The sequence below is a fragment of the Bos javanicus genome, chromosome 9 (assembly GCF_032452875.1).
Source record: "Bos javanicus breed banteng chromosome 9, ARS-OSU_banteng_1.0, whole genome shotgun sequence".
Taxonomy (NCBI): domain Eukaryota; kingdom Metazoa; phylum Chordata; class Mammalia; order Artiodactyla; family Bovidae; genus Bos; species Bos javanicus.
This window is the reverse complement of record NC_083876.1, coordinates 25,363,082-25,651,439: the sequence shown is the minus strand read 5'-3', so window position 1 is coordinate 25,651,439 and position 288,358 is coordinate 25,363,082. Positions and strand designations below refer to the sequence as shown.

Here is a 288,358-nt window from a genome sequence, read left to right as displayed (position 1 = left end):
CCTAAATTTTTCTTTCTCCTATGAAATATTTATTGAAGTACAACTTATATACAATAACATTCATTGTTTCTAGATGAAAAATTCAATGATTTATGACAAATGTATACAGTCATAGAACCACCATCATAACTATGATGTAGAATAACTCCATCACCTTTAAATTTTGCTCTTACCGCTTTGCTACCAATCCCATAACTGGATCCCTTTCTCTCAAGGATTACTGTCCTGAGCTGCCTTTGACTGTTGTCCAAAAGCTATTGCTTCATATGTTTTCTCTGGTTCTCTAGTTGTTTAAGGTGGACTGTATATCCAGCCCTCTACTCTATAATGACCTATACAAAGATTTATAATTTTTAAATAAGAGGAATACAGATAACACCAAAACTGTCTGCGTAAATTTTACTTTTTATGAGACCTCAAAATCTTAGATAGCCTTCTAGTTATATTTCTAACAACCAGTTATCATGCACTGTAATTCCACAGGATCATATTGACTATATATAAAACTCTGAAAGTGAAAGTTGCTCAGTCATGTCCAAGTCCTTGCGACTGCATGGACAATCCATGGAATTCTCCAGGCCAGAATACTGGAGTGGATTGTATTTCCCTTCTCCAGGGCATCCTCCCAACTCAGGGATCGAACCCAGGTCTCCTGCATTGCGAGAAGATTCTTTCGCAGCTGAGCCACAAGCGAAGCCCAAGAATACTGGAGTAGGTAGCCTATCTGTTCTCCAGCGGACCTGCCCAACCCACAAATCAAACTGGGGTCTCCTCTGGGAGAGACTATTACATGCTTCTCCACCATCTCACTGTCATCCTGGGTGAAGCCAATATCTACAACAGTTGCTGAAACTCTGTTTTCACAACACTTTAAAGTGTTGTTTATTTTCTGAGTACCTATCAGATCCATCTTCTGAGCTTCTCTGCTTTCTGCCTCCTGTTCAGATTTAACCAACAGGAGGCCTTGGCAGGATATCCAAGAGTAGAAGAAGACAGTGATCCCATCCTCACACATTCTTTTCTAACCAAGATTTTGCCAATAGTTGCATTCATCTGGTTATGGCCAGAGTTCTTAGGAACAGTACCTCTCTCATGGCTGTACCACCAGCCAAACATCACTCCTCCTAGATTTTCAGGCCTAGGGATGAAAATGGCTTGGTTTTCTGTCTCTTTTGTGTGTGTGTTAGTTGCTCAGTCATGTCGGACTCTTTGTGACTCCATGGACAATAGCCCGCCAGTCTCCTCTGTCCATGGAATTCTCCAGGCAAGAATACTGGAGTGGGCAGCCATTCCCTTCTCCAAGGGATCTTCCTGACCCAGCAATTGAACCTGGCTCTGCTCATCGCTAAATACATCACCATCCTTTGTTGCTTGTTTTTTGTTTGTTTGTTTTACCAGCTCACACCTCTGCAAACACTCCTTTTATTAAACTGTCTCTGGTTAATCCTTAGTGGTTTATTCCCTGCTGCAGCTTCCACAACCCCAGGCCACACTATTTATGCTTCACCTTTGCCATCATAGTTTCACTGAGTTAGAAAAGGCTGTGGTCCATGTGATCAGATTGGTTAGTTTTCTGTGATTGTGGTTTTCAGTCTGTCTGCCCTCTGATGGAGAAGGATAAGAGGCTTATGGAAGCTTCCTGATGAGAGAGACTGACTGAGGGGGAGACTGGGTCTTGTTCTGATAGGTGTGGCCATGGTCAGTAAATCTTTAATCCAATTTTCTGCTGAAGGGCAGGGCTGTGTTCCCTCTCTGTTATTTGACCTGAAGCCAAACTATGGTGGAGGTAATGAAGATAATGGCGACCTCCTTCAAAAGGTCCTATGCATGTACTGCTACTCAGTGCCCCCAACCCTGCAGCAGGGCACCGCCGACTCATGCCTCCACCAGACTCCTGGACACTCACAGGCAAGTCTGGTTCAGTCTCTTGTGAGCTGCTCCTTTCTTCTGGGTCCTAGTGCTCACAAGGTTCCGTTTGTGCCCTCCAAGAGTCTGTTTCCCTAGTCCTGTGTAAGTTCTGGAGGCCCTATGGTGGGATTAATGGTGACCTCCTAGGCTTATGCCATACCCAGGTCTGCTGCACCCAGAGCCCCTGCCCCCGTGGCAGTCCACTGCTGACCCGTACCTCCACAGGAGACATTCAAAAACAGTTCTGTCTTAGTCTCCGTGGGGTCTCTGGGTCCTGGTGCACACAAGGTTTGTTTGAGCCCTCTGAGCATCTCTGGCAGGAATGGGGTTTGATTGTAAATGTGAATTCTCCCCTCTAACTATCTTGCTGGGGCTTCTCCTTTGCCCTTGGATGTAGGGTGTCTCCTCATAGCTGCTCCAACACCATGCAGCTGCTGCTCCGGGCAAAGGCTAACAGAGTTTTGTCAAGAGAACATACTGGTCATAGGAAACATCTTCTTCCAAGAGAAGACTCTACATATGGACATCACCAGCTGGTCAACACCGAAATCAGATTAATTATATTCTTTGCAGCCAAAGATGGAGAAGCTCAATACAGTCAGCAAAAACAAGACCAGGAGCTGACTATGGCTCAGATCATGACTCCTCATTGCCAAATTCAGATTAAAATTGAAGAAAGTAGGGAAAGCCACTAGACCATTCAGGTATGACCTAAATCAAATCCCTTATGATTATACAGTGGAAGTGAGAAATAGATTCAAGGGGTTAAATCTGATAGACAGAGTGCCTGAAGAACTATGGATGAAGGTTTGTGACATTGTACAGGAGACAGGAATCAAGACCATGCCCAAGAAAAAGAAATGCAAAAAAGCAAAATGGCTGTCTGAGGAGGCCTTACAGATAGCTATGAAAAGAAGAGAACAGAAAGCAAGGGAGAAAAGGAAAGATGTACCCATTTGAATGCAGAGTTTCAATGAATAGCAAGGAGAGATAAGAAATCTTTCCTCAGTGATCAGTGCAAAGAAATAGAGGAAAACAATAGAATGGGAAAGACTAGAGATCTCTTCAAGAAAATTAGAGATACCAAGGGAACATTTCACGCAAAAATGGGCACAATAAAGGACAGAAATGGTATGGATTTAACAGAAGCAGAAAATATTAAGAAGAGGTGGCAAGAATACACAGAAGAAGTGTAAAAAAGATCTTCACAACCAAGATAATCACAATGGTATGATTGATCACTGACCTAGAGCCAGACATCCTGGAATGTGAAGTCAAGTGGGCTTTAAGCTAGTGGAGGTGATGGAATTCCAGTTGAGCTATCTCAAATACTAAAAGATGATGCTGTGAAAGTGCTGCACCCAATATGCCAGCAAATTTGGAAAACTCAACAGTGGCCATAGAACTGGAAAAGGTGTTTTCATTCTGTTCCTAAAGAAAGACAATGCCAAATAATGTTCAAACTACTGCACAATTGCACTCATCTCACACGCTAGCAAAGTAGTGCTCAAAATTCTCCAAGCCAGGCTTCAGCAATAAATGAACCGTGAACTTCCAGATGTTCAAATTAGATTTAGAAAAGGCAGAGGAACCAGAGATCAAATTGCCAACATCTGCTGGATCATCGAAAAAGCAAGAGAGTTCCAGAAAGATATCTATTTCTGCTTTATTGACTATGCCAAAGCTTTTGACTGTGTGGATCACAACAAACTGTAAGAGATGAGAATACCAGACCACCTGACCTGCCTCTTGAGAAATCGGTAAGCAGGTCAGGAAGCAACAGTTAGAACTGGTCATGGAACAATAGACTGGTTCCAAATCGGGAAAGGAGTACATCAAGGCTGTATATTGTCACCCTGCTTATTTAACTTCTATGCAGAGTACATCATGAGAAACGCTGGGCTGGATTAATCACACGCTGGAATCAAGATTGCCAGGAGAAATATCAATAACCTCAGATAGGCAGATGACACCACCCTTATGGCAGAAAGCAAAGAAGAACTAAAGAGCCTCTTGATGAAAGTGAAAGAGAAGAGTGAAAAAGTTGGCTTAAAACTCAACATTCAGAAAACTAAGATCATGGCATCTGGTCCCATTGCTTCATGCCAAATAGATGGGGAAACAATGGAAACAGTGAGAGACTTTATTTTTGGACTCCAAAATCATTGCAGATGGTGACTGCAGCCATGAAATGAAAAGACGCTTGCTCCTTGGAAGAAAAGTTATGACAAATATAGAGAGGATATTAAAAAGCAGAGACTTTCCTTTGCTGACAAAGGTCCATCTAGTCAAAGCTATGGTTTTTCCAGTAGTCATGTATGGATGTGAGATTTGGACTATAAAGAAAGCTGAGTGCGGAAGAATTGATGCTTTTGAACTGTGATGTTGGAGAAGACTCTTGAGAGTCCCTTGGACTCCAAGGAGATCAAACCAGTCCATCTTAAAGGAGATCAGTCCTGAATATTCATTGAAAGGACTGATGTTGTAGCTGAAACTCCAGTACTTTGGCCATTTGATGCGAAGAACTGACTCATTTGTAAAGACCCTGATGCTGGGAAAGATTGAAAGCAGGAGGAGAAGGGGACGACAGAGGATGAGATGGTTGGATGGCCATCACCGGCTCAATGAACATGAGTTTGAGTAAACTCCGGGAGTTGGCGATGGACAGGGAGGCCTGACGTGCTCCCCTCCATAGGGTCACAGAGTCAAACACAACTGAGCGACTGAACTGAACTGACCTGAAATTTGCCATCATAAACTCACTTTCTCTGTCTTTGCCCACAACTTCCTGTCCTTTCGGTTCTCTGTTTCCGTGACTATCTGTCTGTTCTTTCTCCATTCCTGCTCCCGATCCCTCCCTCTCCTGCTTTTCCCCATCTTTCAGCCTCTTTCTGGATTTACTTTCTTCCCAATTCAGCCTAGATTCAGTAGTCCTTCATTTCACTCACCCTTATGTTCCCCCTCGTATAATGCCGCTGCTGCTGCTAAGTCGCTTCAGTTGTGTCCAACTCTGTTCGACCCCATAGACAGCAGCCCACCAGGCTCCCCCGTCCCTGGGATTCTCCAGGCAAGAACACTGGAGTGGGTTGCCATTTCCTTCTCCAATGCATGAAAGTGAAAAGTGAAAGTGAAGTCACTCAGTTGTGTCCGACTCTTAGCGACCCCATGGGCTGCAGCCTACCAGGCTCCTCCACCCATGGGGTTTTGCAGGAAAGAGTACTGGAGTGGGGTGCCATTACCAATGGCAACCCTCATATAATAGTTCTCTTCATTTCCAAGACTGCTGACTCCTCAGGTTAATGTTCAAGTTTCTTAAATACCATGGGTCTTTCTTTATCTACAAATCAAGAGTTGGATAACATAATCTCTAAGTAGAATAATCTAAGTAGGGCTTCCCTGGTGGTTCAGATGGTAAAGAATCCACCTGCAATGCAGGAGTCCCAGGTTTGAGCCCTGGGTCGAGAAGATCCCCTGGAGAAGGGAATGGCTACCCACTCCAATATTCTTGCCTGGAGAATGCCATGGACAGAGGAGCCTGCAGGCTACAGTCCATGGGGTTACAAAGAATCAGACATGATTGAGCAAATAACAAATAGGATAATCTCTGCCCCCATCCAGGTTGCTTTTGAGGATGAAAAGGGGGAGTTATTCATTATTGCATCAGGCCACAACTGAGCACATGACCATCTATCACGATAGCCTCTTCCTGATCCAGAATATATGATTATATTACATACATTAAAACCAGAATATAGATCTCCATTTCTTCTGAAGTCATGAGCTTGACTTTAGAATACATTCTGTTTAGTGAATACAACAAAACATTTGGAAAAAATAAAGATAAGAAAAAGAAATCAAAGGCCGAGAGGTAAGGGTTGTGAAGTGTGAAGACAGTGCAAGAAGAAAAGACCTACAAAAACATGTCTCCTTTCAGATCTCAGGCTTACCAGATGGTTAGCCTCAAGGAAAAGCCCTGCTTTTTTGAATAAGCAAGTGAAAGTGAGCGCACAGAATAACCTATACATTTGGGTAGAAATCGGATGCCTTCTTGCCTACTTGTCTCTTCTCTTCCATTTTCAGTTTTCTGTTTCAAACCACACAGAAGCTGATGCTCTGCCCTGTGGGCTGCCTCCCATCCCACAACACAAAGGCTCTTCCAACTGAATAGCCATGGTCGTCATGGCAGCTGGGGGTCATAAACTCCTGAGCTGTGGGTCTTGGCACTGTTCCATGCATTATCTGCATCCTGGTGCAGATTAGTCTCTTTATCTAATTAGTAGCCTTACAAATAGCCACCTGCCCCAGAGCTTAACCATTAAAGATGCAATGTTGCTGAATAGCTCCAGACAAGGAGTGAGGATAAGAGAAAACTGAAAGCTGATCTTAGCGAGGTCCTTCTCTCCTGGCTACAGACACCTGAAGCCCTGGCCCACCCACATAGCAGAAGTTCAAACACAGGCAGAGAACAAATCTCTCCTGTGTTCTTTTCACTGCTCACCTTGAGCGTCTCTTGATCCACCAGCCTCCCAAAAACTGCCTATAGGACATGCTTGATCATTCCTGCTCAGAGGCCCAGCCGTTCCCTGCCTCAGAGCGTTCTACCTGAAGCATCCAGGCTGGTCACTATTTCTAGAACTTGACCAATTGCCCTCGCCTGATGTATCCAAACCCTGGTCTGGATACTTCAGAACTATCTCCCGATTCATCTGAAAGGCTGTATCCTTTCTCATTTGTTTAAGTGCTAAAACGTCCTTGTGCTAATGAAACATACTCCAGACGCATATTATCCAGGTGTTTGTCAGGTTCATCTTTTTCCCACCCAGTAAAAACAAAATTATTTTTTTGTTATTTACTATATAGAAGTAAATATCTATAAAATAATAAATATAGAAGCAAACTTATTTGCTTCTATATTTACTATTAGAAGCAAATATCTTCCTACATTCATTCTATAAATAATAATAAATCTAAACTGCTATAAAAAAATTGAGACCAATGCATTCTGAAAGTGTATAATGCAGTCAATCTAACATTTGCATCCTGGGCTGAATTTCAGAAATGCTATCAAGTGCTTGGGATGGACAGGAGTAGAGAGATGACAAAGGAGTCCAGCTACTCGTTTATAGTTGATGCTGTGGTGTCACATTTGAGTGTTTCTATCTATTACAAAGGAAAAGAGAATTCTAATCAGTATACTCACCATGAGCTTCTGGAATTAAAACAGACTTAAAGCTCACCCAGTAGTTTCCTTTATTCTGGGAAATATTTATTCCAGATGTGCAGAGCAAGAACATGCCTCACTGTACTTTTATTGTCATGTAATGATTTCAAACTTTCTTGCTTTTTATTACTGTGCTATGTGTTTATGAGAATATATATCCAATAAAAATCTATTAAACTAGGAAATGATTATTATGCGAGCAATTGTCAATCAAATATGAAAACTATAGCAGAAGACTTACAGTAGAAAATCTTTACCAAGTCTTTTTATCTATTCTTTTGTTGATGTAAGCTATCGTTTCTTTTGTTTTACTATCAGATAAGTCACTCCAGTTTGAAATGATATCAAGCAACAGGGTTTCTTATACTTCCTGAGACATGCTATTCCAGAGCCTAGCAGATTTGACCAATATCTTGACATTCAGGTACAGACTCCTTTCTTGCAGTTTCCATTGTTGCTATTTATTAATTTATATTTCTAAATAAAATACCTTCAGGGTCTCTGAAAAGAAGTCAGTGTTTTGAATCTGTGCAAGCAAAAATGAAGCCAGGCCCATACTCCCTTCGTGCCCACTATGACCACCCCCTAGGCCATTCCAGGAACAATCAATTTAAATAGCTATGCCCCGAACCAAAGCCAAAAGGCCATTATTTAGGTTTCTTCTGAGAAAGGGAGAAACTACATGCTTAAAAATAAAGCTGTCTTTGTAAAAGCTTTTCACTTCTCCAATCTTCTTAAGTAAGGGTTGCCAAGCAATCACCACTGTACTCAATACAGATTGAAATATTCTTATGTGCATTTATCTCTTTGGCCACTTCTAATCATTATCTTATTAAAGAACAGCATTCAGTACTTATGGAGGTGATGTCTTCCTGGTACATAAATGCCTATTCAAGGTCTGATTTCTCTCCAGACTTTAAACTCCATGGGGGCAGAAACAGTTCATTCCTTAATCACCATTCCATCCCTGTGAAAAGATGTTTATAACAAGAGGAAAGTGTGCCATGATCTCTTTATTATTTAGGAACTATGAAGAAGAGTGAGCTAAAATTCTTTGGCTTTTGAGAATTACAAAGTATCATTCATATTCTTAGTAACTTCTTAATAATATAAACCAATTTATCATCAATTAATGAGCAAAAGCAATGTCTAGGTTTCAAACAATGGAAAAGATATGTTTGCAGAACCTATGACTTCAAAAATTAAAAAAAAAAAAAAATTCCCAAACAACCATTGTGTTGAAAGGATTCCCCATTTAAAATCTGCTGAGTTACCTGCTCAATGTTATGTGGCAGCCCAGGGGAGTTTGTGGGGAGAATGGATACATGGGGAGAATGGATACAGCAAAGGGGTGAGTCCCTTTGCTGTCCACCTGAAACCATCACAACATTGTTAATCTGTTATATTCCAATTTAAAATACAAAGATTAAAAAAAATAAAATCTGTTGAGTTATTCAAAGAAAGCTATGTAAGCCTAAACTACATCTTTCAGAAACACCTGAGATAATCTGTAATTTCTCACATACATGGTTTCTGGGATCTAACTTTTGACTTATACTTCCCAACTTGACAAATTTATAATTATAATTAATGAATACCAAATCTTTTTTTTTTTCTCCAGACCATCTTGTCCTCCTCTACAAAGCCCACAAAGGAAATAGTAGAGAGGGCAGGAATGCAAAAGAGGCCTGTGGTTTGGAACTGGCCCAAGCCAAACTGAATTTTTCCTAATATACATTAAACTGTCAGTAAAGAGCTCCACGACTCAGAACTTGAACCAAGGGGAAACCCCACAGCCCTCTGAAGTCACTAGTTCTGTGAGTTGTTTTACAGAGAGGGCACACAACCAGGGATTATTTGCATATTTTAAATGTGTCCTTCCAAGTGCCAACGGAACCTCCTCAGGAGAACACTGAAATGAGTTCCCTTTACCTAACCCAGGTTAAGTGGGATTCCTCTGAGCAGCACATCTTTGAGAGCACTTGCTGGGTCTGTGCCTTCCCAGGTGGTACTAGTGGTAAAGAATCCACCTGCCAATGAAGGAAGACGTAAGAGATGCGGGTTTGATCCCTAGGTCGGGAAGATCCTCTAGAGGAGGAAATGGCAGTCCACTCCAGTAGTCTTGCCTGGGAAGCCCCACAGATAGGTGAGCCTGGCGGACTACAGTTCATGGGGTTGCAAGGAGCTGGCACGACTGAAGCGACTTAGCACACACACAGGCATGCTGGGTCTGTAGATTCTCATATCTGCTCTGAGACTTGCAGGATAGGGCCCCACCTTCACTTTAAAAGAAGGTCCCAGGAAATTGATATCTGAGATCTGGAATTGCAGGATGGCACTCCACTCCAGTACTCTTGCCTGGAAAATCCCATGGATGGAGGAGCCTGGTAGGCTGCAGTCCATGGGGTCGCTAAGAGTCAGACACGACTGAGTGACTTCACTTTCACATTTCCCCTTCATGCATTGGAAAAGGAAATGGCAACCCACTCCACTGTTCTTGCCTGGAGAATCCCAGGGACGGGAGAGCCTGGTGGGCTGCCGTCTATGGGGTCACACAGAGTCGGACACGACTGAAGCAACTTAGTTGTAGCAGCAGCAGAACCTGAAGGTAAGCAAAGAACCCCAAGTTTTTCTGAAACATCCCCTCTCAGAGACAGCCTAGCTAGTTGTGGAGGTCCCTGGCAGAGGTGTACAGAGATGAGAGAAAGGAGAATGGAGACAAAAACAGCTTCCAGCTCAAGACTGGCCCATCTCCCCTCATTCTGGGATGACTAATTGGGAAAACAGAGGGCAAGTGAGAACCATCTCCACTCATGTGTTTGTTAAACTCTTAAAGAGTAATTCTCTGTTGACTACATTGGTTTATTTATTTATATCTTATGAATGCAAACTTAAGATGGCATCATTGACACAGATAATAAGGAACAGACAGAAACACAGAGTTAACTTTAATCATCAGAATTCTTGTTTTGCTTAAGTCGCTGTGTGAATATGAGCAACTTAACTTCCCTAGGAACCATTTCTCCGTCTTCTGAATAAGACAGACGAAGCCAAAAGTTTCTGAGATTACTTTCTGCTTTGCCCTGGTAATAAAGTTTTATGAATGTTGCCTGTAATCCAAGTAGAAAACATATGCAGTAAGTAATAGTTGGTAACAGTAGAAGGGGGGATCATGTGGGAGGTGTGTCAGTGAGATTTGCTGCTCTTTTCCCGTCATCCCAGGGAAATCTATGGAAAAAAACAATGTTCTAATGCATAAGAATGTCTGCTGAACTGAAGTGTACAAGCTTCACAGACATGAGTTGTAGCCAAGGGGATAAAACTTAAGGATGGAGTAGAAGTGTTAAGGAATTTTCTTCTAGAAAACACCAAGGGTAGGGGAAATAGACATTAGTAAACTCACAAGAATCAGAGAGCTAAAGTGCTTTGAAATAGGATGTGAAGGCCCAGACATATTTGAGAAGATATGTTATAATCAAAATGAAGGAAGGGAAAGGTGACTTGAGTTCATCATGATGGATTTATAGAGAAGGCTTATAGTGGTGGCCATGAATCTAATGAGGATGAAGAAGGTAGTAATAATAGCTACCATTTATTGGATCCTTACTAAGTATTAGAACTTTTTGCTAGGAAATTTATAAAGACCTTGTCTAATTTCTAGAACTCTAAAAGGTATTGTGATATTCAACATGCAGATAAATAAATGAAGGCTCAGGAAAAGTGACTTCTCCAAGAGTAAACTCTGGCCTATCCATGCTATTTTCAATACATCATTACTTTTTGCCCATGAATAGGAAAGCCCTTCATCCAGGGCTTTGAGAAATTAAGAATGATTAAGAAAAAAGTTAACCATTGATGGATCAATTGATGGAACTGTTTCTCCTTGAGCAAAGGGACTGTGTCTTCCTCACCCACTTGTTTCCTCCACTTTGCCCAGAGTCTGGCCCAGAGATGCCCTTTCAATGACAGACTTACTGCCCAGCTGCTGGGACTGGGGTCTCCTTCCAACTGTCACCTCCATCCAGAATATTTCTTTAAGATGAAATGAAAATGGCACGTCCACTTTCATATACATTGATTTGCAATCTCAGCCTCTCTTTGGTCAACTGAAGGAAAATATCTTCTACAACTGAATAGCTAAACGACGTTAAGTTACTTCAAGATACTTTCCATCATTTCTTATAAAGACCTTGATCTATAGAAAATTGTCACTTACTGTTTCTCCTCTAAGGACAGCCTTAAAATCTGAAATAGTTTTGTAAAATACAATGAATTTGTTTCTATTCAGAAAATGTTACAGGTTTTACCTTAGTTTGTTTTATCCAAAGTAGTTTTTTAAAAAATATATGTATACACAAAGTAGTTGGAATTGGAAGAAGGCAAAATCACTCTAAGGACTTTGTGCACCCTCATATCTGCTTTGTTCTCCCTGTTGAAGCAGTGGCTGGTGATGCTTTTGCCATTTTTTATTTCTTTCACCATGTGGGATCTTAGTTCTCTGGCCAGGGATCAAACCTGCATTGGAAACACGGAATTTTAACCACTGGACTGCCCGGGAAGTCCTGATGCTTTTGTCATGTTATTTATCCTTAAAATTCTGTCCAACTCTCCCTACCACAACCACACTATCACCCCCTGCCATGCTCTATCTGTTCAATATTCCTTTTCACCAATGGGCGCTTTTGCTCCCGTCTCTGATACCAGGCTTTGAAAGAAGAAAAAAATTATTTATTTCTTTAACTCTCTATTCTCATTTAAAATCTCTCCCCTCTTCCTCTTGTCCTCACCCACTCACCACATCTCCAGCTCACCTCTGACCCCTACACCTCCCCAGCCATTTCATCACTAACTTGGCCTGAGTCAGAGGAATGATTCATGGAATCATAAAACTTAGGGTGGAAGAGACCTTAAAGGTCAGCTAATTCAACCACCCAAGTAAGTGGAAAAACCAGCTCTTATTTTCATTCTTTCTCTCCTGACTTCCCAAACTCAATTGCAAACATCAGAACAATGTCTCTAGTTGTTATGGAACTTCTGCTTTGGATATCCTTTTAATGAAGGATTCCCCTCTCTCTGAGAAAGCTTAGGTAGAGGCTTGTCAGTGGTACACAATGGATTACAGATGTGGAAACCTACAATCCTCTGAATATAGAGTTCGTTACTCTCTCAAAAAAGTGTTCAAAGATGAGCATGTTTATTTCACTTACTTCATTTATTCCATGGGACAACTGCATATCGGCCCCAGAAAATATAAATAGATTACTTGATGAAAGGAGATATACAAATGGCCCATGAAAATATTAAAATATGATCAACCTAATTCATAGTAATAAATAAATAAATGTCAATTAAAATTACAATGAGATTTTATTTCTCATCTATCATATGCAAAGATATAAAACAGGCACACTCATATATTGCTAATGGGTATGTACAAAAGCTGCATGGACAGAGATTTGCAATATCTAACAAAACTATATGTGTCTACCTTATGACCCTGCAATACCACTTCTAGGAATGTACCCTGAAAATACACCTCCAAAAATATAAAAATATATTTGTAAAATATTATTCAGATTATTCATTGAAGTATTGTTTATAATGTTTAAATAATGGAAACAGCTTAAATGCCCATTTATAGGAAAGCAATTGAATAAACAAAGAGCATCCACACAATGAAGAAGTAGGCAGCTATAAGAAAGAATGGGAGAAGGCAATGGCACCCCACTCCAGTACTGTTGCCTGGAAAATCCCATGGATGGAGGAGCCTGGTGGGCTGCAGTCCATGGGGTCGCACAGAGTCGGACATGACTGAAGCGACTTAGCAGCATAAGGAAGAATGAATAAGATCCTTATGGAAACAATACGGAGTGCCCTCCAAGATACACTGTTAAGTGAAAAAAGAAAAGCATGTCTATAGTAAATTATTTTTCTGTAAGAAAGAAGAGAAACTTAGAAAATATACATATATCTGGCCTACATGGGAAAAGAACCTAAAAAGATTGGATATATGTATATGTATTAAAGATTCACTCTGCTGTGTATCTACCGACACATCATTGTAAATCAACTATACTCAATAAACTGTTTAGAAAAAGAAAAGATGTATATATATATATATATAGGCTCTTCACAGCTAAGTCACTATGTATACTCAGACATATAGGAAATAAATAAATCAAATGTAAAAAAAGACAGAGAGAGCTCCTATATTATTTTCATTTTCTCCAACAATGCTTATGAACCACAATTTTAAAATGGTAAACATAAACAGGTAAATATATATATGAATTCAGAAAATAAAAAAAAAGAAAATATACATATATCTACTCATCTGTATGTAAACACAGGATAAACTAGAAATCAATAATACTGGTGAAAATAATAAAAGGAATGGTAGGAAATTACACCACTTTTTATATAATCCTGGAGAAAGCAATGGCACCCCACTCCAGTACTCTTGCCTGGAAAATCCCATGGGCAGAGGAGCCTGGTAGGCTGCAGTCCATGGGGTCGCTAAGAGTCGGACACGACTGAGCGACTTCACTTTCACTTTTCACTTTCATGTATTGGAGAAGGAAATGGCAACCCACTCCAGTGTTCTTGCCTGGAGAATCCCAGGGACGGGGGAGCCTGGTGGGCTGCTGTCTATGGGGTCACACAGAGTCAGACACGACTGAAGTGACTTAGCATAGCATAGCATTATATAATCCTGACTTTTGGAATCATGTGCATGCTTCACACATTCAAGAAAACAAGATGAAGGAAAAACTAAAATGGAATACAAATAGAAACAAACAAATGAACCAAACTGGGGGACAGGGGAGAACAGTAACTTAAGAAGCTTTTAAGTGGAATAGAAGACAAAAAATGTTAACAATTATTGAAGTCCAATTAGCAAGTGTTTCTTGTTATCACTGAAATATAAGTATGGAACTATTTTCTTTATATATATACATTTTAAAAAAATATTTAAACATTTATTTATCTGCTATGGGTCTTAGTTGCAGCATATGGGATCTAGTTGCCTGACCAGGGATCAAACTTTGGCCCCCAGCATTGGGAGCACCAAGTCTTAGCCACTGGACCACCAGGGGAGTCCCTGAAACTGTTTTCTGTATATTCTAGGATCTTGCAAAAAAGTAAATCTATGGTGGTCAGTGGAAGCCTGATTTCTCACTGATAATGAAAAGTTACATATGTGGAAAGAAGGAAGGTCTAAATGATCCCTGTGGCTTTCTCCAGCTCTGTCTACTGAGAGGGCCAAAAGGCAATACTTACTCTCCACTTGCAAAACAAAACTAGTCTGGGGCAGGGAAAGTACAACTTGAAACTGGAACATCTTTTTGTGGCAGAAAATAAGGAAGTGCTCAAAGAATGGTGGGAGTATACCAGAAGGACAAAGAAGTTAGCTTGAAGAACTTCCAAGGAGTCAAACTCTGAAAATCTGAGCATCAAATAATAACAGCAACTTATTATAACCCATTGAATAAAATAAAAATCCATGAGTCTATACTGTTATTTACACATACGTACATATAAGGAGAAAGATCTTCTCACAGTAGAAAATCAACTAATAAATTTAGAAGAAATAGTGGACTTGAAAAGTCACTATCAGCAACCATCATTGAAATAATTAATTCAGGCCAGAATCATTAACGGGTGCTAAAGTAGTGTGCGTGAATTTAATGAGTAGCAAGAGTGTTTGAAAGAATGTGAAAGTGTTAGTCGTTCAGTCAGATCCAACTCTTTGAGACCCCATGGACTGTAGCTCACCATACTCTTCTGTCCAAGGAATTCTCCAGGCAAGAAAGTGGAGTGGGTAGCCATTCCCTTCTCCAGGGTATCTTCCCAACCCAGGGATCGAACCCAGGTCTCAAACCCAGGTCTCCTGCATTGCAGGCAGATTCTTTACTGTCTGTGCCACCAGGGAAGACCAGTAAGAGTGTTTACATGGTCTTAAGTTTCTCCTGTAAGTTTCTTCATTAACTGCAGTGAATAAAGTAGCAACTTTTTGGTAACAAATCTGGCAGACACCTCTTAACCAAATGATCAGACATTATCATTAATGGGGCATATCCATATCACATGCCTCCTGGTATGATACCCTGGAAAGGAAACAGCATGACTACTGTGGAATGCCTGCTGAAAGTGCATACCCCAAATCTAATCATGAGAAAACATCAGCAAAAAGTGAGGAACATTCTAAAATGTAACTGGCCACACGTTTCAAAAAGGTCAGTGTCATAAAATAAAAAGCAGTATTGAAGAACTATTCCAGGAAAAAGGAGACTAAACTGTATGCAGTGTGAGACTCAGCAGGGTTTTTTGTTTGTCTGTTCTGCTGCTACTGTGTTCTTGCTAGTTTATTTTCTATAAAGGTAATTACTTGGACAATTTGAAAAATCTGTCGGTATCTTAAATAAGAGTTATGTATCAATGTTAACTTCCTGATTTTGATCATTACGCTTAGTTATGTAAAAGAATGTCCCTGGGACTTCCCTGGTGGTCAGGAGGCTAAGACTCTGTGCTCCCACCACAGGAGGTGCAGGTTCGATCCCTTGTCAGGGAACTAATATCCTATAAGCCACAATTAAGCCTCAGGGCAGCCAAATAAATATTTTTTTAAATGTCCTTGATTTTAGGATACACAAATAATTAGAGGTAAGTGACCTCATGTCTGCAAGTTTCAGTTTTTATCTTTTTGAGATTCTAAGTGAAGGATATAATTGAATCCTTTGAAATCATCTTGCAACTTTTCTGTAAGTTTGAAATTTATGTGAAAATAAAAATATATAAGAAGAAAACAATCATCTTCTTGTGGTTGATCCCCCCATTACTTACAGAGCACTTATCACATGCTCTCTGCTCTACTTCATTTTGTGTTGCATTCTATGGGATCCACCCAGACATCCTAGTAACAAAATTGGGTGGATGGGCAGCCTTTTGATTCTCCTAACTCTCAGATGTAAAAAGCAGACATAGCCCCATTTTTATTTAACATGTACCAAATCCATCCTCCATACACAGGAGTAGTTGTTACGGGTACATATGCTTCTCTCATTATGTCATCTACCAAAGGTGGCTGCAAGAATATGATGTGAGACATTTGGGCCAATTCCAGTCCTTTTCTATAAATCCAGTCTAAAGCAGGAACCCTTAGACACCTATATGGTCGGTCTAAAGACAACTAAGGGAGACTAAAATAGGAACATTTGTACTTTTTTAAAAGTATGTATACACTTGAAGAAGAGCTTGTCCACACTGTATTTAAGGCATTGTGAAAATGTGTATGACTCATTCATTCATTCAGAAGGCCTTCATGGAAAAACTAGTACTCACCAAGTTTTACAGGTAAGTTATACAGGTTTTAAAGCTAAAGGAAATGTTCCTCTTCTGGAACAGTATTTTCTGGAAAGAACAAGATGGTAAGTGCTAAAACTGAATTATATATTAAGAATTATGGAAACACAAAGGAGAGCATGATTAACCTCCCAACAGTTGATATTAAATCACAGAAGCAAGAGTCAAAGAAACCATAAAAGACACCTAAGCTACCTACCTTTTCCAGATCAATATCCTAAATCTTGTCCATGGTATTCCTGACCCCTGAACATGGAAAGGGATGAGGTATCACGCCCACACCTTGAAAATGACATGGAAAGGGATGAGGTATCATACCTACACCTTGAAACTGACTCAGAGGCAGAGGAAGGGAGAAGATAAGGCACTGAAGTAGAGAGCTGACCAGAGTAGACCATCTCCTAGCCTTCTAGCTCCACCCATGAAGAGGGCCTCCATCTCATAGCTTTAAGATATACACTTGCCACAAAATAATATTCACTTGATAAAAAGATTTTTAAAATCGATCTAAACATGAATTTTAGCACATGATTTCTCACACTGATATGAATGTGTGTTTGTATGTACACTGCCAGATGGAATGTGCGTGCACGCTTCCAGCTCTTAATATCTGGCATCTAGGTACACAAAAAAATTGGAAGAGGCTGTGATATTAATAACAATAGTTAGTTTAGGTTAAAGGATAAATATTGATGCAATGTTTATAAGAATTAAATGCTGATACCACAACTTAAACATCCAGCAAATGGTTAGATAAATGCTACACTGAGCCATATTTTGAAGGGATATTTCTAAGAAGCTTGACTCATATGTGTTCGTCAAACAGATTGTTCGGAGTATGTTGTGAAATATACATACAATGTTATTATCATTACAATGCTAAAGAAGTATGAATTTCGATTTACAAATTCAGATATGCAGGAAGGGTCATTTTTTAAAAAATAATGAACTTATTTTCTGTTTTAGCCTTATTTTTATGTGGTCATATAAAATTAATTCCTGATATTGCAGTTGTGCTCCAGAAAGGCTTATTTAGGGTCAAAATATGGGTGAAGAGACATCTTGTCCTTGATTTTGTCCTCTATCAAGTACTGGTATCTTGGGGACTTCCCTATAGCTCAGATGATGAAGAATCTGCCTACAATGCAGGAGACCTGGGTTAAATCCCTGGGTCAGGAAGATCTCCTGAGAGGGAAACGGCAACCCACTGCAGTATTCTTGCCTGGAGAATCCCAGGGACAGAGGAGCGTGAAGGGCTACAGTCCATGGGGTCACAAAGAGTCAGACACGACTAAGTGATAACACACACACTGGTATCCAGGGATCCATTCTTACCCTGTCCAGTCATCCATGTTAGGATCATGCCAGTCACTTCTGCCTCCTCCCCTTCCAGAGTCTGGCTCTCCCAGCTACTTCCATGCCTTTCCCAAGGATCATTCCATTCATACTACACTGTAGGAAATTCTGAGAGAACGTCTGAGGTCCAGTGGGTCTAGACATATTCCACTGGCGTTTCCTGGGGCCTTGACACCAGCCCTGCCTGAGGAACTACCAGGACAGCAGGCATGGCCTCTCCACCTTCAGATCTGCTGAACCTGCTTGAGCCCTGCCTCTCCACCACCAAGTTCATCTGCCTTGAGAAGTCAGGGCAGAGGACCTTCTTTCCCAGGAACCCCTAGGAAAAGATGCAGCAATACGGTTGTGTGAGATGAACACCACACAAAAGTACTTGCTTGAGTATGAGTAGGGATGAAATCTACAAAGTCAATGGCATGGGGCCAAGTTTGCTGGAAGAAGGAGGGGCTTGTGTCTTTATATGAAGGTGTTGTCAGCCACCTAAGCCACTGCCCCTGGGAAGGATCTGCTCAACAAGGTACCTTATTATAATTCATTCACCAAAATGTGGTCTTTTTCTAATTTTCAGAATGAAGCTGTATAAGCTGCTAGGGATCCTTTTTTCCTCTCTAAATCGCTCTCTTCTTCCAAGAATTGATAGCTTTTTTATCTAGTCTTGAAAGCTCTAAGGCTTCTTTGGACTTATTACATATTCTCCCAAATCTCTTTTTATTCCTTTTCTTTTTCTATTTCTACAAGGGCTCAAAATGTTGAGATTCAAAAGTTGTTGACTTCCTTTTTAAAATGCATTCAGTTGGGTCATCTTTTCCCTGAAGCAGTGAATACAAAATGTTCTAGTTTATGGAGTAGGTGAAAGGCCAGGACCACCAGGAAATACAGTGGGAAAAAAAATCCTCAGTTAATATCTCAAAATGTCATCTTACCATTGCATACACCAGTTCTGGAAGGCTGCAGAATTACTGTGAGCAGTAATTCTCCTCAGGAGTGAAATTTGGGGATGAGAGATTTTTTTTTTTAATTTTGCTATATAAATTTCTGCATTTGAATTGTTTTTATAAGAAGTTTGTATGAATTTTTCAGATTTTTTCCAAAGGCCAACTTTTTTAAAACTGGGGGAAAAAAAATTCCAATGTGCTTTTAGTGACAGTATGCAGAATGATAGCCTGTTTCTTCTCTCTTTTCGTAAGTTCTTTGTGCTATATACCTACTTCTCTATAGTTGAGTTAAACTATTTTCAAGTTCTGGATCATTGCATAAATGGTGACATCAGTGTAAGTTACAGAAATGGTGCTGTTAACTGATAGAAACCATTCAGATTAAAATGTACATAACTGACATAATTTAATATGATATACCTTCCAGGTAGGGCCACAAAGGGTCGCATGACTGGAATTCTGATTTTGCACTTCCTTTTGCAGATGAGAAAGGGCCAACACTTAACAGATAACAAGAGTAATTCCCAAAAGATGGCCCATAGGTACAGAGTCGGGAGAGCCGGGACAAAGCTCCTGGCTCACTTTGGGCTACTTCTTTTCTTTAGTGAATATAGAGAGACTGGTGAGCAGAAGCGAATTTAAGTGAATAAAGTTCAAGCTTCAAATACCTAATTTGCATGGCCCCTTTCTAAGCCCCCGAGAGGGCCAAAGCATTGAGTTCACATGAGTACATGACTTTTTTAAATGTTCAAAGTAATATGTATATATTTTTTAACAGCAAGAGGTTCAGGCCACTGTCTCTTTCCACTCCAACTTTCCCTCCTATTAGGTAACACTGGATGGCCATGAGCCTTTGGAGGATATGATTAAGGGGTGGTTGATTCAGTTAGGGATACATACAGTTTCAGGACATTATCATATGCACATGGTTCACAGATACTTCTATGAAAGTCACCACTGCCGTTCTAAGAATCCTCTTACAACCCATTGTGTCACCTCTCCTGGCCTCCTGACATAGAGATACAGCACCAGAGGTGGATTCCTTCATAGCTCAGGTCTGATGGCATGTGATGGTGGATGATGAGGTTGAAATGTATGGAGCCAGAAGCTAATCTGTAGAAATTTCTTCAAAAATCAAGTGTCTAATATTTTAACAGAGGATTTGGTTCTCATTAAAATCTATTCAAAAAGAGATGTTTTCTCTTATCAGGAATACATTTTAAGAAGCATTTAAATACACTTATTTTATTTTCCTGGGCTTCAAATTCACTGTGGATGGTGACTGCAGCCATGAACTTAAATGATGCTTGCTCCTTGGAAGAAAAGTTATGACTAACCTAGACCACGTAGGAAAAAGCAGAGACACCACTCTGCTGACAAAGGTCCATATAGTCAAAGCTACGGTTTTTTCCAATAGTCATGAACAGATGTGAAAGTCGGACCATAAAGAAAGCTGAGCACCAAAGAATTGATGCTTTTGAACTGTGGTGCTGGAGAAGACTCTTCAGAGTTCCTTGGATTGCAAGGAGATCAAACCAGTCAAGCCTAAAGGGAAGCAAACCTGAATATTCATTGAAAGGACTGGGGCTAAAACTGAAGCTCCAATACTTTGGCCACCTGATGTGAAAAGCTGACTCATTGGAAAAGACCCTGATGCTGGGAAAGATTGAAGGTAGGAGGAGAAGGGGGCAACAAAGGATAAGATGATTGGATGGCATCACTGAGTCAACGGACATAAGTCTGAGCAAACGCTGGGAGATACTGAAGGACAGGAAAGCTTGGTGTGCTGAAGTTCATGGGATCACAAAGAGTAAGGCACGACTTAGAGACTGAAAAACAACACACAATTATAAAAGGTCCATATTTCTCACAGTTTATGATAACAATGTGAGATAGAATTTATCAGAATTCTAGCTTTAAACAAATCCTTAACTATATTAAAAATAGAGAGCGGGTTTGTCAGTTCAACAGTATGACAAAACGTTTTCCCAATTTGATGACAGTTGTAAAAAATTATGACATTGATAACAATGATGGTGCTAAAATTTTAACTAAGCAATAATTTTTTAAAATATTCAATGAGGACTAAAATATCTTTATTATCTTCCTACAGAACATAAAATTGATACTTAATCAAGAAGCAAAGAGCATGGAGAAGGAAATGGCAACCCACTCCAGTAATCTTGCCTGGGAAATCCCATGGACAGAGGAGCCTGGTGGGCAAAGAGTCCGACACGACTGAGGGAGGGGCAGGCGTTCGCTAGAGGCCCCAGAGCTTTTGATGGCAGAGCCAGCACTGTGGCTGAGGACTCCCGGCTCCCAGGCCTCTCTCACCAGATAGGAGCGTGGAAAACTAGTCTAAAATACGCCTGAGGGCTTTCCTGGCAGCTCAGTGGTAAAGAGTCGCCCCCCTGCCAAAGAAGGGGACACGAGTTCCACCCCTGGTCTGGGAAGACCACACGTGGCAGAGCAGCTGAGCCCATGCACCACAGCCACTGGGCCAGGGCTCTCGAGCCCGGGAGCCACAGAACTGAGGTCTGTGGGCACCAGAGCCCATGCTCCGCAACAAGAGGAGCCACCGTGGTGAGAAGCCCATGGCCCGCGCCCACTGGAGAGCAGCCCCTGCTCGCCACAGCTAGAGAAAAGCCCACAACCCCCAACTGGAGAGCAGCCCCTGCTCGCCGCAGCTAGAGAAAAGCCCACGCAGCATGAAGAGCCTGCACAGCCATAAATAAAATCATTAAAAAACAAACAAACAAACAAAAAGCAAAGAGCATAGAGTCAAAACAGTATTTTTTAAGTGCATACAGTTAATTTAAAAATTGCTCTTTCTATAGCTAAGGAAGCAGTTACAACAGTTCCACATCAAGATGATGGCTATGGGAGGTTTCCATCCCATCCTGACTTAAAACAAGGTCCTTAAAACAAGGACCAATTATATCCTGCCCCTGGGGTCCCTAGATCAGGTATTCAGAGATTTTTACTCCCTGACAGGCAGGGTCAACATCCCTACTTGGCCTTGAAGCAATTACAGAAGATGGACCATCACCCCTCCGCTTCCCATAAGAATATGGGAGTAAAACTGCTGAGGGGGGAATGAAACAGGAGGGAACGGGGCAGGGCAAAACCTTTGAAAGAATGAGATAAACTGAGGACACAACATGAACTCATTAGAACCAAATAAGTCTAAGATGGCGAGGAGTTGACTTCCACTAGACCTTGAACCTCAGTATAACACATCAGAGAGCTACTTGGCACACCCACAGGCACCATGACAGTTCCAAGACTACCATCAAAGACTGAAAAAGGGGCAGTGACCCAACTGCTGGAACTCTCCACCCATTCCCCAGAATAGTTGGAATAATCCTTCCACTCATTAGCCTAGGAAATTACTTCACATTTCAAGGCCTTCTGAGATGGCCTGTGGAGTGTGTTTCTCTCTACATACATCCACTTATTACTTACCAAAAAACCCAAATTTGCTGTTTCTAGATTTTTTTTTTCTTTCCTTTTTGGTATTGGTGGCTTCAGAGGCTTTAATAAGTTTGGAATTTGCATGTGTTTTTAGAGATATTGGGTTGTTTATGCTTTGGAAAGCCATTAAACCCAGCTTCACCCTGACAGGGAACACAATTTTAGATTTACTTTTGATGCTTGCCTCTAGAATTTGTTAATTCCTGCCTTTTCCTGACTTCCCATCCCACTTCCCCCTACTTCTTCAATCCCTCATTCCTCATTCTTGAAGGTAGCAGGCACAGAAGTCTTCCCTAGATACCTAGTCAACATTAATAGTTCTTTTCTACAGTTTTCACAGCAGCCAATACTTGCCTCTTCCATCATACTTATCAGAATCTGCCCCAGAATACTTTATATGTCACATATATATTGAGGACCAATTGTATACTGAGTTCTGTGCTGGGGCTTAGTACCTCCCTTGGCCTAGGTCTTGCCCAGGGCCCTGAATCTTAGAAGGCCCTCCAGCCACAACCCTCCACATGGGCTAGAGTCTGTGGGCCCAGCTGGGTATGTTCACCACAGCCCCAGTTTACTTTCCTAAACCACATACTTTGGACTCCAGAATTCTTCACTTAAATCTACACTGAATCTGCTTTTGCATGGGCCTCTTAGCCATGCAAAAGCATATTCTCTGGTTCTTCCTCCAAAGAGTTGATCTGTCTTTGGTATGCTCACTCCCAACAGCTCCTCTGTTGTAATGGGAAAAGACAGGAAGAAGCTAAGAGCTTCATTTCTATCAAACCTCAGACCCTACAAATGTCAGTTATGGGCCTGCTAAGACTGCAGTTGGATGTCCATGTCTTATTTTTATCCAGGAGGTTCCTAGACTTTTCTGCCTCTGTAATCTTTTAGTGTCTTTATAATTTTTTTCATGGCATAACTGGGACAAAAGAAACGTCTAATGGTTCTATCCACTCGAGTAGGGACTTCTTTGGAAAAGATAGTGTTTCATTCATTATGGCAAATTTTATTTTCCAAAAATGACCACAATCCAGTTCACATACCTTTTTAGAAACTTAGCACTCTCAGTGAGATACAAAGTCTAATATCCTTCTCCTTGAATTTGAAGGGACTGATGACACTCTTGCAATCAATGAAATGCAGCAGCAATGATACCGCATGACTTTTAAGGCTAATCATGAAAGGTGATACAGGGCTACCTTGTTACTTTAAACTCTTGCTCTGAGCTGTCATGCAAGCAATCCAACTGCCTTGATGCGTCCATGCTATAAGGAAGTCCAACCTATCCCACTCAAAGAGACCACACTGACAGGCCCTAAAGCCCTTTGAAGGAAAACAGAGGCCTTAACTCCTCTAGCTCTCTTTCTCTTCCAGCTCCAACCACTATCTGAGTGCAACCATATGAGACACCCAATGCTGAAACAACCCATCTAAGCCCCTTCCTGAATTCCTGCCCAAAGAACCTGTGGTCATAAAAAAATGACTTCTGTTATTTTAAGCCATAAGTTTTGGAGTGATTTATTAGATGACAGTGGTGACTGGAAAACTCTTTTATTTTTAATCACCTTGACAGCATAGTAGTTTGAATATTTTGGAAAGTTAATAAATGTTCATCAAATTGCATGGAAAAATGGAATATCTCAAAGTACTAGTGATTAATCCAAATGTCAATAATGATTGATAAGGACAAAATTACACATATATATGCTGAAAATATAGAACTTAGGTTATATGTATTCTGATTTCATAGCAAATATAAGACACTAGGATTTGATTTTTTTAGACTTTTAATAAATCCCTTAAATGAGTTAATTTCCTTGCCTTTTGTTTTCATGTCCTCACAACAAAAGGTAGGAAAATAATTCTAGATACTCATTAGCAAGTTCACTATATCTTGAGGTCACTGTAGAGGTCATGTATACTGAATTATCAATTCCAGTTAATTGAGGATTTTAATTAGTCAATTCAGATTAAGCAAGGTACTACCATAATTGGTGGGTTCCACAGGCAGCCATCTGTTCCCTTTGTATTAATATTATGTCCTACAGAGTCCATCAAGGAGAAGAATTTGTCAAGTAGAAATCTTCTTAACATGAGCAAAAGGCGAATGCTTAGGAAATGAAAGGGAAGAGCTGGAGAGAAAATAGACTAAAGATAAGACACGAAAGAAAAGAAAAGAAAAAGCCTAGGAATAAAGGAAACAGTCCAATTATTTTCTACGTGAAGAGAATCAAACTGAATTTAACCTTAGACATCTGTTTCTGCCTGATATTTTTTTACCCCACTGGAGTGGAGGGAGGTAATTAACATGCCATGTAGCTGCTTGCCTTGTATGCATTTCTCAGCATAATTCAGACTCTTATGAATCTGCCCTCTCAAAGAAATAGTTGATTATAGAAACAGAACAAAACCTCTTTGATCCCTCTTGTGATACAACTAGGTCATAAGAAGCAGAATTCCAAATGTATTCTGTTTTGGATGATTCCTCATGAAAAGTCTGGCTTGGGGAAGTTTTGAAATGAACAGTGATGGAAACCAAGGCAGAAAATAAAGCAAAAGACTTGTTGACATGAAAAAAACACCAACTCTGCAAAGGTTACCTAAATGGACTTACTGTTGACATGCCTTTTCTTTTTCTAGCCTCCTTCATAATAGGGTTTTTAACCCCTAACAGACAATGCCTAAAAGGTGCAGTGTAAATATCAGGTGCGTGTAATGATAGATGAATTGTGCCATGCGAAAATCCCATAACATCTCGGGTACTTGTTGGGGGAAAAGGACGACATTTAGGAGTTTCTCATAAACTTCAGCCTGTTTTTCTAGCGGTTTTGTTACCTAAAATACACAAAAGTATCTTTGTCTTCTAGTCAGAGGAAAATTATTGTGCCTCTCTAAAAGCACAAAGTTAAAACTATTTTGCAGAGAAACTAGTATTTTTTAACATTTCCCTGTAAAATAATATAATTAAGATAAGGCTATATATATCAATTAAGGTGGTTTTTCTCCCTTACAAAGAACAGAAAACCTCTAATAAACTAGTTTAAAAACCAAAAGGGACTCACATAACAGTAAAGGTCAGAGTTAGGGCTGGCTTCAGGTGTAGCTCTGTCAGGAACATGATTCTTGTTTTTCTACAGTTTTCTTGGTTTTGCCCTTCTCCATAATGTCAAGTTCAGCCTTCCCCCATGACTCCAAAACAAGTCTCCCAGAAAGGTTGTTTCACATGCTCTCACTCACATCTCTCAGTCAGCTTGAGACTGAATTTCTGGTGCACCAATAACAGTGACCTGGGGACTGCTGCACATGCATATATAAGCCTACAGCAAGCAACAGTCAGGGGGTATTCTGATTGGTCTATACCAATTCAGGTCCAACCCCTGTACTGCTGGCAATTCAATCCCATCCAACTAAGGGCTACTACACAGCGAGGAGGGGTGGCTCTTCCAAGGAAAACCTGAGTACTGCAAGGAAGGAGAGAAAGGGGGTGGATAATTGATGTTCATTCACCACAGGTAGTTCGTACGAACTGTCACAGCAGCTCTTACATTTTCTGGGCAAATGTAATTATGGTAAAGTATAAGATTTTCACCAGAAAAAAAAAAATGATCCTTCTATTCTAAATTATATTTTTTTAAAATATGCAGAACTAGTGGGTTTATCAGAAATCAAAGAATCAAATTAGCAAGGATTTCAACTATGGAACATGATTTATGCAGTAGCTCTGATTCATTTAGCAAATATTAAGTATTCAGATACTGTGCTAGGTTCTAGACACCAAGGATATCTTCATGATTTTTCTACACTAATTCCACATTGCAAAAAAAATTACCTATCAAATAAACTACAAAAGCATTAACTTGCTTTCTCATTTCAAAGATTAACCAGACACATCAGTTATAAGAAATCCTAAAAGGTAAAAAAAAAAATGAAAATGATACAATTTTAGATTTAGAGAATGAAGTTATGGTTACCAGCAGGGAAGGGTGGGGAGTAGGGATAGATTGGGAGTTTATGACTGGCACATACAAACTGCTATATTTAAAACAGATAACCAACAAGGACCTAGTGTAAAAAAAATTTTAAGTCCTAAATGGTAAACAATGACCAATGCTGAAACACTGAAGACAGTTGATATTTTTATCAGTCTATTCTGTATCATTGTGATACAATAGATAATATAATTTTTGTTACCCTAAAAAGCATTATTAAAGTTTAAATAAATAACATATAGGATTTCTCTTAGGCTTTTAGAAATAGTTTCTCCCCCTCCCGCCAAAATATTCATGATTAGGGGCAATAATCAAAATAAAACAAGCAAAAAGGGTAGATACTAATAAATATGCATAAACCATATATATCCTATAGTTGCGATGGTTTAGTTGCTAAGTTGTGTCTAACTCTTGCGACCCCATGGACTGTAGCCCACCAGCTCCTCTGTCCATGGGATTTCCCAGGCAAGAATACTGGAGTGGATTGCTTTTCTTCCCCAGAGGATCTTCCTGATCCAGGGATCAAACCGGCATCTCAAACTCACAGCCCCTGCATTGCAAGCAGATTCTTTACCATTGAGCCACCAGGGAAGCCCATAAATCCTACACACTCTTGGTATTAACATTTAAAGTTCAACCCTTCACTAAATCATTCTCTAGCAGGAAGTTATACTCTGACGAAGGGCTTCCAAATTTCTTATCTACCATTTACTTCCCTACAGGAGTCAGAATGAGCCACCTGGACTCAATCTGAGTTCAACCTGGCATTGTTTCTTCATGCTATGACATGGGACAACTCAACCCCAGACCTCAGGGTGCCATTGAGTACACAGTATGCAGAATTAACCCTAAGAATTAATATCTTTAATATGTAAGTAGCTCGTGTGCTGTGCTTAGTCACTTCAGTCATGTCCGACTCTTTGCAACCCCATGGACTGTTGCCTGCCAGGCTCCTCTGTTCATGGGGATTCTCCAAGCAAGAATACTGGAGTGAGTAGCCTATCCCTTCTCCAGGGGATCTTCCCAACCCAGGAATCAAACCGGGGTCTCCTGCATGGCAGGCAGATTCTTTACCAGCTGAGCTACCAGGGAAGACCTAAATAGCTCATACCACTCACAAATTTCTCTCTCACAAAGAACAGCCTGAATTTTATGTATTACTCAAAATCCTAGCAGAAGTGTTCACAGCATCAGCCTAGCAGGCAGCTGACTTTGTATTAGCAATGAATGCTCTCTGAGCACTCACATCCCACTTTCCAAATTTCTGTTCCGCCCCCACACAGCCAACCTCTGTTCAGATGATCATTTTTACTAAACACTTCACCTCCCACAAAGCAATAGTGTATAAGATTTACATAATTAATGTTTGTAAGGGACTGCTAGAGCCTGGTCTGAAAGATGCCTTTGAAGAGGAAAAGATTGTTGATGCTATGATGTCCTGGGTTTTTTATCTTTATCAAGACTGCTTCTATGAGGAAAAGCTACAGAAATGATAGATGGGACCATTTTTATTTAGCACAGTTACAGGTGGCAAAACAGTACTGTAGGACTCGGGCAAGAATATGTCCCTAGGCGACAGCAACTATATAAACATGTATCCTGTCAATCACTAAGAACGCAGGTCCGATACTTTATAGACTAGGGATAATGTTAATTCCATCCTGCTTACAGTATTCTTTGTACTGGAAAAGCTCAAGGCGCTTTGCAAGCACCATAATTTAGCGAAGCATAAAATGAAAGCTACACATAGGAAAGTTGAGGCATTTTGAAAAATTAAGACATTGTCTTTATTCAGCCATTAACCAAGAAGAGTTGAATTCTCAGTGCTACAAATGGTTCCCATATACAGACTATTTTTGCATGCGAAGAGTTGACTCATTGGAAAAGACTCTGATGCTGGGAGGGATTGGGGGCAGGAGGAAAAGGGGAAGACAGAGGATGAGATGGCTGGATGGCATCACCGACACGATAGACGTGAGTTTGAGTGAACTCCAGGAGTTGGTGATGGACAGGGAGGCCTGGCGTGCTGCAATTCATGGGGTCTCAAAGAGTCGGACACGACTGAGCGACTGAACTGAACTGACTAAGGAAAGGAAGGGAGAAGGAAATGGCAACCCACTCCAGTATTCTTGCCTGGAAAATTCCATGGACAGAGGAACCTGGTGGGCTACAGTCTATGTGGTCGCAGAGAGTCGGCCATGACTGAGCACATCATCACAGGGAAGGAAGGGAAAGGAGATGGATCTTCACTGAGTGTTTACAATGGACTACATGTTGCTAGGAGGTCTCACACTATTTATCTTGTTTGAGCTTTAAAACAGCTGAGTGAAGTATATTTTATAGTTGAGGAAACTAAGGCTTAAAGGAAACATTAATTTGACTGAGATAACATAGGCTACCAAGTGACAGAACCAAGAACTTAAGCCATTTATACACAATTCCAAAGCCACTGACCTTTCTACTACACACGCAACAGTGGACTAATAAACATCATCAGTCTAATAGTTTCTTCCTTCTAGAAGTTTGTCCTTACCTTTGCAAAGACCAGAAGAAACGTATCTTTTTCAAATAAATTATCCTTGAAATACCCATGAAGCTGTCCCATAGCATGCCAGCTCTCATTTCTCTTTTCCTTCCCTGAACTACGTACCAGAATACACAGTTTAGTGTTAGATTGTTAACAAGATATCTCTGTTTTAAAATAGTACCTGATTTATACCGACTCACTGCCAACCAGACACACAAACTACATCCAACACATCTACTGTCACTGGAGTCAATAATGGTCCTTACTATAGGAGGAAGGCCAACAGAAAATTGAGTTCACATTTCACACAGACATCAGCTGACAAAACAGGGATGCCTTAACATACTGTGGATGGGCAGGCAGACTTAAGGAGCTGTCAACTCAAAAATAAGCTACCCTCCTGTAGACTAAAATTTTAAAAGATATTTTGCTATGTTATTGGAATTTTTTTTTTTAAAAAAGCAAATCATTTAAAATCACAAATACCCTTTTCCTAAAATACACATTCCACCAAGAGGCATTTAATTTTCCCAATACCTCTCTGAGATTAATTGCAAAAAAGAAATTGTCCATATTTATTGGAGAATGAAGATGTAACTAGTTAACTGTGAAGCATGAGGCAGCTTGAGGGAACTTCCAGGATCAAGGTAGAGTGCTGGCTTGGGCCAGTATGAAGGCATTCTGTACCAGTAAAGTGGGAAGATAGGCTTAATAGAACAAAAGGTAGATAGAAAGGGACATTAAAGAATGTTAAGAAGACACTAGAGGAGTTTGGGAGAGGAGTTTGACAAAATGATTCCAAAGTTCTTCCAGAAGCATAATACAAGGGACACCACCACTGAATGGATATATGCAAAGTGTTATATTACCTACACTGGAATATTATCTAGCTATAGAAAGAAATCAGGCTCTGATATGTGCTACAACACGAATGAACCTTAAAAACATGCTAAGTGAAATAAGCCAGACATAAGAGGACAAATATTTGTATTTCACTTACATAAAATCTCTAGAGAAGGGAATGGTAACCCACTCCAGTATTCTTGCCTGGAGAATTCCATGGATAGAGGAACATGGTGGGCTACAGTTATAGGATCGCAAAGAGTTAAACACGAGTGAGCAACTAACACTTTCACTTCACTTTGATATAAAATATCTAGAATGGCAAATTTATTGAGAAAGAAAGTAGATTAACAGATGATACCACTCTTATGGCAGAAAATGAAGAAGAACTAAAGAGCCTCTTGATGAAGTGAAAGGAGAGTGGAAAAAGTTGGCTTAAAGCTCAACATTCAGAAAACTGAGATCATGGCATCTGGTCCCATCACTTCTTGGCAAATACATGGGGAAACAGTGGAAACAGTGGCTGACTTTATTTTGGGGGCTCCAAAATCACTGCAGATGGTCACTGTAGCCATGAAATTAAAAGACACATACTCCTTAGAAGGAAAGTTATGACCAACCTAGACAGCATATTAAAAAGCAGAGACATTACTTTGCCAACAAAGGTCCATCTAGTCAAAGCTACGGTTTTTCCAGTAGTCATGTATGGATGTGAGAGTTGGACCATAAAGAAAGCTGAGCGCCGAAGAATTGATTATTTTGAACTGTGGTGTTGGAGAAGACTCTTGAGAGTCCCTTGGACTGCAAGAAGGCCCAACCAGTCCATCCTAAAGGAGATCAGTCTTGGGTGTTCATTGGAGGGACTGATGTTGAAGCTGAAATTCCAATACTTTGGCCACCTGATACGAAGAGCAGACTCATTTGAAAAGACCCTGATGCTGGGAAAGATTGAGGTCAGGAGAAGAAGGGGACAACAGAGGATGAGATGGCTGGATGGCATCACCAACTTGATGGACATGAGTTTGGGTAAACTCCGGGAGCTGGTGACGGACAGGGAGGCCTAGCATGCTGTGGTCTGTGGGGTCGCAAAGAGTCAGACACAACTAAGCAACTGAACTGAACTGAGTCTGGGGAAAGGGGATTATAGGAAATCATTGCTTAATGGACAGAAAATTTCTGTTTGAGGTGATAAAAAGTTTTAGAAAAAAATAATGGTGGGGATATCACAATACAGTGAATATAATTAATGTCACTGAATCATACACTTCAAAATTGTTAAAATGGAAGATTTTATGTTATATATGTTGTGACACAAGAAAAAAATTTAAAAAATAAATAGAAGAGACAAATCAAGAAAAAAATTAAAGAACAAAGCAAGAAGAATGAAATTAGTTCTTGCCTTGCTATTTATTAAAATGCATTGTTTTAAGATTATGATCATTAAAACAGTAAGATACTGGCACAGAAACACAGAAACAAATAAACAGTATCAAATAGAGAGTGTATAAGCATACCTGACTATACGTATGTATTTGGTGTGTAATGAAGGAGGAATTTAAGTCAGTGAGAGGAAAGTAATGTACAAACATAACTAATGAGCCACTTGAAGGAGGAGCTCCTCCTGTGGGCAGGAATTCTGCCTGCCTTGTACACCAATTATTGCCCAAGCAAAATCATACCTGGTATACACTGTAGGCATGTATTATTAGTTAATGTTTGTTGAATGAATTAAAATCATTTTTATATAACAAAATATACTAAAATAAACTCTCGATTGAATACAATTTTAACTGAAAATTTTAAATGAAATTTTAATTTCATTTTAAAGACATCAAATTTCATGGAAAAAAATCAAATAGTGACAAACTTGAAAAAGTAAAAACCTCTACACATACATATCAAAAGGTGCATAAATAAGATTGAAGAGAAAATGAGAAATTTAAATAACTATTTATGTACACTTGTAATATATGAGACACACATTGTACCTTGATTTATAATTAGCACTTTTAACTCAATAATGAAAGGACAACTATCTCAAGAGAAAAAGAAAGTGTATCAAGTCATAAAAACTACTAATAGCCAAAAAGACTATGAAAAAATCTTACATCATTGATAACCAAAGAAACTAAAATTAAAATGATAGATACTATTCACCTATCAGGTTGGCAACTATCATACTCTCTAGTGTTGGTGATTCAAAGAAATGAACATTCTCACACATTGCTGGAAAGGATATAAATCGATACAACAGTTATGTAAGGTAATTTGTCAGGAAATACCAAAAGTGTTTAAAATGTGAATACCATTTGGTGACCTGATTCTATTTCTAATGATTAAAGCTAAAAATAATTTAAAACAAATACACATTTTTTACCTACAAGGCTGTTTATTTCAGCATTGTTCATAATAGAAAAAAAGGTTGTAAACATTTGAATGTTCAGAGATAATGGTTAAGTGAAGTTATGCTACATCCATAACAAAGAATTCTATACTATCAGGAAAAAAATGTTATAGACTAATGGAATGAGGGAAATTCTCATTATATTTTTAAGTTTAAAAGCAGATTATTAAATATTATGAGGCAAAATGATTCCATGTTTTGTGAAAAGGAAAAAATGCCAAAACTGAAAGAATAATTATCTAAATATCAATGGTGATTGTCTCTGATTGTCAGTTTAAATGGCAATTTAAATGTAATTATTACTAATAAAATCTACTAATTTTTCTGCAATGAATATATACTGCTACTATAATATAAAAGCAATGAAAGATGTCCTTAATTTTAATAAAGAAATAAAATAACGAAGTTGGTCCCCTGTTCTCAGAACCCATGCTGAGTGAGTGAGTGAAGTTGCTCAGTCGTGTCCGACTCTTTGCGACCCCATGGACGGTAGCCTACCAGGCTCCGCGATCCATGGGATTTTCCAGGCAAGAATACTGGAGTGGGCTGCCATTTCCTTCTCCACAGAACCCATGCTAATCTGCTTTAAAACCTGTCTCTTTCTCTGTGTCAAGCACATTACTAAGCACTTGGCACTTTTATTTTATTTGATCCTACTCTTTTATTAGGTATCATTAACCCCGTGAATGAGGTCCTGGGTTTAGAAAAAGGAGTGTGTTCAAGGCTATGCAACCAGTGGCAGAGGCTGGAATTCCCCCCTGTTGTCTGATGCCAAGGCTTATGTTCTTAACCACAAACTTTCCTGGGTCTGTTAGGAAGTAGTTAGGCTTTTTGAGAGTAGACTCAAAAAACTAACCACCGGATATCATAGTTTCTGTAAAAAAAAAAGTTTGGCATTCTAAACAACACACTTACAAACTGCCTTTGGGAAACAATTTTTTTAATTTGTTTTATCTTATTTTTTAAATTTTATTGGAGTACAGTTGCTTAACAAATTGTGTCAGTTAACAAATTTTTCTTCAAGTGTGCATCACTTCTACTGAGTTGCACAATCTGTGTCTGTGTCATGTAAATTCTTCTCAGAGGTAATGTCCAGTAACAGGTAAGAACACTGGCCTAAAATAGGCTTTCCTGGGTTAAACCTGGCTTGACCGGTCCCTTAATATCCATAAAATCTTGGGCAGTTATTTAACGTCACTGGGTCTGATTCCTCACCAATAAGATAAAGACAATGAAACATCTAGTTACAGGATAAGTACTAGGGATGTGATTGATATATGACATGGTAAATATAACTAATACTACTGTATATTATACATGAAAGTTGTTAAGAGAATAATTTCTAACAATCTCCATCACAAGGAAACAGATCTTTTCCTATTTCTTTAATTTTGTATCTATATGAGATAATAGAAATTCACTTATTGTGGCAATAATTCCAAAATATATGTAAGTTGAATCATTATGCTATGTACCTTAAACTTTTACAGTGCTCTATGTCAATTATATCTCAATAAAACTGGAAGAAAAAATATAAATAGATAAATTTAAACCCACAAGCATGCAGGCAAACATACATACATAAAATGATAGTCTTACCTCAAGGAGTTTTGATGAGGATTAAATAAACTAATCCACATAGGACTTTGATAGCTAAATATCTGAAATAAAGCAAGCATTTGATAAATGGCAGTTATTCACATCATTAATGTATTCTCTAGCCAGTAAACTCTCCAAGGGAAAAAAAATCACATGTTAAATTGCTTTTGAATTTCCTAATGAGTACACTAGATGTTTGTTCAGTGGACTGAAGCTGAATGTGAAGTATTATCTGAAGAGAAGTCTCTGCACTTCAAGTTCTCTGCTCTGATTCAATTTCAAAGAGAATCCTACCTTGCTAACCTTTGTCCACTAATAGGAACTTTGTTTTATTCTCATCTGTAATGCAGTGACTAAAAGAAAATCACAACGTTAAGACTCTCTTGCATTTCTTAAACAAACATTATTGCTGTTTACTGATAACATATCCAATATTTAAATACAAGTTACTTTCATTTCAACAAGGCTTCTCAGGGAAGGATGGAATTTTACTAGTCTAAAAAATTGTTAATCAAAACTCAAGTTGTAACATCCTTGAATATTTGTTTCTGACATCCTCTAGAAATGTAACTACAATCAATTTCTCTCCTTCAGCAAGAAAGTAGCAGGAAAGAATCTGGCTCAATCTTTCACTGAAAGTATTCAATCTGTATAAATCTAAAATAGCTAGCAACTTTCATGTGATCTGTTGCTTTGAAGTCAATGAAGCTGAAACCTCACTTTAGAAAGTTCTCTTAATCCTTGAGAGTATAACAGTGTGCTATTTTAATTATGACATGACAGACTGTAAAACAAATGTATAAATATTGATGTGCAAGTCCTGGCATAATTCTGTGAATACTCCACAAAACAGGTAGTGAACATGTTCTTTCATCTAAATCAGGACATATTAAATAAACCCAAAGAACCTAATTAAAAGCACTGAGTTTCCCAAGGACTGAGTTAACAGTCCTATCTGACATTGCTCTTTGGTGGCTAAATGACTTGCACTGAGAAACAAAGAGGAAGAATTCCATTTATGAGGACAAACCACCCTGGAGTTTTTCTTCTATTATAATGTTTTCAATTCAAATTAGTGACAACTAAACCAAGGAACAGACTTCACTGGATCAATCTAATGAATTATAGCTCTAAACATGTCACTTCTCTTAAAATCCTCCAGTGCCTCTCAAATGACTTCAGGACACCCATTTGGCATGCAAGCTCCACCATGATTTGGCTACAGCCTAATTCATTTCCCCAAACAACTCTTTCCCTTCCACCCACTTGCCTCCTTATTTCTCAAGTCAGCAGAGAATCATCCATATTCCCCTAAGAATCTAATCGCTTGCATTCTTCAGGTGTCTTGGCGATTCTGATCCCTCTCCATGAGACTGTATTTGTGACTGTAGCTATTTTGCACACCCCTCAAGGCTCTTTTCATTTTCTCACTTAATCTTATGATTGCACCAAAGGATAGATGAGAGCTTAGAAACCTCTGCTTCTCATAATGTTTAACAGCTATACAAAGACATCTCAATAAATACAATATGTAACTAAGAAGAGTGTGATTGTCACATAAATGGAAATTGAACACCAAAGTCCTTGGGCCACTTCTACCCTTCCAATGGGGTTGCTGCCTTTAATCTTATACAAAAAATCTGGCACTGCCACTGATTCGATCTCCCTTTAAAAATGAATCTTCTTTCACTTTGTGCCCATAGCATTTGCTTTTCCTTTTACTTTGGCCTTGACTGCATCCCATCTTGGTAACAGTTGTTTGTGTTTAGACGCCTGTGTTATTTCACTTGCGCTTTCCTGAGAACAGGACTGGAGGCTTATTCACCAGGTATCACCCCCACTGCTTAACAGAGAGCATCACTCGAAGTGGGTGTTCAACATTTAGTGGCCTGGAGATGAGAACAAATTATGAGACCAATTTTGAGAGGCACAGTCTGAAAAATCAGGCCATGATTAATGAGTTAGCCTTATTAGTTTCAAGTACACACACTCATAGTTCCGTCAATGATCTCTGTCTGTAATCTCTTTGGCTTTACTTTCAGATTATTTCCTCCCACACTTCTGTTTATTTAGTCCCCACTGTGATGTTCCTAATGTACTAGTTCTCAGACTACAGTTTTGAATGAAAATAAAGAGTTTCTTTGTTAAAATTAAAGTATGGATAAGCTTTTCTCAATTCACATAGATACACACAAATAAGTTTATGGTTAGTATGTTTCCATTTTAAATCTTGCTCAAATCTTTATTCTCTTAACTAGAAGCTATGCATGCAAATATTGTTATTTATCAATATTTCATGGGTTCGTGTAAAGAGAACATGGTTCTTCAGTTGTTCATCTGAACACCAGAAAGAATCACTCTCCCAACCGTTTAACATAACAAAACCCTTTAACATAACCTTGCACCAAGAGGCTCAACTACCAGTCTACTTTTCTAAGGATCTACATTTTTTAAATTACATAACGAAGGGCTTCACTGGCGGCTCAGTAGTAAAGAATCTGCCTGCTAATGCAGGAAACACGAGTTTGATCCTTGGCCCAGACTTCCCTGGTGGCTCAGAAGGTTAAGAATCCACCTGCAATGTTGGAGACCTGGGTTCGATCCCTGGGTTGGGGAGATCCCCTGGAGGAGGGCATGGCAACCCACTCCAGTATTCTTGCCTGGAGAATCCCCATGGACAGAGGAGCCTGGTGGGCTGCAGTCCCTGGGGTCACAAAGAGTCGGACACGACTAAGCGACTAAGCACACATGCCAGGAAGACCCCATGTGCCACAGAGCAACTAAACGTGTGTGCCACAACTACTGAGACTGCTCAAGAGCCTGGGAACCACAGCTGCTGAGGCCCTCTCATCCTGGAGCCTCTGCTCTGCAACAAGAGAAGCCACTGCCGTGAGAAGCCCACGCACTGCAACTGGAGAGCGACTCCTGCTCACAACCTAAGAAAAGCCTGTACAGCGATGACGATCCACCCCAGCCAAAAGTAAATAAATAATAAATTACATAAGGAAACACTTGAAATGTAGACAATAAAAAAATTTAATATCTAAAATATCAACTAGAATACAGCGAATGTAATTTTTTAAAGTGCAGAAAATACACACAAAAATACATAGTTTGTAAATTTCATGTTACAAACAGTGGTTTAATTACAACATGCAACATTTTCCCGTGATGTGAGCTACTGGTCATTGGCAGATTATTACCGTAGACATTTATACATTAACAATGAAATCATGTCAATTAAAAAAAAGTTTATTTTGTGCCTTTTATATCTATATATAGAGAGAGATAATATTTACTGGAGTATAATTGGTCTACAATGTTGTGTTCATTCCTGCTGTACAATGAAATGAATCAGTTATAAGTATACACATATCCCCTCCCTCTTGAAACTCCCTCCTACCCTACCCCTCACCGCCCCTCTAGATCACTGCAAAGCACCAAGCTGAGCTCCCTGGTTTATACCACAGTCTCACCAGCTATCTATTTTTACAAATAGAAGACCAACTTATGGATAGAAAACAGAAAATCAATATAAACAAAGTATGTAGGAGTATATGTATCTGTCTATTTATATACAAATGGGTAGATAGAAGAATCTCTGTATAATATAGAGATACTTAGAAGAATGTGTAATATTGAGATACTTAGAAGAATCTCTGTGTAACATAGAGATACTTCTATCTATCCATTTGTATGTAGATAGATAGATAGATACACTCCCAATACATCCTTTGTGCTGGTTTTCTCTTTTCTATCCATAACTTGGTCTACTACTTTCAGACTCTATTTATGTTCCTATCAAGACTGTTATTCTAGTGAAATCCTGATAGCTGGCCTTGACAAGTGTTGCAGTGCTGTGATTCAATAAAGCCCTAGGATTCTCAGATTAAAAGTGCTATGGAAATGTACATTTCGTGCACTTTTCTTACATATTCAAGGAAGAGTACACAGCCCTTCTTTACACTGCAGTTGAGCAAGTTTGCTCTCTACTAAGCACCATGGCCTTTGCTTTCATACAGATTGCATTGTCCTGATGAATACTGCAGTTGCTCACAGAACTGTTATTTTCTTTATTCATTTCCTGGGAATAGAATGAGCTATTACTTAAAACCAAAATCTACCTCTAAAAAATTTTAGTCATATGTTACCAATACATTATAGCATTATTAAATTATTTTAAAGGCTAAAGTCAGAAACGGAGAAGGCAATGGCACCCCTCTCCAGTACTCTTGCCTGGAAAATCCCATGGATGGAGGAGGCTGGTAGGCTGCAGTCCATGGGGTCACTAAGAATTGGACACAACTGAGCGACTTCACTTTCACTTTTCACTTTCATGCACTGGAGAAGGAAATGGCAACTCACTCCACTGTTCTTGCCTGGAGGATCCCAGGGATGGGGGAGCCTGGTGGGCTGCCGTCTATGGGGTCACACAGAGTCGGACACGACTGACGTGACTTAGCAAAGTCAGAAAAAGAAGAAAAAACTTTGGTGCTGTCCCCTCAACCAATAGATGCCAAAACTTGCTATTTTCTATGTTTCTTGTAAAGTACTACTTCAATAGGCTTACAAAGCATGAAGGTCCAAAAATAGCCTGTATTTTTCCATAATAAATCTAAAATTAGCAACTTCTTATTTCAATCTATGAGGGTTTTCCCCCATAAATTCTCTATCAATTTAAAAATAAACAGATAAGGGCCTAAATGTGCGCACATCTAATTAAAGTATTCTAATAAAAGCGTGAAGAAAAATATACGTGGTCTGCATTCTAGTGGGAAATGCTTTTAGTCCTAAAATTTTCCATAGGACTTGCTATTTCAGAAATCTGTAGAATTTTATTAAGTAAAATTTTTTCTTGATTAAAAAAAGTAAAATTTTCTTTCACTTTTATCAAGTAATGCCAACCAACCAGATCCAGGAATCTTTGATATAAATTTTTCTAAAACTGAAAGAAATTTCCCTATGGAGAATCCACATTTTCGTAACTTTGTGAGGCACTGGTCCTATTAATGTCACTTTATTAAACTTGAGAGCATAGATAATGACTTATTCAGCTAGTAGGAGATAAATTATTATCTTCATTTATACATCATATGAATGTTCATGTAATAATTAATGTAGATACTTGGGGAAGAATTTTAGATAAAGAAACTAATTGTTCTCAACAAAATTAAATCTTAAAACCTGAGAACAAGGCAATCATGTAGTTGTTTTAGAATTTAGCAGTTGGATATAGTTTTCTTTGACACATAATATGCTTTCTCTTTTCTGATTATAAGAATTAGAAAACTCACTATGTTTCCCTTTCTGACTTGGCTGCCAGGAAGCTCAGGGGTGAACTAATGGCCCATTATAATAAATGCTTTCCTGCTCATATTTAGATATATTCTCATCATTTTTTTCATGATTTTTCACTTCACAATTGTTTATTTCCATTTTATTATTCTGATGTATCTAATAGACTATATATATATATATATATATATATACGGAAAGAAGCAAAGAATTCATTCATTTCAATTAGAAATTAATTCCAAACCATTTATTGTGTGTCCATTAGGTGTCAGGCACTGTTCTAGTCTAGAGGATGGAGATGCAGTTAGTTAAAAAATGATGTCCATGAGAGGAGTGAATATTTTTACTGTATTCATAAGAGAGAGGAAAAATTTATCAGTCAAACCAACTTCAATAAAATGAAAATTTAAAAGAATTTTCTTACAAGAAAAGCCTGCCAACCTCAAGTTAACCCTCACAAAGAGGAAGTTAATATCGTCAGTATCGTTATCTTTTGATTGTTGCTTTCAGGGATATGGAAAACTGATTATTTAATTATACAACCCTCTTTTCAAGGGTCCTAGAATAAAACCAGCCTTTATACTTAGACATGTGCTAAGTACTAATAATATTACTCATGAAATAAAAGTTTTTAAATAAATTGCCCCTTAATAAGAGATCAACTTAAACATTCTAACTCCCAAGAAAGGGGGTTTTGGGTCTTAAGACTCCCTACCTTAAAGCTTCTGATGTAACAAATAAGCAGTACCTACTGGGTCAAACCAAGGAATACAATGCACTTTGTGTGGCTAACCAGGCAAGTACCATTGTTAACTGGTAAAGCAGTTCCCTTTCAGAGATGACTTCAAGGTTGGTGGGCCTAAATTTGCCTTTGCTTTCAGCTTTGTTTTGCTCTACCGGCTTGCAAATACATACCAGTCGCACATTGACCCTAGGGTGGCCTGCCTGCTGCTGGCCTGCTGTTGGAAAAGCTATTGAAATTTACAAGGATCTTGCCCTTGGCCTTCACTCTCAGGGTGCAGCATTCTCACACACTATAAAGTGTTGCCAGCTCACAATAACCTTGTAGTCAGAGAAGCCAGCCCAGCAAGGCTGCCTGGAGATGTGGGTCACCTGCCCCAACAATTGCAAATACACTAGCAGGCACATCTAGACGACCTGCTTGTCTTCCATTTGCAAGAGAAAGCTGTGTAAATAACTATATTTCCGAAAAGGCAAAATATTAGATTTCTCAATTTGAACTATGTACACTTAGCCTTCTCAGACTAACACAAGGGTCTTTAAATGACAGAGTTGCTTGTATTTCACTAAGAAGTTAAACTAAAACATATTTTAAAGTGTGTCATGCCTTAGTGACTTTCTAGTGAACCCAAACACTGGAGTGGCTGACACTTTTTAAGTAACTGTAAGCAGCATCTCAAAGGATTCAGAGAAGCAACAAATAAGGAAGTACGATCACTGATCTTGAAAAATCTGAGGGCTCTAAAGAGGAAAAAAGCAGACCAAGAATAAAAAAAGATCCCAGATCTCTTCCAAAAAATGCTGCAAGAAGAATTTAGAATGCTGCAAAGTAATCACTTCATTAATTTATGCAACGACTCAAATTTTGTGGGACAAGAAATAACAGGGTCAAGGTGGCCAGGCGTATATAGGTGCAAAAACTGCAACTTTATATTAAATAGTTGAGGGAAGACTTGGGGAGGATGGGTACCACTGAGTCTGATGTTTCCAGATGTCGGCATTGGACATCTCACTCATGTCATTAAGTGAGCTAAAATCACAGAAAGACAAAAAGAGGCGAGAGGGCCAATTTCGAGAAGGCAGCTGTCTCCCCTCCTCCGTTTCGTTCAGATTTGTCTTTCTGGCCTTTCTTTCCTAATGGCATTTCTTTTGTAGGGAAGTTCCTCACATCTTTCGGTCTAATTATCTCATTGTACAAATCTTTGAAAGGGAACGAACTGCGGTTTGCTCTGCGCGCGGACATCTTTTTTTCTGCCGGGGTTCTTAACTAAGCCTTCAACCAACTTTCACTGAAAAGGATGTCGCTGAGGAGCGATGAGGCTTGAAATCCCGCGGTTTTCTCATTCTTTTTTCTTTCTCTTGGAAGACGCCACCCCTACACCTCGGCCCGCTCCCCACCACCTCCCGACTCGCAACAATTCACCACTGTTTTTAAGTGTGTTTTAAGGCATCTCCTCTGTCTCTTCCTCTGACCCGAGAAGCTCTTCCAGTGTTAGGGCGCCTAACCAGGGGATAGGCAAATAGGATACTTAAGGGGAATAAAAGACCTAATTGAAAAATCTCGTGCTGCCTAATTACGATTAAGTATGTTGCAGATAAGTGAGCATATTATTAATTTGATCATGTGCAAAACGCCGAGGTCTTTTGCCTTAAGTATTCATGTTTATTTAACAGACGTATACAGCGCGTACCATAAACCAGACACTATTCCAAATGCTTTTAAAACACGACCCTCTTTGGTTTTAAAAGTATTTCTAAGTGACATTAAATCCGCGTGTGCATTTCGAACGTCCTTGCCATAGTTTTCTTTATAACATGGGTACAGTGGTTAAGTCTTCAAAGACAAATACGGAAAAACGTTAACCAGTTGCAACTTTATTGCAAGCCAGTCATTTCCCTCTTTGCAATTTTTCGCAATTATTATAATTAAATGCAGCCGTATAGTGAGAAAGAACTTTTTTTTTTCAATGACGATTTTGCACCCCGGGCGTTTGGAAGCGCCCGCTAATTTGATCGCGTGGCCAAGGTTAATGGCACCTGTAGGCATTCACTTTCAGAAAAATGCGCCGCCTTCGCTGAAGGTTGTGAAGGCTGAGATCGCAGGTCAGAGGCGATGTGTCTCCCAGTGGCCTGTACAGACTGGACTTGAGCACACCCGCCGGGGAGGAGCGAGTGGCCACCCGCGCACACCCGCTCATCCTAGAGGGGCTTAGAGGACCGGGAGCCGAGTGGCGTCGGGGGAGGTCGGAGCCGCAGGTACGCGAGTCCGCTCGGCTCCCTGCAGCGGGCTCGGGCAGCCGAGCGGCAGCGAAGCAAAGGCCGAGAGACCCGCACAGAACAGAAGCCTATAGCCGAGCTGGGGGGTCACCGTCCTCCGCGGCCCCGAGCTGACCCGTTCCAGCCCCATCAGGCCCCGCCCGGCCTGCTCCCCCCGCGCAACCGCCCGGAGACTCTGTGCTTTGCCGGGTGTTAAGTTTCAGAAGTCAGGATGGAACGTTTCGGGTTTCTATTCACACGGTTATTGCAGGCGCCGCGCTGGAGACCGCACAAAAGAGACGAGGGCTTGTGGGGAAGGGGTTTTGTGGTTTAACGCGGGCTTAACCTGCGGACTGCAGGTCCTTCTCGCTCCCCGCCTGCCCAGCTCCCGCCAGGGCTCGGCCTTCTCAAGTCGCGTCCCTTCCTTTTCTCCTCCCCGCCCCGCGCCGATCTTGTGTGAAAAGAATGCAGTGTGAGAGGGACACCCTAAGCAGATCCCCAGAAAAATAAGAATCCGTCCGTGGCGCAGGCTTCTGGCGATTGATTGACGCCTCTTTCTCAGGGGCTTTTCCGCACTTAGCACAGAGCTGCCGGGACGCGATGACTGCAGTCTCGGCTTGACCCGGACCGACCCGGCGCCCGCCTCCCGGTACCGCGGCCCCCGGGCGGGCAAACCGACTCCAGCTGCCCTCGCAGATAGATCCGCGTAGCCGCCGGTTCCAAAGATACTACTTCAGATCATGGAGAGAAAGAGCAGCTTGAAAACGTGTTTTGAGGGCACATTTTAAATGGTATACACCCACGCTGTCCAATGCACAAAAAACTGGACACGAATTTCGTCTTTTAGAAAACAAGTTTCCAAGCCCGATTTTTGTTCTTTTCTTTCACGTAGGGATTCTAATTAGCTCTACCGCTGTGACTACCCAAACCAGAGACTGTGGAGAATTGCAATTATCTGGATCATCCAAGCCCGAAAAACTCGAACTTGAAAAAACTACTAAACCTGTATCCTAAAATACCCGCACCATTGATTTGTCCTTCCTGTCACTAGAGTAGACACAACTCCGACCCAAGGTCTACTCAGCGGGATCTATTATCTACAGCCTACAGCCCGGGTGGCCAAATGGAAAGAACTGATTCAGAGCAAATCGAAAATCGTTTGGTGGCCTGTCTCTCAGACCCTCCGACCGCCAGCGGTTTTAAGTACCTGGTCGGGGAAACTCGCGTCCTTATCTGTTCTCGGCCCAGAGGCCGCGGAAGCAGCCGTGCGAGTTGCCAGGGAGAAAAGCAACTTTGATTTAGGGTTTCCAAAAACCCCAGAGGGCAAATGTGACCGCCAGGGTCAATCAGTCAGCAGTTTTGGTCCAGACAAGGGACAGTCGAGTGGGGCGGTTCGGTTAAGCCACGGCGCCTCCCGACGTCACACACGTTCGCTCACACTCAGCCACGCGCTTGGGGTTATTCTTTAAACACAGGGCTGAAACTTCACGGGCAGACGGCGGGGTGCGGAGGAGCGCCAAAACCCGAGGTCCAGAGCCCGCCCCTCTCCGGCCCGCCCCCGCCGCGCCCGCGCCGGCGCCCGTGCCCACGTCCGCGCGCCTCCCTATCTAGGGTTAGCAACTTCGCGCTTCCGCTTGCCGCGGCGCCTCCCCACCTCAGCTCCAGGGCCGCCGAGGCGCGGCCGCGTTCCCACGCCTCAAGCCCGAGCTCCGCGGCCCGCATTGGCCAGCGCGGCCCCGCCCCTCCGCCTCAGCCAATCCCAGGCCACGCTAGCCCTCGGGGAGGCGGTGCCCGGCGGAGCGGGCGGGGGCCTGCGCGCGGGTGGCGGGCGAGGGGGCCCCGCCCGCGCGGGAAGGGAGGCGTGGCCGGCGCCGGCTCTTGCGGCCGAGCTGGGCTGCGGCGTGGGAAAGAGCCGCGAGGAGCTGACCGCGCCGCCGCCGGAGCCGCGCCTGCCGGGGCCCAGGGAGGGCAGGCGGGAGGAGGAAGGCAGGGAGGGCGCTGCGTCCCGCTCGGCGTCCGTGGCTCCGGCCCGGCTGCGCCCGCGCGGTCTTCTCCGCGATGAAGCGCCCTTGCGAGGAGACGACCTCTGAGAGCGACATGGACGAGACCATCGACGTGGGGAGCGAGAACAATTACTCGGGGTGAGCGCGGGCTCGGCGGGAGCTCTCCGGAGCCCGAGGCATCGGGGAGCTTTGTGTACCAACGGCTCGTTGGAAATCCCGAGGTTTTTCGCCGCCGCCTTCTAACCTAGCAGGGGAAAGTTTTGCCTGGAATACTTTTGAGTGGTGGGCGCTCGCGGAGCGCGTGTTGGGGTGGGGCGAGGCATGTGGGTTTGCACTCGAGGGGTGGGGCGAGAAGACGGGGGACGCGGCTGGAAGTGTGCAGGGGCTGGCGAAGGAGGGTCCCCTGGCTGTCAGCGTTGGACACGCGGACTGGCATGTCCGGGCGACCCCGCGACGCACCCGCCACCGAAATTGTATTGGGGAGCTCTTTCAAAATGGGCCAGGCGAAGGGGGGCGGGGAGATTGTTTTAATTTTTAAAGATGCTAAAAGATGACTTGCTTTTTGGAGAAATTAAAGCAGTTTGCGATGGCAAGGCTAAATAGTTTGAGATTTCCAGGTTGGTCGAGTGTAATTTGGTTGACGGAGGTGTGAGTGACAAGTCTTTCGGGCGTCCTCACTCTTACTGTTTGTTCCTAAGTCTGGAAAAGATCGGGGTCGTGATCACAGAAGCCAGCCCTCCACTCTGCAGTGACAGAGGGAGGTTATGGAGGCGTTTTAGTGCCAAGGCGGGTCAAATGATAATTGCTTCTAATTGGCATCCCCAGAAGCACCTTAATTATTTATCTGCAGCTGTCACTCAAGAGTAAAATTCTTTCTACCTTTAGAAAACTGGTTTTCTTTCAATATTAGTCTAATATGTACAGACCTTAGCTAGCCTGGAATCAGCAGAAGCAAAGATATTTACTTGAAATATTGTTTCCAAAGTATCATAATTATTAAAGTGTTGTGTCATCTTTAAAAAAATGAGATCTGAAAAACAAAAGATGTGTGAAAGGTGAAACCAGTTGAGAAGGGGTGGAAATGAGGGGAACAGTTAATTCAGAAATAAGATCCAGAAGTGAGAAGGTGAGGTAATAAGAACCTGGTGTGCACAACATTTCTAAAATGAAAGAACAAATAACAGGAACCTGGAGAATTTGAGAACACGAAAAAGCAGAGTATCCATGAATTATGAAGAGAAACAGATACCAACTAGAATGTATCATAAAAAATTATGTGACAGTGCGGTGATTTGATTGAACTTTTGATACAAAATATTTTTTTATTAGCAAACTCAAGATGGGTTACAACTCAGAGTTTTAAGCTTAGATTGAAGGCTGAGAGGTAGTCACCTAGAGTTTTATTTTCAAAGTAAAATATTTACCTAATAGTTGATCTAATTTTAATTTTTCTGTTAGTGGCATATTTAATTTGGGGTCATTCTTTTGGAAAATTGACACAGAAAACATTGAATTTGTCTTTTTTTTCTTTCTGTATGACTAATTGGAGTTTTGAAATAGATAACTTCTGTTTATCTTAAAGACTGCATCTAGGGACAGCAGTTTGACATACGGTGACTGTATATCTGTTTGATAATACTGCTAAACATGGCCTTTATTTTACAATAGCATTGCTTTGTTTAGTGGGTCTGTCCTCAGGGAGAAGGAGGGATGCTATTAGAGATTAGCTGACTTTTAAGAAACATTTATGAGTGGAACTAGGAAGTACTAATATCTAACTTCTCACCCTGACTGCCCATAAGTATTTCATTGGGAGACCAATAAAAGTTTAGAGATGTTTTCTGCCAGTAGATTTGGCATCTGGATTACTCATTAAAAGAAAAAAATGGCATGATTCTTTTCCTGAAAAGATATGAAAGGGCTGAAAGCAAAGTTTGTTAAGAATAAGAATTAATAAAATAACACTGATCTAAACTATGCTCTCTCTCTGAATTATTTCATGGGTGCCTTCAAGCACCCAGAAGAAACAACTGTTATGTTCATACAGCACCTGACAAACTCTTCTTATCTCGTAGGCAAAGTACTAGCTCTGTGATTAGGTCGAATTCGCCAACAACAACATCTCAGATTATGGCAAGAAAAAAAAGGAGAGGGGTATGTGATTCTTTTTTTCTTTTTGTTTCCTGTAATCCTGCCTAACGTGTAGTGGTTGTATTTTTCCATTATGAATCATTTTATCATCCGTGTATTCATACATTTTTGTTGTTCTTTTGCTTTTTTGGGGATAGATAATAGAGAAAAGGCGTCGAGATCGGATAAATAACAGTTTATCTGAGTTGAGACGACTGGTGCCAACCGCTTTTGAAAAACAAGTAAGCTGCCCCCACCCCTGACCATCCCACCAAAGAGCTCAAAAAATCTAATTCTCTCATCTGGGAATGTGGGTTCTTGTTAAAGCTCATTAAAATAATGGTGTATGTGCCCTGATCTGGCACACAGCAGCTATTTCAATAAAATGCTTTGTTGTGGCAAAACTATTAAAAACATAATCCATCATGAAGTTGAAAAACATTTCCATTCTCTGGCTTATTTTCCCCTTCAGGGTAACATGTTCATGCTTTCTCTGTTCTTTCTATGAATACCAGTAGTGGTTTAAAACCGAGCTGTATGTAGTAGTCTTCTTAACAAAAAAAAAAAAAAAAAGATATCTATGTGAAATTTCATTTTTTGTCTCAAACTATTTTTAACTATTCTTTTAAGTAAGCTTTTTTATTAAAAAAAAAAAAAAAAAAAAACAACAGCCAAAGCCAAGGAAGTAACATCTCTCATTCTATTTCCTAAATAATAGTACTAACAAAATTTATTTACCAAACCACTTGGTTTCATTTTTAATCCCTGGGTTAATAGAATCATGTTTATTTTGAGGCATATTTGTGAAAGTTTGGTAAAAATCAAACTAGCCATAAATTCCCCTTTTCAGAATTCAAGTGTTTGTTTACAAAAAAAAAAAAGAAAAAGGAAAAAATATTTTGCACACTTGATAAAGTAGGAAGCCAAATGTTTAAATCTTCCTCTGTCATTTTGGAAAAGTTGTGGTTTTTCCCTCGGCCTCCATGGTTGACGGTCAGAGTTCTAACAGCATCTTTCAAACATCATGGCATCATACGCTTGTTGAAGATGTTATACTTTCAATTAACTTCAAATAGGATATAAGACATCCATTGTTTGTTTATTCCACTTTGTTGTTTCATGAACCACAAACATTATAAAGCAAGCCCCACAAAGTCCTTGGAAATTATCCAGAAACTGCAGTTTTGTTATTAGTCACTTTCACTGAAACTCCTGTTCATCTTCATGGAAAAATTGAACATGAACAGAAGTACAAGGTGTCATGTGTTATTGATTACACATTTTTAAAAGAAAAAAGACACCCACTCTGTATGCTAAAACTGATAAGCTAAATATAATGGGCAAGTTGTAGTTTTGATTAGTAGCATTTCCCACAACACGCTGAAATATCAGTAATCAATGACATTTTTTACTTTCAGTACTGAAATGTCTACAGTTATGAGGTACAGTTCGGTGATTTTTGCGGGAAGAGGGAGGGTTGTTAGATTTTTTTTTTTTTCCCCCTTAACTGTCGACTTAAAACAAACCTTAAAAGCAGACCTCAGTAGTTTGGCAGTTAGTTACCATAAACACAGGCTTTCCCATTTGCTGAGCTTGGCGACCAACCCTGGTGAGCTGGCTGTGTCACAATATGATTAGAAGAGTGTTCTTTTGAGCAGTTTAAATAACTCTGGCACTCTCACCGTGTACTGGGTGCTGACAATTTTCACAAAACAAGTAAAGCATAGGAACCTGAAATAAACTTCAGTTTCCTTTTCAAGAAAACATACTGATTTAATTATTTCGCTCTTCCAAGAAATTAGAAGCCACCCACAGCCCTCTGAGACAGCTTGAAGTGGCATATTCCAGTTGGTTTCCAGAGGTGCCTTAAAATGGGGGAATGGGCATAAAATATATTTCCAAGACAGTTTTATTAAGAGCCGTTTTAAAGCGTTCAGATATCCTTAAGCATTTTTGATGCTTACTAGATAAAGAGGTAGATATGCTTTTCTTGTTTATGATCTTGGAATTTACAGTGACACCTGCTGGTAGTTATTGGGGGAAAAAACTTTGAAAGTCTCCCTTTTTGCACTTCTGGTACTTCTTACAGCAGTAGTGTAGTATGAATTACCTTAAAGGCATCTTAGAATTCTATTTTTGAAAAATATGCTTTTGACAATAATTTTCTGAGATCCTATCTCCTTTTCCTCCAGAGTTGGATTCAACTGATCCAGACTTTGAAGTGTCAGTTGCCCTATAGTGTTAGTTGCTCAGTTGTGTCCAACTCTGTGACCCCAACAACTGTAGCTCGCCAGGCTCCTCTGTCCATGGAATTCTCCAGGGAAAAATACTGGAGTGGGTCCCATGCCCTCCTCCAGGAGATCTTCCCCACCCAGGAATCGAACCCGGGTCTCCCACATTGCAGGTGGATTCTTTACTGTCTGAGCCACCAGGGAAGACTATTATATATCGCCTAATAAAGTATATTATTAACCAGGGCAGAGATTGATGCAAAGTTTGAGAATTTTGCAGTTGTAATAGTTTGGGTGGAGTGATCTTAGTGTAATTGTTTTTGTGATTAAAAATTACTTATCATGCCTTTTATTCTTTAAGAGTTAAAATGGCAAATGTCTGTCACTAGGTGTGACATAATTAGTGTCTTCATGTGAAATTTGGAAGGAGTTCAGATTTTTTTTTCTATGAAAAAATTAAACTGAGAATTTCTTAGTGGGAGGGAAAATGAACATTCAGGATAAATTGTTCCAAATTTGTTTCCATAGGATTTATGAGACTTCATTATTTGTTTATTCAGGGATCTGCAAAGTTAGAAAAAGCTGAAATACTTCAAATGACAGTAGATCACTTAAAGATGCTGCAGGCAACTGGGGGTAAAGGTAAGTCGGTGACTTCATTCCTCCCCTCCTTTCTGCCTTTCTCTTTTCATTTTTTTCTCCTTAAGATTGTAAGGAAGTCATAGTTGAACAGCTCTTTAACAAGCTGAGATAGGAGGTCCCAGATTAAAGCCGTGGAAATCAATGCTAATGGCAGGATTGAACTCGTGGGAAAGAACTTCTGGAACAAAAGCAGCACTTGACCCTGGGCTTGTGTTTGCTTTCATAGTACTGTGGGAGTAAGGCTTCATTCACAGCAGCCTGGTCAGAGATTTGTTTGGGACTTTCAGAAGTGCATGCTGGAATTTGTACCAAAGACAAAACAAACACACAAACATCCAAACATAAACAGGAGGTTAGAGGCAATCTTTTTTATCTTCTTCTTTCCCTCCCCCACCGCCCTCCCCTCCACCCATTAAATCAAGGCTAGGACTCAGTATCATGCAGCTATTCCAAAAGAAGTGAATTTTCATTGTTGTTTTCAGAGTCTGATTGGTCTTGGATTTAGACCACACAGAGCATTTGAAGTGCAGGTAGTGAATCTCTGTCCTGGAAACCACTGATGCAACAGTCATTCCCGCAGAGAGCAAACAGGAGCAGGTGCCCTGGCCCAGTGCCATGGAGAGATGTATTCTGTACCAGATAGTGACTTAGGGAGGAATAGTCCAGGGGTCTCGGGGACGGACCCTCACTTCATGGTATAAATGAACTTGAGATCCTGGACGCTGATTCGTTCAGATTTCATTATCGTACTTCTCACGTATCCTCAGACTTGATTTTGCCCATTGTATCTTCTTCCCCTTCAAGAAGGCCTTCCGTATTCGTCTTACCCAAGGGTGCTAGTTCATATATTTGATAACTGGCTGAGGAGAGGGTACCATAAAGATGAAGCCCTGCAGCTACACCCTAGAGGCTTCTCTCTGTTCAGCATTAGCCTTTTAGTGCAGAGCACCAGAGTTTTCCCTAGATCAGGGCAGAAGCAGGGCACTGGAGAGAAATAGCTGTTTACCAATTGGAGCCCAAGTATTTCAGTATTTAACTCCACTGAGGACCTGCAGAACATCAGCTCTGAGCATCACCATCTTTCTACCTGTGTCAGGTGGAGGGTGACCATGATAAAGGGATGTCCTCAGCCCAGTGTGACTTACCTTCTGTTGTCCTTGGTCAAGGAACTGTCCTGCATGAATAAACATACTGAATGGGTATGGAATTGTGATTTCTTCTCATTAAAATGTAACCCTCTGCAAAGCATGCAAATATTCTTACATAATAGAGAACTGGATGAAATTGTAGATGCCAGTGATCCAGCCCAGCTTAGCCACTGCCCCTACCTTTAAACCGAGACAGAGGTGCTAAGCTACATGGGGAGGCCTGTACCAGCAGCACTGAATTCTCAAGGGTCCCCGCAGCTCCATGATTCTGTCTCTACACGAGCTCCCTCAAGATACTAGGAGACTGACTGTGTTAGAGATGCTGCAGGGGAAAGCTGTTTGATTGCTTTACCTCTCTTGGCACTGTTAGCTGTAAAGCTAAGGATTTTGATCAGTGTTTCAAATAGTTGGCATGAGCTATACTTCTAAAGAGTAATATTGTTCTTATGCCTTAGTATAAAAACGAAGTTCCATCTTGGTTGCTATTCTCGGCTACCTGAACAGTCCTAAAATCCGTCCCAAAATAGTCTGTGAACAGACATTTGCGAGCAAGTTCCACACAAGTCGCCTGACTGCCCGGTCATTAGAGAGGTCACCTCACCAGAGAATGTGTGGGCCTTGGGGGGAGGAGGGGCTGGCGGTGTGGGCGCAAGTTGTTAGACTCACAGCAACTATGGGGCCTCAGAATGTACTGGCGAAGGGCAGAGACTCTGCGGTTAGGTTGCCTGGTTTCAAATCCTGGCTCTGCTATTTTTTTTTTTTTTCTTTTTTTTTAAGCTCTGTGACCCTGGATAAGTTACTAACCTTCTCTGAAGCCCAGTTTCTTCATCTATAAAATGAGGACAGTGAGAGTGTTTGCTTCACAATGTTGTTGTGAGTTTAGTCACTTAAAGCCCATAGTGCAGTGATGGAAAGCGGCGTGGACCCCTCTGCTATTGTTATTGGCCCAAGATCCAGTCACAGGAAACAGCTGCTCATCGTGGTTTCCCTCTGCATTCAGCGGTAGAATAGGAATTATATAATTTATATGCCTTAAGATACAACAGAGAACTCAGCCATGTTGAACAATATATAGCCAGCAAATCACCAATTTCAATTACTTTGTGCCTAGTCATGAAAATTCTTGGAAGCTCTTGGGGTTCAATTATTTTGATCTATTCTTTAGTCTGTTTTGCTAAGGCAGTAATTTCTAGAGAAGATTTAGAGTAACCTAAATTTCTGGATCCCTCTGGGTTTCTGGACTCTGTCTACTCTGATGATAACCTCCGTTCTCTCATGGAAGTCAGAAGTCTGCAAAGCCTTACAGAGGACCCTAAGGACACTTAATGTGAAATCTTTCTTTGGAGGCATCTTCTTCAGGAAGAACTTTACCTCCTAAATGTCAGGGGCTTTATTGCTAACTGTGCTGAAGGCCTGGGATGATAACGATTTTTGTTGCTTATCTTCCACATTTCATGATATTCTCTTATGTCAGCTTTGTGCTGTTACTATCTTAATGTATATATTTTTCCCCAAATTTCTTTTTTGGGACGTCCAAGTTTCTCTTGGAATTCTAGCTCTTGAACTTTGACTACTGTGACAACTATTTTTCCAGAGTCAAACTATAGAATAAGTTTAAATGTTAATAGATGATAAATGAAACAGGTAATACTTTGATCTACAAAAACAAAAAAGATAATACAGTAAATGCCTTAGATGAAAATAACCTTGTTTGAATGTGATATTTGTCATTTATATATACACACATCCCCAAAGTGAGTAGACTAAATTTTAATTTGAAAATTGTTTTTAAAAAAACTTGCAAATGAGAAAAAAAATCTGAGAAGGATGTGTTTGTACTAGAGGTCACTAATTCCAAGTGGTGACATTTCCCCAAATCTCTGATTATTATCAGTACCCTAAATTGGCACTGATACTAGTCAGATATTATTATTTTCTATTCTAATGTATTATCTTTGGATAAAAAGAGATTCTCATAAATGTGATGGACTTTAGCCATTTTTATGATAATAACCTTATGTGTAGGAGTACATGCATACACAAGGACATAATTAACATACATTTATTTTCTTGAATAAATGCCAGAAAAAACTTAAACTAAGACAACCAATGAAATAAATTTATATTTGAACTTCAGGAAAGCTAAGAGTTATAGTAACCTCATGGCAGCCAAAGAGCCTCATATTACCTGATAGAAAAATCCGATCTTCAAATTAGTAACCACATTTTTAAAAATCATTTTTCTTTCTTTAAATTTTTTTCATACAAAGAATGGTGTTTTCATTTTGTCGATTAAAAAAAAAAACACCATGAGTCACGAAGCATGTATGACTTTATTAAGCAGTTCTAGCACATTTCTAACAAAGTCCTCAATCTGGTTGTATGCTTTTCACATCTCAGCTACAAATGCCAAGGGAGTGAGGATGTTTCCGATAAACCCTTTAATCTCTAACTCATGTGACAGAGACAGAGAGACTGGTCCTCTGTAATACCCGTGCAAAAGTTTACTAGAGAATTTCACTGTCCCACCATACAAAAGAGACACCATTTTTTTTTTTTTTTCTGGAAGTGTTTGAAACACAGATGTTCTTAATTTTTTCCCCCCACTGTAATATTTGGTTGCAAGAACAGCTGTAGTGTATAGCACTACCAGAATTGTCACACATGTGAATTGCAAAGTATACTTTCTTAATGTCTGCAAAAATTACGGCCATAAATAGCTGGCAGCATCTTCAGAAAGGACCGCTAGTTGTACTTAAATCTCTGAAGGAGAGGGTGGAACGTAGTCGGTGGTTACTTTTCATAATGGTTATCATTCTCTCTCCCTCGCTGTGTCTTCTGGCCCGCACTGTGCTCGAACCCCTTTTTAGGCTACTTTGATGCACACGCCCTTGCCATGGACTTCATGAGCATTGGATTCCGGGAGTGCTTAACAGAAGTGGCGAGGTACCTGAGCTCCGTGGAAGGCCTGGACTCCTCCGACCCGCTGCGCGTGCGCCTGGTCTCGCATCTCAGCTCGTGCGCCTCGCAGCGGGAGGCGGCGGCCATGACCTCCTCCCTGGCCCACCACCATCACCCCCTGCATCCTCACCACTGGGCGGCGGCCTTCCACCACCTCCCTGCAGCCCTGCTCCAACCCAACGGACTCCACGCCTCGGAGTCCACGCCCTGTCGCCTTTCCACCACTTCGGAAGTGCCTCCTGCCCATGGCTCCGCCCTCCTCACCGCCACGTTTGCCCACGCGGATTCCGCCCTGCGGATGCCCTCGACGGGCAGCGTCGCCCCCTGTGTGCCGCCTCTCTCCACCTCTCTGCTGTCCCTCTCCGCCACTGTCCACGCGGCCGCGGCAGCGGCCACCGCAGCTGCGCACAGCTTCCCTCTGTCCTTTGCTGGGGCATTCCCCATGCTCCCCCCAAACGCAGCTGCCGCCGTGGCAGCTGCAACAGCCATCAGCCCGCCCTTGTCGGTATCAGCCACATCCAGCCCTCAGCAGACAGGCAGTGGAACAAACAGTAAACCTTATCGACCCTGGGGCACAGAAGTAGGAGCTTTTTAAGTTTTCACGGAATTCCTCGCAGTAGCAACTGAATGTCCTTCATTTCCGAGTCAGCTTAAAACCTCTGCAACCCTGGAAGTAGCCATAGAGATGTCTGCAGACCCACAAAGGAACAGTAAAGTTGTTTGAGACACAAATCTCACAAGTGGAAATGTGGTATCTTTTTTTTCCCTCTGTTTTGGTTTAAGGCTATTTGTAACTTGACATCAGCAACTTTTGAAAACTTCACGCTTGTTTCCATTTAGAAGTTTCCTGGAAAATATATGGACCATACCATCCAGCAGTGCATCAGGATGTCTGAATTGGGGAAGAAAAATGACCTGACTCAATTCTCTTGAAACTAGATGGGAAAAAATATTTGTGTTTCATAAGTGCCTGAGCTAGTAAAGTTTTCTTTTGAACATACAACATTGCACAAATAAAGAAGAGTGTAGAGGTTGGGTTAAGAAAGGATAAGGGACAGAAGTCCTGCATTAGGCTGCAGATACTTTAGTACAATACAAGAGAAGAGCACTCTGTTGAAACCAGCAGGTTTTTATTGGCCAAAAGGATTGCTGAAAATAATTTTCAAGTTGAAAGTCCTAGTTTTATCTTAGTTTGCTTTCTTTGTACAGACTTGCCAAGTGGTGACATTTAGCAATGCATTAGTGTAAGCAATTATTACATCAGTGCTCAGATTAACAAGCATTTCTGCCCTGCCTGCAAACCCCCAGGCATTTTCTTTCATGGCTCAAAACGTGGTGCTTCTTTTTATAAACCATGCATTTATAGAGTGCACCTAGAGGCAGTTACTTACTATGTGCCCACCAGAGGCTATCTGACTCATGCCAACTTGAAAACTCTCTGGTTGTAAAAGTTTAATTTATTCTGTATCATTTGGACAATTTTTACATATTTATCTTCTTGATTTCATCCCAATAACATGTAAAATCTATTGTCACCTTTTGGAGAGAAGTTGCATTTCTGGAAGTGATGAGGCAGGGAGAGAACAATGGTAAGAGAAAAGCCACGATTTTTAAATGTCCTTTGTCAAGCTTGTGATTGCATTTGATCCCAAATCAAGATGAATGTATTCAATGGGATGTACATAAATTATTTTTGTCCATGCCTAGACTAGTGCTACATAATGTGTTTTGGTTTTGTTTTTGTTTTAACGACAAAATAATCTCTTAATACTTTGAAATTGAGCACATGAGATTTTATGTTTGAAAGACAAAGACACAGCATGTATTATTATGCACTTCATTTCTCTGCTGTGTGGAGAAAGCAATAAACATTATGAGAATGTTAAACATTATGCAAAATTATACTTTTAAATATTTGTTTTAAAAATTACTGTACCTAGTCTTCTATGCATTACTTTGTAACCTTTTTCTATGCAAAAGTCTACATATCACTAATTAAATGAAGTCCTTTTTGACCATTTTAATGTGGATGAGTTGCTTTGCAGAATGAAAGTTTACAGGAATTTCAAGAAAGGCCTTGTTTCACTAACAAATTAAGCCTTGGCTTTTCTTTTTCTAAGTCATTTGGTATAATTCACAGCCTTGAAAATAACAGGTATTTGAGTTTGTAAATCAATTAAGTATAGGTGAGTATGACACCATTTGGAGGCAAGAAGTGATTGGTTTCCTCTGCCTTTTATTTTTAGCATAGTTCTTGGAAAAGAGCAAATAGCAGAACGTCAAATAATAGTATACTGAACATAGGGTAATGAGTTTGTGTCATACGTTTTGTAACTCAAATATTTATAGAGTGTTTTTAAAATATCACATGCTCTGTATCTACCTCAAGATTCTTTTGATGCTGTAGAAACTATGCAGGGATCCCTTCTTCAGTGAAGCCTAAAATAGATTCTCTCAGAGTTTCTGAAACTATTGGGCCAAACATAGAAGAAGATTTTTTTAATGTTCTTATTATGCTTATCAATTATGCTTAGAGTTAAAGGAAAAAGTGGGAGACCTCTTAAATAATTTTAATTTTGAAAAATCAAGCATATAGTTTATTTTTTCTTTCTGTAAGTGGGTGAAAAAAATGAGCCAAAACAGATCATCTTTGTTCCTTGTCTGTAAGCTCTGTGGTTATTTTATGTCAGTTAGCTCTGATGGGATTAGGTAACAAATAACAAAATGGGTTTAGTGGTATTTGGAGTTTGTTTCTTAGTCATGATTTGTGGATAACAGGCATAGAAATAATTTTGATTTAGGATCTAATAGTTGATTCTGTGCCTGTTGTAATGACAGCATTCAAATAACTTTTTGTAGATTGTAAACTTTTAGTGATCAGGATTTTTTTTTAATTTGAATTAAATATTGAAAGTAAATCCCCTCTTCCTTCTTTCTTTCATCTTTTTCTCTTCCTGTTTCAGTTAGATATTGGTTATTATTTTTCAATTTAGTTGATTAAAATATTTGCCAGCCAACATGTTACATAATTGCTAAGGTTGTCAGTATTCCTAAAGATAATCATCAGTAATTTCAATCGTTTAAATTTCATTGGTTCTTGATCAATGTTTTACATCTTCAATTTTCAACATCGTATTTCATTCTATTAACTTTATCATTGAGTTTTCCCTCTCTGATTCAGTGTTCTGTGAAAGCAGTGTTCTGCATTTAAGGGTGGGAATTTTCAGCATTCACTACAAAAATAGTTAAAAAAAAATTATAGTTCAAGGGAAAAAGAACTTTTAGGGTTTGATTTATTGGTGGCTTTTAGTTGGGTAAAAGTTGGTCCCAAAGTTAAAGGATTTTTAATGGGGGGAAAAAAAGAAAAAAAAAAAAAAGAACAATTTTAGAAATTTAGTTCTCCCCAGATGATGAAAGCTCTATGTGGCTAATTAGAACCCAGTTTTGTATTTCACATCAGTGAACCAGAAAGTGTTTATTGAATAGCTCCTGTGTGCCCAGCGTTGTGCTGTGTACACTCACTTTCCAATGCTGTGTGATCTTGCAGCCTGACAGTGTTGGGTACGACTGCCACCCTAGCTATTCACAGGGACCCTCAAAAGAAACAGGTGCCCTGAAAATGAGGAAAGGGGTTTCTAGAAACTAGCTAGGGAGGCTCTTTCTCTCCTTGGGATCTTTTGCAATTACAAATACGACATTTCCTATCATATTTGGAAAAATCTAAGGGACTTTTAAAGTAATGGTTAAACATAGAGTCCAAATATTAACCAGATTGTTGGCTTATAATCCACATGTACAAATGTATCCTCAGTCTTAAAGATGCCTTTTAAATTATCTTTCTTATTTATTTAACTTGTCCCTTTTACCAATAATTAATGCAAGGTAAGAGTAATCACAAAGCAAGATGATTTTAGAATTTCATATCTCTGTAAGTCTAAGACTCCATTAATTACAAAGTACGCTATTTAAGTTTTTAAGGAAAAGTACCACCACAACATAATTTTACATATCCCAATTTCCAAAGTGTGAAACTTTTAAAAAAATTGCATCTTGCATTTGAGGTGATACAATAATAATATATTCAGATGTGATTTTAAAAGTCCATGGCTAGAAATGTACATAGATTAAAACATGGGGGATTTAGCTTTCTTTAAAAATATCAGCAAGAGTCTTAGTCAAATCAAAGAATCTGGATTGACCTTGTAATGGTTTAATGATCTAAAGATAGATGTATTTTTTTAAGCTTTTCATGTTTTTATTGCCCAATGGGACTATTCCTAGTTCTGCATTTTACTGAAGAAAGGAGTTTGACTTCCCCTTGTAATTCTTTTAAGATCTAAGCAATAACCGAGGTTGTGAATATTTTAGCAACTACAACAAAGCATTACAGCACATACGACATCATAAACGGTGACTATAGCTTGTGTTCTTTGGAGTGAAGGATAAGTCTTTGAACTTGAATGAGATATCTTTAAAAGAAGAAAAGTCCCTTAGCTTCCATAGACAGTCTTGTACAAGAGGCCAGAGGCAGATAGGAAATGGCTTTTCAGGTACCAGGTGGCACTTTCTCCCCCTCTTCTAACTTTAGAAGAACAGACTGGAATGGGGTTGGTTGGTCAGGGAGTCCGGTCCTCTTTTAAGACTGACAGAATCAACAACTCGCTGTAAATCACTAGTCTAGAAACAAATATGTCGTAATACTATTAATACTGTTCCATTTTCTGTGCTAAGCTCCATGTCGAGTGCTTGACAACTGTTACCTCATTGAAGCCTGGTTAAGTGTCCTATAGAGGAGATAGTTTTATTATCGTTACATGTTAGGAATGGAGAAGAGGTTGATTTCCAAGGTCAAACCTAGCAGTTTGAGCTGTGAGTCAGCCCAGGCCTCTCTGATTCTTAAGCCCATACCTTTGACCTCTAGGCAGTAGCTTCTGGCAGAACTTTTGGACTCACTTATTCAGACTAACCAAAAGTTTCAACCTGCCTGAGATCACTTTGAGCTAAAGACAAGAGTAAATTAGCATAAAAATCACTATCATCTCTCCCATTTAGTATATGAAAGGATAAAAAATAATAACTGCACTTTATAATAATGCAACATAAAAGGAAATTATTTTGGCAGTTCCCTGGTTTTAACTTTAAACTGTCAAGCAGTTGAGAGTTAAAGTATTGAACTGCTTATCTTAATCAGTGAAGTTACCCTCTGTAAAAGCTATCAAAAAATATAGCTTGTCAGTCAAGGTGGCTGACAAAAGTGAGGCAAAATAGTGGCTAGATAGCTGAGAGAATTGAATTTGAAAAAAATTCCTGTCTTCCATTAGATATAAAAGTTAAGGGATTTTTTTTGAGGGGAAAATGATGGATTATTCTGAATGTTTATGCATTCCAGGTCCATCATGTCATAAAACAACACTCTTCGTTTGGCCTATGAAGACCTGCTCAGTAATCCACTCACTCTAAAAAGTCTTGTTATCAGGAAGGGCTCTTTAACTAACCTAAAATTTTCCACCTGCTGTTAAGCATGCTTTCTATAACTGTTAACAGTTTATATGTGTATAATTTTTCAAAAATCTTATATCCAGAGACATTTTTATATGCCTCTAAATTCTCAGTCTTCTGAGAACTGAATATTCTGTATCCTTGACCTCTGTTGTCATTTTATTAGTCTGTGGGAATGAAGAGATTTATGCATATGAAATGAAATATGCATGTAACAGAATGCCTCATAAGCTTTTTTTTTTTTTTTAAGGGACTGAAAGAGGCAAGTTAACTCTAAAGTTTCTTGCCTTAAGCTTGCATTGCAGTAATTTTGTGTTTTCATTGCAGTGAAAACAAAGTCAAATTTTCTCATGCGGAAGAAAAGCTATTTTGCAAAGAAGAATGGCTATTATTCATAATGTTTTACTTGTGTAAGTGGGATGATAAATTTTATATTTCTCACAAATTCCTAAAACAACTGAGTATTTTGAGTTAATCCCGCCTGTTCTGATTATAAGTTGTTGAGCTGAATATTATTTACCACATTATAAAACTAAAACTCTGCCTGCTTTCTATGTCTGTCATTGCTTTTTTTTTTTTTTTTAGCCTTTTTCCTTAAGTGCAGAGAACCAAAGACTTTTTTTTTCCCCAGCAAAACAACATGAACAGAGCTTCATGTAGCTGCTCGTGTAGACTTTCTCCTGGGCCAGCAAAGTCTGTCGTCTTCCCATATCCTAGCCAGTCTGTCCCAGCACAGCTGCTTTAAATAGGCTTCCCATGAGACGTGGCCACAGTCAGGAGGGTAAAACACAGAGGTACAGAGACCATATGTCACCATCGTCATAACACATTTCTCAGTCGCAGTCACCAGCCACCTTCCAAACAGGAACTAAGCCAGTCGCTTTTTTGTCTCACAGGCAGCCACTATCAAATTTATTTTGTTATTTTGACATATTTCTGACAGCCGAAAGATAAGCATAGCATAGTGCAAATGGTGGAGTGTGGTAACGTCAAAACCCACATACAGCCTGGTGACCTCGGATAAGGGTACTATCATCTCATGAGGATACTATCAAGCTCATCGGGCAAGCATTGTCTCTGGTGACAACATCCTTTATCGCTACAATAAAGAGGCTTGATGGGACACTGCATTCCCTTTCAAGGTACAGAACACCCCCCAAAAGATGTCCATGAGTCCACAATTGCTGAGGCATTAAGCAGGCTTAAGGCATATGTGTTATACCAAGAGAGCATACCTAAACACCAAGTACTACCTGACCGTGACTGTAGGAGAACAGGTCTCAGCAATAAACCCGTGAATTATCTGGCTCATGCTGACCAGGTCTCACAACACAGTCTACCGACTTTGATGTGACCATCAAACCCCAAGTGTGCCCAGCAGCGGGAGCCGCAGACAGAACAACACAGGAGCAATAACTCAGTGTTTAAGTGCCTTTAGTCAGTTCCCAAGACACTGACGTCTGGCAGCCAGCTTTCTTGCTTTGGGTATCAGGAGCTTAAGACAGGAGAATAAACAAAATTCAGTACTGTTTATTTTCAAGATATGACAAGCCAGAGAAGTATAAAAGTTGCTCATTTAATGTCCCCTTTAAATGTATGCGTGCTGCCTGCTATGTTGCTTCAGTTGTGCCCAACTCTCTGTGATCCTACAGACCGCAGCCCGCCAGGCTCCTCTGTCCCTGGGATTCTCCAGGCAAGAATACTGGAGTGGGTTGCCATGCCCTCCTCCAGGAGATCTTCCTGACCCAGGGATTGAACCTGGGTCTCTTACATCTACCTGCATTGGCAGGTGGCTTCTTTACCATAGGGCCACCTGGGAAGTTTAAATGTATAGCATAGGGGTTTAATTCTGTAGGCATATCCCCTATTGATACAGGAAAGACATATTAACATATATGCTAGATGACAGTGCCACTCCACAACACTGTCCAGTTTACCGTATGTTTAACTAGTTAAATCAAGTCAGGTAAGCAGTTTTAAGATGTGGTAGCTTATTAAAAATGTCGGTACTTAACTCAGATCACTTATACATAACTTGAAATCCATATTTATAAGTCTAGTCAGTTTCTCTCTATTCTACTCAACGTTGGTAAGTCATTGCTAAAATCTCACCTCTTTAGTGAATATAATACATCGTATAATGACTAAAAGGACAAGTTCTGAGGTCAGATCTTGAGATGTATTGATGGTATGACTTTGGACAAATGAGCGTATCTGTGTCAGCTTTTTCTCATCAGTAAAATAAGATTTAAAAAGCAGCATCTTGGGCTTCCCTGGCAGTCCAGTGGTTAAAACTCGGTAATTCCACTCCAGGGAGTGGCTTCAGTCCCTGGTGGGGAAGCTAAGATCCTGTATGCTGTGTGCAAAGCCCCCCGACCAAGAAAGAAACACCTATCTCACAAGGATTTTCTGAGGATTAAATGAGATAATGTTCAAAAGACCTGGCACATGGTATGCTAATCAATAAACAGTAGTGTTGCTCGTTCAAATTTAGTTTGTTGAAAGTGTCTTAAGATCCAGAATAAGTCTCAGTTGGTCCCATTCACACAACTTTATTCAAATATGTGCCCAGGTAGGCCAGCAAGACCTGTTCTCTTTACATTAAATTAGTGGCATGCACATATTTCTTTTTGAATGTATTTAAGGTGGATAGAATTTCAGACTTAGAAGAACATAATTTAGACCAGTGCTTCATTTACTAGGTGAAAAATACAGAGACTCAGCCAAGTTAGAGAATTTTTCCCACAGTCACGTAACCCAGGTCTCCTGATTTCTAACACATGATCATAAACTAAACCTTTTCTTTCATACCTTTTATATTTTAGGTGCCAAAGGTTTTTATTCTGTTGTGGATGTGCAAAATCGGCCTATTTATTTGTTAAGAAGTACACCTTACATTTCCTGTCTTCAAAAGCAATGGTTTCTAGTTTGATTCAAAACAAATATGATGGAGTCATGTTTCTTTAAAAGAAAAATCTGAAATCTAACATAGCTGAGATTGAAATCATATTACTGTTTTTTAATGAGGGAACTTCCCTGGCAGTTCAGTGGTTAAGACTCCATGCTCCCAATGCGGGGGGCACAGGTTCGATCTCTGGTTGGGTAACTGAGATCTCACATGCTGCATGGCCTAAAAGTAAATAAATAAATAACATCCTTCACTATAGAAAAACTAATCGTGCATAGGTGAGCAGAGTCGTGCCGCCATCTAGCACTTAAGGCAGAATCTGTCATACACACTGATGAAGCTGTCTCACTAGCAACTGGGCAGGGGTTTTGAGCTGCTCGCACCCTCTTTTCTGTGCCTCCCTGTTGCTCTTAGAATGAAGACAAAATCCTTAAGCTCAGGCCAGGAGACCATGTAAGATCCGACCCCCGCCCACTTTTTAAACCTCTCCTTACCTCTCTCTGGAGCAGGGCATGGCAACCCACTCCAGTATTCTTGCCTGGAGAATCCCATGGACAGAGGAGCCTGGTGAATTATGGTCCATAGAGTTGAAAAGAGTCGGACGTGACTGGCGCGACTTAGCAAACACACGCCCCCCCATCTCTGCTACTTCTAACTCACCACCCAGCCATCTGCCTTTTTTCCAGCCCTTTTCTCATTGCTCTCCCCTGCTACAAGGTCTTGTACATATTCCTTCTGCTCTGAATGTTCTTTTCTCTCCTTCTTACCTAGGTAACTTATCTTACTTTTTAAACCTTGAGAGATGGATCACTCCTCTAACATCTCCAGTTGGTTCAAAACCATATTGTGGAATGGCTTGAACCACATACTTTTCCTTGACTGAATGTATGAGTTGCGATTTAAATTCGTTACTGTATGATTACTCCACCACTACACTGAAAGCAAACAGTAGTGACTATGTTCCCAGGTAGCACAGTGGTAAAGAAATGCAGAAGATACAAGAGATGCTGGTTCGAACCCTGGATCAGGAAGATCTCCTGGAGAAGGGAATGGTAATCCACTCCACTATTCTTGCCTGGAAAATCCCATGGAGAGAGGAGCCTGGTGGGCTACATACAAGGAGTCGAAAAGAGTCGGACACAACTAAACAGCTGAGCACAAATATGTTTTGTTCACCATTAAGTTTCCAGGGCCTCTTTGCCCTGTGTCTGGTGCAGAAGAGAAGCTCAAAAAATACGTGTAACAGTGGATGAATGACTGAATATATAAATGCGTGACTGATGGAATGAAGAACAAGGGAATAAATGTCATATGCTAGACCTGCATTCTTGTTGCACTGAGTTTATCTGAATTGTTTTCCCCAAACTTTAATCTGATAGTGCAATATATATGCAGGTAAAATCACGCATACTTGATGAAACGAGATGAAAGACGCTAAAAGAAAAAGAACTTTATATTGCTCCTTATGAATACAATAAACTCTAGATTTTGACCAGGTCCAACATTCTCAATTGGTTCCAAATAAGAAAAGGAGTATGTCAAGGCTGTATATTGTCACCGTGCTTATTTAACTTATATGCAGAGTACATCATGAGAAATGTTGGACTGGAAGAAGCACAAGCTGGAATCAAGATTGCCGGGAGAAATATCAATAACCTCAGATATGCAGATAACACCGCCCTTAAGGCAGAAAGCGAAGAAGAACTAAAGAGCCTCTTGATGAAAATGAAAGAGGAGAGTGAAAAAGTTGGCTTTAAAGCTCAACATTCAGAAAACAAAGATCATGGCATCTGGTCCCATCACTTCGTGGCAAATACATGGGGAAACAGTGGAAACAGTGACAGACTTTATCTTCTTGGGCTCCAAAATCACTCCAGATGGTGACTGCAGCCATGAAATTAAAAGACACTTACTGCTTGGAAGGAAAGTTATGATGAACCTAGACAGCATATTAAAAAACAGAGACATTACTTTGTCAACAAAGGTCTGTCTAGTCAAGGCTATGGTTTTTCCTGTGGTCATGTATGGATGTGAGAGTTGGACTATAAAGAAAGCTGAGCACCGAAGAATTGATGCTTTTGAACTGTGGTGTTGGAGAAGACTCTTGAGAGTCCCTCGGACTGCAAGGAGATCAAACCAGTCCATCCTAAAGGAAATCAGTCCTGGGTGTTCATTGGAAGGACTGATGTTGAAGCTGAAACTCCAATACTTTGGTCAGCTGATGTGAAGAGCTGACTCATTTGAAAAGACCCTGATGCTGGGAAAGATTGAAGGTGGGAGAAGAAGGGGATGACAGAGGATGAGATGGTTGGATGGCATCACTGACTCAATGGACATGGGTTTGACTAAACTCTGGGAGTTGGTGATGGACAGGGATGCCTGGCATGCTGCAGTCCACAGGGTCGCAAAGAGTCGGACACGACTAAGCAGTTGAACTGAACATTCTCAAAGTAACTATGGGGTGTGTGTGTGTGTGCGCGCTAGCTGCTCAGTCATGTCCAACTTTTGTGTCCGACTCTTTTGCGACCTCATGGACTATAGCTACCAGGCTCCTCCCACAATGCAGGCAGATTCTTTACCACCTGAGCCAAGTATGGGTTCAATTCAGTTCAGTTGCTCAGTTGTATCCGACTCTTTGCGACCCCATGAACCGTAGCACGCCAGGCCTCCCTGTCCACCACCCTGGAGTTCACTCAAACTCATGTCCATCAGCTCGGTGATGCCATCCAGCCATCTCATCCTCTGTCATCCCCTTCTCCTCCTGCCCCCAATGCCTCCCAGCATCAGAGTCTTTTCAAATGAGTCAACTCTTCGCATGAGGTGGCCAAAGTACTGGAGTTTCAGCTTTAGCATCATTCCTTCCAAAGAAATCCCAGGGCTGATCTCCTTCAGAATGGACTGGTTGGATCTCCTTGCAGTCCAAGGGACTCTCAAGAGTCTTCTCCAACACCACAGTTCAAAAGCATCAATTCTTCGGCGCTCAGCTTTCTTCGCAGTCCAACTCTCCCATCCATACATGACCACAGGAAAAACCATAGCCTTGACTAGACAGTTACTTGGATTAAATGTGTCTGAATGAAACACATGAGTCTAGGGCGCCACCTTGTGGTTTATTTTCACATTTATAATTTTCAATCTTCCCAGAACTTTCTGTTAATACTTGACCAAAAAAACCCATTAAAACTATAGCAGCAGAGAGGAGTGGAATTTTTGGTCAAATAAATAATTGCTTTCATATCATTATCCCAAAGACTTTATTCTAATATTATCATCCATTCCTTTTTATTTTAATTAGATATTGAACTGATAGGAAAAAAGTGTAACATATGTATGTTATAAATAACCAAATAAAAACTAATACTTGTGTACTCACCACCCAGATCAGCACTGCCAGTGCTTAGAAAGACTCCTGTGTGCCTGTGCACCTCTCATTTTATCCTTTCTCTGTTTTATCCATTAACCAGGCATACCCACTACCTTGTTTTTATGTATAGTTTACCGTCCATGTACCTATCAGTGTGGCTTCCTTGATGGCCCAGATGGTAAAGAGTCTGCTGCAAAGCAGGAGACCTGGGTTCGAACCCTGGGTGGGGAAGATCTCCAGGAAAAGGAAATGGCACCCCCTCTAGTATTTCTGCCTGGGAAATCCCATGGACAGAGGAGCCTGCTGGGCTACAGGCCATGGGGTCAGGAAGAGTCGGACTCAACTGGATGACTAAGCACACATGTATATACATATCATTAAGCAATAGTTTGCATTTAGCATTTAAAACATCATATGAAATGATATCATTCTGTATTGGATTTGGGTTTGGAATTATACAGTATTTTTCTGCAATTCATCATGTTGATAAGAAAGGCTGTGACTCATTTGTTTTCACTACTCTGTAGTATTTCACTGAATGACTATACCACAATATATCTAGAGGTTGTACTCTTTTTTTTTACCTTTTTATTTTCTACTGGAGTATAGCGATTAACAATGTTGTTAATACAATAAAATTAACAATAATTAATAAAACAAATTATTAATTAACAAAATTAACAATTAATAATTGTTAATTAACAAAATTAATTAACAAAATTAATAAAATAATAAAATACAGTTTCTGTTGGAGCATAGCCGATTAACAATGTTGTGATAGTTTCAGGTATTTATGCCAAAGGAATTCAGCCATCATATACATGTATCCATTCTCCCCCAAATTCCTCTCTCATCCATGCTGCTACATAACTAGTTCTTCCACTCTTGATGGATATTTAACTTGCTTCCAGTTTGGGTCTATTATGATGGTGCTACTGTGAACATTCTAGTATGTATCCTCTGGTGCTCACATGAAGATTTCTCCCAGGAGTTTGAATTGCTAGGTATGAGAACCTCCAAATTTACTAGATAATAAATTATTTTTCACTTATTTTATTGCACCAATTTATATTCCTACCACTAGTGTATACACATTTCAGTTCAGCGTCTTTAAAAGCGCTTAATATTGTTAGGTTTTCCTCCAGTTTTTATACTTTATGGGTATAAACTGAATCTCTTTTGTTTTAATTTGCATTTCTTGATGACACAAGAAGTCCATCCTTTTTTCAAATGTTTATTGATGACCCATGTTTCTTCTGAAAAGTGCCAGTTCTGATTTTGTGCCTCATTCTTTAATTTATCCACTCAAGAATCATTTTAATTGCTGCTATGTGCCAAGTACTGTCACTGTTTAGAGGATACAAAGATGACTATGATAATCCAAGTCTATGCCCCAACCAGTAATGCTGAAGAAGCTGAAGTTGAACAGTTCTGTGAAGACCTACAAAACCTTCTAGAACTAATACCCAAAAAAGATGTCCTCTTCGTTGTAGGGAACTGGAATGCGAAAGTAGGAAGTCAAGAGATACCTCGAATAACAGGCAAATTTGGCCTCGGAGTACAAAACGAAGCAGGGCAAAGGCTAATAGAGTTTTGCTAAGAGAATGCACTGGTCATAGCAAACACCCTCTTCCAACAACAGAGGAGAAGACTACACATGGACACTACACATATACCAGATGGTCAATACCGAAATCAGATTGATTATATTCTTTGCAACCAAAGATGGAGAAGCTCAATACAGTCAGCAAAAACAATACCAGAAGCTGACTGTGGCTCAGATCATGAAATCCTTATTGCCAAATTCAGACTTAAGTTGAATAAAGCACGGAAAACCACTAGACCATTCAGATATGACCTAAATCAAATCCCTTAACAATTATACAGTGGAAATGACAAATAGATTCAAGGCATTAGATCTGATAGAGTGCCTGAAGAACTATGGATGAAGGTTTGTGACATTGTACAAGAGGCAGTGATCAAGACCATCCCCAAGAAAAAGAAATGCAAAAAGGCAAAATGGCTGTCTGAGGAGGCCTTACAAATACTTGAGAAAAGAAGAGAAGCTAAAGGCAAAGGAGAAAAGGAAAAATATAAGCATCTGAATGCAGAGTTCCAAAGAATAGCAAGGAGAGATAAGAAAGCCTTCCTCAGTGATCAGTGCAAAAAAATAGAGGAAAACAACACTATGGGAAAGACTAGAGATCTCTTCAAGAAAATTAGAGATACCAAGGGAACATTTCATGCAAAGATGGGCTAGGTAAAGGACAGAAATGGTATGGACCTAACAGAAGCAGAAGATACTAAGAAGAGGTGGCAAGAATACACAGAAGAACTATATAAAAAAGATCTTCACAACCCAGATAACCATGGTGGTGTGATCACTCGCCTAGAGCCAGACATCCTTGAATGCAAAGTCAAGTGGGCCTTAGGAAGCATCACTATGAACAAAGCTAGTGGAGGTGATGGAATTCCAGTTGAGCTATTTCAAATCCTAAAAGATGCTGTGAAAGTGTTTCATTCAATATGCCAGCAAATCTGGAAAACTCAGCAGTGGCCACAGGACTGGAAAAGATCAGTTTTCATTCCGATCCCAAAAAAAGGCAATGCCAAAGAATGTTCAAACCACTGCACAATTGCACTCATCTCACATGCTAGCAAAGTAGTGCTCAAAATTCTCCAAGCCAGGCTTCATCAGTATGTGAACCATGAACTTCCAGATATTCAAGCTGGATTTAGAAAAGGCAGAGGAGCCAGAGATCAAATTGCCAACATTTGCTGGATCATGGAAAAAGCAAGAGAGTTCCAGAAAAGCGTCTATTTTTGCTTTATTGACTATGCCAAAGCCTTTGACTGTGTGGATCACAACAAATGGTGGAAAATTCTGAAAGAGATGGGAATACCAGACCACCTGACCTGCCTCTTAAGAAATTTGTATACAGGTCAGGAAGCAACAGTTAGAACTGGTCATGGAACAACAGACTGGTTCCAAATAGGAAAAGGAGTACGTCAAGGCTGTATATTGTCACCCTGCTTATTTAACTTCTATGCAGAGTACATCATGAGAAATGCTGGGCTGGAAGAAGCACAAGCTGGAATCAAGATTGCTTGGAGAAATAGTAACCTCAGAGATGCAGATGACACCACCCTTATGGCAGAAGGCGAAGAAGAACTGAAGAGCCTCTTGATGAGAGTGAAAGAGGAGAGTGAAAAAATTGGCTTTAAACTCAAAATTCAGAAAACTAAGATCATGGCATCTGGTCCCATCACTTCATGGCAAATACATGGGGAAACAATGGAAACAGTGACAGACTTTATTTTGGGGGGCTCCAAAATCACTGCAGATGGTGACTGCAGCCATGAAATTAAAAGACACTTGCTCCTTGGAAGAAAATCTATGACCAACCTAGAGAGCATATTACGAAGCAGAGACATTACTTTGTCAACAAAGGTCCATCTAGTCAAAGCTATGGTTTTTCCAGTAGTCATGTATGGATGTGAGAGTTGGACTATAAAGAAAGCTGAGTGCCGAAGTTCAAGAAGTTCAAAAAGCTGATGCTTTTGAACTGTGGTGTTGGAGAAGACTCTTGAGAGTCCCTTGGACAGCAAGGAGATCCAATCAGTCAGTTTTAAAGGAAATCAGTCCTGAATATACACTGGAAGGACTGATGCTGAAGCTGAAACTCCAGTACTTCGGCCACCTGATGCGAAGAAGCGATTCATTGGAAAAGACCCTGATGCTGCTTAAGGTGGAAGGCGGGAGGAAAAGTGGATGACAGAGGATGAGATGGTTGGATGGCATTACCTACTCAATGGACGTGAGTTTGAGTAGGCTCTGGGAGTTGTTGATGGACAGGGAAGCCTTGCGTCCTGCAGTTCATGGGGTCGCAAAGAGTCGGACACGACTGAGCAACTGAACTGAACTGATGACATAGAGCCTGTCCTCATGAAGTGCCTGACTTTCTATCACTTCATTGCCTTCAGGGATCTAACTAATTATCAAGACCAAGAAAACAACAATAATTTGAAGCACAATTCTGTGATTATCATTTTAGAAGACAAGTATGTTTTATGAACTCTGACTTCAAGGAATTTACAAAGTCATAACTTACACAGAACAATAGAAAATTATTGGAAGTACTATATATTATTGTTATATATTATAAAAATTGAGAGAATGTAATGAGCAGAAAAAATAATTGATCAAGTGTGTCCATAGTTGAAACAAATTGTTTTTGTTTTATGTAACTAATGTAAAAACATTTTTTTATATAGCCTACTCATTAAAGGAGGAAAATGAAAAAAAAAAAAGAACCATTTTTATTTAAGTCAATAATAGTGATTTACATGGAGATGTGGCAAAGATTAGTTTTAATTAAATAAAAATTAAACTGAAGAAAAAAGCACTTTCACAAATCAACATGTTTATTCAAAAATTGCAAGTATGCTGTGTTTTCTATTAAACTTATTTCTTGATAAGATTTCCCCAAGTTTTTAGGGAATTTGGTAGCTTCCAGTAAGCAGCTGCTAGAGTTGACTCTAACTAAAGTTGTAATATGTAGAGTTCAATTGTACATTTGAAAGAGAACCTTAAATACTTTCTTTTTCTTTCTATGGAACACCCCCATGAACCACCCTATTTGTAAAGACTGCTCCAAAGAACACTCCATAGTATGACCAGAAAATTGGTTGTCACTAGAGAATCTTAAAGAATACACAACTTAGGCTGGGCAAGTCCAGGTTGGAATCCTGGTTGCCTGACATAATTGTGGACTTTAAGTTACAAACTTTCTAAATTTCCTAAACTACAAACCAAGGATTATTATGAGAATTGATTCTAATATTGTGGATAAAGTGCTTAGTTCAGCATTCAAAACCATAACTTACACATAACTTAATAGCAAATTATTAAACACACTATTGTGTTAAATATGTCATAGAAATTCATAGAAATAATTTAGAAATCATCTGAAAGAACCTAGTAGCAATAGCCATTATTCAGGATGATGCAGTTGAATTCTTTTTCTACTTTCTGCTCTCAGTGAAAATATAAAGGTGTGATTCATAAAAAACGTATTATAAGGGGTTAGGTTTTAAGTGAAGATCCTGCAACCTACTTGGCTCAACTGATCAGTTAATTCATTCATTTACCACCAACCATATGTCAGGCACTGTACTAGATGCTGTTGGAAGTCCCCCAGCCCTGCCCCCGCACCCTTGGTTACTTTCAGACATCCTTATAATTTTAGAATTTGTCAGCCTGAGCCAAGGTCCATCTTTGGGTGAATGATGATTATTTAAAGAAAGCAATTTGACAGAAATACATCTTTTGGTATACAGCAAATAACCCTTGCTATGTTTTGTGCACATTAACTAATTTCTATTCCTTTACCCTTAAGAAACCTCTTCATATGTGGAGTATTTCTGCAGACAGTCCTTCAGCTTTTCCCCACTCTTCAAAAAGCAAGAAATGGAGTAAACCATCTCTGCAAAGCAGCAACGTTGTGCTCTGTATAGGTTGTGTGTTTTTTATTTTTTAATTGGTGGAAAATTGCTTTACAATGTTGTGTTGATTTCTGGCATATGACAGTGTGAATCAGTCATAATTATATATGTATCCCCTTCCTCCTGAGCCTCCCTTCCCTCCCTACATCCCATCCCTCAAGTTCATCACAGAGCACCAAGCATGCTCCTTGTATTAATACGGCAACTTTCCACTATTTTACACCTGGCAGTATATATATGTCGATGCTACTTTCTCAGTTCTCGCCACCCTCACTTTCCCCTGCTGTGTCCACAAGTCTTTTCTCTACTAGGTTCATCAGTATCATTTTTCCAGATCCATATATATGTGTTAATATCCGATACTTGTTTTACTCTTTCTGACTTACTTCACTCTGTATACGAGGCTTCAGGTTCATCCACCTCACTACAACTGACTGACATTTTTTCCTTTTTATGGCTGAGTAATATCCCATTGTATATAAGTACTGCATCTTCTTTATCCATTCATCTGTCACTGAACATCTAGGCTGCTTCCGTATCCTGGCTATTGTAAATATGTGATATTTTTGTGTCTAAATCACAATATCATGTATAAAAACTGACAAAAATAGCAATAAAATAGATAAAATGCAGTTAAAATGATTCTAACCATAATCAAAGAAAATAAAATTCCATTAAAAAATAAACCAAGCAAGAGAAATGTGCTGTTGCTATCAATGACTACCCTACAATCTCCAGGGTCTTTCTTCTTTGACTTCCTTGATCCTAACTTATCCTGACTCTGCTCCTTCAGAGTTTCCTCTTTATTCTCCCCTAGTTAGTCCTGCAAACCTCAGCTCTTCTTTTTTGCTGCATTCAGTCTCTTGGTGTGCATCTCCATTCTTGAGTGTTCCGTTCTCACTTCAAAGCTGAGTCTCCTCTGAATCTATCATTAGTCAAAAAAATGTCAACCTACGTTCAGGACAGCTTCACTTGAAGACTTCTCTTTAGTCCAAACCCAAAGGCAACTTGACTTCCTGCTGTGCCTCGATCCGAATCAGCACCCTTTCATAGGCCATATCAAAACCTTAGTCACTTTCTCCTTTGATTCCTACTCAACTGTGTTAGACAGTCTTACTGCCCTTTCTTATCTATGCCTAGATCAGTGACTGACAGGGAGTGAAAATTTCGAAAGTGCTTGCTAAACCAATGAATGAATGGATGACAACAACTCTGTGAAGCGTGCATGGGAGCTAGTAGCAACTCCATTGTGCAGGTAAAGATCCAGAGGCTCAGAGAAGCTGAGTCACTCTCCCAAGGTAGAGTGAGTGAGTGAGTGAAGTCGCTCCGTCGTGTCCAACTCTTTGCAACCCCATGGGCTGTAGCCCACCAGGTTCCTCCATCCATGGAATTTTCCAGACAAGAATACTTGAGTGGGTTGCCATTTCCTTTTCCAGGGGATCTTCCCGACCCAGGGATGGAACCTGGGGATCCTTCATTGGAGGCAGATGCTTTACCATCTGAGCCACCAGGGAATAATCAAGATAACTCAGCTGCTATTGACAGACAAGATTAATTCAGTCTCTGGCTCCTGAACAGGAGTGCTTTCTGTGCTTTCCTAAGACCTCTCTGTCTTCTTGGTATTTGCTCTTCTGTGACATCTAGTTGTTGATAGGTTTGCTGTCTCTTTCTAACACTAGTTCAGACCTTCAGCATGTATTGCATGTGTGTGCTAGTGGCTTCAGTCGTGTCCGACTTTGCGACCCTATGGACTGTAGCCCACCAGGTTCCTCTGTCCTTGGGATTCTCCAGGCAAGAATAATGGAGTGGATTGCCCTGCCCTTCTCCAAAGGATCTTCCCAACCCAGGGATCGCACTTGTGTCTCTTAGTTTCCACATTGCCAGGCAGGTTCTTTACGACTTGTGTCACCTGGAAAGCCCCATTTAAAGCTATGGCCTCCTAAATAGACTTACTTCCTGTGGTCTGGCTTCCATTGATCTATGCAGCACCCAAAAGCCATGTCTTACCACGGGTCTTTGCTTAATTTCCTTGATAATTCTCCTTGACATTTCCAACCTTTCTGCAATATCCTATTCTCTTCATTGCTACTTCCTTCTTAAATTTCTTTGATCTGCTTATAAACTCTCTTACTGCCCCTTTGGTGTTTGCTTCATAGTATTCTACTTCTTACCATTCTCCTATAATATATTTTCACTTGGTTCATTCCTTGGTTTTCTGTCCTTTTTATAGATTCTCTTTTTGAAAGAGAGCCCACATCTTGTCAAACTTCTAAGCTAATAGCTCCAAAATCCCTTACCTTCCTAAGTGCCTTCCTGTTTTTCCAACCACCATTTAGCTGTGCTGCCTCTATTGGGATCAAAGTGGACTTATTTCTCTTCTGAGTCTGTTTCCCCACCTCAACCTCCTAATCACATTTCAGGCCACTCCAACTTTACTAACCACACAGAACACAACTTCCAGAGCCATTACTGCTTCCTCCCTATTATTCTTAAGCTTTTCTGTCCTGTCGAATACCTAGGCTTGTTGCATTCCCTTTGTGACTCTGTAGCTTGTCTTCAACCCACTCCAGTACTCTTGCCTGGAAACTCCCATGGGCGGAGGAGCCTGGTAGGCTGCAGTCCATGGGGTCGCTAAGAGTCAGGCACGACTGAGCGACTTCACTTTCACTTTTCCCTTTCATGCATTGGAGAAGGAAATGGCAACCCACTCCAGTGTTCTTGCCTGGAGAATCCCTGGGATCAGGGAACCTGGTGGGCTGCCGTCTATGGGGTCGCACAGAGTCGGACACGACTGAAGCGACATAGCAGCAGCAGCAGCAGCAGCAGCAGCAGCAGCTTGTCTTCAGGTCCTCCATAATGTGGTTACACTAACCTGCCTGACCTGGACCTGCACTGTTCCCTGGCACAGGTGCCCTTCTATGGCCAGCCTGGTGCAGCCACCCTTGGTGTAGATGCCAGGCTTTGGAGCTCCTAAGGTTAAACGCTCCCTTTCTCAGGCTTTCCAGATCCTCTAGGTTATTTGGTTAACCAGTGTTCAGTTCTATTTTCATTCTTGTATCCACTTCCTTCTCCCTTTCCTCACCACATACTTCAATTATTTGAAGTTCCTTTGTTGTTGTTTAGTCACTAAGTCCTGTCCCACTCTTTTGCGACCCCATGGACTGTAGGCCGCCAGGCTCCTCTATCCATGAGATTTCCCAGGCAAGAATCCTGGAGTGGGTTGCCATTTCCTTGTCCAGGCGATCTTCCCTGCCCAGGGGTGGAAGCTGTGTCTTCTGCATTGGAAGCTGGATTCTTTACCACTGAGCCACACCTCACAGCAAACTGTTGAGAAACGGTGCCTTTGTTGTTGTTGTTGTTAATGTCAATAATAATAACAAATATATTTGTGTCTTAAATCCTTCATGAAACACTCCTTAAACCCTTCTGCTTTTTCCAACCCCTGGGCCAAACATTTTCATCTTCCAAACCAGTCTCAGCACAGATTAAAGGTAAGTAAGACAAAGCTATGAAACTCCAGTACTTTGGCCACCTCATGCGAAGAGTTGACTCATTGGAAAAGACTCTGATGCTGGGAGGGATTGGGGGCAGGAGGAGAAGGGGACGACAGAGGCTGAGATGGCTGGATGGCATCCCTGACTCGATGGACGCGAGTTTGGGTAACCTCCGGGAGTTGGTGATGGACAGGGAGGCCTGGCGTGCTGCGATTCATGGGGTAGCAAAGAGTCAGACACGACTGAGCGACTGAACTGAACTGGACTGAAGACAAAGCCATAGGAGCTGTAATCAAGCTCTTAGTTTATTTCTATGCTACTGTGAAATTTCAGGCTTAACATGAAATGGTTAAAAAAAAAACACAGTAGCTTAAAAAATAGCAAAGGTTAGAATGATTTTGAAATTTCCAGATTAAAAAAATGTAATGTCTATATATTAATAGCACCATTTTATCTTCTTTTTGATGCCAGCGTTTCCATATTTTCTTTTGTGGAACCCCAAGAGTCTTTCTTTGCCTATATGATAAATCTATAGGGAACTGACACACTGGAGGCAAGAAATTTGTCATATTTGTGTGAATGTCTTTGAGAAAAGTTAAAATAAAACAGGTAAAATAATTAACCATAATGGTTAGGTAGAAGAGTGGTAAGAGGAAATATAAAACAATTACTTGGTAATTAACCAACAACATCCCTCAAAAAAGATCTTAAAGGAGAACAGGATAAGAACAGTTCAACTATATGCAATCTACAAAACACATAATCCAAATATTTGAAACGTGACTCTTAGTATGATGTATAATAGAGAGAATCCCTCCTAAAATTATTTTCCTCCTCTTCTTAGTCAAAGGAAACTCCAAATGAACAAGGCTCAATAAATTAATGTTTGTATACACATCCAAATTATCTTCCAAAGCTGGAAAATGCAATTTTATAAGTGGCTTAAGTTGTCTTTAGAGTATTTTAGAATCAGAGATCACTTTGTTGTTTGATTGCAATTATCTGTTAAAAGGTATGGTGTATTTTAAGTCTTAGGTTTAGTAATATTAAAAAAGAAACGGATTGAATTTTTATAGTGGAAAAAAAGTCGGTAACAACTATAGTGGGAGAGAAATCAGTAACTCGAAACAGTAATAACGGGGAGAAAAAAAAAATTCAGTAACTCGACTGCAAGTAAGAAAACACGTGTTTCCCTGACCGGGAATCGAACCCGGGCCGCGGCGGTGAGAGCGCCGAATCCTAACCACTAGACCACCAGGGAACTTGACTCGGTTTTCACTCCTGGCGTATTTGGTTCTTTAAAAGTCTCTACGTAAACCGGACCAATGGCGGGAAAGATTGTTGACTTTAAACCCTGCCTACTTCTTTCTTGTTTCGGATTTCAGATTCTGAAACTACAGCAAACTCCCAGCGCTCTTAGGCTAGCTCCGCGACGGCTCCCAAGGCTGGAGACTCCAAATCGAATCCTCTTCGGACTGCCACGCTGCAAAAGACGTCCTGGGATTGTATTCCAATTACATGACGTGTAAATATCTATACCTGGACAATGTTAAAAGAACTGTCCAGAACCTTGTATTTGCTTTATTATTTTCGAAGTCATTTAGCTCCTCCTTCTAAATCTAATCTCTTTAGGTATATGTCTTTCTTTCTTTCCTTCTCACGCAGTTGTTAAAATCCCACTACATTTTTTACGAAATGGAATGTTTGATTGCCGCGGCCGGAGAGCGTTTCCCGGTATAGAGCTCGGTGCGACCCTGCACACGACCTTGGCACAGAGCACATGCTGGGTAAACGTGGACGATGAAGGGCTTCGTGGCCTTTTAGGACGCGACTGTTTTATTTATTGGGGAGTCAGATTAACGAAGCTAGAACGGCTGCGGATGTCTTGCTTAGTGAAGAACCCGGGCCTGTACACTCGGGTCCAAGTAAACCGTTTTGCACTGTGCTTCCATTGCCTCCTATTTTTCAAACTGTTATTATCTGGGCAGTTACTTCACTTCTTGTTATGTCGAGAAAAGGCCAGGGAATGATGCAATTACCAAAGGAATCAAGAAACCTTCCAGCTCAGCCTCAGTTCAGAATCCCTCATGAAATAGGAGCAGAAGGCAATCGCATGTAACTCAGCTTTGAAAGTGCCAACCGTTCAGTTGGACTGATGTAACCCAAGAGACCCCGCTCCGCTGCAAGATGGAAGGAGGCTTAAGTAAAACAGATATAAATTTGTAATGAACTTGCTCGCAACATCCGGCGCCGCTGTGAATTACAGCCTTCGCCCATCACCGTAGACTTCAGAATTTGTTCTTGTTTTCAGCAATTCAGAAATGGAGTTTACATTCTTGATAAAATTTGTCAAAAATTATTTAATAATACGCAAACAGGAAGATTAAAATGACTTAATAAATAAAGATGGAAGCATCACCAGAAGAAATTTCTAAACGTAATCACTATATTTTAGATGGGACCCACACTCCTTTCCTGTATCAAGGAATTTTTCGGAAATCGGGCGCTGTAGGTGGAGCCCTTAGTCTTAATTGGGGATTTTCAGAGCTTACAATGTTAAGTATCTGGTTTTGGATAAAAAGATAAAGCAGATAGTACTTTTAGAATAATTTTAAGTTGTAATAGGTTTGGTGACAATCTTGTACAAAGCGGTAGAAAGAGTACAAGAAACATCATCCCTCTTTCATCTTGTAATCACTCCACGTTTTCTGTCCAGAGCTGACCATTGTTAACAGTTTCTTCTGTATCCTCCTGGAAATTGTCTGTGCTATTTTAAATTGTTTTTATTTTCTATTTCCTAGAAATATCTATTTCTTTCTCCTCAAACTTTTTATCTTGAAACATTCCAAACCTACAGAAAACTGCAAGTATAGAACAATAAACACACATATATCCCTTCATCCATCTTGTGCTAATTTAGTGGTACGAGCATCCACTGTGTGACTTGTGCGCTGAAATGTGATTAGTAAGAGTTGAGGTGTTCTATAGTTGTTGAATGAATACTGGATTTTTAAGCCTTTGTATGGAAAAAAATGTAAACACTCATTAATAGTTGAGTATATTTTAAATGCTAATTGAATATATGAATTAAAATATTATTAAAACTTAAATTATTAATATTATCTTTATTTTTTGTTTTTAATGTAGCTGATGAAATATTTAAAATTATATTTATAGCTTGCATTATATTCTAATTTATAGTACTAATCTAGATTCAACAGTTGTCAATATTTTGCCCAAGAAAGCAATGACACCCCATTCCAGTACTCTTGCCTGGAAAATCCCATGGACAGAGGAGCCTGGTAGGCTGCAGTCCATGGCATTGCTAAGAGTCGGACATGACTGAGTGACTTCACTTTCCCTTTTCCCTTTCATGCTTTGGAGAAGGAAATGGCAACCCACTCCAGTGTTCTTGCCTGGAGCATCCCAGGGACAGGGGAGCCTGGTGGGCTGCTGTCTATGGGGTCGCACAGAGTCGGACAGACTGAAGCAACTTAGCAGCAGCAGCAGCAATATTTTGCCATGTTTACTTTCTGTTGATCTTTTTTCTGAACCATTTGAGGGTAGTTGCAGACACCATGATACTTTACTTTGAAATACTACATCTAAGAACAAGCAGTACACTTATCACACTTGGGGAATTTGAATTTTATACAATATTATTTATTATACAATTCATAGTGAAATTTTCCAATTGTCTGACACCTTTTATATTTTTTTGTTTTTATCCAGGGTCCACTCAAGGATTATACATTGTATTTGTCTTGTTTCTGTAGTCTTCTTCCTTTAATCTGAAACAATTTTCCAATTTTTTTTTTTTTTTACAGCACTGAATGCTGCTGCTAAGTCACTTCAGTCGTGTCCGACTCTGTGCGACCCCATAGACAGCAGCCCACCAGGGTCCCCCGTCCCTGGGATTCTCCAGGCAAGAACACTGGAGTGGGTTGCCATTTCCTTCTCCAAAGCATGAAAGTGAAAAGTGAAAGTGAAGTCACTCAGTCATGTTTGACTCTTAGCGACCCTATGGACTGCAGCCTACCAGGCTGCTCGGTCCATGGGATTTTCCAGGCAAGAGTACTGGAGTGGGGTGCCATCGACAGCAGTGAATAGTGGAGGACAGTTGCTTCAGAAAGTCCTTCAGTTTAGACAAGTATTTCTTTTGTCAGACAACTACCTTAAGTGATGTGTTATTCTCAGTACGTTACATCATAATTCAAATAATGCTGATGTGTTATCTCTAATGGTAATTGTGGTAGGCAGGATAATGAACCCCACAGAGATGTCCCTGTCCTAAGCTCCAGAACACATGGATATTACTTCATGTAACAGTAGGAATTTTGCAGGTGTGATTAAATTAAGGAATTTGGGAGAGAGGGAGAGAGGAGATTATCCTGGATTTTACCTGGGTGGGCCCAGAATCATGACCAGGGGTCCTTTTAAATCCAGAAGGACATCCAGGGATGTGATCCCAAGAAGACTCAACCAGCCTTTTCTGGCTTTGAAAGTGGAGGAAGAGGCCCATGAGCTAAGGAATGCAAGGGGCCTCTAGAAGCTGAAGAAGGCAAGGGAAAGGTTCTCCCCCAGAGCTTCCGGAAAGAAAACAGCTTTGCCAACAAACACCTGGATTTTAGCCTAGTGAGACCCATGTCAGAATTCTGGACTCCAGAACTGTAAGATAATAAATTTGTGGTGTTGTAAGCCAGGAAGTTTGTGGTGATTTTTTTCACAGCACCAGTAGGAAACAAACACAGTAGTAAGCTGGATCATTTGGTGAAGGTATGTGCTATATTTCTCCATTGTAAAGTTACCCTTTACACTTGTAATGAACAAATTAAAAAAAAAAAGCAAACATCACCCATGGGAGTAATACTTTGAAAATGTATGAATTTTCTCTTCCCCTGCAAAATCTCACCCAATGGCTTTAGCATCCACTGATGATCCTTGCATGAATCAGTTACTACTGTGGTGACTGCAAAGCGGTGTTATTTTATCATTCTCATGGAAAGAACTTCGCTTTCTCTCCTCCGTTATTTATACAATAACAGTTTGGACTCACATTCTTTTTTTATTTTTGTGTTTTTAGTCAATGTGTTATAATCTACTGCTGTCGTTATTCACTTAATAATTAAACTGTCCTAAATATGGCCACAATGAGTCCCTTTAAGCTTTCTCCTCTATTCTTTCAACATGTTCCTGTAAATTTCTTAGCATTTATTTGCTTTCTGACATAAGGTAGTCCAGGCACACCCAATACTTTGTAAATGATTTAGAATATTAACACCTTTAATGCTTATATCTTTTTAAATTTCCTTGTTTAAATTGTTACATAAGAATGGGCATCCTCCACATACTTTTCTGTAACCTTTTTATTAATTTCTTTTGAAAGGTGTCCATTCTTTACATAGTTTTTTGATTATTTTATTAACTGAATTGTATTCCATTGTATAGGTATTTTATCAAAGCAGTTTTATATCATTGGCCATGTAGATTATTTTCAATTTATTGCTGTTAAAGTACTACAGCAAATAACCTTGGCCTGACATAATTTGGCATTTATTTTTTATTGATTAATTGACCCACAAATGACTTACCTTATAGAGTGCCAATTTCTAGCTGGAAAATGTTATATATTGGAAAAAAAATCATGGTATCCTGCTCAAATTCAGTTCTAGTTATAATTTATGGATAACTCAGTTTTTCACTTTGATTTCAAACTGATTCAGCTATTCTTTTTCTGTTCATTAATTTATTGATTTGCTGAACAAATATTTACTGACGATCTAATATATGTTAGTCACTATGTTAGGCATAGGATGCCTGATCTTGAAGTTTAGTCTGTCAGGGTTCAAGTAAACAAGCAATTACAGTTAGTAGAGTAGTGGGTAATATTGATAAAAGAAGCATTTGGCTGTACTTCAATTTAATAAGTTCATTTAATAGATCATCAATGTACCATTTATCAACATATTTTGCTGATAGGAATGTAAAATGGTACAACCACTTTGGAAAATATCTTGGCAGTTTCTTATAAAACTAAGTATGCACATAATATAATGACCCAGTCAGTTGTACCCTTAGGCACTTATACCAGAAAAGTGAAACCTTATGTTCACATAAAATCTGCACACAAGTGTTTATAGCAGCTTTATTCATAATAACCTAAAACTGGAAGCAACTGAAACATCCTTCAGTGGATGAATGGTTAAACTGTGGTACACCCACACAGTGAAATATTTATTTAAAAAAAACTATTGATACCTATATAAACTTGGATAAATCTCAAGGGAATTATGCTGAATGGGGGAAAAAAAAAGACAATACAAAAGGTTATATACTATAGATTCCATTTATATAGAATTTTTTTTGAAAGTATATAGATGGGAACAGATTAGTGATTTATAGGAATTAGATGCGGTGGGGAGGAAGATGGAGGTGATGGTAAAGGGCAGGTGTGGCACCTTTGTGGGAATGATAGACTGGTCCTATATCTTATTGTGTGTAGAAGGATCTGTACTGATGATAAAATGTATAGAAATCACACACACATACATAAACACACAGAGGCAATGAGCTCTAAAGATTAAATCAGCGCCATTTTCTGGTTTTCATAGAGTACTGTAGTTACACAAGATGTTATCTTTGGGGGATAAATAGGGGAAAACCCGGGCCTTCCCTGTACATTTTTTGCAACTTTTTATGAATCTCTAATTATTTCCTTTGAAAAACTCCCTTTTCAGCTTGAAAAAAGTGAAAGTGTTAGTTGCTTAGTCGTGGCTGACTCTTTATGACCCCATGGACTATAGCCTGCCAGGCTCCTCTCTGTCCATGGAATTCTCCAGGCAAGAATACTGGGGTGGGTGGTCATTCCATTCTCCAGGGTATCTTCCCAAAGCAGGGATGGAACCCAGGTCTCCTGCATTGCAGGAAGATTCTTTAGCGTCTGAGCCACCGGGGAAGTCCCCTTTTTAGCTTACCGCACTGTGAATTTGACTCAAATAAGTCCAAACAACAATCACCATTTAACATCACTTTGAGTTTAGGGCTTCATTTCAGAATTTTAAATTATATCTTAAATAATTATCTTAGCACTATGTTATTTAAACTAGTTTTTCAGAAATTAAACTGAAAAATATAATGAATTCTTATATTTGGGCTTATTCTAAATAATCAGCCATAAGTTCTGCTCGCTAACAGGCACCCAGACAGCAATTCATTGCTATATATGTCAGTATTTCTTTCTCAGTGTGCTCTGGCAGGCTCTTCCTCTTTTAAAATGACAAGAAAATTTCCCCCTCCTCTTTAGACACGATTTCTACCTCCTCTTTATAACAAGCTGAGAAAAGCCCTGAACCTAGGTGGACCCACAAAAGAAGCTGTTTGCATTCTCCTCAAAACTCAAGATAGTTATCTATAATATTCTGGACCAATGACCCCAGTTGTGAAAAAGAGCCACTGCCTTCAACACTGTTAAACAGTGAACTCTAATCTGCATCTTTAGGTGCAAGTTAACTTTCCAACAGACCTCCCAGAGGTAGTATTTCCCTCCTACGGAACTCCTGTGTCTCAACCAGCCTAAGGCAGATGTGTGAAAGCAGATATGTTTTTCTCTTTGTGCTAGAAAAAGCAGGATTGGTTTAACCACTAGAGAATGAACTGTCTTAGTGCTGGTAGATTAAATTTACTACCCAGTAAAAAAATCTCTTCTTTTCCAGAGAATACTCCCATAGAAGTTTCAGGTCTTTCTGTGGTTGTGAGCTCATTCCTTACCAGGGGGGTTTTCATTTTGACAAAGTGCTGCAGCAGTATTTGCCTCTGTTTCTGGAATTCCCGTTTCATGAGAGGTTACTAGTATTGTGGTTAGAAGCAGGCGCACTGGTCATACTTCATTACAAAACTATTCTTGGATAGCTATGTAAGAAAAATACAGAACACATTTGCAGTAATGGTTGCTATTATTTGGTGATGTTCCCTTAGCTGTGGAATTCCTACTCACTCCTCTGGAAAGTCCCTTGGGAGAACACCTGATGCCTGAACTCCGGGATAGGGGTCCCATTATCCCATTCCTACCCTGAGGGGCAAAAAAGAGGTGGGCAAGCGACTCTCTTTTCTTCCTTTAAGGGCTGAAAAAAAATCTCTGCTTCTGTTTGCTCCAAAGTCTCATCATACAGGGTTCTTTACCCCAGGAAAAGCGACATGACAGTTCTACCTAAATTGTTCTAGAATGGCCTCTAACCTGCAATAGAGATGGAAAAGTCTGTTTTCATATTTAATCGAGGCCCTCAAAGACATAAAATCAGTGTTGCCTTATAATTTCTCATCAACTCAGTGTCTACCAAGCACTTTCTATTACCCAAGTACAGTGAGGAGTGCTAAGGGTATAATTAAAAAAAAAAACCTCTTATAATAACGTATATTGCTGTAAAAGTACCTTTCTTGGAAGTCATGTTCCAGAATTTAGTCTAAACATCATTCATGGATTATCTCATGTAATTCCTATTGTTTTTGCTGTTGTTTAGTTGCTAATTTGTGTCTGACTCTGGATTGCAAGGAGATCCAACCAGTCAATATTCATTGGAAGGATTGATGCTGAAGCTGAAACTCCAATACTTTGGCCACCTGATTCGAAGAACTGACTCATTGGGAAAGACCCTGATGCTGGGAAGGATTGAAGGCGGGAGGAGAAGGGGTGACAGAGGATGGTTGGATGGTATCACTGACACAATGGACATGAGTTTGAGTAGGTTCTGAGAGATGGACAGGGACGCCTGGCGTGCTGCCATCCACGGGGTCGCAAAGAGTCAGACAAGACTGAGTGACTGAACTAAACTTGTGACTCAGTGGACTGTAGCCTGTCAGGTTCTTTTGTCCATGGGATTTGCCAGGCAAGAATACTGGAGTGGGTTGCCATTTCCTTCTTCAGGGTGTTTTTCTGACCTAGGGACTGAACCTGCTTCTCCTGCATTGATAGGTGAATTCTTTACCCCTGAGCCACCTGGGAAGCCCTTAATCCCTGTGTGTGTTGTGCTGTGCTTAGAAGCTCAGTCGTTTCCAACTCTTTGTGACTCCAAGGACTGTAGCCCGCCAGGCTCATCTGCCCAGAGGGATTCTCCAGGCAAGAACACTGGAGTGGGTTGCCACGCCCTCTTTCAGCAGATCTTCCCAACCCAGAGATCAAACCCAAGTCTCCCACATTGCAGGTGGATTCTTTACCATCTGAGCCACCAGGGAAGCCCTATATCAATCCTGATATTTGTTACTGTTATCATCTGCCTTTTACAGATAACAGCAACAGAAGTTAAATTATTTACCCAAGGTAAGCATGTGATGGAGCTGAAGTCTGAAGTCAGAGCCTGAAATCTTAGAGATTACCCTGTTAAGAAGTACACATTCTACTGAGGTTTGATTTGTACTGTACTAAGATTTCCCAAATAAGTTTATATACTATATCTTTTATTTCAATTAAAATTTCACTTTCTATTTAGAGCAGTGCTGTCCAAAAGGATTTCTTGAAATAACGGAAATTTCTATTCTCTGCTGTCCAATGAGTCGTCTCTAGCCGTTCGTAGCTCTTTAGCACTTGAAATGTGGCTAGTGGAATGAAAAACTACATTTTAAATTTAGTTTAAATTTAAATAGGCACATGTGGCTAGTGGGAACTGTATGAGACAGCACAGATCTAGAGCATAAGGAAATGGTTTATTTCTTTGGATTTCTCTGTAAAGACAAGGCTTAGGCAAATCAGTAAACGTCGAGTAAATGAAAAAACAATAGTCAAGGGGGAATTTTCTCCCTCTTTAAACTGAAGGGCAGAAGTCTTTATTCTACCGAAACTTTCACTGTAATAAAATGTTATAATAAGCATGTGAGGTAGCCTGTAGTTCTAGAGCAGTTCATGAAGATAGTAAAGAGGATCCTTAAATTAGAAGCAATGTTTTTGAGAGGCAGAGAAACATTTTATAATTGATGGTTAGTACTTTTAAAATATGTTTGTCTAATAAAAAAAGATCGCTGTTTTTTTCTTGACAAAATCTGGGGTCCATAGAGAGAAAAACAAAAGGGGACTCTTGGTGGAAGGTTGGAAACAGTCCAGAATTGCAACTCAAGGGACATTTCCTGCACAAACTACAATCTAAAGCAGACCTCTTAACAAATGTTGTTAAGAGTAAGCAACTGCCAAACCTCACTGGGTGACTTCATTCTTTCACTTATTCATCACATATATACATATGTTAGTCAAGTTGTTCTGAATATGGGGCAAAATATCATGAATAATAATAGGTACTTTTGAAAATAAAATGGGGCTCTCGATCAAATCAGTCTCTGGATGTAACCGAGGCTTGTGGCCTGTGTTTCCTGACCCATACACAACACAGGTCCTACCCCACTGGATGTCTACGTACTTAGAAGAATTCATCTTATAAGTTTTATCACGATTTTACCACAGTTTGTACTGCTATGGAACGTGTCTTTGCCAGTTTTTACATTAATCTTAGATTTCAAAAACATCAAAGAAGTGTGAGAGCCTCTCAGTTTCTCTGGAGGTCCCAAACCTCTTCTGATTCAATGAAATCAGCTCTTTAAATTGCAGGAGCCTTATTTTCCCTTGGAAGTCGTTTACAAATAACATAATGCCTAAAGAAAAAAAAAAAAGAGGAAAATTTCCAATTCCTCACATTCAAAGCAAAAAGATGTAAACCCAAGGTCCAGTTTTATACATGCTCAGTGCAGAATTGGGTAATTATTCCATATTTTGCAAGACAGTATAACGTGACCAGTTGCAACTGAAATTCCAAAGCCATCTCTGAGAAATGCTTCGCTTGTCTTTCATGAGAGGCTGTTACAGCATAAGCAGCAACAACAAGCCAGCGGAGGCTGCTATCTCTTGGGCCTGTGTGTTTGGCCTCTGACACACCAGTGTTATCGCACCAGCTGCAGGCTCCACCATTAAGTCTTTTCCTTACGTAAGGGTCAATTTCACGGCCAAATCCTCCTAGTCATCTTGCAGTGCTGGTCATGGGACCTTAGAAGGAACAGCTCCCCAATGGGGATGGGAAGCTCACAGGCACTGGCCCGCAGCTGATGCCAAGCTTCCCAACCCAGGCTCCCTCGGGTCTCTGCCAAGAGTCAGCCTGGAGGGCTCAATTGCTCGGTCCCCACTGCTGCAATGACAGCAATTTGGCAGCACCCCGGATGCTGTGCGGAGGATGGGAGCGGGAGGGGGGAGGACATGGGGGCCCCACTGCGAAACACAACGCCGGAAAGGACAGAAGGATGAATTTACTGTGACCAGCGGTCCCCGAGCTACAAGGAACCTCAAGGTTTTTATGCTCGAGAGACACGAACTCGAGCTCTGCTCTCAAAGCCGTATTCACACTGAGTGTAGTGGCCAGCCGTAGGGGATTACCCGCCCGGGGTGAGGTAAGAAGACCTTCTTAGGTTCCGCCGCCCGCCGGCCAGCCGCGGGAAGCGCCACGAGCTCGCTCCCGGGAGGCGTCACAAAGGGCCGCGGCCTGCACAGGCCGCGCGCGCAGCTCTCCGGGGCGGAGCCGCCGGGCCGGGGCAGGGGCTGCGCCCGGGCCGCCGAGGCTGCCAGCAGTCGCGGGTGCCCCCAGCCTCCCAGCCCGGAGATCGCCGGGGCGGGGAGGATGCAGCAGCTGCAGCCCAAGCGACCGAGCCAAACCGCCGAGCTCCCCGGCCCCCGCCGCGGCAGAGGGGCGCCGAGCGTGGCGCGGACCGGGCGGAGCTAGAGGCGGGCGTCTGCACCGCGTCGTTCCACCCGCAGCTCCCCGCCTCCAGCCGAGCCCGGCAGCCTGTCGCGGCCGATGTACTGACTCGCGGGCGTACCCGCAGGGTTGGCTAGGCGCCGCGCGAAGGGGAGAGGCCTGAGGAGTCCCGGTGGCACTGGCCACCGCGTCCACTAGCACGGGACGCTGGTCCCGCGGGGCGCGCGCCTGGGCGCTCCTCCCTCCTGCCCCAGCTCCGCGTCACCGCGCGGTCCTCCCCCGACCCCTCCTCCCACCCACCCCGGAGGATGCGCTCCCCCGCGCCCAGCGGCAGAGGCCACCGCTCCCAGAAATGCGAGCTCCCGACGCCCTTCTCCGGGACCCGAGGAGCCGGCGCCCCCGCCCTGTAGTAGGTAGGTGGCGAGGCGGGGACCAGCCCTGGCCGCCACCCGCGGCTGATGCTGCCGCTGCGGAGGGGCGGGGGGCCGGGGCCGGGACCCGCGAAACTTGCCTCCCGCCGGAGCTCGGTGCGGCGCTCGGAGGTGTTCTAATGGCGCTGGGCGCAGCACCCCCCCGTTAACCTGACAGCCTCCTCTTGAGCTCGGGAGGCCGAGCGGTGGCGAAGGAGAGCGTGACCCTTCCCCGTCCAGCCCCTGGGCCCGGAGGGGCCCGCGCTGCTTGCAGGGGTGGGGAGGATGGATTGGTGTGAGGGTTAGTGGGGGATGGAGAGAGGGAGCACCGCCGAATTTTCAGCAACTCAGGTGGATAAATGTCACCGTATTTTTTCGGCCTGATGAACAGATGCCTTCCTGTTTTCTCCCAGTGTGCAGCCACGCAAAGAGTTATTCTAGCGGCAGGTAGAAGTCACTCAGGATTTTGATGTATTTCGGAGCTAGCTGATTGATACGTGAAATTGACGTCTCAGATTCTTATAGTCAGTCATTTAGGGCCAGTTGGAGAAGGCTCCTTTAGAAATCAGATATTCAGGAGCTAGATGAGGCTGGGGAATTCTCGTGCTGCCTACCTGGGAGCGAGCCTTCAGCTTTCATGAAGAGATGTGTTCGGGAGCATGGCAAGTTTGATACAGGTGTAGGGAGTTTAGAATCTGCTGGAAAGATGCTAGGAGTCGGCCAGCAGAGGCAGCCTTGGGCGCAGCCTAGCTTCCAGCTGGATGTTAATAAGGTTTGTACTTTTGAGAAACTAGCTATAAATTGTTTCTTCTCTGCCAAGTGTAAATTTCGTACATCAGAACGAACGATAACCTTTTGGCAAGATTATCTCTTCACAGGCTATCATTTTTAAATTTCGTATTAAGCAGTAAAGTTGAGAGTCTGGGAAAGTGGATCATTGTACGCTCCGATTTTATTAACGTATGAAGGTTGAGAGCTCCAGGAGGACAGAGACTTCCTCTTGTTCAGTGTCCTAATCCCCTGGTCTGATGCATAATAGGTGCTCATGGGTTATTTGTTGAAATGAGCTGTGCTTCAGGCTTCATCTAAAGACAGTTTAGGTTTAAAACATATTTGTTTACCCTATGGTGGTTGAAGCTTAACTGTATTTTTAAAATTACTTCTTTGCATAAATAGTCAAAATCAGTTATCTCAACATTTAAGTTGAATTTCGACACTGGGACTTCCCCGGTGGCTCAGATAGTAAAGCGTCTGCCTGCAACGTGGGAGACCTGGGTTCGATCCCTGGGTTGGGAATATCTCCTGGAGAAGGAAATGGCAACCCACTCCAGTATTCTTGCCTGGAAAATCCCATGGATGGAGGAACCTGGTAGGCTACGGTCCATGGGGTCGCAAAGAGTCGGACATGACTGAGCAACATTTACTTTTACTTTGACATTTTTAGTCCATGGGGTCGCAAAGAGTCGGACATGACTGAGCAACATTTACTTTTACTTTGACATTTTTAGGACCATATGTTTTCCTTCTTTAATGTGTTGTTAAATAAGGTAATTCTCCCCAAATGCTAATATAAGTTAATTTCATTTTTAAGCTTGCACATTTTTTCTAATGGGTAATCAGACCTATTTTAATTAAACTCTAAAACACAATTAAAAAGTGCAACTTGTGTAAAGTAAATTTCAGGTTACTCCAGGAATAACTGTGATTTGGTTAATAAGTGACATATTAACTTATTTTAGGGTTGAGTTGTTGTGGTTGACCTAATTATAATGTATTTATTACAGGTAAAGGTGAAAATAAAACATTTAGAAGAGTCTGTGATTCCTAAATGATTCAAAATACATGATATAGATACACATTTTCAACAGTATGGGTTTCCCTCAGTATATAAACATATCAGTTTTCAAGTTTGAGAACCAAAGTGGTTGTGAAATCGAGGGTTTGGAAGGTTTGTTTCCTTTCTCCTTTTTAATTTTATGTTATCTTGAAATCATCAAGGATAACTGCATTACATTTCATTTGCTTTATTTTTGCACTATGGTATTTCCAGTTTTGTTTTTGTTTTTCCATTATGTAAGTTTTATGAGTCAGTATTAACCTTTTTTCACTTTGTTTAACAAAATTATCTGGGAATGATCCAGTCACTTATTATCTTTCCTTTTTCTTCCTTTCCTTTTTTATCATTTTAATACTCTTCACCATCCTTATTACATATTACCCCCAAAACTTATTTCCACAAAAGTTATTACTATTGCTCCTCCAGCCTACTTGGGCTCTTGTTAGATGGTGAGGAAATAACACTTTTATGTAAAAGGTGGCGAGACTGGGCGAACCAACAGTAGGAGAGAGCTTATGAAAAATACGTTATGATTTATTTGAACAGAGCAAAAATTCTCTCATGACATAAAGATAGCTACATTTTATGCATGTTAAATTTGTAGTCAAGGATATTGAGCAGTTAATTTATATCATTCTTCTTTGCTCATTCTAAACTTCTTAAAAGAACCCTCCCCTGCAGTTACATTAAACTCTCTTTGTTGCAGATAGCTTGATTGTGCTGGCACTCCTGGCCTTGGAATCAGTTTCTAATGTCAGAATGAAAGAGGCATTTTTCTCTCTGAGACCTGCATCCCAGTGCACAGCGCCTCTGCAACTGAATGACTCACTACCTGGGTCCTGACCACTGAGTCCCCTAGCTCCTTGCCTCCACATGTACCACTGGAATTCAATCCTAAGACCTGGATTTATTCTATCTTATTTTTCTATATCTTTCCTAAGGTTTTATTACCAAAACCCCTGTCCCTTCCTTGCTAAATGTCGCTTGTGTGCGTGCATCCTAAGTAGCTTCAGTTGTGTCCACCTCTTTGCAACCCCATGGACTGTAGCCGTCCAGGCTCCTCTGTCCATGGGATTCTCCAGGCAAGAATACTGGAGTGGGTTGCTATGCCCTCCTTCAGATCTTCACAACCCATAGATGGAACCCACATCTCCTTTGCCACCTGCATTGGCAAATGGGTTCTTTACCAGTAGCGACTGCTGGGAAGCCCACTAAATGTCCTTACTGTCCTTTTTTTTAAATCCCAGTGCATAATTTTGTTATTGTTTACATCCGGTAACATCCACTCAATTCACCTATATTAGAACGAGCATTGTTATGGTTGCAGAAAAAGCAGAGAAAAGAAAATTTATATAATCTTGAGTTTCAAATGTGGGGAACTAGTGGATGAAGAATAATTGTTGTATACTAATCTCCCTTTAATGGTGGTATAGAGTGCTGGGGACTATGACTTGTCTGCTCATAAATTTGATCAGAAGCTTATATGAGAGAAATGTGTATATAGAGAGCTGGCTGAACAAAGGCTGTGATGTCCACCCATTCCCCTCCAGTCCTAGGTGTTAGGCCAGGTGTGTAGCCAGATGTTCAGAAACTGTGTACTTTGTTGACTTTGTTTTGCATTCTTTGCACCCCTCCCCCCAAATCGTGCTCACAAGGAAGCGCTCTATTAATAAAGACAGTCACAAGAAACCTACTGTTAAGTTACTTAAGAGATGGGGTTATTAAGATCATAGTTCATTTTACAGCTCCTATTTGAAGGCTCATGCAAGAAATTCCATTCAACTCTAAATGCCAAAGAAAAGCTTTATCTCCCATGAATAATTATTGAGTGTCCTTTTTTCTTTTCATCATGCAGAACTAGAATTAGATAATCGATTAAGTTTCCCTTTCTGCTTTGCAACTAGGAAACGCAGAGTCAAATTTGCAACTTAATTTTAATAACCCTGTAAAAACCTATGAGCTAATATTGATGATCTAACTCTCCCTTTGGTCTTGAGTTTCTGTTCTACCTTTTTTTCTTATTCTGATTTTTTTACCTAATAGAGTTTCCCGTTTTATTGAATTTGTTATTTTAAGCTGACTCACAACATCTTTTGTAGAACAAGTCAAAATATAAAACATAAAATCAATGAATGGAAACATTTGCAGAATTGATCTTTGGACACAGTATGTTTTGATTAATAAGTTTAATAGGTACCATTAACTATGCTTTGAACAAGTATCGCAAGTTTAGTATATTTGAGCTTTATGGCCAAATGGGAAACAAATGGGAAATAAAAACTTATTTAGTTTTGCAAAGCTAAGATCCACTTATTTTTTAACTATTAAATTTATGTCTGCTATTGGCTAATTTAAAATTGGTCAAACCATTCACTTTAAGTCAGTTATTTCTGGAGTACCTGCTTTATATGCTGTTATCAGGCTGAATAGGAGATTCATCCTATTTAATTAAAAAAAAAAAAGCTAATATAGGCTAAAGGGTTAGCCTATATTAGCTTAACACTCACCACACTGGACCTGACATCTGATCTCTTTCACATCAGTAATTTATTTGATTCATCTTTGTTTTTAGTAAACTATTGTATTTAGTTTGTATTTAGTAAAAAACTTTGTATTTAGTAAACTATGATTTACTAATCATAGAGATTCTTTGAGCTCTTATCTTAAAATTGAGAAGATTGAGGTCCCTGAGTTAATTGATCAGACTTTCTTCATTCGAGTATTTTGACAACTACATGTTAAGTTGGTTGAATGTAACCAGGGAAGTAGTTGTTTATTTACATCTGTATGGTGTCCACTTCAGTTTCATACATTTATCACCGCCGTCAACAGAAAGACTGGCCCTTCTCAAAGGACAATCATGGGTGCAGTCCAGGAGCCTTTGAGGTAAAAATAATCTGAATTCAGAAGTGCAACTTGAAACACTGAGAGGGGGTTTGGAGAGAAAAAATCAAATTTTTAAATAGAGGCATCTCATTATGATAAGCTCCATGTCTTTTTAAAAAACGTTTTATTTTTATAGTAGGCATTACCTTCGTGTGATTCAAAAGGTACAAATGGGTAAACAGTGGGAAGGATGCCCTCTCATCCTCTTTCTTGGTTACCCGCCTCCCTTGTCCACTGGCAACCAGTGTTATCAGTTAATTGAGAATCCTCCCGGAGACACTCTGTGCATACATTGATACAAGCGAACGTGAATATTCAGCCTGCTTGTTTTGTCTCCTAATCATTTCTCTGATTCCCTTCTCTCCATTCCCACTGCTCTTGTTTTGCTCCTGAGGTGCTTTGGACTGTTGCCTGCACTTCACTTTCGCCTACATTTCAGCCTTGTACACATCGCTTTTCATTCTACTAAAGGATCCCAGTCTGTACAGAAAGGAGTCCAGCATGACTCAGCCTGGTCTTGTGGCCCCTGAGGAATTCATCTCTTGTCCCCTGCCCCGCCTGTCATGCATTTGGCACACAGTTTTTCTTAACTTATCTCCCCATCCCCAATCAGGGATACTTAAAAAAAAATATCTGATGAAAGCTTGTGGTCTCACCAGACACTGAACACACTGCTTTGCCTCTGTGTCCTTGTTTACAGACCCCGAGTTCAGAATCTCTATTTTGGTAACACAGAACTGTCTGTCACTTCCTGCGCATACATTGCATATGATTTTTCTTCTCCAGGCCATTTCCTCTGCATGGAACCCTTGTCCTACTATTTTCATTAGCAGGCCACACTCAGTTCTGGTGTCATCTCTACGGACCATTCTTGGTACGGACCATTCTTGGTTGAGATTCCAGAAACTCATGGAGCCTTCTATATGTAGTGTAGCAAGTAGGCGTCCATACTGGGAACAGGCATTTCTCATCAATAGCACAACTGCCTTGCTAGTAGAAAAATAATTGTGATTTTGGATAACATGCTCTGATGGGTCCAAAAAAAAAAAATTGAAGGTTGAAGCTTTATTTAACTAGTCATCTCTCCTCTACTACTCATTGCCCAACGTTCAGTAAAATACATGTCCATATGATTTATTTTCTTTAGCATCCCTACCTTACTTTACTAATTTTCAAACTTTGTGTTAACACTCATTTAAAAAAAAACCTCCATATTTATTATGTCCCTGAGAGAGAGAGTGTGTGTGTGCATGTGTGTGCGTGTATGTGCGTGCATGTGTGTGTGTGCATGTGTGTGTGCGTGTGTGTGTGTATTACCTCTGCCTCTGTAGCTGGTACATAAAGGAGTGAAACTCTCCATGTATGGGGCTACCCTTAAAAAATTGAAAGTGTTAACCATCAGTCCTGATAGATGACATGAACCATCTAGAGACAGTAGCTCATCCTAAGAAGTGACTCCTAAGTATGCAAATGTGGTATTTTTCTTTCCAAGCCAGGTAATCAGAGAGCGTCCTAGGTGCTCAATTTTGTTGCAGAGTGCCTGGCATGAGGTAAATTGTTAACTGATTAACAGAGGGTTTAGTGGGTAAGAATTTAATAGCTTTGGTTCCCCACTGTTCCGGTAGAATCCTCTGACTAGTGGATGATTCTGTTCACCAACCACGCTAGCCATGTAGAAGATAGGAAAAATTTGTGAGACTGCTCTGTAGGTGTGAGATCCCTGAAGAGCTTTCATTTTCCTTCTGTAATTCTGACCTCACTAAGCAAACATCCCTGGTGGCTCAGATGGTAAAGAATCTGCCTGCAGTGCAGGGGACCCCAGTTCGATCCCTAGGTCAGGAATGATCCCCTGGAGAAGAGAATGGCATCCCACTCCAGTATTCTTGCCTGGAGAATTCCATAGACAGAGAAGCCTGGCGGGTACAGTCCATGGGGTTGCAAAGAATCAGACATGACTGAGCAACTTACACACACTTATCAGCAAACATCAGGTTTACTGAGTTGTGTTCCCAGATATGTTGATACGAGAAATTGAGTGTCTCGAGACCCTTAATGACTGTGCCAGCCTTCGGATAAGTACAGCCCCTGCTGTGTGGAATAAAGCACAGTTTTAGGCTGTTAGTGTGTTGGGAGAGCCTGCTCAGTCCTTATGGCCCCAGGTGTTTACAGCTGAGCCTTCAGCCCTGGGTCCCGGTGATTCCCCTGAGGTACTTGTCTATCTATAGGCTCCCACTGACACAGCTAGTTAGCAACCCTCTGGTATCTTTTAAAATAGTTTCAATTGAACACACTTTACTAAGCATTCTAGGAAGGAATCATTTGAGTCCATTTGGGCTGCTATAACAAAATTCCATAGACTGGATGGCGTATAAGCAGCAGAAATTTATTACTCAGTTCTGGAGGCTGGAAGTTGGGAGATCAGAGTGCCAACATGATCAGGTTCTAGTGAGAGCCCTCTTGGAGTTGTAGACTCAGGGCCTTCTTGTTTGTGTCCTCACATGGTGGAAGGGGATCCCTCATGACCTAGTCACCTCCTCAGTGCCTTCCCTCATACCATCACCTAGAGCATTAGGTTTTCAGTGTATGAATTTGGGGGTGGGGATGGGGGACATAAACCAACTACATAGTGGGAATAGAAAGCTCACAAAACAGGAACTACAAATGGCCAAAACATGAAAAAATATTCACCTTCATTGCATCAAAGAAATGCAGATTGTAATTAGATTGTAGAAGTCCGTAACAATGATGAGGTTGGGTCATTTCCCTTTCCACAGGTAAGAGGTTAGATGGGGGTATTATGCCTTTGATGGAGAGCAGTTCAGCTCATAGGCTCCCTTGGCCCCTGTGATTCTGTTCTGTTGCTGTTACTCGCTAAGTCGTGTCCGACTCTGCGACCCTATGGACCTTAGCCCACCAGGCTCCTCTGTTCATGGGATTTTCCAGGCAAGAATACTGGAATGGATTGCCATGATTCTGTTCTGAGTACATCCTTAAAAAAATCAGAGATGAAGCTTAGTTTCAATGATAAGCACATTGTCTCTGGGAGGCAAGTGGTATGGTAGATGGGTTAAGAGTAAGGATGCTGGAGCCAGTTTCCTGGCTTAAAGTTCTTTTTCACCGTTTATCAGGTAGGTGAACTTAGGCAAGTTAATTTCTCTTTGATTTTCTCATCTGTGAAATGAAGATAATAATAGCATCCACCTCTCACATTGTATTGAGAATTAGCTAATAAGTTAATATATATAAAGTACTTGAAATTCTGTCACAGAATAAGCAACTATATAAGTATTAGTTCATTAGCAAGGTTGATATTGTAAAAATTGGAGTTTTTTTAAGAGACAGTATACCAAACTGTCAGAGAAGGCAGTGGCACCCCATTCCAGTACTCTTGCCTGGAGAATCCCAGGGATGGGGGAGCCTGGTGGGCTGCCGTCTGTGGGGTCGCACAGAGTCCGACACGACTGAAGTGACTTAGCATAGCATACCAAACTGTATATACAAAAAGACCCTAATTTGCTTCATAAATGCAGTTGCATAGCAGAAAAGACGGAAGTGACAAAACATTCAGACTTTTGTCCCCAGTAATGGTATATAGCATTTCCATTTACACATTTTATTTGTGAAATATTTCACATTTATTTATCATAAGTATTATAATGATATTGCTAGAAATAATTGAAATTAATATATCATAGGACTTATATTCTTGAGTTTTCTTTATAAAATGCATATTCATTTTGACGTATTTTACTTTCTCTTCCTCTCTTCAAAGCTGCTAATATTTCACTTCCTCCACATGTTCACCCACATGCCATCTGCTTGATATTTTCTTGCATTTAGCTTGCTTGCTTGTTTTATGTATAGATCAGCCTCAAGGCTAGTTCTTCAAGAATAAGTAGACCTAGTGAAATGATTTATGAGATATTCATGGTGGTGGCTTTCTCATGGAAACTTAAGCCAGAGAATGCTTAGGCAGTGATGGCATTGTATCCTGGCATTATATCATCTCCACATTTTGGGCACCCAGCCTTATCTCCCTAGCCCCACCTGCATACATTCAGCAAGTTAGTAGGATCAGAAGGCTTCTCAGTAACCCTGACAACCATGTAATTCTTGCCTTCAGGCTTTTGACTGCCAGCTGTATCTGAATTTCCTCATACATTTCTTTCTTGAAAGCCAGTATTCTGTACCAGGTTGATACTTAATTCCATCAACACTTTCTAGGACATCTACTCTACCCCTAATTTCATTTTCTTTCTGCGCTTAATGATTTGTACTACAAATTAAATACAGATTTGCTTTATAGCTTATAGCTCACCCCAGTGACTTAGCAGTAAAGAACCTGCTTGCAATGCAGGAGACCTAGGTTTGATTCCTGGCTCTGGAAGATCCCCTGGAGAAGAGAATTGCTTCCCACTCCAGTATTCTTCGGAAAAGGCGATGGCACCCCACTCCAGTACTCTTGCCTGGAAAATCCCATGGACGGAGGAGCCTGGTAGGCTGCAGTCCATGGGGTCGCTAGAAGTCGGGCATGACTGAGCGACTTCACTTTCACTTTTCACTTTCAGGCATTGGAGAAGGAAATGGCAACCCACTCCAGTGTTCTTGCCTGGAGAATCCCAGGGACGGGGGAGTCTGGTGGGCTGCTGTCTATGGGGTCACACAGAGTCGGACACGACTGAAGTGACTTAGCAGCAGCAGCAGTCAGTATTCTTGCCTGGAGAATTCCATAGACAGAGGAGCCTGGTAGGCTACAGCCCATGGGGTCGCAAAGAGTCAGACATGACTGAGCGGTTAATACTTCCACATTTATCAGCTTACCGTAGAACTAAGCTATAAAGCAAAGTGAAAGTGCTAGAGGAACTTGGTGGGCTACTTTCCATGGGATCACAAAGAGTTGAACACGACTGAGCAACTAACACTTTCAGATTCTTTACTGTCTGAACCACAAGGAAAGCCCTGAGGGCTACAAGGAAACCCCTAAGCTGATAAGGGGTTGTGTTTTATAATACTCCATGCCCTTCAGGTTTCTAGCAAAATGTTGTCCACATGCACACAGATGGAACACAAGAAAACTGGTTTTTGTTGTGTTGATAACATTCTTAGACAATGACTTAATGAGTTTTCTGTTCCATCTTCATTTTGCCCATCTTTCTAGTTCTTGCTCATGTGTGTAAAATACCACACACTCCCTACCTTTTGAGAGCTTACGGTCTGACTGAAAATGTGGGCAAGAGGTGCCATTCATTAGAAAATGGTACAGGATAGCATAAGTGTGTGTAAGAAAGCTAGCAGCATGAGTTTGTTAGACTAAAATCGCTGAAGTACGGTAAGAGCGCCATAATACATGGTGATGCTACATTCTCCGAAGATTTCAAAGCTCCTTTTTTGTTAAGGATTTTCCTTGATAATTAGGTGAGTTCTTAGTCCACTACTCAATAAAGTGTACTTGAATTACCTCCTGGGTACAAATGTTAACTGTGTGAGCTTTCTCCTCTAATATTCAAAATAATATTTACCAATGCTCTCAACTGCATGTGCAGATTTCCTTTAAAGTATAAGAGAAAGTAGCAGAATAGGCATGATGGGGAAGTCATATTTTTGATGCAGTATCCTTTTGGAATAGTTATAGTATGTAAGATTTAAGACAAGTGAATTGGTTTCCTAGGGTTGCTCTGCTGCTGCTGCTGCTAAGTCACTTCAGTCATGTCCAACTCTGCTTGACCCCATAGATGGCAGCCCACCAGGCTCCCCCGTCCCTGGGATTCTCCAGGCAAGAACACTGGAGTGGGTCGCCGTTTCCTTCTCCAATGCCTGAAAGTGAAAAGAGAAAGTGAAGTTGCTCAGTCGTGTCCGACTCTTAGTGACCCATGGACTACAGCCTACTAGGCTCCTCCGTCCATGGGATTTTCCAGGCAAGAGTACTGGAGTGGGTTGCCATTACCTTCTCCAGGGCTGCTCTAACAAGTACCAAAAACTGGGTAGCCTAAAACAACAGGAATTCATTGTTTCACAATTCTGGAAGGTAGAACTCTAAAATCAGGGTGTTGTCAGGGCTGCGATCTCTCTGAAACCTGTAAAGGGATCCTTTCTTGCTGCTTCTGGCTTCTGGTGATTCGCTGGCTGCCTTTAGCATTCCTTGGCTTATCGCTGCCTAACTCTAACCTCTGCTCTGTTTTCATGTGGTGGTCTCCTTGTGTGTCTTGATCTTCATATGGCTATCTTCTTATACAGATGCCAGTCATTAGAGGCCCGGAGTACTCCGATAAGATCTCATCTCAACTGAAAGTATCTGCAATGACCTCTTTCCAAATAAGGTCATATCCTGGAATACAGTGGATACAACTTCACTGTATTTGGGGGGATTGTGGGGTGTGCAGTGATGCAGTTCAACCCCTAATGATAAATAATATCAAATTCCATGGACAGAGGAGCCTGAGGCGGGGGGAAGGCTGTAGTCCCTGGGGTCACAAAGAGTCAGACATGATACACTCACTTTTGGACTTCCCTGGTAGCTCAGGTGGTAAAGAATCTGCCTGCAGTGTGGGAGACCCTGGTTCGATCCCTGAGTTGGGAAGATCCCCTGGAGAAGAAAATGGCTACCCACTCCAGTGTTCTTGCCTGGAGAATCCCATGGACAGAGGAGCCTGGGGGGCTACAGTCCATGGGGTTGCAAAGAGTTGGACGTGACTGAGCGACTAACACACACAGATAGATGGATGTACCAAGACGTACATAAGTCTCGCTTGGTGTTAAGTGATGTCTTCTTATAGTTAAACTTGCATAGCCATGCACATGGGTTATGGGATAAATGAGAAATGGAAGGAAGGGATGCTTTCTTGGCTGTTTTTGTTAATTGACTGCTTTTGTCTCGGCTTTGGTATTCCTGACCTTGGTAGAATTATGCGTATGGATAGTAATACGTACTATGTGGCTTTGATCTTCTTGGTAAAAATCCACAAAGTAATTTGTGGATCAGGATACTTCTAAAGGTGTGTTGATTTTGTTTTTGTTGTGATACTATACTGCATGTGAAAGTGTTAGTCACTCAGTTGTGTCCTACTCTTTGTGACCCCACGGACTGTAGCCCATTAGGCTCCTCTGTCCGTGGGATTCTCCAGGCAAGAATACTGGAGTGGGTAGCCATTCCCTTCTCCAGGGGATCCTCCTGACCCAGGGACTGAACCCAGGTCTCCTGCATTGCACGCAGATTGTTTACCACCTGAGCCACCAAGGAAGCCGGATAACTACTACCTAACACCATCCAACGGAGAAGGCAATGGCACCCCACTCCAGTACTCTTGCCTGGAAAATCCCATGGACAGAGGAGCCTGGTAGGCTGCAGTCCATGGGGTCGCTAAGGATCGGACACGACTCAGCGACTTCACTTTCACTTTTCACTTTCATGCATTGGAGAAGGAAATGGCAACCCACTCCAGTGTTCCTCCCTGGAGAGTCCCAGGGACGGGGAAGCCTGGTGAGCTGCAGTCTATGGGGTCGCACAGAGTTGGACATGACTGAAGTGACTTAGCAGCAGCAACACCATCCAAAGCTTAGTGTCTTAGAACCACAAATGTTTATTTCACTTTAGTGAGTCCACAGGTTGGCAACCGTTGACTGGGTCCAGAAGGGCTGGGCTGGGCTCCAAAGCTGAGGCAGGAATTCAGGTCTGTTCCATAGGTCTTCATCCTGGGACCCGTGTGGAAGAAGGAAAAGCCACTACCCGGGACGTACTTTTCTGATAGAGAGCAGAAACTTGCAGGCCTCTTAGAGCCTTATGTTGAAATGGGTACACTGTTTGTCCTCAGTCTGTTGATTAAGCCAAGCCACATGGCCAACTGGCTTAGAGCAGCATGCTCTGTATGCTAGTGCAGAGCACCACTCAGTGGCATCGTGGAGGGTGAGCGTCTGTAATTCTGTTACAAGGAAGGAATACATACTCGAGGACAACAATCCAGTCTGGCCAAATGGCCGAAGAGCCCTTTTTCTTTGGAATTCTTCAAGAATTTTTATATCAAACAACTGAATAAACCTTTAAAGGAAAGCATACTTAAACTATAGACTTGGTTTCTTAACCAGATCTCTTGGAAAATTAGTATTGACTACTATATTCCCTGGTGGCTCAGAGGTTAAAGGGTCTGCCTGCACTGTGGGAGACCTGGGTTCAATCCCCAGGTCGGGAAGATACCCTGGAGAAGGAAAGGGCAACCCACTCCAGTATTCTTGCCTGGAGAATCCCATGGACGGAGGAGCCTGGTAGGCTACAGTCCATGGGGTCACAAAGAGTTGGACACGACTGAGCGGCTTCACTTCATTATATGCATAAATCTTTTCTTGAAGAAGAGGTCACAGTACCTCCCAATGGTGGTCTGACTTTGGGTTGGGCAGATTTCCTGCCCTGAAGACACTTTTCATCCTGCCTTCTTCCTGAAGGGACGTTTGTGTTTTTACCACATTTTGTACTATGCTAACCAAAGCAGTACAGGCTTCTCTCCATCTTTGTCCCATGTATCTGAGAGGAAGGTGGAATTTTGGTCTTCTTGAGCATGCTCTGAGAGAGCACTTTTTCATTAAGGATGCAGCTCTTTCTGGATTACACACATGACTGTCCATTGTGTAGCACTGTTGAACTACCACCATGAATGTTATTTTGGTCATGTCTCACTTTACACACCTCCCTGGGAACACTGGCCCCTGTGACCTGGCCCTTTTCTTTTGGTTGCTACTTCTCTGTGTGAAACAAATTTTATTTGGCACAGCTTTTTAATCATACCCCTTTTTTTCTGATTATTTTATTTATGTCAGTTTTATTTCCTTGTTAAAAATGTTAAAGTTTTCTTAGTGTATTGAGTCCTCTTTATATGCATAGGTTTCAGATATATAGTCCAGTGGTAGGCATAAAACAGGTTCTTTATAAATGCTTACTCATTGAAGAGATGGCTTGTCAGTATGTGACAAGGTACAATTTTGGAGTAAGTGTAAATTGTTTATTGCGACTTGTACATTTATGTTGTATGTTTCAGTTCAGTTCCGTCGCTCAGTCATGTCCAACTCTTTGTGACCCCATGAATCACAGCACGCCAGGCCTCCCTGTCCATCACCAACTCCCAGAGTTCACTCAGACTCAGGTCCATCGAGTCAGTGATGTCATCCAGCCATCTCATCCTCTGTCGTCCCCTTCTCCTCCTGCCCCCAATCCCTCCCAGCGTCAGAGTCTTTGCTTACTTGTATGTAAATATACTGAAAGCATATTAAAAAGTGATAAATCAATTATTTTTTATTTGGCATTTTCACATGTATGAGTGCATGCCAGTGTATTTTGAAGATGGTATTCTATTGCCAATACCGTCCACATGAAAACAAAGAGGCATGTGGCTTTCCTTAGTGGAATGGCAATTAACCTGGTAAAGTGAGCATTATGTCTCTTGATTGTCTCAAAAGACACTCAGATTTAATTCTTGAAAACTAGTGCTTACAGCCTATATGTTCTTTGTAAAGGCATTCCATTTATTACATCTTCCATCTGTCAAATTTTATTGGTTTTGTTTGCATCAGTTAATCCTGATTCAGATTCATCTAACACATAGCTCCCACCTGATAATATTAATAATAATAATAATAAGAAGAAATAGAAGTAGTAACCACTGCCCATGCTTATTCCTGTCCTAAAATTCAAGGAGTTGGGGCATGATGCAAGACCAGGACCCCTGCAGTAGTGATGGCGTTTGCTGTGAGCAAACGTAGTGATGCAGTGAATGATATTGGTGCTTACTCTTTGGGGAATAGGCAGGCCTACTCTTTGGGGAGTAGGCTTGAATTCTATACTAGTAGATAGAGACTCCAGAAGACTCTGGAATTTTTTTTTTTTCTTTTCTTTTTAAAAATTCCTTTTGGGCCAGGGCTAGAAAGATAACTACAAAAAAAAAAAAAAAAAAAAGCAAATAGGCCAGAGATCCTAGGATTTTAGTAGTGGGTCTGTCTAATATTAAAATGAATGCCAGAAGTAATTGAAGACAAATTTTTCTTCCTGTGTCATTTTTTAAAACATAATATTTATTTATTTATTTGGCTGTGTCAGGCCTTAGTTGGACATACAGAATCCTTTGTTGCAGAGCATGGACTCTCTAATCGTGGCACCCAGGCTGAGTTGACTCTCTAGTTGGGGCACGCAGGCTGAGTTGCTCTGCAGCGTGTGGGATCCCAGTTCTCTGACCAGGGGTGGAACCCACATCCTCTGCGTTGCAAGGCAGGTTCTTGACCACCAGGGAAGTCCCTCACCTATGTGTTTGTTGCTGCCGTTTGGAGCCTGCCACCTTGGGACTCACCTTAGAGATGATCTGAAGTGATCTTCCAGTGCTGGAGCAATAATAGGGGGCGTCCCTGGAAATCACCTCATGACATTGCAGGCATCAGATTTTTTTTTTTTTCAACTTTTGTGGGTTTTGGACACTCATATGCCTGGAGCAGACACCCAATAAATAGTGACTGATGGTGAGAAAGAGGAAGTTTTCTGGTTGAGACATGAAACCAGCAGAACAGACTCTGTTCTGTTTTCATTGTCTCCAATAACTTTTTACATGACTTTCTGTATATTTTGCCCATTTAATTTGTGTTTGTGTACAGATAGAAAACTGTTTAAGACTAAATAGTTATATCTTTTTAAGTATTAATGAGAAAATGCATGCAATATATTAAAGACCTCTGGTAGAAGTTTTATAAAATCATAACTTTTAGTTCTAAAAAGAATCATCAGTCTTAGTCCCTAGGGGAAGAAAAAAGGGACTTTTGTAACTTAAAATCCATAAGGAAATTTTTTTAAAAGATCAAAATTCCATTTTTAAATCCTGATGCTGTGTGCTTACTAATTTCAGTGGAGAAATAATTGGATTGGCAGGCAATTACTTTTCATAACAACAGAAACAAAGACTATGCCAACGGCTAAGGGATATATTTCCGGCGTAGTGAGTTATATCATTACTTCAGTCCTTAATATTTAAGAGGTGTTTCACTTAATTTAATGAAGTAAGGGAATGTGCATTCCAGTTAGCTTTTTAAAAGCAGTAAATGTTTATTAAGTGGGTGAACGTGTTTAGTGCAGTGCTGTATTAATGAATAGCAATGCCTAACTTGAATGTGGTTCAGAATCGATGTCCTAAAGGACGAAGGACAAGAACGCTGGTGTTCACCCTCTTCTTCTTTTTAATGGTGGGTAGAACCAACTGCCAGGAAGAACCAGGCAACTGATGTGAAAATTCTGTGTAGTGTTACAGCCTCGAGTTAGAGATCCATTATGAATGGTTCTGAGTTTAGTGTCAGACAAAGCTGATCATTCTGGCTCCAACTCTTATGGCTATTTGACCTTGAATAAACATTTTAACCTTTCTGAACTTCAGATTCTTTATCTAAAAAGGATTGAGAAAATGAACTCTCGTAGAGTCATTAAGATTAAACTGTGTGTATGATAGCATTGAACAAAAAAATCTGGTGCATATGGTTAATGTTTGGTAAATGTTTTGACTGTTGCTGCCTGCTCTCATCTCTACATTCTCCTAGGCTGCCTGGCTTGAGTTAATTCATGATCTAACATGTCTGTTTAGGGGCAAATTTGAATCTAACTCTGCAGGCGCTGATGAAGATAGGTGTAATTTTCATGAACACAGGAACATTTGGGCTTGTTGAAATCTCAGTTGGAGGGAATTTTCTGTTCCATGGGATGCTAGACTCGATAAACACCTCTTGGACATGTTTCATTTCTAGACCAACCCTTTCACAGATAAGGAAACTGGAAGCTAGAGAAATCGAGTAACTCGCTCAAGGCCCTATACCTTGGAAATGCTGGAGTCTGGATTCCAATGGGGTCTGTCCAGCTTCAAAGGTGCCTGCCTGATAAGTCGCTTTAGTCGTGTCTGACTCTTTGCTGACCTTATGGTCAGTAACCTGTCACACTCCTCTTTCATGAGATTTTCTAAGCAAGAATGCTAGAGTGGGTTGCCATGCCCTCCTCCAGGGGATCTTCCTGACCTAGAGATCCAACCTGCATCACGTAGGTCTCCTGCATCAACAGAGGGTTCTCTACCACTCGTGCCACCTGGGAAGTCCCTTTAAAGGTGCTGTGCTGCCTTAACATGAGTCAGAGGGCTTAGTCAGGTAAAGCACAGAGAACCTTGAAGACAGAACTACTCAGGTGTGTGAAGTTTGTAAAATCTCGGCTTTGAAGGAATTTTTGACATGAAAAATTTTTGATAAAAACGTAATTAAAAATATTAGTCTATCCATGTGTTGGCTTCTGCCATACATCAGCATGAATCAGCCATAGACATACATATGCCCCCTCCCTCTATGAAATTATTTCTGATCTCATTTCACCTATAGCTAAACTTGTGGTGGTATAAGCATCTGAGCATTTGTTGTGTCTTCTAATGAACTTCTGCTTGAGAATTTACTTTATGATTATAAATTATTCACTTATGACTTACCTGTTATAAGTTACTTGTCTTTTGGCATTATATTGATTTTTGAAACCTGGGAATATAGATATTGAACTACCTGTGATCAGTTGCTTTCCTTTAAGGCATTACATCACCTTCATAAATTTGTGTTAAATGGGTTATATTGTTTATCAACTTCATCTCAGCATTATAAAAAGGGCATGTTATAAAATAATTATATACAATTGACCATTGGAAACTGTGAGAGTAGGGGTGGTGACCCTCCAGGTAGTTTAAAAAAAATGTGTGTAACTTTCAGTGGGCCCTTTGTACATGCCATTCTTTCGTATTTTCAGATCATGTGATACTATAGTATATTTACTGAAAAAATCTGAATGTAGGTGGACTCACGAAGTTCAAACCCCTGTTGTTCAAAGGTCAGCTGTTTTTATTAGGTGAGGGGTGTTGAAGTTTGGTAGAATTGAAATGTACCAGTCCACAGCCACCCCCTAAAGTGGTCCAGCTTGTGCTGTCATCTCTGGAGATTAGGAAGCTGCTCTCTCTGGAGGCAGCTCTTTGCATCAAGCCCTTATGTTGAGCCAAGACATCTCTCTCTCAATACCCAGTGCCTGGTTCTAGGTAGACCCTTGAGGGTCTGTTGGTACAAGCCTAAATCCTCTACTAGATAAGATCCTTGAGATATTTGAAAGTAACTGTCCTTTCCTCTAGGGCTTCCCAGGTGGCTCAGTGGTAAAGAACCCACCTGCCAATGCAGGAGATGCAGGAGACTCTGGTTCAATCTCTGGGTCAGGAAGATCCCCTGAAGAGGAAATGGCAACCTGCTCCAATATTCTTGCCTGGAAAATTCCTTTCCTGACAACTTCTCTTTCATATCCTTTCCTCTCAACTCTTTCCATGCTAAACCCGACCAGCTCCTTTGACTAATATTCTTAAAATTTGGTGGCTCAGATGGTCAAGAATCTGCCTGCAATGAGGGAGACCTGGGTTCTATCCCTGGGTTGGGAAAATCCCCTGGAGAAGGGCATGGCAACCCACTCCAGTATTCTTGCCTAGAGAATCCCCATGGACAGAGGAGCCTGGTGGGCTACAGTCCATGGGGTCACAAAGAGTCAGACATAACTGAGCAAGTAAGCCCACAGCACAGCTTAAAGTTTAGTTTTAGGTTATTTAATCATTCTATTTGTTCCAGTTTCCTTCTATTTCTCCTGTATGAGGGGATCCAGAGCTAAATGCAATAGTCATGATATATTATAACCCTCAAAAAGGGTAGGACAGACCATCATAGTCTTTTTCATTCTGGGTTGACTGCATTGGTTTTTTATTTCTATTTTTTGGCCTAGGTGGGTGGGGGGAGGTGTTGTGAAGCACTGGAACCACACCACTGGGTATGTGAATCTTACTGTCACCCCAAACATGATATATGCCTGTCCTATTCATTTGTGCTAATGCTAGGTTCTACCTCTCCCAGATGTAGAACCCTGAGTTGATCTACAGACAGCTGACATCTGTCTGAATTGAAATGCTGTTATCCAAGATGTTATTTATCTCTTCAAAAGTCTATTAAGCACATATTTTCATTCACATCATTAGTAAATGTATTAATGAGGACAAGGCTTAAGAAAGAACACTGCATTAAGCTGTTAACATTCTCCCTTTAGGTTGAAGTTGGAAGTCTGCTCCCAGCTCCAGATAGAGGCCAGTCGGGTGGTGAGCACATACCGCTTGGTATAGTGACTCAGTGCTTTCTGTAATCAGTCCAATCCTGGGGGCATTCATTCACGTCTAGGCCACATCATCCATCTTATTCATAAGCAGATCAAGAGAAACTTACCAAGTGCCTTACAAGTACAGTTACACTATGTTTGCCTCATTTCCTTGTTGCACTAGAATAGTAACTGTGTACAAGAGGGAACTTAGGTCGGTACAGTTTGGCTATGCCCCGTCCTTGAACTTCCTTCTCTCTACCAGCCCTACATGCCCACCGTACCAGACCACCAGGCCTCCTTGAGTACCACGCATTCCCTGCCAATGGCTTGTACATCCTCATTCGGCCTAATGAGACCAACCGCTTCTGCATTCATCATCAAACTCTCTGTTCCTCCCTCACAGTCTGGCTCTGGCATCATCTATGGCATTTCCCAGACTCCCCTTCCCTCCCTGGCAGAGTAGTTGCTTCCCCTCTGTGCTGCGTGGTTCCTTGTACCACCAATATCAGACTGCTTGCCATTTGCCTTACCACCTGATGGATGTCAGTTGCCTGTTTCACTTGAGCTGGCTGGCCTGTGAATGCTGTCCTCTTTGTGTCTCCCTGGGAGATGCTTCAGAAAGGGATCTGCTTGCTTGTTGTTGTTGTTCTGCTGAACGGTTGATTTTCTGTGAACATCGTGGATCTCAGGGTTCACTGCCTCCTCTTGTAAGTCCTTCCCAAGCTGCCTTTAATTATCACGTCTAAAGTTTTGCTGGGGATTCGAATGATGTTTTGTTGAATACTTTTTTGATAACTTTTGTTGAAAATTAAAATCTATTTGCATCTTGTTAAGCTTTTGGCCTTTGCCACATATTTAGCAATTCCTGACCCTGCTAGTGATGCTTTAGAAATCTTATTTGCACATTCTCCTCCTAGAGGGAACTTAAAAAGTGACTGTCAAGCCCAGAGGTGGATCTTTCTTTAGAGTATCAAGGAGATTTGATGAAATCTCTGTACTTATTTTGGGTAAGAGAGCACTGATAACCACACTTGTTTAATTCTTTTCACGTCTAATTTCAGTTCCCTTGACAAAAAACAATGGAATAGGAGTTGATGAGGTCTCCATTTTGCCATCCATTGGCTTTGTCCCATTCAAGTGGCAGACCTCTAGCCTGTCCTTGATCATCACCTTGATTCAAGTATAACTCTGTAGTTCTTTGTTGCTATTAAGTTCTGTTTTATTTCTATGATACACATTTGTTTATCTGGGAACATCATCCCCTAGATGTTTCCCTTCCATGTTTGCAGCATGCTTTTGTTCTATTTCTATGTATTTCTTCCCAGATTTCTTTTTAGAGTATTCAAGTTTCTGACCTTTGTTTAACACCTATATTTCTGAATACCCTTTCTGTGTTTAGATGACAGTAGAGCTTTGAGAAAGATTGAATTCCTGTCATATTTCAGCATAAGTATAAGTATTTTCTAGGAGGAAATGTTTGTAGAAAGGTACATTTTGGCCTGTTCCTTATGTGGCCAAGGCTTACAGGGTGGTGTTGTCATTATTTCATTTGTATAATAGGAAACATGTTGTTGGGAAAACAGCTGATGGACATTATGTGTGCTCTGGTGTTTTCCTAGTCTCCACTGGTCATACCTGAATGAGCAAGGAGCTGCAGTGTGTTCGATGGGAAGCCAGAAAGCCACGCTGGGCTGTGTGGGACCACACTGGTTCGATGGAGTTAGGGAGTCTGATAGCTCTGTCCTTAAGTTCCTTCTAAGTGGCATCACATTAGAGGGGAGCATCAAACATTTGTTGGTGATACAGAAAATACTTTGTCTTTAACACAGCTCTTACGAGGTAAGGGTTTTGTATATGCCATTTTAAAAAAATAATGAACTAAATTTAAGTTGACTATACTGATTTAAGATCACAAAAAGAAATATTTAGGTGGAAGATACATCTTGTACTCCCTCATAGCATTCTTCTTGGTCTGTAATGCACCCTGAATGCAGGAGACTCTTGTAATTCAGTGTTTGGATGAGTCTAGGGTTTATTGATGTGAGGAGAAAGTCAACATTAAATGGAAGAGGGGCTTTTAAGAAGCCCATTATAGCCACTTATAATGGAGAATGTAGTTCCCATTAAAGATTGATTTAAGGAGCTCTGGTTCTTCAGTGAAGCATGAAGGCTGCCGGGTGGTGCTCTGTGCAAATCATTTTTATAGCATCCTTTGCTGATCTCTTCCTGGTTAATCTGTTGGTGTGTCCAGACCTGAAAGGGCTGCATCCATCTGGTTTAAGAAATATATCAGTTCCCAGAAATTTAAAAGAAACCAAAGATTTGGATATTTTTTTTTATCTGTTGAATAGAAAATGGAAAAAGAACTCCACTAGTTCTAAACAGACACAGCAGCACCAGATGTCAGTTCTTGGATCATTTAATCTTTTTTTTTTTTTCCTTGTGTTTATTTTTGTCAATATTTTTCCACTAGAACCAAATATTAGTTTCTGGCTCAGCTTGCAATATAAAAATTTTCCAATTAGGTGGTTATGACTTCATCTTTATTCATGAGGGGAAATCTAATAAATAGAGATCATCACATATGATGGCATGCAGAAGCGAAACTTTAAAATAAACCACCTGACCCAGGGCAGGGCAGAGAGCCAGGGTTCTAATTCTTTCTGGAGTATCCCCATTTCCAAATAATAATTACATATATATATATGTATTGTTTGGCATATATATGCCAAACCAAGCAGGGATTGAACCCATGCCCCCTGCAGTGGAGGCACAGAATCTTAACCACTGGACCGCCAGGGAAGTCCCCAAATAACTGTTACTTTGGGAGGAATCCTTGGATTGATATCTGTCTACCATGTCATTAATCTTATCCCCAGGACTGGATTAATTCCTTGCTTAGCTTTTATGTGGTTTTTCTGCCTAGTTCTGTGTTCAGTATTTAGGGAAGTGTAAGCAGAGTATCAACCCACTCCAGTGTTCTTGCCTGGAGAATCCCAGGGACGGGGGAGCCTGGTGGGCTGCCGTCTATGGCGTCACACAGAGTCGGACACGACTGAAGTGACTTAGCAGCAGCAGCAGCAGCAAGCAGAGTATGAAACATGATGGTTTTCGACTAAAGGGAACCTAGGTTGTTTGGGGCTGAGGAGGCTAAGTGAAGTGGCATTGTCACGTGGTGTAGAATGAAGTGCCTCGCAGTAAGTGATAAGTGACACGTGAAGTACACTTATAAGGCAGAGAGAGAAGGGCACACAAGTGGTCAGGGAAGCACGGCTGAATCTCATGTTGGATCCGGTCAGAGGAAGACGAAGTGTAGCAAGACTACCTCAAGGTTGGAGAACAGTAAGGATGAAGGTACAGAGCTGGTAAGGAGCCCCGAGGGCTCAGGCCACTTGTGAAATGGAGGTGATGAGAGTTGGTCACTTGGCTACTGTCTTTTTCCTCTTTGTTTTCCTCCTCAAATTTTCTAATGAGTACTGTCCTAGTTCGTGAAGGCATGGCTTCCACCCCCACCACTCCACTTTGTTGTTGCTCAGTCTCTTCAGTCGTGTCTGACTCTGTGACCCCATGGACTGCAGCGTGCCAGGCTTCCCTGTCCATCACCATCTCCTGGAGTTTGCTCAAACTCAGGTCCATCGAGTTGGTGATGCCATCCAACCATCTCATTCTCTGTCGCCGTCTTCCTCCTGTCATCAATCTCTCCCAGCATCAGGGTCTTTTCCATTGAGGCCGTCCTGTTGGGGGTCTCACTGACCTGCTGCCCCTCCGCTGTGTCAGGTACGTTGGTCTTAACCTGAAGGAGCGTATGCCAAGGCATTAGATGCTGCTGATTCCAGACCACTTTTCCTAACTCATGTCCAAAGCTTTCTGGCCTCACAGGTTATCAAAAGGCATGGAAGGTACACCAAACTGGATCTAAATCTCTGCTCCACCAAGGCTGGGAGGGTTGAACTAGGGAAATTAGCATCTCTCAGCCTCAGTTTAATGGAAATAAGGATGCCTAACTCATAATGTGGTGTAGGGATGAAAAGAGAGAACATGTGGAAAAGGTTGAAGTGGTGACTTATGGAAAGGAAACGTGGTTTTCTTTCCCTGCCCTGGCCACTCTGCCCTTTCATGTCCAGACTTCATGCTCGGCCGTTCTCTCGTTCTGAAATCCTTTAGCTTTTCCCTTTTTACCTGTTGAAATCCTCTGCCTCCTGAAAGGGGTACTTTGTTACCTCAGAGTTGAACTTTGTGTCTTCTGGATTCTTGGTGTTCTTTTGGACAGCTCTAAGTTACTAACTATCCATTCTAGTCACGGGCACACATTTATTTCTTACTGGTTGGCAAATCCCTTGAGGGCAGCCCTGCGTCAGGGATTCAGAGATAAAGTAGTCAGAGTGGAGCCCGTGTCCTTCACTGTTGCCATACGGGGCCTTGTGCATAGTTGTCGTATGTGCAGGGTGTTATCATCATGTTGTTTTTTCTTTTCCTCAAGTGCAACCATATGCTGTTAATTTCTCAATCTTTTTTCTCTAGCCCTCTCTGCACTCCTGTGCTTTATGAAATCTAACATCTGGTGAATGTCTCCAGCTAACAGTCCCGTGGGTACTCAAAGGCAGTGTGCCCGAAACTGATCTTTCATCTGTTTCTGCTTCTGCGCCCCGCCAAGTGCCTGCCCTTTTCCTGTAGATCGTATCTTATCTGTGGTATCACAGTCTATCCAGCCCCTGAGGCAGAAACTTGGAAGGCGTTCATCATTCCTTCCTGTCCCATGTTGTCTTCATGGAGTGCGTCACCAAATTTGGACTCATTTGCCTCCTTAATATGTCTTGAACTCATGCCTCCTCTTTCTGTGTAAGTACTGTTGGCCTAAGTGTGGGCCCTCTCTCAACTAGTTAGACTGTGATATCTTCTTTAAAAAAATCATGTATTATTATCATCTTTAGAATTTATTTATGGCTGTGCTGGGTCTTCATTGCTGTGTGTGGGCTTTCTCTAGTTGAAGCAAACAGGGGCTACTCTTCATGGCTGCGTGCGGGCTTCTTACTGAGGTGGCTACTCTTGTTGCAAAGCATAGGTTCTAGGGTGCTCAGGCTTCAACAGTCGTGACGCACGGGCTTAGTTGCCCTATAGCAAGTGGAATCTTCCCAGACCAGGGATCAATCCTGTGTCCCCTGCCTTGGCAGGCAGATTCTTAACCACTGGACTGCTAGGGAAGTCCACTGTGATATCTTCGAGCAGAGTCTGTTCACCCTCTTGTCAGCCCTCTGAAGTCCATCCTCTGTAACCTGTGGGTATTACACGCCCTCCCTCCCTGTGGCGATGTCTGTCAGGAGGGCGGCTGTGGGGTCAGCCTGAGCCCTTCGTGACATGGTGCTGGCAGAGGTGCCGGGAAGGGGAGGCAGCACAGGGTGGGCAGCGAGGATAAAGTTCCAACTCTTCGCATGACACGAAAGGTTTTCACGACCCTAATCCTGTCCATGTCTTCATCCTCAGCTCCCACCACTCTCCTGCTTCACATTTGATCCTGGAGCAGCAGAGAGAGACTGTGTCTCCACATCCCTTTTGTTCAGCCAGACCTGCTTGCCGTGTCCTTTAACTAGGAACCCATGCTCATCTTTCAGATCTTGGTGTGTGTGGGGCCTGCTGTAGGGTGGAAGGCTCAGTGTTCTTCCTCTAGGCTCTGTGCTTTCTCCACAGCTGTGTGTATCCCACAGAGCTGAAATCCTAAGTGTCTCCCTTGCAAGACAGTGAACACCATTAGGGCAAGTCTCATGTCTTATGCGACTTCCCTGGTGGCTCAGACGGTAAAGAATCTGCCTGCAGTGCAGGAGACCTGGATTCGATTCCTGGGTCAAGAAGACTCCCCTGGAGAAGGAAATGGCAAACCACTCCAGTATTCTTGCCTGAAGAATCCCATGGATGGAGGAACCTGGTGGGCTACAGTCCATGGGGTCGCAAAGAATTGGACACGACTGAGTGAGTTTCACTCATTCATTTGACTCATTTATCATAGTACCTTCCCTGTAATAGGGATTGTGAAATAAATTATTTATGGAGTTGATATAAATTAGTAAATAATTTTGATTGATGAAATTTTTTTTTTTACTTTGAGACTCATTCGGGGTGAAAAGGCAAGATTTTAGGAAAGGCGAATGCTATGCAGAAAATTTAGATTAGTGTACCAGGCAGTAAGTAGACTTTAGGAATTTTTCATCAGGGGGATGGCATAATGAGAGTGGTATTTAAGGAAGACTGATCTGGAGACAACCTCTTATTATAGGTTTTAACCAGGTTACTCCTGGGAAGCAGAGGTGAGAGTTGCATGGGTGAGACAGTGAGGTAGAGGCAACCATATAAAACCTTTCTGACGGATAGCTTCCCGAGGCTTTGTGCTTTCATTTCCACATTCACTCGAGTGAGATGTATTGATACTTGCTGGCATGTTTCCAAAATAGAACACTGATGTTATTTTTACTTTTAAAGTAAGAACATTCTTGTAAAACACCCAAGTGATCCATTTTTTTTTCATCATTGTGGATGAGACATATTCATCATTAATGGCTTGAAAATAGTGATTATGAATTCAAAGATTTTTAAGAAAAATTAGCTTCTGCATAGCCAGCCTAAAATCTTCCCAAGTCAGCAATTTTTGCTTTAGCACACTTTGAAATAATTGTTAATTATGAGAAAAATACTTCAATTTATTTTTTCAGCTACTTTTCATTTTGTTTTAACACCTCCATTCTAATTATAGTGTCCTGCCCCCCACTTCCTGCAGGGGCACTTGTATTTCATATATGACTCATGTGACTGTACTCACTGGTTAAAGTTTAGCTTCCATTTGTTGGGGCCATGTAGCTCTATTTTGCTTCTTTCTTCATATTGGCCATTAATGAACTTCTTAATTTACAGTCACTCTGTTTTGTTTGTTTTTTTTTTAACCAGGGTTATGACTCATTGATTAAAAAGGAATTTTGCAAATACTTTGCACTTTTGATCGCATATTATGGATACCAAGGAAGAGAAGAAGGAACGGAAACAAAGTTATTTTGCTCGGTAAGCATTTGTTTGGCAAATTTATACCAGTATTGAAAAATGTTTGAGGGGACTTTGTCCTTAAGTATTAAGGACATTTGGCTTTTTTTTTTTTTTATGACTGTTTCTAAAGAGAGCACGTAACCAGGAACAATTAGATGGACTTTGTTTCATCTTTTTCTTATTTTTACTAGAGAAATAACATATGGTTCTTCTCTTTCTATCTTTGACAATTCTCTCAGGCCAGTGCTGCTCAGAGAGTCTAGCCGTCTGTATGCATCGCGTTGCAGACTGCTCAGAATCCTGTGTTTAGCAAGCTGCATTGAATTTTAAATCCTAAGTACTTAGTTCCTATTGCTCTTTAGCTTCATTGGTTGAGCTATAACTAAAAACCTATGTCATATTTAAAGTTTATTACCTTGTGAGGTGTTTATTACTAAAAAGTATGTTTGTAGGTAAATGGAATGGATGAAATTATATCATTGTAGTCCCTGTCATTTTTAAAGCTTGAACTCATCCAGCGTATACACATATGTTGGTATCTGAATGGAAACAATCTGCTGTATGATTGGTCACTATTGATAGATTGAGACATCTGTGTGGCAGCCAGTCACTGTTCATAATAACATGAAGGGTACACTAGAACGTTCATAAACCATTCTGATGGTTGGACTGTTTTTAAGCTCAGAGTGAGAACATGGCTTTAAAATGATGATTATAATCTCCTAAACTGAAATATTTCTTAACCAATTCAGCTTCATCACATCCCCAACTCCAGTGTGCTTGTTGAAGATGCATTTCCTGTTTTCCAAACAAATGTCTTGGAAACTGAAAGCCAAACTTTTTGTTGATATTTTTATGTCTGGATAGATTGTTAATGGGAAAATGGAGGGAATGAGCATTTACGGAACTACTCTGTGCCAAGTACTTTACTTACTGTTTTATGTAGCTTCACAATAGAAGTATGAAATAGGTTTTACCCCCATTTATTAATGAGGTAACTCAGAAAATAAGTATTTTGTCCATTTCATGTAGTGTTAGAGTCAGTATTCAAATATAGGTTTATATTCAAGGGACATATTTCAGTTAGTAATACTAAACCATGAATAAGAATTTTCGGAAAGCAAGAATTAACCTACCAATTTTAGTGAATTGTTTTCCACTGTTAGGACCCCAGAGAGTATCAGGGTTATTTAGGGAAGAAAGAACCATAGAAAGATAGGACACTTAGAATAAACACAACAATATAGTGATTTTTTAAATGTTTGAGATAATTTTAGATTCACATGTAGCTCTAAAAAATAATAGAATGATATCTTATACCCTTCATTCAGTTTCCTGCCGTACATGACTATTGTATGATAAATGTCACAACTAGGAAATTGACATTGATACAATCTTCTAACCTTATTCAGATATCACAAAGGTTTACAAGCATTCATTTGTGTATGGGTGCGTGTGCATGTTTTAGTCCTGTTCGGTTTTATTACATGTAGATTTGTGCGGCCACCATCACAATCAAGATACAGAACAGTTCCGTCAAGAAGATTTCGTGTGCTACCCTTTGGAAGCCATATTCACCTTCTTCCTTCTGCCCATCACTCCTGACAACCACTGCTGTTCTCCATCTCTATAATTTGTCATTTCAAAAATATTATCTGAATGGACTCATACAGTAGCTAACCTTCTGAGATTGTTTTCTTTTCACACAGTTCAATCCCCTTGATATCTTAGTCTATTTGTACTGCTGTAACAAAATACCACAGACTGAATGGCTTATAAACAGCAAAAATTGTTTCTCACAGTTCGGGAGGCTGGAAGTCCAAGATCAGGGAGCCATCATGTCTGTCTTCTCACTGTGATTTCCATGTGGTAAGAGGCAAGGAGCTTTCTCAGGCTTCTTGTATAAGGACACCAGTTCATGAGAGTTCTGCCGTCATGACCTGGTCACATCCAGAAGGCCTTTATCCCCTAATAAATACCATCACATTGGGCATTAGGTTTCAACATATGAATTTTGGGGATACACAAACATTCAGATCACAGCACTTGAGATCTGCCCAAGATGTTGCTTGTATTATGTAATAATTGTATTATGTAAAAGTTATGTAATAATTTTTCCTTTTTATTGCTGAGTAGTATTGGGGTTGTTTCTAGTTTGGAACTATTACAAATAAAGCTAGGATCATTTGTGTAAAAAAAATTCTTTTTGTGAGTATCAGTTTTAATGTATTTGAAATGAATGCTCAGTGGAGTGGCTGAGTCAAATGATAAGTACATTTAATTTTATAAGAAATTATCATACTCCTTTTTCAGAGTGGCTATACCATTTTCCATTCCTTCCTATCTGCAGTGTATAAATGATCCAGTTTCTTGGCATCCTCATCAGCATTTGGTATTCTCACTCTTTTTTTATTTGAACCATTCTGAGAGGTATGTAGTGATAGCTCATTGTGATTTTAATTTGTGTTTCTTTAATGACTAATGAGATACAATGTCTTTTCATGTGTTTTTTAGCCGTCTGTCCATCTTCTTCAGCACAATGTCTTTTCCTCTCTTTTGTCTATATTCTAACTGTATTGTTTTCTTATTGTTTAGTGCTGCGAGTTCTTTATACTTTCTAGATACTAGTCCTTTGATAAATAGTTTGCCAGTATTTTCTTTCAGTGTGTGGCTTTTCCTTTCAGCTTCTTAACAGAGCCTTTTGCAAAGCAGAAGTTGTCAATTTTAACTTTAATGATTCAATTTACTAGGTTTTCCTTTTATGGATTGTGCTTTTGGCATTAAGTCTAACAAGTCTTTGCTCAGTCCTGGGTCCTGAAGATTTTCTTTCATTTTTTTTCCAAACATTTTATAGTATTATGTTTCATACTTAAGTTGGCTATCCATCTTGAGTTAATTTTTATGTAAGATGTTACTTTAGGTCAAGATTCTTTTTTTCCTTTTGCCTAGGGATGCTGTAAATAGTGATTCCACAAGCTGTAGCGCCTTCTCAGGCTGCATGCAAACTGATATCAACAGTAAAGGTGGCTGTGGTTCATGAACAACCTGCTCAGGGTCAACAGTGTGTTGTTCCTAAGATGCAGGGGGAGGGGAGCCCCTTAAACTGAGAATTTCTGGAAGAACAGCCTAGTATTTTTCAACTCAGAAATGCAAAAGTTAATTGTCACTCTTGTCTTGACCTCTTGTGGAGAGTATTCTAACAGTGGAAAAGAAAAACATTCAAAAATGGGGTGTGATCCTAGAGGCATAGAAATAACAGAACAAGGCCATCAGTCAGTGGTACTATTAAATAGTAAATCACTGTGATGAGTTATTAGGAAATGAAAGAGGGAACAGTTTAAACTGTTTCAACCTGCATTTTAGCTATTATGATGCTGTTGTAGCCCTAAATGGCCAAGCTTTAAAAGCAAACAGCAAATAAACAAGCAGAAACCTGAAAACTTTATTATCAGGAAAGAGGCAGCCAGAATCAGAAATCTTTTCAACTGCCTCTGACAAACCGTAGAATTCTGCAAAGTGAAATTACCAATAGGATCTGCTTGAAAGCAAGTTTCTGACCACCTAAGGCAGTTTGCTCCAGCGTATGTATTTACAGGTGCTCCAAGCAAGATCTCTAGGGACGATCAGAAAGTCAGGCCAAGGGTACAGCCGCAGTGATGTGGCCACACCACTTTACACAAACATCTACTAGTGAAAGTGAAGTCGCTCAGTCATGTCCGACTCTTTGCAACCCCATGGACTGTAGCCTACCAGGTTCCTCCACCCTTGGGGTTTTCCAGGCAAAGAGTACTGGAGTGGGTTGCCTGGAGTGCCTTCTCCACTGCTAGTGTGCAGAGGAGAGCAAAAGCAAGATCTGCCCTGATATCTGCCTGCTACAACAATATGTATCAGAAATCCTAAAACTTGCTTTTAAACTCTCGTCTCCATCCCTTTACCCTTCTGAGTAGTTAAATAGTCTCTGTTTTTTGGTACACTATTTTACCTTGTGATTTCATAAACATTGTTTGATTGTATTTAGTCAGTAATCCTTTACCCACCCCCTTTGTTTATGGTTCTCTTTCTTTCTGAAATTAACATCAAAGCAAAGTTAAATTTAAAAGACCCCATTTTAATAGTTTAAGGTTGAAACTAGTTACTTGAGGATCACCCAATCCTTCCTTTTCTTTATCTTGAAATATGCTGCATAGCTCTAAATGGAGGAGAAAGCAATGGCAACCCACTCCAGTACTCTTGCCTGGAAATTCCCATGGATGGAGGAGCCTGGTAGGCTGCAGTCCATGGGGTCGCTAAGAGTTGGACACGACTGAGCGACTTCACTTTCACTTTTCACTTTCATGCATTGGAGAAGGAAATGGCAACCCACTCCAGTATTCTTGCCTGGAGAATCCCAGTGACAGAGGAGCCTGGTGGGCTGCCGTCTATGAGGTCACACAGAGTCGGACACGACTGAAGCGACTTAGCAGCAGCAGCAGCTCTAAATGGAAGCGTGAATCAGCATCACTACTCGATAAATGTGTTCTGGATGAGCCCCAAGGAGCTTTCAGGATCTCCCGGCTCTGGCGCACTTGGTTTCTTAGCCTCTTCAGTATTTTGTTCTAATTTTTTATTCATGATCACATGATTCATGAGACATTTTCCCACACTTTTGCAAATAATTTGTATATACACAAGTCCTATATTATATATGTGAGTATTCTGTGATGCTCGATAAGTCTTTAAATCAAACGAAAAACTGCATTATTAAAGGAAATTATACTTTCTGTACTATCTCCAGGGTGATCATTATTCCTTATGGACTCTGCTCCCTCTTTCTTCCTCTCATGGTTAGAAGGCAGGTATTTTGTATTTTTTTTTTCCCAATCATGCCACAGAGCTCCCTTCTTTCACACTCATTTTGACATTATTTGGCCCTTGCAGAATTTAGTGTCCTTTCAGTGACTTTTGTGTAGGCTCCTTTTGTGCTCTTTGTGTATGTGGTTCATCCCCAGATATGATTTGACTGCTGTGGAAATTTAGACTCAAAGGGTTTGAATAGCTTCAGTGAGATTACATAGCAGGCAGGTGAGGCAGTGTTTGAGCCTGATTTTGTCCTTAACAGGGCTGCCCAGGGCTGTGTGGCAGCTTGGTGGCAGAATGGCACCCACAGAACACAGGTACCTGACCTGCTGCCACTCACATTATGGGCTGAGTAGATTTCTGTGGGCAGTCCTGGCAGCTTAACATTAATTTATGCCACTGTAAATTAATATGCAGAAATACATCGTGGATTCTAAAAATCTGCATTATAAGTGAACTTTTTGAAAAACAACTTGTTTATAACTTGAAGACATCCTATAATCCATATCTTATTTATTTTCTGCTGTGTGCTCAGTCACTCAGTCAAGTCCAACTCTGGTGACCCCATGAACTGTAGCCCACCAGGCTCCTCTGTCCATGGGATTAATCCAGGGAAGAATACTGGAGTGGGTTGCCATGCCCTCCTCTAGGGGATCTTCCAAACCCAGGGATTGAACCCGTGTCTCTTGTGTCTCCTGCATTATCAGGTGGGATCCAGCACCACCTGGGATCTACTTTATCCATCTGTATAATACAGTTAATGTCAGAGTATTAACCAACCAAGGCAATATGGAACATACAGTCTGTATACCCAACCTGTGAAAGTCAGGTGTGTGCATTACAGTGATCCCGTTTATACCCTAGGATTGCACTGTGTCTAAAAAAAGTAGTTGCGCATAATAGGAATGAATGCAGAGCTACATTTGGACAGACGATCTCAGCTTGCCTTCCTGGTCAAGTTCAGAGTCTAAGATTCAGTGGAAGGCGTCACCTGGGTGGGTCTGGCTGGTTGACCTGCAGCACTGCTGACGACCCAGGGAGTGCTCCCTGCTCCCACAGAAGCACTCTGAACCTTAGGAAAGAGCCATCTCTCTGTGGTACAGCCGGACTAAGAATGCGTATACCACATGGGTGGGGTGGGGTGACTCGAACTCTTGCCCTTCCTTTAATTAACAGTCTCTAGGTTGTTTTTTCCTGCTGGCCATTAGAGAAGAACCTTAGTATGTCCCAGATTTGAGGGACAACCTTATTATTACCAGGTGTTGGATTCAGATATTATCATATTGCAGGCCTTACTTGAGCTAGGGTATGAAAAGCGAACAGATCCATTTTAAGTGCTTGGTATGTGTTAACTCTAAACCTTCTGAATATTTGGTTACTGTCTTTTCAGTTTTACTATGCCTACTGATTCTAATAGAAGTTAATACTAATAGCATTGTGGTGCTTTATAAAGTGCTTTCAGGTGCGTTCCTCACTTCACTCTTACCATGATTGTATGAGTAGATAGAAATGCAGATGATGAAGCAATCATTTGAAGGTTAAATAACTTGCCTCCAATCACTGAGCCTTTAAATGGATGGTCTGGACCCTGTATCCCAGTCTGCTTCATCTGTATCTCTGATTGTTTTTCTTCATTCTGTGTTGTTTCAGTTTAAATTGCATTAAGTGTTCATTTTTACATTGTCTGAGAGGGGATTAGAACATATTAGAACATACTGTGATAAGTAGGAAAAGTTGTATATAGATTTGAAAGTAGGATATCCTCTTTGACTTCACTGGAAACTGTATCTGATTTCAGCTTCTAAGAACCATCCTAGAGGGCTGCTGGGGACCCATGCTGTAGTGATCCATAGCCCTACGCAAGAACACTCCCGTGTGTGATGTTCTTAGCTCCTATTTGTGTTTATGTGTTTACAGTCTTTCTCCCCCTAGATGGACCATCTGGAGGGAAGGGACTCAGCAGTAGTTCCTTCTTCCTTCCTTATGCCTTCTTAAATATTGGTTGACATATGTTGTTCAGTTGCTCAGTTGTGTCCAGCTCTGCAACCCCATGGACTGCAACACTCCAGGTCTCCCTGTCCTTTGCCATCTCCCCGAGCTTGCTCAAACTCATGTCCATTGAGTCAGTGACATGTTAAGTATTTTTTGACCCATCAACAGACTGAGAATATTCATTTAAAACAGCTTCTTTAATGTAGGATACAAATGGTTTGTGTGTCTTAATTTTTTATCACCTTACATTTTTCAGTATTCAGAATTTTACTAACCTTAAAAAATTAAGAATCCTTCCAAATCATTTCCTGTGAAAAAGCTGCATCTGCCTTATTTGAAAATATTCCTAATTACCAGTTAAATTCTTGTGTGAGCTGTAGTGTTGTTTAAGGCTCATGTTTCCTACTTTCTTGATTTGAATTCAGAGCAAGTGGCTCTTAAGGGAATATTTACATATTGCTTGTCATTCATTACTGGGAAAAACAGCCATGGTTGAGTTTGATCTGCTAATGCTTTCAGGAAATCATTAACTTTTTTTTTCAAAGATTAAAAAAAAGGCATATAAACATTTAGCTAGTAGCAGACTCGAGCTTTTGCTTCATTTTTAAAGAACAGGCAGAATGACTTGATTTAATTGAAGAATACTGCTTTTCAAGCTGTAGGTTACCAACCTGTTGGGCATCATGAAATCAGTTTAGTAGATAGGAACCAGCATTGTTTTAATGGAATGGAATAGAAAAGATCAGTTAGGACTGAGCTAGACTGAATAGAAAATAATCAGTGTGTGTTGTATGTAGTTATAATAAATATTATTTCATGAAAATCTTGTTTTAAATATTTATAAGGATGTTTATATTGAATCTCAATATAAATATTTTTTTTTATTGTGTACCATATTGAACAATGACTCATTGATTTAGAAAATTCTTCAGTGGTTGGTATACTGGCAGTGAAGTTATTTTTCCTCCCCGAAAAACAAATTTCTTTGATCTAACACACATTAAGCGATTGTTCAAAGACAGCTGTACATAAAATGCTTGTGATGATATAAATGTGCTTTCCCACTGCAGTGTAATGGTTCTAACCAATTTGGGCTTCCCTGGTGGCTCAGCTGGTAAAGAATCTGCCTGTAATGCGGGAGACCTGGGTTCTATCCTTGGGTTGGGAGGATCTCCTGGAGAAGGGAACGGCTACCCACTCCAGTATACTGGCCTGGAGAACTCCATAGACTATTCCATGAGGTCGCAAAGAGTCGGACATGACTGAGCGACTTTCCCTTTCACTGTCACTTTCAAAGAGAGCTGTACATAAAATGCTTGTGATGATATAAATGTGCTTTCCCGCAGTGCAGTGTAATGGGTCTAACCAATTTTAAGGATAAGTGACAAGCTTGTCCCTGTTTAACCTGAAATTCCCTTGCTGTCCCAGGGATTGTCCCAGATTCTGGAGTGAGACCCAAGGAAACTGAAATTCAGCAAAACTACCTGATGAAACTAAGCTTATGCAGCTTCTGCTCTGGGGCCTCCTGTGGGTTATTTCCTCTCTGTAAGACTACTAGCTGTGGGGTTGTATAGTTTTCTTTTCTCTTAAATGAGAGTAATAATAGTAGTTACCTATTTTTTAAGATTGTTGAGAGGATTGACTGAATTAAAATACATGAAGTCTTTGGAATAAGCTCTATTGAAAAATAAGCACAAATGAATTTTAATATAAATCTATACTGCCTAAGTAAGGAATACATGAATAAATGAAAGATTGAGAAAGAGAAAGAATAAATATAATATATAGGCATGAATTTTGTGTACATTTCAGGGAGTTTATCTATCCCTTGAAACTTGTCCAGGCTCTAGTCATGGGTCTCAGTGAAAGACCCAAGACAGGACTCCAAGATACAGAAAGACCAAAGCACGTGAAAAGTAAATGATTTAAGCTGCCCCCCTTCTTGCCTGTTGGTGCTGACAGTCAAGAAAGACTTCAGCTGAACTGACTCCTGGGTTTGGACTTAAACTTGTCACTACTGGCTCCAGAGACTTTTGTCACATGCATTTGAAACCTTTCCTTGCTGTTGGTCTGGGAATTGGTGCAGGACAGGGAAGCCTGGTGTGCTGCAGTCCATGGGGTCGCAAAGAGTCGGACATGACTGAGTGACTGAACAACAACAAGTTGTTGTTGGTATGACAACTCTTCCACAAGAGAAAATTGAGTTCTGAACTAGAAAATGCTTTGTGCTCGCAGCTCAGGAAGTTCACCACTTTTGCTTGTAATCCAGCTGTCATTGATTTTGGTAGAAGTTTTCCTTTCTTTCCCCCCTCAAATTCCTGTCTGCAAATTTCTACAGTCTTCACCCCCTCTAACTCATAAGTCAGATGCTGATTGCATACCCTCCCACACACCCTCCCAGGTTAGTCTCTCTGAGGCCCACTTCAGATATGTCACTTCCCAATCCCCAGTCTTCTCTTGAATTTGAGGTTCTGAACAAAATGGCTCATTCCTATCTTTCTGTCTGAATCTCTTATTTTGATTTTCTGTACATTTCTTACTCTTTGCCTCCTCAGGCCTCTGCTTTCATTGTGCAAAGAACTGCTCTTTATGATCCACTTTTTATTTACAGTGACGTCAAACCCATCACTCTGGCAACCCCATCTTTAATTATCTCCTTGAGGCCTTTCCTGTTTCATCTAATCCTTCACCACCACCCACACACATAACTAGATGTGCCCTCCCTTGCTCCTTGACCCAAGGCATTGCTAGGCTTCTTAATCCCTTCTCTTGGGGCCCTGAACACCATTGTCTTTGGATACACCCAGTAGCACTCTCATCTTCTCTGCCTTATTTGCTTGTGTTATTTATTGTCAGTTCTTTTTCATTTTTGTATTCCTCACAGGGTGTAGGTTCATGTCCTACTCCTAACAGTCATTCACTGTGAATGATGACCAACATGTACTACAGAACAGAGACTGATTTGTGTACTCATCTAGTCTCATAATTGCTCTGTTAGTATCGTAATTACAGTCAAAGATGCTGAACTGTATCACAGATGTTATGTAATTGACCCAGGGTCACCTAATGATGAGATAGCAGATCTGGGACACAGCCCAGGTATGCCTGACCTCACAGACTATGTTCTTAATTATTACATTGCATTCTTCATTAAACTACGTTGAACTGAGTTTTATAGAACCTTATCAGTTACCCATATAAAGATAAGTAGGACTCACTGATCTAAATGATACAGTAATTAATTAAAACTGATGTTTTCTGCTTTCCACTGTAAAGGAATTACTAGGAACTTTGGAACGAGCTAGGAAATCTCTGTGCTTTCAAGGAAACTTTGCAAGTCCCTACATACCAATGAAAAAGTCAGCAATCTCCTGAACTTCCTCTATATTTGGGGCGTATAGCAAGGATTCCCCTATGATTTCTCTTGATTCAGAGTTGGCAGCCCTCACAGGTGAAAGTCTCCCAGCTTGGTTACTTTTGTTGTAGAGGCAGTGACCTGGTGCTTGTGCCACAGGACATGTACGTGTTCATACATTTTTTTCAAAAACTTTTAAAATTAATTACTTTATTTCTCTTTTGGCTGTGCTGGGTCTCCGTTGCTGGGTGGGCTTTCTCTAGTTGTAGTGAGCAGAGGCTTCTCTCCAGTTGCAGTGGCTTCCCTCGTTGCAGACCTTGGGCTCTAGGGCACATGAGCTTAACAGCTGGGGCTCCTGGGCTCCAGAGCACAGGCTCAGAAGTTGTGGCTCATGGGCTTAGTTGCTTTGCAGCAGGTGGGATCTTCCCGGACCAGGGATCATCAACCCTTGTCTCCTGCATTAGCAGGCAGATTCTTTACCACTGAGCCAGCAGGAATGCCCCTGTTCATGCATTTTTACTTCCCTCTCCCTTCATGTACCATTTTAAATAAAGTTTGCATAAGCAAAATGGTTAATGTCCCATTTTTTTTTCTGTACCCATTTTTGTGTTATACCAGCGAACATGAGCTGGGCCTGCCTACTTGTTTTAGCTTTTTGCTTCTCACATGTAAATGAAAACAGTATTGAAAAGGATAATGGGCCAGATTTAAAGAGACTGAGCAAGACATAAGGTGGCCTATGGTTTGCAAATGTGACTCGGCACCAAATAAAGCAGACAGATGAGTCAGCACCATGGAGCCTGAATCAGAGTGTCCCAGGGATGAGAAAGGAAGATGCTAGTTGAATTGGGGAACCTCCTGGATCTCTTCCCAAAGCAAGACCTGGTCTAGCACCTGCTGAGGCAGAAGGTGGTGGCAAACATGAAGGAGGGCTTTTCTTAATGGTTCTGTTACTAGACCCGTGCAGTTGATTTCACTTGAACCGTGTAAAGGTGACTTTGAGGTGGGTATATCATGTACTAAAATGAGAAATGTAGCTTTCTAGTTTTGAAATAGGGTTTCTTTAGGTATGAACTGAGAGTGTGATGTGCATATAGAGGAACCAGAAAACGAGGCTATGGATTGCATCAAAATTTAAAAGTAGTATTTATCAATGTACTTATGGAATACTTGACAAACTAGATAGCCAAAATATGAACCTGGGAACGTAGGAAACAGTTAATTAGAGGCCAGTTATTCATGCTTAAAATATTCTTTGCTACACTTAGAAAAACAACCATGAACCCTAATTCTATTTCTAAATCACTCTATGGCATTTAAATACAGTTTATACACACATGTCCAAGAGCACATCTGTTGTATAAAGAGGACTAGTTTCAAAATGGATTGATCCTGCTTTTGAATAGGTGGCATGATTTGAATCCAATTTCTGTCGTGGATGCTTTAAGTTGTTAATCTTTCCATTAATTTTTCCTGTGCATGTGAGAATGTTACTGTTGATTATGACAACCTTGGTGCGTGTTCTTCACCATTTGAAGAGGTTTTGGTTTAGAAGTTGTGTAATGTATAATTTAAAGCAGGTGAATTTTGATATTTCAGGTTAATTTTGTTAGCACAGCAGAAAGCTGAACAGTAATTTGGTTATTTCATTTTCAGAAGGTAATTGAAGCAGATGCTGGTGAGGTCATTGGGGAATGAGCCATCTCCATTTCAATGGCTCCATCATTTTTTTTAAGTGGGAGGTATTTCCTTTTACTTTGCTAAATCAACTGCTTTCACTAGATAATGAGAGAAATTTAATTTCTTTTAACCATAAATCTGAGCTTCTATAATCAGGATTTCAAGATATTTTTCTTTTATAAGAGTAGATGTGTTTTAAATGGAAAAGTGTGCAATATGTACACATTAGGTATATGAAAACATAATTTTTCTGAGAGTATATGGATTTTTAAAATAAAAGAATTAGTTATAAACATACATATTTACCTTTAAGTGCAATTTTCACTGTCTTAACAGGTCATTGAAAACTTAAAATTATAAAGCTGGTTGAGTTATAAACCTAATCTATGTAATCTTCTTCCTGTTTATTTTTAACACATAGGAAAATCTTTGTCTACTTTGAATTTGGTTTCCATATTATCTGAATAGTTCTTTCACCTAATCAAAAGTAGACTTTATTTGTTGTTGCTGTTGTTCTGTCGCTCAGTCGTGTTCAACTCTTTGCAACCCCATGGACTGCAGCACGCCAGGCTTTTCTGTCCTTCACTATCTCCCGGAGTTTGCTCAAACTCATGTCCATTGAGTCAGTGATGCCATCCAACCATCTCCTCCTCTGTTGCTCCCATTTCTTCCTGCCCTCAATCTTTCCCAGCATCAGGGTCTTTTCCAGTGAGTCAGCTCTTTGCATCAGGTGGCCAAAGTATTGGAGCTTCAGCTTTAGCATGAGTCCTTCCAATGAATATTCAGGGTTGATTTTGTGTAGGATTGACTGGTTTGATCTCCTTGCTGTCCAGGGGATTCTCAAGAATCTTCTCCAGCACCACAGTTCAAAAGCATCAATTTCTTGGTGCTCAGCCTTCCTTACAATCCAACTGTTAACATTCATACATGACTACTGGAAAAACCATAGCTTTGACTAAATGGATCTTTGTTGGCAACGTAATGTCTCTGATTTTTAATATACGATCTAGATTTGTCATAGTTTTTCTTCCAAGGAGCAAATGTCTTTTAAATTTGTGGCCATCCACAGAGATTTTGGAGTTCAAGAAAATAAAATTTGTCACTGTTTCCTTTTTCCCCATCTATTTGTCATAAAGTGATGGGAACCGATGCCATGATCTTAGTTTTTTGAATGTTAAGTTTTAAGCCAGGTTTTTCACTCTCCTCTTTCACCCTCATCAAGAGGCTCTTTAGTTCCTCTTCACCTTCTGCCATAAGGGTGGTGTCATCTGCGTATCTGAGGTTATTGATATTTCTCCCCGCAGTCTGAACTCCAGCTTGTGCTTCATCCAGCCTGGCATTTCTCATGATGTGCTCTGCATATAAATTAGATAATCAGGGTGATAGTATACAGCCTTGACATACTCCTTTCCCAATTTTGAACCAAGTCGTTGTTCCATGTCCAGTTCTAACTGTTGCTTCTTATCCTGCGTATAGGCTTCTTAGGAAGCAGGTAAGGTGGTCTGATAGTCTCATCTCTTTAAGAATTTTCCATTGTTTGTTATGATCCACACAGTCGAAGGCTTTAGCATAGTCCACGAAGCAGGAGCAGATTGTTTCTGGAATTCCCTTGCTTTTTATGTAATCCCTCAGATGTTGGCAATTTAATCTCTGAATCCTCTGCCTTTTCTAAACCCAGCTTGCACATCTGGAAGTTCTTGGTTCACGTACTGCTGAGGCCTAGCTTGAAGGATTTTGAACATAATCTTGCTAACATGTGAAATGAGTGCAGTGAGTTCGAACAGTAGTTTGAACATTCTTTGGCATTGCCTTTCTTTGAGATTGGAATGAAAACTGACCTTTTCCAATCCTGTGGCCACTGCTGAGTTTTCCAAATGTGCTGGCATATTGAGTGCAGCACTTTCACAGCATCATCTTTTAGGATTTGAAATAGGTCAGCTGGATTTCCATCATGTCCACTGGCTTTGTTAGAAATGTGTATTCTCGCCACTGCTTCTTAATCTCTTCTGCTTCTGTCAGATTCAGGGCATTAGTTCTGGTAGACAAGTACCTGAAGAACTGTGGATGGAAGTTCATAACATTGTACACAAGGTGGAGACCAAAATTATCCCCTAGAAAAGGAAATGCAAGAAGGCAAAGTGGTTGTCTGAGGCGGACTTACAAATAGGTGAAAAAAGAAGAGAAGCAAAAGGCAAAAGAGAAAGGAAAAGATATACCCAACTGAATGCAGAGTTCCAGAGAATAGGAAGGAGAGATAAGAAAGCCTTCTTACATGAACAATGCAAAGAAATAGAGGAAAACAACAGAGTGAGAAAGACTAGAGGTCTCTTTAAGAAAATTAGAGATACCAAGAGAACATCGCCTGCAAAGATGGGCACAACTTGGATAATAGCTGGTAAATTTATTTTTCCTGCATTCAGAAATCTAATGAGTGTCTCCATGGCTTTCTTTTTATAAAAAATAATTTTATTCATTTATTTAGTTAGTTTCATTCTTTCTTGGTACACAGCTTTTCTCTAGTTTCCATGCACAGGCTTTTAATTGCAGTGGCTTCTCCTGCTGTTGGAGCCTGGGGCTCTAGGCAAGCAGGCTTCAATAGTTGGGGTATGGTGGACTCAGAAGCTGTGGCTCCTGGGGCCTAGAGCACAGGCTCAACAGTTTTGGCCCAGAGGCTTAATTCCTCCAAGCATGTGGGATCCTGCTGGACCAGGAATAGAACCCATGTCTCCTGCATCGCCAGGCAGATTCTTTACCACTGAACCACCAGGGAAGCCCCTCCATGACTTTCTTTTAGTGCACAATTTCATAACAACTGAATAGGTTTGAGATGTAGAAGCACCAGGTTATATAGTAACTTGGTAATGTTCTGGAGACTTGAAAGAAGTGATTGAGAGTTATCTTGATATCTCATTTTCTTCCTCCATTCCTCCTCTTGACACAGGCACCATAACTAACTTCAGAAACATAAAATCTTTTAGTTGAAATACAGAGGTCATCTGGGCTACCACACCATGGCTGGAAACTCCACTCCACCCAACAAATTGGCCTTTTCCAGCCTGGATTTGAGCTTTCCCAGTCACAGGCATGTCCCAGGGACTCCTAAGGATGTTTCTTGCTTAGAAAGCTCTTGTTAGTTGACAGTTGCTTTTAAGTTTTTAGTTAAAATGTATTTCCTTTCAGATGGTAGAGGAAACGCTTTCAGTTTTTCACCACTGAGATGAATATTTGCTGTGGGTTTGTCATGTGTGTGCGTGTGCTCAGTTGCGTCTGACTCTTCGCGACCCCACGGACCGTAGCCCGCGGGAATTTCCTAGGCAAGAATGCTGGAGTGGCTTGCCATTTTCCTCTTCCAGGGCATCTTTCCGACCCTGGGATCAAATCCATGTCTCCAGCACTGGTAGGTGGATTCTACCACTGAGCCACCTGGGAAGGCCAAGTAAGACTGAGTGCTCACTCAGTTGCTCAGTCATGTCCGACTCTTTGTGGCCCCATGGACTGTAGCCCGCCAGGCTCCTCCGTCCATGGGATTTCCCAGGCAAGATTACTGGAGGGAGTTACCATTTCCTTCTGCAGGGGGTCTTCCTGACCTGGGTTGTCATATATGGCCTTTATTATGTTGAGGTAGGTTCCTTCTATGCCTACTTTCTGGAGACTTTTTATCATAAATGGGTATTGAATTTTGTTGAAATCTTCCTCTGCATCTGTTAAGGTGATCATATGGTTTTTATCTTTCAGTTTGTTAATATGGTATATCACATTTATTGATTTGCATATATTGAAGAATCCTTGCTTCCCTGGGATAAAGCCCACTTGATCATGGTGTATGATCCTTTTAATGTGTTGTTGGGTTCTGTTTGCTAGAATTTTGTTGAGGATTTTTGCATCTATGTTCATCAGTGACATTGGCCTGTAATTTTCTTTTTTTGGTGGCATCTTTGTCTGGTTTTGATGTCAGGGTGATGGTGGCCTCATAGAATGAGTTCAAGGGTTTTCTTTTGTCTGCAATTTTCTGGAAGAGTTTGAGCAGGATAGGTGGTACCTCTTCTCTGAACTTTTGGTAGAATTCACCTGTGAGGTCATCTAGCCCTGGGTTTTGTTTGTTGAAAAAAATTTTTTTTTTATCACAGCTTCAATTCATGTGCCTGTGATTAGTCTGTTCATATCTTCTATCTTTTCCTGGTTCTATTTTGGAAGGATATAGTTTTCTAAGAATTTGTCCATTTCTTCGAGGTTGTCCATTTTACGGCATATAGTTGCTCATAGTAGTTTCTTATGATCCTTTGTATTTCTGCATTGTCTGTTGTAACTTCTTTTTCATTTCTCATTTTATTGATTTGAGGCCTCCTTCTCTTTTTTTTTTTTGATGAGTATGGCTAAGGGCTTGTCAATTTCGTTTATTTTCTCAAAGAACCAGCTTTTATTTTATTGACCTTTGCTACTGTCTCCTTCATTTCTTTTTCATTTATTTCTGCTCTGATTTTTATAATTTATTTCCTCCTGCTAACTTTAACTTCTTTTACTCTTTGCCAGTTACTTAGGATCCACACAAAATAAATCAAATCCCTCTTTCATATATTATCATTGTATGTATTTGAAGATAATGTTGTATTCTCTCTGAACCCTCTCTTTTTCAGGCTGACTATCCCAAGTTTCTAAATATCCTCACTTAAAATAGTTTTCAGATTCTTCACTATCTTGGTGTGGTTTTGATTAATGTATTTGGAGAAGCATTACTTGTTATACTTCTGTTAATACAGTGGTATACTTCATTAGTTTATTGACAGTCATTCACACGAAGGGAAAAGAGTGTTTTCCTTGTGAATTAGAATTTTAATTGTATCTTGTTTTCCATCCATTATTCCAATTTTACAGAAAGTTTGAAGCCTGATTTTTAACATCAAACACATTTGCTGTCCATTCTAGCTTGGGCCAAATTATACAGGCTGAACAACAGGCTTGCTATGTCCTTATCCACATAGTTGATAAAAGTGCTGAATTGGAGAGCTGTATGCATTATGGCATGTTTGTGCTATTTGTGGTTAAATAATTATCTTTAAGTCTTTCAACTTGCTGTGACTCAATTTTCTCTCAGTTCACTTAACCAAAATCTCTAGCTCAGCTCTTTCCATCCTACTTTCATTAATAAGAAGCTAGCCACAGACATTTTCAAGAGCCTAAGTGAAAACTTGTTATACTGCCTCCTGTGACACAAGCATCAATATGCCAAATCTAGCAGCCTATTAAAGAGAGAATTATTTTAGTTCGTATTCATTCATTTTAGCATACCCATGGTGTCTCCCAGTAGCCAATAATTCATCTTTAAGTAATCCCAAATGATTTGTCTAATATCTGTCAGTTTATTTTTCTGGGAGTTGGTATCAAGCTGCTTTTAGTGTGTCATTTCTAGAATCTGTTTTGTTCCTTTTTTTAAACCAGGATCTTTTTTTTTTCTTCTAATCTTTCTCCATGATTCTTCCGTGATTACTAGTAATAGTTGTACCACTCAAGGAGTTACTGCTTATAGGGCTAGAGACTTCGTCCTGGGTTTTGTTTTTTCCTTAGCCATGGGTGCGCTATGCTTTTTAGTTTTATACTTTGTCTGATAGAGCTGCACTTTAGGATTGAACTGGATCTACTTTCTCTCTCTTACAACTTCAGGGTGCCATAGGCAGTGGGCTTATTACTTCTTGTCTCTTCATTCTCTCAACATCCCTGAAATTTTCCTGTTACTTTTTCCTTTGCATTGTTTACAAACTTCTGTTAACTCTGATCTTCGGCTGTCCATCGTTGTCCTTACGGGTTTCTGTCATTTGCTTTTGGCTTTTGTTTGAGTGTCATTATGTGCCTTTCTGCATCCTTTATTTATGTCCATTGAAAACATGGGTTCATCAGGAAGCATTTGTTTCTGGAGATGCTTTTTGCTTTGCTTCTTCAACAGGCTCATCCGTGGTAGAGTTGGCAGAATTTGTTTTGAAAGAGCATATGCCTCTTGAGCCATTTCCCTTTTAGACTCTGGCCTTGAAGTCACACTCATCTGTCCTTTCCCTCAGCAGACATTTGTAGGAATGCACAATCTAGTGTAATAACAGGATACTTGTAAAGTAGTAACAATGGAATAATACTGGAAGCAATGTGCCTGTCAAGTGCTCTGAGCGTGAGGCAGAAGAAGTGACTGCTCAAAAGAGCCAGGGTATCATCATCAGAGAGGTGACGTGGGGCTGTCCTCCGATACCAGAAGGAGAGAGTGAAGGTGGAAACCCTGTGCGGATGCATGGTCACATGACTGTGCCTGGGATTGCATGTGCCTGGGACACTGGGAGAGATTTCCTTAGATGAGTTGCGTCAGTATCTAACTGTATACTTCAATATCTTCCTTTTGAGTTACAGTCACAATCTTCAGCTGAAAGGTAAGGAGAAAACATTGCTGAAGATCCAAATTCACAAGATTCCTCCCCAGAACTTCCAAGTCACTCGAAAATTGTTTCAGGATTTTTCCCATTGTAGATGAGTCCCTTGACCGTGTGTCTGGGCAAGTTCCTCCTGACTGATGGTTTTAATAAGTGTTAGCAGGATCTCTGCCACTTTGTCCTAACTAACCCAGCCTGGTCAATTTTTGGTTGCTTCCAAGTGCTTTACTCTTTGTTTTTTAACTATTATAGCAATCAGTAAAGCAAGCACTGAATTAATTTATTACTTGCTAGATAAGAAATCATTCACTAATACATTGGTAATGCTAATGAAGGATTGAAGTTTGCCTTCTGAAGAAGAATAAGCCCACAAGCCATTGGTTTTAACAAGTCCCCTTTGTCATTGGTCAGTTAAGAGGCTTCATTTATGGTCCGTGAGGGTCTAGTGTGCCAAAGCTGCTCACAAGTTGAGTTTTTAATTTTTTTAATATTTAAAATTTTATTGGCACGTAGTTGATTTACAGTGTGGTGCTAGTTTCTGCTGTACAGCCAAGTGACTCAGCTATACATGTATATATTCTTTTTCATAAGTTTTTTCCCATTATGGTTTATTACACGATATTGAATATAGCTCCCTGGGCTATACAGTAGGACCTTGTTGCTTATCCCTTCTGTGTATACTGGTTTGCATCTGCTGATTCCAGACTCCCAGTACTTCCTCCTACCACGTACCCTCTGGGCAACCACAAGCCTGCTCTCTGTGTCTGTGAATCTGTTTCTGTTTCTTAGATGGGTTCATTTGTGTCGTATTTTAGATTCCACACGTAAGTGGTACTATCGTATGGCGTTTGTTACTCTCTTTCTGATTAGAAGTTGAGTTTTTAAAACCAGCTGTGGCCGATGGACTGCTCAAAATTCACAACCAGTTATAGTGAAACAATGCACTAAGTTTATCTGCTGGGAAAGTGCTGCTACGAGTGGGAAGTTCTTTGGCAGGACTCCCGAAGGACAGCTAGGATCTCAGCAGCTTCTCTTGTTTTCCCATAGTCAGGCTGGTCCGGCTCACGCACCAGCCTGATGTCATCACCCTGTGTCTCCCACGTGGCACAGTCTCTGAGCCTGCTTCCCAACTCCCCGCCCCGATGCATGTTCTGCCCACCAAAATTCTCTTACTAGTTTTGCTTCTGTCTGGAGCCACTGAATAACTTTCTTTCTCACATCTCATATAAATGATTTTCCAACTTCTAGAAATTAATGAAGCAAATTAATTTTTTCAAGATAAAATTTTGCTCCCATCTTTGTTACTATAGAGTGAATTGGTTGGTCCTAGAAATTCATTGACTTGTTAATAATGTGAGGTCGTAAATTTAAGTGAGTCTCATAGTTTGACCTCATTGTGGAGAAAGTGCTAAATTAAGCAAAATGCAGAAACCAGGAAAGACAAGTGTGATCACATGCAGACACATAAAAAATTTTGTTGTGTAGGCAGACAGCTAAAACTTTTGAAAGGAATAAGGGGGGCAGGTCTTTTGTGTGAGGATGGAGGCAGGAGCTGCTCGGGGGGGCTTCAGTACCCTCCCCCATGCCGCTGCCATCAGCACGCCCCCGTGCCACCCGAATAAACCTGCAGTCCTGATAGAAGGAGTCTGCCTGCTTAGCAGGTGCAACTTTAAGGTAGCTCCACTTTTGTGCAACTTTTCACCAAAGTGAAAAGTGGAAGTGTTAGTCGCTCTGTTGTGTCCGACTCTTTCCGACCCCATGGGCTGTAGCCTGCCAGGCTCCTCTGTCCATGAGGTTCTCCAAGTAAGAATACTGGAGTGGGTTGCCATTCCCTTCTCCAGAGTATCTTCCCGACCGAGGGATTAAAACTGGGTCTCCTGCATTGCAGGCAGATTCTTTACCATCTGAGCCATCAGAGAAGCCCAAGACAACTCCCCGTCTTCCTTAACTCCTCCAAAATTGAATTCTGCTCCTCAGTCCTTCTTGTAGAGAAATTATAAAGTTATTGCTAGCTTCAGTAAGGCCTCTTTCCCTCTCTTTCTTCCTTCCTTTTTGGTGATTCCACAAAGTTGCTTCCTCTGAGAAATAAAAATGGCCCTTTAAAAAAAAACTGGCAAGTTAAGCTGTGACGTTTTCATTGTTTTTTAAAAATCATAATGCATACAAATATATTTGGTAAGCAGATTATCGAGAAACCATAGAGAATCTTTGAAAATAAGAATAGACTCAGCGACTTCACTTTCACTTTTCACTTTCATGCATTGGAGAAGGAAATGGCAACCCACTCCAGTGTTCTTGCCTGGAGAATCCCAGGACAGGGCAGCCTGGTGGGCTGCCGTCTATGGGGTCGCACAGAGTCGGACACGACTGAAGTGACTTAGCAGTAGCAGCAAGAGAGTATAAAAGGAACGTGGATGGTTTATTTTTGGTTTTTAATAAGCAAAAACTATTTGGCTTTAACTGTGGAAAGCAAGCACTCAGAAAACACATAGCTCCGTGTCTGAAACCACTAGATGCAACTAAAGTGACTTAAAAATACAAATAATACTTATGAAATATGTGTGAACATAGGACAGTCCTCTGCAGCTGTAAGAAAATTCTAAGAAATTTCAAAAAATATACAATGAAGATTTTTTGGTTTTCTGAGTAATCAATCTCCATGTGATTTTTAAAAATTTTTATTCATTTATTTATTTAGGCTGTACTAGGTATTCATGGAGAAGGTAATGGCACCCCACTCCAGTACTCTTGCCTGGAAAATCCCATGGACAGAGGAGCCTGGTAGGCTGCAGTCCATGGGGTCGCGAAGAGTCGGACACGACTAAGTGACTTCACCTTCACTTTTCACTTTCATGCGTTGGAGAAGGAAGTGGCAACCCACTCCACTGTTCTTGCCTGGAGAATCCCAGGGACGGGGGAGCCTGGTGGGCTGCCGTCTATGGGGTCGCACAGAGTCGGACACGACTTAAGCGACTTGGCAGCAGCAGGTCTTCATTGCTGTGCGTGGGCTTTGCTCTTGTTGCGGTGAGCAGGGGCTACTTGTGGTTTGCAGGCTTCTCGTTGAGGTGGCTTCTCTTGTTGTGGAGCACGGGCTGTAGGCACGCAGGCTTCAGTAGTGTGGCACACGGGCTTAGTTGCTTTGCAACATGTGAAATCTTTTTGGACCAGGAATCGAACCCATGTCCCCTGCATTGGCAGGTAGATTCTTAACCACTGGACCACCAGGGAAGGCCCTCAATATGATTTAAATTTGCTATTTACCTTGCTTTTGTATTTTTTATAGGCAGTTAGGGCCAAAAAACACCTCAGAAACTACTTAAGCTAATTTCTTGGTAGAGATGAGCTCCTGAGTCTTGAGAGGTTGTTATTTAACCAGAGTCAGTTAGTGACTAGTTAGGGAATTTCCATTCATTCATTCCACAAATGTATGTTTTGATTCTGTTGTGTATCCTGGATACTGTGCAAAGAAAGCACACATCTCACAATCTTTTGGAGGAGTCAGCTATTAAACAACTAATTGCAGTAATCATTACTGAGTTACACTATTGCTAAGTTCTGCAAAGTAAAAGTAGATGGCAACATGGAGTCTGTGGTAGGGAGACCTAACCAAATCTGAGCATTAGGGAAGGCTTTCTTGAGGAAGTGACGTTTGGTCTCTTGAGGGATGATAGAGATGGGGTAGCGAAAGAGTGATGGGATTCATTCTTGATGGAGGGAGAGCTTGTATAAAGACGGAAGGTACAATGACTAGGAAATAGCAATAGTGGAATGTGGAGATTGAAATGGAGCAGGATCCAGGGTATCCAGTTTTCCATGTCAACAACTTAGTGAATAGTGGTACCTCCAGTAAGATAGGAAACACCTCCAGGAAACCAGGATCTGGGGAGACAAGCTGTCAGGTTCAGTTTTGCTCGTCTTGAGTTTGCTATACTATGAGAAGAGTGCATAGAGTTATGGAGTAGGTGATGGGATCCACAGAGAAGAAGCTTGGAGCAGAATTCTGAGCTGGAGGTTTAAAGCTGAGAGTTAGCATTTGGGGGATAAAAATGGAAGCCATGGGCAATGGGTCTTCTGAGAAGAGTGTGAGGAGGCAAGTCCCTAAGCTGATCTCTTCTTGATCTTCTCCATCACAGACTAAGCAAGACCACCCATTAGTTTAAGCCAAAAATCTGGGAGTCCATTTTAACCTTCTTTCTGTGCTCAGATGGTAAAGAATCGGTCTGCAATGCAGGAGGCCTGGGTTCTATCCCTGGGTCGGGAAGATCCCCTGGAGAAGGGAATGGCTACCCACTCTAGTGTTCTTGCCTGAAGAATCCCCATAGACAGAGGAGCCTGGTGGGCTACAGTCCATGGGGTCACAAAGAGTCAGACATGACTGATCAACTAACACTTTCACTGTCTTTCAGCAAAACTGGTGGACTTCACCTCTAGAACATGATCTGAATCTGTCCACTTCATCTCCTAATTCCCACTACCTGTCTTCTGGATTGCTGCTGTAGCCTTTGACTAGCCTCCTAACTTCCACTCTTGCCCTGGACAACCCATTCTTTACATAGAAGCCAGAAAAACACTTTTAAAACACACATCAGGTCATCTCATTCTCTGTGTTAAATCTTCTGGTGGCTTTTCATAGCCCTTGACATAAACTAAAACTCTAAACTCCTTACTCTGGTACCAAGCCTGCATGTCTCAGCCTCTGACCTCTCTGATCTCATTTATCAGTGTTCATCTGGGCATCTGCTCTCTGTTGCCTGCGACCTTCTTCCTGAATACACACACAGGGGGATAGAGATGAAGAGGCCCCTCCAGACCAGGAGGGGAGGTGTCAAGAAGGCTGGAAAACATCTGGTTAGTAGTGTTGGTTACAGCTGAAGGGTCAAACGAGACCAGAATTAGAAATTGCCTACTGAGGCCTCACAAACCTTGGCCCCTGCTGGTTGCATCATCAGTGCTGGGCCCTGTGCGGAGCATTTCCTGAAGCCAGCTGCTCTGTGACTGCACTGTCCCTCGGAGGAGTGTGTAATCCCGTGCCACTAAGAAACTTGGTGTCCTAACTGGTCAAGGTCACTGAACACTGAAGCATTATTCTTGGTGGAACAAAGGAGTAAGAAAGACCTCTGTTTTTACCAATTGCAGAGGCTCACCCTTTTTTCATGATTCAAAACAACAGTGATACCAATAAGAAATTCAAATAGGATAAAAGAGTGTAGCACACATGATTTTTGAAGTCCTCTGACCTTCTTTTTTCTCCTTCTCCTCTGCAATTTATTCCCCAAAGGTAACTTGGAGAACAGAATTATACCTATCTTTTCAGAAATATCCATGCATATATAATCATGTTTTCTCTTAATACTATGTATAGACATCTTTCCATGATGCCTCCATTTTTTTGTACTTAATACTTTTTAAAAATTAATTCTATGTATAGACATCTTTCTATGATGCCTCCTTTTTTTTTGGCTATTACAATGTTGCATTGAATTGCATTGTATACATATCTCTGTGTTTTTGTGCAACTATTTCTGTAGAAGCAACTCCTAGCAGTGATCAAAGCCTATATACAGTTAAAATTTTGATAATGACTCCAAATTGCCCTCCAGAAAGTTTGTCTGAGTTTGCACTCCCATAAGCAGTATTTTTCATAGGATATTACCATTCTTCTATGAAACGCATGCTTTTTAAAAGTGGTTACTTGGAAATGTCTTGGTCTGTTACGTTTCTCCCTCTTCCTTCCCGTCTTTTTTTCTTTCTCTCCTTCCTTTCTTTTTCCCTTGCCTCCTTTTCCATCCATCCAGTCATCAGTATGTGCTAAGAGGCTCTTCCACAGCGGACAGTGTGCTGTGACAGCCCTAAATGGCCTAGCGTCTCCTTGAGGAGATGAAAACAGATTCCATGCCTGCCTGCCTAGGCCCCAGAGGAGATTCTGCAGGTACTCAGCTGTGTTTGTTTGAGAGCAATGAGCATAATAGAAACCCATGAATATCTTGTGTGAGGAGAAATGGAAGGGACTGGAGGTATTTAGTTGGAAGAAGAAAAAAAAAACTTGGTGTGAGACTGGGTGTCTTCTCTGTCTCATATTTTGAAAGGCCTGCCACAAGGAGCAGGAATCTGAGTTCTCTGTGGTACAAAAAGAAGTCAAACCAAGGCAGGGGAACTTCAGAGGCAGGTTCTGATGCTCAGTCTCATGAAGAACTTTGTAAATGCCTTTGATATACTTGCAAGACCTTCTTGTTCAGTTAGTGTTCTTTTTCATGCAAGTGGGAAAAAAAATCTCCAAGAGTAAACAGGACACAAAGAATGGAGGACTTCTGGATTCAGCCGCCACCTCTCTCAACTATTTCCTCTTCACTCTCAGACCCCACAGGGAGCTGCCGGGGCGGCTGTAGACCCTCATTATGTGGTGATGAGCAGACTGCCTCAGCTGCAGCCTCACGTCCTCCTGGGTGGGAAAGAGCTCATCTAGTGGTTCAACTCAAGAGTTGCCCTGACTGGACTGCAGTGAAAACTCCCTTCTGGAAAAAAATCAGATAAAAACCAAACAACTCGAGTTTGGGAAAGGCGGCTGGGAAGGAGCATATGGTAGCCAGTGGTCTGCTCTCCTTGGCCCGTCTTGCTGGACAGGAAGAGCAGGTTCTGCTGCTCTGGGAGCGGGTCAGTTCCCTGCACAGCCTGAGGGCAGCCCCAGTTCTGTCCAGAGCCGCTTGTCCAACGGGCGGAGGGGGAAGAGTCTTCTGGGAATTGGATTTCTCTAGCAGCTGTCTTCTGATGGCAGAGATTCGGGGACCAAGCACTTCCTTTGGGAGTTGAGCAATTACAAGTCCATTTTGTTTGACAAATCAAAGATTTTTTCTTTTTTTCCTGGCAATACAATTCCATTAAAACATTTAGCAGGCTTTCATTATGTTTTCATTGGCCAAATACCAAGACTGAAAACCAGAACCATAGACTTGGTGGAGCCATGGTCTTTGGATGAAGATAGAATTTGGCTTGGGAATTTTGGGTTTCTCAGGGGCATCCCTTGTGGCTCAGCTGGTAAAGAATCCGCCTGCAGTGTGGGAGACCTGGGTTCGATCCCTGGGTTGGGAAGATGCCCTGGAAAAGGGAAAGGCTACCCAATCCAGTATTCTGGCCTGGAGAATTCCATGGACCGTATAGTCCATGGGGTCACAAAGATTTGGACATGACTGAATGACTTTCACTTCACAGCTGTGAGCTGGTCCTCAGCCCATTTCCTTACCCTTGAGGACGGCAGAGGATGAGATGGTTAGATGGCATTGCTGACTCAATGGACATGAATCTGAGCTAACTCCAGGAGATAGTGGAGGACAAGGAGGCCTGATGTGTTGCAGTCCACGGGGTCACAAAGAGTCGGACACGACTGAGTGACTGAACAACAAGAGCAACAACTGAGTCTCCGCTTCAGGGCAGTGAAAATCAGTGACCTGAGTTGGAGAGGCACTGTTGATTTCCTTCTTAGGAGCCCTGGACTGTATTTCTGCTGCATCTGTACAATGGGGCCATCATCATGTGTGTCTAGCAGAGGGAATAAGTTGGAGGTATTTGGGAAGGACTTCTCACAAATACTCATCTGGGAACAGCCGAGTCCCCTGCTTTCCTTGTAGCAGCTTGGGGCAGATACTTGGCTTTCCCACCTTTGCAAGAGTCCAGGTCACCCTACTCTTAGTGGCTTTCCAAGTGGCACTAGTGGTAAAGAAGCCGCCTGCCAGTGCAGGAGACTAAGACACACGAGTTCGATCCCTGAGTAGAAAGATCCCTTGGAGAAGGGCGTGACCACCCACTCCAGTATTCTTGCCTGGAGAATCCCATGGACAGAGAACCCTGACAGGCTATGGTCCATAGGGTCGAAAAGAGTCAGACACGACTGAAGTGACTTAGCACACATATACTCTAAGTGACTGAAATCACAAACAAAGATTTTCTCTTAATGGAACTGTATTTTTATCTAGCTCTAATTTTAGCAGATCAGTTACAGCCTAAACTTGTTTCTTTTTGTAAGGCTAAATAAGTGGACAGTTTAGACCAGAATCCTGAAAATTCTCTCAAGTCCCTTCATAATGCAGTCCTTATAGACACATGATCTAGTTTTAGGATATTGCAGGCATCCGTTTTATTGTCACATGACACAGATGGCCAACTTCCCAGCTGCTGTCCAACATCAACTCAGCCAGTCCACATTTTGGGGTCATTCATGTGTATTCACATAATAGTTAACTCTCTTTTGGGGGTGGTGATGTCAAATAAACATACAACCAGCTTAGGGGAAAAAAAGTAAGGCTTCCTTGGTGGCTCAGATGGTAAAGAATCTGCCTGCAATGCAGGAGACCCAGGTTCGATCCCTGGGTCTGGAAGATCCCCTGGAGAAGGGAATGGCAACTCACTCCATTACTCTTGCCTGGAGAATCCCATGGACAGAGGGGACTTGTGGGCTATAGCCCATGGGTTCTCAAAGAATCGGACACGACTGAGCAACTAACACATCCACTTTCATTTTTATAAGTTAAAAAGTCCTGGGATACATTTTAGATTTGACTTAAAGAATACCTTGATTTGAGACCCAAATAATGTTATCCTGACTCAGTTTCTGTGTAGATAAGCTCTTCCATTCTTTTGACTTCCTTCCCAGGTTTTACTTGATAAACCCTGAGAGTACAGGATCTCCTCTGTGTAACAGTAGGCAGGGTGAGTGTGTTACCAGTGAGTCCTGGGATTCACTCTGATTGGAGCAGCTTAGGTCATGTGCTCTTTCTTGGCTGCTGTGTAGATGGCGTCTCAGTAGTCTGATTGGCCTGGGTGGGATTCAGTTGACCTTTTACCAACATAGGAGTTATGGGCGCCAACCTTCCGTGTAGTCAAAAACTCTATATAACAGAGTTGGCTCTCTACATTTGCATTTCCTCTGTATTCATGGTTCTGCATCCATGGATTCACCCCCTCTCACATCATGTAGGACATAGTACTATCTGTTGAAGAAACCTCCATGTAAGTTGACCGGTAGAGTCCAAATTTAAATTGTTCAATTGTATTGAACCGTATTTTTTGTCCTTGGAGCTGGGGTGGAACCTTCCCCAGATATAGTATTAAAAGTAGGGGGAGGGTATGTTTATTGAAAATTGGTCCTTGATGGCAAAACAAGGAGGAAAAGATTATAGGGGAGGTCAACAAAAGTCTGCTATAATTATCTATAGTGTGTCAGATACTGAACTAGGTGCTGGAGTTGAAGTTTTAAAACGAAGAATAATACATGTTGAATCTTGGTGAATTTCTAGGCATTTGAGTGTACTGAAGGAGTCTGTAAATATAATAATTAATCCCATCATTGGATAATTCAATGAGCTTTCCTACCTGAAGTATTATGATTTGTGCTTCTTGGAAAACAAAATAGAAAAGATAATTTTTTTATTGGCTTAGATAGTTATTTTATCATTTTAAATTATTACTCTTTCACTATTTTAGAATTTTTAATATTGTGACAGCTTTCTGTAGAATTCTGAAACTCAGTTTAGTATTTTCTTTAGTATCACAAGTCCCCTAAAACAATATCTGAATATAGAATAATATATATTGATGAAAACACCTTATTTTTTATGTGTATAATAGTTTTACCAAGGATATAATAATTGATAAATACTGAAAGTTTTTGCCCATGTTCTTGTAAAATTGTAATCTGTAATACATGGGTTAAATATTGGGCCTTGCTTTTTGCTGGTTGGGGCGTCTTTGCTCTAATCCATGTAAATAGCAGTGAAACTTTGACTTTCATTTGAACTGTAGCTAGTATACCCCCTGCTGAGAGTCTCAGTGAGAGTTAAAAAACATATCTTCCATCATCTTATGAAATATTGTTATCATGATATTTTGATTTTGTTCAGAAGCCTTCTTTCAATCTCAGCCAAAATAAAGTCCAGTTGAGTTTTCCTATGGCTTTACACAGGAACATACAAATCCACAGGAAATTTGATTGATTATTATTCCAATGTTATAAACATGTAAAAGAGTTCTATAATATGTATGAAAATTTAGAATTTCTCAGATCAGAATATTTAAAACTATATAAACAAAGGCAAATATATATGTGAAATTACTTGCCTTTTATCAACTACTATTAAAAAATCAAAAAGAAAATGTAATAAAATCAAAGTGAAAGTTTCTTGGTAAAGACTGCCCTTGGAGAGAGAATGGTTTGATTACTCAGTTAATGGCATATAATGAATTTTGTTTCTCCTCCCTGTACCAAGTGACATATTAGGTATGAAGCAGAGTCAATGTTGATAAAGCCCACTTGTCTTTCTCTGGGGGAATGGGCAAAGTGTTCAGGTGATGAGGGAGTTGTTAGGTCTCAGTGTCGCTGTCCCCAACTGAGCACCTTACAGTCTTTTAAATTAGTACCTTGATGTTGAGTGGAGTTTAATTTCTGTCGTATGAATATCAAGCAACTTCACTTGTGGTATTAGTCCCTTCTAGTGTACGTGACATGATGGGACTCAAGGATTTTAACAATTTGTGGAATTTGACATAGGTAACTTACAATCAACCTGCTTTATTATTGCAGCCCTTAATTCTTATCTATTCATTCATTCATTCACACCCCACCTTGTTCCACAAAAATTTCAGATACCTTATAAAAACTACATTTATGAATCCCATCTATATGGGCAGACTTGTTTTGGTCCAGTCCCAGCATTAAGTCACATTCAAAGAAATAAGTATGACAGTGAAAATAATTAAAAATAATTCAAGTATTTACTTCACCTCTCAGAAAACATCCAAGAGGGAAGTAAATGCATTATATAGAATAGAACTTTTAAAAAATCCTCTTTCCCATCTCTCTGCACATAGCTGTCAGTTATCCTCCCAAAGTTTCTCTGACTTCTTGAAACACAATGCTTAGTCATCCAGGGATGCCCGACTCTTTGCCACCCCACAGACTGCAGCATGCCAGGCCTCCTTGTCTCTCACTATCTCCCAGAGTTTGCCCAAGTTCATGTACATTGCATCAATGATGCCCTCCAGCCATCTCATCTCATCCTCATCATACCCTCTTCTCCTTCTGCCCTCAATCTTTGCTGGCATCAGGGCCTTTTCCAATGAGTCAGTTCTTTGCATCAGGTGGCCAAAGGATTGGAGCTTCAGCTTCAGCATCAGTCCTTCCAAAGAGTATTCAGGGTTGATTTCCTTTAAGATGGACTGGTTTGATCTCCTTGCTGCCCAAGGGACTCTCAGGAGTCTTTTCCAGCACCACAATTCAAAGGCATCAATTCTTTGACACTCAGCCTTCTTCACAATCCAACTCTCAAAACTATATGTGATCAGTGGGAAGACCATAGCCTTGACTGTATGAACCTTAGTTGGCAGAGTGATGTCTCTGCTTTTGAAGACACTGTCTAGGTTTGTCGTAGCTTTCCTGCCAAGAAACAATCGTCTTCTGAATTCATGGCTGCAGTCACCACGGGCCTCTGCAAATCCAGGCAGTCCTATCGTTCCCCTTGTTTCTTAGGTGTCTTTTCTTCTGTTTCTTCTCTCTGTATGCTTGTCTGTACAGACGAGCTGTATGTTCATCTCCGTTTCTCTCCTTCCTCTAATTTATTTCTCACATTTGTGTCAATAAACCCAGAACCAAAGAAAGGGGGCGGGGGGAACTGAGACTCAAACCCAGAGTTCCCTTTAGGAGGTACCACAGGAGTGAGGTTGCAGTTATCCACATATTAGTATATTTTCTCTTTGTCACCCTTATAAAAAAAATTGCAAAATACTAATTAAAAACTAAAAGTCCAGGGCAGGGAACATATAAGTTGAGAAGAAAAATAGAATACTAAGCAGCACGATATTAGTTGTGTAGTTGACTGGGAACTACAGTTGACCTTTGAGCAAACATCCATTTTAATTGCTCTGTCCCCTTATATGCAGATTTTTAAAAACTAAATGTACCATCAGCTCTTTGAATCTGCAGATTCTGCACCCCTGGATTCACCCAATTGTGGATCTAAAAGTTAATACAGGATCCCAGGTTGGTTGAATCCACGGATGCGGAACTAGACAATATGGAGGGCCAAATGTGGGATTTGCACATCCATGAATTTTGGTATCTGGCTGCAGATCCTAAACCACTCCCCCAAGGATTCTGATGGAGGAGTACTTGATAGTTGGTGATATAAAGGGACTCATTTCCATGTTGTTGTTCAATCACTAAGTCGTGTCTGACTCTGTGACCTCATGGACTGTAGCATGTCTGGCCTCCTTGTCCCTCACTATCTCCCAGAGTTTGCCAAGTTCATGTCCATTGACTCTGTGAGGCCATCCAACCATCTCATCCTCCCTTCCATAGTTCTCCCTAAGCATCAGTGGAGCACATACCAGTTCCCCAGATGACAAAGCCCTTAGTTCTAAAATTATATACGATTTACAACCTAGATAAAAGGAACACTAAAAAAAAAAAAAAAAAGTAGGGGTAGTGCCTTTAACGTCCATAATAGCAGTTTATGCCAGTGACTATGAGTGAAAATAGAGGATTTGATGCCAAAACATGACTCAAAGACTCTGTAGTAGGCCGACACAATGTAGTCTGAGACTGCAGCTTCCTGATGATCTGAATTGACCTAAGAATAAAACCTTATGCTCTCTGTAGCAAAACATGCAAGCAGTGACTTTAGGGACCACAGTGGTGGTATAAATGAGTGGGTGCCAAGTGGTAGCTGCCAGCCTTGGGCCTGGGGTCACTGTACAGATGGACGGGACTGGTGACCACACAGCACGGCCGCTCTCACGGAGGATAGCTGCTCATTCCCTATGCCATCCTGTTTTGTCATTTGGGGCTCTGGTCCAGTGCCACTGTGTCATCTAATGCGTCAAGGTGAGCCTGAAACCCAGTTTACTTTTTGACCTCAGCTTGTGGGATCTTAGTTCCCCAACCAGAAATTGAACCCACCTCTTCTGCATTGGAGGCACAGAGTGTTAACTGCTGGACTGCCAGGAAGTCCCCTGAATTCTGGATTTTAATGTGAAATATCTCCATTTTAAATGCTCAGTCATTAAGTCATTTGGGCTTTCCTGGTGGCTCAGTTGGTAAAGAATCTGCCTACAATGCAGGAGACCCAGGTTTGATCCCTGAGTGGGGAAGATCCCCCAGGGAAGGAAATGGCAATCCACTCCAGGATTCTTGCCTGGAAAATTCCATGTACAGAGGAGCCTGAAGAACTACAGTCCATGGAGTCTCAGAGGCAGACATGACTTAACAAGTAAACCACCACCTGGGCTAAGCAGAACTTGCCAGCATGCCTTCAGTCATCCAACGCTCATCATAGGAAAGTGTAGCCTTCCTGTTTTTCATGCAGATCTTTATCAGTCTCAGCACCATCGTCTCTGCTGTGCTCAAAGTTGGTTCTCTGGCAAAGTCTAGAATCTGATATTCTCAGATTCTCCAATACCAGCTGGGTGTCCAGCCATTCAGTTCAGTTTTGGTCCTAACACCTCTCTGAGTCAGTGTCAGACTCCACAAGTTTAAGGACTCAGTTTCTCATGACTGCCCTCACTCCAGATGCTACTTGTTAAGTTCTACATCCCTAGTCAACCCATATATAAAACCAACTTGGCTATGCGTTTGGTTCCCATGATCCTCTGCTCAGGTCTGAATTCACCAGGATGACTCACAGGACTCAGGGGAACACTTTACTTATATTTGCCAGTTTATTATAAAGGATGCAACTTAGAAACAGCCCAATGGAAGAGAAGTGTCAGGCAGAGTATGCAGGTGGGGGTAAATAGAGCATCTATGTGCTCTCTGGGTTCTGTTCTCTCCCAGAACATTGATGTGTTCACCAACCCAGAAGCTCTCTGAACTCCCTCATCTAAGGGCTTTTTATGGAGATTTCACTGGGTAGGCTGCCCTGGTGGCTGAGATGGTAAAAATCTGCCTGCAATGTGGCAGACCAGGTTCAATCCCTGAGTTGGGGAGATCCCCAGGAGAAGGAAATGGCAACTCACTCGTGTATTCTTGCCTGGAGAAATCCACAGACAGAGGAGCCTGATGGGCTACAGTCCACGGGGTCACAAAGAGTCAAACACGACTGAGGGACGAACATACACACACAGGCATGATTAATTGAATTATTGGCCATTGGTGATTGAACTTTCATCTCCTGCCCCTCTCCTCTTTCTGTCTTTTCTCAAGGTCTGGGGGTGGGGCTGAAAGTTCCAAGCTTGTAGTCACGTTGTGGTGTTTCTGGTGACCAGACCCTATCTTGAAGGTATCTGGCCTGCTCCACACACACCAGGAGCCACCTCATTAGCATACAGAGGTACTCGCATCACTCAGGAGACTGCCAAATGTTCTGGGAATTCTGAGCCAGATAGGAAAAAGATCAAATATTATGTTTTTATTAAACCACAGGTGTTCTTTTTGGTTGGTTAAGAGCAGACTAGTATACAGTAAGACCCCTGCACGTGAACCTTCAAGTTGCAAACTCTCAAAGATGTGAATCAAGTCAAGCATAAGTGGAATTGCAGCTTGCCCTCCATGTCTTACTGTTGATGATCCTTCAGCTCTGCCGTCTCCCACTGCCTCTCGCTCCTCCCGTCGGTAACTCTTCTCTCCTGTTCACTGGGTGCCAGCCCCTGTATGCCAGCTGTTGTACTATGCTACTGTACTTTTCAAGGTACTGTACTGTAAGATTAAAAAAGTTTTCTTAGCTTTCTGTGTTTGTTTTTTGGTGTTATTTGTGTGAAAAGTATTATAAGCCTATTATAGTATAGTACTATATAGCTGATTGTGTTGGTTCAGTACCTCGGCTAACTAACATTGTTGGACTTACGAGTGCACTCTCGGAACATAACTCATTCATGTGTAGGGGACTTATTATACTCGAGAGATGACCACTGGTGAGGTTTTTCTTTCTTTTTTTTTTTTTTTGAATACCCGGATGGAGACTGCCATATGGTTGGAAGATCATCACCGTAGAGATGGGCCCTCAGATAAATAAAAGCAAGGCCAGGATTTTTCTTGAAAAATCTGTGTTTGGTTCACCCTGACACACAAATGAATTACCCCAGAGTTCTACACTAATTTTAGAAGGGAAATATTTCAAAGTAGATATTACTAGTCTCCCACTCCCGAAATCCTAATTTTGAGCAATGTCACTTCCCAAGGACACAGACTGTATATATTCATTGGAAAAAATACATCTACATACTGGATGGTAAAACAACTAAATTGTGGGTATCTGTGAAACTAATTTTTTAAAACGTATGCTTGATATAAGGTTATTCTTTCTGAAAGAATCCAGTTCCATAATGGTAGGAGGAGTTGTGATGCCATGTCTAATTTATGACATTGAAGTAACATTATCAGAACAGGATATGTGTGTGTCTAAAGTTGCTTAAAAGCAGTTAAAGGTTATTAGAATATATTTTAAAAGTTGGAAGGAAGAGAGAAGTTGAGTTAGAGCATATTATAATTTCATGCCACTCATAATTGTTTTCTGTCAGCGGACCATTTCTGCTGATCATAAATGTTGTGTTTCACTCACTAGGCCTTTAGGAGAATATTACTGTATGTACTGAACTTGATTTTTTTCAGGATTGTATTTTTTTCAGCCTTATTTTTCCTCCATTTTTCTCTAGAGACTTAGATCTGAGAATAAGATCCCTGGTATCTTTATATTTCTGCTTGAAAATTTTCAAAGTAGCTATGCTTTAGTTGCTTGTTTTGCTTAAATGGCTTTAATAAATCAAAATTTTCTATTTCTTTAGAAGAACTGTATCTCTGAAATATTTTGTTGTTATGCTGAAATATGTACATCGTTGAAATATATATCCCAGTGCTTTTTTTTTTGCAAATGTCGCTGGAAAGTCTGAGCATATGATTCATTTTGAGTAAAAGATATTTAAAAAAAATATTTAACTGACTTAAAAAAGATTTCTGAGTATGCTACAGGGCTCTCGTAAAAGAAAAAAATATGTGGAGGATTTTGTGGCTTTGGTCATAAACAGTGACTGATTTCAGTGACAGTTAAAGAAATCAGATATTAAAGTGAGATGAACTCTTTAGAAATCCCTCCTGTTAAAATTTTTCCTTACGATACCTACACTTCCAAGAAGCTATTTTGGAGTCACTGAACATAAAATGAGAGCTTATGTCTGTAGTATTTTCATTGCTCCTTTAAATTTCAGGATAGTTCTGAGTAAAATTTTGAGGTGTTTTCTTGAGAAATACATGCTGTCAGTCAGCGCCAGGAGTGAACTTTAACATAGACAATACAGTGTGTGGACGCAGCAACGATTTAGATACGGGAAACTAAGACGCTGCAGTGATATGCTGCTCGTTTTACAATTATTTATGACACAAAAGCTAATTTATCCAGTGTGGTAGACTAAATAATGACCCCTCCCCCCCCAAAGACTGTTGTTGTTCAGTTGCTGAGTCATGTCCAACTCTTTGCAACCCCATGGACTGCAGCACACCAGGCCTCCATGTCCTTCACTGTCTCCTGGAATTTGCTCAGAGTCATATCCATCAAGCCGGTGATGCCATCCTACCGTTGCTTCATCTGTTGCCGTCTTCTCCTCCTGCCTTCAATCTTTCCCAGCATCAGGGTATTTTCCAATGAGTTGGCTCTTTGCATCAGGTGGCCAAAGTATTGGTGCTTCAGCATCAGTCCTTCCAGTTAATATTCAGGGTTGATTTCCTTTGGGGCTTCCCTGGTGCTCAGGCTGGTTTGATCTTCTTGTTGTTCAAAGATGTGTGTTAGCTGCTCGGTCATGTCCAGCTCTTTGCAATTCCAAGGGCTGTAGCCTTTCAGGCTCCTCTGTCCATAGGATTTTCCAGGCCATAATACCAGAGTGGGTTTCCTTCTCCAGGGGATCTTCCCAACTCAGGGATCAAACCCATGTCTCCTGTGTTTCCTGCACTGCAGGCAGATTCTTTACCCACTGAGCCATTGGGAAAGCCTGTTCAGAGATACCTAGGTTCTAATCCCTGGACCTGGGAATGTTAACCTTCTCAGGCTTAAAGACCTCGAAGATAAGATTAAGACTCTGGAGATGGGAAGATGATCCTGGATTATCTGGGTGGGCTTCTGAATGCAGTCTCAGTGTTCCCGTAAGGAGGAGGAGAGTTGACTACAGAGGGAGATTTGACTGCAGAGAAGAATGTGGTGTGACAGTGAAACCATATACCGCACTGTTGGCTTTGAAGATGGAAGAAAGCAGCTCTTGCCGCTGGAAAAGGCAAGGGAAGAGAGTCTGCAGGGAGTGTGTGACTGATTTTGGACTTCTGACCTCCGGAACTGTAAGAGAATGTGTTTGTGTTGTTTTAAGCTACCAAGTTTGTAGTCATTTGTGACAGCAGCCATAGGAAGCTAATACAGCTAATTAGTTGATGCTATTAAGTTAAATAAACTATCAATACATACATAATACCACTGTAAACCAAAAGGGAGTTTACAGGCTACTAAGTAATTAGTCATTTCTTAGCATTTATATTTGCAGATTTTGGTTAACTTCTGCATTGCTATATTTATCAGCTTGTTCTTAATTGACAAGCAGTAAAAATTCCTAACACTTAAATGTTATATTTATAGGACTTGGCTGATTACTCTTAGCAGAATGCAGTTCACTTATCTCCCAGAGCAAGTTCCTGTTTCTGCTTCCCTTTCTTCAGTTAATAGCTGAGGTGTATATTACTATTGTCGGTGCTATTGATTCCCCTGGAACTTTTTCAAGCTATGACTCAGCATCCTGATTTTTCGAAAAGGGAACCAGACTCCACACGGGCAATCTATAGATGCAACAAAAGCCTGTCTTGTTTTATAAATACAAGGCACACATTCTACACACTAGGCATCCATTTTGTGGCAGTACCATTATCATCCTGGTACTGGGAGGAAGTATGGAAGGTTCTCTGAAACATCCATTAGGAACCCACCCCAAGGCTTCTCTGAAAGTGTGACAGTTTTTTACATCCACTCCTGGCACCTGCACTTTGATTACCAGAGTCCCCTCAGATCTGCTGATTCCACACTGTTATAGAACAAAGAAATCCTACAAAAGGGAAAATTTTGTGATGTGTCCCTTATTGGCATTCTGTTTAGCAGTCTTTATTGGATGCACTTGTTTCTTGAGGCCAAGGGAAATTCTGTTGTGGTATTCATCTGTGTGGGCATATTGCTGGTTATTAAACCCAAAGCCAAAGGATTTCTTTTTCTAACTGTAGGTTCTTTGGAGCTAGAGTATTTCCATTTGAGCTTGATGAATTCTCTTGGGGGAGAGGGATATTTCAAGATCAAAATTAAACTAAATGAATAAATGAATGCACATTTCAAAGGTGGCACTTCAATCAGGTACCCATAGATTTCCTCCCCCCGCCCCCCGCCCCCCCAGGGATTACTGGAACTTTTTGGTTTTATTTGATCATAATTCCAAGACAGGATTTTTCATTGGTGTTTGTTTTGTTTTTCAATGATTCTCACCCCCCCCCCCCCGCCACACACACACACTTTAAGTTTGATTTTATTTGGCATTTATCCCAGTTGGCAATTTGCAGTGTAAACAGGAAGCTGACCTTCCATTTGTGAAATCACAAAGTGAAATGGAATACCAGAAATGATGTTCTCCTAGAAATAATAAATAGCTTTCTAGCTTTGTGCTGTTGTCTAAATTCATAGCACAGTATTAACTAAAATTAATATTTATGTATAGTGAGAAGAATAATGTCTAGACCTAGGTACCTTTTTGGTTGTATTATATTACTTTATATGTTACCTCATTTTCTTTGATTCTTAGAAATCCTCAAGTAGAGACAACAGCAGTGGCATAACCAAGTACTGGGTTGGCCAAAAAGTTCATTTGGGTTTTTCCAAATTTGGTCAATTTGGGTTTTACATCTGGGAAAAACCCAGATGAACTTTTTGGCCAACCGAATAGTAACATCTGGTCATTGAGCTCTTACTGGGAACGAGACACAGGTTGTGTTTAATAATACAAGTAAGCTTTCCTTGAACTACTTAGTTTAACCATCAAAAAAAAAAAAAAAAAAACCCTATCTGAGGCCATTATTTCCCTTGCATGGACAAGGAACCTGAAGTTGAGATTTAGAGGAGCCTGGCAGACTGCATTTCACAGGGTTGCAAAGAGTTGGACACGACTGAGGGACTAAACAGCAATAACAACTGAGGATGCATACCTAATAAAGGATAATGAGTATTCAAACACATGTTTCTAGCCCACAGACAGAGCTTATTCCATGGCAACAGCCCATTCCTTGAGTCTGGAGATGGCAAGAGTCACGTTTAGGCAGCCAGGGAAAAAACAGCTAAGACTCTGAAGGTCAGAACAGTACAAGAACAAAGGTTCAGTGGAACAGCCAAGAACAAGATCTAAGAGAAGGTTCCCTGAGGGCCACAGAGCAGCTCTGCCTTGATAAAGAAGGGGATTGGGGCTGCAGTGCAGTAATTCACTGTGATAGCTGGACTCAGAAGGAATGAACCTCTGAACAAGATGTAGTGAAATTTTGTCCTAGTTGCAGATGTTTCATTTTTTTTAATTAAAAAGTTGGCTCATAATTACAAAGTAATATATCCTTCCTGTATAAAAAAAAAAAAATCAGCACCAAATTATGTAAGTGTGAAGGGACATGAATTTGAGCAGACTCAGGGAGGTAGTGAAGGACAGGGAAGCCTGGCGTGCTGCCGTCCATGAGGTCGCAAAGAGTCGGACACAACTGAGTGACTGAACAACAAAAGTCAGAGCTGTCCCTCTTTTTCCTTCCTCGTTGACCCACCATTTTCCCATATCTATATATCTAAATCTCATATATATATATAACTAAATGGAATAGTTGTTGGTCTTGGAGGGTTTTCTTCTATTTTTTTTTTTGTTTTATTTCACAAAAATAAGGTCATACTTTGCCAACAAAGGTCCGTCTAGTCAAGGCTATGGTTTTTCCCGTGGTCATGTATGGATGTGAGACTTGGACTGTGAAGAAAGCTGAGTGCCGACGAATTGATGCTTTTGAACTGTGGTGTTAGAGAAGACTCTTGAGAGTCCCTTGGACTGCAAGGAGATCCAACCAGTCCATCCTAAAGGAGATCAGTCCTGGGTGTTCACTGGAAGGACTGATGTTGAAGCTGAAACTCCAATACTTTGGCCACCTGACGCTAAGAACTGACTCAGTGGAAAAGACCCTGTTGCTGGGAAAGATTGAAGGTGGTAGGAGAAGGGGACCACAGAGGATGAGATGGTTGGATGGCATCACCAACTCAATGGACATGAGTCTGTGTAAACTCTGGGAGTTCATGATGGACAGGGAGGCCTGGTGTACTGCAGTCTATGGGGTCGTAGAGTCAGACATGACTGTGACTGAACTGAACTGATCATACTGTTCTATGACTTTTTAAAGGCAATAATAACACATCTATATCTTTTATGTTAATACTCTTACTTCCCTGTGGAAGGAATTTTGAGGAGAAATACTTGTATTAAAGAAGGCTGTATTGCAGGATGGGCGAAATGGGTGAAGGTTGTCAAAAAGGTACACACTTCCAGTTATAAAGTGAGTTCTGTGGATATAATGTGTAGCCTGGTAACTATAGTTAATAGTACTCTATTGTATATCTGCAAGTTACTAAGAGAGTAGATCTTAAAAGTTGTTATCAGACTAAAAAATTTGTAGCTATGCATGCTGATAGATATTAACTAGACATTATAGTTGTCATTTCACTATATATATATATCTACTGAGTCATTATGTTGTACACCTGAAACTTATATGTCAATTATATCCCAATTAAAAAAATACACAGGGTTATTCCTTGTGGTTTGGGAGGTCACAACTGGGACCTGTCCTGCTTGAATACTTCCAGTGGCAGGGAGTTCCCTTCTTTGTGACGCAGCCGGTTCCATTATTAGATTGCTCTGTTAGACCTTTACCCTGACCGAATGTTTATTTCTCTGTGACTTCCTATAGCTCATTAATATGTTCTCTGGAGTTCCACAGACCAAATCTTATCCCCTCTTCACCTGTAACTAGATGAAATGAGACACCAAAGGGTTTGCTTAAGAAAAGTTAAAAAATGAAAGAAAAAGTAAAAAAGTAAAAAAAGTACAAGAAAAAAATTATATTGCTTCTGTGGCTGGTCCATTTTCTCATTTTCTACTTTTCTTCATGGAGCTATTAGCTCCAAACTGTAGAACAGAGCCTCTTTGCCTTTAAAAATTTTTTAGTTTTATTTTTGTTATTGTTTTTAAACATCCTTTGTGTACAAAAGGTGTTCTTTCTTGACCTCTGGATTTTTCCAGGGCTGAAGGCGCTGTAGTGGAAGGAAGATGTCATCGGATATGAGGGAGCACAAGGAAGTGCAGACTCTTAGGAAGGTTTAGTTTGGATTTAAGAGAAGATTTTTTTTTTAACCTCAAAAATAGTGTTAGCACATTTCCTAAATCTCAGCCAACTGTTAGAGCCAGACAGACCTTGAAAATCTTGTCAACCTCTTGCTTTTGTTTACCTTAGAAGTCCTAGAGCGTTTATCTTATTTCCAAAGAGGGTCATGACTGATTATGAGATAGCCAAGCCCAGAACCTAACTCTTTCCTTCCCGTGAGTACGTTTCTCCATTGTAGCCTACTAGATTGCCAGACCATTCTTCCCCAAGTAGTTCCGAGAATTTCCAAAGTCCAGTGGATTTGAAAGTCGCAGTATATATACATTTGCCATAGAATACTTTCAGGAGAGGTCTTAGAGGCTCTATGGCCTTGTGAATTCCTGTTCCACAACTTAACGAAGCCCTGTGACCTTGCAAAGTGGCCCTAATTTTTCTCAGCTGTCCTTTTCTTATCTGTAACATGGAGCTAAGACTGCCTTCCTCACTGGAGGATAGGATGATATTTATGAGGATATTTATGAGGATTTATGATATTTTTATGAGGATAGGGTGATATTTGGAAAGTTTGTAACACAGTGCCTGATTCATTAGTCACCTCAGTAGTGCTTGCTGTTAGGAAAAAAGTTCTTTCAAACTTTTCATGATAATCTTTTTTAAAAAGTAAATTCAGGTTTTAAAATCTTATAATATATATGAGTTAAATTATTGTAGGAAGGAGACTTCAAAGACTAAATATTAAAAATTTTATTGACTAGCTATTGTACGTAAAATATAAAAAAGAGTTTATTTTTTTTTTTTACTTTCTTTCCCCACAACTTTTACCTTTCTTTTGCTAGAAAGTCACCAAATTTTTTGTTGTACCCTTAGATGACAGAGGATGAGATGGTTGGATGGCCTCACCAACTCAATGGACATGGGTTTGGGTGGACTCTGGGAGTTGGTGATGGACAGGGAGGCCTGGTGTGCTGCAGTCCATTGGGTCACAGAGTTGGACACGACTGAGGAACTGAACTGAACTGTAGATCTTGTATTGTATGCATATACTCAATAAGCTTTAAATATGAAAACATTTCTATCTTCACTCTTTGTCTCTTGCGAATAGGGTTTTTTGTTTTTTCCGTACCTATGGCTTGCATGATCTTAGTTCCTTGACCAGGGAGTAAACCTTCAGTGAAAGGGCAGAGTCCTAACCACTGGATCGCCAGGGAATTCCCATGTTCAGGTTTTAAAATATGGCTCTTATAACTCAAGAACTGAATTTAAATTTTTTTATTTAAATTTTTACTATATTTTGTCTATGACGCTTTTTATAGAAACACATGGACCTCAAATTGTGGGATTAAGTAAGAGTCATAGAGAACCACTAATTTAAAATTAATGAAAGAAGTCTATTTAATATATTTTTAATTATATATGGCTAATATATTTTCTTTTTCAGTATCTAGATAAAGAGAGGGGGCTTTCCTGGTAGCTCACAGTAAAGAATCTGCTTGCAATGCAGGCGATCTGGGTTCGATTCCTGGGTTGAGACTATCCCCTGTAGAAGGGAGTGGCAACCAATTCCAGTATTCTTGCCTGGAGAATTCCATGGACAGAGGAGCCTAGTGGGCTACAGTCCACGGGGTCACAAACAATTGGACATGATTGAAGCAACTTAGGATAACATAATATCAAATAAACATTTTTGTATTAGATTTAATAAAAAAGAGTTTAAATATCAATGCTGTATGTACAATAGCCCTCAACTTTTGGAAATAGTAATTTGGTGATAAAAGGCTCTTGGATGATTTTTCACATTTATTTCTCATATTCCTCTAAGTTGGGCTGTATTACAGAAAAGAAACTGAAGAATTGAGCAAGTTAGTAATTTACCAATAGATCAAGACATGAGAGTTTATTTTTGAGAACACATTGCTAATCAAAGCTGTGAAATGGCATATTTGTAGGAGAGCAACTCTCAGACAAATCAAAACATGACCTCATTTATCCACTTATTGATTCAAGAAGTATTTATTGACGAGCTAATGTTTAATGCATAGACCCTTGGAATATGGCATTTAATAAAACCTGGACAAACCCCTGCCCTCATGAAGCTTTCACTCTATTGCAAATGAAAGCCTCCTCTCTCCATTTGGTGCTCCTCTCCAAAGGAGCATTTTTGTTGCATTCCCCTGGAAGTCAGCAAACAACACAGGAGACCTCTTGCAGAGACAAAGAAAGGAACTTGCTCTAGGTCCTTGACATTGATGGCTGCCAGTGCTCTGAACGTATTTCCTTTAGTAAAGGAAAAAATGTCGGAGGGAACGGTTTTTACTGAGCTACTAAAAATGCTTTCTTTCACAGTATCACTTTATTTCTTTAGCTCTGGGTTAGGATATGAGCAGGGAAAAAATGAGGTGTGCATATGTCTTACAAATGCACACAATTTTAATGTAAAAAGAGCCAAAAGACTCCAAAAAAGCCCTTCAATATTCCTTTTTCAAAAAGATTGTAGTTAATTTACAATGTTGTATTAGTTTCATGTGTACAACAAAGTAATTCAGTTATAGTAGTTAGTTCAGTCTCAGTCGTGTCTGACTCTTTGAGACCCCATGAATCTCAGCACTCCAGGCCTCCCTGTCCATCACCAACACTTGGAGTTCTCTCAAACTCACGTCCATCGAGTCAGTGATGCCATCCAGCCATCTCATCCTCTGTTGTCCCCTTCTCCTCCTGCCCTCAATCCCTCCCAGCATCAAGGTCTTTTCCAATGAGTCAACTCTTTACGTGAGGTGGCCAAAGTATTGGAGTTTCAGCCTTAGCATCAGTCCTTCCAATGAACACCCAGGGCTGATCTCCTTTAGGATGGACTGGTTGGATCTCCTTGAAGTCCAAGGGACTTGCAGGAGTCTTCTCCAACACCACAGTTCAAAGGCATCAATTCTTCTGCGCTCAGCTTTCTTCACAGTCCAACTCTCACATCCATACGTGACCACCGGAAAAGCCATAGCCTTGACTAGACGGACCTTTGTTGGCAAAGTAATGTCTCTGCTTTTTAATATGCTGTCTAGGTGGGTCATAACTTTCCTTCCAAGAAGTAAGCGTCTTTTAATCTCATGGCTGCAGTCACCATCTGCAGTGATTTTGGAGCCCCCCAAATAAAGTCTGACACTGTTTCCACTGTTTCCCCATCTATTTGCCATGAAGTGATGGGACCAGATGCCATGATCTTCGTTTTCTGAATGTTGAGTGTTAAGCCAACTTTTTCACTCTCCTCTTTCACTTTCATCAAGAGGCTTTTTAGTTCCTCTTCACTTTCTGCTATAAGGGTGGTGTCATCTGCATATCTGAGGTTATTGATATTTCTCCCAACAATCTTGATTCCAGCTTGTGCTTCGTCCAGCCCAGCGTTTCTCATGATGTACTCTGCATAGAAGTTAAATAAGCAGGGTGACAATATACAGCCTTGACGTACTCCTTTTCCTATTTGGAACCAGTCTGTTGTTCCATGTCCAGTTCTAACTGTTGCTTCCTCACCTGCATACAGATTTCTCAAGAGGCAGGTCAGGTGGTCTGGTATTCCCATCTCTTTCAGAATTTTCCACAGTTTACTGTGATCCACACAGTCAAAGGCTTTGGCATAGTCAAGAAAGCAGAAGTAGATGTTTTTTTGGAATTCTCTTGCTTTTTCAATGATCCAGTGGATGTTGGCAATTTGATCTCTGGTTCCTCTGCCTTTTCTAAAATCAGCTTGAACATCTGGAAGTTCCTGGTTCACTTATTGCTGAAGCCTGGCTTGGAGAGTTTTGAGCACTACTTTACTAGCGTGTGAGATGAGTGCAATTGTGAGGTAGTTTGAGCATTCTTTGGCATTGCCTTTCTTTGGGATTGGAGTGAAAACTGACCGTTTCCAGTCCTGTGGCCACTGCTGAGTTTTCCAAATTTGCTGGCATATTGAGTGCAGCACTTTCACAGCATCATCTTTCCAGATTTGAAATAGCTCAACTGGAATTCCATCACCTCCACTAGCTTTGTTCATAGTCATGCTTTCTAAGGCCCACTTGACTTCACATTCCAGAATGTCTGACTCTAGATGAGTGATCACACCATCGTGATTATCTGGACTGTGAAGATCTTTTTTGTACAGTTCTTCTGTGTATTCTTGCCACCTCTTCTTAATATCTTCCGCTTCTGTTATGTCCATACCATTTCTGTCCTTTATTGAGCCCATCTTTGCGTGAAATGTTCCCTTGGTATCTCTAATTTTCTTGAAGAGATCTCTAGTCTTTCCCATTCTGTTGTTTCCCTCTATTTCTTTGCATTGATCTGTGAGGAAGGCTTTCTTATCTCTCCTTGCTATTGTTTGGAATTCTGCATTCAAATGGGAATATCTTTCCTTTTCTCCTTTGCTTTTCTTTTCTCTTCTTTTCACAGCTATTTGTAAGGCCTCCTCAGAGAGCCATTTTGCTTTTTTGCATTTCTTGGGGATGGTCTTGATCCCTGTCTCCTGTACAGTGTCACAAACCTCTGTCCATAGTTTTCAGGCACTCTATCTATCAGATCTAGTCCCTTAAATCTATTTCTCACTTCCACTGTATAATCATAAGGGATTTGATTTAGGTCATACCTGAATGGTCTAGTGGTTTTCCCTATTTTCTTCAATTTCAGTCTGAATTTGGCAATAAGGCGTTCATGATCTGAGCCACAGTCAGCTCCTGGTCTTGTTTTTGTTGACTGTATAGAGCTTCTCCATCTTTGGCTGCAAAGAATATAATCAATCTGATTTCGGTGTTGACCATCTGGTGATGTCCATGTGTAGAGTCTTCTCTTGTGTTGTTGGAAGAGGGTGTTTGCTGTGACCAGTGCGTTCTCTTGGCAAAACTCTATTAGCCTTTGCCCTGCTTCACTCCATAATACAAAGCCAAATTTGCCTGTTACTCCAGGTGTTTCTTGACTTCCTACTTTTGCATTCCAGTCCCCTATAATGAAAAGGACATCTTTTTTGGGTGTTAGTTCTAAAAGGTCTTGTAGGTCTTCATAGAACCGTTCAGCTTCAGCTTCTTCAGCCTTACTGGTTGGGGCATAGACTTGAATTACCGTGATATTGAATGGTTTGCTTTGGAAACGAACAGCGATCATTCTGTCGTTTTTGAGATTGCATGCAAGTACTGCATTTTGGACTCTTTTGTTGACCATGATGGCTACTCCATTTCTTCTAAGGGATTCCTGCCCACAGTAGTAGATATAATGGTCATCTGAGTTAAATTCACCCATTCCAGTCCATTGTAGTTCACTGATTCCTAGAATGTCGACGTTCACTCTTGCCATCTCCTGTTTGACCACTTCCAATTTGCCTTGATTCATGGACCTGACATTCCAGGTTCCTATGCAATATTGCTCTTTACAGCATTGGACCTTGCTTCTATCACCAGTCACCTCCACAACTGCGTATTGTTTTTGCTTTGGCTCCTTCCCTTTATTCTTTCTGGAGTTATTTCTCCACTGATCTCCAGTAGCATATTGGGCCCCTACCAACCTGGGGAGTTCCTCTTTCAGTATCCTTTCATTTTGCCTTTTCATACTGTTCTTGGGGTTCTCAAGGTAAGAATACTGAAGTGGTTTGCCATTTCCTTCTAATGAGAAGGGAATGGATTTAGTTATATATACAAATAAATAATTTTTCAGATTCTTTTCCACTTTAGATTATTATAAGATATTGAATATACTTCCCTGTGCTATACAGTAGGCCCTTGTTTATCTATTTTCTATACAGTCCTTTAATACTCCTTTATAGGAAGGTACCTATAAGAAGCTCAGAACCCTGACGGTAAGCCACAGCGCCTCACTCCTCTGCCCTTGGGGAAAGTCTGACTTAGTCTAATTGCCCCTAGTTTCCTTTTCTCCCCCAAGCAATGATTGCTTCTCAGTGTTAGCATTTCATCTTAGAGTTCTTTGTTTTTACTTTGCTGCATTTTAAAAATTTACTAGTATGAAATGCATTATGTTCATAGTAAAACAGAGAATAAATTATATTGTAAAAAAACAGTCAGAGAGATAATACAAGCCTAAAATCATTCTGTGGGAGCTGAGACCAAGAGGAGGAGGTGAACTGGAGAAGGAGAGATTCAGGAAACAGAATTGACCGGGCTGGGTTGCAGCAGTGACAGGAGATGTAGGAATAAACACTCGTTTTATGTCATTGTGGCCTTTTATTTATTTATTTTTTTAAGACAAATAGAGCATTACAAGAGGTTTTTTGGTTTTTAGGGTTTTTTTCCCCACATTCACAGCCATTAGATGTTAACCATGTTTCATTATTTTCAATCAGCTATCTGTTTAAGATAATTTGCCAGATAATTTTTTTAGTCCACCATGTAAATGTTTACATTTAGGGTCATTGAAAAAGCCTTGGTGAAATAAAGGGAGTTTATTTTCTTGTAGAACTTTTTGTTTCCAGTTTACCTTAATTTAGTGAGAACAGAACCCTTCTGTGGGAATGTCTTGCAGTGATGTTGATTTGAAGAACAAAAGGAAAGGCCTCAAAGATAAAAAGTCATGAAAAGGAATGTTTGAATAGCATTAACTATACCACATTTATCAGATTGGCAATTATTCCCCCTTCAGTTCAGTTCAGTTCAGTTCAGTGCCTCAGTCGTGTCTGACTCTTTGTGACCCCATAGACTGCAGCTCACCAGGCCTCCCTGTCTGTCGCCAACTCCCGGAGGAGAGTCACAAACTCTTCATGTCACAAACTCATGTCCATTGAGTCGGTGATGCCATCCAACCATCTCATCCTCTGTCGTCCCCTTCTCCAGCCTTCAGTCTTTCCAAGCATCGGGGTCCTTTCCAATGAGTCAGTTCTTTGCATTAGGTGGCCAAAGTATTGGAGTTTCAGCTTCAGTCCTTCCAATGAACACCGAGGGCTGATCTCCTTCAGAATGGATTGGTTGGATCTCCTTGCAGTCCAAGGGACTCTCAAGAGTCTTCTCCAACACCACAGTTCAAAAGCTTCAATTCTTCAGTGCTCAGCTTTCTTTATAGTCCAACTCTCACATCCATACATGACTACTGGAAAAAACATAGCCTTGACTAGACGGACCTTTGTTGACAAAGTAATGTCTCTGCTTTTGAATATGCTGTCTAGGTTGGTCATAACTTTCCTTCCAAGGAGTAAGGGTCTTTTAATTTCATGGCTGCAGTCACCATCTGCAGTGATTTTGGAGCCCAAAAAAATAAAGTCTGACACTGTTTCCACTGTTTCCCCATGTATTTGCCATGAAGTGATGGGACCAGATGCCATGATCTTAGTTTTCTGAACGTTGAGTGTTAAGCCAACTTTTTCACTCTTCTCTTTCACTTTCATCAAGAGGCTCTTTAGTTCTTTTTCGCTTTCTGCCATAAGTGTGGTGTCATCTGCATATCTGAGGTTATTGATATTTCTCCCAGCAATCTTGATTCCAGCTTGTGCTTCGTCCAGCCCAGGCATTTCTCATGATGTACTCTGCGTATAAGTTAAATAAGCAGGGTAACTATATACAGCCTTGATGTACTCCTTTCCCGATTTGGAACCAGTCTGTTCCATGTCCAGTTCTAACTGTTGCTTCCTCACCTGCATACAGATTTCTCAAGAGGCAAGTCAGGTGGTCTGGTATTCCTGTCTCTTGAAGAATTTTCCACAGTTTGTGATGATCCACACAGTCAAAGGCTTTGGCATAGTCAATAAAGCAGAAGTAGATGTTTTTCTGGAACACTATTGCTTTTTCGATGATCCAGAGAATGTGAGCAATTTGATCTCTGGTTCCTCTTCCTTTTCTAAAACCAGCTTGAACATCTGGAAGTTCACAGTTCACATATTGTTGAAGCCTGGCTTTGAGAATTTTGAGCACTACTTTACTAGCGTGTGAGATGAGTGCAATTGGGAGCATTCTTTGGCATTGCCTTTCTTTGGGATTGGAGTGAAAGCTGACTGTTTCCAGTCCTGTGGCCACTGCTGAGTTTTCCAAGTTTGCTGGCATATTGAGTGCAGCACTTTCACAGCATCATCTTTTAGGATTTGAAAGAGCTCAACTGGAATTCCATCACCTCCACTAGCTTTGTTTGTAGTGATGCTTTCTAAGGCCCACTTGACTTCACATTCCAGGATGTCTGGCTCTAGATGAGTGATCACACCATCGTGATTATCTGGATTGTGAAGATCTTTTTTGTATAGTTCTTCTGTTTATTCTTGCCACCATTCTTGTTTATTCTTCTTAATATCTTCTGCTTCTGTTAGGTCCATAGCATTTCTGTCCTTTATTGTGCCCATCTTTGCGTGAAATGTTCCCTTGGTATCTCTAATTTTCTTGAAGAGATCTCTAGTCTTTCCCATTCTGTTGTTTTCCTCTATTTCTTTTCACTGATCGCTGAGGGAGGCTTTCTTATCTCTCCTTGCTGCTCTTTGGAATTCTGCATTCAAATGGGAATATCTTTCCTTTTCTCCTTTGCCTTTTGCTTCTCTTCTTGTCATAGCTATTTGTAAGGCCTTCTCAGACAACGATTTTGCCTTTCTTTTTATTCCCCCTTAGGTAAATGTTAAAAATGTATTTCCATGCTTTGAAGAAGGATTTTACAGTGGGCTTCCAGAACTCATAGTATGATTTCCAGTTACAAGGTCAGAATGCTCCAGTCGTATTTATAACCTCCAGATAAGCAAGTTCCCCTAGTTCTCTAGTCAGAACAAAAGATGTAACTGATTGTAAAATCACCGAAGTGTTAAATTGTACTCTGTCTTCTGTTATGCAAGTTTGGTATTGCTATTATGTAGCTTTTTTTTTTGAACTATCAATATGTTTGTCTCTATGGCTTGACAGTAAAGGTCTGTGTGGAAAAGGGGGAAAGTGAATGAAACAATGTATCCCATTTTGTTATTTCCACCTGTGAAAAACAGTCTCTAATGAGATGTCCCCAAACAGTGCTGCTGTTCATCAAAACATGTGCCCTAGATCTGAGTGAGTTTAATTATAATGGGAACAGTGAAATGAGGACATTTAGATCAACTTACAGTGGCAAAATTCAGAAGATTAAGCAGCAGCAACTATCTCAGGCTGCAAAGAACTAATTTTGGAAATCTCTTTTCTCTCCTCCCCGGAAGGAATCATTTTAGGAAGTGGGCAGTAACATTCATCTCAGGCATGTTTTTGTTAAACCAATATATCAGAAGAAGATTAGCATGTCCTTCTGGATACAGAGACCAGCTGCCTGCATAGACCTCCCTAAGCAAAGAACTGATCTCTGTGTGATACCTAGGTTGTGCATGCGTGCTCAGTCATGTCCAGCTCTTTGTGACCCTTTGAACTGTAACCCACCAGGCTCCTCTGTCCATGGGAGTCTCCCGGCAAGAATACTGGAGTGAATTGCCATTTCCTTCTCCAGGGGATCTTCCCCACCCAGGGACGGAACCTTCATCTCCTGCATTGGCAGGTGGATTCTGTTACCACTGACCCATCAGGGAAGCCACCACTGCGTATTAATTTCAACCTCATACAGAAATCTTGATCAAGAAATTGTTTTATTAGGAGCATTATCTGACTTACCTTTGCAAAGAGCTACATACTGTTTTACCTGAAAAAAAGCAGTTTAAGATGTGAGGGTACAAAATAAAAATATGTTTATTGGGTATAATTCCTTTTTTATGAGTTTCCAATTTTATTTAGATTGTATTCTTGTTTTGTTTGTTTGTTAACAAGTAAACCTAAAGAGATAGCTAAACTCAGAGATGGGGAGTATATCCATCTATGATTTTTTTTTATAGCTGTGCTTTCTCTTATGCCATATACTTATTTATTAGCCAGTGAAAATCTAAGAACTTGCCTGCTCAGTGTTCAATGAATGACAGCCTAGTTGAAATATTTGTTAGAACATGAGACTGTTATCTCAAAAGCTAAGTGTGTTGTATACCATGCCATACTTAGTTCTCATGTCATCATATAATTGTGTTTGTGTATATTCTACTGTTTGTGTGTGTTCTGTTGTTGACACATATTATTTCAACTGATCCTGATAAAATATTGCATTAGATAGCCAAGCCTCAGTGACTTTAACTGTTAAATTGATTTGGCCAACATTACAGAGCAAAGCAGCATAAAATCAAACTTTGTCCCTTTCTGATCCTAGTTATTGCCTTTTCTTCCCAAAACATTTCCTCATCCATTGACCAGCATCAACTTGTGTAGATGCTCAAGGGAGTAAAGGAAGTAGACGTGTGTGAAAAAGCTGACTGCGCCTCGACAGAAGAGGGGAAAAGGGTCCTAATTTTAAAAATGTTTATATATGACCAGCCTGTCTCACACAGCAGAGGCCAAGGCCCTTACTCTTTACATTCTGGGAGGTAAAAACATTCTTAAGAAGGACTAGTGACCCCACTCCAGTACTCTTGCCTGGAAAATCCCATGGACGGAGAAGCCTGGTGGGCTGCAGTCCATGGGGTCTCGAAGAGTCGGACCTGACTGAGCGACTTCACTTTCACTTTTCACTCTCATGCATGGCGGAGGAAATGGCAACCCACTCCAGTGTTCTTGCCTGGAGAGTCCCAGGGACGGGGGAGCCTGGTGGGCTGCCGTCTCTGGGGTCGCACAGAGTCAGACACGACTAAAGTGACTTAGCAGCAGCAGCAGCAGTGAGTACAGAATGACATGTTAGTAAATCAGAATGATAGGTCAACTGGAAAATATTTTGAGTTACTGGATTTCAGTGAATTATGCTAAACCTTTTACACGTCTTTGAGGAGTGAAAAGTTGAAAATGTCAAATAAGTTAATGTTATCAGTCAGCTTTTAATTATACTAAATTGATATTGTCATTATGGCATTGTCTATCCCAAGAAGTTCAGCTCTTTCTTACTACTATCTTACTACTATACTAGGTATAAAGGAAAAGAATTACTCAAATCTGAACCAGCTCACCTTGACAAACCTTTATATTCAGTGTGTGAGTCAATTATAAAGGATTTGTTTTTTATAAATATGCTTGCTCATCAGGCTAAAGGTACCCTTGAGACCAGAAACAGTTAAAAAAGCAACACACTAAAAATGGCATGATAGTAAAGTAGCTGTACATTTTGATAAAAAACATACCCAATGTCTTATAGCCTGTAGAAGAATCTTGTATTTCCTCAGGTCTAAAGCATTTCCAAGTGATGTTTTTGAGATATAAATATTGAGGACATAAAACAGAGGAAAGGCCACAGATCTCCATAAAAGAGTTTTGAAGTGATTAAAAAAGAAAAAATAACAGGAAAGTATAATTAACAATAATATATAAAAATAAACAAAAATGGAAAAAACCCAATAATATAAAGTGTTTTCAGTATCAGTTAATTAGTTTCTCAAAGCCCAATAGCATGAAATTAATATAATTTCTCCTAGCAAATTATTTTTCTAATGTTTTTCCTATTTTTTCCTTCTCACCCTTAGATTGAAAAAGAAAAAGCAAGCCAAACAAAATGCAGAGACAGCCTCAGCTATGGCTGCAAGGACTCATTCTGGAAAAGAAGATGCCAGTAAAGTCATTTTAGAGCAAGACAAGTGCAACATTGCTGTGGAAGAGGAGTACATTACTGATGAGAAAAAGAAGAGAAAAAGTAATCAGTTAAAGGAGATCAGGCGTACAGAACTAAAGAGATATTATAGTATTGGTGAGTATTGGTGGCAACTCTGCAGTATTTTCATTTTAAAACTATAGTAATTTTTTAAAAGATGATAATTTGTTACTGGTTATAGTATATCATATGATAGTATGATATACTCGATTATATATAACAGTGTAGTGTTAGTTGTTCAGTCGTGTATAACTCTTTGCGACCCCATGGATTGTAGCCCGCCAGGCTCCTCTGTCCATGGCATTCTCCAGACAAGAATACTGGAGTGGGTTGCTGTTCCCTTCCCCAGGGTATCTTCCCAACCCAGGGATCAAACCTGGGTCTCCTGCATTGCAGGCAGGTTCTTTGCCATCTGAGCTACCAGGGAAGCCCATATAATATTATAATATGCTATATAATAATAATGAGAGCGAGAGGTGGAACTTGAGGACTTTAATATTTGTTACTCTTGCACATGCGCGCTCAGTCATGTCTGACTCTTTGTAACCCATGGACTGCAGCCCACCAAGCTCCTCTGTCCATGGGATTTCCCAGGCAAATATACTGGTGTGAATTGCCATTTCCTTCACTAAGGGATCTTCCCGACTCAGGGATCTCACCTACATCTTCTGAGGCTCCTGCATTGAGCCAGGTGGGAAGCCCAATACAATAGTAACAGTTTATTGAGCAGCTTCTATGTGCTGCCAGGCCTTGTTTTATTGATAAAATCTTATATAAAGAGAAGTACAGTTAAATAAGATTGATGTGTCTTATTTAATCTTATCTTCCAGCATCTAACACAGTGCCTAGCACATAGTGTCTGCTCATAACTATTTATTAAATAATGGTCACATACTCTGTATGAGAAGTATTTTTCTTAGTGTTTATAGACATATCCATAGAAGTCTTGGTAGAAATGCCTGCACAGTTTGGTATCAGCTAGGCAGTAGGAAATGGAGGAGACATGGCCTGGCATCCTTAGATTAAAAAAAACAAAAGACCACGACGATGATGACTTGGAAGATGTAGTTAAGAGGCCTCTTAAGATGAATCCAGTGTCATACAGCATCTGAAGATGATCGTTGCATCTGCATTCGTGTTAGCACCAGTGACTTGTCTAGCGTGATGGAGGTCATACTCCTGTTTCACTTTACCACCCTTCTCATGCCTCCTGATCCTGTCACAGGCAGGATCTGAAGTATGTTCAGAGGTCTCTTGCATTGCAGGCAGATTCTTTGCCATCTAAGCCATCAGGGAAACCCCCTAAAGAAAGGGAACCAGGAAATGAAACTTGATGTGACACAGATTACGGTGTACTGAAGATTGCAAGGCTCAGAACACTAAGGAAGTCTCTAAGAATGAACTGCAGTTCAGTATATGAAACCTGGGCTGGTAGCAGGCACTTGGTCCACAGGGCCCCAGACTTGGTCCCAGTTAATGCCAGTTACCGGGGGACAGATCTGGTCTGTGGGTTTTATATAACGTTCTACTAGTTCTCATCAAAGATACAGGTGGGCTGCCATTGGGATGGTTATAAGTGAGGTTTTGCTGACATTGCTCCTACAAAGGCACAGGCTTCCTGCTACAGATACCTGCCTGCTTTTAATCTGAAGCCATCCAGCATTTTATAAAAAGCTGTAACTGTAAACGCTTTGAAAAAGACTTCTGTGTGATTAATAAACTCCCTCTTAAAATTTTCAGTGTTGAGTATTATCTCAAAAAGAGAAACAGGGGTAAGCAAAATGGCTGCTCACATCTTTTACAGTGCACACATTGGACATTTGAAAATGTGTGGTTTTTACAGTCACACAGTTTAAAACACTCTCTTCTCATCCTACGTTAAATGCTGGTGCTTACAAAGTATTTTAAAATCGAGACATTTTGCTCTGTAGAGGTTCCCTGAAGGAAGCTGACAGAGTCCTTTCCATTGAGATTTCTCTTTTCATGATGCTCTACTAACTTCAGCTGATGCATTAGGCCAGCTTTTTAATGTGCTGCACTCTGTGGTGTGTGTAGCACTTTGAAACAATACCGTTCACTCTGTTGTTGTTCAGTTGTTGTGTCCAACTCTTTGTTACCCCATTAACTGCAGCATACCAGGCTTCCCTGTCCATCACCAACTCATGGAGTTTACTCAAACTCATGTCCATTGAGTCAGTGATGCCATCCAACCATCGCATCCTCTGTTGCCCCCTTCTCCTCCTGCTCTCAATCTTTCCCAGCTTCAGGGTCTTTTCAAGTGAGTTGGCTCTTCGCATCAGGTGGCCAAAGTATTGCAGCTTCAGCTTCAGCATCAGTCCTTCTATTGAATATTCAGGGTTGATTTCCTTTGGGATTGACTGGTTTGATCTCCTTGCAGTCAAAGGGCCTCTCAAGAGTCTTCTCCAACACCACAGATCGAAAGCATCAATTCTTTGGTACTCAGCCGTTTTTATATAAGTCCCACTCTCACATCCATACACGACCACTTGAAAAACCATAGCTTTGACTAGATAGACCTTTGTCAGCAAAGTGATGTCTCTGCTTTTTAATACTGTCTAGATTTGTCATAGCTTTTCTTCCAAGAAGCAAGCATCTTTAAATTTTAGGGCTGCAGTCACTGTCTGCAGTGATTTTGGAGCCCAAGAAAATAAAGTCTGTCACTGTTTCCTTATTTATTTGCCATGAAGTGATGGGACCAGATGCCATGATCTTAGTTTTTTGAATGTTGAGTTTTAGGCCAACTTTTTCACTTTGACCTTCATTAGGAGACTCTTTAGTACTATTCGCTCTATTCTTTACTTAATTTAAAAAAAATTTATTTATATTTTAATTGAAGGATAATTACTTTACAGAATTTTGTTGTTTTCTGTCAAACATAAACATGAATCAGCTATAGGTCTGCATACTTAATTCTTATTAGACTTCACCAGCCGCCACAGCCATCATTTCTTCCAGGAATCCCACTCTTTCCCTGGACAGGTTAAATTTCCCTTCTGTATTATCATCATGGGTTTACTTACCTTCTTTCCTGTTTGTAGATTGGTGTGGATTAGACCCTGTATTAGCTTTGTTAGTATCTGCTTCCCAAGTGCTCTTTAAATGTGCATTGAGTGGATGAATTATACACATATGAATGAATACTGTGATTGTTTGGACTTTCATGAAAATTCTGGAAGGATATAGGCAACAAAAAAATAGTTTACTCAGAATTATCCTGTGATTTTATTTGGTGACAATAACTAAAGAGATGCCATTATAACTTTTCATCTTCTTTCGAGAATGGCACTAATAACTGGTTTGGAGGTTTCAGGCATTTCCTTAGGAGAACCCAGTGCTTACAGAACACCACTAGGTCGGCCATTGAGTCCCAGGGTTCCTTGTCTTTTCCACATCTTACTCTGCCTGTGTTGGCAGGTTTGCTTGATCTCACGGGGTGGACTTGGCATATTCCCTGTATTTCCACCCAGAAATGTTGTCTTGTACCACTAGGTGGAGCTTAGACTCAAGTCAAAAGTAATTCCGGTTTAAGTTCTTTTGATGGCACCAGTCTGGGGAGGAGCGATGCTAAAATGGGAGGATCTTGTAAGCCAGATTTGTTGTTGTTGTTGTTTAGGCGCTAAGTTGTGTCCACCTCTTTGCGACCCCATGGACTGTGACCCGCCAACCTCCTCTGTCCATGAGATTTCCCAGGTAAAGAATACTGGAGGGGGTTGCCATTTCCTTCTCCAGGGGATCTTCCCAACTCGGAGATCGAATCTGCATCTCCTGCAGTGGCAGGCAGATTCTTTACCACTGAACCACCACGAAAGCCCTAGCCACATTAAGGATTTGGATTTTATCCTGTATCTGTGGAAGCCGTTGAGGGAACTCTGTAACTCTCTGTTCTAAGAGGATAAATCTAAGGACAGTGGGTGGAAGTGAGCCTGAAGGCAGGTTGGAGACCGGGGCAGAGGAGAAACAGAACCCTAGGGAGAGAATTTGCTCCTAGAAACAGCATTATTTGGTACAGTGTGTGAAGGAGAAAAGGGACAGAGTCAAGAATTGGCAAACTTGAAAACTCAAGAAGGAAAATAGTGAATATGTGTTTGGAGCTATTTTAGAGGTACCAAGTAGATTTGTTTAGAGGGGTCTGAATTTCAGGTGAAAGGCCTGGAAATTGCTACTTCAAGGTGTAAGGTGAATACATACATGCCGGTGCCAGCCGGCAAAGTTGATCAGGTCCCGAGAACGTGCATGGCGGGGCTGAGAAAGGAAACTACGGCAAAAGAATTCTACAACAAAGATGGGGTCGAGAGGTTCAGACACGTCTCCACAAAGGGAAGCGGTCTGACACCAACTTTATTCAGCATCTTATATTTATACAGAAAAGTGTGAGAAAGACAAGACAATTGACATTTTTTCTTGGTTGACCTATACATCTTACAAACAGTCACAAGAAATCTTGAGAGCATGGGAATGGCACCCTGTTATTATTTCTTACACCAGATAACATTTCCCTGTGTGTGAGAAGTTTGTCCAGAACTCCAGGTGTCTGCAGTAAATAAGCGCCTAATCTCTGGGGTGGCGGGACAGAGAGCTATGTTTGCAAGCAAACCCTCAAGGACTGAGGCAGCTCCCAGAGCTGTGTCCTTCGGACAAAGGACCCCATTCTCATGGGCAGCTCCCCGCACATATAAAAGACACAATCCAGGGAAAACAGAAAGTCGAAACAAAAAGTTAATGGATGACAAATGATAATGAGTTTATAGAAAAACAGACTAGGAGGATCTGTAACGGTAGGCTGATTTTTGTTTTCTCTGGGTACAGAAATTACAAAAGAGTTTTGTTTTCTTCATTTTTTTCTGCATCACACAGTTTAAAGTTATTTTTAATACCAATCAGAAAATTATAGCGAACTGAATAATGTAACAGAGCAAACCCAAGGGCTTTAGAAAAAGATTAGACAAATGTAAAGTTCTATTATCAATATAAAATAATTACTTCCTGTTGGCATCTGTTTCCACATCTATAATATTACCTACTTGATTTAAGGAAGCATATTTTGACAAAATAATATTTTTAGCTCTTTAGATTTATCTGTGCCTCATGTAAGCCTTGGATAGCAATTCCTCACTCCTACCACTTAGAAGAACACAAGAGCTAAGATGCTGATAGAAGATGTTATGGAAAGACTGAATCACGAGAATTGCCTGTAACAAAATGATAACCACCTCCAAAAATGCTTTGTTTTTGAGGAGGGGAAATGGGAGTAATTTCCTTGAGGCAGAGATGGCATCAGATAAATGGAGATCTAGCACCTGCTGTAGCACCGGGCACATGGGAAGCATCCCAACAAAAGCTTCTGACATAAGTGAGCTCAGTTCTTCTGTGCCTGCCCCGGTATTTGCTGATAGAGCTCCTTACTCAGTTATTCTGTGTACTTATATAAACCCTTAAGGAATTGTTTGATCACAGTATATTTTTTACAGTTTTATATTTTAATAATATGTTAATATATTTTTCAAAATTTGCTCTTATAGTTAAATTTAACACAAGTAGTAGTAATGTTTACATATGTTTCAAAAGATGTTTGGTCCATATCACAGTATCAAAATATATTGAGTGGCATGAATTAAATATATCTCAAAATTCTCTTATATTAAAGGAATACATTATTCCTTTACATTAGAAGAGTATACATCTTTGCTTCTATGGAAGTGAAGATAGGAATGGGAATTTTATAAATGTGGATACTGTCTCAGTGGGAAGTTCTTCAAACGGAAACATAGATATAGAGATGTAAGACCTAAAAGAGAAAAGTTTTATAAATATGGGAGGCAAGACTAAATTGGAATAAAATAAATCACTGTGTTTTTGTAGTATGTTTATGTAAAAGATTAGTAAGAATCCTGAATGGTAAAGTAGATATTTTAAGAGAATTAGGAGGTGATTTTGACAAACAGAAAACACTTAGGTATGAGTATGGTTAGTTTTGTGGTTATAGCAATAAAGATTTATTTAGAGAAAACCTCTGCAGTATAAAGAATGAATTTAGCTTTTCAACAATAAATCTGTAAAGTCTAAAGCATTTCAAATTGTAACTTTCCTTCCTGAGTTCAAAAGAAACTTAACAAGAGTAAAAGAAATGAACTTCTCCACTTTTCCTTTGTTAAACATTTTTGGGGTTTGCCACGCAATACAAGTAACCAACTACTGAATTATTTCTCATGATGGCAACCCTAAGACTTTTCCTCATACAGATTATTTTGCCTTGGGGTATTTTTTAACCACACATGTGAAGATTTCCCATCTGTCATTTATTATTGTTTCACTTTGCAAGTTCAGAAAGCCAAAGCTGTGCTATTTTGATAAGTTAATTCCTACACGTAAAATTAGGTCAAACCACAGACCTACAATAGCATTATTCTTCTGTTCAAAAATAGTGTTCATTCTAGTACTTCAGAGTTCAAACTAAAGGGTTAAAATGGACTTTGATGTGAAAGGAAGATATCAAGACCCTAATTCATAATTTTTAAAAATCAAGCAGGATACTCGAGGGACTAGGGTATAACATAAATTGAAATGATTAAGGTGGAAATAATTGGGCCTGTGCTTCTTGGGGCCATTAAGGAAGTCGAACTAATGTTTAAAGTGAAGTCTTCTCATGAAAGCCTAGGTGGTGAACAGGTCCAATCTGATGAGTGCCCCGGAAAAGTGCTTTCATGAGCGAAACTTACAGTTTAGTTCAGTTCAGTCGCTCAGTCATGTCCAACTCTTTGTGACCCCATGAACCAAAGCACGCCAGGCCTCCCTGTCCATCACCAACTCCCGGAGTTTACCCAAACTCATGTCTATCGAGTCAGTGATGCCATCCAGCCATCTCATCCTCTGTCATCCCCTTCTCCTCCTGCCCTCAATCTTTCCCAACATCAGGGTCTTTTCTAATGAGTCAGCTCTTTGCATCAGGTGGCCAAAGTATTGGAGTTTCAGCTTCAACATCAGTCCTTCCAATGAACACTCAGGACTGATCTCCTTTAGGATTGACTAGTTGGATCTCCTTGCAGTCCAAGGGACTCTTGAGTCAAGAGTCTTCTCCAACACCACAATTCAAAAGCATCAATTCTTCAGCGCTCAGCTTTCTTCACAGTCCAACTTTCACAATCCAACTCTCACATCCATACGTGACCACTGGAAAAACCATAGCCTCGACTAAACGGACCTTTGTTAGCAAAGTAATGTCTCTGCTTTTTAATATGCTATCTAGGTTGGTCATAACTTTCCTTCCAAGGAGTAAGTGTCTTTTAATTTCATGGCTGCAGTCACCATCTGCAGTGATTTTAGAGCCCCCAAAAATAAAGTCAGCCACTGTTTCCCCATCTATTTGCCGTGAAATGATGGGACCAGATGCCATGATCTTCGTTTTCTGAATGTTGAGTGTTAAGCCAACTGTTTCACTCTCCTCTTTCACTTTCATCAAGAGGCTCTTTAATTCTTCACTTTCTGCCATAAGGGTCAAAGTGACCTGCATATCTGAGGTTATTGATATTTCTCCCGGCAGTCTTAATTCCAGCTTGTGCTTCTCCCAGCCCAGCGTTCCTCATGATGTACTCTGCATAGAAGTTAAATAAGCAGGGTGACAATATACAGCCTTGACGTACTCCTTTTCCTATTTGGAACCAGTCTGTTGTTCCATGTCTAGTTCTAACTGTTGTTTCCTGACCTGCATACAGATTTCTCAAGAGGCAGCTCAGGTGGGCTGGTATTCCCATCTCTTTCAGAGTTTTCCACAGTTTATTGTGATCCACACAGTCAAAGGCTTTGGCATACTCAATAAAGCAAAAGTAGATGTTTTTCTGGAACTCTTTTGATTTTTCCATGATCCAGTGGATGTTGGCAATTTGATCTCTGGTTCCTCTGCCTTTTCTAAAATCAGCTTGAACATCTGGAAGTTCAAGGTTCACGTATTGCTGAAGCCTGGCTTGGAGAGTTTTGAGCATTACTGTACTAGCGTGTGAGTTGAGTGCAATTGTGAGGTAGTTTGAGCATTCTTTGGCATTGCCTTTCTTTGGGATTGGAATGAAAATACCTTTTCCAGTCCTGTGGCCACTGCTGAGTTTTCCAAATATGTTGACATATTGAGTGCAGCACTTTCACAGCATCCTCTTTTAGGATTTGAAATAGCTCAACTGGAATTCCATCACCTCCACTAGCTTTGTTTGTAGTGATGCTTTCTAAGGCCCACTTGACTTCACATTCCAAGATGTCTGGCTCTAGGTGAGTGATCACACGATCGTGATTATCTGGGTCGTGAAGATTTTTTTGTATAGTTCTTCTGTGTATTCTTGCCACCTCTTCAAAATATCTTCTGCTTCTGTTAGGTCCATACCATTTCTGTCCTTTATTGTGCCCGTCTTTGCATGAAATGTTCCCTTGGTATCTCTAATTTTCTTGAAGAGATCTCTAGTGTTTCCTATTCTATTGTTTTCCTCTATTTCTTTGCAGAAGAGCTCGTTATATTTAAGCAGAAATACTGGGAAAACTGAACTTAAACTGTTGCCAATGTTTGCAGGTTATGGATTAATGGTATAAATAAATAGGTGAAAAAATAAAAACCTTAACAAAATGTTCCCTTCAAAGGAGCAAAGAGGAGAGGCACAGACTTCTCCACAGCAGCGAACAGCAGAGGAATTAAACTTCTTCAGAATTGTGAAGTGAAAGTTGTTTTCCAGATTCAAAGATAACAACATCCTCAGACATACTAAGGTCTCAGGAAACAGACCTTTTGTGTCATTCCTTTCTTAAAATAAAGTTACTGAGCGGGAGTGATGTTCTTTTCTGAGACACATGTCGAAATGTAGTCCTCAAGAATGAAAAAGTCATTGTATAAAAGAATTGTTGGTGGTCAGTATTGTAACTAATTAAACATAAAATTTAAAAATACATAATAATCATTGTAAATGTGGCTTTAAATATGACTATAAAAAAGCATCACCCTTCTTTTTTCTAGCTTTATTGAGATATCATTGACATAAAATTGTGTAGGTTAATGTATACAATATGTTGATATATGGATATATTGCAAAATGATTACCACCCTGGAATTAGCTAATGCCTTCATTTGGTCACATAATTACCATCTCTTTTGTGTGGTGGGAACATCTAAGATCCACTCTCTTAGAAACTTTTAAGTATAAGGTACAGTATTATTAACTGTGATCACCACGCTGTTCACTAGATCCTCAGAACCTATTTGTCTTATCATATCCCTGGAAGTTTGTACCCTGATCAGTGTCTCCTTGTTTTCCCCCGCCCTACCAGTTCCTGCTAATCTGGCTGAGTTTTGCTCAAGGGAAACTCCTTCCTTTTCCTCTCACAACTCCAGCCCTCCCACTAACACAGTGTATTGTAACCCGTTCTGGTCACTGAGCGGAGCAGCTGTGTCTGACAGAACCTGCTGTACTCTGAGTTCAAGTTGAGAGTCTAGTCCTTTTATGATCATGGTGCTCTGCATCATGCAAATCTTGTTTCCTGCTCAGTCAATTGTGTGATACCCACTTTGTGTTACGAGAAATCTCACTGTCGGTGGAACACTCAAATGTGGTTTGGGCTGAGAGAAGGACAGCAGTTCAGACTCAACAGGGTTAGTGATTTTTCAGTTGGAGTGATTTTGAAAAACCAAATTAGAACTGACCTGGGGAGTTTGCAAAGGAAAAATACTGACAGGAGGAATGTGATTGGGTCTTTTTTGGAAGGCAGTCTGGTCACTTTTATCAGGAGTTTTACTTTGGCACACTCTTTGACCCAACAATTCTTTTTGCAGAAGCTTACCCTAAGGAAATGATTGTGCGTGTCGATAGATTTGACCATAGAGACTATCACTGCATTGTTTAAAATAGTGGGAAAATTAAGATAATATTAATAACTTAACATGGAATACTATGTGTCATTTTTTAATGATGAAAACCGGTTGATGATGTGGGAAATTTTCACAGAATACTGTTACAGTGGAAAGGGAGGTTGGCAATAGGGTATAGACTATGATTCCATTTTTGTTTAAAAGAAGGAGAGCTGCTGAAAGAAAGTACATTTACCATAAATCAGATGTTTCTCTCTGAACCAGGGTAAAATGGGTTCTTTTGTTCCACTGTATTTTCAAATGACCACAGATAGTTTTGATTTATATAGAATTGTTTTTCACATTTCCTAAAATTTCTCCTAAGGCTGAAATGTACTCAGTTAAGGCCTTGATCTATTTATACAAAAGGGAAAAAGACATTTTGAGAAAATTTTTTTTCAGAGGGTGGGAAGGTAAGGAGAAGCAGCATCAGACATGAGGGAGAGTAGAAAGAATGTTTTGGGTGAGTGTCTCCTGTGGGCTAGATGCTTTAATTTCATTATTTAATTTTCTAATCATCATGATCTACTGCAGGCAGTAGTAGCCTGTATTGTAAATGAGAAAATCTAGAAGCTGAAAAACTTTCAGAAGGTCCCACTGCAGCTCTGCGTGAAGCCGGGTTCAAGCCCAGCTCTGTGATACTGAAGCCCCAGTGAAGCCTCCCTCATCTTTCTTGCTTTCCTCCCAATCTACTGTGAGAGAAAAATAAGGCAAGAGTTAAATAACATTTTCATGTCTTCTCCCCTGCCCTAAGAACATTGTTCTATCTTAGTGAGGAATAAAAAGGTGACTATGCATGGAATTTCCTTTTTCCTTGAGCTGTAATGAATGTGATGATAAGGTTGAAAGTTCTCACTTAATTACCTGACCCAGTCACATATGTAGTTACATTCAGAACACTCAGTGACTTTACAACTAAATCAAATGCGGAGAGAAATAACTGGTTCCTCGGAGTCAGAGTGAGACTAGTTCGCTTATTCCACAGCATCGTGTCAGTGGTATAGTGGTGAATCTTCATTCATTCTGCATACGGGTGAGGGCGTGATCAGAGCGGAGGGTGGTACTGGGCTCTGAAGTAGAGGGTTCTGTGAGAGACAGCTCCTCCTCTGCCTTTCTTTCCAGCCTAGGTTTTACTTCAGCGTGACTCATTTTAATCGAGGACTGTAGTGCTTGTGATGTGCTTGAAGGAAGGTAAATAACACCTACTGAAGACATTTCCCTTTGTGTCAACAGAGGATGAAACATGGTGTTCACACTGAGTACAGAGTTCCTCCTCAAGTTCCCAGACTCTCCAGGCTCTTTATGGCATGGCTATCTAAAACTTTATTAATGGTTTATGATCAGTTATTCCAGAAATTACCCTTAGAATGCTAAACAACAATACTGAATGTTTTAATTGCACTCTTGACTGAGGTAGGCTAGTGATATGGAAAGTGTGTATCATCAATAGAGAAAATATGATATCTTTAAGCAAAGACAAGTCCTATGTTTTCTTCAAGAATATTTATGACTTGACATTTTACTGTTAAATCTTTGATCCATCATCTGCTTTGACCTCAGAGCGATATGGTTTTATCTCCAAACGTTAGCTAGTGCTCACCATTATCATTTAATAATAGTCCGTAAGGTTTCCTGAGTCCTTTCTTTGCACTTTGTGGAGTGCTTTACTGGATTGAATTGCCTTATCTAATCCTTACAGTAACTCTCTGGGAGAGTCCATTTGGCATTCCCATTTTACACCCTGAGAAACCGCCGTAAGTCACTTGTCCAAGGTCACGCAGTGAGTCAGGGACAGACAAGGATTCATTCTGTGTGCCTGATGCCAGAGCTTCCACTATAACATGAAGGTAGACATTTATGTGAAAACGGAGCCTTTTCTTACTGGTTTTAAAGTGTCACGCAAGTGTATGTTCCTCGGTTCTTTGTCTCGTCACAACAAAGATTTGGAGCAACGGACATTAAAGCCCTCGGCGCGTCACAGCTCTCGGGTCTTGGACAAATTGTGCTACAGCTCTTAGGCAAATCAGTGTTACAGCTCTATTTTATTTAGAAAATAGCAGGAGAATCCAAGACTTGAAGAGAAGAGAGTGGAGGAGTGCGTGGGGAGGGAGGGAGAGAGAGAGAGAGAGAGAGAGCACATGCATGCGGAAGAGAGAGTCCGTGAGAAAGCGCTTTGGCTCCTCCTTTTATATGTTTTTTTCCTCCACCTGGGCCTGCCCTATGCAAATTGGGCTTAGCCAGGGGTGCTATTTGTTCTGTTTGTTCTGCCTGAAGTCTTCACTCTGGTCCTCGGACCTTCCTTGTCTTTTAGCCACCGCCATTTTTGACTCCTTTTCCTTATTCTACTTGCCTAACAAAAGGTACCTTTATTTTACATGAAATTCTTTCAATACCAGGCTTCCCTTGTAGCTCAGATGGTAAAGAATGTGCCTGCAGTGAAGGAGACCCAGGTTCAATCCATGGGTTGGGAAGATCCTATGGAGAAGGAAATGGCACCCCATTCCAGTATTCTTGCCTGGGAAATCCCATGGACCGAGGAGCCTGGCAAGCTGAGGTCCATGGGATCTCAAAGAATTGGACACGACTAAGTGACTTAACATACACACTTTCAATACAGCTCTGACATTTGGTTGTTTCACTACAATGTTTTAATTGCTGTGGCTTTATAATCATGTGTTTTAACATGATACATATTGTTCTTGTTTAGTCTCTCAGTTGTGGCAGACTCTTCTTGACCCCATGGACTGCAGCACACCAGGCTTTCCTGTCCTTCACTATCTCCTGGAGTTTCCTCAAACTCATGTCCACTGAGTCGATGAAGCCATCCAACCATCTCATCCTCTGTTCCTCCCTTCTACTCCTGCCTTCAATTCCCAGCATCAGGGTCTTTTCAAGTGAGTCAGGTCTTTGCATCAGGTGGCCAAAGTATTGGAGCTTCAGCTTCAGCATCAGTCTTTCCAATGAATATTCAGGGCTGATTTCCTTTAGGATGATATAGTATCAGATCAGATCAGATCAGTCGCTCAGTTGTGTCTGACTCTTTGCAACCCCATGAATCGCAGCATGCCAGGCCTCCCTGTCCATCACCAACTCCCGGAGTTCACTCAGACTCACGTCCATCGAGTCAGTGATGCCATCCAGCCATCTCCTCCTCTGTTGTCCCCTTCTCCTCCTGCCCCCAATCCCTCCCAGCATCAGAGTCTTTTCCAATGAGTCAACTCTTCACATGAGGTGGCCAAAGTACTGGAGTTTCAGCTTTAGCATCATTCCTTCCAAAAAAATCCCAGGGCTGATCTCCTTCAGAATGGACTGGTTGGATCTCCTTACAGTCCAAGGGACTCTCAAGAGTCTTCTCCAACACCACAGTTCAAAAGCATCAATTCTTTGGTGCTCAGCCTTCTTCACAGTCCAACTCTCACATCCATACATGACCACAGGAAAAACCATAGCCTTGACTAGACGGACCTTTGTTGGCAAAGTAATGTCTCTGCTTTTGAATATGCTATCTAGGTTGGTCATAATTTTCCTTCCAAGGAGTAAGCGTCTTTTAATTTCATGGCTGCAGTCACCATCTGCAGTGATTTTGGAGCCCAGAAAAATAAAGTCTGACATTGTTTCCACTGTTTCCCCATGTATTTCCCATGAAGTGATGGGACTGGATGCCATGATCTTCGTTTTCTGAATGTTAAGCTTTAAGCCAACTTTTTCACTCTCCTCTTTCACTCTCATCAAGAGGCTTTTCAGTTCCTCTTCACTTTCTGCCATAAGTGTGGTGTAATCTGCATATCTGAGGTTATTGATATTTCTCTTGGCAATCTTGATTCCAGCTTGTGTTTCTTCCAGTCCAGCATTTCTCATGATGTACTCTGCATATAAAGTAAATAAACAGGGTGACAATATACAGCCTTGACGTACTCCTTTTCCTGTTTGGAACCAGTCTGTTGTTCCATGTCCCTACCTTCATTTCTCTTTCAAAAATAATTTTGGATAATCTTCTGTATTATGCTTCTAGTCTTATATATTTATGCCTAGTTGTCAATATTTCCCTTCTAAGAAATTTTGTTTTAAATTTTTACCTAAATTGCATATAATTTAAAAGTTAATTTGAAGGGAAAGATATTTATAAGAATGATATTTTCTATTAGGAACATTATATGTACTGCCCTTTATTCAAGCTTCTGTTTATATACTTCAGAGAACCTTAAAAACTTTCTTTCTATGTCTCTTGTCATTGTCTGGCTATATTTATTCCTAGATATTTTCTAGTTTGATACCAGTATATCTGGGACTTTTCCAAATAGTTTCTATTACAAGTGTAAAAGACTGTTACATCTGGTCACCTTACTGAACAATTTTACAATTTCTGAATTTTTAAAAATATATTTAGGCCGTGCCGTGTCTTAGTTGCCACGTGGGCTTTTCTCTAGTTACAGCGAGTGGGAACCACTCTCAGTTGCGGTGAGTGGGCTTCTCATTGCAGTAACTTCTCATTGCAGAGCGAGGGCTCAGTAGTTGTGGTTCCCAGACTCTAGAGCACAGTGGTTGTGGTTCCCAGGCTCTAGGAGAAGGCAATGGCACCCCACTCCAGTACTCTTGCCTGGAAAATCCCATGGACGGAGGAGCCTGGTAGGCTGCAGTCCATGGGGTCGCTAGGAGTTGGACACGACTGAGCGACTTCACTCTCACTTTTCACTTTCATGCATTGGAGAAGGCAATGGCACCCCACTCCAGTGTTCTTGCCTGGAGAATCCCAGGGACAGGGGAGCCTGGTGGGCTGCCGTCTATGGGGTCGCACAGAGTCGGACACGACTGAAGGGACTTAGCAGCAGCAGCAGCAGCAGAGAGCAGTGGTCGCGGTTCCCAGGCTCTAGAGCACAGTAGTTGTGGTGCACGGGCCTAGTTGCTCTGCAGCCTGTGGGATCTTCCTGGATCAGGGATCGGGCCCATGTCCTCTGCATTGGCAGGTGGATTCTTTACCACTGAGCCACCAGTGGATGTTTTTATGATGTTGGCTCTATAGGTAGATAACTTATCTGCTAATAATCAAACTTTCACTTCTTTCTTTTCAGTGTTTAAAACTTTTTTATGTGTTGCTTTGAATGGGGATTCCAGGAAAAAAAAATTTGAGTGTAAACCGATAGTAGGAGTTCCTGTATGTATTTTGGTTAGTGTTTTACTTTTTATATTTGCTTTCGATTTCTGCTACAAGAATGCTTCTCAGTTTACTCAGGTATGACTCAGGAGGGTTTAGAATAGGGCTTCTGGTGCTTAATTTCTAGAGACCATTGGGAAACCAGCGGGTGCCTGGTGTTCATTCTGCACAGGTGTTGCCTTTCAGGGTTCTGAAAGGGGACCTCCAGTAAAGGGCAGGGATTCCCTCTTCTCGGATTTCCAGGCTGTCTTCTTATATTTGAAGTGTTTCTGTTTTCATCTCCACTACAAAGTTTATTCTATGCCCGTCGATGCTTGTGGTTTAGCTTTGCATCACATTATGTTAGCCTCTTTGTTGTAATTTAGTGGGCTGGAAGATACTCTGCCCAGAAGCATAAAAGCTATGCTGGAAGTGCTCTCAGGCACATATCTTCACAGAACAATAGGAAAAAGAAGAGTGGATGGAGTTTGTACAGTGCCAGTGGGTGTCTCTCCCACTGCAAGCCCTGGAGTCCTCTGTAAGGCTGGGGTGGGGGCCTCACCCGTGTGTTAGTTTAGGCTGCATTTAGGTAATTAACAAGCCACTGCAGTCCTGAATGATGTCATGAAGTCATTCCCTCTTCATTCTTATGGGGAAATTGCTTTTGGTGTGTATAACCTTTAGGGTTTCATTGCTTTTTCAGAAGCCTATTTCTAATGAATGTCACAGAATAAACATTCTTCATCATGTTAAGGGAGTTTGCTCCTATTCTTAATTTTCTAACAGTTGGATTTTTTAAAATGTTATATTTTTAAAAAAATATAATAATGGCTATTTAATTTCATCAGATGGTTTTTTTGGTCATGTACCGAAGTGACCAGATAAGGCTTTTCTCCTTTAAACAATTTATAATCATCTATCGCATTAATGCTATATCATTCTCATATTTCTGTATTCAAACTTTAACATTATTAATGTTACTGTTGTTGTTCAGTCACCAAGTCGTGTCTGACTCTTCAAGACCCCATGGACTGCAGCAAACCAGGCTTCCCTGTCCTGCACTATCTGCCAGAGTTTGCCTAAGTTCATGCCCATTGAGTCAGTGATGCTATCCAACCATCTCATCCTCTGTTGCCCTCTTCTCCTTCTGTCTTCAGTTTTTCCCAGCATCAGGGTCTTTTCCAATGAGTCAGCTCTTTGCATCAGGTGGCCAAAGTATGGGAGCTTCAGCTTCAGTGTCAGTTCTTCCAGTGAGTATTCAGGGTTGATTTCCTTTAAGATTGACTGGTTTAGTCTCCTTGCTGTCCAAGGTAGCATTTGTTAAACACTATGCCAGGCTCTGAGATAAACTGTGCCCATTATCTCATTTAATCTTTTGAGCAACATTGTGAGACGTCCATTTTACAGATAAGGAAATGGAGGTACAAAGATTTTAAGTGACTTGTTCAACACTGCACAGCTATGAGGGTTGATTGGTGAAGCCAGCTCGTTTTGACTCCAAAACCAAATTGCAATCAGAAAAAATGTGCTGCGATTCATGGGGTCACAAAGAGTCGGACACGACTGAGCGACTGAACTGAACATAAGGGAAATGGTACATGACCTGACTGATTAGTATCAAAGTGTGCCATCTCTTTCTAGTCTGGGGCTGTGTCTGTCATTGGAAACAGCTTTTCCTGTTTACGTATCAGGATGCCCTTTTCTTAGAAAGCTCTAGAGAGACACTGGAGAAGGAAATGGCAACCCACTCCAGTATTGTTGGCCTGGAGAATCTCATGGACAGAGGAGCCTGGCAGGCTACAGTCCATGGGTTTGCAAGAGTCAGACACAACTGAGCAGCTAAACTACCATGAGACAGGCATCGACAATTACTGCCGCATTGATCCCCCTCTTTTGGATGTCATGGAAACCATCCTTCCTCTTTGGACAAGTGTGTGTGATTCCTGTGCCATCAGCCTCACGTTCCCCATTCAGATGGTCTTGTGATAAGGATGCAAGGAAGGAAGAGAACTGATCAAGAGGAGTACGGGAAGAAGGGACACACAGTAAGTGGAAGGCCAGAGCAAATTTGATCCTGATAAAATTTGAAAACCTGGTAATTTTCAACATTCTATTTGTGCTTGTTCAGACACAATTGAAGCGACTTAGCAGCAGCAGAAGCAGATAGTTAATAAGAGGAAAAACAAAGCTATATACTGTCTTTTCTGTCCTTCATCTATCTATGTAGAGCTTATGGAACCAAGAGCCAGGGAATTCACCAGTGTCTCTTGTTTCGGTTTTCAAGGACAGTAATGGATAATGTTCACTGTCCTGACTTCACTTAGTCTCCAGTGGTCTGTGCCTGGAACCACATGCCCATGTTTCAAGGTCATGGATAGTATCTCATTTTTGCTGGATTTTTTTCAAAACCAAAACACATAACCAGAGCTGCATTCCTTAAGTCCCTCTACCCTTTCTCCCTCCCCCAACCCCAGCACACTCACGTACCTGGGTTACTACTTGAATCATCAAAAATTCCCTTTTGGGATCTGAACTTCTTTTGTCTTTTCCCGTAAGTCTGTTCTCCATCTCTGGTAGGCAGAATAATGTCCCTTACCCCTTCACAGAAGGTGTCTGTGTCTTAATTCCTGAAACCTGTTAGGTTACACACAGAGGTGAATTCAAGTTGTGGATGGAATTCAGGTTGCTAATCAGCTGACCTGAAGGAGGAGAGCATCCTGGATTATCTAGGTGTGCCCAGTGTGGACACCAGAGTGCTGAAAGTGAGAGGCGGCTGGCAGGAGAAACTGGAGAAACGGCAGTGTGAGAGCACTCGGCTTGATGTTGCTGGCTCTGCCGACTGAGGGAGGGACCTTGAAGCCAGGAAGGCGGGCTTGTTCCGAGATGAACAAGCAAGAAGCCAGTCTTCCCCTTAAGCCTCTAGAAAAGAGCTGCCTGCCGACACCCTGAATTTTGCCCAGCGAGACCCCATGTCAGACTTGAAATGTATAGAGCTATAAGATCGTAAGTTGGTGTCTGTTTAAAATTCGGACCCACTTGATTTGTGGTAATGTCTTACAGTAGTGGCAAATACATCGTGTCATTCTCCTAACACGGGTGGCCATGACGGAGGGGGTTTGTTTATTCCTTCCATAGTCTGTCACCTTGGTGTTGAGACCCAGCCCTCAGGGAAACCCTTACTGCTTCTTCCTGTTGCTACTTTCAGTATTTATATCTTTGAAACCTCATCTTTGCCGCAATGACTCTTCCAAATTTCACAGCCCCTTACGCCCCAGTCCTGTCTTCAAACTTTCAGCAGCTGACCTTTTCCCTACTTTACTGAAAGGGTCAGCACATCTGTCCTGAGATCCCTCCCCTATTCACCGCAGGACCTCTGCGACCTCCCAGTTACTCGTTTCCAGGTCTCCATCTCGATCCTCAGGGTAACATTTGGCAGTGTCGGCACAACCCTCCTTTAACTTGGTTTCTGTGCTTTTGTGACATAACACGCATTTTCCTTTCTTCTCAACCTTTCCCACCCCCTCCATCAGCCACATTTCTTTTTACCTCCCCCGCCCCCAACCCCCACCAAATCTCAGGCTTCTGTAGGTTCTGTTCTCAAGCCTCAGATATTCTCTTAAAATGTATCCCCTTGGCCATGATAAGTTTCCTTTACATCCAGCCTTCCTGCCTTTCCAGGCTCTGGACTTTCTCCTGAACATCAACTTCTGTTAGCCCCAAAGCACGGAGAGAGAAAGGAGTCTTTCAACAAACATTATCTAGGATGTCCTCAGATGCCGGAGCCAGTAGCCATGTGTTCCAGACACCCCTGGCCTTCCTGTGGGCAGAGAAGGGATGAGGAGGCAGGACCTGTGGCCAGGGCATCAGGTCAACGCTGATTCCTCCATTGCCATTTCAACCCTTCTAGGACTTATGAGGAAACAAGACAGTTAAGGCAAAAGGACCTGTATTTCCTTCTTCCAGGGTTTTGTTCAGTACACTTATTGGACTGGGAAAAACTGTCTCTGGAAACTTTTCAGAGGTGGGGCAAACAGGAAATACAGTTGCTTTCCTCTGAATGGCTTCTGAGGACCACTTGGCCAATGTTCTCCTCTGGCAGTAGATACTTCTAAATGATTTGCTTTTGTAAGCAGGGGGAGGATTTCAATTTGGGCAGGTGTAACAGATCTGAGGAAGAAGGAGAAGGGAGCGGCAGAGGATGTGATGCTTGGATGGCATTACCGACTCAATGGACATGGATCTGAGCAACCTCTGGGAGAGGGTGAAGGATAGGGTAGCCTGGCATGCTGCAGGCCACGGGGTTGCTAAAAGTCAGACATGAGTTAGCGACTGAACAACAGAAAGGTCTAAGGAGGCCTGAAGCTCGAAACAGAGATGTCAGGTATCATTGGGAAATAACTGCATCCTTGCGGATGGCCCTGAGTCCTCATCTGAAATGCTAGCAGCAGAGCCCCTCCTGAAACCCGGCAGAGAAGTTCTCTCTGCAGGCAGTCCAGGGCTCTGCCCCATTCTCCCCAGTGCTTTGTGGACCATGTGCTGCAGAACTTGTGGAGGTAATGTATCCAAGACTTCACTTACTGAGAGGAACAGCTAGCCATCTTGAAAACTTACTGCAAAAAAATATTTAAGAAGCAGTATGACTGTGTGGATCACAACAAACTGTGGAAAATTCTTAAAGAGATGGGAGTATCAGACCACCTGACCTGCCTCTTGAGAAATCTGTATGGAGGTCAGGAAGCAAAAGTTAGGATTGGACATGGAACAACACACTGGTTCCAAATTGGGAAAGGAGTACATCATGGCTGTATATCGTCACCCTGCTTATTTAACTTATACGCAGAGTACATCATGAGAAACGCTGGGCTGGAGGAAGCACAAGCTGGAATCAAGATTGCTGGGAGAAATATCAGTAACCTCAGATATGCAGATGGCACCATGCTTACGGAAGAAAGCGAAGAAGAACTGAAGAGCCTCTTGATGAAAGTGAAATAGGAGAGTGAAAAAGTTGGCTTAAAGCTCAACATTCAGAAAACTAAGATCTTGGCATCTGGTCCCATCACTTCATGGCAAATAGGGAAACAGTGGAAACAGTGGCTGACTTTATTTTTTTTTAGTTCCAAAATCACTGCAGATGGTGACTGCAGCCATGAAATTAAAAGAAGTTTGCTCCTTAGAAGAAAAGTTGTGACCAACCTAGATAGCATATTAAAAAGCAGAGCCATTATTTTGCCAACAAAGGTCCGTGTAGTCAAGACTATGTATGTATGTGAGAGTTGGACTATAAAGAAAGCTGAGCACCCAAGAATTAGTGGTTTTGTACTGTGGTGCTGGAGAAGACTCTTGAGAGTCCCTTGAACTGCAAAGAGATACAACCAGTCCATCCTAAAGGAAATCAGTCCTGAATATTCATTGGAAGGACTGATGCTGAAGCTGAAACTCCAATACTTTGGCCACCTGATGCAAAGAACTGACTCATTTGAAAAGACTCTCATGCTGGGAAAGATTGAAGGTGGGAGAAAAGGACAACAGAGGATGAGATGGTTGGATGGCATCACCGACTCAACGGACATGAGTTTGAGTAAACTCCTGGGGTTGGTGATGGACAGGGAGGCCTGGGGTACTGCAGTCCCTGAGATCGCAAAGAATTGGACACTAATGAGGGACTGAACTGAACTGATGAATCCTTACCTTGGGCTATAATCATATGAAGACAGATTGGGTCCTTAGAACGTGTCAATTACTTCTCAGCTTTCTGTATTCAGTCAACTGTAAAACCTAATGTTTGGTTTGTGGCTTTGGTTCCGATGATGTTCCTGGTGTGATGTTCTATCAGTGAAAACATTGCCCATATTCAAACTCATCAGGCCCATTGATTTGTATTGGTAAATTGGTAAATACCCATGTGTAATGGGTATCACACTAAGGCACACACCTCAAATATTTCAAAATCTTAGACTCTGGAGGAAATGTTGTTATTTTTTTTTTTCTTCTAAGTATATTATTACCGTGTTTGCTGTTTTTCTGGCCTATCCACCTGTGTGGAAGAAAAGTAATTTTTGTACTAAATCAGTTGTACATAGTCAAGTTTATCTTGAAAAGTTCAGCCAGCACCTGGTTTTCTTTGGCAGCTGAATAATATGAAAACTCATGATTTGCTGGCATACAACAGGACCCGCACTGGGACCAGAGATGACTGTGTACAGCCTGTGGGAGGGCATGAGCTGAAGCTGCCACAGATGGAAAGAAGCAGCAGATTAGGCTCTAGAAATAGGAAGCACCTACAGAAGGATATGAAGAGACTGTGCTGAAAGCAGGAGGACCTAAAGGGACAGCTGTTTATGGTGGCAAAGAAAAGGGCAGGAATGTGGGGCAGAGAGTGGAACTAAGATATTAAAAGGAATGAACACCATGCAGATGATGAGAGTTTTAAAATACTCTGCTTGATTTTTTACTAGACTGTATGGAACCTCCAGATTCTCCTCCTACAGAATCTGGAGATCTGAAGCCAGTAGAGTCTCATCTTACTGAAATAATTTAGATGCGATTGATCACCTAAAGGAAGAGAAACTTTTTTTTTTTTTATAATCTAGAAGATTTTGGGGCTTCCCTGGTGGCTCAGACAGTAAAGAATATGCCTGTAGTGCAGGAGACCTGCGTTTGATCCCTGGGTTGGGAAGATCCCCCGGAGGAGGGCATGGCAAGCCACTGCCATATTCTTGCCTGGAGAATTCCATGGACAGAGGAGCCTAGCAGGCTACAGTCCATGGGGTCACAAAGAGTCAGACACAACTGAGTGAATAAGCTTATAATAGATTTTCAGAGTGTCTCTGGTTCTACAAAGGACTAGAAAAGGACTCTAATAGCAATCTATTTTTTTTCTCTTGGTTTTTAGTTTTAAATAATATAAAGGAATTTCTTAAAAGGCAGAGAAATCCCATGTACATTGACTATTTCACATTCCTGTGTTCCCTTCCATCCTCATCCAGCTTATCCGTGTTTGTTAGGTAGTTGAAATGATACTGGTGGTCTGCACGTGGGTATGGGGGGCTGTAGGGTTTCAGATGGAGAGGTCCTCATCTCCCCCTCCTGTTTCTCTCCCCCTCCACTTCATTCTACGGTGTTCAATCTGTGTGGGCTTTTGTTTGGGGGTAGCCTTAAAAAGGGAGAAGGCAATGGCACCCCACTCCAGTACTCTTGCCTGGAAAATCCCATGGATGGAGGAGCCTGGTGGGCTGCAGTCCATGGGGTCGCTAAGAGACGGACACGACTGAGCGACTTCACTTTCATGCATTGGAGAAGGAAATGGCAGCCCACTCCAGTGTTCTTGCCTGGAGAATCCCATGGATGGAGAAGCCTGGTAGGCTGCAGTCCATGGGGTCGCACAGAGTCGGACACGACTGAAGTGACTTAGCAGCAGCAGCAGCCTTAAAAAATGTGGCTAGCTGTCAGAAGGCTCTTTGAAGAGATCAGAACTGTAATTCATGGATTCCCTCAGCCATCCCAGAAGAAGTCAGAAATAGAGATGGGATTTCTTGGAAAGATCTGTAAATGAGCCTTTTGTCTAATAGACAGGAGACCCTCCAAGTTCTTGAATGTTATACCAGCAGGAACATTGCCACCTTGGACTAAGGGGAACGGAAAGAAGATAAAATGAAATAAGACTGATCGACTCCTCAAATTCTATAAACAGAGAACTGAAAGAAGATGAAATAAGACTGATCAACTCCCCACATTCTATAGGCAAGGAACAGGTTGATAAAACTGTTCAACCGCAGGGACTTCGCTGGTGGTCCAGTGGCTAAGACTCCACGCTCCCAGTGCTGGGGACCCAGGTCAGGGAACTAGATCCCACGTGTCACAACTAAGACCAGGTACAGCCACACAAATAAATAGAAGTATATTTTTAAAAAATGTGTATAGTTTTGTGTGCAGCTGTTTTTAGTATACATAATGGTACCACTCTGTACATACCATTCTGTTTCTCTCTAAACATGTTTTGGTGTATGCTTCTGGTGTGTTATGCCCTGGGATTCTAGGCAGTACTTAGATATGTTTTGCTTACCCTCCTGCTCCCCACTGCCACAGATAACTCTGTTCTATGCACCCTCCAGCAGGTCACTCACTTTCTGATATCTCCTGGGAGAAGATATGTATCTGTGGGTCAATTTGCTGAGTCGTACTGGTGGCTCAGTGGTAATGAATCCACCTGCCAATGCAGTAGATGTGGGTTTGATCCCTGGGTCAGGAAGATCCCCTGGAGAAGGAAATGGCAACCCACTCCAGTATTCTCGCCTGGAAAATCCCATGGACAGAGGAACCCGGCGGGCTCCAGTCTGTGGGGTAATAAAGAGTCAGACACGACTTAATGACTAAACAACAGCAGCAGGCTGTATATAATTTGCTGGAATGGCTGTACCAGTTTACATTCCTTGTAGCAGCTTGCATCTTTCCCAACCCTAGAATTATCCAGCTTTCTGATTTTTGCCATGCTAATAGCTTTAAATGATAGCTCATCTTAATTTGCATTTTTCTGATCTCATACAAGTTAGAGCATCTTTTCATAGTTAGTTCAATCTTGTGCTTTTTGTCACTTAAATGTATATCTACTGGTATATGTCTCTCTGGTTTTCAGTGTCCAGATTGTTTATATTAAGAAATATTTTGTCGTAGCAACTAGGTCGAATCATTTGTAGCTGCCAAACTACTAGGTTGACTGGTTTTGGCCTCTAAAAGCAGCTTGATCTGTGGTCCAGATTAATGTGTTGTTGAACACAGAGGTCTTTCCAAGTTTTCACTATGATAAATGATACTGCAGTAACCATATGCTGTGCCTAGCATTTTCCTTGTTTTGAATTTTTCCTTAGGATAAGTAAGGGAAAAATTACTGAGTTGTGGACATTTTAATGGCTGTTGTTACATATTGACAAATCACTTTCTAAAAGGGCTGTGCTGATTTACGTTGTATACCACTTGTATCACCATACTAGTTAACATCCTCATTATACAGTGTCGCGTAAACAAAGACTTGGTTAACTGTAAGGTGCAACCTCATTGTTGTTTGTCCTATTTAACTGCAGTTAGCATTAATCATTTATTCAAGTATACATTGATGACCAATCTGTTTTTATGAGTTTGGTCTATTTGTGCCTTCAGCCCATTTTTCTTTTAGTGTCTTTTTATTTTTTCAAAGTCATTTTGAGAATGGGTTTTAATATACTGTAAATAACCCTATCCTCAATTCCTGAAAATGAAATCATTCACTTATATCATTTTATTCCTCAGATGACAATCCAAACAAAACACATGATAAAAAAGAGAAGAAGATGGTGGTTCAGAAGCCCCATGGTACTATGGAATACACTGTAAGTATAAACAGGTAGTACCATTTGTTAATACCACTAGATTTACATAATGTTTCTCCCTGACACATCCCGCCCCTTAGCTGCCTTCCTCTCCTGTAGCCATTAAATAGCAAAGCTTCTTAAGACCTCAGTCATTTCTCCTTTGTGTAATTTTTCCCTGAATAAACCTATTACTTGAATTACCTTTGATATGCCTGCTGCTGCTGCTAAGTCACTTCAGTCGTGTCGGACTCTGTGCGACCCCATAGACAGCAGCTCACCAGGCTCCCTCTTCCCTGGGATTCTCCAGGCAAGAACACTGGAGTGGGTTGCCATTTCCTGCTCCAATGCATGAAAGTGAAAAGTGAAAGTGAAGTTGCTCAGTCGTGTCCGACCCTTAGCATGGTCTGCAGCCTACCAGGCTCCTGGGATTTTCCAGGCAAGAGTACTGGAGTGGGGTGCCATTGCCTTCTCCTTTGATAGACCAATGATGAGTAATTTTAGGTCTCCTTCTTAGACATGCTTTCTGACTTCCCAAACCATACGTTCAGTTGTCTACTCAACAGAGTCACTTAGACCTTCAGGCTTGGCCTGTTTTCAAGAAGCAGTGACTCCATCATCCATACATTTCTACAAACCAGAACCTCAGCCTGAACATCATCTTTCTATCACTCTCCACATTCATTCTTCCTTTCTGTGACCATCCTGCAACTCGAGGGCAGATCCCTTCATTTGACCGTCTCATAGAATTGTGTTCTTTTGCATAATCTTTATCAGTTTAACAGTGTTGATCCACTAGTGTAATTGTTATGTTTCAATGTCTGTCTTGTGCCTTAATTCATATACCCATGGAGACAGACCAGATTCCATTTTGGTTGCCATTCTAATTCTTGCAGGGTATTAGACCTCCATATGGTTGAATCAGCAGACGAATGATGCAGTGCATGTGTCCATGACTGCACCTCCCCATTATGTACTCATCTCTCCCATCACACCATGAGTTTCTGGAGGCCAGCAGCTGTGCATGCTTATCCCAGGCCTGGCATGAAGTGGGCACTGTTATAGATCTGTTTTTATTACTTTGAACTGGCATTGCTGAGGAGTGATCTCTGATTTCTAGAAAGAAATTAACTGCTGTTGCCCCTGCCCCTGTGTTTTCCTCGTGTGTATTTATTTTCTACTCATTATTTGTGTGCAATGCCTGGCTCTCTATATAAGGCAAGGAGCAAGGCCTGTCCGTCCCTGGCATTTCTTCTAGAATGATGAATCTTCTCCAAGCTTCTGTAGCATCACATTTGACAGGTTGTTGCTGAACCATGGAAAGATGCCGGGATTCTTGGCCTCCGGAGAAGAAGAATTCAATCCGGGGCCAGAGACAAGGTTTAATAAAACTTTAAGTTTTACTAAAGTATAAAGGAGATAGAGAAAGCTTCTGACATAGACATCAGAAGGAGGCAGAAAGAATACCCCCCTGCTAGTCTTTAGCTGGATGTTATATAGCTACTGCTGCTGTTGCTGCTGCTAAGTCGCTTCAGTCGTGTCCGACTCTGTGTGACCCCATAGACGGCAGCCCATAGCTACTAGCAGTCTGCTAATTAAAGGAAGGAAATGTCTCAAAACTCAGAGAGTGGCACCAGGCCCCTCACCCACAAGATGCATTTTGAGATAATCTTGGCACCAGGTGAGTCATCCCGGGCCATAAAGTGATTGACATGAATCTTGAAGAGAGGCAGAGTCCCATACAAATACAGAATTCCAATAACATAGATTAAGAGAACAATGTATGAGTATAACATACTGGTTTGTCAAGTCAGTTCTGAGCCTTTAGGCGAACTGACTTGAAGACAGTCTGGGGTAAATACATAGTACATTAACAGAGCTTAAGACAAACATTTCCATTAGGAAAATGCATTGGTTAACTCAAGGTTTGAGAAAAGTTAAGTTCAGGTGGAACCAGGTGTCATTATGGCAACACAGTATTTTAAGAGTAACCACTTTTTAAATTTGTATAGAGGAGGGAAAAAAAATATATCACTAGTTTGTTTCCTCCTGCTGCTTAAGAGAAAGAGAAAAAATGTCTGACACTTGGAGCCTGTTTCCTCCATCTGGAGACCCCTAGCCTTCCTGCCTGTTACCCTCTCACACTGAAGGCCCTGGCACTGGCGTTTCATGCTCAGTGCTCTGTGAACAGCTTTCTAGGCATCTTTCTATGGTTTATAGGCCTGGGCCTTTACAGGAAGAATTTGGGGGTGACTATATATGTCCCATTACCACTGGCTACAATATGTTGTTGATCCCCATAACACCTAGCACCATGCCTTTACCTCCTGCAGGATCTTGGGAAAGTGTTGGATTGTTTATCACTAATAACATCATTGATTCTAAAGCCTTGTGTGTATCCTACAGTGTGACTCACAAGCACCTCCAAGGAGATGAGGAGTAGCCTTTGCTAGGAGATGCTTCACACAGGGTGTACTGAATGATGCACTGAGCATAAAATATCAACTCCAAATTAATTGCCATATAAACAGGCAATCGAATTAGTAATGCAGATCTGTCCACCTGATTGATTTATGTTATGGAGATTAGTTGGCCAGTTATTTTGTATACTTCTCATTATTAAAAACTTTGTGTTTAGAGAACCATGACCAGAGCCACTTACACAATTGCTTGCATTGTTCCAGTGCTGTGGATGTCAAGCGTTCTGTTTAGTTTCAAACATTTAATGATATAAGTATCCCTCCCAGGTTCTGTAAGTTGGCTCTGTATATATGTTTTATCCTTGTGCAATACCTGCAGATTGCTAAAATTTTCCTCCTTCCTGGAAGCCCCTATACATAGTATCCTCAAGTTTTTGTGTAAAAATGTGAAGCCAGTTTATTGATCACTTGTCATATGTATCTCCATTTGGATGAAGAAACCGAGGAACAGAGAAGTTAAGCAAGTGACTCAAGGTCACACAGCTGGCAAGTGGCAGATTTGGAATTCAGGTCCAACAGTTTGACTCAGTCTGTCTATATTATCAATCTGTGTCTTCTACTGACTCTAAACTTTGAAAAACCAGGGGTTTGAATATATTATGTAAATATGTACTACTTGAAAAAATATTTTAAAACTTTTTTGTTAACCTTTAGTACTGATGATTTTGCTCAGGGTAAGGTAGGGGCATCTGTTAAGTTTTCAGTAACTGTAAAAAAATTATGTATGATATCATGTATGAAACGAGATGCCAGTCCAGGTTCGATGCATGATACTGGATGCTTGGGGCTAGTGCACTGGGATGACCCAGAGGGATGGTATGGGGAGGGAGGAGGGAGGAGGGTTCAGGATGGGGAACACATGTATACCTGTGGTGGATTCATTTTGATATTTGGCAAAACTAATACAATTATGTAAAGATAAAAAAAATTATGTATTTCTATCTTGTTCTAGAAATGTTTGAAGTAGTTTTAGTGTAATCTGTAACTATGAACTTGGTTATAGTTCTGGGACAGTTATAGAACTGGGACAAGTGCATGTAGTCGGTGGGCTTTTGATAGGAGGGCAGTGAGTGGTAAGTGGAACTCTACATCTGTCTCATTTCACTTGCTTACAAACTCCTTCAGCCACCTCAAATCTCCGCCTGTCATTCAAGGCCTGCCTGGCGGAGCCCGTTGTGCTAACAGAGGTAGCCCCCAGTGTTGACCAGGGCTGTAGTTGGGAGCATCTCAGTGACAGTTGCCAGAGGGACGTCCTGCTAACAAGTTCCATCCGGTGACCCTGGACAAGGAGGCTGTCCTCGGATACCGACCTGACCAGAGGCGGCAGACTTCTTTTTGGGTGGAGCTTTTCCGCTGAGCTTTCACACCTTTTCTTTTTAAATAATTTTATTTATTTATAGCTGTGCTGGGTCTTTGTTGACACTGGGGCTTTCTCTAGTTGCGGCAGGCGGAGGGCTACTCTCTAGTTGGCGGTGTCGGGGCTTCTCACCGCAGTGGCTTCTCTTGTGAAACACAGGCTCGGGGGCGTCTGGCTTTCAGTAATTGCAGCGCGTGGGTTCCGTAGTTGCGACTCCCAGACTCTAGGTCATAGGCTCCATTGTGGCACGAGGGCTTAGTTGCTCCACAGAATGTGGGGTCTTCCCAGATCAGGGATCAAACCTGTGTCCCTCCATTGGCAGGTGGGTTCTTTACCGTAGAGCCACCAGGGAAGTCCAGTTTCACATCTGCTTACAGCCCTTTTTATTCCTATTCCCCCTCTATTAGAGGACAGAGATATGAACAGCTGAGACATATCCCAAATTTTATAGATTTAAAGAATAGCACTAATTTGGCTGACTGTGGGAAATTGTCATGTTAATGTCAGTGAACAATTTTTGGTAGCTGATCTGAGTCCTTTTAGATTTCCATGCCTTTCACTGTATTCACTCATCAAATATTTAAATGCCTTCTAAGTGTCAGGCACTGTGGGGAAAATGGTATTTTAACAGGCCACAATCCAGGAGCCTGAAGTACAGTAAAGAGACAGGGAAATCGACAGAAAAATGCAAAGAGAGAAACTGGCTCCATTTCCCCTATGAGTAGTATTATGTGTAATATTTCTTTTCTTCTTAGCTTTATATTATACCTCATAGAACCTCTACTCCACACACCTAAGTTGTGCCAGAGTAAGTTTAGAAATCTATTAGTGGACAGTGAAATTTGCAAATAAGGGAACCCAGAAATGAATAATACTTAGACTTTTTTGTTAAGAGTTGAGAATGTATTTGCTTTTTTCATAATATATTTGGATGTATGTGTTACTTTTTTATGGACTCATATCAAAAATAGATTAATGTGACTATCAAGAGAAAGGTTTTGTCTGTCTTTTGCTTTGTGTATTGAATCTTGTTTGTTTGATTATTCTAGGCTGGAAGCCAGGACACCCTAAACTCCATAGCACTGAAATTTAACATCACTCCCAATAAATTAGTGGAACTGAATAAGCTTTTCACGCATACTATTGTTCCAGGCCAGGTAATGATTTTCTTATTGAATTTTCCTTTAGAAACGTTTTACTTTTAGAAATTTATTTTCGCCGCCATTTTTAATGACTTGCTCTTAGTGTCTCAGGACTGTCATCATTGTTATTGTGTCTTGGTTCAGTCTCTTAGATCCGAGACTTCTGAAAGCATCCTGATGCTTATGAACTGTTCAGAGATAAATGCTTTGCACATGATTAACACAGTTGATTTAACTGTCCTTTCTGTTAATAGATGTTTCCATCAAGAAAAGTTAAATTAATGTAACTTTTTTCCCTGTAGAATTTCATACAGATATTCTTCAAATGTTTAATTTAGAATTGCAAGTGTCAGTTTAGTCCACTCATGGGGTATATAATAGCCATCGTTTTATTTTAAATTAGGCAAAATTTTTGTCATTTTGTCCTTCATGTGATACCATGACAAAAGTAATCAATCTGGCCAAAGGTGGAGACATTCAGCAGGATTAAGAAAAGGCCACAGACACATGAAAAGACTCTCATCATTGCTAATTGTTAAAGAAATGCAAATAAAACTACAATGATGTATTACTTCACACTGGTCAGAATGGTAGCCATCAAAAAATTTACAAATAAATAAATTGTAGTGACATTGAGTTCTTTCATGGTGGATGCTGCTACGTCTAAGAATAACTTCACTCAGGCAATGGCAGTATTCTTTGCATTTATTTCAAGGGCAGCAAACGAAGCCACCAGGCTATAAATTGGCCAGTTTGTACTATCATGCTTTTGGTATTTATGTCCTTGTCATAAATGAGAGAAATTAGTATACTGCCAGTACCAGGTAATTGAGGGCAAATATAAATTAAAATTTTTCAAAAATTAATACATTTTTATCTCTTCAAAATTAATAGATTTTAGTCATTTTTATTGGGTTTCTTATAGTCTGGGATATTGCTGAATAATCTGTTAACTGACCCGTAGCAGAGAACCTACTCATATCTTTACTAATTCAAGCTGTAGCCACTGGAACTTACTAAGATAATTTAGGGTGATTCTTTATTCTTTTACTAAGTCCATGAACAAAATAGTTTATTGGTACTGGATTAAGGTCCACTACTAATAGGAGATATAGGAACTGTCTTAATATGCCCTGTTGTTGTCATTCAGTTGCTCAATCATGTCCAACTCTGTGACCCCATGGACTGTAGCACGCCAGGCTCCTCTGTCCTCTGCTATCTCCTGGAGTTTGCTCAAATTCATGTCCATTGAGTTGGTGATGCTATCTAATCATCTCATCTAACCATTTTAATATGCATCCTTAAGGATAATAATACAAAAATAGGTGCCCCAAAGGTTCATTTCCTTTGACCCTTTAATAGCTATTAAACTTGGGCAAGTCACTTCCTTTTTGACCTTGGTTTCATCTCTGAAATGAGGGGTTGGGCTACATTTACTCAGATGGTCCTTCTTGCCTTTACTATGCTGTGTAGCCCTCATATAGCTAAACATTTATGTGCTGTTGGTTGTCCCAAGATCTGGCTGTGCCATGATTTTTCTGGCAAAGATGAGGAATTAAGAAGAATGATCCAGACTCACTTCCACGTTGAAGGAGGACGTATAGTGACTGGGCTTGTCCAAGTTGACGCTGTCACTTCTATCTACAGTACAATGGGCTATTTAAGCATAGGAATGATCTCTTTGATTTGACATTTAGAATGTCAGGCAATAGAATCTCAACCTATGTTGCCTAACACTTGTCAAGAGCTCAGGTGCAAAAAGAAAATATTAATGGAGAATTGACATCTGTTTGGAAGAAATCTGTTTCTGTCCTAGCCCAGAAACATACAATAAATAAGAGCTGTATACTAAGACCATGTAATCTTAGCCTTCTGTAAATTACTTTCACAAAACTCTAACCTTTTGACATTTGCCACCGACCCATTTTGACATTGTTACAAAGAACAGTCCTTCAAAACGGTTATTGCATTTACTGTCAATGTGTCATTAGGACAAAGAGTTCACTGTGAGACACTTTTTTTTTTTTTTTTTAATGAGGGTTCATGGGAGACTACTTGAACTAGTAAGAAACTGGTTTGTTTTTATTTTATGGACAGTGAATTCTGTTGATTCATGATGTCTATATCTTTCCATTGGTTATTTGGAAACTTATACCAAATCTAATGGCCCACTTCTTAATGAATGTTTGGTAATTTCGGAGCTCATATTTTCAGTATTATCAGTCCTCATCTTATTTCTCTTTGACGATGTTTTTTCCACCTTATCTTAAGGTGTGTTTTGTTCTTGGCTCACTTTTTTTCTGGACTGAAGAGAGATTTAAAATAACTAAAGTTAAAATTTGTCTATGACAAACCTAGACAGTGTGCTGGAAAGCAGAGATATTACTCTGCCGACAAAGATTCATATAGTCAAAGCTATGGTCTTCCCTGTGGTCACATATGATTGCGAGAGCTGGACCATAAAGAAGGCAGAAGCCAAATTGATGCCTTGAAATTGTGGTGCTGTTGAAGACTCCTGAGAGTCCCTTGGGCAGCAAAGAGATCAAACCAGTCAACCTTAAGGGAAATCAACCCTGAATACTTGTTGGAAGGACTGATGCTGAAGCTCCAGTCTGATGTGAACAGCCAACTCATTGGAAAAGTCCCTGATGCTGGAAAAGATTGAGGGCAGAAGGAGAAGAGGGCGTCAGAGGTGAGACGGCTGGATGGCATCAATGATGCAGTGGACATGAACTTGGGCAAGCTTCAGGACATGGTGAAGCACAGGGAGTTCTGGCATGCTGCAGTCCACGGGGTTGCAAAGAGTTGGACATGACTGGGCTACTGAACAACAATGTTAAAATAGAGATATGCAAAAGAATGATTTGAGTGAGCCCAGACTCTTGCATCTTCCCGTACAAGAAAAGTGCTAAATTCCTTAACTTGGGATATCTGGTTTTCTTTAGCAATAATCTATTGATGTTCAAACTACCTGCCCTTTTTTGTAAAACTCCTGTATAACCTGGCTTCTCCCCTTGCTTCCTCAGAGCAGTTCTCTCAGGGTTACTTGAGATGCTGTCTCCTGGGCTTAAGTCCTAAAAATTCCCACTGAATAAAACATAACTCTCAAAAATAAATAAGTAAATAAAATAGAGATATGACTAGAATATGGGGCAGAGTGTTCAGTAACAATATTGAACAGTTGTTACATGATTAGCTGTGAATTATTTTAGCTCAGATGGTAAAGAATCTGCCTGCAATGCAGGAGACCCTGGTTCCGTCCCTGGGTTAGGAAGATCCCCTGGAGAACGGAATGGCAACCCACTCTAGTATTCTCACTTGGAGAATCCCATGGACACACCATGGGGTCGAAAAGAGTTGGACATGACTGAATGACTAACACTTTCACTTTCACAGGTTTTGTAGCATTAGAGGTCATTTTAAAATAGTATTTGATATAATGCAAGAATGTAGCATGTGTTGTTAAAAGAGTGTTGAATAACAGAATCATAATAGCATTTCGGGGACCAGAATATCTTGCAGAAGAAAGCAGTTTAGTGCAGTATGGGCTCAGTGGCTCAGTTGTGTCTGATTCTTTGTGGCTCTATCGACTGTGGCCCGCCAGGCTCCTCTGTCCATGGAATTCTTCAGGTAAGAATACTGGAGTGGGATGCCATTTCCTCTTCCAGGGGATCTTCCTGACTCAAGGATCGAACCTGCATCTTTTGTGTCTCCTGCATTGACAGGTGGATTCTTTACCACCAGCAGCACCAAGTTAGGGGATTTTTAGATATCCCAAACAGTGATGGAAGAGAAGGTACTGAGATTATTGATGCTGCTGTGTATAGGTTTTTCATATAAGGACTTAATGCATTCGCACTCAGGGCCTGCTTGGAGTCAGGAAGCCTGGATATGTCCGGTTTCTTCCTGACACGGGTGCTACATTTAGAAGTATGCCATGCTACTCTCGCCTCTATTCCCTTGTACTATCGTACCCTGCCCTGGAAGGCTCTTCCCTCCCTGTCCAAATCCCCCGGTCCACGGCTTCACTTGGACCCGCCTGCTTCACGTAGCCTATGCAGAATATTCCCTCACCTTTCTCTCTTCTGTGAGCGCCTGCAGTATGTTCAACACCCTTTGCACTGCACACATTCCTCTCTCTGAATATTATTGCATAGATTAGTCTGGGAGACCCCGAGTAAGTCAGAAGTTCAGTGCAAGCCAATAGATCTTCGTCCCACACCCAGCGTGATACTGTGTGGAGAGAAACTGCTCTGAGCGCTGCCCTGGTTCTTGGGACTCACCCAGCCTTTCTTTCCCATTCTCAGGTTCTCTTTGTGCCAGATGCCAACTTTCCCTCGAGTACCTTAAGGTTATCATCATCCAGCCCTGGTGCTACTGTCTCTCCTTCATCATCAGATGCAGAATACGATAAACTGCCTGTATGTATTTCACTCTTGCACTGAAGTGCATATTTATCAGCACCGGTTTTTGAATAATTATAGAAAATAACTCACGTTATTTTTCTCAGGAGTTCATCTGAAACTCCCCTCCCTCACTGAAGAGGTGGGGTTAAAATAATTTGTCATGAGTTGAGAAAAGAAACCGGTTCACATTTAAGGTCTCAAAGGCAGAAATGCATGTCTTGTTTACGTAGAAGTTAAACTCTCAGTGAGGCCGGTAGTTTATTTGTATCACTTTTACTCCTTTTTCTACAGAATTTGAATGAGTTCAATATGAATTCTTTCATTTAAGATATTTTCTAAAGACGTGATGGGGCATTTTTATAGGTTCATATATATATGCTTTAAAAATCTTAGTTTGACTTGGGTGATTATTTTTGAAGGATGGAAGACATTTACCTTTTATAAATACTCAAGTTTAATAAAAGCAGGTTGCTTATAGGAAACTTAAATAACCGAATTCATATAAATAAATAATATTTTTTAAGTGTTTCTATTTGTGGAAATTTTTGCTTTCTCAAGGATGCTGACTTAGCAAGAAAGGCCTTAAAACCCATCGAGAGAGTCTTATCATCCACTTCGGAAGAGGATGAGCCAGGAGTGGTAAAATTTTTGAAAATGAATTGCCGGTACTTCACTGATGGAAAGGTATATGGTTATGCAGTTTGGTTTTTTTTCCCCTTAGAATCTGTGGAAAACTAAACCAGTTCCAAATTACCAAAGGTAGACTACTTAAAAATATCTTACCTGAAGTTTCAGCTGCAAGATTTCACAACTGTGTATTTGTTTTTTCCACTTGGATGCCTGGCATTTTACTTATAAAGGGAATAGTAACCATTGAGTGGACGTGTGATTCTTTGTAATCTTGGGTTTATCACTTATATTTAGTTCTTAGCCCGTAAAGTTTTAGGGAGACAGTATAGAATGTGTTTTACCAGCAAATGCTAGAGTCAGAGTCGCTGAACTTAAATTACAGCTCTTTGCCACTAGCTCTGAGACCATGGGCAAAATACTTACACTTCCTAAGTTTCCATTTTCCTCATATGAAATAAGAATAAAGTCGTGTCTGACTCTGTGCGACCCCATAGACGGCAGCCCACCAGGCTCCCCCGTCCCTGGGATTCTCCAGGCAAGAACGCTGGAGTGGGTTGCCATTTCCTTCTCCAACGCATGAAAGTGAAAAGTGAAAGTGAAGTCACTCAGTTGTGTCCGACTCTTAGCGACCCCATGGACTGCAGCCCACCAGGCTCCTCCGTCCATGGGATTTTCCAGGCAAGAGTACTGGAGTGGGGTGCCATTGCCTTCTCCAACTAAAAGATAATTCATGATAACCAACAGGGACATACTGTGTAGCACATGAAACTCTAGAGCTCAGTGTTATGTGGCAGCCTGGATGGGAGGTTTGGGGGAGAATGAATACATGCATGTGTGTGGCTGAGTCCCTTTGCTCTTCACCTGAAACTATCACAACATTGTTTGTTGATTGGTTATACCCCAGTGCAAAATAAAACATTTTAAAAAATAATTTAAAACAAAAAAAGATGATTCATTTAAGGAGCTTAGCACTTGACTTGGAAAATGCTAAGTTATCAACTTGTTTGCCACTAGAGATGCTAGTATGAAAATGTCTGTTATATAATTTTTTTAGTTTTTTGCTTGTTGGTGTTTTGTATAAAAAACAAACCTACTTTTAGTGAGCCTCTGAAGAAGGGGTAATGTTAATATAAAGCGAATTCCTTACTCATAGGAATGCTAGGTTCCAGTGGTAGAAAAAACTTTTGCAACCAAGAATAAGTAATGTCTGAAAGGCAAAACTTTTTGCTAAGGTGATCACTAAACTCATTAAGAGTATCAAAATAAATAATTTACCTAAAGGGAGTTGTTTGTATCCTACTGTGCCTGGTAGACAATATCCCCATGGTCAACATGGTCTACCATGTAAACCGACAACGTTTCAGACAAGTTCCCACCATGCTACTGTTTTTTTGCTTTCTTTTTTTTTCTTTTAGGCCACACCACATGGCTTGTGGGATCTTAGTTCCCCAAGCACGAATTGAACCCAGGCCCTCAGCAGCTAAAGTACTAGGTCCTAACCACTGGAACGCCAGGGAATTCCCAACTGTTCTTTGCTTTCAGTTTCCATAGTTTGAATATATTCACTTCTGTTTGTAAAAATTTCATATTCCTATTTGCTGAATGTGGGCTTTCTGAGCATCTTAGATCAAAATGTTAGGGGTGTTCTTTGACACTGAGACTGAGATAGCTACCCCCAGAGAACAGTACCATGCACTTGCTGCAGACGTGGATACATGCTGAGTGAATTGTAAAGTCCACAGTTCTCAATCAGGAAACCACCTGGGACAGCCCTTCTCATTTTACCAACAGGGAACTGGGAGATCTGAGACATACATGTGAAACCCAAGATCCCCGTACTATTGAGCAGCCATGCTCGAACCAGCCTCAGCTGATGGCCACAGCGAGGTGTGTCTGTTTCTCTGACTCAGCACTCCATACCCAACAATGCAATTTCTTCAGTCTGTTTTTCCAGTAGAAAGGTTGCAATTGTCCTGTAAGATACCGGGGTTCACGAAGTCAGTGGGATGGCAACATGAGTTCACTAAAGCTGCTATGCTGATTGCATCTCGCCCGTAGCGACTCTGTTCTGTCTTTTTCCTCAGGGTGTGGTCGGAGGCGTCATGATTGTCACTCCTAACAACATCATGTTCGACCCTCACAAGTCCGATCCCCTGGTCATTGAAAATGGGTGTGAGGAATACGGCCTCATCTGCCCCATGGAAGAGGTTGTTTCCATCGCCCTCTACAATGATATCTCCCACATGAAGATCAAAGATGCCTTGCCATCGTAAGACACCTTTCTTTGTTTACCAGCCAAGGGAGTATTGGGAGAATTAAATGCAGTTAAAAAGTGAGGGCATTGGTGGGAGAGACTGTGTAGAGGTGAGTTTGAAGGTAGAATATTTGTGTATTAAATTTTTAAAAAATAGAAAAAAGAGAAAATGGAAATGATAAAGTCAATAATAAGGAAGAGTAGAACATTCACAAATGAGAAAATTTAAAAAACCAGCATGTAAGAATGCTGTTTCTTTGGCTTATTTTCCTGAATGCATGTTCTTAATTTATGGAAGAATAGGTGAAGTTTCTCTGAAAGAATTTGTCTATCAAGAGTTAATCAGGATTTTCTATTTGGTTTAATTGGTAAGCAGAGTTATATTCTTCTTCTGCTTGTGTCTTTCCTTAATCCTTTGTGGAGAGAGATTTGAGTGGACGGTGGAGAGGCAGTGCCCTGTAGCCAGACTGCCGTAAGTGTTGTGAAAGAGAATAATAGTAGTTTATTTTGTCTCTGAAGTGTAGGTGGATATTGCTTTAGTTCTGATTACTTTTGTCTTCTAAAACTGAGTTTTTTGATTGAAAAAAAAGAAGCTCCCCATGAAGAAACAGCTTAAGAAAACTCAGAATTTATTCACTTGTAGAGCTAATCTGATTCCTTATCATTTTGTCAGTGTGCCTAATTCTGTATACTGTGTATGTGTTAGCAGTATAAACATCTTTAGAAGGTCTCAGTGATAGGAAGCAAGAGACAGAGCAGTGGGTTCAACAGTGGAAAGGGAAACCAGCCCCTTGGACTCATAAAAAGAATGAAAGGAAACTAGGGAACTAACCCAGAAACAGAGTCCCTAGGGGTCTATGCCAGCAGGCTCCCCTGGGCTTCTGCAGTCCTTAGCATCTGATTTGCTAGACCCTGCAGTGGCCTAGCCACTGAACGAACCATGGAAGCATGGCCACTGGGGTCTCTCTGAGTCCTGGCAGAAGTGTCTAAGTGGGAGGTTTTAGGAGGCAGTACAGCAGGCCAGGCAGTTGTGCATGACAGTGCCTGGGTTTTCTGCCACTCTGTGGCTCCACGACCTTCCTGAGTAACTCAATCTTGAGCCTCAGTTTTCTCATCTGTAAAATGGAATTAATAGTATTTTTTAGCCTGCAGAGCTGTTACAAGAACTAAAAGGGTTGATATACCAAAACTCTTAGAAAACAGCCTGGTGCCTATGTATAGGTTGTTTATTTGAACCTTCCGTGCATGTCTGAAACTCTTCATTATTCTGTGGGAATCTTCTATTCGTGCAGATTGAGGGTTCTAATACATCTTAGTGTATGCCTCTTGTGTGGCTGGGATATGTTGACGAGTGGGTCACAGCCACTGTCTCGCCATCTGCTGGGTACAACAGGCAGACAAGAGTGGTACCTGAGCAGCACTGTAGACATAGACGTGAACACAGCATTCCATGAGAACCCTGTGAGGGAGTGTCCAGCCATCTTGGAATCTTTCAATGAGGAAGAGGAAAGGGAGTGAAAGAGTTAGTTTTGAAAAGAAAGAATGAACATGGTGATGAGAGGAAAGAAGACAAACACAGGTAAAGAAACAGTTAAGTTTGGAAGTAGATGGCCAGGCAGTTAGGGGCATTTCCTGCCCAGGGATGGCTTCTAATGGAGCAATTCTATTGCACATCTTCAGGGAAGGATGTTAAGTGTTCCTTTAGTAATAGGGAAGATATACCCTTACAGAAAGATTTCTCTCAATGTGAGATTGTGTTTCATGGTCCAAGGCTAATGCTGAAGCTGGGGAGAGAGGGAGGAGTTGAGAATTGGCTCCTAGTGTGCTGAAATTATTTTGGAGTTGTATAGTGATTGTTCCTGTGGATGCAGGGATCTAAAGACGTTTTTAGTCTAATGAAGAATATGTGCATCAATGAGCAAAATAGAATGAGGTAGTAGAATCAGTGCCAGATGAATTTGGTACTGACCTCAGAATTCCATCAACTGTTGAAAAGTTTAAATTTCATTATTTAAAGTTGTATGTTAAAACAAGAAGTGCAGATTATCTGGTTGCCACGTGAAAATAGTTATTATTTATTTTTATTATTACAAATTTTTTTTATTGGAAGATAATAAAAGTGTGTGTGTTTAAAACCTCTCGATCTTCACCTTCGGGCCTTATATACTTTGTGCAAGACATTTTGTAGCTCCAGCTGCCATGGAGACTAGGAAGGGAACAACTGAAGGGATTATTGGTCATCATTAGGCCCCTGGTTGAGTCTAGAAAACATTAATCAACAGCAGAGCCAGTTGACATCACTGTTTACATTGCCTCAGAAGAGCTTGGCAGCTGCAATACAAAAAAAAAAAAAAGGCAAAACAAACAAAACAGATGGCTAAATTAATCCTGGCTTGGATTAGGTAGAACAAGAAGGGAGGGGTAGATGAGAAGGTAATAGAGAAGGCTGATTAGAGTGCAGTTGTATGCTTTCTTTGTGGAGGTCAAGCTAGCCAGGGAAGTAAGAGATGAGGAAGAGACTTAAGTGTTCATTGGAAGATGATTTTGCTGATCAATTTGCTTATTAAGTATGTGAAAAGCTGGGCTTCTTTGTTACAGAACTGACTTTGGTCTTTAATATGCCAAATTATATTTGGGGTCTGAAAATGGAAATTATGCTACATTATACTTGAGTCTAGGATTGAAGCATCTGTAACATCTCTTGAGATGCTCATGGTGAGCAGAACGTTTTTGTGTCTGCAGGCTTCTTCCAAACAGAGATACTGTCACAATTGTCTTTTAGCATATATGGTGTGTAGGGGCTCAGAAAATGATTATTGAATTGAAATGAATTATGAATTAGAGGCCTCTTAAAGCATTTGTCAGAGCCTAACAGTTACATAGGCTTTTATTTTATATTGGAAAAAAACCTGGATGCTCCATGCAAGTGATTTATTCAGTAACTTTGGGGAGACAGGCTTGTAACTTGAACTTCCTAGGACTTTACTGAGTATTGTCATAATTATTTCAAAGCCAGGATAATAAAGTATTACCTGAATATGATCTAGCCTTTTTAGAAAATTTATTTCTGAAATCCAAACATGTTATTTTTTAAAAGGGTTTTATATTTGTGTTCTAATCCATATTGACAGTAAGGTAAGTAAACTATGGAGAACTTTGGAGAACATATTTAATCAATATTTTTTGTATAATTTAAATCTGGGTAATAAAGCATCTGTTACTAAGGAAAAATACTTGACCCTATCCCAGGAAACTATGTTTCAGCTGATAAAACAGCTGCTTATTGCCATAAAGTAAAATGATAGTGTAATAAAATGAAAGAGATAAGAAATGTAAACCAATTGTTGTAAGAGCTCATTTGACTTATTTTCATAGATTTTTAAACTGTAAAATGGAGCTGGTGCTATATACCTGCAGTAATAGGGGAAATAATCCTCTTGTATCTCCTTTAGGAGTAGAAGGATGTCTCTTTTTGAAAGCGTTGGATCTTAAACCAGGAAACCAAAATTATGGTTCCATGTCAGTTACTTTATGAAGCAGTTAAATGAGTAGCCACTTGGTCAATGAGCCATTCAGAAGTAATGTAGTTGGTTTATGTACTATTTTATGAAAAAAGGAAAAGCCTTGAATATCTAAGGAATTTTAGACATAGTACTAAAACATTCACTCTCCTTTGTCTTTCATGAAAATCAGAAACTTTATTTCATCATTAAAAATCTGGTGGGTGACATCTCCATGTTCATAAATGACCTCAAATACCATTCATTTGCTTCTAATAGGATGTGCAAGCAACTCTCATGGTTCTTTATTTTGCCACTTTTTATGGTTGATTTTATTTTTCATTTTGAAGTCAGTCTCTTGATTTTATTTCCTTGCTTTAAAGTCCTTTAAACATAAATTTAAGTTGTGGTATATTTATGTTTTGGTTTTTTGGTTGGATTTTGTTTTAGTTTTTTTTTTGCCTTTCATCCTTTTGCTTTGGGTTTTGTTTTTAACATTCCATGTGCACCCACCATTTTTCCCCCTGCAGTGACCTACCTCAGGATCTTTGTCCTCTGTACAGGCCTGGAGAATGGGAAGACCTGGCTTCAGAAAAGGATATCAACCCATTCAGTAAGTTCAAATCTCTCAACAAAGAAAAACGGCAGCAGATCGGAGAGAGAACCATCACTTCAGATTCCACATCGACAGGACCTTCAGAGAAGTCGACGGAATACATAGAAACGAAGCCCTCAGACAGCTCTGTGTCCGACAGGGTAAAGAAACTGGAATCCTCTGCAGAGGCAACCCAGCAATCTACCCCAGTAGCTAACGTCAGCAAGGAGCCTTCTGACACTGCGTTTGAATCTATAGCCAAAGAAAATTCTCTTTTAGGGGAAGATGATGACTTCGTTGACTTGGAAGAGCTTTCTTCTCAAACTAAAGGTGGAATGGACAAAAGAGACACCTCAAAGGAGTGCCTTTCTCTTGACCCAGAGGAACTAAGGAAGACTAAATCACGAGTAAGCAGTTCTACTACGGAAATTCAGTCAGCCCTGAACTTTTCGGGAACAGAGTGTGATGCTGAACTGAAGGGAGCCCTAGACTTAAAAACCTGTGAGAAACAAGATATAATGCCAGAGGTGGACAAGCAGTCTGGGTCCCCAGAAAGCCAGGTGGAAAACACGCTGAACATACATGAAGATCTAGATAAAGTCAAACTCATTGAATATTACCTTAATAAGAACAAAGAAGGGTCACAGTTACCTGATAACGTGCAGAAGGCAGAGCTAAGCGATGGCAAAAGTACTGAGCCAGTGGGCATAGACATTACCCTTAGTAGTTCTCTTCCCCAGACAGGTGATCCCCCGACTGAGGGCAAGGAAGAGCCAGATAAAACCTGGGCGAAAGCGAGAGTACCCCTTCCATTGCAACTGAGCTCCTCTACAGAAGAAAGTATGAATAAAGAGTATCCACACTCCTCTTTGGAATCTACTCTGGACAACAGCTGCCAAGGTGCACAAATGGATAATAAATCTGAAATTCAGTTATGGCTATTAAAGAAAATTCAGGTACCCATTGAAGGTAAGCCATTTTTAATTTCTTTCTATTCTGTTCTATAGGCATATCTTGTTTTATTGTGCCTCACAGAAACTGCATTTTTTTTTTTACAAATTGAAGACCTGTGGCAACCCCGCATCAAACAAGACCATTGGCGCCCTGTTTCCAACAGTATTTGTCTACTTTATGTCTCTGTTTCACATTTTGGTCATTCTTGCAATATTTCAGACTTTTTCATTATTATATTTGTGGTGATCTGTGATCAGTGATCTTAGATATTACCCCTGAAGGTTCAGATGGTGGTTAACAGTTTTTTTAGCAATAAAGGATTCTCTAATTACATTGTACTCTTTTTTTAAGATATAATGCTATTGCACACTTAATAGACTACAATATAATATAAACAACTTTTATAGGCACTGGGAAACCAAAAAAAAATTGTGTTACTCACTTGATTGTGATATTTGCTTTATCTTGATAGTCTGGGGCCAAACCCACAATGTCTCCAAGGTATGCCTGTATAGTTGCCTTTCTAAAATTTGCACACGCAATAGCAAAAGTAGTACAGTTATTTGAGAACAATGTTTCCTCAATGGAGCGTATCTTTATTGGTACACAGAAGGGTTTGAACTGCACAGGTCCACTTGTGTACAGATTTTTTTCCCAATAAATTTGAAATACAATATTGCACCATCAATAGTTGGTTGAATCTATGGAGGAGGGATATGGAGAGACAGCTCTAAAGTTATACGTGTGTTTTTAACTGCAGAAGTGTCAGCATCTCTAAACCCTGTGTTATTCAAGGGTCAATAGTAATTGGGAAGAATCAGCAATATATGATATCTATTTTGAACATTGAACTATGACACAGAATTCTATAATGAAAGTAGTGTGCCTTTTTTTTTTTTTAATCTTTCAAGGGACTTTTCCATTTTTACTTTGGTTTTTGAAGGTATTTCAGTTTTAAACTGAATGGCATTGTGGTATGATGTGGTCCTCAGTACCATTCATTGATATGTATTCTTGCAGGTTGTCACAAATCTCTACTCTTTGCTGTGGTGTTGGTTTTTATCCTTATTCCTAGTTTGTAGCATCTCATGTGATGTAGACCAACATGAAACATCCGGACCTTTCACCTTTTGTGCTTAAGAAGGTCTGAAAGATTTAGTTAGTCCTAACCTAACATGATCATGTTATATGATATTTATGCCATATGTTTTGACTTTCCACCACTAAGAGGGGACTGGAAATTCTTTGTAGTTTGAAATATTTCAGTATCACCAATATTATTAATAATGGAGATTTTTTTTTCATGTGTGATTCAGATATACTTCCTTCAAAAGAAGAGAAAAGCAAAACTCCACCCATGTTTCTGTGCATTAAAGTGGGAAAACCGATGAGGAAATCCTTTGCCACTCACACAACAGCCATGGTCCAGCAGTATGGCAAACGAAGAAAGCAACCGGAGTACTGGTTTGCGGTTCCTCGGGAGAGGTGCGTGTGGGCTAGAACAGGAATCTGTTGGTCAGGTAGACTCTAATTGCATCTCAATTTTTAATTTAGTCTTGAAATTCTTGATTTTATTCTTGAATAAGAGATTTCTCTTCATGGTACATCTTAGAATTTCTAAAAGGATGTTATTTCAGTAGCTTGCAGCTAAAGGGTGCTTTCAATATAGCAAATCTGAAGTCATCTTCGGTCCTATGTGCAGAACCACTTTCAAAACTTTCTACCCAGCTGAATTTTAAATGAAGGAAGACTGAGGTATTTTCAGGTGCCAGTAAGTGGAAGTGCTATTCTGTTGGGAATAAAGGAATCTGATGGAGCAGAGCTAAACCCCAAGTGCTGCACAAAGGCATGATTTTAATTTTAAAGTGCCTGTTATTCTTGGTGGGGGATTAAAGATTGCTTTCCCCTTATGAAATGTGACTGAAACCATCTGGGTGCGCTTGGGGGGCTACATAGACCTCTGAAGATATTTGTATTTTTTAATTGCCAAAGAAGTTTTATTGGTGATGTGACAGTCTAGGACAGCAGGGACAGTGGCATGGCATTCTTCAGCAGTGCGTCACTGAGCAGTACATCTTTATAATAGAAATATTTAGGAAATGTTAGTTTTTAGAAAAGAAAATTTCTTTTGTATGTGATAGAATAAAAATTTATTCTCAGAGGCCTTGAAACTAGTCTTCAAAATTGTTAAACACACACGTTTTTCCTTTTCCTAACTAGTCATCAAGGCATGCTTTTTGGTTAACATACCTGCCAAGAATAAATACTCAGTGAGCTTCCTTAAGCATGAATGTTTATTTATTTAAATGAACTTGTTCCCAGATGTCTCAATATTGAAGAAGTAATTTCATTTTACTTTATTTTTTTGGCCATGCCACTCAGCTTGTGGAAACTTAGTTTCCAACCAGGGATTGAACCCAGTCCACGGCTGTGAAGGAGCCAAGTCTTAACCACTGGACCTCCAGGGAATTCCCAAGCATGATTTCTTAATAAAGCAAAATTAAAATCCAAACATAAGTACAACTTCTGGCTGATTAGTGCCCAGAGTGGTAATTCTCCTGAAGAGTTGCCTGATCTTAATAAATCATAGTTTAATGTGAAGCTAATTAGGAGAATTTTAATCAAGGAATTTGCTAATATTTTTTCTGTTTGGGATACAAACTCATGTTAACATAGATGTTAAACATAATTTGTTTTATGTTTACAAGGTGTACTCACTCCTCTCCCTGTGCTTACAACCCCAACACTGACTCCTTCAAAGTTTACAGATACTGAGGAGATACAAAGAAAATATGTGTCTTTTACATTTCTTCTTCTTGAAATATTTGCAAATAATTTCTGAAGCCCTGTGAAAATCGGAGTTCTAGAATCATATGTCATAGATATATAATATCTTAGAGGTTTAGGCCAATTCCTGGTTTAATTGGTGGAGATAACAAAGTACTGACTCTTTCAGCTATATTTAAGTTATGTGGATTCCTGGTCTATTGGGAAACCTACCTATATCATTTTCTCTCTGGAAAAATGTATTGTTTATAATATAATGAATTTAGGTTTTTCAGTTTTATTATCTTTGAGATGTATGTGTACCAACGAATCTTACAGAGTGATTTATTTGCAGTCTCACACATCTAGTTATTTTACTGTCATTCTTTAAGCCAGAATAAGTCTGTAATGCTGAAACAGCACTTCTCTTTGACTTCGCACACAAGTAGTTATTGTGAGCTTTTTTAAAGTAGGTCACTTGTTGAATTCCATTACATTGTATTTTTTAGTGTGTCTGTATTTTTTTTTTTTTTTTGTCTTTGGCTAGCAAATAACCTGACATACTTGTCTTTCTTAAACTAATCATTAATTGACCAAATATTTTTCTGGGAAATATTATATCTCACTATGTTAATGATGTTTTTTGTGTAGATGTTGGGAATTTTTTTTCAGTTCTTTACGTATTTCCGTCTCTACCTACCCTAAGGGAAGCCACATTTTAGTTTAAGATTGGGAAATGGAATAGAATGGAGAGCCCCAAAATAAACCCACACTTTTATGGTCAGTTAATCTACAACAAAGCAGGCAAGAATATAGGGCAAAGACGGTCTCTTCAGTAAATGGTGATGGGAAAACTGAGTCACTTTCTAACAGCACATAGAAAAGTAAAATAGGTTAAAGGTGTAAATGCAAGACTTGACACTCCTTCAAGAAAACATAGGCAGTATGCTCTTTGACATCAGTCTCAGCAATATGTTTTTGGATACATCTTCTTAGGTGAGAGCAACAGGAGCAAAAATAAACAAAGAGGACTGCATCAAGCTTAAAAGGTGTTCACACAGTGAAGGAAGCCATAGAAAAATGAAACAGCAGCCCACTGAAAGGGAGAAGATATTTGCAGATTATATGCCTGAGAAGGAGTTAATGTCCAAAATACGTAAAGAACTCAAATATGTAAAGAACTCATACAACTTAGTATCAAAAAAATTCAATTAAAAAGCAGGTGGAGGATTTGAGTAGACATCTTTCCAAAGAAGACATACAGGTGGCCAACAGGCATGTGAAAAGATGCTCAAATCACTGATCATCAGGGAAATGCAAATCAAAATCTTGGTACCTCACACCTGTCAGAATGGTTGTCCTCAAAAAGACAACAAGAGTTGGCGAGGATGTAGAAAAAGGGAAACCTCATGCACTATTGGTGGGAGTGCAAATTGGTGCAACCACTGTGGTAAACAGTGTGGAGGTTCTGCAAAACATTTAAGAAGGAACTGCCACACAGTCTAGCAATTTCACTTCTGGGTATTTATTTGAAGAAAACAAAAGTCAAAAAGAAAGATGCACCCCCATGTTGTTGTGTTGCTGTTCAGTTGCTCAGTCATGTCCAACTCTTTGCAACCTCATGGACTGCAGCACATCAGGCTTCCCTGGCCATCACCAGCTCCCAGAACTTGCTCAAACTCATGTCCATTGAGTTGGTAATGCCATCCAACCATCTCATCCTCTGTCGTCACCTGCTCTTCCTGCCTTCTGTCTTTCCCAGCATCAAGGTCTTTTCCCACGAGTAGGCTCTTCACATCAGATGGCCAAAGCGTTGGAGCTTCAGCTTCAGCATCAGTCCTTCCAATGAATATTTAGGGTTGATTTCCTATAGGATGGACTGGTTTGATCTCCTTGCAGTCCAAGGGACTCTCAAGAGTCTTCTTCAACACCACAGTTCAGAAGCATCAGTTCTTTAGTGCTCAGCCTTCTTTATGGTCCAGCTCTTACATCCATACATGACTACTGGAAAAACCATAGCTTTGATTAGACAGACTTATGTCGGCAAGGTAATGTCTCTGCTTTTTAATACACTGTCTAGATTTGTCCTAGCTTTTCTTCCAAAGAGCAAGCATCTTTTAATTTCATGGCTGTAGTCACCATCCATAGTGATTTTGGAGCCCAAGAAAATAAAGTCTGTCACTGTTTCCTGAGTGGGGAGAGAGTAGCCATTCCTGATTCTCATGGATCCAGCAGATGGAAAGTAGTCTGGAGCACTGACTGGCATACTAGGACCGCCCAGCCCATTCCAGTGCTGCTCTCATCTGGGGCAAAGGTGCCAGTGCTAGAAATAGGGAGAGCATACCCTTAGAGGAACTGAGCCAGCTCATACCTGCTCCAGCACCTTGTGACCTGACACTGCACCCAGTGAGACAGCTTCAGCCACTAGGCAGCAGGGAAACCTCAGCTCACACCTGGTTCTGGCTGTGTCTCCTCTATCACCAGCTCCACCTCCCACCAAAGTGAGAGCTGCCTGGACACCTGGGGAAAAACATGACCTGTGCTAACTTCATATCCTGCTCTCCCACCAGAGCCACAGGCAGACTGTATCAGAATGCTCCTACACAAGGGCAGCCCTTCAAGACCTGGCTAGGTAACCGTTTAACCCTAATTTCATAGAAAGTGAAAGTGAAGTCACTCAGTCGTGTCTGACTCTTTGCCATCCCATGGACTGTAGCCTACCAGGTTTCTCCGTCCGTGGGATTTTCCAGGCAAGAGTACTGGAGTTGGTTGCCATTGCCTTCTCCAGGAGATCTTCCTGACCCAGGGATTGAACTCAGGTCTCCCACATTGTAAGCAGACGCTTTACCGTCTGAGCCGCCAGGGAAGCTCAGAGACAATTGTTTCAAACAAAAGAACAAGAAAACTTCCTGAAAAAACAACTTAATGAAACAAAGATAAATAATTTACCAGATAAAGAGTTCAAAACATTAATAATAAGAATGCTAACTGAACGAGGGAAGAGAATAGATGAACAGAATGAGAATTTTAATAAGGAACTTGAAAACAAAAGTCAGTCAGACCTGAAGACAATAACTGAAATAGAAAACACTCTAGAAGGAATTAACGGCACACACAGTGATACAGAACACATGAGCAATCTGGAAGATTAGAATAATGAAAATCACCCAATCAGAACAGCAAAAAGAAAAAAAAATGAACAATTTAAGGGACCTTTGGGACAACATCAGGCATACTAACATCCTCTTTATATGGGTCCCAGAAGGAGAAGACAGAGGAAAGGGTTAAAAATGTATTTGATAAAATTATGACTGAAAACTTTCCAGACCCGAAGGAGAGAAACATATATCCAGGTACAGGAAGCAGAAGAGTCTCCAATAAACCCAAGGAGATCCACCCCAACACACCATAATTAAAATGGCAAAACTTAGAGAATTCTAAAGGCAACAAGAGGAAAAGTCATGTATGAGGGAATCCCCATAAGGCTATCAAATGAATTCTCTGCAGAAACTTTGCAAGCCAGAAGAGAGTGGCATGTTAAATTTGAAGTGCTAGAAGAGAAAAACCTATGCAACCAAGAGTGTTCTGACAAGACTGTCATTCAGAAGAGGAGAGATAAAGAACTTCTCAGAGAAGCAAAAACTAAAAGAGTTCATAAACACTATACCACCTCTTTAAAAGCAATGAAAAAGGGTCTTCTCTAAGTGGAAAAGAGTAGGCTCCAAACTCCAAGAACACATGTATACCTGTGGCGAATTCATTTTGATATATGGCAAAACCAATACAATATTGTAAAGTTAAAAAATAAAATTAAATTAAAAAAAAAAGTTACTAGAATTAAAAAAAAAAAGAATTTATAGGAAAGGAAAAAGCCCACTAGTAAAGGCAAGTATATAGTAAAGGCTGTGGATCAACCACTTACATAAGCCAGTATGAAGATTAAAAGAGAAAAAAAATTGAAAAATCTTAACTGTAACTATAGCTAACAGTTAAGGGAAAAACACTTCTCTTGTTACATGTAAAGATGTAAAATATGACATCAAAACACAAAATGCCAGGGAGGTGGTGGTACATATGCAAATCTTTTAGAATGTGTTGAAACTTAATGACTATCTAGAGGCTTAATATAGATTGTATTCCAAACATTTGGATACTCTTCTATATAAAAAATACATTTGTCTTTTTTCCTCTACTGAGATTATTTCCTTTCTTAGAAAGAACCAATAATTCCTATTCAAATTAAAAGTGTTATCTTTTTTTCAATTATTCTTGCCTGGAAAATCCCATGGACAGAGGAGCCTGGTAGGCTGCAGTCCATGGGGTCACACAGAGTCGGACACGACTGAGCAACTTCGCTTTCACTTTTCAGTTTCATGCATTGGGAAGGAAATGGCAACCCACTCCAGTGTTCTTGCCTGGAGAATCCCAGGGACCGGGGAGCCTGGTGGGCTGCTGTCTATGGGGTCGCACAGTCGGACATGACTGAAGCGACTTAGCAGCAGAAGCAACCTCTGAAATATTTCATAATAATTGATTTCATATTATTTAGCTTTTAAAATCAGTAAGATGGAAACAGCAGGAATTATGTAGAATTGGCCAAATCATGTATAAATGTTTAATTCATTAATCCAGGATGAAGTAACTGGTAATTGTGATTTGTGTAATAAGTAGGCTAATAAGAGAGGGAAAGGGAGAAAGGGAGAGCCCATGAGTATTTTTCAGTCAGTTCAGTCACTCAGTCATGTCCAACTCTTTGTGACCCTGTGGACGGCAGCATGCCAGGCTTCCCTGTCCATCACCAACTCCCAGAACTCACTCAAACTCATGTCCATTGAGTCAGTGATGCCATTCAACCATCTCATCCTCTGTCATCCCCTTCTCCTCCTGCCTTCAATCTTTCCCAGCATCAGAGACTTTTCAGATGAGTCAGTTCTTCACATCAGGTGGCCAAGGTATTGGAGTTTCAGCATCAGTCCACTATACTTATTTTATCTACACTAACACTGTGTACAATTAAGTGCAACCTTCTTTGTTTTCCCTGCCTCCATGACAGGAGACGCAGGAGACTCGTGTTCGATCCCTGAGTCGGGAAGATTGCCTGAAGGAGGGCATGACAGCCCGCTCCAGTATTATTGCTGAGAAAATTCCGTGGACAGAGGAGCCTAGTGGGCTATGGTTCATGGGATCACAGAGTTGGACATGACTGAAGCGACCAAGCACATGTGCATACTTTATACAGTATTTAGAAGAATATAAAAAAGCAAAAGGAAAAAGAAAGCTCATAATTTTGTTACACAAAGCTAACTACAGTTTATCTTACTTTTTGTAGCCTTTCAACCTTTTTTCTACGCGTGCATTAATGTAGTAAGTCTATATGTACACAAATACACAATATACATATACACACTATTTTGTAAACTGCTTTTCCTTCTCTGCCATTAAATATCCTATCTGCATTTAGTAAGCATGCATTACTTTTGTTAATGAGAGATAAAATTTTAAAAATTGATTCTTCTATTAAACTCACTTTACAGTGGGAAGATAATCCAAGTCCTAAGGACCCTCATGAAGACTAATAAAAATGCTCTTAACATTTTCCTTAGAAAAAACAGAGTGAATTAAAGGAATCACAGACTGACCTAGTTTTACACCTTGAAGTCTTGAACCATAGTTAATGCTACATTTTCTGATCAAAAGTCATCTTTTGCTTGCTTTTAAGGGTATTAGAGCTAAACTGAAATCTTTAATAATGGTCAGTGCCCAAAAGACCATAGTTCTCAATAGTCTTTACTATACTTTTTAGAACAATCTAGGCTCTACTTAGCCAAACCAGGTATATTTCAGAATACAAACCTGGTGATTTTTATATCATATTGTAGTCTTATAATAATGTTTTAAGATAAGCATATCACTAATAAAAAATTCAAAAAGAGCTCCAAAATAATTCCTGAAGGAATTATCTTTCTCTCTTTGTATTAACACAAGTTCTAACTTTGGGGAACCTACTGAAAAAAAGTAAGCTATATGATAATTAGGTTGCTTATGTAAATATTCTCACTTTATTTTTTTAATACTTCCAAATGTTTTGAAGTGGTCTTGCTTCCTCTCATTCTGTTCCTGGTCATTTTACTTTTTGTTTCACCCACTTAAAGTTCTAGCAATTCATCATCATTTTCCAGAAGCACCTTGGTAGGCAACCATCCTTCAGGAACTTCACTAACCAGCTTTGGCATGTGCCTTAAGTTAATCAGTGACTCTATAGTCGAGCCTAAGCATGTAGAGAAAGAACGCCCCTTTTAAAGTGAGTGCTCTACTCCGGTGGCTGTGTTTTCTGGTGGAAGAGTGAGAGCCAGCACTTTGGAGAGTAGTTTGTTGCCTGTTTCCACTGCAACCGGGATAATTAGTCCCGGCCAATGGGTGCTGTACGTAGTGTTTGGGAGTAAGTATGCAGAAACAGTAATTACTGCACCTACATATTTGCAGGGGCCAGATGGAGGGATGCGGGAGGGATGCTCAGGGGCCCATGTTAATTATCTGCTCTGTGAATCAGCTGCTGAGTGACTTGGTCCCTCCAACCCAATGCTGCTATGTGGGAATGTGAGCCTGGTGTTGCTAAATTTTCTCATCTCTTTCAGAAGAAAGTGAATTATGGATGATATGTGGCAAATCCCCCCAATTTTGCAGCATTAGCCATATAAAGTAGTGAGCAGTGCAAAAAGCACTTCCCTACTGCTGAGTCCAAGTGACAGGCTGCCGACTAAAGGCCTCCAGCATTGATATTAATATAAACCTTCAGTTTTTACTTATTTGTGAGTGATCTGTATTGTAACTGTTTTGTTTTGATGAATGAGTCTCAAAAGGACATTCCTATTATTTTTGGTGAACTAGAACAAAGAAGCTTGTTTAGTTGGTGCTTTGTAAATAAAGTTTTCTTCTGTAGATACACAAAGACCCTTTAAGAATGGACATTACATCAGGGCATTACTAACCATTGATTTCATTTGAAGTTATAGAATGTTGAATCCAGAAGGGACCTTACCAGCAAGTAAAATGACCACTTTCATATAAGGGCTGAGAGGGTAACAGGCAGAAAGGCCAGGGGTCTCCAAATGGAGGAAATAGGCTGCAAGTGTCTCTTAAAATTCTGTGTTGCCATGACAACACCAGGTTCCCCTGAACTTAACTTTTCTCAAACTTTGAGCTAACCAATGCGTTTTTCTTATGGAAATGTTTTTCTTAAGCTATGTTAATGAAACTATGTATTTGCTTTGGAATTTGCCTTTCTTCAAAATGGTTCCACCTAAGACTAACTTTTTTTTCCTTTTCTCGAATTTTGGGCTGATAATAGCTCAGCAGACCAGTATTCATATCAATTGTTTTATGACTGGGGGATGACACACTTCATGCCATCAGATCTCAAAAATGCATATTATGGGAGAGGGGCCTAGTGAAACTCAGCCTTGAGGTGTCTCTCTTATCTGATTAATAGCTTTCTAACAGACATAAAACATCTGGCTAAAGACTAGCAGAGGGGCACTCTCCGTCCCCCTTCTGATGTCTATGTCAGAAGCTTTCTCTGTCTTTTTCATACTTTTATTAAACTGCTACACAAAAGCTCTTGAGTGATCAAGCCTGGTTCCTGGTCCGGAAGCGAAATCTTCTTTGGAGATCAAGAATCTGACACCATTCACTCTAAGCTATCAGGACCTTAGGTCAGGCCATTGAGGATGAGTTTTAAAATTAAGTGATAGTTTTCTAGTAATAACTTCTGTGGTCAAGAGTGCTTTGCCTTAGCAACTGGTTTAATAAATATTTGTTAATCAGCAAAAAAAAAAAAAAAAGAGTGCTTTGCCTTAAAAACAAATGAAAGCATTCTATTTTTTAATGACCAGTCTACTGTAGAGCTCACACAGCTATTCTATTAATAAATAGCAAAAAAAAAAAAAAAATTGTGATTGTATTTCAATCAGGAAAAGTTAAACATTTCTTTAATGATTTAAATAAAATGCTTGTGTAAGAAGAGAGCAAGATATTAAAAACAAACAGGAAAAGAGTGCTTTGCCTTATTGGGTTTCTGTGGCTATATTCAGAGTGGAAAAGTCTGGGAAGGTTTTAGGCTGAAGTGTATAGACTATCTTTAATTTACCATTAATACAGGTGAACAGTGGGACTACCTATGTACTCCATACTCTCTGAGTAACATTCTTCCTTCTTCCCTTTCTTGTAGTAGTATTTCCTATTCTCTGCACCCTAATGTACTCTAAAGTATATCTTTAATGTAATAACCATTAAATCGTTTAATGATTCCTGCTTAGTTTTTGGAGAAGGCAATGGCACCCCACTCCAGTACTCTTGCCTGGAAAATCCCATGGACAGAGGAGCGTGGTAGGCTGCAGTCCATGGGGTCGAGAAGAGTTAAACACGACTGAGCGACTTCCCTTTTACTTTTCACTTTCATGCATTGGAGAAGGAAATGGCAACCCACTCCAGTGTTCTTGCCTGGAGAATCCCAGGGACTGGGGAGCCTGGTGGGCTGCTGTCTATGGGGTCGCACAGAGTCGGACACGACTGAAGCGACTTAGCAGCAGCAGCAGCAGCAGCAGCAGCAGCTTAGTTTTTAAATTAAGTGCGTGGTTTGCGGGTTTATCTTGCTGTGTGTTGCCCCAGTTTCTTTTCGTACCAGTCAAGTGACCTTTGATAAGATGAGAGTGCCTAACTGCTACTGGGTCATTTTGGTCAGGTTTGTTGGTCTATGTGGTAGCACGATTTTAGAGAATCACGTATAGGGGACTTTCTAAAAGATCTGTTTAAGAGTAGAATGAACCTATGCATTTAACACTCCATACACCGGAATGAGGAGCTAGGTTTTCTTACCTTCATTTTAAGAGCTCAGAGAGGGATTTCCCTGGTGGTCCAGTGGCTAAAACTCCTCACTCCCAATGCAGGGGGCCCAGGTTCGATCCCTACTCATGGAACTAGATCCTGTGTGCTGCCACTAAGACCCAGTGCAGCCAAATAAATAAATAGATTAATAATAATAAAATGAAAGTACAGAGAGATTAAGGAACTTTCCCAAAGCCTCCAGCTGATAACAAGTAGAACTAACTTGGGAGGTCAGGTCTTTAACTTAGAAATGGTGCTTTTGTCCTTTACCTCACAATTATGTTAAAAAAAAAAAAAAAGCAACAGTAAATAAAATCCCACCATAACTAGTAGTCTTGTTTGATAGCATAAACGATAATCATACCTAAAACCTTTACACCTAAACTATGAATAGTTGGAATAATGTTTTGCTCCAAGCATCATCTCTGATTTGTCCTCACGTTTTGTATCCCTCAACCCTACAGCTTGGTCAGTGGTGGGCTTTTATGAAATAGCAAAACCAGAACAGCAAGACAAACATAAAGGAAACAGTGCAACATGTGGGTTGAGACCATGAACTGACCTGAGGTTAATGCCAGGTCCGCCCCTAACATACTGCTGTGGGCAAGTTAGTTAACCTGTGTAAGCATCTGTTTCTTCCAGCACTAATGAGGAGCGCTAATTACAGTGGCTACCCACTGAAGTTATCGTGAGAAATAACTGCACTTGTCTGTCCTCTAAATGAAAGTCAGTTGTTGCTGCTCTGCGGCTTCCTTTCCTATAGTTGGCTGTACTTTGTTGCCTCTAAGGTAAGCCTGCTGCCTTCTAAGAACCTTTATCATTCCCCTTCTTTGAATTTCTTTGTCAGAGATGACAACTCTATCTGCTAAATGCAGATTTGTAACTTGAATATGGTGTCATCTTTGGGGTGAATCTCTAAAGGAGCCTTGAGGCTTATGACGAAATCTCAGTTCAGTTCACTCGCTCAGTCATGTCCAACTCTTTGTGACCCCATGGACCACAGCACGCCAGGCCTCCCTGTCCATTACCAACTCCCGAAGTTTACTCAAACTCATGTCCATTGAGTTGGTGATGCCATTCAACCATCTCATCCTCTGTCGTCCCCTTCTCCTGCTTTCAATCCTTCCCAGCATCAGGGTCTTCTTCACATCAGGTGGCTAAAGTATTAGAGTTTCAGCCTCAGCATCAGTCCTTCCAATGAATATTCAGGACTGATTTCCTTTAGGATGGACTGACTGGATTTCCTAGCTGTCCAATGGACTCTAGAGTCTTCTCCAGCACCACAGTTCAAAAGCATCAATTCTGTGGCACTCAGCTTTCTTTAGAGTCCAATGCTCACATCCATACATGACTACTGGAAAAACCATAGCCTCGACTAGATGGACCTTTGATGGCAAAGTAATGTCTCTGTTTTTTAATATGCTGTCTAGGTTGGTCATAACTTTTCTCCCAAGGAGTAAGTGTCTTTACATTTCATGGCTTCAGTCACCATCTGCACCCAAAATCACTGCAGATGACGAAATATGATTAAGCCCAAATTTGGAGTTAGACAGGAAACCTGAACACATCTCAAGTGCTGGGTTTTGGTATCACCAGTGGCTGGATGGTGGGAACTATTCTTGTGCCTGGAGGAGTGTGAATGGCAAGCTTCCCACTACATCCACCACTTCGCCTGGACTCTGGCTTTGATCGCCTCTTGGCTGGATTGCTATTGCCGCCTTCTCCACAAAGTCTTTGTTTCTAGTCAGTCGTATCTCTTCCTGACCTTCCCTCCTTGGCTCCACAGCACTCTGTCTAAACTGCAGATCTGGCTGGGCCACTTCCCTGCTGGAGCCCTGAGTATTGCCTAGTGATGCTTCTCAAACTTCGGTCATTCACTTCCTTTCCAAATACCCCCATATCTGCAAACCATCTGTACTACTATTTCCTTAAGAGTTGTCTTCAAAGGATTTAGATCAACTCTTTTTTTTTTTTTTTAAACTTAGGCTTTTCCTGAGCAGTAATATCTGTGAAATTTAGGAGCTAATAATATGCTAATTGTGTTGACTCCCAATACACTTGAAATAAATACATAACTATGGAAATAGGTTCCTCTGGGCATCCTCTGAAGTCACTGGAGCTGCCCCTGATACACTTTGGAGAATGGTAGCCCCGGAATAAGGTCAGAGCATATTATCTTGTGCCCAGGATTTGCTGTGACCCGGTGACCCAGCTCCTCTGCCTTTTTCTCCTCCCTTCTCCTGTCAGTCCATTAACAAAGGATAAAACTCTATCTTTTTTCCCACCTGTCAGGAATTCTTCCCCTCCCTGATGAGTTTTTATCCTACGTGGACATCCCAGCCCTGATGCCCACTGGCTTCTGCCATTGTATTGTTGGAACTGTGTTAGGCTTTTTTGTTGGCTTTTCTCAACCTGATTGCTCGAGGGCAGGGGCTGAATCACCCTGGGCAGGCACTGTGTCTCAGTAGCCTGTCCCAATTACAGAATCTGCGTCAAGAAGCCACAGGGACGTGATTGCATTGTCTCTCCTTCCCTCTGCCATGTCCAGTGTGACCTCCTTCCAGCATCACCCTGCCCTTACGGATGCCAGGTCTTTTTGCGCACGTCCCTTCCAGTGGAATACTTCTTCCCTTCCTCCTGTAACTGACTGGTCCTTCAAAACTCAGCTGGACCTGGACCCCTCGGAGGCCTTCCCTGACCCCAGCGTGAAACGATTCTCCACCAGGCTTACCTTTGTGGTCACTCTTCTTAAAATAATAATAACAAGAAAGAAAGAGGCTCAACAGATTGAGCGTGGAGGCCAGAGTGGGATGTTGGAGCAGAGAGATACAAGAGCATGTGGCTGCAGCAAAGAGCCCATTAGGGAGACTGACATAAAACAAAGCTCTCTGGCAGCCCTAAGGAATTTGAAATTATCCTAAAACCTCCAGGGAGAGAGCGGAAGGATTGTGCACAGCTGGGTCAAGTGCTCAGATTTGTATTTTATCACCTCGCTTCTACTTCTCTGCCTCTTCCTCCTGGCTTCGTTCCAGGACTTCTCTTACTGCTTATTCCTTACATACCAGGTTTTTCCAGGACCCAGTACCTGTCCTGTGAGTTCCCTGCTCACAGGTGTTACCACCCTTATTGCTTCATGACCGCATGGTAGCCAGCAGGGCGGTAATTACTGGTAATGCAGGAATTGTGTTGGCTTGGCCAGAGGCCGTAGATAGTGTTCTGAGGTAACTGAGGCTGAAGCTTGGTGACTCACGGAGACCACAGGGTGAGTCACTGCGCTTCAGAAATAAAATAAAAGCCATCAGCGGGCTGTCAGTGGTCAAGACAAATGATGCATGAGATACTGTTGAGTTTCTTCACAGTAGGTCAAGTTTGAGGAAGTCAGTTTCACTAAAGTAGTGAGGGAGGGAACAGGATGTAAAAACCCTGCCTCCATCCACACAGTTTCTGAGGCAGGTTTCTTCTGTTCTGTGCTAAGTCGTTTTAGTCGTGTCTGACTCCTTGCCACCCTATGGACTGTAGCCGCCAGGCTCCTCTGTCCATGGGATTCTCCAGGCAAGAATACTGGAGTGGGTTGCCATGCCCCCCTCCAGGGGATCTTTCTGACCCAGGAATCGAACCCTTGTCTCTTATGTCTCTCTCATTGGCAGGCAGGTTCTTTACCACTAGCGCCACCTGGGACAAAGGGCACATACTAGAAGGTTAATAGAATCAGGAATAAAAAGGAGTTGCGAAAAAAATGTTTAACCCAAATGTTAACAATATAACCTGAAGGGAAGATGAGGTATGGGAAGGAACCCTTAGAGAGAAACAAAATCTCGAGGCTTATTTTTTTGTTTGTTTGTTTGGGGTTTTTTGACCACAAAGCAATGCATGTGGGATCTGAGTTCCCTGACTAGGGATCGAACTCATACCCTTTGCATTGGGAGCTCGGAGCCTTAACCACTGGACCACCAGGGAGGTCCCAGAGGTTTATATATGTATTTTTAAGAATGGGCAAGTGCAAGTAAATTTGTGGATTAAGATGAAGGAGATAAAACAGTGGAGAAGTGAGATGGGAATAATGGAGGGAGACCGCTCAGCGGTGGGACTGTCTGAATTTCTGAGAGGAGGGTTAAAATGGGAGAGCAGTTACTTCTTCTGAAGAGAAAGCTTACTAAGAGGGGCCAGAGGGGAGCACCTTATTAGAATGGTACAACAGAGAGTCCTCTGTTCTGAGAGGCAGGGTGGGTAGAAGAGAGACTGAATCTGGACTGAGGGCTGAATCTGGAATAGCTGCTCAATGGAGGAGCCACAGCGGAGGGGCGCTGGAGGGGAGTAGAGAGCCCCACAAAGGCGGGTTTCCTCTGGCACATGTTGGGTGCTCTTGACTTGTAGTGGACCCATTAAGCTCCAATAAGCAAATTCAGCAACATCCATCATCTCACTAGAGGAGTTAGTAAGATGATTGTTTCTGTGAATAGGCTTTTGGAAGGGTAGGCATAACAGGAGGATGAAAGCTGTGTGCCCTTAGGAGGCCCTGGTGGGGGTGAGGTGCAAAGACTGGCCTGAAAGTGTGTGAATTCCTGAGGGGCTGATGCTGGGGAAAGGTGAGGGGTGAGGGTCAAGGTGAGAGCAGAACTGACGGGGTCGTGGTCATGAGGAACACGTGGGCGAGGGGAGGGCAGAGGGACAAGGAGGGGGGTTTCAGAACTTCAGGCCTGTTTCCAGAGGGCAGGATTCGGTTCTGGGAACTAACCACCAGGAAAATCCAGTTAAGCTGGCCAAAAAGAACTGTTCCAGGAATTAGGTTATAGAAACTTAAATAAACTCAGGGCCACTCTAATCTAGAAGGAGAAAAAAAGATGAAGTCACATCCTCTTCTCTTTGGCCTCCAAGGAGCAAAGAATGAAGCAATCAAACTGGCTCCAAATGCGATTTAATTTTCTCTTGTAGAATGGGCCTTTTTAACTGTTCACCCCTGCTTTCCCCTCAGAGGCATAGTGTGAAAAACTTTCCTCATGAGACAATGAGGAGGTTTTACGTGTAGAAGGCTATGGTTGAGGGACGCTGGGGTATGCTAGGGTCCTGGGCATCTGAGAGAAGAGACTCGAGCACTTCCCAGCAGGTTGCCTGTTGCACAACCTACTTTGGAGGTTTCCTGTATCCCCTGAGGCTTCTCGAGGCTGGGGAGACTCTTGGCTGCAGGCAGAGAGCCTGCCACCTGAGAGAGGCGGGAGGCTGTCCAGGGCTGTTGCACACCCGTCGCAGCCGTTCCCAGCGGTGTGGCTGAGCAGAGTAGGCTGCCCTGATGTTCCCCAGGCCTGAAGCTGAGTGCTGTATGCAGTGCATGGAAGTGTGGAGGAGGAGGTATGGGGGGTGTGCCCCCATGTGACCTAAGGGCCACTCAGGGCATCTCACACCTACTTAAGCTTCGTTCATAAAACCCCAAACCAAGGAAGTACCGACCCATTCTATGAGACCCTTGACTGGACAGTTGCAAAAGTGCACCATCCCCCTTGGGGCTCAGCATTCATGAAAGAGAAGGCAGTCAGCTTAGACTGGCTGGAACATTTCCAGTGATGGGGTATTCAGGCACATCATTCAGTCTTCGGAGCCTCAGTTTTCTTATCTTTAAACTGGGCCTAATAACACTTGACTCAGAGCTGTTGTGTAATGTGAGGTCCTCAAGGCGGGGAATCCAATCTTTTCCTTTTAGGTAGCTGATACATTTCATCAGCATTGCTTAAAACATAAGGTCGCTTCTGTGTTTAACAGTAAAATTTTTCTGACACTGACCTTCTTTTCTGTGGTATTTTGAGAAAGCCTGTCCTCTCTGTTCTAGATACTTCCTTTTGTGGTAAGTTCAGCAAGCCCAGGGGTTGTCCAGTTTAAAGGGATGGCCCTGGCTGCTCTTTCCTTGGCTACAAAATAGGCCACTCTGTCAACCAACGATCCCAGAGGCTTGATGCACCTCTCAGGAAATCCAGCCATCCCTAGAGAAGAGAATGGAATAAACCTCTCCTCCTTGGTCACCGCAGATTCTTGCCCCAGGTTGACATAGTTCTTCTAAAGAGAAAAGTGCACGGTGGCAAGAATACTTTGTGCCAGAACTCACCTTTCCCTCCCCAGCCTTCACTTGTTATAGCTCCTAGAGATCTTATAGTAAAGGAGAGGTAAGCCTGGTGTGCTGCAGTTCATGGGGTTTCACTCAGGTGACTGAGTGAACAACAACAAAGAGAACTCACACACACATATATGGTATGACATGTGTAGCCATTTCTTTCCATCGTATGCCCACTGTGGCAAGTGGGTTGACCTAAGTTTTTCCATAAGCAACACAACATGCCCAAATTAATCTGCTCCTGAAATAACCATGGCGTGCATATGGATCCCAGGTCATCAGTCTAGATCAGACTGTTCCCCCCACCCCCTTGAAGAGTTTCTCTTCCAGCAGGAAGGGGTAGGAGAGGGGATATTATCCTTTTCTGAGAGCTTACCTCTATTAGGACCAGCTTAATTCAACAGAGATGCTCTGATAATGTTGAACTTTGAAAAAGAAGGTATTAGGCATGAGATTCCTCCTTCTTAGGAAATCATTTGGCCCTCATATGGATCTTCTGTCCCACCCACCTGTCCAGTGGGTTATAGGAATAAGCTGTGGTCATCAAACAGGGACTGTTCAACTCTACCCTCCTCTAAAATAATATGTCCTACTCACCTTGAATCTGTATAGTAAAAAAAATTGCTCAAATGGTTTCCCAAGCAATTTATTGTCTTGGTCACCAAAAAGGGAAGTGACTGGCAATTGCTGAGATAGGAACTCACCTTAAAATCTTCACTGACCTGCAGTTGTCACAATTTATATTTTCTTGTAAGATAAATAAAATTATATTACATTTTCTTATAATAAAAATAAAATCTTCAGTTCGAACCTCTGCCTCATCCCTCATTCCCTTGCAGTCTTACACAGGGACATATGCCAGCATGAGCCTCTAGCATTTCTTAGGAGGCTTCTTCAGTGTTTATACTTGTACAATGCCTTCTCCTTGGAGAGTAACCTGTTAGAGGATAAATAAATGAGCAGTCCTTCATGGATAGTTAGTTCAAAAAGTGATGAAGAAAATGTGTCTTGTGTCATAACCAGGACGTTAACTGGGAACCAATGCAAGAGATCAATGTAGGGTACATATGGGGAAAACTTTACAATGTGATTCAAAGAACCCTGATTGTCACCTCAGGAGATCTGGTCCTGGCTGTGATGCTGATAGTAGACTTCAACGCCCTCATTCCCATTCCATTTAATCCATTCAGCTGGATTAAATGATACCTTATATCTCCAACCCTAATATTCCAGAAGATAGCTCCTCCAGGGCTGGGTCACTGGCGCATAGTGGGTGCACAGGGAGTATTGTTTAAGGAAGCCAGGCCCTGCAGCCAGGGACCACCAGGAACACCCCCGAAGTTGAATGAGCTGGCTTGACTTACTGTATTGAAGTAGAATGCATGGGACTTAGGGCCATTTTAGGGCCCTTTCTAGTTAAAGGGTGCTAGAAAGGGGTCACAGGATGTATGTTAGGTGATTCGAAGGAGAACTTTAAGTCGGACGTTACACTGGATTCGAAGCGGAAATCCCATATTGAGGGAGGGAAAGCTAGAGAGGCTAATGCCATAATTGGTGAAGTAGCACAATCATTTATATTAGCCAGATTAGAGGGATGTTTGGTCATTTTTGTGGTTGGACACTGTTTGTGTTCAGATATAAGACCTCAGCAGTCTCATCTCTGTCATGATTCATCGTGGTCATAGAGTGTCTTTGCCTGATGTTAATGTCCTGTGGAATTGTTTATGTTCAACGGGAGATTACCAAAGCCGAGCTGGGAGTGCTAGGCCAGCTCCTCTACCACTGGGACCTGGCCGATAGGAGCAGACCAGCTCCCATGTATCAGGAACTGCTTTCTTCTTTCTCACAAATAAGCTAACCCACGTTTATTTAGGAAGCCATTTTATCTGAGGTGGGTAAGCATGTAATAAATGTGTCCTTTTACAAAAGTTAGAGTGAAGCACATTTGCTTCTCAACTTTTTTTCTAAAATACACTTAAGATGGACTAAATTTTAAGTGTTAGAAAACTCAGGAAGAGTTAGAATTGTATACTTATCAACCTTTCCAGGGTCATGATTTATTGTACTAAGTTAACTTTTAATAGGAAGTGTCATATTATGTGATAAAAATAGTTTGGAGATTCAAAAGAGCAAACATATTGTTGGTGGGAGGGCAAAAAACGATGCCGTAAGTGAATTGTTCCTTCGATAACACAGTCTCACTTCTGAGAATACATCCTATGGCTCTATCTGTAACACATGCAAAAATGACGTTCCAAGTTACTCATAGCATAGTTTATGACAGCACTGTCTTGAAAACAAGCCAGGTGACCAGGTTAGAGAGGATGGTTACATAAACTAGGGTAAATCCACACAGTCAAGTACTGTGTAATTATAAAGGAAAGAATGAGGAAGCCATCTCTCTACTGCTGTGCAAGGATATCCAGGCTCTACTGTTAAGCAAAAAAAAGCTAGAGAATAGTACTGTTCTTCATAGAAACAAAAGAGGAAAAGAATTTATATTCATGTTTATTTCTAGCTATAAAAATAGTTATAAATATCAAACCAGTCAGTCCTAAAGGAAATTAACCCTGAATAGTCGTTGGAAGGATTGATGCTGAAGCTCCAATTCTGTGGCCACCTGATGTGAAGAACTGACTCACTGGAAAAGATCCTGATGCTGGGAAAGATTGAAGGCAGAAAAAGAAGAGGGTGACAGAGGATAAGATGGTTAGATGGCATCACCAGCTCAATGGACATGAGTTTGAGCAAATTCTAGGAGATAGTGAAGGACAGGAAGGTCTGGTGTGCTGCAGTCCATGGGGTCGCAAAGAATCAGACACGACATAACGACTGAACAATGATGAACAACATACAAACACCACCACAACAACACACAAGGAGATAATAAAGTGGTCACCTAAAGTGGGGGAAAGGTGGACCCAGAAGGTGATGGACAGGGATATGAGTAAGATGGAAAATTCTCGTTATTTGCTTTTTTTAAAATGTAATTTTAATTTTAAAATTATAAAAATGTACTATCAAGTCCAAAAAGTTAAGGAAAGATATATATAATGTATCTTTCTTCTACCTCATTCCATTCCCCAGAGATAACCATTAACCTCAGTTTCTTACATGGCTTTTCAGAGTTGTCCACTGTCTTAGTCAAGGATCTCAAGAGAAACAGAACTGAGAGGATGTGTGTGTGTGTGTAGGTGTATATAAATGTCTGTATATTTATGTATATAAATGTATATTTTATGTATATAAATGTCGAATACACACATATACAGAGAAAGATTTCCTTTAAAGAATTGGCTTACATGGCTATGGGGGCTGCCAAGTTCAAAATGTGCAAGGTAGGCTGGCAGGCTAGAGGAACAGGGAGGGGTTGATATTGTAGTCCCAAACCTGAAGGGCATCTAGAGACAATTCCTTCTCTCTCTGGGGACTTTAGTCTTTTTCTCTTAAGGCCTTTGACTGATTGGATGAGGCCTACCTACATTATGGAAAGTAATCTGCTTTATTGAAAGGCTGCTTACTTGTTAATCACATCTTTAAAAAGAAATATCTTCACAGCAACATCTAGACTCGTGTTTGACCAAAGACTGGCCATGGCCTAGCCAAGTTGACATATAAAATTAACTATGACAGCCATGTACAGTTATAACATATATCTATATTTCTTTCTTTTTTTTTTTTTAGAAAAAAATAGAAAAGGTTAGCATATCGTAGCACACTGATATACACCTTGTCTTGGGTGCCAAATTCCCTTGTTTTGAAGGAGTAGAATTCTCAAAGGAACTATACCTTTAAAATATATGAAAATTAGAATTTTATATTATGAAAGAAAAGACATAATTATTATAAAAGGGAAAAAACAGCTTAGAAAAACATTTGGTAGTGGTTAATGTTTACATTATATAAAGGCTCCCATATATTGAAAAGAAAAACAATGACTCCACAATCACAGAGCCAATTCATAGAAGGCAGCCAGGAAGCAAACATTTGAAAAATGTTCAACCCACTACCACTCAAAGAAATACAGAATCAGTGGGGTAAAACTTAAAATATATATTAAATACATTTAGAAAAAAAAGGATAAGCAAGATTGTTACCTTAGATGCAAACTGCAATGCTCCTGTCAGAGTAGTCAGGCTTTCAAGAGCAGTTTGTTAAGATGGATCACAAGCTATAAAACCATGCCCTTTGGCCTAATAATCCCTCTTCTGGGAACTAATCTTGAGGAGATAATTCAAAAGATGACAAAAGGCATGGATCATGAGGATATTCGTTGCAATGTTATTTGTACAATCCAGGAAAAAGAATTGGAAACAAGCTAAACATCCCAAGGACATAGGGATTTGGGTAATTATGGTTTATTACTTCTGAGAAATGCAGCCATTACAAGTCAGTACAAAGATTAGCAGCAATGGCAAATATGCACTATTTAATGTTACATATAACAATTATGTCTTAGCCCTGAAAACAATGGAAAGAAAACCTTGTACATATGATCAAGAACAGGTTAGGACTATAGAAACCTAAAGGCAGTTGGATCCACGGGAATGTTAGAATTATGGTGACATTTTTGTTGTGTGTTTTAATCCTATTAATATTTCTCAGTTGTTGTTGTTGAGTTGCTCAGTTGTGTCTGACTCTTTTGTGTGTGACTGTAGCTCACTAAGCTCCTCTATCCATGAGATTCTCCAGGCAAGAATATTGGAGCCAGTTGCAATTTTCTTCTCTAGGGGATCTTCCTGACCCAGGGATCAAACCTGAGTCTCTTGCAGCGGCGGGGCATTCTTACCACTGAGCCATCAGGGAACCCTTCAGTGTGTTGCTATAACAGAATATGATAGACTGGGTGGCTTTTAAAGAAGAGGTCTATTCGTGGCAGTTCCAGAGTCTCGGAAGTCCACGATCAAAGTGCTGGCAGATTCAGTGTCTGGTGAGGGCTTGCTCTGGTTCCATAGATGGCTGTCTTTGCACTGCGTTCTCACGTGGCACAGGGGGCTGGCCAGCACTGTGGGGTCTTTTAATCCCAGTCATGAGGGCTCTGCCTCATAACCTACTGCTGCTGCTGCTGCTAAGTCACTTCAGTCGTGTCCGACTCTGTGAGACCCCATAGACAGCAGCCCACCAGGCTCCCCCGTCCCTGGGATTCTCCAGGCAAGAACACTGGAGTGGGTTGCCATTTCCTTCTCCAATGCATGAATGTGAAAAGTGAAAGTGAAGTCGCTCAGTCCTGTCCGACTGTTAGCGACCCCATGGACTGCAGCCTACCAGGTTCCTCCATCCATGGGATTTTCCAGGCAAGAGTACTGGAGTGGGTTGCCATTGCCTTCTCTGCCTCATAACCTAAGCACCTCTGAAAGGTCCTACATCCAAATACCATCACTTTGGGGATTAGATATCAACATATGAATTTTAGGGGAACACAAATATTCAGTCTACAGCAAGAGTGTTACAATATTTTTACAGTTAGAACTTTTCTAAACTTAGCAATGAGTTAGCACTGTGCCAAACAGGAGACTCAAATTGAAATTATCATTTTGTAATTATTAAAGACTTTAAGAATCATTTGATCCTATCTATTTTTTACACCTCCACTGTGATGGTTGCAGGTCAGAGAGCTTTTGACTCTTTCACATGGGTGAGGGGTGGGGGATATTTTAGGTGCTAAGACTGAGAGCTCCCGGTCTTTTCTTGGGAACTAGCCACCTGTCTGCTGATTAAGTCTGGAGAGATGATTCAGATGTTAAATATGTATAAGAGAACAGAGATATTGAAGGCAAGACTGCATTCCTAGTATTGGTTAATTTAAATCTGTTTCTAATGTTAAAATGATAGCTAGTATTATCCCTGATATTTTCTAGTTATCAAAGATATTTTATTAAAATTATGATATAATAATGTTTCAGTCTACATAAAGAGCCATTGGAATATTGCTTTGTTCCCATCTAAAGTTTCAGGTCAATTTTTCCCCTGTGAACAGAGAAATCCAATAAATGAGGATCCAATGAAGAAAACAAAATTTTGGTGTAAATATTTCATTGTGTTTTGTACCTTTAAGTGTCATTTCTTGATCTTTTCCTCAGATTGAAAGACATTTTTCTCAATGTCTGTGGACTTTTGCTTGCATTTATTGACTTATTTTCCAAATTTGGAATGCACAAGTAGAGATTGTCTTCAACATGGGAGATTTCCCAAGTAGCAACATGGACTTGCTAAGCAGGAAAAAGATAGTTGTACGTGCCCAAGTTCCTACTAATGCCTGCCAGGAAAGTAGATTTGGTGTTAACCCCTATGGCAAACGTGTTTTTCAGGGTGGATCACTTGTATACGTTCTTTGTCCAATGGTCTCCTGACGTCTATGGGAAAGATGCCAAAGAGCAAGGCTTTGTGGTGGTGGAGAAAGAAGAACTGAATATGATTGACAACTTCTTCAGTGAGCCAACCACCAAGAGCTGGGAGGTGAGACTCAAGAGGGTTAGACTGTCGTCCTTAAAGTACAAGGCACGAACAAAATGTTCTTGTGTCCAAAATCCAAGCACTTTTTGGCTGGCAAGAAGTTAAGATTTCCTGTGCACCTTTGAAATCCTATGAGGAAAAACCTTATTCCTCTGTTTGAAACTAGTTTTGTGTATCAGAAAGACACTATCACCACACCTCCCAGCCAGTCATTTCACTTCCTTTTTTTGAAACTGATGCAGGGTCCCCATTACGTACATGATGAAAGTCAATCTTCTTAATTTGGCCTGAAAAACCATTCATAATTTATTTTTTGAGCACTTAGCAAGCCCTTCTCATGTTAGGAGCACAATGGATGGGCTAAGTAGAATTTACCATCAAGGAGTATGGATAATCATTACAATAGTGAAGTGAAGTGAAAGTTGCTTAGTCGTGTCCGACTCTTTGCAACCCCATGGACTGTATAGTCCATGGAATTCTCTGGGCCAGAATACTGAAGTGGGTAGCCTATCCCTCCTCCAGCGGATCTTCTCGACCCAGGAATCAAACCAGGTTCTCCTGCATTGCAGGCGGATTCTTTACCAACTGAGCTATGAGGGAAGCCCTGATAGCTCAGTTGGTAAAAAATCATTACAATATAGTGAGGTAATTGCCATTATAGGCGAGGTGCCACAGACTATGGAAGCATGTACCCAGGCACCTGAATGGAGCTAGGGGATCAAAGGAAGCGACCCAGGAGAAGTAATCTGAGCTGAGATCAGAAGTGGGGGGACAGGCAGCTGGGGTGGAAGTGGGACACAGAACATGTTCTGGCCAGAGAGAAAAGTCTGCTGTGCAGAGGAATGACCCAAGGGAGAAATAGAGAGTGTGGGGCTTTTGATGAACTAATAGAGAGTTCAGTGTGGCTCGTTCACAGAGTGCAAAGCTGAGGGAGTGGCAAGAAATGAAGCTGGAGATAATGAAATGGCAGATCACAGAGGACCTATGAACTGCTTGTTAAGAGTTTGGTTATTTTCCTAAGGGCAGTAGAAAGGCACTGAGCTGTTTTGAGCCTGGAGAAGTAAATACAGACACGCATTTTGGAGAGCCTGCTCTTGCCGGCAGATGTTCAGTTGATTGGAATTGGACAACACTTGAAGACACGCTTGGAAGCTCTCGCAGTAGTCACTGTTGAGAGCGAGCAGTTGCTGAAAGAATGACAGTGACGACAGAGGAAACTGAGTGCTTTTGAAAGATAGGAGGAGAAAGAGGATTTTGTGAGCAATTAATTACATGTGGAAAGTAAGAAAGATGTCGAGATTGATCTCTTTAGATTTTTAAGTTTTTAGAATGGAAACTGGAAGGATCGAGGTATCAGCCCTTCATTGTGATAAGGAGCATAGCAAGAAGATTAAGTTTAGTAAAAAATGCTGTGTTCTGATCCCAGGGATCAGTCAACAGGAAAGAACTAAGGTTTGTGTTTTGGATCTAAAACCAAGGAGGTAGTCGGTGACTTCAGCAAAAAAGCAGATTCATTAAAGTGGCAGCTTCAAAATGTAGCTTCTAACATTCAGTGAATGTATCCGGGGTGAGTAAATGGAGCTAGTGGATGTGGGCTCAAATTTGGTTTTGGAGAATAAAAATGAGATGGCAAGCTCGGAGAGAATGTGAGGGTGGGAGGTTTTCCTTCTCGTGAGAGAGACTTTAACCTTTCGGAAGAGGTCAGCAGGAACAGTGGAGTAGAGGGTTCAGGAGATAAAATAAGAGAAGGCATAAGCCAGGGACTAGATCCCTGAGAACTGGCAGGGAATGTAGGGGTGGGGATAGGATTGGCCTTAGGTGTTCAGGCAGCAGAAAAGAATAGGATGTGTGTGAATAGAATGCAGATTCATTGGAGATATTATATAAGTTGTGGTATTGCTCATTTGATGATTTCTTGGTAACCGCAGAAGGGGGCATCTCCTAGAAGTGAAGAAGGGAGGACTTGGAGGAATACGGAGAAAGTCTGAGTAGGAGCTGTAGAAACTAGGAATAATGTGTGCTGACGAGCTGCAGGAGGATGGCTGCCTGCTACTGAAGGCCCCGGTGGGGTCTGGCATCAGGCTGCGGTGGGGGGTGGCGGGTGGTGAGGTTTCTTCAGCAACATTCTCATCAAGCAGCTGTCAGATCTTCCAAGACTGGAGCTCTGTGAGACGGGGATGATGAAGGGTGACCAGGCCGGCCCCTTGGGTCTAACTCCTCTGACGTGCCTGGTCCTTCCATGTGTGTGGCTCACTCGGCCCTTTCTCATTTACTCACTCCCAGCCCCTACGTGCACACACACACAGCTTGCTGTGGCAGGCTCCTGTCTTCCTTCAAAGGCCCAGCTCATCGGTCAGTGCTGCGAGGCTTTCAGTTGACTGCTCCTCCTGTGCTCCCTCAGCCCACTGCTCCTAGCTCTGTGGTCTGTGGCCCCGCACTTGGCTTGTGTGCATGTTTGCCTTCACATTGTTCATTCTTGTTTGAAACCATTGATTAAAAATAGGGCTTCCCAGGTGGCACTAGTGGTAAAGAACCCGCCTGCCAGTGCAGGAGATGTAAGAGACTCAAGTTCGATTCCTTGGTGGGGAAGATGCCCTGGAGGAGGGCATGGCAACCCACCCCAGTATTCTTGCCTGGAGAATCCCAGGGATAGAGGAGCCTGGCGGGCTACAATTCATGTGGTCACAAAGAGTCAGACACGACCGAAGTAACTTTAGCACAGCACAGCACAAGCCTATTAGACTCTCCTTTCCTTGGCTTTTCTTATTATTTCTGTTTTGTTTTGTTTCATTTCTATCTCTTGCCAGTCTTTCTGAGTACACTTTTTAAAAAAATATTTATTTATGTTTAGCTGCATCAGGTCTTAGCTGTGGCACACGAGCTCAGTAGTTTAGAGCTCAGTAGTTGTGGCTCATGGGCTTAGTTGCCCTGGGGTAAGTGGGATCCTAGCTCCCCAACCAGGAATCAAACCCATGTCTCCTGCATTGGAAGGCAGATTCTTAACCACTAGGCCACCAGGGAAGTCCCCCAAATATACTTTGCTTATTCCTTTTCTCATGGTGTTCCCCAAGGGTTTATCTCTGACTCTTTTTTCTTCTCATCTATTACATCTTCCTTGGATGAGCTCATCAGCTTTTGAGATTTATGCTGCGGATTCCCACATGTCTGCTTCACATGCTTCCTTCTTTGCAAGCTGCCACTCTTAAGCACATAGATGCCCCACAGGCACCCCTGGGTCTCCACGAGGCAGAGATGGTGTGACACTGGCATTCTGGCTAACATATCAGGGAATATCAATTCCTGTCCTCCTCACCTAACCATCTGTGCCCAAGAGGCCCCCATGAGATATGTGCACAGAGGAAGCAGAGCTAGGAAAGGTGTATTTTCTTGTAGAGGCTATGGTCTCTTGCCCCAGTGTGGAGGCCTAGAGAGAGGGTTTCAATTGCTTTGGGAATTCAATCCTTTCCTGACTAGGTCTGGATAGCTTGAACTGAAGCAGCCCTCGTTTAGGCCTATTCTCTTTCCACTAATCCCAACCTTGAATCTCAGCTCCTGACAACTCCAGTGGGAGAAGTGGCCATGCCCACCAGCACACAGAGGAAAAGGCACTAAGGAGGCATGTGGAGAGAGAAAAGTCTGCTTCCCGGGTTAGAGTCGAGTGGGCTTGAGTGAGCCTCTCAGACTGAGCCACTGAGCAGGATAAAAGAGAGAGCACATACCTCTAGAAGGTGTGCCTCTAGACCTGTGGTGGAAGAGGAAGAAAAGAAGAAGGGACGGAGGAGGAGGAAGAAACGGGGTGGGCTCTTCCAAGACCCTAGTGCTCTTGTTAACACTTGGGGCACATGGAAAGAAGAGATACCTGGAGACAGAGGTGACTGGACTGTTATCCCGGTTTCTTGCCACGTGGACAAGAAAGTCCAAAACTAAGATGAGGAGAAGAATGCTGTCTAGGCTCCTTCCCGTGCAGGAGCAGACTTGGCTTACTAGCATTACCTTAAAGCCGGGCCCCTGGCATCCCATTGTTTCTCCTCTGTGGGTGGGGAAGAGGAACCTTCACTCCCCTAACAGGTGTCTGATCCTCAGCATGTCCATAAAGTCCCGTCATCTTCCCCCAAATGTGCTTGTCCTCATGCCTTCCCGTCTTAATTAGTGGTGCCCCAAGTCAGAAACCTAATTATCATCCCAGATTCTTCTCTTTCATCCTCAGTCATCTCTAGTTAGAATTTGTTGATTCTGATCTTATGGGGGGTGGGGCCCACCGCCCTAGTCAGCTGTCTGCACCCTTTCAAGGGCACCTCCAGCCACCCCAACCACTAGTCCACCCTCCATAACAAGCTCTTTAAATAAGCATTATTTCCTAATTTTATAAAATACCTGCTTATTATATTAAATTTGAAAGCTATAAAAAAGTACAATGCAGAACATATTTAAAATAATATCTAACCACACAACACTTTTGTACATTTTTTAAACTCTTTCTATCATAGAGTGTTTTCTAGGGGTTAAGGGTAGGGAGAGTGAGTCTTTTTATTTTTGCAAAATGAGATCATTTTTATGTATAGTTTGGTATCTGGCTTTTCTTACCTGACATCTTGTGAGAATTGTATCATATTTAAGGATTTTGAAGCCTCGTTTTAATGGTTACATATTTTAAACCTCAATCAAAATTTCACAATTCCACCACTTGTAGAAATCGTGTTCATTCAAGTTTTTCACAAGGATGAGATGATGTGTAACTCTGACTCTTTTCCTAATTTCCTGAAAGTGAAATTACTTAGCATAAGGGCATTACTTTTTTAAGTCTCCTAATTTTGTATACAATGACAGTTTGCCAGACATGTGAGGAATACCCTTCTCACTGTGCTTCTGCTAACAGAAAGCCTTATTAACTGTTATTCCTTTCTCAAAACTTCTGCTAATTTGAAAAGCGGACAAATGATATATTGTAGTTGCTTGTGTCACGCCTCGCAAAGCAGCTGGCACTTGGGGTCATATAGAAAGCACTCAGCAAATGTTAGCTGTCATGAAGCACCAGGCACTGAAGGGCATGACAGCTCACTGGCGCAGAGTCCAAGTGCTTCTGCCCTAGATTATGTCCAGACTCTTGCACTGAGAATACGTTCTGGCCAACCTGAGACTGGTCACCAAATATCCTCCACAGCCTCATGCCCCCTGGGATGATCTATGCAGTGGCACTCAATCCCCCAGGGGTACCAAAAAGCCATTTTTGACCTGGAAAACTCACAGAAAGATCCTTGAAAATTGATCCAATAGTGATCTGCATTTCTCTCCAAGCCCTAGAAATCTCATCTGGGCAGTAGAGGAAGACTCATTATGCTTATTTGTCATTAAGATTAATATTTTGAAAGGTTAAAAGGTAAATATTACTTTGCCAACTCTTTTGAAAAACTGAATCTAAAGTAACATTTTTCTCAGCTTCATATAAATCAGATGTTCTTCCTTTTTTGACGTCTCTCATACCCAACAAACATGACAGGGTCTTGAAGTGAAACGCCATTGTTCTCAGTGTAATGAACCTACCTCCAGTAAAGCCTCCTTTTCATCTTTCCTTTGAGATTCAAACTGATGTCAGCGAGCGCACTCAAAGTTTTAAAATGGAGATTTCCCTTCAGAGAGGTGCAGGAAAAAAAAAAATCTGAGAAGGCAGGGCTAGAAAAAGCTAGCTCAGGCAGCCAGAGGACAGTTGGGAAGAAAAGTACAAGATGAAGAAGGGGGGAAAAAAAACGCACAACAATGAGGTTTTGTTGTGCTCTTAGGAAACCACCACCGTTTCAAAGGTGAAAGTGTCATTTTACAGCCTCACAGCTATGCCTAACAGGAAGTGTGTGTTTGCTCGAAATCCTAATTTGGGTGTGTTCCTGTAGAAATATTGAACGCTCTGCTAAGGGAAACAGAAACTCAGTCATGCAGGAAACTAGATACTGCATAAGGAGTCGTAGCTCCCCGTGGCTGTAACAGTGCTGTGGAGGCAGACAGGCAAAAAACCTGTTCCTCCTCAGAGAGCAAACAGGCGGTTCCCACCCCTTCACGATGCGAGTCCGAAGACTGCCTCCAGACATTCAGATTTTCTATTGTGCCAGACCGGACCAAGAGCCTTTTGTGAAGGTATGTTGGCGTCCTGATAGCTTATCAGGTGGCCGAGGACCCTCTGCGCTCTGCCACTCATATGTTTTGAAACGCTTTCTAATTAGAAAGGATCAGGCTGCTCTCTCAGCCAGAGCAGATCTTTTATTCACTTTGGAGAGAGACACCAGTGTGGTTTGCCCTTTCCCTTTGGAGTCAAAATTCCACACTTTATTTTTTCATTCTGCAGCCCCATTTTGTACTTGTGCTAAATGCAGAGGTCCCCCCAAACATGTGCTTTACCTAACACATTTATTTATTTTTAAATTTTATTTTATTTTTAAACTTTACCCACACATTTAAAATGCTGAATTTGTGATTCTTTGACAGTGTGTTCTTTAAGTAAATGCCCCTTAGAAAATGATAAAAATTTAAGGGCCAATAAATCAGGCTCAGGTGACAGCATTCTGGAAACTGAGTAGTCACTATCTGGCAACTTTTCACTAAGGTAACATAAGTGCTTTTTCTCTATAATGCAAAAATCATTCCATTGTACTCAGGTATTTTAGTATATTAGTTACCTTCTCTCTATACCCTTCAATTTCAAAATAATTTGGTGACTTATCCAGATTTTCAGAGAAGCAAAAAGATTCGAACCTGGTACTTAACAAGTGTATTTACAATGAAATAAATGGTGTGTGCCAACATCGTGCTTCTGTTCTCAGCTTTGAAGGAAATACTGCTTTGATGGCTTCTGAACTGTCCATAAAGAATCGTAACATAATCTAGACTAAAGCTTGATGCCTCTTTGTTTTGTTATTTTCCATAGATGTTTATCATTCACTGTTGCTATGATTGCTTGTTGGTTGCTATGTGCCTGGCCTTGAGAGGAAATGTTAGGAGTCTTGATTAAAAAGCTATCCTTAATCTTCCCAATTTCCCTATTTATAGAAGACTTACTCGTAGTATGATCTCTAATTACCCCCTTAATAATTCAAATTTAGATGCAGGCTACTGGAGAATCATTCAGGGCATTTCAAGGGTATGAATCACTTGTGAAAGTATACATAATTCTTACCTGATGGCTGAGAGTAACGAAACTGGAAAACTTGTGACTTAATTTGTTCATAATAAGTGTTGCAGCCACACTGCATTAAATTCTGCATTTTCTTTGAAATCAAGATTATAATTAGCCGTTCCCCCCAGGAGTCTTGGCTCAATGTATGTCCTGCTGCTAAACCTACCGGTTACAGGCAATCGTGTACCTGAGGTCCTTTTTGTTAATAGCAGGTGAAGGAAAAGCCAGAATATCATTTTTCTTGGTTTACCTGGCTTCTCTGTTTCAGATCATCACAGTCGAGGAGGCAAAACGCAGGAAGAGCACGTGCAGCTACTACGAAGATGAGGACGAGGCCGCCCTGCCGACCCTGCAGCCCCACAGCGCACTTCTGGAGAACATGCACATCGAGCAGGTGGGTTCTCCCTGGGGATGATGGTAGGAGCCTTCCAGACCTTGAAACCATTTGCTCTTCTCACTTGGGGTGGAGAGTGAGTCCAGTTTTAAAGGAAAACCCCAGCAGCCTGACCAAGGCCCCCTGTTTCAGAAAGACAATGTCCCTCCCACCCTCTTGGGAGAAGGAGGACTTGGCCAGACACCTTACATCCATTTCCCGAGACCTGAGCAAAAAACCATTTCTTGTCTTCAGAATAATGTTTAAAGTGTCCTATTATAGTCCTAACATATTTTAAAAGGATCATTTATCTCAGAGTTCCAATGGTTTTAATTGATCAGGCTCAGTAAACGTCACATAGCAAGTAGACTTAACTTGCTTTATGAAAACCATCTATTACTACTAGGAAAAACTTCCCTTTCTCTTAGTTTTGTTTGTTTGGTTTAGTTTCTATTTCCTGAGCATCTCTTAATTCCATTTTCATGAAATTCTATGTGTTTGAGGTTGAACTTTAGGAAGGGACCTCTTGTACTTCCCCCATCAATCTTCTTAGAAACTGAAATTCAGAGACCTTAAAGAATCACCAAGTTCAAGTCCCTCAATTTATAAAAGTGTCTGTGATGGCCCATAAAGCTGAGTGACTTGACCAAGCAGTTACAGAGACAGAGTTCATGCTGATTCTAGAACTATGCCAAGCATTCTGAGGACTTCAACAATTTACATAGCCTCCATTGTTTGTATTTTTTAAAAGATATGCATTATTGATATTTATGACAGCTACTGTGCTAAGTCACTTCAGTTGTGTGCAACCCTATGGACTGTGACCCTCCAGGCTTCTCTGTCCATGGGATTCTCTAGGCGAGAATACTGGAGTGGGTTGCCATGCCCTCCTCTAGGGGATCTTCCCAACCCAGGGATCAAACCTGCATCTCTTACGTCTTCTGCATTGCCAAGTGGGTTCTTTACCACTAGCACCGCTTGGGAAGCCCCATGACAGCCAAAATCAAGGTAAATATTAAAGTTAGTGAAAAATACAAGTGCAAGGAGGACAAACTGTCTGATTACTGGCATAAAATACCCATGCTTTCTTGTGCTCAGTTTGGTGAGACTCTTCAGTTGTCAGTAACAGCTCTGAGCCTTGGCAAGTTTAGAAAGATCAGCTGGTAAAATACTCAGTGAAAGAAAGGTTGAAGTGTACAGAAGACAGCACGAGTCTAATTCATACCTCTTAATCAAGCTTGGTGCTCTATCTTCAAATGTACAGTGGCACAGTAACCCTTCAGTATCATCCCTGAGAGGGAATACATGCTCTGGGGAGCATCCCTGCCAAGGTAAACAATGTCAGGCAATGATGGTTTTGCCTTCTCAGTTTATAGTGGCAAGTATTTGCTCGAGTAAATGGGAACAATGTGGAAAGTCATGTGATTTTTGAGTTTGAGCCACAGGCATCTGTTTGGTGCTACAAGTTCATGCGTGATGATTTTCAGGCAGCCTGTAATATTTACATCTCCATCCTTGGATTCACAGCTGGCCCGACGCCTTCCAGCAAGGGTGCAGGGCTATCCATGGAGACTCGCGTACAGCACGCTAGAGCATGGGACCAGCTTGAAAACTCTCTACCGGAAGTCAGCAGCACTAGACAGTCCTGTACTATTGGTCATCAAAGATATGGATAATCAGGTGAGGCTTGTTCCTCTTATAGAGAAACATTTTTTCAATGAAGTTTCTCAAACCTATGCGACAGGAGAGAGACGGATACAATGAACTCGATCAGCCAGACCGCGCAGTTAGCAGGATTTTGCCACAGACACTTGGTTCTTTTCTTTCCTGAAGAATTGAAGTAAATCCCCAATTATTATGTTGTTTTACCCCTACTTACTTCAGAGTGCATCTCTAAAAAAGAAAATGGAGCAGGTCTCCAAGTACAGTCACATCATTTTTCCCTGTTCTCATCATAGAGTAGGAAGCTACAGGGATATCCTGCAAGCTAAAACTGGAGACGGTGGAAGAATTCAAGTCCAGATTTGGAGATAGCTGTGGAAAGAAGTTTCAGTGCCATCCCAGAACTCTTTTCAGGTGGCTGAGGTCGTGCCCACCAACCTTGTATGTGTAGCTCCTGAGATGGAGAGCCGCTTAGGCACATGATGTGTTGTGCCTTACGGGCCCAGTTGTTACGAAACAGGAGAAAATGCCCTGGGCCATTGCTTATTACACTTTCATCTCTCTCACTTTCATCTCTGTTTCATCCCTCTTGGTCTTGGAGGCCCTGATGAAATCTGTTAATAGATATTACTCCCATCTACCCTACACTAATAATTCTTGACTCAGTCAGCTGGGAGTTTGGGTGGAATCTGTCCAGGTTTCTTTTCTATACCATCTAGGCCGACTTCTGCATTACAAAAGGAAGAAATCTTTCAAGTCTGCTTTTTCATCTTTCAAGACCATTTCAATTTGGTCTGTATTATAGCAAGAAGAAATTTCTTTGCTCTTTTAAGATGTAGATATCATTATTCTCTATTTCTGGCATTTGGAAGCTGAGTTTACTTGACAACCATTTATTTATGCATCCATTCAGAAAATGCATGAGTGTCTGTTAGGTGTGGGGCACTATTAAACATTGAGGAGCTTGCTGAGAAGCCATATAATTAGGATCAGTTTAGGGGAAATAGATTTTTGCTGCCATAATCTGTCTTGGGAAAAATGAGTGATGGTGGTGCTAAAGGCACTGTCTGTCTCGACTGTGATCTTTCCTGTGAGTAGGTTACAGTATAATTATAGATTAACAGTTGTGGGGAATGGTTTAGCTATTATCACTGTTACTACTGTTATTTACAGATTGAGAACACTTTATTTAATCACAGTCCAAGCTGAATAGTAGAAAGAGGCAAGGTAAAAAAAATTTAAATAACAACAACAAAGATTTAAAATGGAATTTACTTGGAGATTTAGTGAAATGTTTTCAAAGTTAGGTGCTACGTTTTAAATGAGATGGGGCTAGATAGTGTTAGACCATACACAAACCTGCACTGTACGTATAGATTAGTTCTCCTGTTAAGTTACTAATAGATAGCAAACTTGTTGGGAAATCTGTTGGCCTCACAGAGCAGGTTTTGGTGATGCATGGTTTTACTCAGCTTCCTATCAGAAGGTATGTAAAGGAGGCCTGCCTATTCCTGAAGATTACACTATTTGTCTCTGAGGTGTTATCTTACTGAAGGCATTTGTGTTATTTGAAGGCAGCTGGACACTAACTCTGCTTTCCCCATTCCATCTATCCCCAAGGCAAGGATGCAGCTCCACTGTGTTTGGGAACATGATAGCACAACATCTGTACATTTATCTGGAAATGAACCGTATACAATTCTAATATAAAAGCATTATATATGCAGACTGGCAGGCATGAGGAGTTCTACAGAACCAATCCCCAGTGAAACAGCCATTACTGATGGGAATTATAAAAACAATAATCACTTAGTCTCTGGATATTGTCCTAAGGGCATACGGCAAGTGAAAATTCAGTTAAAGAATATCTTCTCGGCAATAACAGTGAGATTCTGTGGCACTTGTTGCCGACCCCCCTTCCCCCCGACCCCAGTCACTGTTCAGACACAGGCTTCGTTCTGGGCATGCTTGGACAAGAAGATGAGGATCCATCAACCCAAGCTCCCAGGCAGGTCCTCAGAATTTCTTATCCCCTACCCACCAGCCATGAAATTAAAAGACGCTTACTCCTTGGAAGGAAAGTTATGACCAACCTAGATAGCATATTCAAAAGCAGAGACATTACTTTGCCAACGAAGGTTTGTCTAGTCAAGGCTATGCTTTTTCCTGTAATCATGTATGGATGTGAGAGTTGGACTGTGAAGAAGGCTGAGCGCCGAAGAATTGATGCTTTTGAACTGTGGTGTTGGAGAAGACTCTTGAGAGTCCCTTGGACTGCAAGGAGATCCAACTAGTCCGTTCTGAAGGAGATCAGCCCTGGGATTTCTTTGGAAGGAATGATGCTAAAGCTGAAACTCCAGTACTTTGGCCACCTCATGCAAAGAGTTGACTCATTGGAAAAGACTCTGATGCTGGGAGGGATTGGGGGCAGGAGGAGAAGGGGACGACAGAGAATGAGATGGCTGGATGGTATCACTGACTCGATGGACATGAGTCTGAGTGAAGTCCGGGAGTTGGTGATGGACAGGGAGGCCTGGCGTGCTGCGATTCATGGGGTCGCAAAGAGTTGGACACGACTGAGCAACTGAACTGAACTGAACCCACCATTCAGCTTCAGAGGCTGAATTGCAGGCAAGGGCGGCCTGGAGGTAGGGGGCGCTCTTCCCCTTACCGGCCCCTTCTCGGAGGACGGTTGGTCTACCTTCAACGCCGCAGGCTGAGAATACAGGGGTCTCTACTGCCCTTGCTTCAGCACAGAGCAGAAGTTACACGTAAGAGAAGGGAGCCAAGACCAGTCACTACTGCCCCTGCCCAGCACTCTGCTCATAAAACAGGATTGTGCCTTTAAGAAAAGCGAACCACTATCCACCTCCCAGCTCCAAAGCCGAGTCCCTAGCTCCCAGCTCCAGGTGAATGGGCAGACCATAAAACATACAGTTCATATAACCCTGTATACGAGACAGCAAAAGAGACACTGATGTATAGAACAGTCTTTTGGACTCTGTGGGAGAGGGAGAGGGTGGGATGATTTGGGAGAATGGCATTGAAACATGTATAATATCATATATGAAACGAGTCGCCAGTCCAGGTTCCATGCAGGATACTGGATGCTTGGGGCTGATGCACTGGGACGACCCAGAGGGATGGTACGGGGAGGGAGGAGGGAGGAGAGTTCAGGATGGGGAACACAAGTATACCTGTGGTGGATTCATGTTGATATATGGCAAAACCAATACAATATTGTAGAATTGAAAAAGAAAAAAAACAAAACATACAGTTCAAAAGCTTTCCCCAAAAGACCTGACATTATTTAGAAAAACGTGGGGGAAGTTTAAGCTAAAGGGAAGTCTAGAAAACAATAAAAATTTGGTGGTAAACAATTAAGAGGAGGCTAGGAGAAGGCAATGGCACCCCACTCCAGTGCTCTTGCCTGGAAAATCCCATGGACAGAGGAGCCTGGTAGGCTGCAGTCTGTGAGGTCATGCAGAGTCGGACATGACTGAGCAACTTCACTTTGACTTTTCACTTTCATGCATTCGAGAAGGAAATGGCAGCCAACTCCAGTATTCTTGCCTGGAGAATCCCGGGGATGGGGGAGCCTGGTGGGCTGCCATCTATGGGGTCGCTCAGAGTCAGACACGACTGAAGTGACTTAGCAGCAGCAGCAGCAGCAGCAGCTCCATGAAGGAAGCAGACTAAGCTATAGACCTTCTAGAGAGAACCAGGGCGAGAGACAGCTGAGGAGAGCCTTCCTGGAGTCAGGATAAATTACATAGACTGGCCAAGGAAACTACTGTGGCAAAGGGGCCTAAATATAATTGAGTGAGAATTACCATGGAGTAATTTATACCACAAGGCACTATGGAAAATAATAGAGCAATCATCAGGTAACAGAGTCTGATTTATACTAACTTATTCCAGTGAGGTATAGAAATGTTACTCCTATATTGTTCTATTACATCTTTCCACTTTCTATAGTAATTTTGGGTATAACATTGATATATATTACAAAGTCAACAATAAAGTGTTATTTATATAGTTGTGTAATTTTTATCTACTAAGAAAGCTGAGAGAAGGAGAGCAATTATGCGTTTATAGGTTTTGTCATATTAACCTTCCTTTTACCACTTCTGGCTATCTTCCTCCTCCTCCCTGGATTCCTTTGTTCTATTATTATCAAATATATTAAATTTTTAGATGCTGTAGACCCAACAATACAATTATGTACATATTATATAACTTATTTCTAAATAAACTAATATAAAAAATAAAATGAATGTTTTCTTACATAACCATAATGCTGTATATCCAAAAAATTAACAGTCATTTCTTAGTATCATCCTATCTCCAGTGCTTAAACAAATTTCTATGATTGCTAAGAAAATTTGTTACTGATTTTTCTTTGTTCTTAGCAGCTCTATGGAGAGATTTTGGTATGAGAAACAGGGGTTAGAAAGTTTTGAGACTTCTACTCTGCCTAATTTTTAGTATTTCAAGGAGCTATGAACTGAAGCAGAGATTCCATGATGATAATAATCAGATTTAAATTATTTTGAAAAATTATAAGACATTTTCCAGATAGACTCCATCTGAAGCTTTGTTTCTCAAGTGGAATTTGGAGAAGATATATCAGAATCACCTAGGGACTGTTCCAGAATATGTATGCTCGTTTTTACCAGTCTTCACCCCTCCAAGTACTGGTTGGGACCTGAGGAGGATAAGAGGCTGAAGCAGTGGGATGGTCATTCTGAAAACACTGCTCCTTCCAACCCCAACAAGAAAAAATAGACAAAATCATTGATTCGGATACATCTAAACCACCTTGAAAGCCCATAGTATTATGGAATTGTTACTTTTTTCTTTAAAATCATTTTGAACTGAGTATTGGATCAGTCACGTCAAGGATGCAGTTCTGTTAAGCATATTGAAAACTCATTTTTATGAATTAAGGGAGAGGAAAATTTATTTTCTCTGGGGAAATATCTGACCATGATTCTACTTATAAAACACGTCAGAGACAGGCTCTCACTCTCTCAACCACTCATTTCTGTGAGCAAGATGTATGTTGTAGTTGTTTAATGTTCCAGTCTGTGATGAGAGATTTTTTTCTCTACAGTGAAGTGAGAGAGACTTTTTTCTCTACAGTGGACTTTGGAAGTCTTTTTAAATTGAAGCAATTGCTGACCTTTGACCGATAAGTTCTCTGAGCCCCTTGGGTACTAATAAGAACCAGGGACATTTTATTTGTTGATTGGTGGTCTTTTTTACTTAGAAACTCTGACTTAGTAATGCTCTTCATAATAATCTTGCTGAAAGAGATATAATGAGACCTCAGAATAGGATTATGCTAAAATATTTCAGAAGGGCTTTCTTTGAGAGGTTTGTGTTCGAAAGCTGCTAACATTTCTGTTTTCTTTTGACAGATCTTTGGAGCATATGCGACTCATCCTTTCAAGTTCAGTGATCACTATTATGGCACAGGCGAAACTTTTCTCTACACATTTAGCCCCCATTTCAAGGTACCTAGATGGAAGGAATACTGATGGCCTAGTGTCGTGGTGTCAGGGGGGTGGCTGGGGCTAGATGTCGGGGGCTGTGGTTGGAGCGGTAGACGGTCCCATCCCATAACCTCACTTGGCCTCACTCTAGCCTGCTCAGCACTTCATGACCACAGCACAGAAACCCGCTTGGTTCCCTTCCTGGGCCTTGGGAACTTTTGCATGAACTTCTGAGATCCAGGGTGGAATTGCAGGTCAGAACCAACATGTGTGCGAGAGATCTTTCCTGCCTTGTAACCCCTTCGGAGAGCTCATCCTGGTGTGGGAAAGGTCTAGCTAGAAGTCAGGAGCTTCCTCAGCCTGTGGGTGGTCCCCTCCCTCTTTGCTAATTCTCCAGATTGAAATGTCTGATCTCTCTTTGTCTTGTGTTTCTACCTAAGGTCTTTAAGTGGAGTGGAGAAAACTCATACTTTATCAATGGAGACATAAGTTCTTTGGAACTTGGTGGTGGAGGGTAAGGTTTTTGTTGTTATTAATTTACTATTTAACCAGAGTGGGTCTGTTTTAATCCAGGTAACTGAAACTTTGGTGTCAGCTGATTGTAGTTAGTCCATGTGTAGTTAGTCGATTATTTAGGACAGTGTGGTCTAACACATGACACTAAGAGTCGAAGATAAAATGACTTATTTATGTGTCCAAATGAGGGACCACCTGAAAGACAGGTCATTTAAATGAAATACAGGAAATGTTTTATAAGCAGTTTAGGGTTTTGACTATAGCATAAAAGAAAGAAGTTGGGACAAGGGAGGATGGAAAGCGTCTACATAAAATTGAGATGTTTTCACCATTTTGCTTTTTTAACCTTTTTAGGGGACGATTTGGCTTATGGTTAGATGCCGACTTATACCATGGACGAAGCAACTCCTGCAGCACTTTTAATAATGATATTCTTTCCAAAAAGGAAGACTTCATAGTTCAAGACCTCGAGGTATGGACATTTGAGTGAAATTTAGGCTGCCTTAAAATAGAACATTTAAAAAGACTGGGTTCGGTCAGCCCTGCTAAAGCTAGCTGGAAGACGAAGCCCCAGCTCAGACTGCCTCATCCCATCATAGTGCTTTCTTTCTGCCATCATCTCAGAGCGCAATTACATTGCAGAGAGATTCTGAAAGGTACATGTGGAAGGCAGACGATGAAGAAAGAATTTGAAGTTCGGGTCGTTGAAAGACTTTATACTCTCACTTTCTTCAAACCCATAGAGTGAGGAGTCAGAATATTTATAGATGTGAGTTGAATGCAATTTTTATTTTTGGTAACTGTGAAAAAGAAAATACTGTAGAAGTATATACATTCCTTGTATATTTATCAACATAATTTTCATTACCAAAATGTACAGCATACTATTGTTTGCCATTGAAAAGTTTAGTCTCATTTAGAAAAATTGAAAGTGCACAGCACTTAAAGGGAATAAATGATTTTTTAAAACTGTTTTATTTATTATTTCTAGTATATTATTTGAAATGTGTTGGCAATTTTTTTCTTTTAATGTGTCAAATCTTGAAGTAAAGAAATGTATACATTTTGTGCTGTTTTGGCAACAAATCCATTTGATTTATATAGTTTTATATTAAATTTTTTTTGCCCTGATTGTTTAGGGTGATCTGTATATGTATGTGCTGCTTAATGTCCATATATATACACACACATATATATATACACAAACACAATTCTGAATTTTTAAAAACTCATAATCAGTGTTTATTGATTTGACTGTTGTAGGCCATCTTTCCATTTTGTCATTGAAAAGGTACATTTTTAGTTATTTACCCTGAACATAATTGTGTAAAGAAGAATAAGCCATTTCTCACAGTCATAAATTGATATTTACAGTAATGTATACTTTTATGATCCTGGATTTAGAACCCTGCTGTTGAAAAGAAATGTTTTGCTTCTTATAAAATCTCTTGTGTTAGTAACAGAAATTGTATTTTTATTGGATTTTTTGCATAATTTTCCCCAAGTTTTTACATTAACAGGCCTCTGTTTTAAATGAGACTGAATGTTTTAATTTCTGTATATTTTATATCAAATGAAAAGTGTCCATTATCCCAATTGTCTTGGTTTCTACACTCTTTTATTTGAAAAAAATTAAATGCAAAGAAATGCATTTATACCACAATTGGAATAAAAAGTAAAAAGCAGTTTTTAAATATCAACTCACTTTCATATCATTAAACACTCTTTTATGAAAGTTAATAATAAAACCTTGTTAAAATTTTAACAAATATTATTGATTGTCAAACTTTTACAAAAGCCAAAGACTGCTAATGGAAAAAAATGTCAAGTAATAGCCAAAGCTGAGAAAGTTGTCTGTCATCAATTACATTTCCAGTGATCTTTGAAAGGAAAAATTAATAGAAAGTAGTAGTTGATAGACCTGCATTTTAAACATGTAAACAGTGCTTAGAATGTTGGCTTTAAGCTGGCGGAATACTTCCTCTAGCTTATTCTCTTACTTTAGACTATTTATAAAAGAGAACAAACAAATTGCTATGTGGCCTCCTGTCAGATCAACAATTATTTTACTCCACTCACATCCCATACAAGTTTCTTTGAATGCTATAAAATCTTAAATCTGTAGCCTGGGTGTACTTTCACCCAAGTTCTATTGCAAACTCGTCATTAACAACTTATCGGCAGTTGAACCTTATTAATCTGCTTGTTATATAATGTGCCTGTGTGAGATTCCAGGAATGTCTCAGTATGATCACGTTTACCATTTATGCCATTTGCAACCATATGCTATTAACAAAATGGTCATTTTGCATATAGTTCACTCTTACCTAGTTTAGTCCATGATATTATACTTGTGAGAGCATATTCAGATGCTGTGTTCTCTATTTAAAACAGTATTGTCCAATCAGACATGCGTGGCCCTTCATTTATGGATACTGAGTGTATGTAATGCAGTGCTAGCCCAATATTTTCAATAAAGGAATTCATGCATTCAATGTGATTTTCTTTCCTGAGGATTCATTCAGCAAGTATTTATTGCATGCTAAAGCGCTCACTTGCGTGAGAGGATGGTGAAATAACCAAGACTAAATAAGTAAGGTTGAGTGCTCATGTTTTTATTGCTACCTTGGAAATTCCCTCTTTGTTCCCCGTACCCACACTCCTATTCAGTTCATGAAAGCTGTCCTGTTACACTTACTAGAGACAACTCCTGGCTCTGTTGCTAGTTTCTCTGTTCTTAATACTAGTTGTTCTTTGAACAGTGACTTTCTTTTTAATATCTCTCTCTTGACCTACTTCCTAACTTCCATGAGAGACACCTGACCCTCTAATCAATTTTCTTTAACATCCTGTCTCCTAGCCCCTGAAGATGAAGACTTCAGACAGTGTTCTTTCCTTCCCAGTTCCTCAGTTCATGAGGCTACATCAAAAGACGTAGATGGGAGAGGGCAGCCAAATGTCTCACCACTGTTGAAAGTGACTTAGATACACCCTCATGTGACAAATCACCAGGGAAATCCTGAACTCTTGTGAGAGGTATTATCAGCCTTCATTTGATTTCCCTTTCCTTAAATCCTTTTAAAGTTTGAGAGGCATATGAAACAGGACTAATAAAAGAAATATTTTCCTTTTGAGGAAGGCATTAAGAATCTCTTAAACCAGAAAAGAAAGCTGAGGTTCACCTTCTTAAGATGCCTAACCTATTTTTAGCATTATAATCAGATGAAGAAAGGTAAGACGGTCAGAAACCAAAGGAAGTTCCAGAAACTAAATAGCCATACTCGGCCTTTGTGCAAGTATCAAAAGTACCTTTGTGCACTGCCTCCTGCCCAGTCCGGTCACACACTCCTCATTCAGGGTAAGCCCTAACCTTTTAACATCCTCCTACCTACTTGCCTATGACCCGTGTCCACAGTGATCTGTCAACAGAACGTTATCTTTACTGAAAAAAATTGGGCTTTACAGTTCACACCCAAATCTAAAATCATACTGCCTCCACCCTTCTATCAATCCTTCAGATATCTAGTGGTTCAGAATAAAAACTAGATAGAATCTCCCTGGTGTGGCCAATCAAGCATCCAAATGATGTTTTTTGATAGACTATTTTTTGAGACCTATTTATTTTCTAGATCAGAATGTTCAACAGAACATTCTACTCCAATCGAACTGTTCCCTGAATTTCCATTGTCCTTTATGGTAGCCACTAGCTACCACACTACTGTTAAACACTTGAAATGTGACTTGGATGACTGAGGAGCTGAATTTTTTAAATTTTTTATTAATTTCATTTAATTAATCTTAAAATATTTAAATCTAGCCACATATGGTTAGTGGCTGCCATGTTGAACAGCACAGCTCGGGATCAAGATTTGGCAAAACCAGAACATATGTTATCAGCAATGAACTCAACCTGTTACTCCATCACCAGAAGGGAACCTTTAGTTCTAAGTACTTTGATCTGTCCCGGCCATTATGGATCTTCACAAAACTGCTGCTGCTGCTGCTAAGTCGCTTAAGTCGTGTCCGACTCTGTGCGACCCCATAGAGGGCAGCCCACCAAGTTCCTCCGTCCCTGGGATTCTCCAGGCAAGAACACTGGAGTGGGTTGCCATTTCCTTCTCCAATGCATGAAAGTGAAAAGTGAAAGTGAAGTCGCTCAGTCGTGTCCGACTCTTCACGACCCCATGGACTGCAGCCTACCAGGCTCCTCCATCCATGGGATTTTCCAGGCAAGAGTCCTGGAGTGGGGTGCCATTGCCTTCACAAAACTAGGTACCACCTAAAGGAATAGTGTGTTTCATTGTTTAGGTGGTCTGCTAATAAAATAATCAGAAGGTTCACTTACCTGAGAGTCTTTTCACACTGAAAACCTAGATCTCTATAGGATAAATGATGCTCATCTTTGAGGAAAAAATAATTTTAAAAAACCTCTCCCAGTGCCCAGACCTTGTCTTAAATAAATTTCCTCCTTGGCCATCTGTATGTGTTTTGCTCCTATCCTGGATATTCTTGTGCCCATGGCAGTCCCATAGGATGACATATCCCTCACCAGGCACCTATCCACAATGCACAATGAACCACAGGAAGGAAAAAACATTTATTTCTTACACAAAGTTGTGCATCCAGTTTCAGAATCCTCAAGGAACAATGAATCACCCAAAATGCCTCAAACAATTCTGCTCAACAACTGGTCTTCCTTATTGAACTGGCCGGCTGGGATGCCCAATGGCTGCACGCACACCCAGAGAACCTGCTGCCTGTGGAGAAAGCTTTCAAAATCAACCTGTTAGAATGAAGGACAATCAAAAAGCATAAGAAAAGGGATGATTAGATCATCTTAGTGTACTATTTACCCATCAACAAGAACCCATCATTTCATCAACCAATCCACTTTTAGGGTTACAAAAAGTAGCCTTGATAGAGCTTAATACAACTCTGAGATTATATGGAAGAAAATGATAAACAAGAAACACCTACAAGCAACATTCACATTCAACAAACTTGGATGATAAGGCAGGCCTTTTCATGTCTCTCCAGCTAAAAAAATCCTCTTTACCTTGACATATATTGAAAACATTGGAATTCAGCCGATCAATTCAGCCTTTAATCTCCACAGCAGTCCTTCTTGGTTCAGCAGTCTCTACCGGCTATGGATCAGCCACATTTTACCTAACAGCTGACTGAGATCAACCCTTTCATCTTTGAAGATGCCAATTAACAGTAAGAATATTTCTACAAAGATACGCTGTGTTGAGGTATTGTGTTGACCTTGAGAGCTGCTAAAAGGTCCTGTTATTACTCCATGCCCAGCAGGGCTTAGTCTTGTTTACAGTATTTGTTTCCCTCTTAGATCCTACAAAGGGTCAGAAATGTGGGTAGGTTGCACCTGGGGTGTCCCAAGGAGAGCTGGGGGCTATGCATGGCATAAGTTCCTTTCAGCAGATCATACGACCAGATTACCTGGCAAGAACTCAAAGCTTCTAAAGACTTCCACAGGCAACAAAAGCATGGATTAAGGCATGGCTTCTCTAGAGCCAGACAGTCTGGGTTTGAATCTTAGTTCTAGAGCTTACTAGCACCGTGACCCTGGTTAAGTAATTTAACCTCTGTGTGCCTCATCTTCCTGATCCCCACTATGGGGATAATAACAACCCCCTCATGATTGTATCATGATGAGAGCACTTAAAATAGGGTCTGACATAAAGCAAGCACAGCTAAGGGTTAGATAAGTAAATGAAGAAATGCTTCCCTCGAATGGAGGAATCAGCTAATGGCATGAGAGTTGCACAGGAAAGTTCATTCTAAGGCAACAACATATTTAGTGATGAAAACTACTTTCAGTCATTGCAATGGTTCCCGTTTGCTATTTAGAATTTTTAAGCTGAGGTTTTGTTTCTTTCTTTAATTATAAAAGTAAAACATATTCGTGGTAAAGTTTTCAAACAGTATAGAGAGAATTCAGTGAAAAGCAAACATTTCCTTCCTGTATCCCCAGAAGTAACCACCACAGAAATGCCTTGTGTTTCCTTCTGGAGCATGTCTATGCATATATCTTTTTTTGTATCTTCTTTTTTTTAAACAGAACCATACTATGGTTCTTTGTCTTTTTAATTTAACAATATACTGTGAACAGCATTTTTTAATCAATATATGTAGACTTACCTCATTATTCATTGCATGGGTCTGTCATTGTTTAAACAGCTATTCACTAATGAACTTTTTTTTGGCTCTTACAAATAATTCTTAGTGAACATCCATACATATAGAACTTTGTGCGATATGAATTTGTGTATCTGTAAGATCATTTTTGCTTCTCAGGTGGGTCAGTGGTAAAGGATTCACCTGCCAATGCAGGAGACATGGTTTCAATCCCTGAGTCTGGAAGATCCCCTGGAGAAGAAAATGGCAACCCACTGCAGTATTCTTGCCTGGAAAACCCCATGGACAGAGGCACCTGGTGGGCTACAGTCCATGGGGTCACACATATTGCCCAGATTTGTGTCTTTTTTCCTAAATAAGCTAAGTCTTTTATCCATTTTTCTACTGAGTTATTCACCATCTTATGTATTTGTAAGATTTCTTTAGTATATTCACAACACTAAGCCCTTTGTCATATACATAAATGACAAAACATAGCAAATATTTTTGCTCAGTTTATACTTTTGAAATGCATGCATTTTTAATACATAAGAAGTTAATTACAATTTCTTTATAATCATATTCATCATTCATTTCTGATATAATTCTGGACCACAGTTTTTTAGATTAAGTCAAATTTATTTAGCATGATTTTCACTCATTTAAACATCTCCCCAAAGAATGTACTGATCCATCCTTAGTTTAAAATGCATCCTCTTGCTTATTCTATGATTAATTATACCTCCTTCCATATTTCAGAATATTTATAAATAACCTCCTCCAAGATCAATTTCACTTTGTGCTGGCCTGTAATCATCCTGTTAAAACATGTCAACATTTTCAGGAACCGTCTTGGGGTACAAGATCTGAATATCCATCTAAAGTACCATCCTCCAGCTAGAGCCAAGCAAGACGATGGACAACTTCTGTCTAAATCTCCAAACTCTGTCACAGTGCCTTATGGAGAAACAAATGATGTATTAACAGTAATAATATGAAGAGGAGAATGAAGAGGACAGGTAACATTTATTTATCATGAATCTCAACCTCCTTTTATATGCATTTATCATATTTGATTCTCAAATTGAATATAGTATAATCATAGTATATATATATAATATAGTATATATAAATATAGTATCAGATCAGATCAGTCGCTCAGTCGTGTCCGACTCTTTGCGACCCCATGAATCGCAGCACGCCAGGCCTCCCTGTCCATCACCAACTCCCTGAGTTCACTCAGACTCACGTCCATCGAGTCAGTGATGCCATCCAGCCATCTCATCCTCTGTCATCCCCTTCTCCTGCCCCCAATCCCTCCCAGCATCAGAGTCTTTTCCAATGAGTCAACTCTTTGCATGGGGTAGCCAAAGTACTGGAGTTTCAACTTTAGCATCATTCCTTCCAAAGAAATCCCAGGGCTTATCTCCTTCAGGATGGACTGGTTGGATCTCCTTGCAGGGACTCTCAAGAGTCTTCTCCAACACCACAGTTCAAAAGCATCAATTCTTTGGCGCTCTATAGTATATATAGTATTATCTGTTTCAGAGATGAGTAAACTGATTCTTCAGGAGGTTACATAACTTGCCAGAAATCACAGAGTTCATCAGAGTTAAAGCCAGGATACATTTAGTTATAACTGACCCCAGAGCTAAGCTCTTAACCACGAGAGTATGCTGACATTTCGTCCGGTCTCTACATCTCCACCGCAAGGTTACCCACACTCTGCTTAACTATCTCAGGCACCAAGATAACACAGTTTTTCACTCTGGAAAGACAGCTCCTTAGTGGCTGGGAGGTTGTCCGTAGCTAACAAGGTCTTATGCATCCCTATAGTCCCAGTGCTTCTCCGGGTACCATGCTTGGCAGGGTGCATGGCACCTAGGAAGCATTCGATAAATGCCTGTCAAGGTTGACTGAACAAAGTGTGTAACTAAAGTAAATGAACACCAGAGAATTTGAATTTGCCCAATGTTGTACAGCTAAGTAATAGAACTTGAGATTAAAATACAGGTTTTGGATTCCTGGCTCTCCTCCCCTTCCTGCTATATAGTGCTTAGTCACAGGTTTACAAGCATCATTCTTAAGATTGTGATGCAAGAAGAAATGACCTTCCTCTAGCTGCTCAAGTTCTGTCCTTTGGGTCTTAGGAGTGTCACGTAAAGTCTGGGGTGGAGGGCAGGGTGGTGTGTGAATGCTTTCTGGGAATAAAATTCCTCCATTTTCAGACCTCTTAGTTACTGGCATTCTGAAAAGTGTAGACTAAAGGGAAGTTCAAGGCTTCAGGGCTTTAGGGTGTTGACAGTGAGTCACAGTCTGCTTCCAAGTGAGAAATCTAGAAAATAGTTCAGAAGACCATTTAAGTAAAGATCCAACTATCCAGTGAGTTTGCACTTTGGTGATAGGGTTAGGGGAAGGGCGCAAAGGCATATGATAAACTGGGTCCTTCACTCCTGACTCAAGGTGTTGATTTTGGAAGAAAGATTAGTCAGGAAAAAAAAAAAAAATCAAGAACATTTTATGTGGAGCATTTCTCATAAAATAATAACCTAGGAAAGTCGGACATGACTGAGCGACTTCACTTTCACTTTTCACTTTCATGCATTGGAGAAGGAAATGGCAACCCACTCCAGTGTTCTTGCTTGGAGAATCCCAGGGACAGAGGAGCCTGGTGGGCTGCCGTCTATGGGGTCGCACAGAGTTGGACACGACTGAAGTGACTTAGCAGCAGCAGCAGCAGGAAAGTACATGGTATGGTAAGCATGAAGTAAATGTTAGCTGGATCCTGGAACCTTCCCCTTGTCAGCAAGTTTTTTAAACTCTCTGTGCCTTCAGTTCCTCACTTGTCAAATGAGAGCAATGTTGGAAGAATTAAGTGGATTGATAAATGTAAAATGTCATTATACTATTTACTTGTTAGAGATGTGGTTTTTTCTTTTCCTTTCATCATTGTTTCTAAGATCCCGCCATGTTGTTATTGCTTTTATATTTCATTTCTGTGTGTGTTTAATATTCTTTGGTGTGAATGTACCACTGTATCACTACTTAATCCATTCTATCAGTGGTTAGAGTTGCTGGCAGTTTTGTCTGGTTCTGAAAATTGTCCTGAGGCCCACAAGAGAGAGGTTCATGGGGGTGGAATGGCTAGTCTATGGAGTAAGTATTTGGCTTTACAAGGTAATCTCTTAATGTTTCACAAAGTGACTGTACCATTTATATGTCTATTAGCATATTCTGTCCAACACCTGACATGGTTAAATTTCTTAGTTTTCCAGTTTCAGGAATGTGCAATGTTATTTCATTGTAGTTCCAACTTGCATTTTCCTGACTATTAATGAAGATATGCATCTTTTAACATATTCCTTAGCCATTTATGTTTTCTCCTTTGTGAGATGTCTATTCATGTCAATGCCTGTTTCTTCTAGTCTGTCTTCTGGGAAGTAGTCACCTGAAATCCTTGCTGTTATTGCCCTAAGAATAAAAGAAATTAGCCAGTCTGTTAATCCCATCTACCTTAGATGAGGAGGACAAATAGTTAACATGATGATATCAGAGGTCCTTGGGCTTCCCAGGTGGTAAAGGATCCGCCTGTCAGGGAAGGAGAGGTGGTTTGATCCCTGGGTCAGGAATATGCCCTGGAGGAGGAAATGGCAACCCATTCCAATATTCTTGCCTGGGAAATCCTATGAACAGAGGAGCCTGGTGGGCTACAATTCATGGGGACGCAAAGAGTCAGACATGACTGAGTGATTGAGCACAAACACATATCTCAGAGGTTCTCAGGCCCTACAAGGGTATTTTCTCAAGTATCTCCTTTCAGTGGGCAGTATCTAGGGAGAGGGGTGAAAAAGGGGGATGTTCGTTGATTTGTGTTTTGCTTTGCAGATTTGGGCATATATTGGCACTTATTAATTTGATTATGTGATTCTTTTAAGAAGCAGCATCAAGCAGTTTATTTGTAATAACAGTAAAGATTTTTGAGCACTTATGTGTGAGGCATAATACTGTTCTAAGCACTTCATGTACATTATCTCAATTAATCTTCATAATAACTTGTGATGGTCCTAAGTACTCTATTATATTTCCCAACTGAGAAACTGAAAGCCCTGAAAAATTAATGATTCATCTAAGATGGAATCACTACTAAATGGTAGAAATTGAGAAGTCTGACTCCCCAGCTCTTGCCTTTAACCACTGAGATAACCACAGGCAATAGCAAGTTAGTTGGCAGTACAGCAAAAATAGAGGGAGGGCATGGTGGGTGCCCAGAAGCAATTCTGGGAAATGATGGGCTTTGGGAGTTTATGCTGGGAAGGGAGAGAAGTGAAGGTGGGAATCCAACAGAAAGCACTGAAGAAAGATCAAGAACAGAAGTCACTAAGAAGTCAGGAGAGAGTGAAAGTTGCTAGGACGGGTGCTTTCAGAGTTGTGAAGAGTCACTAACGTTTAGGTTTTTCAGAGCATCTGGAAGATGTCAGGTTGGGATTTTGCCACAGGAATGAGTTGTGTTAAAGAGGAATGGAAGCAAACACAGTCCCTTTATGTGACTGAGAAGCTATGAATCACGGGTGCTGGGGTTGTCTGAGATAACAGGGGAGTTTGGCAGCATTTGTGGGCCAGGTGCTGAAGCTCTCTGTTTATCTGAGGGAGTGACCGAGAAGCTGGTGTGTGATGTGGTTGTGCTTCGTGCTACAACATGATACTCAAAAGGGCGCACAGGGTGGGGAGGTGCATACAGGTAGGGATGGGATCACCTGGACTGGCAGTCAGAAGCTGGAGAATGCCAACATTGCTTCCAGATTGCTTCAGCATGCTGGAAGTGGGGCAGAAAAAGCAGGGCGTTTTTGTTTGTCAGGGCTCAAGGGGAGTGATGTCCTTAGGGGAATGGCAGGTTTCAGTCAAGGCAAGAAGGTGAAGGTATGGTTCTGTGAGGAAGTTGTGGATATAGATTAGGGTGCTTACAAAGAAATTGTGGCTTTTAGAGTGGAAAAAGATTCAAAGAGGCCAGAGGTGGAAAAAAGCAGGAAAGGAAGCATAAGACAGTTTGGGTATGAGTAAAGACAAAAAAAAATTTAATGAGCAAAAGAATGAATGGCAAAGATGAGATTAATTGGCCTTGAGATTATGAAAAAATGCAGGTGTGATTTGACAAGAACATTGACGTTAACTTCAAGATGATGGGAGTGTGCTGATTTATGTGGTAGCTGTTTTCTGTTGATTTGAGGAAGAAACGAAGTACCTCTGGTTCTGGTTCTACTAAAAGGTCTGCAAGATGGGCCCCTCTATTATCTACCACCTAAGTGATCCTGAGTAGGCTGATTCATCTCCCTCTGTCCCATTTTCTCCATTTGCACAATAGAAGTAATAATATCATCTTCTCTGATTTGTCAAGAGAATCAAATTAATTTACATATGTGAAACAAGTGAAAAAGTGGAAGTGTTAGTTGCTCAGCAGCGTCCAACTCTTTGAGACCCCAGTGGACTGTAGACCACCACACTCCTCTGTCCATGGAATTCTCCAGGCAAGAATACTGAAGTGGGTAGCCATTCCCTTCTCCAGGGGATCTTCCCAACCCAGGGATTGAACCCAAGTCTCCTGTGTTGCACGTGTGAGAGTGTCTTAGAAAGCTGCAAAGTGCCAGACAAAGGTAAGGGAGTACTATTATGGTGTTAGTCACATCAAACTTTGCTTATTCTGCATTCTCTATCAGAAATGCAAAGTCTAACTGTAATGTGGTTTCTGATAAAAGTAGAAGTTACTTTCAGTGCTTTGAAGACATGGCTTTCAGGAAAGGATTATGGCAAAAAGCAGAAGTGTCTGTGTTATATTCTGTAGACAAGTAAACAAAATATCAGGGAAATAGAAGGAATGGGAAAGTTGCTATAAGGAGATGGGATTTTTTTTTCTTTTGTTATCCTATCCATTACAAACAATTTACCAAGTTTCCACTTCAGAACAGCAGGTCAGGACTTCCCTTAAAGTCCTTCAGCAGAGCTCAAACAGTCACAAGTTAGGATCCTGGGCCATGTGCCAGTGTTTGCTCAAAGAGAGCTCTAAATAAGGCAGTTTAATAATCAGAAACTGGAAAGTTCTCTCCTTTCCCACACACAAGCACTTCTTCCTCCCCTTTTTTGCCTGTTAGACATTTCACGCACTCCAACAGTTGGAGGCCAGCATCATGCAGTACTTAGCACCAAGCAGTGGCCACTTTAGCCTTAAGTATTTCCTTTTATGGGCATACCAGGCAGCTCAGTGGTAAAGAATCTGCCTGCCAATGCAGGAGATACGGGTTCAATCCCTGGGTCAGGAAGATCCCATGGAGAAGGAAATGGCAACTCACTCCAGTATTCTTGCCTAGAAAATCCCATGGACAGAGGAGCCGGACAGGCTACAGTCCATGGGGTCGCAGAGTCGGACATGACTTTGCACCGACACATACACTTACTTTTACACTGGTTTTCTTAGGGAGAGGGAAATATACCCATGCTTATATTTTATCTCCAGAATAATCTAAAATTCTTGAGACTGGTGAAGCAGTAAAAAGTTATTCCTATTTACTCAATATAAGCCATAGAAGGTGTTTGTATTAATATTCAGGAAATTTCTAATTAGGATGTGGAAAAGGGGTGTCTACTGTTGAGATGATATTTTATGAGATTAAGACAAACTCACCAACACACTTTCTGTATCCTCACTGTAAAATGGACTCAGCACTGCATTGTATCAGACATATGGCTATAGTAGCTCCATTGTCTGTCTCTGCCGGAAACACCAAAAAAACTGCCCTTAAAGTGCCTTGCGATTTTTGATATCATGGTTGAACAACTTAAAAAGTGTATGGAATGAGATTATTTATGAAACAGAGAATGATGAAATGAAGTTTATCTGGAATCCTGAATTTTAAGTCTGTCAGAATGTTTTCCTTATGACAAAAATACTATATTTTCATTGTCGAAGATGTAAAATATATAGCTAAACCATCAAGTCATAATTTATCCATCCAGAGGTCACAGTGCAAGTATATTTGGTATATATTCTTTCAGGCAGCTTTCTTATAAATTCATAAGTATATTTGATAAACATGGACTCATACTAGGTGAATCATCTTGTAACCTACTGAACACATGTCTGTGTCAAAGGACTATGGTTTAAGAGCACATGTTCCCATTAGACTGCTTGGATTTGGGTCTCAGCTCTGTCACTGACTAATGTGATGACATTAGGCTGCAGGAGATCACCAAGGGAGTGAGTATAGTTAAGGGAAGACTTACATGTTAAATATGTACAGCTTTTTATGTGTGAGAGGGAGGGAATGAGAGAGAGAAGGAGGGAGATAGAGAGAGAAAAAAGCCTAGGACCAAAGCCCATTAGTGGTGAGAGAGGTCTGGAAGAAGAGGAAGCAGCCAAGGAGACTTGAGAAGAAACAACCAACCCAGGAGAAAAGCTGAGAGAGTGCCGTGTCCTGGAAACAAGAGAAGAAGTTCATTAAGAGGAAGATAATAATCAACTTTTGCTGAAAAGATGACCACTGAACCATTAGATTTGGTGACATGGAGGTCATTGGTCCTCTCAGCAGAATAGTTTGGATGGAATGATGGCCGTGAAAGCCTGATGGGAGGCAGTGTGAGAGGAGGGGCGAGGAGGGATTGGGAGGAGCATGGTCAACTCTTGAGGGGGAGTTTGGTTGCAAAGGAGAGCAGAGAAAGGGATCAGTAAGTGATGGGGAAACATGGACAAATGAAGGCTTGTTTTCTTGTGATATGATGTTCAAAGTGAAAGTGAAGTCGCTCAGTCGTGTCGGATTCTTTGCGGCCCCACGGACTATAGTCTACCACATTCCTCCGTCCAAGGGATTTTCCAGGCAAGACTACTGGAGTGGGTTGCCATTTCCTTCTCCAGTGATGTTCAAAGTTGGCTTTTAATAAATGTTTGCTACTGACAACAGTAATGTGACTAACTCCATATTGTATATTATTTTTATATCAGTTATTTTTTATTAAATTCTAGTTAATTTTACAATGTATTAGTTCCAGATATACAGCAAAGTATTTCAGATATATATATCTCAGAGAGAGAGAGAAAAACTCAGCCCATGTCTTCACAGATGGCAAGTTGCACAGCTGTCTAATTCCAGAGCCTGCTCTGAAGCAGGGCTGCTATTGCCCCATATGGTGCCCTTTCGAAATTAGAAAAGAGCACTCCGTTTTGCAAATAAAATTTAAAGTTCGTTTACTGTCACACAACTCAAATAGCTGTTTCCAGGGCAGCTATCCAGAATACCAGCTGGTATCAGCTCTGCCTGTGCACACACAGTGCCTATATTTTTGCCTGCTCCCACACCAGGACACATACGCTAGAAAATTTTCAAATACTTTGTTCTGCTCCTCCCACTTCTACGGCAGGGAACTATATCAAGTCCAAGGTTTGGAAACGGAAAGCAACTTTTTGAAAATATCAGGTAAGTGAGCGAAGCAATTGTAGGTATCACTAGGGATATAATCAGGACAGCTGCCACTCCACCTATGTTCACACCAGCACTGTTCACAACAGCCAAGGCATGGAAATAACCTAAACGTTCATCTATAAATGAATGAATAAAGAAGACATGGTACATACAGACAGTGGAATACTACTCAGCCGTGAAAAGAATGAAATAATGCCATTTGCAGCAATGTGGATGCAACTAGAGATCATCACACTAAGTGAAGTAGTTCAGAGAGAGAAAGACAAATACCATATATCACAAAACAGAAACAGATTTACAGATACAGAGAACACACCTGTGGTTGCCAAGCCAGGGCATTCAGGATTGGGAGTTCAGGATTAGCAGATGCAAACTATTACATATTGAATGGATAAACAAGGCCCTACTGTAGAGGGCAGGAAACTATATACAATATTCTGTGAAAAAGTATAATGGGAAAGAATATGAAAAAGAATGTGTGTATGTGTGTATATATGTGTGTGTGTATATATATGTAACTGAATCACTGTGCAGTACAACAGAAATTAACACATTGTAAATCAACTGTACTTCAATAATGTAAATATAAAAAAAATGTTTCATTTCAGGAAGATTCATAGAAAGGGTTTTCTGACAAATACAGGTTTCTGATAACTTTCATATCATTCTACTGAACTAGGTAAACTTGATAGCTCTAGAAAACTGTTAATTACATAGGACTGAGTAAACTGATGGGTATGGTTATAATTCTTTTGTTCTGTCTGAGATATTATATGTTCTTATATATATTCACCATATATAAGAAAACCCTTCCCTTAAAGCTAATTATGATTTACAGCAGTTTGGTAAATTACAATGCTAAGTGGAATTGAAGCATTTATATTTTCTCTCTACCTGATTCCTCCAGAAACTGGAAACTCAGAGTTTCCCAGGAACTTTATCCAGTAAATAAGGAAGCCCACCTCCAAACAAATGCAATAATTTCAAGGTCATTTGGGGGAAAAGCCACAGAAAGGGAGAAATTTCTTCAAATCTGCTAGGCAAAATCTGTGATAAACCCTTGGCATGGCTTTCCTGGGTCCTGGGAGGTCTTTTAAAAGTTTAGTCTGAGACCTCCTTATGAAAAGTCCAGCATAGCCAATTTAAAAGAACCTATATGATCAATTACACTTACGTAAGTAATCTCTATTTACTGCCTAAAACTCACCTCCCAGACAGCCCCTTCCTGTAGTTTGAGTTATTAAAAAGACATTCTAAGTTTTTTTTTTTCCTGAAGCTTATTGCTGTAATCTATGCTTAAATAAAGATCAAATGCTCCATGACCTGTGACCAGGCTCTATTAAAAAATTGAGACTTATTCTGTTAACTGTATGGTTGCCCCAATACTTAGCAAAGAGGAATGTTAACTGCTAGAAATTCTCTTTAAAATCATAAAGATTTAATTCTGGCTTTCTAGCAACAGTGCAGTTCCCAAGCCAGGTAGCAGTAATCCACTGAAGGATGGATCTTTTGTGAGCTACAGGAACAGCAAAGCTGATCAAACTGCAAAACAGGCAGCTTGACCACAAGAACCTGATCAAGTTATGGCCCTAGTGATTGGCCCTCCTGAACTTCCTAGATTTTCCCAGTATTCCCCATAGGAAGAAGGAAATGCTGAGAAATGGGGCTATAAGAAAGGAAGCACAGGCTGGCCTGAAGGCTCACAAGGCTCTAACCCCTAAGGTTCAACAACGGAAACTCGCTAAGAGCTTGCCTGATGCCAGCCACTGGGGCAGGGATGCACTATGGGGCTTCATGCAAAAGGCTCTCCCAGGAAAGGGGCTCCAAAGAACAGTAAGACAAGTAACCCTTGCCTACGATTTGTGTGCCTGTAATAACCCACAAACCCATCCAATCCACCCTTTGCTACTCAGGCCAGTTCAACCTCAAGGGACACACACAGGGAAGACTGGCTGGCAGTTAGATTTTACCCAAATGCCCCCATGGTGAGGCTGTATCTTCTTGTGTATTTGTTGATATTTTCACAGGATGGGTTGAAGCCTTCCCCACTCTACCTGAAAAGGCTACTGAAATCTAAGTCCTTTATAAAAGAAATAATTCCTTGGTTTGAACTTCCCCTCCAGGGCAATAGCAGGCCCCCTTTTATAGCCAAAATCACACAGGGGCTCACAAGGGCCCTAAGGATTGATTACAAGCTACATACTTCTTGGCCTCCATACTTGAAGACCTCCAGTCTTCAGGGAAGTTGGAGAAAATGAACCATACTTTAAAGAAAACCTTAGCAAAGCTCTGCCAAGAGACTCATGACACTTGCTTCCTCTTGCGGTCCTCGGGGTCCATGTAGCCCCCAGGAGTGGTCTGAGGCTTAGCTCAGAAATGACCAGTGGGAGGCCTTTCCTTACTATTGACATTGTACTAGATGTGGAAGTGAGCCGGACACTGTGGTATATTACTAATCTAGGACAAGTTCATAAGGCAATCTATGACTATGCCCACAAGGCACTGCCAGCCCCCACTAAAAACACACTGCAAGGGGCAGTTCCTTCACAGATAAACCCTGGGAACCAGGCTCTTCTTAAAACCTGGAAAGAGAGGTTCCCCCGAAGACCAACTATTTACCAAAATGGAAAGGCTATTGTGATGTAATTTTAGCCATCCTGACTGCTGTCAAACTGCAAGGGATATCTATTTGGGTACATTTGTCTAGACTAAAGCTATTACCTCCAAAAACCCCACAAGTCATTAGAGAAGAGCAACACATCTGTGAGCCAGTGGAAACCCTGAGAAGCCTATTGCAAGCACAGGCATGATCCGCAGGTAAGTAAAACGGTGTGTGAATAGGACTCCTATTTGCAATTTTGCTATTGTGCTGTTGCTTGCATCCTACTGGTTTGCTCGGCCACCCTCGCCAGAGAATTAATTCCCTTGTCCATGCTGGTTTAAGGGAAAATTCTCCACCCCAAAAATGCTCTGTTATTGACTCTGTGTGCCCTACTAGTCCTTGTAACCAGGGAAAAATAGTGAGAACACTCACTTATCAACATTTCCAAAATCATGCCCAAAAGAGAACATTTAAAATAATGCGGGATATACCATCAACACTCACCACCCCAGCTGGATACTGGCCCTCCTCTTGCATTTCCCCTGATCCTTCCGGTTCCAATATTGATTAACCAACTAAACTGGGGGCAATTGCCACCCCTTCCCTCTCTGCTAGTCACACTTGCACTTTCCAGGGGGCTATTACAATGCCTTAACCTGAATCCCCTATACAACTACCCAAGGCATGGGGCACGCTCTGTTAAACTGCACAAATGGTACTTGTTTTGTATGCCTGTCCCTCCCCCCCCCCCCCCCCCGCAATCGGAGACAGAATTACAGCAGATATTCTGCCTCTTATGTAGGGAGAAACTGTACTTACAACCTCCCCCACCTGTGTCCTGTTTCAAACTATGGTTCCGTCTTCCTAAACAACATGGAAGGGGAGTGTGAATGGTTGAAAGAAACATCTCATCCACCTCGTCAATCCAATTCAACCCACCTGTGGGACACTGAGCAAATAATGAGCTGGACTACAGTTGTTAACTCTGATGAAACCAACCAGATCACACTCAAGCATTTCATGAAGACCTTTATAACATGATATAATCTAAATTACCAACATAAAGATTTGTGGTCTCCTAGTTGCATAGGTACTAGCGACAGCTATGTCCTTAAGGACTATCAGCTCTGAACAACCGTAAGACATTCAGGTCTGCCCCCTTTAAGGTTTTGTTTTCCTCTGCTACTGCCAAGTCACTTCAGTCGTGTCTGACTCTGTGTGACCCCATAGACGGCAGCCCACCAGGCTCCCCAGTCCCTGGGATTCTCCAGGCAAGAATACTGGAGTGGGTTGCCATTTCCCCCTCCAATGCATGAAAGTGAAAAGTGAAAGTGAAGTCGCTCAGTTGTGTCCGACCCTCAGTGACCCAATGGATTGCAGCCTACCAGGCTCCTCCATCCATGGGATTTTCCAGGCAGGAGTACTGGAGTGGGGTGCCATTGCCTTCTCCACTTGTTTTCCTCTGAAGACACCCAAAACATCATGTTATGGAGTTATGCCAGGCCATTCCCTTTTTCCAAGGGCTTCATACTATGGCCTGTAAATGCACTGATGATGTCCACTTTGTGTGAGAGTGTCCTGTATGGTCTATAGGGATAAGAGGGATATTATCTATAATAGGACCAGGCTGGCTCACTCCCGAATCTGGAGAGCAAAAGGAATGATCTTAGCACAGGGCAGGGCTAGCCATAGGACAGGCAGCTCTACATGGAGGTTTAACTTATCATGAAGTAACACTGAGAAATTTCACCCGACTGTGGTTATGTGATGGAACTGATAGAACAAGCCTTAATGGGACCTAAGACCTTTCTTGTCTCTTCTTGTCTCTTTGGCTAATACAGTTCTTCATAATTGCCTGGCTCTTTGTTACTTTCTGGCAGAACAAGGCAGAGTGTGTTTGGTAACTAATACTTCCTGCTGTGCCCAGATCAATGCAACAGGACAGGTGGATGTTAATATTAAAGAAATACTCACCCATGCAGAAAGGCTTCACAATTTTGGCAAGAGCAACACAATCTCACTGTCTGGTCAACAGTTACAGGAGCCCTACTCCCAAAGTTAACTTGGTTCCTTCCATTTCTAGGCTCCTTAGTGGCCATTATTGCTCTTTTTGGCCCTTGTCTGGTTAATCTTTTGGTTAACTTTGTATCTTCTAGGCTCCAGCAGTTTCAAGTAAGGCTCATTATGGCTCAAGGGTTTCAATCCATTCCAGCAGAGGGTGGCCCAGGTCCCTACATGTCCTTGAAACAGTCAGCAAGGGACTTCTACACAATGGCACCCCACTCCAGTACTTTTGCCTAGAAAATCCCATGGATGGAGGAGCCTGGTAGGCTGCAGTCCATGGGGTGGCTAGAGTCGGACACGACTGAGCGACTTCACTTTCACTTTTCACTTTCATGCATTGGAGAAGGAAATGGCAACCCACTCCAGTGTTCTTGCCTGGAGAATCCCAGGGACAGGAAGCCTGGTGGGCTGCAGTCTATGGGGTCGCACAGAGTCAGACACTACTGAAGCGACTTAGCAGCAGCAGCAGTGTAAGCTAGGGTCTGAGACCCCTGTCCAGCAGGAAGATGCTTCAGAAGAGGAAAACTTCAGCCCCTTAACCCATAAAAACAAGGGGTGTGAAAGCTCACAGGGCGGGAATGAGAGAGACTGAGGACTTGGGACCCTTTGCTACAGTGTTTGCATGTGGACAAACGTCTCCTTGAGCAACAGAATATAAAGAAACTAAAGGACTAAAAATAACTGCTTGCAAGTTTTGAGCAAGCTCCAGGGAGTTGGTGATGGACCGGGAAGCCTGGCATGCTGCAGTCCATGGGGTCACAAAGAGTTGGACAGGACTGAGGGACTGAATTGAACTGAAGTAAAGCCTGAACAAATTATAAACAAGGTACAAAAAGACCAAAAACCCAACTGCTACTTCTGTGATGTCCTGAGCAGAAAGAGGGCATTACTCATGATCCCTGCACACAGCACCAAGGGGGTGGGGGATGGGTGGGCAGACCTCCTAAGCCACCCCCGCCAAAAGACCACCAGATCTGCCCCCGCCCTCATCCCATTTAAGGGACCAACTCATGCGCCCCTCCCAACCCAGGGAACCAGCAAGGGAATGTGTTACTCATTTTTCGCTCTTTCCCGAAGCACAACTCCCAAGAAAGCCTGAATTTCTTGTCAATTTCTTAAAGTTTCTAGGTCAATTCCTCGTCAATTTCTATGAAGTTCTGGAATATGTCAGACTATAAACTACAGGATTCCGCATTTATCTGTGTATAAAGAATGAGATAAAGCCCACTATTTTGATCTAGCTGATGCTGTCAATAATAACAACAAAAGGTAAAAACAGGTGTGAAGTTCTGTTTGATATTTTGAGCCTTATCACCTAAGATTATCATTGTAGAAAATGGATACCCAAAGCATCAAAGCTCTAGAAATGTTCATTCTCGTAAAACCTACGAATTTTTTAAAACTTTTTTTTTTTTTAAGACATCATTATACACTCGAGGCACTTTATGTTGCTGGCTTCCGGGAGATGACGTTCAGAACGGTCAATAAGTGCCATTCGGCTCCCGGGTAGAGCGCGAACGTGATGTCATCGCGGCGTGGGGCGCGAGCCGGCGTTGTGGCGGAACTCCTGAGTCGTTACCACCGAGACGCACGGGGATGGGCGACTGCCGCCGGCGGCGGCGGCTCTTCCGTGTCGCGTCCTTGCGCGCCCCCGCGTGGCAGTCAGCGTGAAGGCCAGCCTCTGGATTTTGCGGCTCCGCGGCGAGTCACCTTGCGGCTCCGGTCGCCCTGGATCCGCGCTGTGCCCAGCTCCCGGCCCGGCCCAGCGCCAGACGAGGGGCGACGCCTCGAGGTAAAATCTAGGAGGTGCAGGAGGCTAACTGCAAGAGGCCCTGTTGTCCCGGAGAGGTCTCTCAGCGGCGCAGAAGAGCGGGTGCGATGATGGAGGAGGAGGAATGCGGTTTAGGGAAGTCGTGTGCCCGCTCTGAGCCAGTGGCGGCTGCCCAACCCGCGGGGTCCCCAGGGGAGACCCCCGCGGTCGCCGCAGAGTCCCCGGAGCTCGCGAACTACAGTAGCAAGTGCGTGTTCTGCCGGATCGCGGCGCACCAGGATCCCGGCACCGAACTCCTGCACTGTGAGGTGGGCTGCGACGCGCGACCCGGCGCGGGTGGGATCCGGAACGCCCTTGGGGAGCTCCGCTTAGGGCGCCTCAGCTCAGGGGGGCCTCGCCGGCGTGGATCGGGTGGGGACGGTCCTGGGTAAATGGAGCTGGGGGAGGCTGGGTGTCCTAGTGATACAGACAGGCTTGTTTCTCTAGGCGCCGGGAGTGTCGCCAGCCTCGTTTACTGTTCTAATGGGAGAAAATGTAGATATAAAACCTCTCTCCGCAGCTGCCGAGGTGGTCGGTGGACAATAGTGACCTCTGATTTTATTAAAGGAACCTCCCCCTACCCCACCTCCCCCCACTTTTCTAGACACTGCCTTTACGTTCTGCAAATATACTAAAAACAAACTAGTAGATAATAGATAATGGTCACTGTGAAAAGCATCACAGTGACCCATTTGTTAGATTGAAAATAGGTTGGCAGAAGTGGTCCGTGGTCACACAATTAGTTAATGCATTCTGATTTCCACTAAAGAGTCCAGTTCCTTAGAAGTGTTATTATCAGTTGGGATATGTGGAAATTTTCAGAGCATTTAGACTTTGCTCAGATATTTAAAAACAGATATCGGGTAGGCACTTTCGTCTACCAGCTTGACTGGCCTTTAAAGAAATAGTCTTTTGAAAGAATCAGCTCCAAAGATTCTGGGCTTTGTTTTTGTTTTGTAGTAATCATTCATTGGTTAAAAGTAAATTGAATTCCTTCTAAGCACTGTTGGAGATTCAGTGGGGAGCAAGGTAAATAAAGGCTAGTAGTCCCTGTCTACATTTTATAATCTAAAGGGTGGAGTCAGTACCGACAGAAGAGGCAGCTGATAGTGCTCCGTGCTACGGTGAGATGGTTTTACTACCTGCAGTATTTTGCAAGGCCCGTGGGAGGGGCACCTGACCAGACTTGAAGGGTTAGGGAAGAGCTTCCAGAGGAAGTGAGACATGAAAAAATAAGTATGGTCAGGTGAGGAGGAGGAGAGAAGAATGTCTTCGGTAAAGAGAACCTTCCGCGGTTTGGTCTCTGCCACAGGCGAATAGAAATTCAATCTAACTGGAGCACAGATAGAGTTTGAAGGGGTGAGTGGTAAAAGATGAGGGTGGAGAGGTAGGCGAGGGCCAAGTTATTAAGGCTGTTGTACTTCATGTTAAGCAGTTTGGGCTTTATTTAAAGAGTGAAGGGAAGGAAGCTCCACAGTTTATTGCTACTGTTCATGCTGGGTTGGAAGAAAATGGTTGAGGTCCATGAAAACGTTTGATCTTTGAAAGATCATCTGGTACCCTGGGGGAGAATGATTGGGAGAGGACCAGGCTGGTGGCATAGAGATTGGTTATGAAGCTGTTGAGGTAATCCAGCCTGATATAAAATGTAATAATGGGGATGAAGAAAAGCAGATCAATTTAGGAATAATTAGGAGTCTGACAATGCAGAGGTCTGCATTTCTAGCCCAGATGATAGGAACTGCCAGCTTATAGGTGGAAATTGAAAAGAGGGAAATTAATAAGATCACCCTACGGACGGAGGAGCCTGGTAGGCTGCAGTCCATGGGGTCGCTGGGAGTCGGACACGACTGAGCGACTTCACTTTCACTTTTCACTTTCATGCATTGGAGAAGGAAATGGCAACCCACTCCAGTGTTCTTGCCTGGAGAATCCCAGGGACTGGGGAGCCTGGTGGGCTGCCGTCTATGGGGTCGCACAGAGTCGGACATGACTGAAGGGACTTACTTAGCAGCAGCAGCAGGACATATTTGTAGGGTAGTGAAGGGATCCCTGCACAGAACTCTAAAGAACCCTAAAATCGTAAGAGAGAGGTGGAGGATGAAGACCTGTAAAGGGGACAGAGAAACAAAGGGGAAAGTAGGAAAGCGAAGAGAAAGGAATATGTTGAGGAGATAGGAATTGGCAGCAATATCTACCTTCCCTCATCCTCATATCTGGGTTGGATGACTCTCCAGTATGCATGCAGAGAGGCCAACTTAGATTAGAACTGGTTTTGTCCCCAGGGTGATGACCGCTGACCTTCAGGAGAACAACTGCAGTGCAGTGATGGGGCAGAGGGCAGATCGCTGATGAAAACCTCAAGATTCAACCTAAAACATTGAAGACAGCAAAGACAGACAACTTCTGAAGGAAGCTTGGCAGTCTTGGGGAGTAGGGAGAGATAGTGGTAACTACAGGAGGAGGTGGAGTTAAGAGAAAGTTTTATAAAACAGGGAAGTCTTTGGTGTGCTTAAATCCCGATGGGCAGGTGCCAATGGAGAAAGGTTTAAACTGGCCCCAAGAGGTAGAGCTTTATCCCTGGGAAAGAGGAAATTCAGTCACCCGTCCATTACTCAGTATTTACATGAGTGCCTTCTGTGTGCCAGACACTGCTGGAGGCATTGGGATACAGCAGCAAATAAAATGAGCAAAAATCCCCGTCCTCGTGGCGCTTACATTCTACTCACAGGAAATAGACAATAAGCAACATAATAAATAAAATGCATAGTTTCTTAGATGGGGAACAACAAAAGAGAAAAGGGATGCAGTTTTAAAATTTTAATAAGGAAATGCTTCACTAAGAAGGTGAGGGCATTTGAGGACTTCCCTGGTAGTCCAGTGGTTAAGAATCCGCCTGCTAATACAGGGGACACGGGTTTGATCCCTGGTCAGGGAACTAAGATCTCATGTGCCCTGGAACAACTGGGCCCGTGCGCCACAACTACTGAGCTGGAGCCCATGCCTGCATGCCTCAACGCAAGAGTCCGTATAACACAACAGAGATCCTGTGTGCTACAGCTAAGATCTGATGTAGCCAAAGAAATTTTAAAAAATTAAGAAAAGAGGGTGGCATTTGAATAAAGCTCTGAAGAAGGAGAAGGAGAAATGTATATCATTTATAAAGTACAGCTATGTCATATAGAATATGACAGATATACAGTATATTTGTGATATTAAAATATCATGTGGTGTCATTGGAGATCAGCTTGTCAGTCACCTAAAGTTTAGATGAGCAGTATGGATACTGATCATTTCATGGCAAATAGATGGGGAAACAGTGGCAACAGTGTCAGACTTTATTTTTGGGGCTCCAAAATCACTGCAGATGGTGATTGCAGCCATGAAATTAAAAGATGATTGCTCCTTGGAAGAAAAGCTATGACCAACCTAGATAGCATATTAAAAAGCAGAGACATTACTTTGCCAACAAAGGTCCGTCTAGTCAAGGCTATGGTTTTCCAGTAGTCATGTATGGATGTGAGAATTTGTGTAGAAAGCTGAGCACCAAAGAATTTATGCTTTTAAACGGTGGTATTGGAGAAAACTCTTGAGAGTCCCTTGGACTGCAAGGAGATCCAACCAGTCCATCCTAAAGGAGATCAGTCCTGAATATTCATTGGAAGGTCTGAGGCTGAAGCTGAAACTCCAGTACTTTGGCCACCTGATGTGAGGAACTGACTCATTTGAAAAGACCCTGATGCTGGAAAAGATTGAAGGCGGGAGGAGAAGGGGACTACAGAGGATGAGATGGTTGGATGGCATCACCGACTCAATGGACATGAGTTTGTGTAAACTTCAGGAGTTGGTAATGGACAGGGAGGCCTGGTGTGCTGCAGTCCATGGGGTCGCAAAGAGTCTGACACGACTGAGCAACTGAACTGAACTGATGGATACTGATAAGGAAGTTCATGATACATGTACAATTGCCTTTTGTCATTATTCTTGTTGAAATCAAGATTATTGGTATGCATATGAGGTCCTTGTCCCAGTTAAATTTTGGTTCTTGGAATGGAGAACTAATGAGCAACAGTGCATTCTGTCAGTGTTTTTGAGGGAAACTATGCTTAAGGCAATGGCACCCCACTCCAGTACTCTTGCCTGGAAAATCCCATGGACGGAGGAGCCTGGTGAGCTCAGGCCATGGGGTCGCTAAGAGTCGGACACAACTCAGGGACTTCCCTTTCACTTTTCACTTTCATGCGTTGGAGAAGGAAATGGCAACCCACTCCAGTGTTCTTGCCTGGAGAATCCCAGGGACTGGGGAGCCTGGTGGGCTGCTGTCTATGGGGTCGCACAGAGTCGGACACGACTGAAGCGACTTAGCAGCAGCAGCAGCATGCTTATTGATACTGATTTTAGTTTTTACTTAATTTTTAAGTAGGAGAAATTGAATAAGCTTATTTAGGGAATATAGATTTTTCTCTTGGAAAAGCTTGAAACTCAAATGTTAATAGATTGACAGATTCACTGTTTTGTTTCCTTTTCTTTTTTCCTTACATTACTGTGTAGAGTTTATAAAACAGAAAACTGATGCCATACATATCTTAGCACAATATACTGGAGTTTGTTTTCAATATTTTGAGTCTTTTTTAATGCTGTAAAGTGGCAAATAAAAAAAATTTTTGGAAAAAGTTTTAAAATGTAATCCCATGTAGATGCTAGATGATGCTATAATTGAAGAAAATGTGACTTTGGAAAAAAACTAAATTTAAAAAAGAATTTATCAAACTTGCTATGATTCTGTTGTCACACCTTTAAAAGTAGGCTCTCCCCTCCGTGGGATTTTCCAGGCAAGAGTACTGGAGTGGGGTGCCATTGCCTTCTCCGAAAAGTACATATTAGGAGGAGAAAAACCTTAGGGTAGAGATGGAGAAATATATAATGAAAATTTTTAAAAATTTGGGATTATAGTAATGAATTTAATAGCTTCATTCATAATTTTTTCCTTGAAATTGACTTTAAAAAAGTCTTTTTCTTCTCTGGGATAAATGAGTGTCTCATGAAGGAAGCTAAAGCTTGTGTTTATGGACATAATACATAATCACAAAATTGCCCAATGGAGATTAGTTGTAACGTAAGTACCATTTCCATATCAGACTGAGATTTATGATGTCTGACACATGCCTCAACTGCATTAGGAAATTCTTTTTAAAAATTTAGTAACAAATGACACATTTTTTTTTTTCCCTTTAGAATGAAGACCTAGTTTGCTTCAAAGATATCAAGCCAGCAGCACCTCATCATTATCTTGTGGTACCAAAGAAGCATTTTGAAAACTGCAAATATCTAAAGAAAGATCAAATAGAACTCAGTAAGTGGATGGTGGTATTCTTCACGGTCATATCATCTTGAACTGGCATCAGTGATGGCAGTGACAATTGAAATAGTTGAGACAGGTATTGTGATAAAGGAGCATGTGGCTTTTTAAACTGTCACTATGAAAAATTTCCAATATATACAAAAGTAAAGAAAATATTTAGTATAACCTTTATGTCCTTATCATCAAACCTCAACATTTATTAACTCGTGGCCAGGCTCCATAGTTGTGGCACACAGGCCTAGCTCCTCTGTGGCACGTGGAATCTTCCTAGATCATGGATCGAACTTATTTCTCCTGCACTGGCAGGCAGACACTCTACCACTGAGCCATCAGGGAAGCCCTTTAAGTATTTACTTTTTTTTTTTTTTAAGAGGAAGAAATGTGTTTATGCTTGCTTTTCTTTTTCTAATATTTCTTTTTGAAAGCTTTTATAACTGTTGCAAATCAAATGTTACTAATTTTGAAGCAGCATAGTAGATGTTTTGGATTTCATTATATAATACTGTTTTTACTGATTTTGTGTATATTTGAATATCTTCATAATAAACCTTTAAAAGTCAATGCAATTAATTTTTTTATAGTCTTTAAAGTTAGGAAAATAATAACCATATAGAAGAGCTTAGTAACAGTGTCAAGCCCTGTGACTATAATTAACATTAATAGAACTTCACCTAACTATAGAATACATATTTTGTTATGAGCACATGTTCACCAAGATATACTCTGGACAATAAAGTAAGTCTCAGTACATTTTCAAATGATCAAAATCTTATATGTTGTCTGATGACAATGGAATTACATTGAAGAAATAATAAAATCTAGAATAGTACTGAATATTTTTAAATTAACCCACTTTTAAGTAACTTCTAAATAGTTCAAAAAAGACAATATTTTGAATTGATTGGTAATAAAAATATATATCAAAGGATTATAGAATGTAGCTAAAGTATATAGAGTAAAATTTATAGCTTTAAGTGCTTATGTTAGACAGGGAGGTATAAAACCAATGATCTGTTTTCAGTTTAGGACACTAGAAAGAGGCAAGCAAAATCAGATAAAAATAAGAATAAAGAAGGAAATAATAGAGTAGATACCAATCAATGAAATAGGAATGAGACAATTGGTTTTGCTTAATGTAGTTTGGAGTTGATTTTAAGTGAATGCATAACATAATTGTCATGTCTTCGCAATGATCTATTTTTATCATTATAAAACGTTCCTTAATCTCTGGAAATACTTCTTGTGTCTATTTTGTATGATATTAATTTAGATACCCCAACTTTCTTATTACTTGCTGTTTGCCTTGGGTATCTTTTTCTATCCTTGTGTTGTTGTTGTCGTCATTAAGTTGTATCCAACTCTTTTGAGACCCCGTGGACTGTAGCTTGTCAGGCTTCTCTGTCCGTGGGATTTCCTAGGCAAGAATACTGGAGTGGGTTGCCATTTTCTTTTCCACGGGAGCTTTCTGACCCAGGGATGGAAGCTGTGTCCCCTGCATTGGCAGGCAGATTCTTTACCACTGAGCTGCCAGGGAAGCCCCTTCTATCCTTTACTTATAATAAATTGAATATGTATATTTAAAGACGTGAAGATGGCAATGTAATTGCATCTGGCATTTTAAAAAAACAATATAATGTGGAAATCTCCGTCTTTTAACCTGAGCATGTAGTTCAGAAACATTTAGTATAACTATTGACATAGTTGGGTTTAGGTCGGCCGTCTTGCCATTTGTTTTCTATTTGTCCCACTTGCTTTTTGTTGTCCTGTTTCTTCTTTCCTGCCTTTCTGTGGTTGATCAAACATACTTTTTTTTTTTCAAACATACTTTTAATATTCCACTTTAATTTATCTCCTGTCATTTTAGCCAATTTTCTTTGTATTTTTTTAAACTAGTTGCTATAGCAAAATTAAAATACACATCCTACAATTATAACAGCCTACTTAGAATTAGCATTGTATCAATTCAAAATATGAGAAACTTTGCAACACTTTGTTATTGTTGTCATTTATATTTCATCTATATACTTTATAATGCCATGTTACTGTTAAAATGATTAAATAGTCATATGTCCTTTAAAGAAATTAAAAGAAAAAACAGTCTTTTTTATTTATTCAAATGTTTGGCATCTTGGGGGTATTTTTTTTTCTCATTTTATACTTTCGAGAATGGTTTTATGTTGAAAGCAAAAGCAAGTTGAATAATCACACAGGTCTCCATATTGAACCAGAAACCAGGCAACATTCATCTGAATATTTTCAGTTTAATTTGTCATCCAGTTAAGATCTCTGGACTAGATTTATGGCTGAAAGTCCTTCTCCATCTTGTTACATGGGCAGTAGCATGCTTCTACCATCTCTCTCTTAGTTTAAAATTTTTTCATTGAAGTATAGTTGATTTTCAATATCGTGTTAGTTTCAGGTATACAGCATAGTGATTCAGTTATACATGTAGAATATATATTCTTTTTCAAATTCTTTTTCCTTGCAGGTTATAACAAAATACTGAGTATAGTTCCCTGTGGTATACAGTAGGTACCTGTTGGTTATCTGTTTTACATATAGCGGTGTATGTATGATAATCCCAGCCTCCTAATTTCACCTTACCCCACCCCCTCGAATCTTGGGAGACTTTTGAAAGAAAGCAAGATATAGTCTGGCTTGAGCTTTTTTTTTTTTTTTGACTGAGTGGTACTGACCTTGTCATGGAAGCCTTCCCACTCAAGCCTGACTTAAGAGAAGCAAACTGATAGCAATGATTTTAAACCTCTTATAAAACTATCCTCTGCAGATTCTCTCACTTCTTCTCTTTTTAAATGCTTGATTACACCATTCAGAAACGGAAGGGATCTGAAGTTTGGCACTGTGCTTGAAGATACCAGGTTGCCAAAAATGTTTTAATGGGGAAGCATATCCCATCTGAAGACCGTGAAACACTGAGACTAAGATGCTAAGGCAGATGAGAGTTTGGAAGCCAAAACAAACATTTAGTCACAGCAGGGCTAGTGTATAGGGGGTGTCATATTCCTAATTTAAGTTCAAAGGCAAGTTCAAAGTTTTCTTGTCTTCTTAACTCAGACAAGTTTTGTGTAGATACTTGGTTTCCTTATGATTAGAATTAGACCACAGCAAGATCAGATGTCCTAAGTAGTATCACTTGATAACTTGATAATATCCCTCAAGAGCTGTTTAGAGTCAGCTCATGTGTGATAGTTTGTGATAGGTTGAACCTTCGTTTCAGGTGTTGATCAGCAAACGTCTCAGTAACTTAGAGCTGTTGAAGACGTCTTTAAATGTGTATCTATTTGATATGACTTTTTACTAGGATCTAAAAGTTTGGGTTAATAACTTGGTAATGAACTTAATGTCTCCTAGAGCATAATGTAGTTTCTTTCCTGTTTTACAGTTGAGAACATGGTAACTGTTGGAAAAGCCATTCTAGAAAGGAATAATTTCACTGACTTTGAAAATACAAGGTATGTCTACTTCCAGATAGAAACCAATACATACAGTTGGTTTTTCTCAAATGTTATTTCCTCGGGAAAATGAAAGTAGAGATGCAGAGTTCATGGTTTAAATGCAGTTTTCCTGAAAGTGAATATATTGTTCATTAGTAAATTTAATAAACAAAACTTTTCACATCTCAACATCTTCTAATAAGCACCACTTAGAGGTTAGACAGACAGGAATATTCAAGCAGTGGGCAGGTAAAACTAGTTACTTAGTCTTCTTTGTTCAGTATGTGCATTCCTATAAAATTGTGTATAAACTGAATTTCCTTAGGGAAAAAAATCTAACTTACTTTTAGTATTCAAGAAACTTAAAGTGATGAAAGTTTTTTTAGTGATGGTAAGGAAATGACCACTTTATTTAGGAGAAAGCATGCCATCTACTGGTCATGTCTTAGAAGTAAGGACTCCCTACTTCTACTCCCTGTCCAGTGACTCAGCATTTTTTAGGAAAATTAAAGATAATATGATAAGAACTGAAAGTGAAAGTGAAGTCGCTCAGTCGTGGCTGACTCTTTGCGATCCCATGGACTATAGCCTACCAGGCTCCTCTGTCCGTGGGATTTTCCAGGCAATAGCCCTGGAGTCGATTTTTGCGACCCCATGGACTATATAGCCTACCAGGCTCCTCTGTCCATGGGATTTTCCAGGCAATAGTCCTGGAGTTGATTGCCATTTCCTTCTCCAGGGGATCTTCCCAACCCAGGGATCGATCCCGGGTCTCCCACATTGTAGACAGATGCTTTACCGTCTGAGCCACCAGGGATAAGAACTGAAGTAAGATATAATGCCAGCTCAGAATTAATAAGTTATACAGTGCCATAATATTCTGTGAAAGCTTTTCTTGATGAAGACTTTATCTTACTGTGAACTTCAACATGAGAAAGAATGGTGTGAATACTCTAAAGTTCATGTAGAAAAACAGTGGAAGAGTTGTTTGAGTGGTAATCTGTCTACCTTAGGTAACCTGTTTTGGGTATCTTTAATATTTATGTGTTTTAACCTGAAAATATAGTTGTAAACTATTGTAGAACTAATCTGTCAGTTATCTCGTACTTTTCTGTTTCAGAATGGGTTTCCATGTGTCACCATTCTGTTCCATTGCCCACTTGCACCTTCATGTTCTGGCACCAGCTGATCAGCTGAGCTTCATGTCAAGATTGGTTTATAGAGTGAATTCCTATTGGTTTATCACAGTGAGTATTATTGTTACGCTAGTAGCATACAAAAATATTTGCCCTTTTGGTTGTAGTTTTTCTTTTCTTGGCAACAGTAGATACTTTCTAGACTTGGTCATCTGTTTTAACATACTATTTGCGCATATCCAAAATAATCTTTGTAATTTGGGGGACTTTCCAGGTCATCAGATCTGTAGGAAGAGACACCGTGGTGAAGTCTCTGAATTGTAAGCAGAGGATATGATATAGAAGTTCGTGGCATTAATAGTTCTGAATTCTGGCTCCATTAGTTATTCAAGTGACCATGTGCAAGTTACTTAAACTTTTTAAGGCCCAAGTTTTTTGTCTACTACTGACTTATAGGTAATAGTGCCTGCCTCTAGGGTTCAGAAGAGGATTGATGATTTAATTAACATGGTGCACTGGTAAGGAGTCCGCCTGCCAATGCAGGAGGTGCAAGAGCCAAAGGTTTGATCCCTGGGTCAGGAAGATCCCATGGAGGAGGAAGTGGCAACCCGCTCCAGTATTCTTGCCTGGAAAATTCGGTTGAAAGAGGAGCTAGGTGGGCTATAGTCCATGGGGTTGCAAAGAGTTGGACACAACTGAGCGACTAAGCACAGACACACACAAACACACACATGTGCACAAAGTGCTTAAAACTGTACCTTGCAGATAGTAAGGGCTCAGTAAATGCAGCCTGTATCATCATTAGCCTCTTTGTAAAAACAGAGAGCCAAGTAGCATCAGCCACTAAACCTGAAGTTGAAGTTGTGAGTCTAAAAAATTGAAGAATTCTGCTTTGCTAGAGCAACAGTAGAATAGAATTCTACTGATTATAAGCTTGTAACCCGACAGTCAAGCTTTTAAATTATTAAATTTATTCAATTTAAATTTAGTCAAGTTATTAAATGACTCTGTCTTTCCAGGGCCACTTGACTAGTAATTTACCAGTTTCTTATATGTCCATGATGATAAGGTGACCTGTAGCAGCTATATCTGAAAAACCATCAAATTATAAATTAAGTAATTACCATTAGTTAATATATATTATTATCATAGTCATATTACAGAAGAAATGAAAAAACATTTCATTTTTAGAAACTTCGTATTTCAGACTTTTTATCTCTTTCTTCAACTTGTCCAGATTATTTTATTTAATTAAAAATATATTTAAGATGTATGTGCGTGCATGCTAAGTTGCTTCAGTCATGTATGACTCTGTGTGACCCCATGGACTGTAACCTGCCAGGCTCCTCTGTCCATGGAATTTTCCAGGCAGGAATACTGGAGTGGATAGCCATGCCCTTCTCCAGTGGATCTTCCTAACCTAGGAACGAACCCCTGTCTGTTACATTCCTGCATTGGCAGATGAATTCCTTACCACTAGTGCCACCTGGGAAGCCAAGATGTATGTGTACCTCAGATTAAAAAATGGGACATTTTGTAGGAAGCTGGTGTGGTCTCTTTAAAAGATTGGTATGATAAAAAAGAGGTATTTTTTTATCTGTATTTCTCATTTTCTATACTATGTTTTATAATAAAAAATAATTTAAATACATTTTTATAACTTCTAAACTGTATTCCTTAAAAGATTTTTTAGTTGGGAAAAAAATGAATGAACAAAGTTATGATATCTGTTAATGGTTCATCCTGGGAATCTGAACTCTTCTTAAATATAGATATTAAGTATGTATTATGAGACTTTGAAAAAATCAAAATAAAGATATTAACATTTATTCTGAAATCTTATATAGTATTCCAGATATATAAGATGATTGAGTAAAGTATCTGAAATAATACAACTAGAAGACCTTAGTTTTTATTCTTTTTTAAATAGATTTTTTTTTTTTTAAAGAATTTTAGGTTCACAGCAAAATTGAATGGAAAGTTCAGAGAGTTCCCATATATCCTGTGTCCCCACGTACTCACAATCCCTCCCACTATCAACATCCTACACCACAGTGATACGTTTGTTATAATCCGTGAAACTACATTGATATATCCTTATCACTCAAAGTCCATAGTTTTTATTAGGGTTCATTCTTTGTGTAGTATATATACTGTGGCTTTGGACAAATGTATCATGACATATATCCAACACTGTAGTACCATGCAGAGTAGTCAAAGTGCCCTAAAAATCCTCTGTGCTCTGATATTTGTTTATCCCTGCCCCTTAACCTCTGGTAACCACTGATTTTATTTTATCTTTTTTCCAAGTCTCCAGTTTTGCCTTTTCCAGAACATCATATAGTTAGAATCATATTGTATGTAGCCTTGTCACTTCTTTCACTTAGTAAAATGCATTTCAAGTTCCTCCATATAGTTTACTTCTTGATTTTTAAAAAATAATTCTTACTGAGCTTTGGCTGTGCTGGGTCTTGGTTGCTGCACGGGCTTTTCTCCAGTTGTGGCGAGTGGGAGCCACTCTCTGCTCATTGCGGTGGCCTCTCTTTGTGGAGCACAGCCTCTAGGGTGCACGGGCTTCAGCAGTTGTGGCACATGGGCTCAGGAATTGCAGCTCCTGGGCTCTGGAGAGCAGGCTCAGTGGTTGTGGTACACAGGCTCAGTTGCTCCACAGCCTGTGGGATCCTCCCTGGCCAGGGATTGAACCCTTGTCCCCTGCATGTGCAGGCGGGTTCTTTTACTGCTGAGCCACTAGGGAAGCCCCCCTAGTTTACTTTATAAAACTTTAGTGTTATATATTTCTTTTTCTTTTTGAAACTTTCTGACAAATAGGCAATGTGGATAAAAATCTGCCTATTTATATACAAAATATTAAATAAACACCTTTCAGTTCAGTTCACTTCAGTTCAGTTCCTCGGTCATGTCCGACTCTTTGCGACCCCGTGAATTGCAGCACGCAGGCCTCCCTGTCCATCACCAACTCCTGGAGTTAACTCAAACTCACGTCCATCGAGTCAGTGATGCCATCCAGCCATCTCATCCTCTGTCGTCCCCTTTTCCTCCTGCCCCCAATCCCTCCCAGCATCAGAGTCTTTTCCAATGAGTCAACTCTTCACATGAGGTGGACAAAGTACTGGAGTCTCAGCTTCAGCATCATTCCTTCCAAAGAATACCCAGGACTGATCTCCTTTAGAATGGACTGGTTGGATCTCCTTGCAGTCCAAGGGACTCTCAAGAGTCTTCTCCAACACCACAGTTCAAAAACATCAATTCTTTGTTGCTCAGCTTTCTTCGCAGTCCAACTCTCACATCCATACATGACCACTGGAAAAACCATAGCCTTGACTAGATGGACCTTTGTTGGCAAAGTAATGTCTTTGCTTTTGAATATGCTATCTAGGTTGGTCATAACTTTCCTTCCAAGGAGTAAGCGTCTTTTAATTTCATGGCTGCAGTCACCATCTGTAGTGATTTTAGACCCTCAAAAAATAAAGTCTGACACTGTTTCCACTGTTTTCCCATCTATTTCTCATGAAGTGATGGGACCAGATGCCATGATCTTCGTTTTCTGAATGTTGAACTTTAAGCCAACTTTTTCACTCTCCTCTTTCACTTTCATCAAGAGGCTTTTTAGTTCCTCTTCACTTTCTGCCATAAGGGTGGTGTCATCTGCATATCTGAGGTTATTGATATTTCTCCTGGCAATCTTGATTCCAGCTAGTGCTTCTTCCAGCCCAGCGTTTCTCATGATGTACTCTGCATATAAGTTAAATAAGCAGAGTGACAATATATAGCCTTGACGTACTCCTTTTCCTATCTGGAACCAGTCTGTTGTTCCATATCCAGTTCTAACTGTTGCTTCCTGACCTACATACAGATTTCTCAAGAGGCAGGTCAGGTGATCTGGTATTCCCATCTCTTTCAGAATTTTCCACAGTTTATTGTGATCCACACAGTCAAAGGCTTTGGCATAGTCAATAAAGCAGAAATAGATGTTTTTCTAGAACTCTCTTGCTTTTTCCATGATCCAGTGGATGTTGGCAATTTGGTCTCTGGTTCCTCTGCCTTTCCTAAAACCAGCTTGAACACCTGGAAGTTCACAGTTCATGTATTGCTGAAGCCTGGCTTGGAGAATTTTGAGCATTACTTTACTAGCGTGTGAGATGAGTATAGTTTAAAAACAATTGAGAGTTTTTCGTAAGATTTTTAGGAAAAGAATATATAGTATCCAGCTCTTCTGTTGTGGCTTATTATAATAGGAGTGCCAGTAAAATTATTTCGTATAGGCTATGATAATTAGAATAAAGATATGTTATTTTTTAAATTACAGGCTGATTATTTGATTGAAAAACTAAGAACATGAAAATGTCAACAGTGGAAGATTTCCTAATCTTGGCTCAACATAGACTAATATTTTCATCTCTTTGAAGTCTAATTACAATTGTAAGGTTCACTGGGTTTTATGAGAAGCTATTACTGGGTAGCCTTAAATTGTTTCTTCATGTTTGTTTCCTGAAATGTGTGATATAGTCATATAAATTCTGTCATTGACTTTGTTTTAATGGCTCCTTGTCTAAGGTATAAGATACTCTAGATAAAATCCCATTAAAACAAATTCTGTTAATCAAGAAGGGCTCTGTATTTTTTTAAGAAATTAAAATATTTTTATTTCTCCCTAGTCAGTTATAATAGTGATTTATTTATGAAGAATAAACTGGTATAAAAGTACTTTGTTGGAACATTTGTTATAGGAAGGAGAGAAAGAAATTACTTATTGATTGTTCTGTAATTTTACACATAAAATTTCAAAATAAAGAGTACCATACTACACAGTGATCTCTGATCTTGATGGAAAGAATTGTATATGTGTCACTTTTTACTCAGACTTCAGATGCTGGTTTTCACTTCCTGAAACCTAGCATCTTTGTAATAAATTGATACTGAAAGCTATATAGTATATATATAAAATTAACTTTTCTCTAACAGTGAATTTGCTACAACAAATCAATTTGGTTATCCAAGAGAATTCATTGTAATGGAATTTTACCTGTAAGAATATAAATGGGGAAGACACATGAAGTGGTTTTATTAATATATTAAAAACTGGAGGAAGCTGCTGCTTGATAATTTGTTTACTATACCAAATGAAAATTAGAATTAAAAAGTGATTAGACCTGTGTTTTATAATGAACAAGCCCTGACTTGAAAGTAGAGATGGATAGGCGTGGATGAGAAAATGTACTTTAATAATACATTAATATTATTGATAAATCATTTCATGAGACATATTTCTTTAGGAATTTGGTGCTAATCTACACTAGTAGTAGCGAATGTGAATGAAAAATAAGCACTGAAAGCTGATCTTACATTGTGCCAGTGTATAATTGTACCATGCACATGAATATAAATGAACATAAGGATTAAAGTATTGATCGTGGAAATAATCTGAGAAGACTAGTTTTTTTTTTCTTCCTTTTTGGGGGGCATTATATTAAACATAGTTTTAAGTAATGAAATACTTATTACAATTACAATGTTTAGTTACAACCTCTAGAGTCAATATTGTCTAGTTCATTTATTCACTCAACAAACATTTGCTGAGCATTTAAGTTGTACCAGGCACTGCCAGGATCAGGAAATATAGAAGTGAGAAAGGACCATCTGCCTTTAATTGCCAATACAATGATCAGACAAAACCAGTGAGTACAAGTTGGTGTGTTAAGTATCAAAGTGTCCATAGCCGTGTCTATGGAGAGGGAAACACTGGAGACAGGTGGCAGAACTAAGTGCTCATGACTCAGTGTTAGGCAGGTGGATCGTGGACGTTAAGGCCGAGAGACGAACGTGCACTTTCCTTGGGTTTTGCCTCCATTATTATTTACTTTACAATTGAATATCCGGATTCCATTGTATTCACTGGAGGTGGAGAGAGGGGTTGCTACTGCTGCTGCTAAGTCGCTTCGGTCGTGTCTGACTCTGTGCGACCCCATAGACGGCAGCCCACCAGGCTCCCCCGTCCCTGGGATTCTCCAGGCAGGAACACTGGAGTGGGTTTTCATTTCCTTCTCCAATGCATGAACGTGAAAAGTGAAAGTGAAGTCGCTCAGTCGTGTCCAACTCTTAGCGACCCCATGGACTGCAGCCTACCAGGCTCCTCCATCCATGGGATTTTCCAGGCAAGAGTACTGGAGTGGGGTGCCATTGCCTTCTCCGGAGAGAGGGGTTATGGGCTCTCAAAATCATATTTACGAGTTTGTCAGCACTACTGTATTAAGTAGCTTGCTGAGCACCTACGCAGATTCGCAGTCACACGTTCCTATAAATCAGTTCAGCCGTGACCAGCTTCTTCAGGAAAGGAGTTTTCAACATGTGCAACGTGTCGTGCTTTGTGACCTTGTAGTGACATAATAGACAGTATTATGATAGTAACATGTAAGCTTTTTAAGGAATTCTCAGAATTCTCAGATGCCCTATGGGCTTCACAAAAAATGTTGATTAGCCATTTGATTTAATTTATATGGGGTTATACCCTCTCATAGTAAGCTTTTTTCCTTTGCTGGAAAACCCTTGGAGCCTTAAATTTTTAGTGGCATTTCTCCTGTCAAGGTTAATAATCGAATTATGACAACTGAAATTCACTCAGCTTTTGCAGTAATTTAATTATTAGGTTTATTTAAGTATATAGTTTAATTATTAGTTTATTTATTTAATTATTAATATCTGGTAACTCTAGCTGCTACAGTTATAACATTAGCTCAGTACAAATGCTAATTCATAACCTGTCTTAAAAATGTTTAAAGTAGTATCAAGAGCGTTATTAATGCATGTCGTGATACTATTTTTGGTAACTGCGGAATTTTAAAATTATTAATAATGAACTTTCAAACTGTTTACTTAGCTAAATTTCTGCTAAATAAATATGGAAAAATATTGTGTGAAGTTTTGTCTCTCTGGACTTTAAAAAAAATTGTTTGTTTTTAAAAGATTGTGCTTTTTTAGAGTAGTTTTAGGTTCATGGCGGAATTAGGAGAAAGGTACGTAGATTTCTTATACTTCCTGTCCCTACACATGCAAGGCCTCTCCCATTATCAGAGTGGTGCATTTGTTATTAATACAACTGATTAACTTACATTGACACATCAAAATCACCCCAGAGTTGATAGTTTATCTTCAAGTTTACCCTTGGTGTGGTACATTCTGTGGGTTTGGACAAATAATGAATGACATGTAGGGGTTTCCCAGGTGCCCAGCGGGTAAAGAATCCACCTGCAATACAAGAGATCCGTTTAATCCCTGGGTCAGGAAGATCCCCTGGACGGCACAGCGACCCAGACCAGTATTCTCTCCTGGAGAATCTCATGGACAGAAGAGTCTGGTGGGCTACAGTCCATTAGGGTTGCAGAGTCAGACACAACTGACACGACCGAGCACACGCGGATGCTCCCTAATGACCTGTATCATTATGGTATCATAAGACTGTGTATTGAAGGAAGCTAAAACAAAAATCAGTTCATTCCTGTAAGTGCCCAAAGTCCCTGCCTTTCCAGACACTCATCCTCTCTTGCCTTGAATGTTACTAGAATCTGTCGACTGGGCTTTCTGCTTCCATTATTGGTTCCGTTCTAACACAGCCTCCATCAGAGTCCATTCTAAATTACTGACCCGATTATGCAATTTTCTTTCTTATGAAAACGTCCATTTACCATCAAGATTATTCAGCAACCTTTTCATCTTTATCTCCTGTTCTCATAGTCCACATGCCAGATGTTTTTTACTATTTCAACTAAACTGAGCACACCTCTGAAAATCTGTTCACTTTTAAAGGCCAGGTTAAAACGTTGCCTCCTTAGGGAAGTCATGTCTGATACTTCCCATCCCCAACCACAGCATTATTAAATGTACCATCAGCTGTGGTCCATGACATTTTATTTTCCTAGCATAGACCTTACACAGTCTAGCCAGGAAATATGGTGTATTTCTTGCCATTGGATTTAAAACTCTTAGTTGGATGATTTTTATCCTTGTATTCCCACTGTCTTAACCCGGTGACTGATGCATAATACCACTCAGGAAATATTGTATTTTAATTTCTGTGTCTCTTAAAACATTACCATAACAAACCAAAATCTGGTCAAGCACCATGATTTAACGATTTCAGGCAGCTTTCAATCCAAAAATCAAGAGTACAACCTAGATGTTAGGACCTTCCTGGCATTACAGCAGTGTCCATGACCAAGATAACTCAGGTTTGAAACCTCAGAGATTCCAAAGAATCCACCCACATGAAGCATTTCCTGCAGCTAACAACCGTACCTTTGCAGGGCAAGAGGAAAGTGTTATCTAGCTCCTGCCATCTTGTTGACTCACTTTTCCTCTACTTCTTCTCTCCTTGCCTTGGGGACACATTTATCTCACTTTCACTCTGGAATTTAAAAACTTGCTCTGAAGCCTCAGTTCTAATCACCATGCCTGGGCCACAAGAACTCACCTACCTTAGGAGGTTATACTGGAAAATCACCATGGACGGGGGAGCCTGGCGGGCTACAGTCTGTAGGGTCACAAAGAGCTGGACACAACTGAAGTGACCTAGCACAGGAGGCTATATTAGGTATTTTCTCAGCTAAGGAGATTTATCTTTGATTCTCATTCTGGCTAGTAAGAGAGGAATATTTTCTTGTTATATTTTCTGAGAAAATATTTGTAGTGTTTTGCAAATTTATCACATAAATTCTCTTCCCAAAGGTGGGTGCGAAGAAGGCAAAACATGCTATTATCTCTGGTACCTGGGACTCAAAGCCCATCCATCATCCATTGCCCCTGTCTCCTTGGCAGTGATTCTCAAACCTCATTGTGCATTCAAATCACCTCGTGGGCTCACTGAAAACAGACTACTGGGCCCTACACTGGAGTGTCTGATGTAGGGTGGGACAGGATTTTGCATTTCTGAGTGGTTCCCAGGTGATATGCTGGTGGCTGCACAGTAAATAAAAACTGAGGAGTTTTTAAAAAATAACTGTGTTCAGGCCACATACCAGGCAAATTATAGAGTCTCTGGAGATAGATTCCAGGCTTTGTAGTTTTAAAAAGTCTTCAGGTAATTCCAGTGTGCAGTTAAACTGGAGAACCTGTGTCCTATGGGATTGAATAAACTTCTCTGGGCCCTATTACAGTAGATGTTCAAGAAAATCTTTCTCTGGGACCTGAAGCTAACTATATATGATTATTTTCCTACTCGTGGGAAGCAGTAGGATCAAGAGATGGTGATTATTGGGAATTGTACCTAAATAAGAATCTGTCTGTGTGTTTTTTTCCCTAGGAAAGCTGCACACCTACTTAATATCTGCAAACAAATGGTGGCCCTAGTGGTAAAGAACCTGCCTTCTACTGCAGGAGATATAAGAGACAAGAGTTTGATCCCTGAGTTGGGAAGATCCTCTGGAGCAGGGCATGGCAACCCACTCCAGTATTCTTGCCTGGAGAATCCCACGGACAAAGGAGCCTGGTGGGCTACAGTCCACAGGGTTGCAAAGGGTCAGACACAACTGAAGCAATTCAGCATGTACACTTGTCAAAAGCCTTTATTTAGATATCATATTTTGCTTCTTATATTTTAGGAAGGAAAGAAGGAAGCAAGAGAAGGAAAACGAGGAGGAAGAAAAAGACGAAAGATCTGGCTCAGATAAAGCACATGCACTGTGAACTTACGCCTAGTACACAAGTTCTGCCCAAGAGAAGTAATAAATGGCATTATATGGCAATAAATGGCATAATAAATGTACATAAATGTACAAAGATGTGCAGAGCCACCTGAGCTACAAAGCTGAAGCCTGGAGCAGTGCAGATGATACCCAGGTCTTGCATGGCCTTGTATTTGAAGTGGAGTAAAAGACTGAAACCATTTTTTCATATCTTGCAATCGATCTCATTGCAAACAAAAGAAATTAAGGACAGGCCCTAAGACGAAAGGCATCCCTAATTTTGGCAGCAGCCCCTAGGTCAGGCTCCTTTTGGAAAAATTGTTTTGATTTCATGCAGTTGCTCAGTTGGGGAGAGTTGGCTTCCAGCCTAACTCAATCACATCTGCCTGGAAGTATATGGCTCTTGATTATTTGAAAGTGGCAGGACGACCAAGAGAGAAGGCTGAATCTCCAGCCTGTTTCCCTTCACACTTTTTTCTATGCACAGATTGTGCTTCACAGGAAGCAAATTAGTTGGTCTAGTTTGCAACTGGGACTTCAGGTTTGTTCTGGGGAGTCTTTCGACCAGAAGATGGAATCTACTTTTATCCTCATCTAGAGATCTTGCTTGTTGGAAATTTAGCCTCCAGGAGCTGAGTTTGAACTCAGAGTCCCACTTTGTTCCGTTTTGTTTCCTGAAAGCAGCCAGTTTTTTTTTTTCTCTTTTCTTCCTGAATTATCTTCATTAAGACTGACAATGCCGAGTATTCTTTTGAAATCCTGTGAAACAGAACTCCCTCAGGAATGCTTCATATAGTGAAGTTTTCACTTCTTATATGACTTGTTACAACAAATACGTACTTTTTGAACTGCTCAGAATCCCCTTGCTTTTAATTTGTTGCAAAAATCTAGCCTTAATACATACTTTTCTCCCTCTAATTGATTCACAATCCCTGTGGTTCTTTGCGACACCTAAACACTTTTCAAGTGTTAGATGTTCAGTTAGATGTATGGTCCCACTTCTGCTGCTGGGCCTGTTAACTCTCCTTTACTAGCTTCACTATGTCCTACTAGTCTCAACACTGTAGTGACCTATTATAACCTGAACTCAAAATTCTCCTCTCCTGACTTCCCGGGAATACCTCTGGGTTTTTAATATGAGCAGCCTATCCCAGAAGCTCCAATCTCACAAGAGGAGCCGGGTCTCTAAGAGATCTGTCTGGATAGATGAAACAAAAATGGAGCTTTGGATCAGCTCCCAGAAGACAGAATTTGAACCTCTTAACTCCTTCCAGTACTTTTTTTTTTTTTTAGTTGGAGATGCAAACTATGATATATAGAATGAATAAACAGCAAGGTCCTACTGAATAACACAGGGAACTACATTCAATATCTGATAATAAACCATGGAAAAGGATATGAAAAAGAATATATATATGTATAACTGAATCACTTTGCTGTACACAAGAAACTAACACAATACTGTAAATGAACTATACTTCAACAAAATGATTTTTTTTAAAAATTGTAAGTCTCTAGATGCTAGTTTGAACACCAAATTCCCAAATCCATACCTTCCTGCTGCTCCTTAACTACTCTAGAAAGCCCCAAAATGTTGAACAGTTCTAGCTGTGATTCCTCCAAAGGCAGTTTAATTGATCTCAGAGTAGTTTCACACTAACCTTAATGGCCTATGCAGGGTTAATTTCTATCTCCCCGGACCATGTAGCCAACGCTTTGAGATTCATGATGCAGATGCTCTCCTGCTCATTTCTGGAGTAAAGAATTAGTGGTGATTTAGTTATGAACCTTAGCTTAAAGGATCTCAACGTGAAAAATCTGTGAAACTTGAATTCATCTGGGTTCTCCTAGGGCCAGTATTCTCACTTGGTATTTCATCACAGCACCAAATCAACCCAGCCATGAAAATCAGCATTTCTTTAAAACTTAAAAAGCTGTTCCATCAAAATCTCATGTATAGTATTTAATCATTCTGAGAAACTCGGGGGATAGGGGTTTATCAAGCACTGCACATCCTTGCCCTAACATTTCATCGGGTCTGTGCCTACCTTGGCCTCTTTTCTTAAAGGAGTCAACATCTCCCTTTTCACATCTAGTAGTTTTATTCCTCTCTGAAGCCTTGGCCAAGAGACGTTCAGAAGCTCACTTACTTCAAGTGGGCTTATCAAGACATTTTACCTAAAAAAAAAGTAGATGGCTTGTTAAGAGGAATTCTCATACAGTTTTTTTTACGAGAAGAAAAATATCCTTTTTTTTTTTTTTGCCCTACACGTACTAAGTTGCTTCAGTCATGTCCAACTCTTTGCAACCCTATGGACAGTAGCCCGTCAGGCTTCTCTGTCCGTGGGATTCTTCAGGCAAGAATACTGGAGTGGGTTGCTATGCCCTTTCCCCAACCCAGAGATCGAACCCACTTCTCTTACGTCTCCTGTATTGGCAGGTGGGTTCTTTACCACTAGCACCACCTGGGAAGCCCCTTTGCCCCATACAATTTATTAAACTCTTTATGTAAATTATCTCAATCAGAACAATCCCTTAAGCGAGGCAGTATTATTCCATTTCTGATAAAACAGCGTAAAAGAGGCAAAGAAATTTGCTTAAGAGCATATAGATGGTAAACAGTGGAACTTAAGTTTGAACCTAAGACTGACAACAGCCTATGCTCTTAATCAATTCCACTAAGCATCAGCTATGATCTTGGCACTTGATGGTGGGGATATGCAGAATACCAACCCTTCTGTACTTTGCACAATATTATGTACAATGTAAAAAAGCACAAAAGACTCAGTACCCTCAAAAGCAACAACATATACATAGAATATGTAAATTATTAGAACTTATGAACTATCTGCTATCAAATCTGTGCCAGTGTGAATAGTTAGAAGCAACTTACATCATTGTTTTAATATACAGTTGGCTGTGGACTTGTCACGTGAGCCTAACACCACAACTCAGGTACAGTTGATCCTTGAACAAAACCGTGTGGGTGGGGTCTTGGGGAAGGATTAGGGGTATTCAGCCCCTGCAAAATTGAAAATCTGTGTAAAAATTTATAGTTGGCCCTTCAACCTCTAATCTTGTAGTACTTTAGTACTCAGTGGAAAAACAACCACCACCACATATAACTGGACCCCAAGCAGTACAAATCCATCTTGTTCAAGGATCAGCCGTACTTACTTTGAGGAGGGCTTTCCTGGTGGCTCAGACAGTAAAGCGTCTGCCTGCAATGCGAGAGACCCAGGTTCTAATCCCTGGGTCGGGAAGATCTTCTGGAGAAGGAAATGGTAACCTACTCCAGTATTCTTACCTGGAAAATCCCATGGACGAAGAAGCCTGGTAGGCTACAGTCCATGGGGTCCCAAAGACTCAGACAGGAGTGAGCTACTTCACTTTCACTTTGTTTTCTGTGAGGTACAGAATGCATTGTTGAGATGACCTCCGTCTTCAAGAGCTGACTCTAATTGGCTTACAAGGCAAGTATCTTTG

The 288,358-nt window shown here is 40.9% G+C and overlaps 3 protein-coding genes, 1 long non-coding RNA gene and 1 other non-coding gene across 18 annotated transcripts; 3 read left to right on the top strand and 2 right to left on the bottom strand.

The window, feature by feature from the left end:
• Positions 1 to 43,790: 43,790 nt before the first annotated feature.
• On the top strand, positions 43,791 to 59,071 carry HEY2 (hes related family bHLH transcription factor with YRPW motif 2). Of its 3 annotated transcripts, none has more exons than XM_061427368.1 (5): positions 43,791 to 44,055; positions 45,993 to 46,071; positions 46,206 to 46,289; positions 48,839 to 48,920; positions 52,939 to 59,071. In XM_061427368.1, exons 1-5 carry the CDS (start codon positions 43,973 to 43,975, stop codon positions 53,622 to 53,624), a joined length of 1,014 nt encoding a protein of 337 aa, XP_061283352.1. In that variant the 5' UTR covers positions 43,791 to 43,972; the 3' UTR covers positions 53,625 to 59,071. The 3 variants fall into 3 exon arrangements, with proteins under 3 accessions (XP_061283352.1, XP_061283351.1, XP_061283353.1); XM_061427367.1 differs by lacking the exon at positions 43,791 to 44,055 and adding an exon at positions 44,062 to 44,390; XM_061427369.1 differs by lacking the exon at positions 43,791 to 44,055 and adding an exon at positions 44,399 to 44,534.
• A 15,917-nt stretch (positions 59,072 to 74,988) lies between these two features.
• Positions 74,989 to 75,060, bottom strand: TRNAE-CUC (transfer RNA glutamic acid (anticodon CUC)). The gene has a single exon. It is a non-coding gene; the product is annotated as a tRNA-Glu (tRNA).
• Positions 75,061 to 84,751: 9,691 nt separating this feature from the next.
• Positions 84,752 to 246,640, top strand: NCOA7 (nuclear receptor coactivator 7). 11 transcript variants are annotated; one of them, XM_061427355.1, is made up of 16 exons: positions 84,752 to 85,217; positions 111,744 to 111,854; positions 162,923 to 163,143; positions 187,356 to 187,435; positions 192,301 to 192,408; positions 196,701 to 196,814; positions 197,358 to 197,483; positions 199,514 to 199,698; positions 203,714 to 204,747; positions 206,049 to 206,217; positions 228,790 to 228,937; positions 236,365 to 236,490; positions 237,997 to 238,149; positions 243,555 to 243,650; positions 244,070 to 244,143; positions 244,500 to 246,640. In XM_061427355.1, exons 2-16 carry the CDS (start codon positions 111,805 to 111,807, stop codon positions 244,633 to 244,635), a joined length of 2,820 nt encoding a protein of 939 aa, XP_061283339.1. In that variant the 5' UTR covers positions 84,752 to 85,217; positions 111,744 to 111,804; the 3' UTR covers positions 244,636 to 246,640. The 11 variants fall into 11 exon arrangements, with proteins under 11 accessions (XP_061283339.1, XP_061283344.1, XP_061283342.1 ...); XM_061427358.1 differs by lacking the exon at positions 84,752 to 85,217 and adding an exon at positions 85,347 to 85,548; XM_061427356.1 differs by lacking the exon at positions 84,752 to 85,217 and adding an exon at positions 85,847 to 85,935.
• LOC133253750 (uncharacterized) lies at positions 209,005 to 234,734 on the bottom strand. The gene is made up of 2 exons (XR_009738406.1): positions 234,476 to 234,734; positions 209,005 to 209,502 (listed from the first exon to the last, which is right to left on the bottom strand). It is a non-coding gene; the product is annotated as an uncharacterized LOC133253750 (long non-coding RNA).
• Positions 246,641 to 264,865: 18,225 nt separating the features above from the next.
• HINT3 (histidine triad nucleotide binding protein 3) lies at positions 264,866 to 282,113 on the top strand. Of its 2 annotated transcripts, none has more exons than XM_061427365.1 (5): positions 264,866 to 265,206; positions 270,460 to 270,577; positions 273,990 to 274,059; positions 275,162 to 275,288; positions 279,505 to 282,113. In XM_061427365.1, exons 1-5 carry the CDS (start codon positions 264,937 to 264,939, stop codon positions 279,535 to 279,537), a joined length of 618 nt encoding a protein of 205 aa, XP_061283349.1. In that variant the 5' UTR covers positions 264,866 to 264,936; the 3' UTR covers positions 279,538 to 282,113. The 2 variants fall into 2 exon arrangements, with proteins under 2 accessions (XP_061283349.1, XP_061283350.1); XM_061427366.1 differs by having other exon boundaries at positions 265,003 to 265,493.
• Positions 282,114 to 288,358: the final 6,245 nt, after the last annotated feature.

Coding starts and splice junctions, on each gene's coding strand:
- NCOA7 (XM_061427353.1), top strand. CDS start 146,542: ATGTCCAACTCTTTGCAACCCCATGGACTGCAGCACACCAGGCCTCCA. Junction 204,748..206,048: donor AATTCAGGTACCCATTGAAG/GTAAGCCATTTT, acceptor TGTGTGATTCAG/ATATACTTCCTTCAAAAGAA. Junction 243,651..244,069: donor CATTTAGCCCCCATTTCAAG/GTACCTAGATGG, acceptor TTTCTACCTAAG/GTCTTTAAGTGGAGTGGAGA.
- HEY2 (XM_061427367.1), top strand. CDS start 44,239: ATGTGGGTTTGCACTCGAGGGGTGGGGCGAGAAGACGGGGGACGCGGC. Junction 44,391..45,992: donor ACGCACCCGCCACCGAAATT/GTATTGGGGAGC, acceptor CTTATCTCGTAG/GCAAAGTACTAGCTCTGTGA. Junction 46,072..46,205: donor CAAGAAAAAAAAGGAGAGGG/GTATGTGATTCT, acceptor TTTTGGGGATAG/ATAATAGAGAAAAGGCGTCG.
- HINT3 (XM_061427365.1), top strand. CDS start 264,937: ATGTCATCGCGGCGTGGGGCGCGAGCCGGCGTTGTGGCGGAACTCCTG. Junction 265,207..270,459: donor ACGAGGGGCGACGCCTCGAG/GTAAAATCTAGG, acceptor TTTTCCCTTTAG/AATGAAGACCTAGTTTGCTT. Junction 275,289..279,504: donor ATTCCTATTGGTTTATCACA/GTGAGTATTATT, acceptor TTTAAATTACAG/GCTGATTATTTGATTGAAAA.